Source organism: Rattus norvegicus, chromosome 10 (genome assembly GCF_021556685.1).
Source record: "Rattus norvegicus strain SHRSP/BbbUtx chromosome 10, alternate assembly SHRSP_T2T, whole genome shotgun sequence".
Classification (NCBI taxonomy): domain Eukaryota; kingdom Metazoa; phylum Chordata; class Mammalia; order Rodentia; family Muridae; genus Rattus; species Rattus norvegicus.
This window is the reverse complement of record NC_141543.1, coordinates 75,094,945-75,365,000: the sequence shown is the minus strand read 5'-3', so window position 1 is coordinate 75,365,000 and position 270,056 is coordinate 75,094,945. Positions and strand designations below refer to the sequence as shown.

Below are 270,056 nucleotides of genomic sequence, written 5' to 3'. Positions count from 1 at the left end.
ATTATTTTGCTGAGTTGCAAACAAACTAAGGCCCAAGAGGGAAATGAACTTGAAAATTTCCCTCAGGGGTTGTCCCTCCCTCAAGGCCTCTCCCATTCTCAGGAATCCTTTCTCACTTTTCCTTAGTAAATCTACTTTGTCCTTGTATTATCTCCTGATTCTTCTTGGGAGTGAGATGATGAATCCCAAGCCCCTGACTCGGGGAAGCTTCATTGGCCATTCACCTGGGACCCTGAGTTAGGCTCAGAGAGCATCCGAAAAAGCTCTTTCACACTCAAAGAGCCCACATCCTTTGGAAATCTGAGGGATACCTGCCAAAAGCCTGAGCATGCTTCTCCTGTAACTCTGGTTGTCTCTCATGTTCCCTGAAGCTCCCCCAAGCCAGCCACCATGCAGTTCCTTGTGAGTCTCCATTGCTACCTTTCTCAGACCCTAACTCAAAAGGCATGACTTTTTCTCTTTTGGTCTCCATCTCCCTCATCTAAGCAGCTTCTGGGATTTTAAGCTTGCTTCCCTGTTGTTTTTCTTTCAAACTCTCATAAAATAGTCCTCATGCTTCTAAAACCTCTCCCAAAGAGTAACTAGCAAGGGCAGGATTGCCTACCTGTTTTCAAAACCCTTACTGAGGGCAGAGGAATGGAAGGGGAAAGAACTTCAAGTGGCCCCACTGGGAGATGGACGGAATAGGAGAATCTGATTTGTGGGACACCCGAGTAAGTAGAATCAGGTACAGAGCTGCAATGGTACACGTTTTGGACAAGGCAAATCTTTTTGGTGATTTTTGCATAAAAGACCTCTCTGGAAGAATGTGGAGATGTGAGTGACACTTTGGGTTGGTAGAGGCATTTCACACTCCCTTTTCTACTTCTGGAAATTTCAATCATGGAAGTGTGCCGCTCATTCATAAAGTAACCAAGCTGTTCCAGAAAGAAAACACACAAACATCATACCATAACATTAAAATTCAGAATCAAACGGTTCCCAGCCATGACCATCTACACTTGAAGGGATCTCAGGGCTCTGGGCTGTGGTCTGTCTTAAGGCTGGGATGATCGAATGGGGAAGTAGGCCTAAAACAGTGAAAGCTTCCTGAGCCCATGGCCACATGTACCCGCCCTCTTTCCTCTGATGGGTGAGGGGCTGTTAGACAGAGGAGAGTGGTTTCAGGAGAGATGTCTGAGATGGGACGGGACATTTGGGCAGTTGGGGCCGATTTGTCACCATTTTCACGGACAGACTTGAGAATTAAGTGGCATGAAATTGAGCACAGACCAGGTCTTCCCCCCACCCCAGACCCCCCCAGAGACGGGCTGCCCTGCCCAGAAGGGGAGAATGGAAAAGGGCAGGAGTGGGAGGGGTGGCCAGCCATGCTCAGCTGCTCCTGAGTGCAGATGGAAGAGAATAAAAGGGGGCTGGGCTCAGCTCCTCCTCCCAGAACCTCTGCCCTCTGTTCTCAAACAAGCAGAGGCTCTGTCAGACCCCAGCTCTTGTCAGAGCCAGGACTGTCTCCCTCAAGCCCAAGTGCTTAGAAGTCAAGGTTGGGGGGGTAGTGGCCAAACCCAAACCCCATTCAGGAAATCCCTTAAGACCTTTATTCTTATCTCTGCATATCTGCTGCGACTTTCACTGGGTACCCAGGAATAGGGAGAAAATAGGCTGAGGGTCTGGCTCTGCTTTGGGTATAGGGTTGGGGAAGGGGTAGGGATAGAAGCTTTCATGCTGGGAAGAGAAGAGTTAAAGGATGTGTGGGGAAGAGCTGGAGCCTGGGGTTCCAGTTTGGGTTCCAGTCTGGCCTTACCCTCTTTTGAACCTCCATCTGCTCATCTGTCATAATAACGATGACAGCCACCTGCTGGGGCTGTTCTAAGCTCCCTGAGTATTTTGCAGCAATCCAAGTGATTGGATGGGTGATGCCCTTTCAGAGAGCACGGTTACCCGTTACATCCCATTTTACAGATGAGGGAGCAAATCAAGCAGGCAGTGAGTGACCAGGTGAAACTCGCTGTCTCACATGCTACTGGCCTTGGGGAGCAGAGAGGAGTCATTGAGATAAGGACATGTAAGCTTCACACATAGCATGTGTGTGACCAATGTCACCTGCCGTCAGCGGCACTCAACTTGTTCTTTAGTGAGGGGACCGGAGACTCAAATGCAAAAGGGTGTGAACTTGAAGGATCAGTCCAGAGCCCTTAGTGCATGCATGCTCTTGCAGAACTGCCAGAGAGAAAGAAAAGGGACATGTACAAGGCCAATTGCAAGTTGCTGTACAAGGACGCTTATGTGGGGCCAGGATTCAATGCTCTCCAGGCTCCTGATGATACCCCCCTCCAGCTTTGGGGAGAGCATTTAACTTTACTCTTCCAAAAAGAAATGTACCCCTCCCCCAGCAGAAATGAGACTGAGCCCCAGGCTGGGTGGAGATGACAGGAGAAGACAGCCTCAATCTGCCATCCTGGCCACCTCCTCCTGGGCAGAGCTTTGCCCCACAATTAGGAAGGATGTGTCTGCCTCAGCGCCAAGCCTAACCAGCCTATGAAAGCTACGAAGAGCCCCGCAGGTGGCCAGGGGGAGGACAGGCCCCATGGTACTTAATAGGGCCTAATCTCTGCCAGTGTTGTTGGAAATGAAAATGAAAAACAGCCACGATTTTGTGGTTTAAAAATTAGCATGTGTGCCTACATCGTAAGCCCCTGGCCTGCATTACCATACAGATTTATCCCTGGCCCAGCACGCAGCCAAAATATGTAATTACACACGGGCTCGAGGTAGAAAAGTTGCTCTTCTGTTTGCTATCTATACAATATGAGATTTTTTAAAAGGAAGAGCTAGAGTGGGGCCTTGGTGAGGGACCCACTTCACTCGGGATGCTGCTGGTGGACTCTGAGGGGTGGGTGTCTCAGCATCCTTTCCAGCAAGTGATGGGGCAATTCACACACGCCCTGACTTAAGAGCTATCTCCTGAGCCAGAGACAGAGGACAGGGGGAAGCCTTGTCACTGAGTGTTGTGTTCTCATAGTCACACATCGCTTAAGATAATTCATATTCCGAGGAACCTGCTCTTTGGCAACTTCACTGTCATGTGAACATTATACACTGTCCTTACGTGAGCCAAGTTAGATGCCATCCCACAATGTGTATTATTTATTGTATATGTTATTGTAGATGAGAGCTGTTGTTGACGGAAGCATTGTTATGCCGTAGGTGGCTACATGCTGTCCTTTATTTATTTATTTAAAAGTTTTCATTATTTTATTTTTTGTGTGTGGGTGTCTTTTCTGCATGTATGTACACCATCCTCATGCCTGGTACCTGTGGAGACCATAAGAAGCTGTCAGATCCCCTGGAACCGGAGTTAAATGTGGTTGTAAACTGCCATGTGGGTGCTGGGTATCGAACCCAAGTCCTCTGGAAGAGCAGCCGCTGAGCTCTGTCTCCAGTACTTGTTGTACTGTCTTTTAATTTGTAATGTGAAATTTGAGAAGTATCCCACTTGAAAAGCAAGGAAGCTGAAGTTTGTAAGTGGTAGAGCTATGAATTCAAACTTAGGGCTCAAAAGTCTATGCCCTTAAAAATATGTGTTTGATGTGGTCCCAAGCTCAGTAGGCCATCCTCATCCAACTCAGAGCTCTCATCTGAAGTCATTATGAGAGCAAAATGCATGATGGGTAGAGTGATTGTATATTAATATTTAAATATGAAAAATGAAAGAAAATCTATAGTCAAGTTTGGTGGCACATGGCTGTAATCCCAGTACTAAAGAGGACGAGGCAAGAGGACTGTCAAAAGTTCAAGGACAGCCTGGGCTATGTAGCAAGCTCCTGCATCAAATGAAGGAAGGAAGGACGGGAGAAAGGGGGGGATGAAGGAGCAAAGGAGAGAGGGAGGGAAGCAATAAAAATTGTCACATGGGAGTTAGAGACAGATAAAAAGATGTTGCCAGGTGTGGTGGCACAGGCTTTTTTTTTTTTTTTTGGTTTTTTTTTTTTTTTTTCCGGAGCTGGGGACCAAACCCAGGGCCTTGCACTTCCTAGGTAAGCGCTCTACCACTGAGCTAAATCCCCAGCCCCGTGGCACAGGCTTTTAACCCCAGGATTCAGAAACAGGCAGAACCCTGAGTCTGAGGCCAGCCTGGTCTATATAGCTAGTTCCAGGCTAATCAGACCTATATAATATAACCATGTGTCAAAGGAAGAAGCAGGGGAGGAAGGAAGCAGAGGAAAAGAAAGGAAGAAAGAGAAAAAGAAAGAAAGAAGAAAAGAAAGAAAGGAAGAAAAAGGAAGAAATGCCACCGATCAGCACAGAAACTGATACACAGGATACAGAGTAGCTACAACAAATAAAGGATTGATGGAATGAGTGGCCTAAAGCCCTAAAAGAAAAACCAGTGTCTTCATCTGGGGCTGAGTGGTAGATCATGTCCAGATTACTGAGAGAGATGAATAAATCAATGTCCCAATTCAGAATCAATGTCCCAATCCAGAGGCGGATGGAAAAGGAAGTGAACATTCCCCATTTAGGAATCAATACCTCAGTGAAGATCTGCTTGAGGCCATCAACATCCCACTTGGGGGATCAATGTCCCAATACAGAGTGGGTTGAGAGGAATCAATGTCTCTCCATAAGAATGTGTAAGAATGCCAGCATCCCAGTGTAGAGATCAATGCCCCAATTCAGAGTTGGTTAAGGGAAATTGATGTCCCAGTGTGATGATCAATGCCCCAATATCAGGATCAATGATGATCAATGGTATATGAGAATGAGTGCAAAGAGCCAGTGTCCCAATGTGAAGTACAGTAGCCCCAGTCCTGCCATAGCGTGGGTGAGCGTTCTTGGCCCACTGTAGACCCTAACTTACCAATATAGCAAACAATAGGACCTGCTAGCCTATCTTCAGGGAATTTTTTCTACTATTATTCTAGAGGAATTGTTCCCAGACTTCCTGGCCATTTAGGTCCTTGGCTAAGTCCTATACTACAGAGCATTTAGCCAGCATCCTCAACCTGCTCATTTATAGTAGGTCCCTCATCCAAGAATAACTTCATAAGTAAATCCAGATGATATCACCAGCCCAGAAGTGGCAAAAGATAAACAGTCCTTGGGTGCCTCCAGACTCAACCCAAAACAGTGGCAGATGACAATTCCACGTGTTCTTATTCCATCAATATGATGTGCCTCTAGAGCCCAGATACCCATGTCTTGTAACAGTGCCTCTGTTGTTGAAACAGTTTCTCCCCACATTTTCCAGTTGAGGAGAGAGTAAGCTAGAGGAGGGGCAGATGTAAAACAAGAAGCCTGGTCCCCCTGCAGCATGGCTCAGCCTACTCCAGCTGGCTCAGGTTGGCATGAAGATCTCACACGACCCCGGCCAACACCTCCCCCCGACACACACGGTTTTTGGAAGTGTGTTATGGTCTAGGCAAAGGGGTTCAAAATGTCTTTCCTCCAACCTTTCTTTTCGATTACTCCTCAAATTAAGCTTAGAATTATATGAAGACCCCTGTTGCTTTCCAGGTTTAGAGCGGGGACTTGGAGGGTGAGATGGGAAACCTCCAGCCTCAGCTGCCCCAGGGGCTTAAGAGGAGGGTGTGATTTTTCTCTTGCTCAGACAAAGGCTGAGGCTGAGGCATCTGTCAGCCCACTCTTGTGTCTCACAGCTGCTCTGACAGTCAGACTCAAGGCAGGTGCCAGTTTGGAGAGGGAGGGGAAACCGGGTATGAGTGCTCATACTCCCAGTCTTCCCCTCACCCCTCCCACGCATGCACATGCGCGAGATGCCTCCTGTTGCCCAGCCTCATCACAATAAGCCTTCCCTGTAATATCAGGACCTGGAACGTTGGGGCTAACACCTCCCACCTCAACAAACATGGCCCACTGCTCCTCCCCATATACTTGTCCCTCCAAGCCCTGCTGCCAAGCACCCTTGGACACCTTTACCCAGCCAAGAAGTAGCTAGGAGGGGAGGAGTTGTCTTCAGAGTAGGGGGCCTTTGTGCCCGCTGAGCTTCAGAACTTCTCTTCCTGGGGCCAAGGGCTCAGACTAACACAGGCACATCCCCTTTCTGCCTCCATAGCCATGTATTCATACACTTCCCGGAGACCCTCATGACAGGTTAGATGCATTTCCAGGTAGAACAATTAGAACTCTGCACTCCCCATCCTTCCAGAAATATGTATCAATGTATATATTTATTTAGTTCGTATTAACACCCCATCCCCCTACTAAAAGGAACATTTTTAAGGCTGAGACTTCTCCATTTAGGTGAGTCATTGTAAAATCTACTACTGACCATCTATTTTATAGTTAATTCTACAAGCAAGGGGAATATAGTGGAGAGTTGGGGGTGGGGCTCTGGTGGGCTTCCCTATTAGCAAGATGACTCAGGAGAAAAAAGAATAGTTCTGGGAAAGATGCTCAGTGGAGGGGGAGATGTATAAATTTCATACAAAGATGCTTCTGGGCCCCTCCCTGGTGCAGTCCTCTTGACCTCCTCCCCACTCCCAATCTCCCTGATGCCTCCTTCTTCTGCTCCCTGCCTGTCCCAGGCCTCCCCCACCCCCGGCCCTGCAACCCCCAACCCCTCCCTAGGGCCCCCTCCTCAGATGCAATCCCCCTGCTGTAATTTCTAGGGGAATTGCTTCATCTCGGGTGCAGATATATTTGTGTCAAGGTGCAGCTGCACAGATAGCCTTCCTCTATGCATAGTAAGAGGGTTGCGGAGAGAGAGGTTGTGCCCAGAGCAAGCCCTTATCAGAGCAAGCTGCCTGCCATTTATCTGATTCCCCATCAAATAGGAAAACGGGCCTCAGGCTGCTGCTTCCACTTTCCTTGGGAAAGCCATGGGGGGAATAATAATTTACTCCAATCTTTTTGTTTCCAGCGCTCACCTTCAGCCTGACACAACCCTGGGTTTCTCCACCCCACCCCCTTGCTCCCAGCAACACTAGCCTAAGGGTAGGTACTGAGTTGATCTGTAGCCCCTAGGGCTCTACCTCAGGGACACCCCCCAGAAATGCCCTTGCTGGTTGAGTGGACCTGCATAATGGATTGGCACAAGCTGGAGAAGATAGCCTTTGGCATCAGGGATAGTAGAAATGGAGGAGGGGGAGCAGGCACCCAGGAGGGAGTGGGGGGCGTTGGGCCTGGCTGCAGGGGGCCTAGTTTTCTTCCCAGCCCCCACATGTGCATCAGATCCCCCATGGACAGACACACACACACGCACACATGTTTGTCAGACTTGACCCTGTACGTCTCCTCGTATGTGGACTCGTCAGCATCTTTATCAGATGTCTGTCCATCTGTCTGTCTATCTGTGTCTGGAATGAAGATGAATGAAGCACAGAAGTGGTTTCTGTTTGATGTCACAGACTTGGACCTCCCATCTCAGTTCACAATCCCAACAGCCAAGAACAAGCTCAAGACAAGATGACAGGAACAGGAGGGAGGGAGCAATGGGTGAGGGAGCGGTCCCAGATGGGCCTGGCTGCCGGTTAGTGTCTTGCTTCAGTCTCCTTGGCAGCCCATCTGGTACAGGAGCTGCAAGAGGTAGGCTGTTAGGAGGGAGCTGATCCCTGCAGGCTCGATGTAAATCACAGTTATGTGGCCGGGGGCAAGGAGTGGGCAGGGGGCAGGGGACAGCCCCTGCTACACACACAGGGTAAGGCACAGAGGCCAGGGTCAGGTGCCGCTGTAAATCGTCACCTAAATGTTTCCAAGCAAGGGCTAATCAGGAGAAAGTGACAGAACACACTCAGGCCCAGCCTGGCTCCCATGGGCACACAGCTGTGCAAGCCCATGCATGCCCACAAATACAAAAATGTGCAGGGACATGTTCTTCATACAGAGCTGTTTATACAGAGGTGTCACACCTATACCTGGATGCTCAAAGTCATACATGTTTCAAACACAGACTCCCAGAGCTTTTTATTTCTGGTGTTCCTTCAGACCCAGGGCACCAAGATCTACGAAATGAACCTCAGTGTTTGCACATGTTCGCAGGCCGGTGTGCAAGTGTTGAACAGACTGAAGGACAAAGCCCCACCTGCTGCGTTCCTAAAGACACAGGCATGCTCAGTGGGACTCTTCCCTGGACAGTCCTGAGTCCAGTACCTGTGTTCACCTTGAAGCCATCGTTCCGTGGAACATCTGTTTTCCGAAGGGAAATGTTTGATCTCTACTACATCCATGCTGAAGTGGTGCCCGTTCGTTTGTTCATTCACCTGCACTCAGGAGGGACCCACTCTGTATTAGGCACTGCGTTAGAGTCTAATGAGAGGATGCTCTATTAGAACCTGATAGGGAGCGTGGTTGCTCACAGCCTTAATCTCAGGACTTGGGAGACAGACAGGAAGATGACTGGTTCAAGGTTGGTCTGGACCATATAACAAAGCAAAACATTAAGTAGATTAGAGATACAACTCAGAGTGCTAGCCAAGTAAGCCCTGGGTTTGAGCCTCCAACATGGCACAAAAGTGGGCATGGTGGCACGTGCCTGAAATCTCTACACTCAGAAATGGGGGACAAAGGGTCAGGAGTTCGAAGTCATCATTGGCTACTCAGAGAATTCAAGGACAACCTGAGATACAGAAAGAAACAGTTTCCAATGCTGGGTCCTAGCAGTTAAGGTCTATGGGGCAGCAGCAGGCTGGGACCAGCTTAGTATACCAACATCCTGACTGCTCTTGTTTACCTGAACCCCACAGGAGGCCCTCAGCTTGACTTTCTCAAGGTTTCCCTCAAGGTCCCCAGGGGTCCCCTTCCCAGCCCTCCCCTCTCAGGCCTTCTAGGAACTCAGTAGGATCCTCTGAGATTCACTGCCACTGGGAGGCATTTAGAACAGACTTGATGTAGCTGGGTGAGTCTCGTGGGGCGGGGCCCTCACCGGACTGGCATGGTGAAAAGGGATTTGAAGATCAGGACTTGAACCCCACCCCACCCCTCCCCAGGGCTCCATTCCACTCTATCTGCTTGCCTCTCGGATCTCAGCATTTCATTTGAACAAAGGACTCCGAGTAGGAGCCATCAATCCATACGACAAAGTGCTTGGCTTTGGAACCCTGCCACCTCCCTGCTATGAGCAGCCTGATGTCCTCTCTGCGGCCCTCACACTCCTGACCGCTCTCCTCCCCGCATCTCCATGCATCCCACCTTTATTTTGCTGCCCACCTCCACCTCACCCCGCCTCCGGCCTCACCCTAATTCATCGTTGTTGGTTTTTGTCAACACTTGTCCCATGTCCACCACAGTAATATGTGCCTTCCAGTCTCTTAACAGAAGCCCGGACAGTGCGACCTCCTTTTCAGATAAAGAAACTGAGTCTCAGAGAGCTTTGATGATCTGTTCATGGTCACCATCACCTTGGCAAAGTCAAGGGAAAGCTCGGTCTAGATCTGAGCTGATCTTCCAGGCACAGAATCTGTCCTCATCTCGAAGTGTCATGAACTTGTAGCATGGCTGCAGAACTGGGATTCTCTCTCCGTATTCTTACACCAAGGTGAGGGGATGGACATGGGGACTGGGGTAGGGATGACCATTACTAGCTAAAAGGAAAGGGGGAAAGGGAGTCTGTGCATTCTCAGAAGCAGAATGGGGACAGAGAGGAGGGGTCTGAGGACCAGATGGTACCAGGACAAGAGTATATTTGCAGAGCACATGATGAAGACCTGGCCTGGCCACCTTGGCTGTCGGTATCTTTAGGTGCAGGGGGTCATCGGTACCAGAAGGAGGCAGAGTCAGAGGGAAGTGGAACTTGGGCTCTTATACTTGCCTTGGAAAAAGCCTCTATTTTCTTATCCCCTATGGAGGACTATAAGAGCATGTGCTCAGAGCTCTGGAGACACTTAAGTGTCTGGGCCAGCAGCCTTCAGGGCAGACTTTCTTGAGTACTGGGATTCCTCCTACCCAGAGGCCCAGAGCCTCAGGGTCCCAGATATCATCTTGCAATGGCCAGATCTTCATAAGGCTCTATGCAGGACCTTGTGGCTTTAGGTGAACAGAGAAGGTAGACACCATTTCCCTCGTGGTAGACACTGTCTGTTTCCCTCATCACCCATTGCCTATCTCTCCAGCTCTGGGAAAGGACCAGGCCTTTCAGAATTTAAGCAAGTCAAGAGAATGTTGCCAGGATGCTGGTTCTCCTACTGAAGACCAGTCCTGTGCCCACCTCCAGCTCTACAGAGGCCTCAGGTCCCTAACACAGGTGCCCCAGGGCGCCAAGGCTTCCCTTCACCATCATGGCTGCACCTGACTCAGATGGACAGGGAACAAGAGAACAGTGGATGTAATTAGGAAGAAGGGCTGCCCCAGGCCTGTAGCATCAGCTCCACCGCTAGCCAAGTGGCTAGTGAGTACCCACATCGGGATTCAAGTCTCAGTCAAAACTTCAGCCCATCCTAGGAGCCTGAAGAGCCAGGGGCTCCCAATGCAGAACTGTGAAGAAAGAGAGGGCCAGGAAATCAAGGAAGGGGAGGGGAGGGGAGCTAACAAACAGACAGCTTGGCCTCAGCCCTAGCCGGCTCCACCCCCATGCCACCCCAGCACATCTCAGTTGGCACTGAGAGAATGGCCAACAGCCTGTCACAGCTCACTGACTCCAAACAGCTCTCTGGAAAGATTGTTGGATCTAAGTCCAAATGCAGAGACACACTCCTCCTTCCTGTGCCTTAAACAGTTATCACAGAGCCGCATACATACCATGGGACTCGGTTCAGTCCAAAAGCATTTGTTGAGTACCGATGTATTCTGGGCATCACCACTACAGGCAGCTTCATAGCCTGAGATGAGACACAGATGTGGGGAACAGTCATCACAGGGCAGGGAAGTGGATGTAACTACTGAAGTCCAGCAAGGCATAGGAAGAAGAAATAACTCAGGTCAGGCAGGGGACTCAGAGAAAGCAATATGCCAGCAAGGTTTCTAAGGATACATAGGAGTTTGCCTGGGGGACAAGGTAACATTTAATCTTTTTTTTTTCCTTTTCTGTGTTAGAGGTCAAACCCAAGGCCTTATGTATGCTTTGCAAGCATTCTATCACTGACCTGAATTCCCAGCCCTAAGTCATTTAATTTTAAACTTGGTCTTTTTTGCTTGTTTTTTTTTCCAGATAGGATTTCTCTGTCTCACTTTGGATTTCCTGGAATATACTCTGTAGACCAGGCTGGCCTCGAACTCAGACTGCATCTACTTTTAAACTTGAAATGAGAGCACTCAGACTGAGTCTCAACTCTGTCTTGCTAGTTCCCTTCTGCTCCCACTTTCCCATCTATAAAATGGGCTGATCCAGCTGTGGAGCTTGCTGCACACCAGGAAGCAAGGGGACTGGGAAGACAGTCTTGGGATAGGAGAGGCTCTTCAGGATGCCCCCTCCTCTAGGGATGCTCCTTCCTGCTCTCCAATGGAGACAACCAGATGTTCTTAGCATAGCAAAGGACTTGTGAGCAGAAGCAGCAGCTGGCTGTCTCACAGGAAGACCTGTGCCTAGGTCCTTGTTGCCTGGCTGCTCTCCACCCTGGTGAGGGGACAGAGAGGGGAGTTAGTTAATAGATTACAAGGCTGGGCTGGAAGAAGAGAGGATTTTTCATGTTAAAATGTTCTAGAATAACTCATATTTGCTTTGCAGGATGGCATTGTGTGCTGTCAGCTCTGTAATAACTTCTAGTCCTTTATTTATTGTTTTGCCTTAATGATTCCATGTTGCTCCAGTGTCGAGAATTCTCAGTGTCTTGTAACACACAACGACAGCAAAGACCCAGGCTGGGGCAGACCCATGGGAGGGAGCCCTGCTCTCCTAATAGACCCTGCCAGTCTCTGGAGGTGGCAGAACCCAGAGCAAAGAGCTGAAGCACCCAAGCTGGGTGCAAAGTGGGGGCAATTCTCACATCACCCTCTGCAGCCAGTGTTACTGCCCTGAGACAGAGGTGCAGGCTAACCCTTAGGGAAGACCACAGGCTTGCACCTGATTTTGTGTGACCAAGCCAGGATTCTCACAGGGGCCAATAGGTTGTAACCTTCAGTGACCTGGTGGCTCCTCCATTTTGGTAGCATAGGGGTTCATTAGAGCAAATCTTTAAGTACAGGTCCCTAGGGCACAACTCTGAAGCATGGCATTTTGTGGGTTCAGAATGAGGCAAGGCTCTGTGTCTAATGGGCTCTCGGGTGAGTCACAGTCACTCATGACAACTCATCTGTTGGCTGTTCCCTCACTAAAACACACTTGGGTGCACTGAGTTCCTCTGACTGAAGTTCTACAGTTGGAGCAGTCTTACAAATGTCTCATTGGGCACACACACACACACACACACACACACACACACACACACATACACACACACATCACACACACACAAAGACACAGACACACACACAGACACACAGACACACATACATCACACACACACACACACACACACACAAACAACACACACGCACACACGCGTACCTCTGTCATTTGCCATCTTGGATCCCTGAGGGTTCTACCCCTAACTCCTGTGAAGCCAGGAAAGGAAAGAGAGGAAGGGGAGGCTTTCCCGTTGCCATGGTGATTCTCTACTGCCCAATCTGTGGGGTGGGGGACAGCTTCACTCTGAGCCTCCCACCAAGACTGGAAGGAAGCAAGCTGTCCTGGGCAGAGAGCAGGTAGAGGGCCGGGAAGGGTAAGGGAGTCACAATGCAGAGGGTAAAGAGAAAGTTGAGCCAGAGCCACACAGGCTAGAGCAGAGAGCCAGCTCTTCCAGATTCTGAGTTGCCAGACCTTTGGTCCACGAGCAGAGAGCAAAAGCTCTGGAAAAGGAGCACACAGCAAGGCCTGCACTGTGGCCATTGTCACCACAACCAGGACAGATCTGGCGTGGCCCGGGATCCCTGCCTACTAGGCCCCACCAGGTTGGGGAGGCAGACTGGATAGTACAGGCTTCAGCAGGGGCAGATGGAGTGAGGAGGGGCCTGACTCCCAGCCCACTAGGGAATGGCGGATTGTCTGCTCTTTGGAGAGCTCCCACTGCTGTGCCCCAACCTCCTGCCTCTGGGATCACTGGAGGGAAGCAGAAGGGGGAGGGGAAAAGTGACAAGCAAGTGTTCACAGCCCACCTCCCCCTGGTCCCTCTTCCCTTTGGCGGGGGTTTCCCCTGGCAGCGGCAGCAGGTGCTCCCTGGGCCCAACTGTCTCTGGCAGAGACCAGGATGTTGTTAACTGGGGAAGTGATGCAGGAGAGATGAGACAGGGGAGATGCTGAAATGTAACACTCTAAAGGGAGTGAATGCAAGGAATGAGGAAAGCCTCCTGAGGGAGAGTCCCTTCTCTCCCACTTCTGCAAACGCTTCACAAGCGTGTTCGCTCTCTTATTCCTCCAATGGTCCTGGATGTATATGCTGTTATTCTGATCTCCACTTGGTAGGTGGGAAACCGAGGCAGAGGTGGATGAGGGAACTATCAGAGAGGATTAAGACCTAGGAGAGGGCTGGCGTTTGTGCTCCTGACTGCCACAGTCTGCACATACTGCCTCCCTTTGAATCTTTAAATGCGTGCATTTTTTGTCACACACTGTTAACTAGGCTTACCTTGAATTTCTGAGCTCACATGATCCTCCAGCCTCAGCTTCCCAGGTAGCTAGGACTCCAGGCACAGGCATCTTTATATCCAGCTTCCTCTTTCGTTTCTTATACTGTTTATCCCCTGGCGTTTCTCTAACCAACCTTTATTTCTTCAAGCAGTATGTTCTGGTCTGCCCAGCCTTGCTGTAACGTTATCTGAGTGACTGTGCAAACACCAGCACACTCGCTTGCACGGCTCCATGGAGTCCCCATGTGTGGGAGTAAACACACACACACACACACACACACACACACACACACACACACACACACGTCTGTCTGTACACATCAATGCACATGGGAGCTATCACACCTGCCGAAGCCCAGGCAGGTCTTTGCTTTCGCTAGCAGAGCGTTAACTGTGGCGTAGTAACCCCAAACAATGATCAAGCCAAAAAAAAAAAGTGTTTGGCTTTGCAAACAAGTGCTGCTTGGCATATGTGGTTTTTGGCAATATATCTGCCATCCTAGGTTAAGCTTGGGCTGATGTGTCTTCCTGCGTATCTGCAGATTGGCAGCCCTGGCTTTCACGGGAACAAGCCTCTTGGTTCCCAGATGCCAGGTCCCCTGCAGGCCTTCCCAGAGCTCCTCTCCAGTCCTGGCAGCCTCCACAGATCAACTGAAAGCGCTCACAGGGACAGTGAGGATTCGAACCCTGGGCCATCGAAGAGGATGGGATTGTAAAGCTTGAGTGAACGCAGGTGGGTCTGAGCCAGACCTGTGACCTCCCAGGTGTGCCTCACCCGTCTGGAATGCGGCTGCCTCACCGTCTAGTCTCGTCAGGCCCCTCTTCTGTGGCCAGGCTGGTGGGTGTGGGTGAGCTATAATGGGTCTGTGCTGAGCTTCCCTCCCGAGGACCCTGAACAAGGCTGTGTGCAGTGAGGGGTGACAAAGTCTCTTCCCCAGTGAGGGTAAATGCCCTCACACTCACTGCATAAGGGTCTCATAGATCCTCACCCTCCCTAGACCTCGGCATAGCTCTGTTTTCAGTGTTTTCGAGTCCCTCCTGTGCCTGGCCTTTCTGGTGGATCTAGGGACGATGCAAGCAACTCAAACCTGGATGTTGTCATTTCCCTACTGCACGCCGGCTCAGCTCTCAGACATGGCATAGCTTAGCACAAAGAAAGTGTGTCACAAGCAATACAAGAAATCTAGGTAAGCATGAAAAGCAATTTCCAACCGAGACTTGGAGGAAACCCTCCTGCTTGAAGAAGTAGGACTTGATGTGGCTGCCACAAAGGCAGAGATGTGCTTGGTTTTCCAACTGGCACCCAGAGGAGACTATTACATCAGCGGGTACAGGAAGAGCAAGATGCTGTTGTCTGTGGCAAGACTGTGAAGGGAGTGGTAGGGTTGGGATCTGATCTTGTGACTCAGAACAAGAAATGCAGACTTCATAGTAGGTTAAAGATTGGAGGGTTGTTTTGCTTTAGATTCCCCCCCCCCCATTTTTTGAGACAGTCTCTTGTAGCCTAGGGCAGTTTTAAGCTCACTGTGTAACGGGGTTGGGGAGGGAATTGGGCTTGGATCTCCCTGCCTCTTCCCCACCAAGTGCTAAGGTGTGTTACCACTGCCCCTTGTTTATTCTGTACACAGAAGGATAGGCCCAAATTTTAGGGTTAATTTTGGGCCTTTTTAGTATTTGCACTGTATCTATTTATTTAACTAGAGAAGCATATTCACATGATCTAAAGTTCAAACCATATAAAATGAATGCATTGAGAAGGGAAGCCACTCTATGCTGATCAGACCTGACAATTCACCTGTCTAAAAGAGAACGCGGGCCAGCAGGAAAGTTTCCTTCCTGTGCTGTTCTCTGCTTACACAAGCAAACAATCTGACTGCGTTTGCTTTGGTTTGTTTTTTGTTTTTGAGACCTGGCCCTACTTTGTGACCTATCTTCAAGCCCATGATCTTCTTTCCAAGCCCTCCGGCTACCAGGATGCTAGGCATCATGTCCATCACCATGTCCACTTAGGTTTTTGTTACACATAGTCTTCGAGGTCTTGCCTTTCTCCTTTAATAGCATATTTTCCAGGCAGATGAGATGGTTCTGCAGGTGTCAAACCCCAGACCCCACATGATTAAAGAAAGATCAGTTCATACATGATGCCTTCAGACGAACACTTAGGTCTGAGTACGTACACACACACACACCAGACACACACACATACCAGACACATACACATACACACACATACACACACACACATACACACACACACCACACACACACACCACACACACACACATACACACACATACACACACACACCACACACACACATATATACACACACATACACACACCACACACACACATACACACACACCACACACACACACATACACACACACACATACACACACACACCACACACACACATACACACACACATATATACACACACATACACACACACACACCACACACACACACATACACACACACACCACACACACACATACACACACACCACACACACACATACACACACACACCACACACACACATACACACACACACCACACACACACACACACATACACACACACATACACACACACACACACACAAACAGGCCTTGGAAGGGTGGAGATGAAGCTCAGGAATGGAGCACTTACCTAACATGAGGGAGATTCTGGGTTTGATCTTCAGCACTGTTGACGAGACAACGACGACGACGACGACGACGATGACGACGACGATGACAACAACAACCACCTTGGAGATCCTTCCATACCCGTAAATAGAGTTGCCCAGTTCTCAACAGCAGTGTATTGTTTCATTACAGCTCAACACTTACATTACTTCTGTTCTTTTCCTTCTCATTAAAAATGTCAGACCTGGAGAGATTTGTTGCTTGTTGATCACTTGTTGCTCTCGCACATGACCTGGGTTTGATTCTCAGCACTCACCTGGTGCCTCACAAGCATCCTAACTTCCCTCCCAGGGGATCCATTGCCCTCTTCTGACCTCCACGGGCACCAGGCACGCACATGGTACACAGACCCATAAAATTAAATAAAAAAAAAATCTTAAAGCTGCAGTCAGTGCCATGTGTAGCAGCCCCCACTATTAACCCCGCCCTCTTGGGAGGCAAAGGCAGGCAGATCTCTGCGAGTCTTAGGTCAGCCAGAACTCACAGTGAAACTGTGGCTCAGAAAAAGCAAAAAACGTTGTAGCGAATGACCTAGTCCATGTCATTTGCATATTGACCCCTTCATCTGTTTATGAATTCAATATGTCTTTTTTGTTTTTGTTTCTAAAGACAGAACCTTGCTATCCAGCCCAGACTACACTGGAATTTACAACCCTCCCACCTTAGCCCCCTGACTGTCGGAGTTACAAGCATAGGACCTTCTGCTCAACACAATGGCTCTTGTATCTGATGTGCAGCACTAAAGATGTCTGAGCTGGAATGGAGAGGATGCAATAGGTGAAAGGTCCTTCCTTTGGAGTAAAGCTTTAGGTACACTCCTGAAGTGCAGAGTCAAAATGTGTGCATTCTTAAAGTTGGGGAAATAAACCTACACACTCCATGCCTGCACCACACACTTCCCCAGAGCTGATACTAAACGTCTTTATCTTTAAGTTACATGAAAAATTGTTCCCTTCCTTCCTTTTCTTCTTCTTCCTCCTCCTCCCCCTCTTCTTTTTGTTTTTGTTGTTTGTTTGTTTGTTTGTTTTTTCAAGACAGGGTTTCCCTGAGTAACTGTGACTGTCCTGGAACTAACTCTGCAGCCCAGAGCTGGACTTGAACCCAGAGATCTGCCTGCCTCTGCCTCCCAAGTGCTGGGATTACCGTTGTGCACCGCCACATCTGGCCAGTTGTGCTTTTGTCGTTGCTGCTGCTGTAGTTCTGAAGCAGAGTCTCCTGTAGTCAAGGCTGGAATCGAACTCACTGTGTAGCTGCGGATGATCTTGAACTTCTGTTTTTCTAGACTCTACCTCCCAAACGCTGGGATTCTAGCATTTGTCTGGCTACCACGCCGCCGTGCCTGGCTCCAGCTGCACTTGTGTGCACTCTCACTTTAGTTTGGGTGAAGGCGCATTTGGTGAGGGTTTTATACGTGTAGGTCTCTTGCTTTCCACCTTTTTTTTTTTTTTTTTTTTTTTTGAGCTCAGGACCGAACCCAGGGCCTTGCGCTTGCTAGGCAAACACTCTACCACTGAGCTAAATCCCCAACCCCTCCACCTTTGTTTTTGTTGTTGTTTTGTCACTTCTACTGTTGGTTTTGAGTCAGGGTTTCTCACTGAAATTGGGACTCACTGGTTGGCTAGGCTGTCTTGCCAGTGTAACCTAATGCCTTCCTATCTCTGTCTCCCCAGTGATGAGGCTACACTGAGTGCCTGGGATCCAAACTCAAGGCCTCTTGTTTCACAGAAACACCTTACTGAACCCCCTTGTCCCTTCAGTTTACATTTCTTTTATCATGAGTAAGGGTTAAGTATCTTCTCAGTTTTCAAAGCCATTGTCAGAACCTCTTTTGCTAACTTGCTGGCAAGTCTACATAATTCTGCTCAATTGTAAGACTTTTCCATGTTGATTTGTAGATGCTCTTTATCTATTAAGGAAAATAACCCTTTGCTTGTGGTATGACGGCAAATCCTTTTTTCTTAGTTTGTGGCCAGTTTTTGATTCTTGCTTATGAGTTTTTGAAGGTGGGTTTCTAAAATGGCAAATAAAAAGTTAAAGGAATTCTGGTCTTTCTCGGTTTGGCTTCTATATGATGCTGAACTTAAAAAAAACATAAGTTGAGATCACGTGATCTTAGGTTGCATTAATAGAAGTATAAGCTCTGTGCGAAGGAAAACGATGGCCCTGCCCCTTTCTGTGTCCCCTCCAAGCTGATCTTTGGACAAAAAGCAGCAAGCACAGAGGGTAGCCACATGGCAAGTGAGCTTTAAGTCATGTTCCACAAGTAATGCCAGTGGGCGAGGACCATTGAACTTGCATCAGATCTCTGTGTGTGAACATCATCTTAGTCAGAGGGTGGCTCTCATGACACAGACCCTGTGCCTGAGATGTGGTGTGTTAGGGAATGTGACTCTTCAAAGCAGAGCTGTCTGAAGGCAGAGTGGCTTGCTTGGTAAGAAGTGAGCCTCTTATCATCAGATTGGTACAAACCACAACTAGGTGGTCACCTACCAGAGAAGCCAGTTGTGCAACCAGATACTGCTCAAGACGCCTTCTATCTGCGAGAGCCTGCTGTGTTACAAGGCTACAGAGAACCTTTAAAATGAATCATTTTGCAGATGAAGAACAGGTGATGGGAAACTATTCACTGAGACCTGCAGGGTCTCTGAGTCTTCAACACAGAGGACCTAGTTAAAAAGAGGGAGACCAGAGTGGTTGACTATTCACCTGAGGCTACACAGCAGACTCTAAATCTCAAATTCCTTTCTGCTGAACCTCCCGCCTCTGTTGATTGGTTAAATTGATTGTTGTCTGACTCTGAGCAGTTTTCCTGCAGTTGTAGGTCAATAACATAGCAGGCTATTATAAAGCAGTATGTAAGGCACTATGGGAACACAGGTGGCACAATGGATTCTGCTAGACAGGGGAATCTGGAAAAAAAAATCTCAGAGGATGTAGCATGTATGCAAGGTCTCAAAGTGGATGTAAAATAAAACAAAGAAAAACAAGCGAGAAACCCGGAAGCAGAAGAGGGTGACAGCCGTCCTTGGCCTCTGAGTATGTTTTGAGCAGTTAGGGTCACCTGAAAGAGACAAGCTCATCACAGCCCACCAAAGGAGACAGAAGAGTCCTCATAGGTTGTCACAGAGTTTGAGAGCCACCATAGCCCACAGACAGAAGCAGCACGCTCTCCTATAGGAACAAGATGGGTGTCTGAAAAAGCTCCCAGAGAAATACAGCCTGGAGTTCTAATCTTGACTGCTTTACTCCTTGATGTTTGGATTTTAGAGACTTTTTTCTTTGAGTCAGGGTTTCTCTGTATAGCCCTGGAACTCATTCTATAGACCAGGCTGGCCTTAAACTCACCAAGATTTCCCAGGTGCTGGGATTAAAGGCACGTTCACCATCACCACACAGCGAGAATAAGTTCTTATATCGGTAGATTTTTATTTTATTTTATTTATTTCGTCTGGTGTGGAATTCTCAATGTAGATCAGGCTGGCCTCCAACTCGTAGAAACCCTCCTGCCTTTCTCACCTAAGTGCTGGGATTAAAGGCGAGTGCCACATACCCAGCTGGTAGATATTTCTGACATTTATTTATCTAGTTATTTTTTTCAGTATGTGTGTGGGCAAGCATGCCACAGTGAATGTGTGGGGGTCAGCGGACCATCTTCAGGAGCCAGTTCTTTCCTTCCACCATTTGAGTTCTGAGAACAAACCTGATGTTAGCACATCTGACTGCACGTGTCTTAACAAGGTAAGCCTTCTCTACAGCCTGATTTTTTCCCCCTTGAGACAGTGTGTCATGTAGTCTGGCTGGTCTCAAACTCACTTTGTATCCAAGGATAACCTTGTACCCCCATCCCTCTACTTCCCCAGTACTGGAATAACAGGTGTGTGTCACTATGCCCCATTTATGTGGCAAAAATTATGAGGATTGAACCCAGAAATCTACCAACTGAGCTCTATCCCCAGTCCCGAGACAGGTTTCTTAGTACATCGCCCAGGCCTGCCATGAACTTGCTGTGTAGCTTAGACTGGTCTTGAATATGTCTTCCTAGCAGCCTCCTCCGTACTGAAATTACAGGTACATGCCACTATGCCTGGCTTAGCCTGGGAATTTCAGAAGAGAAACAAAAGACTTCCATGTTGACTATAAAGCAGTTGGGGAAAGGGGAAAGTGTTCCAAGCTAAGAGAATATTGTGTGCAAAGTTTCTGAGCTGGGCATGGCTGCCCTGTCTTTAGATACTCACAGCAGATGTGAAAACTCCCGTGTGAAGTGTTGGGGGAGAGGCATCAGGCTGGAGGAGGAGGGACAAACAGGCTTTGGGGCAGGCCCTAGCAGGTTTCCAGATGGAGTGGGAACCAGCCTCGGTGTGCACTGGGACTTAGCAGGCTTGGCGACCTTCCCTTCAAAGCAGGGCCCCAGATTGAGAGCCGGAGGAGAGAAGTGTGAGCCTTCGACTGCCAGCTCTTCCCGCTGTGCGCTGTGCAGGCTGCTGAGCTGGGAGTCTCCTGTGCTCTCTTGTCCATGGCTGTGACCCCAGCTAATCCAGCCTCCTGGCCCATCTGACACACACTTCCACTTAACATTTTGTTAGCGACTCTGTAAACGAGCTCTCCCTGACCTTCAATCCCTGGCTAATTGCTGGTTTCATGTACAAGACTAGCTTAATTTTACGTGATAATTACCTGAGAGGGGTGATACATATGGCATTGCATGTTGGAAATGTCAGGCCTGGAAACCTACCAAGTGGCCGCAGTCGGGGGCCATGTGGGGAGAGGAGAATGCCTCAAGCAGACCAAGTTCTGGAGGCTCAGAGTCCTCTGTGAGCACGGCACATCCAAAGATACAGGCCAGAGGAGCGGTCCATGAATTTCTCCAGCACCCATGCACATCTTAAAGGCATGGCTCCAATATATTCTTTGTCACTCCTACGTCATCAAGTCTCCACTATGCACCAGGCAATGTGCATGCACTTGTGTTACTTGCAGGCCCCACCTGTCTGAACATATTTAGAGTGTCTTAGCTACAGTTGTTAAGGGGCATGAATAAGAAAAGCCTGAATGTTAAGTGGTGTGCAACTGACAACCAAGTCCACTTCAGTCCTAACGTACCACCGAGGAGTTAGGAACACAGTTCAGATGGTAGGATGCTTGCTTAGCATGCACAAAGCCCTGGTGTGGTGGTTTGAATGTGAATGCCCCCCATTGACTCATACATATGAAGTCTTTGGTTCTCAGTTGGTGGAAATGTTTGGGAAGGATTAGGAGGGGTGGCTTTGTGGCAGGAGGTGTGTTACTGGGGACAAGCCTTGAGGTTTCAAAAGGTTCGTGCCATTCCCATTATGCTGTGCCTCTCGTTGTGGTTTGAGAAGTGAGCTCTCAATCATTCCTTCCATCATGCCATAATGGACTCTAAGCCTCTGGAATCATAAGCCCATTAAATGCTTCCTTTCCTAAGATGCCTTGTCATGGTGTTTTACAAGAGAAAAGTAACTAATCCACCTGGGTTCAATCCCCAGCACTTTGTAAACTAGGTTTAGTGGTGCACACCTGTTATCCCGGAACTCAAGAGAATCAGAAACTTAAGTTCATCCTTGAATAAATGAAAGGCTAGCCTGAGCTACATGAACCCCTGTCTCAAAAAAAAGTATCATTGAGCACAGTGACACATGCCTGTAATCCCAGCACTCAGAGAGCTGAGACAGGAGGATTAGAAGTTCAAGACCATGCTGCTGAGCTACGCAGAAAGATTCTGTCTTAGAATAAAAAATGCCACTTCGGAAATCAGACACAAAAGGATGAATATTCTGTGACGTCTGGATGAATGAGTTCATGGAGACAAAAAGTTCATCATTCATAGAACAGAACAAGACAAGCAGGACCAGACCCTCATGGCAGCAGGATGAGAGTGTTTATATTAAGGAAGCAGGGGGCCTGGCTGTGTAGAGATCCCTGCCAACCATGGGACACCCATACACATGCTATTCTCTCTCTGTGTCTCTCTTTCTGTCTGTCTCTGTCTGTCTCTGTCTCTCTGTCTGTCTCTGTCTCTCTGTCTGTCTCTGTCTCTCTCTCTTTCTTCTTCTTCCTCCTCCTCCTCCTCCACCTCCTCCTCCTCTTCTTCCTCCTCTTCCTCTTCCTCCTCCTCCTCCTCCTCTTCTTCCTCCTCTTCCTCTTCCTCTTCCTCTTCCTCTTCCTCCTCCTCCTCCTCCTCCTCCTCCTCCTCCTCCTCTTCTTCTTCTTCTTCTTCTTCTTCTTCTTCTTCTTCTTCTTCTTCTTCTTCTTCCTCCCTCCCTCCCTCCCTCCCTCCCTCCCTCCCTCCCTCTCTCTCTCTCTCTCTCTCTCTCTCTCTCTCTCTCTCTCTCTCTCCCTCTCTCTCCCTTGCAAACCATCTACAGGATCAGGTAAGAAATACAATCCCCAGACTGAAACAAGTTCTACAAGCCCACTTCGCCTCCTCACCCATAGAATTGTGGACTCTCGAGCTGTGTGGAGTAAATTACGGCTTAATGAGATTTCAATTAACAAAAACAAATTAAAATCACTTTGGTAATTAAACTGCTGTGAACCTCGCCAGCAGCTCTCCCTTAGACCTCAAGTTTCCATGGGGAAGGGGGGTGGGGTGGGGTGGAGGGCCCAATGCAGGGCAGGGAGGTATCTCTCAGGATTGTATCTTAGAAGCCAAGGAGAAGCTACCTAGAAGCCAGGGTTTCTGGGAGCCAAAGGGGTACACACAGGAGGGGGGTTGCAGTATGTAGTCTGCAGAGCGGGCTCAGAACTCAAATCCAAAGAGCAGCCCTGGCACTTGGCAGTTGTGTTAGTGAAGGCACACTTATTAGCCTGCCTGAGCCTCAGAGACCATCTGTGAAATGGGGATAATGCTGCCCATGTGCACGAATGAATAGGGCATGTTCAGAAGGATGCCAGTCCCACTGCAGGGGGTTTGTACCTAGGGAACTTCCCAGCATCCTCAGTATTGCAGTTTTCAGTGTCCTGAATGAACCCTAAGCCCTTCTTGGGCAGGGTTGTCCCTCTGAGTTAGTTGAATGAGGATTCCCCACAGACATCACATGGAAGCAAGGTTTCTCCAGGTTCTCATCTCTCTCCACCAAAACCTAAGTAGTGTTAAACCTTCCTCATCCCATGCCACTTGGAGAACAAATCCCTGGATTCACTGGGATCCACATCCTTGCTCACACCTGGAAAGGTAAGTCGTGCCCCTCTATGCTGGTTTTAGTCCACAGAGGAGGAAACCCACATCAGGATTTAGCTGGTGGCTGAAAGGACGCTGGCAGTGGGACAGAGGTCTTGTTCGCGGTCACTGCTGACAGAACCGTTTCTGAAGGGTAGGCTGGCCACGTGCCATAGCAAAGCTTTTCAATGACCTATTCCCTTTGCTCTGACAATTCTCCCTCTGGGAACGACTCCCAAGGGATTGATCCAAGATGTATGCAAGGTTGTAAACTCAAGAATGTGCATCCCAGCGTTATTGATTATAGCTGCACACTGGAAACGAGCTAGAGGTTAAACAGCCAGGTTAAGCGCATCTGTGTTTGGGAACACTCTGGAACCTGGGAAAGTAGGCACTCAGCATGTTTGCAAGTGGGACGGCCAGTGTGTTTACTGGATGCTCCCAGGGGCACAGCACACAGGCTACAAGCATTTCAGAATGTCCTCTGGTGCTGGGTATGGCGGTGGAGGCCTGCAATCCAGGCAGAGGCAGACAGATTTCTGTGAGTTCAAGACCTGTCTGGTCTATATATTAAGTCCTAAACCAGCCAAAGCTACACCTATTTTTAAAAAGGGAGAGGAGAAGGAGGGAAGGAAGAATCGGCAGCCACCATTTGGAGGTACCTATGGTGTTTCCAATCCCTGCATTCAGGAGGTGGAGAAGGACAACAACCCCCCAGGCCAGACTTCTACACAGAGTTCCCAGCTTGCCAAGGCTAAATAGGGTGACTGTGTCTCAAAACCAAACCAAAACCAAACCAACCAAGCAACAACAACAAAATCTAACCACATTTGTAGGGCTGGAGAAATGGCTCAGTGGTTAAGAGCATTTGTTGTTCTAGCAAGAGGACCCAGGTTCTATTCCCAGCACCCACATGGTAGCTCATAACGTCTTTAACTCCCGTTCTAGGGGATCTGACACCATCTTCTGATTTCCATGTGCATACACATAGTGCATGCATATACATGCAGGCAAAGCACCTATACACATAAAATTTAAAACCTTTCACACATAGTTATCTTTCTCTTACATATTTTATCATGTCAGTTTTTTTTATTTTTTATCATTTTTATGAGTATGTATGGGTGTTTTACCTGCATGTGCGTCTATATACTATGAGCGTGTCTGTTACCTGTGGGGTCCAGGAGAAGGCATAGAATCCTCTAGAACTGAAGATATAGGTAATTGTATGATGCCATGAGTTGGTGGGATCAAACCTGGGTCCTCTGGAGGATCAGCCAGTGATTTTAACCCCAATCCATCTCTCCAGCCCCATAGCTTGTGAACTTTTAATGATAAAATGTTAAGGCTTAGGAAGGAAGGGTGGTGGTAGCACACAACGTTAATCCCAGCACTCGGGAGGCAGAGGCAGGTGGATTGCTGTGATTTTGAAGCCAGCCTGGTCTACAGAGGGAGTTCCAGGACAGCTAGGGCTACACAGAGAAACCCTGTCTCAAAAAAAAATTTAGGAATTGGGGGTGTAGCTCAATGGTAGAGTGCTTGCCTAAGGTGTACAAAGCACTGGATTCAATGTCCTACACTGTCAAAACAAACAAAAAAACTAAAATTTTATTCTGTTCTCTTTTTTCCCAGTGGCAAGAACCCAGATCAGAACCTCACACCCGCTGCTGGACAACTGGTTCTGCCTCAAACCTAGAAACCCAGTGCAAGCTTCAGGTTTTTTTAAATTTTTTATTTTTGATTATGTGCGTGTGTATATGAGTGTGTGAACGCAGGTGCCCTCTGAGGCTAGAACACAGAGTTGGATCACCTAGCATTGCAATCCCAGCCAGGTGTGAGCTACCTAGTATGGATACTAGGAACCAAACTCAGGTCCTCTGTAAGGGCGGTGTGTGCACTTTTAACCTTGAAGCCATTTCTCCAGCTCTTTGAGTTTTAATTCTTGAATCTGTTTGCTGTCATTGCTAGAGAGACTGTCACAGGAACAATGATCAAAGGTTTAACATTTAAAATTCACAAAACTGTATGTAGAATAAATTTAAATAAGGTTTTAAAATAATTTCCTTGCTTTTTAAGCCCTTAGGATCTTCAAGTTGTTAAAGGAAAAACATTAAGGTTCTTGAGAGACCTTCAGAGGTCTGCTCTGTGTGTTTATGTTTCAAACGTGTGTAAGTGGGTATTACTTGCACAGACATGTACGTCTCCATAGTGGAAGAGACATACATCAGTGTTTTGTGTGTACGAGGGCGTCAGAACCTCTTGAACTGAAGTTACAGACTGTCGTGAGCTGCCATGTTGGTGCTGGGAATTGAACCTGGGTCCTCTTGGAAGAGCAACCGGTGCTCTTAAAAGCTGAGCCATCTCTCCAGCCCTGAGATTAAGATGTTTTAAACCTCTTGTATGCCTACATTTAGGAAACAAGTGCTTTTTGTGCCCCTGGAAAGCTGAAATGAATAAACAGGTGGACCCCTGTCTCAGGGAACTTGCTGCTCTGTAAAGGTACAAAGCGAGTGCCGGAAGTGAGACAATCCAACGACTGCTCTAGAGGCAGGACCCCTGGATTGGGTGCCTGGGAGGTAATCAGGGAGGAAGGCAATGAACATTCATTTCTTTATAATTAGACCAAAACAAAACAATTTATACCTCTTTAAATGAATCTCAAGAGTCCCGTGGCCACTTAGTAACAGAAGCAAAAGTAACCCTAAAAGCCTGGCTTCTAGGCAAATGATTTTCCTTTTTAAATTTTTAATACTGGGGATAAATATAGGGCCTCCCACGTGCTAGAAGTATGCTGTATTTCTACGTACCCCCTCAGCTCCAATTTTGCTTTAAAAACATAAACTCACTATTTAGGCGACCTGGAACTTGCTATGTAGACCAGATTGACCTCAAACTCAGATCTGCCCAAATGCTGGGATTAAATGTGTGCACCACTACCACACCTAGTTAGTTTTTCAGTCCAACACCAATTTCCTGGGAAATCTGGAGAGCATCTCAATCTCAAATAGCAATATATCCCTCAGTGAGCAAGGGAGCTGTCTGATGGGGGCGGTCGTATCACCTGTCTGATGGAGGAGGCTTGGCATGTTCCCTGTTGGGACTGGATGAGTGGGAAACCTACCATCCACTGTATCTGGAAGGGACGACCCTCCCCTGCCCACCCTCTTCCTGATAGTGGAGTTTCAGGCTATCCCAGGATGACATCTGCTGTCCAGGAACTGTTGAAGGGCAGAACAGCTCAATCCAGAAACCTCCCAACCTTCTCTCCCAGCTCCCTGAACAATGCTGATCTTGCGGGCAGGGGTGGGGTGGTGGCTGGAGGGGTGCTCCCTGCCTCTGCAGAGCCCTTTGCACTGGGCAGGGGAGGTCAGGCAGGGCAGGAGGCCACCTCTACACAGCCAGTTTGGATGAGGGCTGCTGGGACTCTATGCTTGTGTAGCTGGTGCCCCATGCCACACAATGTCCTTTCCTCCCCCAGACTCTATGTATCATGTTTTGTGCTGACTTCAGACAACCCAGGGAGGAGGACACAGAGTTGTACTTTCCAAGTAGCTGGCAACCCTTAATCAATGTTAATTGGCTCTAATTAGCATATGTTAATTAATGATATTTACTACAAATTAAAGGTATGAGTGCTCCCAGAGGGTTTCCTGTTCATCCAATTAGTGCCAATTAGTTGCAATTAACACGTGTAAATGAGATTCCATTGAACCCAAAACAAACAGTACAGAATCTCTGGATTCCCTCTCGCACCTTTTCTCTCTGCCAGGGGAGCTGCGGTGTGGAAGGGCAGGGATGACTGAGAGGGAGCAGAGAGGGCCGACCTTCTGAGGCAAGGCTGGGGTCCTCCAGACGCAGGAGCAAAGAGCAAAAGATGGCCATGCAGCCCCTTGTCATCCCTGGTGGCCTCTGGTTGCCTAGAGGAAGGTCTCAAAAAAAAAGCCCCCCGCCCTCCGCCCCGGCTTGGGCATGCTCTTGAGATCTGGGAACCATCCCATGGGAATCTCTGGGCCTGCTGGGCTTCAATGCAGTGTATAGTCCACAGTAGATGTTCAGTAAACCTGGGCTAAAGGCTGATTCCTGAAGCTCGGGCTATAAATCATGGACAGAGCAACCACTTTATATATCTGAAGTTCTGTTTCTAGCACCACAAGAAATGCCAGAGGGAGTCATGGTCATTCCAAGAGGTGATCCAAGGAACAAGATAACACTTATGCCTATCACTTTTTTTAAAAAAAAAAATATACTTGACTCTTACCACATTTCTTTCCTTCTTGTTTAACGGTGACTATGTTCCTCCTGTGTTGAGACTAGAGGTCAGAGAACAATGTACAGAGTCAGTTCTCTCCTTCTATTGTATGGATACTGGGGATCAAACTGAGGTCATCAGACTTGGCAGCAAGCACCTTTACCCAGTTAGCCATCTCAATGGCCCCTTAAAAAACCATTTGACTGTATTCTGTATATACTGACGATGCTTCATCGATAGTACTGCTATTTCCCGTTCTTATCCCTCTGCTCTCCTCCTGGACTTTTTAAACCTCTGCCGTGGTGCTACCTGGAAAGGGAAGCCAGCCAGAGCCAGGCATGGCAGTGCATGCCTGAAATCCCAGAGCTCCAAAGGCTGAGGCAGAGACTGCATAGTGAGTCCCAGGCAGCCTGGGCTGCATAATGAAACCCTGTGTCAATAAAAGAAGAAAAGAAAAAGAAACAGCCAGATGGGGTGGGCATGGATCACAAAGTGCTCCCTGAGATACACAAGGCACAAAACCTGTGAAACTGTGACAGAAGATCTGGGGCTGGTGAGATGGCTCAGTGGGTGAAGACTGATCCCCAGAGGACCAGGATTCAACTCCCAGTAACTAACAACAGTCTGGAACTCCTACTTCAGAGCAACTGAAGGCTTCTTCTGGCCATGAGCACCAGAATGAACCATGGTGCACAGACATACATGCAGGCAAAATACGTGTGTATGTGTGTGTGTGTGTGTGTGTATTCATATAGATATATACATATAGATATATATGCATGCATATAAGTAAAGGTGTTGGCTACCGTATTTTGCGTGTGTGTGTGTGTGTGTGTGTGTGTGTGTGTGTGTGTGCCCAATGAGATACTTGTGAGACTGCTCCAACTGTGGAACTTCAGTCAGAGGAACTGAGTGCAGGCATTGGATTCCCCCAGAGGTGGAGTTAACAGACTGGATGCTGAGAACCAAATTTAGGTCCTCTACATGAGCAAGCTATGATCTTAATTGTTGAGCCATCTCTCCAGTCCCCGCACATTATCTTTAGGGCAAAGTTTCTCACTTAACCCAGAACTCATCAGTTGGCTAGGCTGGTTAGTCAATGAGCTCCTGGGACCAGCCTGTCTCTGCCATCCAGTGTCATCCCATACCCTGCCCTTAAGTGGGCACTGGGGACCTGAACTCAGGTCCTTGTGCTTGTGTACACCTTACCAATTGAACTGCATTTGCAGCCCATAAGTCATGATAACTTTGTGGCCCATCCTTCTTCATTCAAATAGCCCCCCACCTCTTCTTTTTGTTTGTTTGTTTTTGAAAGACTGGTGTAGCATGGCTATTCTAAAACTAGCTTTGTAGACCAGGCTGGCCTTGAACTCAGAAATCTATCTGCCTCTGCCTCCTGAATGCTGGGATTAAAGATGTGCGCCATTGCCACCTGGCTAGAATAGCCTTTCTAAGCCACAAGAGACCCAATGGAATCCAGAAAGGTTCTTTTCAGTTGGCCATGGGCTTTCTCTTGCAAAGACCCAAGATGGACCTTTGTGCAGTCTTCAGGGCTCTTTTAGACTCATCCAGGCCACTCCAGGTCAGAAAGGACAGCAGGGACAACTTTTTGCCCAAAGCCATCCCCAATTTCATCCCCTTGCAATGTGCCCTCAAGTAGTTGTTTGGCCATTTCACATAGCGTCAGCATTCTTCCAAAAAGCAAGAGAATCTGTTGAGATGGTATCCTGAAATTTGGGGATGTCCTCTGTAGAATATTGGCCTGGTTTTATGGTATACATCCTGACATTCTCAGCCTTCTATAGTAAATATAAGAAACCATGGTTTCTCTCTATTCCCGGGGATCTCCTAAACCATTGTTTCTCAACTCTCCTAATGCTGGGACCCTTTAATACAGTTCTTCGTGTTATGGCAACTCCAACCATAAAATTATTTCCATTGCTACTTCATAGCTGTAATTTTGCTACTTTTATGAATTGCAATGTAAATTCTTGTGTCTTCCAATGGTCTAAGGCAAGCCCTGTTAAAAGGTTGTTCAACCCCCAAAGGGGGTCACAACCCACAGGTGGAGAACTGCTGCCCTAGGCCATGATGGCTTACTGTTCCTACCTGCCTGCGGTCTTCTCCTTCCAATGCTTGACTCAATCTGACCTTCCTTTCTACAACGATAGTCACTAACTGGGACCAGAAGACATAGTCTTCAAAGAACCAAGTCTTAAAATGTCTCCCTCACTTTGAACACACCACACTTGGAGGTTGGTGAGAGGAGTAGAGCTGATGGCCCCAAATGCACACAGCTCAGTGGGGCTGTCCTGGGGGAAGGTGGCACATGGGGCTGTGGGATAGACATCCACACTGGAGCCCTTTGGGAAGCAATATTTCTCCTCTACCCTCCCCCGAGCCAGTGACAAGGGTTGGAGAAAGCAACCTTTTACATGCCTTTTCTTCCAGCAGAAGCAAAACTGTCCTGCAGGATGCCCACCACAGCACCCACTGCAATGCCCACCGTGTGCTGGACACAGCACTCAGTCACACTCTCGTGTTATTTTATTGAGAGGGGCTGACATGGGGTTCGTGTTCTTCTGCATATGTGTGGATCTCTTGGACTGAGCCCAGCTAGCTTTGGGACTGTTAACCAGCCTACGTGGGCCATGGGAAGTGAAGCGGAATCCTTTCGGTAAAAGGAAAAATGCTGGCTTCAAAATCTTGGGCATACTCTAAAGAGGCTAGAGACAGCAGATGAAGTACAGTCATCCTGATGTATATTTTAACTTTCTATTTTATAATAAGGTCTCACAAAGTAGTTGCCCAGGTTGGCCTCGAACTTGTGATCCTCCTGTCTCAATCTCCTGAGTAGCGGAGGTGATTACAAACCTGTGTCACCAGGCCCAACTAGATCCTCGGCTTTTAAAGACGAGATTATGCAGCCTCTAAACCAGCGAGCGATTCTGGGCACCCTAGAAAGTCTATGATGGAGAAACGGGTCACTAGAGAAGTGTCTGTTTTTATCCCACTAATGCCTCTTGAGAAGTGATTTCTCTCTAAAGCCCAAGTTCCTGAGATGAGGCATTATGTGGACACTTTGGTGGGGGCAGGAAAGCCCTTGACTCCAGGAATGTAGCAACAGAAAATAATTAAGGTCTAATGAGGTCAGTGTTCCACCTTAACACCTTTTCAGTTCCAGTTAAAACCTCTGCTAATTTGCCAAGAAAAACCGGCCTCACTTGGGTTTTATTATTTGAATCACGTCCTGTCTCTTAATTTAAGCAAGAGACTCACATAAGGACTTTTTTTTTTAAATTACAATGCCGACTTTCTTCCAGTTGATTACGGTATATGACTCTCTGTTGGAAGGCCATTATTTTTTGCTATGATTTACAAAGCATTTAAAGCGAAATCAATGTAATAAATATTGAAGTATTGTAATAGATAATTCCATATATTCAGCACGAGGCAGAGCACAACCCTGACTTCACAGTCAGGAGGCCAGCAAGGAGATGATGGAGTGGGGAGTCCCGTGGTAACCACTCGAGGGGTAATGCCTCCTTCTCTTCCCCTGCGTTCATCAGCCGAGATTTCCTGAGCTCTTCTGAAGAAGATACTGAACTTGGGACTAGGGATGTGTAGGTGCCAAGGTGCGTCCTCCAAGTGCCATGGGCAATATGGAGGGATGTCTTGCAACAGCCGTGTAAGTTGCCAGGTCACCTGGGCTCTTGGGATGGAGTGGCTGAGTAGCTTAGCAGGAGAAGAGGTTTGGGGGTGGGAGGTAGACGTGAGAAGGTCTTTTCCTCCTCCTCCCTCTCCCACCCCTGTCTTTCCCCCTCCCCTGCTTGGTTCTCCTTTATCTCTCTTCCCTCCTGACCTCTGAGCTGCGGAGTTCATCTCAGGAAGAACACTGGCAGCTCCCAACACTTACAATGCTGGTGACAACAAGGACTAGAGGAGAGGGAAGCATGGGAGAGGGTTCCAGGCTTGAAGTTCTGAGCTGTCACCCACCTGCTTGCCTCTGCGGTCTCAAAAGGACTAGGGAATGGCTTTCTTTCCAGCTCCTGTCCCTTGAGAAGTTTCACCTTGTTCCCCACTCCTACCCCCAAGAAGTTTCACCTTCTTCAGAGTAATCGAATGAAAAGTCTCACCTCTGCTCTCAGACTTTGACTCGGAAGCTCCAGTCCACCAGTGAAGGAACGCATGTGGACAACCACTGTGTGACACCCTCCAGTGACACATCTTTGGTGGAGGTATGCAAGGGACGAGTTCACCTGTGACCAAGGGCTGCCACTGTCTGTGGGGATCCACAGAAGGGTTTTGAGGACTGTGAACGTGGGGCTTGTGATGAGGTATGAGCAGGCATTGTTCATGTGGGTGTTTAACAGATCCATCCCTCCTTACCTCCGTACCCCACGCCTGAACTCAAGCCCCAAGTCCCTAGTTCTGAACAGATTTCCCCATAAATTGCCGGAAGGACATGCAGAGGGAAGGGGAGCAGAGGAGGGAGATTTACTGCTAACTTGCTTCCTGACACCTCTTTGGCCCATCCCATAAAATAACAATATCGTCACATAAATCAGATGACATCTCAGGGGACCTTACCCTTGCCCTTGCAAGGTCTTTGTGGGGGGAACTGGGGGGCATAGTTAGAGGGATCCACCTAGCTAGATTCTCCCTGACAGGCTCCCTGATTCTCTCCATGACAGTGGACACGGAGGACTCTCAGATTTGGCAGGAGTGGGAGGAAGGAGCATTCACTCACCATCAGACCATAAGACAGAACCTAGTAGAGTGAGGGTGTACCTCAGTGGTAGAGCCCTTGCCTACCATGCCTGGAGGGGAGGGGGCAGGGAGAGGAACTCAACCAGTCCTTTGAGGTAATTCTAGCTCAAATCCTAGATGCGGGACTTCAAGTTACTTTGCTTCTCTAGACCTTACTTTATTTTAAAAGCAGGGCAAAGAAGTTATATCTCAGAGGGTGTGTGTGGAGATTTCCTGAGTGTAATCCTCAGGATATGGCAGCCATCACAAGGCACAAATGTTTTCCCTCATCTAGGATGCAAAACCCTATGGCATTGTTCCCAGGAGAGGGACTCCTGAGTGCTTGACTCTGGAGAAATGACATCACCCTGTCCCCTCATTCTCTTCGCCTCTGCCTGTGAGGGGAGAAAAGCAGGGCTCCTCTCTAGTTCACAAAGTGGCTGTGAGCAATATCTTTCCTTCTGCAAGCCGAACCCATTGTCACAGAACACCCCACAATTAGTCAGAGCCCCATGGAAATCAAGGTGAGTGGATGAGAGAGAGGTATAAAAGCTCTGATTGGTACCACCCCTCACAGAGGTGGGAGGACTCCATCTAGCTTGTGTTAACAGATAAGGAAGGTCAGTCCAAAGCAAAAATCCTCTGATTGCAGCCTGACAACCATTCCCAGGGTCTGTGGCATGGGACTGGTCAGAGATGCCTGGGTACCAGAGGTAGGAAGGAGCAGGGTGTTGGTCCTTGCACCCTGAGAGACACCTTGGGGTGCCTCCTGCATCCCCTTAGCAGCCTTTCGATTTCCCCCACAGCATCTTCAGCCACTGAGGATACCTCCTCACTTTCTTTACTTCCTGGTCCCTGCCTGTTCTTCCCCCTCACTTTCATCATATATCCTCCGACATTTCATCTTAAGATGGTTTTCCAGTAATTATCCACATCTCCCCTTTTCCTCTTACAGCTTCTCCCTCCCTCTGCTGGGAACTGAACCCAGGCTCTCCACATGGTAAACAATCTCCTTCACTAAACCAACCTTCTGGTCCATTTCTCCCTTGTGTTCCCCTTCACAGCCTGCATTTTCTTCTCTTCCATCTAATTCAGGGAGGCCCAGCACACATGTACGAAGACTGGGGGTAGGGGGTAGCTTGGCCAGAGCCCCTGCCCTGTCTTTAGTGCAGGAGAATCAGGAGTTCACCCACAGGGCAGCTGTCAGTGCTGGGTGAATGGATGAGTAAAAGTGAGGGGGTGGGGGAGGTGAAGGTGTGGGAGGGACCATCTTTTAAGTAAAAAGGAAAGGAAGATGGAGGGAGAATGACAGACTGTTTAATGACAAGCCCCACCCAGGTACCTCAGCCAGGCAGGGTACCCAGTTCTCCTGCCTCCATCCTGAGTTCCAGTGCTATCCCAGGAGCTGTCTTCACCAGCAAGGGCCATTTGTTTCTCTGATCTGGGCAAACCAGTTCCTGGACCACAGGTTCAGCCCTCCTTACCTCCCACGGAGGGGCAGCTGGGATGAGGACCCTGGCAACCTGCTCACAGAGTGATGTCTGGGCAGATTAGAGCCCCAGAGCCAGCAGACCTCTTAGGAGGCCTCTGTGGGGGAGGAGAAGGGGATTTTCCATTCTCTGAGCAACTGGATTACACAGTCAGAGGATCAGGGAGGCACTAGCTGCTTAAGCTGCTGCCTCATGGCCCAGCCTCTGCTGTGTCTCTCAACCTCTCATTTCTCAGCGGGAATCTTAACAAGGCTTGCCTTGCCTGCTTTTGAGGTATCTTTCTGTGATCCAAATCAGGTTTAGAGGCAAACTAAGTCTCATCTCCTGGCCTGGCCCTACAGCTCTGACACAAAATGGGTGTGGGGACCAAGGAAACCAGCTACCAACCCTCACCTTCCACAAAGCTCTGGAGGTGGGTCCAGAAACCATGGCTCGGAGACGTTAAGTAACTTGATCTGAGTCACACAGTAGGGCGAGATGACCAGGGTGTTTTCCTGACTGTGGGCTTGTGGGAGCAAGGTCTCCGGAAGAATGAGCCACATCTATTCCAGAGTCAGGAAAGAGCTGGAGGCTCTGTTGTTGTCTTGCCTTACACATTTGGCCCTAAGCTTCCTGTTAGCCACCACGTGCTTTACAGTGAAGAGAACCCTTCCTCCATTTGGTCTCTGAAGCTACAAGGAGCCATAGTGGATGGGAGAAGAGGGTGGGTGAAGGTTGGGCAGGTGAGGGCCCTAAAGAATCCTAAGTTTGGGGGCTAAGCATGTGGATAGTGTACTGGATGGGGCTCAGTCTCCAACAGTGAGAGAGAAAGAGAGACACACAGAGAGACAGAGACAGAGAGACAGAGACAGAAAAACAGAAAGAGAAAGAGACACAGAGGAAAACAGAAATCTAAGTGTAAGGTCTAATCTCACCCTTTCTTTTTTTTTTTTAATTCTTTTTTTTCGGAGCCGGGGTCCGAACCCAGGGCCTTGCGCTTGCCAGGCAAGTGCTCTACCACTGAGCTAAATCCCCAACCCCAATCTCACCCTTTCTTGTGTGACTTGTGTGACCTTGAACAACCATCTCTCCCCTCTTAACTGTGAAATGGAGATTAAAAAAATATCTTTCCCAAATTATTTTGAAGAGTGAGCAAGACAAGGTACTGGACGAGTACCAAGTAAAGCACCTGATATATATTAGTTGTTTAGTTAAAAAAAAAAAAAAAAAAAACAGTAGAGGCAAAATTCTTTACCCAGGAGCTGTGCCCATTCCCCAGAGAAGGAGGATCTGCTATGTAACCTGACAGTTGGTTCTTCACCCTAGGAGGGCAAATCCATCATGTTTAGCAACCCCTGGCCTCCCCCACCTGGTAGAAGGTTATTGGGGGGTCATGCCCCATACCCTGCATCAATTTTCTAGAAAGATTCTCCACATAAGAGGCCTCAAGCCCCACCCTAGCCCCGTGTGGCCCCTAGAGGCCTCTTGATGACATAATGACCATCTCTGACCTTTCTGGTGGCCTGTGTTCCCTCTAGCCAGAAAATTTCTATGATCCTATGACCTCTACAAGCCCTACCCTGCTAATGGCTTTATGATCTTCCCCCATTGATTTCTCTTTGCCCTCCCTGCCCCACAGCCCCCTTTCAGTAGGTCCTCGTCAAAATAAACAACATTTATGACCAGAGCAAGATTCAAGGTCCACACTGCAAACAAATGCTGAGCCCTTTGAAGGTACCTGGGGAATCCATCATGTTCTGGGGCATCCCGGGGTGTGATGCTCCCCAGGCCCAGAGAAAGCAGGCTGAGGAGAGGCTCTCCAAGGCTTCTGTACCATATCTGGGCTCCCTCTTCAGTACCAGGCCCTGCAGAGGACAGGGCAGGAAGGGAAAAGAGGGACTGTGCACTCCTGGGGAGGAGATGTTCCTGTGTCCAAAGCCTGACTCAGAATATCTTCAGGGGAGGAGATAAGATGAAAGGAAGAAAAATAAAAGGCAAGTGGAGTGGACAGATGCAAAGGAGCACACAGTAAAGCATCACAGCCCAGACCTCCCAGGGCCTTCCTCAGGCTGGACCATTAACCCGGTGCTTGTCATCGGCACAAAGGAGCCATGTTGGTGTATGTTCCTAAAGAAAAGTGGTCCGGGCTGGGTATGTAACTCAGTGGTAGAACGTTTGCCTAGAATATGCAAGGTCCTGGCTTCCATCTCCAATTATGAAAAAGGGGAAAAGAAGGGAAGGAAGAAGAAAGGAGGAAAAAGAAAAGAAATTTAATCACTGTTTTTGTATTGTGTGGAAAGAATGGCCAATGGAAGAAGACAGTGGGAAAGAGAACTTGTCTTAGAGGTTCTGAAAATCAACCCAAGTTAGTGCTAACACTGAGGGCTCAGTGAGCACTCCCCACCAGGATAATCATCCTCTAAGCATCCTCCGGTGGGGATAGATGGCTGCCTGGACATTAGCGTGTGCGTGCGTGCGTGCGTGCGTGCGTGCGTGCGTGCGTGCGTGCGTGCGTGCGTGCGTGCGTGCGTGTGTTATCACCAAGCCTCAGCCTGGCTCAGCCTCCCTCAGTAGGTTTGTTTTCAAGGGGGACAGGAACTGTTGTTAGAAACTATTAATGTGGGATTCCCAAAGGCCTGGGTCTGAGAGCAGCTTTCCAGGACACACAGCTCAATGCTTCTTCCTCCAGCAACAGAACTGGGCCACGGGCCTGGGGGCTGTTGTTCTCTGAATCCCAGCTGGAGGAGGGAAAAAGCACTCCACCCAGGATCCGAGTCTTCTCATTTTCTCTGCCAAAAATAGCATGTTATCAAAACAGGTTAGGTGGGGGATCAGACAGGATGTGCCTAGCCAAAGGTACCTATCCCATCCCCTGGATCGGTTGCAGTTCACATCATTTACATAGGTGTCATATTATTAAAGTTGGATGCATGAGTCAGAGAGCCAAATGGTCTGCAAGAGATGGAAATGAAGGTATGTGGGGTTTTGTTTTTGTTTTTCCCAGGCAATTATACTTTTTTCCAAAACGATTCTCTTTCTAAATGGAGAGAATGCTTTTAATGACTTTCTATGATGCCCAAGTGAATTTAGAAGAGCCAGCAGAGGACTCTGGAGTTGGGTATCATATTCTCTATATAAAAAGTCCTCTCAGACGTAAAGTTTTAGGGGTAGAAGGACCTCAGAGAACATCTGGACCAATGTTCTCAACCTTGGCTGAATATGGAATCTGCTGGGAGTGTTCTTTAGGGTTTTTTTTTTCCTTTTGTTTTTTTTTTTTTTAAGATTTATTTAGTATATATGAGTACACTGTAGCTGTCTTCAGACACACTAGAAGAGGGCATCAGATCCCATTACAGATGGTTGTGAGCCACCATGTGGTTGCTGGGAATTGAACTCAGGACCTCTGGAAGAGCAGTCAGTGCTCTTAACTGCTGAGCCATTTCTCCAGCCCCCATTTTTTGTTTTTTGATTGGTTTGTTTTGGAGTCTGGATACCTGGTTTGTTTTTCTTTTAAACAAACAAACAAACAAACAAACAACAAGCAACTTTCCTGATGCAACTTTCCTGTTGCAGCCTGGAGAGAGAACCACCCATGTAAGTCAATAGTTCACTTAACAGATAGACATACACGCTGTAGCAGAAGGACGGGGGACTGACCTGCTGTTCCAATCCTTATACGTCTCAAGGATGTTTGAGAAATGTATTATTAAAGTGAGCACGGTGGAACAGTACAGGCCTGTAATCTCTGCACTGGGGAAGATTTCAGCACAAATTCTAGGTCAGCCTGGTCTACTTAGTAAGACCCTCCTGAGAGAGGAAAAGGGGAGAAGGGGAGACTGAGACTTCTTGGCGGGGGGCGGGGGGTGGGGGGCAATCAGCCTACACACACCAGTCTCCCAACTCCATCTCCTGTCCTTGTGCTTTTGTGGTTTTGTTGGAGCCCAGGAAGGCTGGCATTTCTTTTTTTTTTTTTTTTTTTTTTTCTTTTTTTCCGGAGCTGGGCAGGGCCTTGCACTTGCTAGGCAAGCGCTCTACCACTGAGCTAAATCCCCAACCCCAAGGCTGGCATTTCTAACCTGTTCCTCTAAGTTTTCCATCGTAAAGCAATCTGGATTCCTAGAGGAGAAAACACGTCAAACTCCCAGTTCTAAATCTATCGGCCACCAAGGGTCCCAGGACAATGCTTGCTCCTCGGCTAGATAAACCAGGGGAGTGAATGTGAGCATAGGGGCAGCAATGGTGATGGTGTGTACATGTATACAGACACATAAGGATGCTTATGTGCCTGCACAGAGCTCATCCGGTAAGGGGCACATAGCCTGCCTATCAGAACATGACACTGAGAATATTTACTTATGTAAGCGTAAAAAAAAAATCCGCGGGTTGGGGATTTAGCTCAGTGGTAGAGCACTTGCCCAGCAAGCGCAAGGCCCTGGGTTCGGTCCCCAGCTCCGGGGGGAAAAAAAATCCACGTGTGGTTTTAGACCCATTGATGTTTATGTGACAGGCCAAGTATGTGCTCAAAAAGTGTGTGTGAATGCATTGGAGACTCCGAAATGGTACATGGACCTGAATGGTATACAAGTGCCTAATGTTAGATTCACATTCACGTTCTTCTGTGAAAGCACACAGAAGAAGGTGTGTATATGTCAGGCAGTGTGTATGATGGTGCAGGTTTATGTGCGAGAGAGGTTTCTGCTGTTTCTATCTCACTTCCAAGTAATCACTGGGAAATGCATGTGTTGGGAAACAGTATCGTTCATGCTTAAATATGTCTCGGCACATATAAATGAAACATGATATTGTGCTGGGCGAGAGGCTACATATTAGTGTTGTTTGTCACTGATAGAATTAAATAACCCATGCAAAGCCCTGGTAGCATTTCTTACAGTTTTATTTAACACTTTTTTAGCCAAGCAGCATTTGGCCGGGGCATACACACTGCAGATTTCTACAATAAATGTGAAATTTGGAGATGATAACATACAGTGCAAAAGAAGTGTACCAGACGAATGTAATCAGAAGTCCCAACTGTCCCCACCTTTTCTTGGGTTCTCCCTTCTTCACTTTTTTTCTTCAACCCTGGTTAAGGCCCATCCCTTCACACTTCACTGGGAGGCCTCTGCATCTGTAATAAGTGGAAACAAAAGGACCGTGAGGATTTAGGGCTGGGGAGAGATAACACTCCAGGCTCTGGGTCTGGAATGTGTCTGCTCCTCCTAGTCTGTCAGAAGCAGGTCCAAACCCCTGTGCGAGTAACCCAAGACCAAGCTAAGCAACCTTACAGCTTCTGCAGGCCCTTGGCTTGACTGACAAAGCTACTCACTCAGAAGAGGGAATACAAGTCACATTTATCAAATTAGTGGCAAATCTTTCCTAGGAAGATACATCAAATCAGGTCCCTGCTTCTTTTATTTAAGAAGATGCTATATCCTGGCCCAAATGAGAACAAGTTTCCACCCAGGTACAGACCTGCCAGCTCACCTTTAAGAATGAAGGCTGATGGCCCAAAATGCTGGCAAACACATTTAATCCCAGCACTCCAGAGGCAAAGGCAGGTAGATCTCTGAGTTCAAGGCCAGCCTGGTCTGCAGAGTGAGTTCCAAGACAGCCAGGGCTACATAGAGAAATTCTGTCTTGAAAAACCAAACCAAACCAAACAAAGAATGAAGGCTGGTGAGGGGACTTGGATGCATGCTCTGTTTGCCCAAGGCAAAGCAAAGCTAGGTGGCAGGGAAAGCAGGATCCCCATTTGAAAGGTTAAACTCAGGTGTGAGTAAGAAGGTTCTGGAAGAAGAGCTTACCAGCCACTGACACTGAAGGGAAATCACATTTTATCCTAGAGAAGATAACTAAATGACACTTGTAGGTTGCTCCAAATTTGCCCAGGACTCCACATGGAAGCTCAGTGTTCTCTTTCATGTCCTGTTGCTACCATTCCTGTGCTCCATTTGGGCAAGACTGATCCATGGAACCCCTCCCTCTGCCCATTTTCCTACCCTTGAAGTTTCTCTGCTACCTTCTGTCCTATGCAAACATCCCAGCACTACGAGGCCAGGGAGGCTAAACCTAATCTGAGTAGTAATTGGACTCACCCCTACTCTGCAAATACAATTAATACCAGCTAAGTAGTCACCGGCACAATCTTCTCTGACAGTCTCCAGTCTCTCTCCATCAGCAGGGATGGCAGCCAACCTGAGGAGGGACAGCATCACAGAGTACTGTTGTCATCCTCACAACCTCGGGAGGTTGGTCCCCCAATGCCATCTCCTGAGCCAATATAGAAAAGAAGAAAAAAAAAGTAAATAAGTCTCCCTAATGTTTGGATTGAAAGTGTGAACAGTACAAAGCACACACACACACACACACACACACACACACACACACACACACACAGATACACAAAGATACAGACAGACAAACACACACACTAAGACACAGACACACACACAAAGACACAGACAGACAGACACACTAAGACACAGACACACACAAAGACACAGACAGATGCACACATACAAAGACACAGACAGACAGACAGACAGACAGACAGACAGACACACACACACACACTCCACAAAGACAAAATGATGAATCATCTCTATGACTGAGCATCCCAGCATTAGGTAATATTCTCAGAGGCCCAAGGTTTTCAGCCAAATCCCAGGTCTAAGCACAAGGACACTGCATAAATCCCTCCCCTTATGAAAGGCCAGTTTGAGCAGATGGGACCACTCTTAAGTAAACTGGAGAGCCCTGCCTTTGCCTGGCTCAAAAGGAGAGGCAGGGGGCTGGCCCTCCCATCCTGGGAGCAGGAAGCTAGCCTAGCAGGCAGAGGCCTGAAGCTGTTAATTCTGCCCCTTGTGCTCACATCTCCAACTTATCTCTCTGGGGGAAGGGATCCATCTCTTTGACCACACAATCCTACCTCCCCTCCCTAAGGGGAGGTCAGACTGGAGGAAGCTGATGCTGAACAAGTGGTGGCCAGAAGTGAGAAATCAAACGGAGCTCGGAGCTCCCGGAGAACTGACCCAGCAGGAGGAGGTGAGGAGCATGGACTCCTCCACCAACCAGTTTATCTCCAGACTGAATCTGGGGATGTCACCTCACAGCCACCACACTTACTGATAACCACCTCGTTAACACTGATTAAACAAAATATTTTAGTGAAGAGGAAAGAGATGGGGAACGGACGCATTCCATGGAGGTGGAGGGCATCTCAGTTCTCTCCACCCTCAACCTATGAAGTACCAACTGCCACCCCAGGCCCTGCCCCTTTCCCCAGGTGTGTCAGGGATATACAAGGCAGGTGGATGGAGAGAGAGACAGACTCAGGCACCCCAGGTGCTCACCAAGAAATGCACAGACTGTGAAATTACACCAGGGCTGGACAACTTACCACCATGCATGAACCCTTGGGGTACTGAAATAATTAACTTGCTAATCAGCTACACCTTGCTCTTTCCATTCTCCCCGGAAAAACAGAAAATGCAAATCGCCTTCCTGTGTCAGTCAGTCAGTCAGTCAGAAACAAAATAATGCCTTTTGAAGAAACACACCTTCTTCTGCTCACTGCACAGACTGAAATGGGTCCTGGTGCCTCTTGCTGCTTCTCTTGACCCACCACTGCCCACCGGGCTTCCGAGAGCAGAGACAGAATGTTTCTAGAGATACAAGGTTTTTCTATCCCCAGCAGAGCTTTTCCATCTTGGCTAAGCTTTCTCTCGCTTGGGCCCTCTTTAGCCTGCTTGCTGATGCTAAACAGCCAAGATCCGTGTGCAGAAAGGAGGATTGATTAGAATCGTAATAATAATCCCTGGCATTCGTCCGGCTTTAGCGGTTACAAAGTATTTTCACACATTATCTCATTCGGTCAAAGGAAGTCGGAGCTGGAAGGGACCTCAGCCATCAGTCCCAAACCCCTGCATACAGGCGGAGAAACTGAGGCCCAGAAAGGTTAACTAGCTTCTTCAAAGAATGGAGGATAGTGGGGGCGGGTAGCAGTGTTCATTTTCTAGAACTCTTGGGCTGCCTGAGACCCTTTGAATCGGGGCAAAGAACATAACTGCCTTTTTGCTTCGTAACAGATATAAACCAGACTATCAAACAATTAGCAAGCCATGAAAATGAACTCAAGGCACTCCTATTACAAGCAATGGCCTCTGAAAGGGTAAAGGGGGAGGCTCACAAGGAGAGAAGCTAGCTGAGCCCTAGTCGAGAATGGACATGTCAATTCAAAGACTCTCCCCCACACCACATCACTATCTTTCTATGCAGCGCCCCCCTCTCCTGGGGTTTAAAGATGTGAACATTATACATTTTAAGGTTTGGGGATTAACATGGGGCAGGTAGGCAGAAAGGAGCTTTCCCAGGGTTCTAATCTGGCACCTACAATGGAGGGTCCACAGCATAATGAGTTTGTGTGTGCACGTGCATGTCTACAAGGCATGAGATGTGGCGTTGGAAAACACGCGCCTCGATCCTTGTACATATCAGATAATTTGCAAATTAATAGCTCCTTCCCTCCGAGGCTCTGAAAAGGTTTATAAAAAAATAATCTTTCTGAAGAAGGGGACATGTGGATAAAAGATGGGAAGCAGAAATATAAATAGAGGAAAAGAAGCCACGCAGACACAGTTCTGCCAGGAACACATTTCCCAGTGAGGGGCCCGTGTATTCAGCCTTCCTCTGCTTCTCCTGCCTCTTCGTTTATAAAGGTAAGACCGGGTGGGTCCTTGGATGCCTGGTCTATTTACAGATGTATTTATAAATGTACAAGACCCCATTTTTAGGTTCTAGGTTTCTAATTCATCACTTCTCACAGCTTCCTCTGCCTCCTAAATCAAGTCCCCCTTTGACTGTTAGTGGAACCCCTGCCTGCCCCATTGCCCGAGCCGCTTGGAAGGTAAGCGGTTCCTTTGTGTGTTCGTTTATTACTAAGCCCAACTCTTTTTCCCTCTAAAACTCCTTCTTCTCCCTGTTGAGCTGACCATGCTTGTGGATTTATGAAGAGAGATGTTTTAGCAGAAATCCCCTAGAGTGTCCCATCAGCCCTAAATCCCAGGCCCGCTCACCCCCCCCCAAGACCCCATGACACACAGCATGCCAACACGGCTTCCTCTTGCCTATGCATTAGCCATCCATTGTGGCAACCTGACATCTCTCACACATAAAACCGTAAGAGAGAAATAAAATATCTGTCTCTTGGCGAAAATAAAGCTTTGCCTCCCTCCTGATGTATAGGATATAAAATAAAGCCGCGGCTCCAATAGTGGCTTTTCCTTATGCTGGAGTTGCCTTTGCACACACAGAGACAATGAAGACGGATGGTTTGGGACGAGGCCCAGCCTCCTGGGGCCACCTTCACCCTCTTTTATTACAGTCTCTCTCCACCTCCCTGCCTTTTTTCTTTCTTCTTCACTTTCTTTCCTTTCTGGTTTCTATTTGCCTTTTATATGCCCTTCTCTTTCTCTGTCCTGAAATTTTATATTCATATTCTCTCTCTCTCTCTCTCTCTCTCTCTCTCTCTCTCTCTCTCTCTCTCTCTCTCTCTCTCTCCTCTTCACCTTCTCTACCATGCCCGCCACCTCTCTTGGTCTTCCTATCACCTTCAACTCTCTCTCTGAACCTGTATAAGTAATTCTGCTGCTATTGCTTGGGGGACTTGCTTTGGTCAAGTGTACAAATCCCCCCAAGGGTCAATTAAGAAATGTGTTTAGTGGGGCTGCTGGCTGGTTTGTGTTTGTTTGTCTCTGTTTTTCCCTAGGAAGCTGTGTCCCCTCCACCCGAGTCTCTGAATCCATTTCCTTAGCCTCTGAGGAGGCCGATGGAGCAATGCTTTGACCTCTCAGAGATGACAGCTGACTTTTGACATTCCAAAGCCTAGAAGTTTCTTCAGCAGGCACACAGTGGACCTTGGGTCCCTTCAGTCAACTTAGCCACCAAATGACAGTTAAATTCTCTGCTTCTGCTCCTAAGTCTGGAGACCTGAAGGTGCAGTGAGCAGGTGCACACTGAACCATTTCCATGCCACATAGTCTAATATTGTCACAGAAGCCCAGAAGCTACCTGTCTCCCTACTCCCTACACATTCTTTCCTATCCAGCAGCAACCATTTTAGTTTCCCTTGGTCCCCAGAGACCTTACCCTTGCTAGATGACAACTGCTCTGCGGACTTCCATGTCTGAGTGGGTTTATATAACTCTACAAGATTTTCCTCACCTCTGGTCTCACCTTCTACTATTGTCTTTTCATCCTTCCCAAGCTGTTTGGCACCCATTCTAAACCTCTCTAGCCTGTCAGGGACTGAGGATACATCCATTCCCCATCCTGGAAGAATAAACAGTGACTCATGACCTCCCCTGGAGGAAGAACAGGAGAGGCAAAGCTGCAGACAGCCATGTGGCCTATGTCTAGCAGAGGGGTAGTGGGTGGCTTCAAGCTGAGATTTTAAGTCCTAGGTGCGGAGATCTGGAAGGCCCTCAGTGTGTGGGATCTGGCTAAGCTAAGCCAAGAAAACCTTTGTTAACATTGCCCCAAACCTAGACAGGCAAGACAGTAACAGCCCTTGAACTCTATCCAAAAAGGAGGGAGGTCCTGAGGATACCAGCTCAGAGCTGCCAACTTCAGGACAAACCCATTCTCAGTCCCAGAGACTGTTAGCTTTGGGGGTCTCTCTCCCTCCCTCCCTTCCCACTTGATATCTCTCCAGATATCAGCAGTGACCACCACCATTAGGTAAGGGGAGAGAGTCAATTAGTGACAGGATTAATTACTCTGAGGCAGGAGCCCCGTTTGTCTTCCTTCCCGGTGCAAGTGTGCGCTCAAACAGAGGAACATGGGCACGAACCCAAATACACATTGTTGTCATGCTGTCTTAGACGTTTTATTTATTTGTTGGATTCCTGCCCAGCACTGCTCATGCACTTTCCACAGGCGCTAAGTCTCCCACCAAACAAACTCCAATCTCCTTTACTCTGTCCAGGAATATGTACCTGTCATACGCACAACACACCCAGGTCCCAGGGGGAAAACCCTGGCTGGGAGCTTCAGGATTCTCTGCTTTTAGCTTCTCTCTACCATCCTTTTTTTTTTTTTTTTTTTTTTTTTGCTCAGACCAGCCTGGACATCGCTGGGTAGTACCCTTGAATTGAAGCACTGGGATTATAGTAGTGTACCACTACAAAGGGCGTATTTTCCATTTCTTTGCTTCACTCTTCCATGTGTTTCTCTCGACACCCCCCACACACACACACACATCCTCTTACTTTTTCTGCCTTCTCTTCTTCCTACCCTTTCCATTCACTTCTGGCTCCTAGCACCCTCTCTCCCTTCTGCGACTACCATTGCTCAGCAGCGACTGAAATCAGCGATCAGCGCGCTCAACCTCGCAGCTCTAACCATCCCCCACCCCATGCTCAGAGTCTCCAAAACCCTCAAGGGAAGCCTGAATTGTTTACCCAGGTCAAGTGCACACCGTGACACCCGGCTGGACCGCCAGATACTGCCCTTTCTTGGCTTCGTGGTCCCTCCCCTATCACTGTCCAAGCTCAGCCTGGGAAAAGACGCCCAAGAGCAAAGCGCGCGCTCCAGAGCCCAGAGCGCAGTTGCAAGGCCGACCTTCCCCAACTTCTCCTCTTTGGTAAAGCAATGATGGGGAGCAGGCGCCCTTGCTTGGATTGGGATTTCTCTCTGGGAAAGTGTAGGGAATAACAATCCGCCCCCTTCTATAACTACCTGTGTTCAGGGGAGACACGATGATATAAACTGCTTATTAAGAGAAAGAACCTCGAGAGAGGGAGAGTGAGAAAAAGAGGCGGAGGACAGTGGATCTGAGAAGACTGCAGCTGAGCAGCTCCCTGTGTTGCATAAGCTGAGGCTTCACAGGTCTGTGCAGAGTTTGTGTAGCTTGCAGGTGGCAGGGGTCCTGGGTGCATCTGGCTAGCCACTTCCTTCCCCCCCCAGACCTGGGGTGCTGAAAACACGGAGTTTTGTGGCTGGCAACCTCTGGAGCCTCCTCGCCCTTTCCGGGGACCAGGGTCTGGACTGGAAGAAGAGAGCAGCTTCGCTTGGGAATTAAATAGCAGTCGACAGTGACTAAGAAATAACAGTTCCTGTTTGACGGAAATCATTCACGATTGTGGGTAGGGTGGAGGAGCAGGGTTCAAGGGCTCTTGACCCAGGAGGCAAGGAAGATCATCAGGTTAGAGCAGGGAGGACTCTGGCCAGTCCCATTTTTGAGACACCGGCTCTCCATCCTTACAAGCTGATTTTTGAGAATCTTCTCAGAAGACAAACCTCGGCTGTGGAAGCCACTGTCTGAGCCTCTGGGACCTTTTCCTATAGAGTTGGATGGAGGGGATTCTGCGATGGTTCTATGGTGGATGAATGATTGCCAGGCATCCAGAATGGATCTCTGGACACCCGCTGGACAAGTGGTGGAGGGTCTATGTGACTTTGAAGGATGGAGGGTAGGAAGCTGGAGATCATGGACTGCTCAGTGGTGTAGGTGAGGAGGGAAGGCTGGGAATCTCTTCACGTGTACGCACAGCAGAACTCGGTGGATTCGAAGAGGGCGGATTAGAAAGCTGGGTCAGTTTTCTCTCCTTGTCTCTACTACTGATTACATTTCAAAATAAGAGCTCAACGGAAGCGGTGGGGGGGATGCTAATTGTGTGAACTGTCACTGTGAAAGCATTAAATCTGGATTTTAAACATAGAATTAAGGAACCCAGAGACACATCTTGCATTGCATGCGACACACACACACACACACACACACACACACACACACACACACATGCCCGGCCCGTTTCTTCACCATCAGGACATCGAGACAAGCAGAACACTATGACCTATAACCAAGTGTCTCGTCTTCACCCCAACTCCCGTCCTCTAAAAGAGGCCCTGTCTCCTATATCTGGGTCTCAAAGTCGTCGTCAATCTCCCCTTGACTACCAAAGGAAGATGCAAGTCTGAAAAGGCAGGCAATGGAGTACAGTGTCGCCCTAAAGGCTCCTGCGACAGAAATTTCCTAGTCCCTCTCTCCCGGCCCCTCTGCTTTGCATGTGAAGTAGCCCAGCAGCGCCGGGTGTGAGCCGCTGGTGACCTAGGCGACTCACAGATTCCCGAGAGGGGCTGTTGAGTCCAGGGAGATAGCAGCTAGTTCTGGAACAGTTGGAAGTGGAGAACGTGGAGACCAACGGCCCCTTCTTTTTGGCAGCTGCTTGGGAGTCGTCGGGATAACAGGATCTCGCGCTCCTCACTTGGCTTTTCCTGGGGTATCAGAATGCTGGGTATTAATCGACTTGTCCTAGGAAGTGTTAGGGTCTACCGGAAGATCGCGGTGCTCTGTCCAAACCTGCAGAGCCCGCCGGTTAGGAGGGAGGGCCGGGGAAGCCGCCTTCTTACCCTGCTGAGCCCTGAGTCTAAGACGAGGAGAGGGATTTTTGCTTGGGAACTATTGGCTGCACTACTTTGGTCCACAACTGCTCCACGTGAGTGCGTATGTGGACAAGGGTACGGAGAATGCTTTAGAGGTCCCGCACTCAGAGGTCGGGGAGTGGGTATGGGAGCAGATCTCTAAGGAGGCATGTGAAGCAGGCCGTGGCGAGTTGGGTTTACAAAGCAAAGATCATGCGGGTGGGAAGGCCAGAGCTTCTGAAGAGCTTCGGGGTTGCGAGGAGGTGCAAGAGCAAGAGAGGGCAGAAAAGGGGGAGTTTGGTACAGCCTTAAAAAGAACCAACAATTCCATCAAACAAAATCTAGATTCGTGTTCTTTCTTCGCTGGAAGAGGGTATTGTGTTTGTGGATCCGGATTCACTGCCAGTCCAATTGCGTTTCTGCACGCCTTTCTCCTAATTTAGCCCTGTGGAAGATCTGCTAGGCTCATCGATGAAATAACTCGAAAGGTAGATTCTGAAATGCCATCTAGATTTGGTTTGCAGGGTCACCCTTATTTCTTTCCAAATTTGATCAAATGGACCTTCCTAGCACCTCCCTCAAATAAGCAAAAGTGACCACTTTGAGATAAATTTGGGTTAAGCTTCAGAGGAAAAGTGGCTACGGTTAACTTAAGTGCTCCTGGGGCTTAAGCCCTCGGACCAGCATCGATTCCCACACCTAGGCAGATTTCGCCGCCGTCCCCCAAAGACGGTGCCCTGGAGTTTATAACGTGGACAGGATTAGGAAAGTATAATGTCCCTAAAGAATAAACTGTGGTAGGTCCGTTGATGTCTAAAGAAACGAACTTGCTCGAAGCTTAGAAAAGGGACGACCGGTCTTGGAAGTCAGGCATTTTGGTCCGTGCGCCACCACGCCTCCCTCCCCTGCAGCCACGGTGCAGTCCCCCGCTGCTACCACCTCCCCCCAGCTGCGGGAGCCCCGCGGTTTCCCACCTAGTCATTTGTTTTTGTTTGTAAAAGGTGTCTCCGGATCACAATTTTCTCACAACTTCTCGCCAGAGTTGCATGCCGGTCCTCACCCGAAGCGCTTCCCCACCCACTCCTTCTCCCACCCTGGCGCCGGGCCTCCGGTTTCCCCTGCCCCCATCAGGAAATCGCCCGAATCAACTTTCCGAGCTAGCGCAGCGGGAGATCGACACTCGTGTCTCCCAGACTCCCTGCCGGGTGGACTTTGGATGGACTAGGGGAGGGGGCACAGAAACGGAGACAGAAGGCAAGATTAAGCTGCCAAGCGCCCCCTACCTCTCCATAGACTCGAGCTATGCCGGGGGCAATTTCCAGGCCAAAAGAGCAAGGGGCGGGCTATCAACACCTAGTGAATAGCAAAGCCGGAGTACTAGGACCTCCCAAGCTTCCAGACCGAGTTGCACTCTTATCCCAACCAGACTTTTTACAGATATAGGTTTGCCTTTACCCCCCAACCCCCACCCAGAACTCTGATTTCCTCTGCGCTTCCTTTCCGCGCTTCGACCCGGCTACTATCAATCCCTGATGCCGAAACCGACGTCTTACCAAACCTGGAAGAAGCCGGGACTTCTCGCTGCTAGTCGCCGGCACCGCGCGGGCCTGCCGCCACTGATCCTCTAAACGCGGTCTCCCCGCATTCTCCCCGGCCGGGGGGTACGCAGAATGGTTTACAGAGGGACCGCGAGGCGCTGATTGGTCGCATGCTGCCATGACGTCGGCGGGCGCTGCATTAAGGCGAGGGGGCTTCCAGGGCTCAGCCAACAGCCAGGAGCAGTGACCGAGCCGCTGAAGCTGGGGAGAGACGCGCCGAAGACTGGGCCAGGAGACCAGGGACCGAGGGACGCGCGCCGGGGAGAGCCAACAAGGAACCAGCGGGCGGGACAGCGACACCGGCAATCCGCGCCGAACTGTTCCAGCCGCTGGCCTTCTATAGCCGCAGCACCAGGACATTCTAAAGCTCTCCAAGACGCCCCCTCCCACTGGCTTCTCGCGTTAACCAAGGAAAAGAAAAAGGGAGGGAAAAAGAAAGGAAGGAGACTAGAAAGAAAACCCAGATTTGCCACCGCATAAAAAAAGAGGAGAGACAAGGAAAAAAAAAGTCAAGCGTCTGTGAGGCCAGAACACAGGCAGCGGGAGCGTGGGCCGAGCGATGCGAGGCTGCGCGCCCAAGCGGCCGCGAGTTGTGACTGAAGCCAGGATGCTCGGCCAGGCGCAGTGAAGAGCCAGACCGTGTTGCCTCCTCTGAAGGAGTCCAAGCGCGGGGAGGGCCGCTCCGAGGACGCGGCAGGCTTCCTGGCCGGCCAACCGGCCGAGGTGACAGGGCTGGGGCGGTGGGGAGCGAGAGAGCGCGCCCGGCAGCGTCCGCCCGAAGTTGTCCCTTTCCATTTTTGACTGGCACAAAAGAAAAGAAAAAAAACTCTCCGAAGGGGGTGGGGGGATCCCCAAGCAACAACTACAATCAACAAAATATCCTGCCCAACCCGCCATCTCTCCCACCCCTCGGCCTGCCCCAGGCCCCCTCCCAGGCCCAGCGCGGGTGCCCAGAGCGTCCCGACTCGCTTCAAGAAGCCGGCAATGTAGGATCCAAAGCTTTTCTACTCCCGTGTTTTCTTTCCGTGTTTTTTTTAAGGGGGAAACCGGGTGGTGGGCAGTCTGACACGCACACAACCTGCCTTCATACTCTGACAAAAGCAGATGCACTTTGACTTCTGACAGCTCTACCTCAAGCTGGAGAGAACCCAGCTTTCCCGAATCCTGAGCTCTTTGCGTCTTCCTTTTCGTCTGTTTCCATTTTATTTATTTACGTCCCGCCGCCTCTCTGGGTGACCTTCACTCCTTCGCGGGCTTTGGGCAGAAGAGCCGCTTTCTTGCCCGATTGAGACTGATTTTCCTCGCCTGGTGAGCGGAGGTGGCGCTGCTCCACCCCGCTGCCCCGGGACTCCGGGGCTGCCCTCTACCAGCCTGGTCTCTCCCTCTTTTGATTTGACAGTACGGGTTTTTGCTTTCCCGAGTACAGCGGGTTTCTTCTTTTTGGAGGAGCTGGTTGTCTTCAGAAGTCATTCCCTGGACTCTAATTGCCCTGTCGCTCCGGGCCTCACCGGACCAAACCAAAGACCATGGTGCACTGTGCGGGCTGCAAAAGGCCCATTCTGGACCGTTTCCTCTTGAACGTGCTGGACAGGGCCTGGCATGTCAAGTGCGTCCAGTGCTGTGAATGTAAATGCAACCTGACCGAGAAGTGCTTCTCCCGGGAAGGCAAGCTCTACTGTAAAAACGACTTCTTCCGGTGAGTACTTCCCTCCCGCGCCTCTGCTGCTCCCTCCCCATGGGCCCTTGCTGGCCAGCTTCGGATCAGAGGTCTGTGTGGCCACAGCAGCCGCGTTAACAGCTGCCTTTCACTGGGGCAGCCAAGTCCTTCCCGTCTCTACCTCTTAGGAAGCTGGTGGACGGAGATAGCTGTAGTACTTTGTTCTGGAAAGTGTGGTCCGGGTTTGACTGCCCGCGCCTGGGAAGAAAGGGTCTGAGCCGACTTCAGTTCAGAAACCCTTCCAAGCCCGGGGAGAGGTAATGCAGCCTCAGAGTTGCAGCTTCCGTTTGTCTTTCCCGAAGCCAAGCTCTCTAGCAACCAAACGTATTTTCCGACCCGCCTAGGTTGCTTTATTCCGATTAGCGCCTTTTACTTCTCTGAGAGAGAGAGGTCTTGTCGGAACTACAAAGTCTCTGTGGCCCAAAAAGCCACAGTAAAGAGCCCGACCTTGAGGCCAATCCTGTATGCCTAGAGGTCTCTCTAAACGTGGATTGTCTCTCAGCATAGACCTGGGCGAACCGTACGGTTCGACTTTGGCCTCGGTCCAATGCCCAGGCTCCTCTTCGTGTCTTTCCAGCCAATGTCCCACCAGGAAGACCACCTCCTGGCAGACACGCGGCTCGTTAGAACCGGGAAAATTCTCTTCTGTTTACCATTTTACATGCATTTTCCTAAACTCATTGTTTGTCCCGATCAAAACTCAACAGAGAATGCCTTCAAAATGTAAACTGTATTTCCCACTGATTTGAAACCCCACACTTTACTCCACTATTTTGGTCTTGGTTTCTGAGGCTAGCTCAAATCTGGGAGAGAGTTCGAAGGTACCCGGCTTCCTTTTGCCCAAAGGCCCTGGAAGCCCAGTCCTCAGTGGCGATTCAGGATGCGCACGGCTTGTGTTTGCGAAGGAGCCTGGAAGCAAAGATGGGTGCAATCTGCTACTGAGGGAAGGCTGAGTTTCGGAGCTTCCGCAGACTACCCGGGATTTTAATCTGCGAGGCTAAATCAGAGCCTGAGAGCCTTAGCCGCACCGGCTTGCGGGGGGCCTGTGGGGCCCTCGAGGCCTCGCTAGCGGCAACGCTCAGCAGGGCACCTAAAGCCGGCTCAACCCGGCGTCAGCTACCGCTTGCGCCAATCTGCCAGGCTTTTGCGCAAGAACGTGGCAACAGCCCAGCTACAGCCACCAAGGCTCTCGGAGTCGGTGTTTGTTTACTCACTGCCTGGTCGGACTTTGCCAACTGCCCGCCTGAGCGCAGGTCCTTTTGTGGTGAAAGAAAGGCAAAGCTAGCGGGATAGAGCCGGGGCGTTTATTTCTAAGGATCTCTTAACTTGGATTTGACTTCTTTGAAGATAACCCGGGAATGTTTGCTCTGTTTCCCTTCTGCCCTCGTAGCCACTTTGAAGCCTTTTCTTGCGACACTTTTTTTCCTGGGGGCAATGTCTAAGGCATGAGGTTAGAGGTAGGGGGTAGCTTGGGCCTTAACTCTAACCAAGTGTATTTCCTCCTTTCTCCCTGATGTCCCGCATTCTCTCTTGCTTCCTCACTTGTTTATTAAATTCTTGTGTTCATTCCCTCCCCCACTTCAACTTCTTCCCTGGCTATCTTTATTTCATCCGGGCTTCTACTTCTTCCTAACCACCACTCACCCTACGCAGATGTTTCGGTACCAAATGCGCGGGTTGTGCGCAGGGCATCTCTCCAAGCGATCTGGTTCGGAGAGCGCGAAGCAAAGTGTTTCACCTCAACTGCTTCACCTGCATGATGTGTAACAAGCAGCTCTCCACGGGCGAGGAGCTCTACATCATCGATGAGAACAAGTTCGTTTGTAAAGAGGATTACCTGAGTAACAGCAGTGTCGCCAAAGAGAACAGCCTCCACTCGGGTGAGGCCAGAATTCCCAGCTGGCTAGAGGGCGGGTATGGGGAGGAAAGCCTGCCAAGACCCCTGCTCACCAATTCTTTCCCTCTCCCCAGCCACCACAGGCAGTGACCCTAGTTTATCTCCGGATTCCCAAGATCCATCGCAGGATGATGCCAAGGACTCTGAAAGTGCCAACGTATCGGATAAGGAAGGTGGTAGCAATGAGAACGATGACCAGAACCTAGGTGCCAAGCGCAGGGGACCGCGGACCACGATCAAAGCCAAGCAACTGGAGACGTTGAAGGCAGCCTTTGCAGCTACGCCTAAGCCCACACGCCATATCCGCGAGCAATTGGCCCAGGAGACTGGCCTCAACATGCGTGTTATCCAGGTCAGAACCCTGGTTTGTCACTCTGCCTCTCAAAAGCCAAAGGCCACCAAGGGAACCTAGGCTGAGCCTGGGAGAACCCAGAGTTCTTAAGGTTGTGGGAGAAGTGACTGAGACTAGGAGAAGGCTGGAAAGGGCAAGGAAAATTGGAATGTGGGGGGGGGAAAGCCCACAGAGGTTACCACTAAAGGGAGCTAAAGGAGAGGGAGTGGCTTGGGAGGTCAGGATAAAACTGGAGGAAAGCACAAGGTCTGACACCACACTGAGAGCATCCATCCTTCTGTACATATCTTGTCCCTCTCCCACCCTTTAAGGAGCCGGCTGGGGGCTCCAGAATCATTTGGGTCTGGTTTCTGCATAACGAGGTCTCTTCTAATTCCTCAACCTCAAATTTGTTAGTTTTGTGCCCCAGTTAGAAAAGCCCCAGGGCAGAAACTTGCTCTCCTCCTGCAAATAGGGCACCATGGACTGAAGGAGAGATGGTTTTTTCAGCTCTCTGTAGACGAAGTCTGGAGTAGGATGGGAAGGCTAAGCCATCTGCAGATAGCTGGGCCCCTCTGCATTGGGAAGAGGCCAGATAAAGTGTGGCCCAGGCACCAGGAGCCTGGCCTTGCCTAGACTGTGTGTCTAATCAGAGTGCCCGGAGGCCAGGTGAGGGTGTGGGTGAATATGCCTGGGAGGCCGATTGTGCCTGTCCAAGTGCTGGCAGAAGGGCAGTCTCTGGGAGGCTGTGTGAACCTGTGCTCATGAATATGGGGTTGTGTGTCTGTAACTATTGGTGAGAGGCTGTGGCTAAACACGTTTGGCCCTTGCAGATTGTGTGTGGGTATGAAAATCGGATTGTGGGTTTTGGTGTCACTACCCTTGGGGAACAAGCAGGAGGCTTTATGTTTCTCTGTCACTATCATGATACGGGGTAGGGGCTACAAGAGACCCTGAAATGGGAGCCGTGTATGTGACACCATCTTGGAGCGTTTCAATATCTAGGATTCCTAAGATAATGTAATTGGAAAAAAATGTGACTGTTGAAAATTGTAGATCTGCAAAGTCAGACAAGACTGTAGTGTGCACAGACCCCCTTCTTAGGAATCCTGCACATCCTTAGCCTGACCCTACTCAGAGATCAACACACACCCGCGCGCTCACACACACACACACACACACACACACACACACACACACACACACACACGCTCGCGCGTGCACCCTCTCATCCAGCCAGCTGGGCCCCGTAGTACACCGGATGCCCAGTGGAGTTTGCGTGGTCTGACTTTGCGCCTGTGTGCTTCAGGTCTGGTTCCAGAATCGACGCTCCAAGGAGCGGAGGATGAAGCAGCTAAGCGCGCTGGGTGCGCGGCGCCACGCCTTTTTCCGCAGTCCTCGCCGGATGCGGCCTCTGGTGGACCGCTTGGAGCCGGGCGAACTCATCCCTAACGGCCCCTTCTCCTTTTATGGAGGTGAGTGTGGCTTAGTGCCAAGGCGGTGCCTGAGCCATGCGGGCTTCGCTGGATCCGGGTGGCAGTGCAGGAGGTACCTCTTGCTTTCTGTTGAGGTGTAAGGGTGAAGTCTAGAGAGTAAGTCAAGGAATGTGACCCATGTCCCAATCCCTTTGAGAAGAGGGTCCCGGATAGGGAGAAGCTCCCGGATAGGAGTTTTGTGCCAAGTCTCCATACTGCTCTGGTGCCCCACAAAGAGCTAGTTTCCCGAGCCACCAAGCGATGCTCGCTGGCCAACCTGCTTTTCTAACTTGTGGGTGCCACTAGAGCCGGGTATGCGCCTGATAGCTTTCCCTTCATTCCGTAGATTACCAGAGTGAGTACTACGGTCCTGGAGGCAACTACGACTTCTTCCCGCAAGGACCACCGTCCTCGCAGGCCCAGACACCAGTGGACCTACCCTTTGTGCCATCATCTGGGCCTTCGGGGACGCCCCTTGGAGGTCTGGACCACCCGCTGCCTGGCCACCATCCTTCCAGCGAGGCGCAGCGATTCACTGACATCCTGGCACATCCCCCAGGGGACTCGCCTAGTCCTGAGCCCAGCTTGCCCGGGCCTCTCCACTCCATGTCTGCGGAGGTCTTTGGGCCCAGTCCACCTTTCTCATCTCTGTCGGTCAATGGTGGAGCCAGCTACGGGAATCACTTGTCTCACCCTCCTGAAATGAATGAGGCAGCCGTGTGGTAGCGGGGTCTCGCATGGGCCACGGGAGCTCGTGGTTGTACAGAGACGAGCTTTTATTTCAGAAAATAGGAGATTTAAAAAAAAAAACATTAAAAAAAAAAAAAAGCAAGCCTCCTGCTCCACTTCCTTCAGCCTCGGGGACCATTCTTTTTGGGGAGACTGGATGGCAAAGGGGTCCAAAACAGGATCCAAATCCGCCTCGCAGTAGAGCTGGTATATCCACACAGCGGCTGACAAAGCGCAGAACTGGGGCTCCGGAAGGGGAATTCCGAGGCATCCCCACCTTCGCGACCTGGATCTGGATCCATGGACAGACTCCACCAGCGGCTCCTCTGGCTAACGGAAGACGTCTTAGACAGCCTCGCTCAGTCCTGGGCAATGCCAGGAGCCTGGGGAGGGAGACCTACCTAGAAGCGCTCTGCCAGATGAGGAAGGAAAAGATGTCAGGGGCGCTCCAGTCCAGAGGGCTCTAGTTCTAGTTCTGGGAGATCCCTTCTTAGTGTTGTCTCAGAGTTCAGCGATGACAACAAACTCTTAATAGCTTCAGAAACACCGACCTGCTGTGCATCAGGTGGGACTATATATATATATATTTTTTGTCTATCTGGGTTTTTGATTTTTGTTTTCGCCAAAATTGCAAAATTCTAAATGTAAAGCCCTCAGTATCAACTATTCTACCTTCACACCTCTCTCTCTCTCTCTCTCTTTCTCTCTCTCTCTCTCTCTCTCTCTCTCCCTCTCCCCTACACACACACACACACACACACACACACACACACACACACACACACACATGCTCACTCACACTCAACTTCTTTCCACAGTAGGGTCTCCAGCCAGACCTCTTAGTAAAATGACTTGAACATCACCTCTACAAAAAAGTATTCTACCTTTACATGAAAGTTAAAAAAAAAAAAGACTATTGAACTAAAAACAGTCAACTGTTTACGTATAATGTTAAATTCAGGAGTTCAGTGTTTTAATAATATATCCTGTTTTGAAACCTCTTGTTCAAAAACAAAATGTTTTGAGCAATCAACCAAAATTGTTCCTTTTCTTTTCCTGTAGATGTTCTGACAGGTTTGCAGGGCTTGCGGCTCACTGTGCTAGTATGTAAAAAGGTGTTGTTTACACGAGGCAAAGGGAAAACATGATATTCAGACAGTTGCCAAATAGAATAAACTATAGCACAATTACTGTAATGGTTGCCTGGCACCAGCAACCTGAGAAAGTGTTTTAAAAAAAAAGTGTTACAAGGTTTAAAAAAAAAACATCTTTGCTAACTTTTAGTCCTGTTAAACATTCATGAAATTGTTAATATGACTTATATAGACCCACACAGGTTTTATTTTTGTGTCTTTAAAATAAAAGTCCAAAATATTTAAATTTTATGGTCAAATATGCAGTCAACAGCTGCTACTTTTTCCTTTATATATTAAATTTCTCATATGTCTTTTATTGTTCTAATAAACCTAAGCTTGTGTGACCTCCAGTGCATATTAGACCATTCACTGTATGAAAGAAAACATGTTGAATAAATTTGTGAGTTTTTAATAAAAATAGAAAACCTGATGTTTAGACGATTGGTGTGGTATTCCATGTTTTCAGTGAGTGGAAGGAAGTCCCAATAGGGTGTTGAATGGACCCTCAGAAGCCAGTAGGGAGGGAGGCTAGAGAGAGTGATCCATTTTCACCTTGACTCTAGTTGAAGTTCTTTCCCAAAGCCAGCCAAGCATTCTCTGGCTTCCTGCTGCTATTAAATACAGATTTGCATTCTCTGGGTTTAGCTGATATAGTTGCAGAGATATTTGCTGATAAGTTAATACAGAATTGGAAATAGGAATCAAATCCACGGCTTAAAAAAAAAAAACACCCAACAAAACAACTGGCGCGGGTCTCTGATTAGGGGAGAGAACCTGAACACCCCCACCCCATCTCCTCCCTACACTTGCAAAGCCAGGCTTGTGAGTGTCAGATACTTGTAAACACAGTTAGACCTAGTCTTTTACAGCTTCAATTCATTTTCCACAGCTAATCCTGCTTTCTAATTTGGTGGGTTGAAAGATAACCTAAAATGAATATAAACTATAACTAGGAATGAGATCCTTTAATCCTTTCCACAGAGCTGATATGAAATGTTATTTTATACTATTTGCTACATTTGAAGTTCCCCAGAAGGAAAACTATTTTGTCTGGCATAAGGTACACATTAAGTTTCTGTGGAAGATGACTAATAGAGAAATCAAAATGCAACTGGGAGTTGCCAATAGGTAGGGCCTGAGAATAGTTCTCTCATCCAAAGTTTCATTAGAAGTGGAAGACATGTGAATATTTTCTTCGGTGAAAATAATGTATGGGTGTTTGAGTGTTTTAATACCAGGGTCCCAGGGTTTTTTGTTTTGTTTTGTTTTGCTTTTTAAAAAAAAACAATATTGGCTGGATTTCAGTCTGGATTATTCCTTATTTTTTTTAAAAAAAATCAAACATTTTACATTAAGTTGTATGCAATTTCTAGCACTGTTTACTTACTTTGTTAAGACACAGCCAAGTTTATCTTTCTTGTAGGGAAGGCTTTAGAGTAAGCTATATTTCACTGCCCTCCTACAATGGCTTATCTAACTAACGACAGCCAGGGAGAAATCTGACAGTGCTCTTTCAGAAACAAAAATTTATGAAATACAAGGGAGAATTTGGAAACTCCTAGCCATGGCATAAAGCGCCTTTTCTTAATATGCAATAATGGGCTGTGTGTTTTTTCTTTTAGCATTTATATACATAGCTAACATCCATTATGGCCACCACTCTGGAACCCCCCCCCCCCTTAAAGGCATTCATTTGGCTGAACCTGTGCTCATCGGGAAGTGGCATTTTCCTATCAAGGGTGCTGAATTATTTAGCAGCTTTATTGTACTATCGGAGTATTTGATAAGAAACGCTTTAAGGGTTGGGCAGGCGGCATGGATTCAATTCTAACTCCGTGGTGGTGGCGGCGTGGTCTTTTCCCTCTGCTGAGTCCTTGTGAAATCCAGCGAATACAGAGACAGGTGGTAACGGATCAGCAGGGGCTGGGTCGTATTCACCTCTCCTGCGACCTCTGGCCCAGGGAACCTTTCCCTCCTTTCCCTCCTGGAGCTCCGGGGAGAGAATGACTGGAATAAGGGAAGCGTCTTTTGGTCCCCTGTCGCTCCCTCCTATCAGAGAGGGCAGCCTCCCCATAGCAGGATTTGGCAAGCACTTTTCTTTGCCCAAGCTATTATAAAGCCTCCACTTCTGTGCCTCCAGGCACTTGTAGTCAGGGTTCCAGCCACAGGAAGCTGCATCCAAGCTGAGGGTCGAAAAGCTCACCAACTCAACTTACCGCCCCCAGCCTCTACACCCCCCCCCCCCAGCAGCTTGTTTTGGTGCAAGGCCTCACAAGAAGGCAGATAAATTAGTGCAGACCCAGGACAAGTCCTGTCAGGGGCTGTTTAGGAAGACAGACAGGTCAGAACCAGGTTTCTCTAAACTCTGGAAACTAGCTGTTTCTGACCGTCTGAGGGAGGTCTATGGCTACTCCTGCCACTTGGCAGTTCAGGCAGCAGGTGGAAGGAGGTGAAACTTAAACTTCCGTCTTCTCCGCAGGGCAGACTGCTCACCTGTAGTCTCCTCTCTGCTCTGTCCACTTGCTTATCCTAGGACACTTAAAGGTTGACACTTCTTCAGGAAGCTAGATTGTCCTTTACCGTCCCCTCCCCACAGCCCACCCTCCAAATCCAACCCCACTCCACCCTAGTCTGGGGTCCTCCATCTGCCTTTCAAGAAACAAGAATGCAACTGGAGAAGGGGCTCCAGAGCATTAGTGGTCTCTCCCTTGCCCTATGCGTTACCTTCCCTTTATTTATTTATTTATTTATTTATTTATTTATTTATTTATTTGTTTGTTTGTTTGTTTGTTTGTTTTGTTTTTGTCCCCCCACCCCCACCCCGAGTTGAGGACCAAACCCAGGGCCTTGTGCTTGCTAGGCAAGTGCTCTACCACTGAGCCAAATCCCCAACCCTGCCTTCCCTTTATTGCATCTTAAACTTTACCAGTCTTTCTTCTTCACTCCCCTCCAGGAAGAAGATTCCTGGGGTAGGAAAGCCTGCAAAGCAATTGGGGGGGGGCTGGGGTATATATGTCAAGACTAAAATGCTACTGACTACTTCCTAAAAAACAAAATGGGCCCTAAGTCAGGAGCAGGCAAGAGAGGAGAGGGAGTGTTGGTAAGCAGGTTCTTGGCATCTTATACCGCTCAGCTCTGCCTCAAATAGGCCAATGTCCTGTACGCATAACAGCTTCAAGGTGGTCTCTGCCCTGCTTCCCCCTTTCCCCTTACCTTTAAGGGCAGGTTTCTAAGCACTCTTAGCACCTGAAATAGCAAGGAAGGAGGACCTGGGTGAATATAATTTACTAAATGTGGGGTGGAAGAACATTTTTGTTCTCTATCTATGCCCAAGGCAAAACTGCACCTCATAGAGAACTGAGGAGCACATTTTTTTGCTATGGAGGCTCTAATACAGGCACCACAATCACCCAGAATACCTTAAAAAAAAAAACAAAACTCTCTAAACTACTCTCAGCCATACATCGAATTTCTTCACCTGAGTCTCTGCCTAGTCTGACATTCTTTGCTTTCTATGTCTGAAAGGCTTTATTCTAAAACAGTCTCTCTCTCTCTCTCTCTCTCTCTCTCTCTCTCTCTCTCTCTCTCTCTCATAGCCTTGGTCATCTTCACTCAAGGGTCAGTTAGGACAGGAACATGGGACACGCCACACTAAAGTAGAAACCTCTTATTACCCGAATCTGAGGCTCTCTGAATTGTCTTCCAGTGGGTTTCACTGGGAAGCTACCAGTTGCCTACACTGCTGGCTTTGGGATCCAACTGGCCTGGAGTATACCTAAGAAATGGTACTGGCCTGGAGATTTAGAACTGGAAGAGTTCCTGCTTAGCATACACAACACTCTCCACCTTAGCTCTGAATAAACAGGGTGTAGTGGCAGGCACCTGCCCTCTAATCCCAGTAGAGGCAGGAGGATCAAGGAATTCAGGGTCATCTTCAACTACTTTAGTGTGCTGGAGGCTAGAGACTGTCTCAATATACAAACAGACATGGACACAGTGTCCATTAGTTAAGTAGTTTTTTGACTGAATTCTTTCGAGGCAGCATTCCTGTTTACAGTAGATTCTAGGTCTCCACGGAGGGAAGACCTCCAACAGATCAGTATAGACCACTTTACACTCAAATTTGTCATTCCTCCTTGCAGTTCATGTTTCCTGCCCTTCTAGGCTGGTCACTGCAGAGAGAGAATCTAACTTACACATCCTTTATTTCATCTAGCAGTGCCTAGCACAGTGAGCAGTCAAGGGATGCTCCATGAAGGCAAACGAATGCAAAGTGATTGCATTATCTTCATGTACCTGGATGCGATCAAATTTATCTCATTAAGGTCTTTGTATTTTGAGTCTAACCATCTAATACTAGAACTGAGGGAAGGATTTCTCTTCTCCATTGTTCACTCGTTTCTGTGGAGTCTGTCTGAGTCGTTCCATCTTTGAACAGAAAAGCTGTTAATATCAAGGAGTGTGTAGTAGAGTAATTCTAACCCCCCCCCCCGCACCCTACCCCCCACCCCCACTTGTGCTTGCCCAGGCAAGCGGGTACAAGAAGCTACAGAAAACAATCTTGATTTGTGGTCCAACCATCGCGATTCCTAATTATTTCTGTCAATAAAGATCGCACTTCGCCGCACCCTTACACACGTAGGCCGCTGAGATGGAAACTGTGCTTGGCCCCAAGCTCCACAACACTAAAAAAAGCCCTGTTTTGAGTCTCGGGTCTGTGCTTGCTCGAGTGTGTACCTGAGGTTCGAGAGGCTTATCCTTTACTCCTTTCACAAATCAGCCAGCCACCACGAGCCACAGCTACTTTACGCTTAATTCCTAAACCAACCTCGCACAAAGCTTGAGGCGTTATTTCGTGCTTAGGGGACCCTGGCAGCTCATAACACAATCAACATTTCTCGCTAGAAGCGGTCACGTGCCCTTGCGCGCTCCCGCGCTGCGCGCCCCTGAACTCTGGCGCACGCGCGTTAGGCTGCTAGCGACCCAGGGTTTCGGGCGCCTGCGTCTCCAGCCTAGCAGCCCAGTGGTGACGTGAGGCCACGCCCCTCCGGCGCGCGCCTCCCGGAAGTTGCCTACTGGGATTCTGAACGCTGCCTCCGCGAGGTCCCCGCTTGTACTTGCGGAGTAGAGTCGGGCTGTAGCACCGCTGACGGGAGTGTCGTGCCCGGGCTCGGCCTCCAGGTTCACGAGCGCAGTGCCGACAGTGACCTGGTGACCATGGCGGAGCTGCAGCCCCTGGCTCTGCAGCTGGAACAGTTGTTGAATCCAAGACCGCGTGAGGCGGATCCTGAGGCGGACCCGGAGGAGGGTGAGGCCTGACTCGGGCTGGCCACGTGCAGAGCTTTGGCCCGACTTAAAGTGGGCCCTAGCGGCCTGCTGGTGCTTGGACCATCTCTCCTTCCTTTAGCGCTGAAGAAAACTGTCTCTTGGGAGGGGAAGGTTGGCCTCTAGAGGGGTGGAGGGTGACATCTGTAAACGTGCATTCTAGACTTTGGGGTGGGCGGGGCACAAGGACTCTGGCAGGGAGTTGCTGTAGGGAGCCGACTGGCACTTATTTAGGAAGCCCTTTCTGGTATTACCTTCGAAAGGAGAAAGAAGCCTGATGAGTTTCAGGTTTTTCGTGTGTTTGAAACTGACTGCTTCTAAAAACTTGCTTCGAGAATGAAAAAGATTATCTGATGCTGTTGAACCGTGTTTATTTAGGACTTAAGACATTTGTCCACATTCTGATGACAGACTGATTCTCCATAAACCTATTCTGAGACTGGCTGGGAGTAATTGTGCTTTAGACGTGGGTCAGGGAGGTGAGGAAGACAACTGGATGTGTGTCATGATTATCTCTAGCACTCGATAACTGTCATATATTGAGGAAGAATTTAGGACCTTGGGCATGTAGCCGATATACTTGATGCACTGGATTTAACCTTCAGAACCTCTGAAAAATAAAAAAAAATAAAATAAAAAAATAAAACACCATGAAAAAGGAAGGAAGAATCAGACTAGATTTATAGCATCCAAGGCGTAAAAAGATGTCTACTAAGCAGGGAGTTAGCTTTCTGTTTAGAAACGGAAAGCAGCATGACAGCAGTCTCCCTAGGAACCAGAAGTAAACTCCCAATTCCAGTAAGTTAGCGGAGATGTGTATAGGGGACATGAATCAAGGGCTGGGGATGTAGCCCAGTAGTAAGAGTACTCACCTAGCACAAGAAGATGGGATGGGGGTTGAAATGGCTTAATTGGGTTCCTAGTAAAGTTTTTTCTAACCTAAGATTCTATTCTCCTCCCTCCTCAACAGCCACTAGAGCCAGAGTGATTGACAGGTTTGATGAAGGGGAAGAGGAAGAAGATGATCTGCCAGTGAGTAGTATTAGAAAGTTGGCACCGGTCTCCCTCTTGGACACCGACAAAAGGTATTCTGGCAAGACCACTTCTCGGAAAGCTTGGAAAGAAGACCATTGGGACCAGACTCTGCCAAGTTCATCGGGTGAGTAGACATATTCACCCCAAACTCTGGGCTTAGTTGTGTGTGGTTAAACTGTTTTGTTTCTGGAAGTCTCTGTGTCTCTACTTATTTTAGGAAAGACCATTGAGTTGGCACTAGGAAGGGCCTTAGGGGTCAGCGTTTCACTTTAAAAAGAATCCTAAAGCCCAGTTAAGCTTTTTATCTCATTTCATTTGACTTTGTTTCCCGTTAGCATTTTAGAGATGGTAGATGGTTCAGCTGAATAGAGCACAATAACATGTTTGCTTTTTCATATAAGATCCCATAGACTAGGGGTTGGGGATTTAGCTCAGTGGTAGAGCACTTGCCTAGGAAGCGCAAGGCCCTGGGTTCGGTTCCCAGCTCTGAAAAAAAGAAAAAAAAAAAAAAAAAAAAAAGAAGATCCCATAGACTAATTGAAATGAAAGATGTGGCCTGGTATGTTTCTCTAGGTAATCCCTTCTCCTTTTTTTCCTTATGATTTAGACAATGAAATACCTGATGAAGGAGGCTCTGAAGCTGGGGATTCAGAGGGCCTGGAGGAGCTCTCAGAAGATGTTGAGGAAGACTTGGAAGGTGAGAATGAGGATAGTTTTTATCTCAGAATTAGGGGAGACTGAAGCAGGGGGATCAGGAGTTCAAGGCCAGCCTGAGCTACACCTGACATCCTGTCTCAAAGGAACAAACAAATAAAAAGAAACCTAGAACTCAAAGTTACCAACTTCAGGTTAATGTCTCACCCTAAAATGAGGGGGAGAATGTGCAATGCATAACGGGTATTGGCAGGGCTCTGTGGTAAAAAAAGTTGACATGTGCGTGGTGCTTTTTATATTTTGACTTTTTGTTTTTCAGGTCTTGTATTGGTTTCCTGTGTGTTAGTTACTCATGAAACTGACCTCTTGTCATTGTAAATGAAAACATAATGCTTCCATCTTTCCTGAGAAAGAATCAGCTTATGGTTTTAAGCAGTAGTGCATTTCTCAAGGTGGAAGAAGTCTCTGGATATGGATACTGAGAGGACGCCATTATTTTAGGGAGGTCAGCGGAGCTTTGTTGAGGGTCCAGTGATAATGTCTGAGGAACTTCTTTCAGGTTATGATAAGTGCGATTCAGTCCCTGATGTAGTTCTAAGGCTTTGTCTTCAGAGTGTGTTTCAGGCTACCAGGACTCATGCTCTGTCTGTCTTTGTTTCCGTTAGCATTTTAGAGATGGCAGATGACGTGGTAGATATGTAGTAAGTGTGTTCAGCTGAATAGAGCACAATAACATGTTTGCTCTTCCATATAAGATCCCACAGACTAATTGAAATGAAAGACGTGGCCTGGTATGTTTCTTTAGGTAACTCCCTTACCCTTTTAAATCCCTTATGATTTAGACAATGAAATACCTGATGAAGGAGGCTCTGAAGATGGGGATTCAGAGGGCCTGGAGGAGGAGATCTCAGAAGATGTTGAGGAAGACTTAGAAGGTGAGGATGAGGAAGACAGAGAAGAGGACAGGAACAGTGAAGATGACGGCGTGGTGATGGCCTTCTCCGGTGTTAAAGTTTCTGAGGAAGTGGAAAAAGGAAGAGCTGTGAAGAACCAGATAGGTGCGTGTGTGCTTTTGCTGCTTGCTTGCTTTTCAGAGTTTCTGCATCCGTCTGCTCTTTAGTTGTGGTTGTTCTGTCTCTCCAGTGTCCGTCCAGTTAGTCTGTGACCAGAGGCCTGCATCCCAGTTCCTGTATAGCTGCTTAGCAGGTTCTGCACTAATCCTTGTGGGAGGTTGAAGAGGAGAGTGTTGTCTCCTCTTGTCAACGTTTCCTCTCTCATAGCAAGAGAGAGAGTTTATTTTCTAGAGCGAGGAATGTTTGTATAGCACGAAACTCATCGAGTATGCTGCTTAGAAATTGGTGTTCTTGTCCTTCAGAGCCCAGCCCAGAGAGACCTTCTGACCCTGACACGGGGTTTTCTTTTTACTTTTTTCTTCAGCGTTGTGGGACCAGCTCTTGGAAGGAAGGATCAAACTACAAAAAGCTCTCTTGACTACCAATCAATTGCCTCAACCAGATGTTTTCCCTGTCTTCAAGGACAAAGGTGGCCCAGAATTTGCCAGTGCTCTGAAAAATAGTAAGAATACTCATATCATTTTGGGGTATACTGGATTGGATGTAAAAAATAAAAACTTTTTTTTTTTTAATTTTAGGTATAGTATACTATAGAATATCGGTTTTAGTTCTTCGGTTACATTTGAGCTTATCTAAAAAGCTGAATTATCAACCCTTCTTCTAAAAATAGCAATATAACTTATTATCAGATGAAGACAACTGTAAAGTGTATTGGGCATATGAGCCATGTCTGTTTTATGATATCACTTGCCAGCCTTCTCTGGCTTTTTGAGTTAATTCTTAAAGTTTTATTGTTCTTTTTGATTTTTTTGAGACAGGGTTTCTCTGTGTAGCCATGGCAGGCCTGGAATTTGATCTGTGGACCAGGCATGCCTTGAACTCATATCTTCCTGCTCCTTGACTGGAGTGCTAGGATTAAAGGAGTATGCCACCACTCTGGATGAGTTACTTCTTAAAGTATTGGGAAACCTACAGATGTAGAACAAAAGGGAGTGAGAGATTGAGTAGTTAAACTCAGTCCTTATGCTGGTTGTAACAGATTCTTAAAGGATGCATTCCTCTGTCAGGAGGGCTTTGGAACAAGTTAAATGATGTTATTCCTATCTTTCCTTTGGATAACAAAGAGAAAAGAGACTGACTGCAGGGGAAGAATTATTTTGGAAGAGAATTATTGCGCTATAAACTCAAAGAATTCTAGAGAAAAAGAATCTAGAGGTTACTTGGTTCCTAATTCCTTCACTTTACAGATGAGAAAACCAGAGATAGTGGCTCACTCAAAGAGTTTGTTCATTAACAAAAGGTGTAAAACTCCAGCTTTTTTCCCCTTAAACCAGGAGTCCCCCTCACACTATGCTGTCTCCTGTGTATCCAGTGGCACCAGAGTACTGGGGCACAGGGAAATGTGAGTCTTGGGCAGCATGGCTACCCTAACTTGTATGCTGAGAAGTTGCTGTCCTGGTTATTTTGGAGACTAAGGCAGGAGTATCCTTTTAGCCTAGGATTTAAGGGCATGCTGAGCAACCCAAACAAAAACAAAACAAAAAGCCCCCATGAAACCCAAAATGTAACCTTTTATAGTAGGGAGTTCAATTTGGAACAGCATTGAGGACATCTGGTCTGGTATCGCTTTTAAATAGAATCATTTGAGCACAATTCAGGATGCATGTGCAACTTTGAGGATAGAAATTTCATTTCTCTTCCTTCCTTCCTTCCTTCCTTCCTTCCTTCCTTCCTTCCTTCCTTCCTTCCTTCCTTCCTTCCTTCCTTCCTTCCTTTCTTTCTTTCAGACAGGGTCTTACTATGTAGACCTGCCTGGCCTCACAGAGATCTACTTTCTATCTCCCCACTGCTAAGATTAAAAGGCACAGGCTACCACACCTGGCACAGCATTTCTTTTGTAGACTAAGCAGTTAGAAATGACTTTCTGTGGACAGTTTTTAGTTTTGTGGTCTGTCATATTCATACTTGAAATTTGTTTTCTGTGAAATCTGGGCAGCCTTTTCAGGATCAGAGTGTGTATTGTGAGACTGATCTCTCCTGACTTCTTTTTTTCCTCCCTAAATACATGATATAATTTTTTTTTTTAGGTTTCTGGAGTACTTCTTGGCTATTTTTAGTGTCCTAGTATCCTCATTTCTGAGATGCCTTTGGATGAACTCTAAGCTGCTCTAGAGCAAATGTTTTAAACATTTTATAGTAAGAGCTTTAACATTTTGTTACTTATTAGTCTTCTTTCCTGAATCTTTATGAATATTCACTAAAATACAGGTATTTCTGGATTAGCATTGCATACTCGATTTCTTTATCTTTATCTTCGAGTAGCTTGCATGTTACTTTAATTCTGCTTTGTGACACTTCTGGCCTTTCTAATTCTTTGCACTTACCCAGTTGCCTTGTCCTGGTGAGCATCTATCACTCTTAAGTCTGTTAGTCTGGCACATGTAGGTTGTAGTAGAAGAGAGAAGGACGGACAGAGTGTTGTTTGCTACTACATTCCGAGAGGATGGGGTGGGGGGCTCTAATAACCAGACTTTCCATGCAACTGAAGGGTAGGGGGGATCTAATAACCAGACTTTCCATGCAACTGAAGGGTGGGGGGGATCTAATAACCACACTTTCCATGCAACTGAAGGGTGGGGGGGATCTAATAACCAGACTTTCCATGCAACTGAAGGGTGGGGGGGATCTAATAACCACACTTTCCATGCAACTGAAGGGTGGGGGGATCTAATAACCACACTTTCCATGCAACTGAAGGGTGGGGGGGATCTAATAACCACACTTTCCATGCAACTGAAGGGTGGGGGGGATCTAATAACCAGACTTTCCATGCAACTGAAGGGTGGGGGGATCTAATAACCAGACTTTCCATGCAACTGAAGGGTGGGGGGGATCTAATAACCAGACTTTCCATGCAACTGAAGGGTGGGGGGATCTAATAACCACACTTTCCATGCAACTGAAGGGTGGGGGGATCTAATAACCACACTTTCCATGCAACTGAAGGGTGGGGGGGATCTAATAACCACACTTTCCATGCAACTGAAGGGTGGGGGGATCTAATAACCAGACTTTCCATGCAACTGAAGGGTGGGGGGGATCTAATAACCAGACTTTCCATGCAACTGAAGGGTGGGGGGGATCTAATAACCAGACTTTCCATGCAACTGAAGGGTGGGGGGATCTAATAACCACACTTTCCATGCAACTGAAGGGTGGGGGGGATCTAATAACCACACTTTCCATGCAACTGAAGGGTGGGGGGGATCTAATAACCAGACTTTCCATGCAACTGAAGGGTGGGGGGATCTAATAACCAGACTTTCCATGCAACTGAAGGGTGGGGGGATCTAATAACCAGACTTTCCATGCAACTGAAGGGTGGGGGGATCTAATAACCACACTTTCCATGCAACTGAAGGCGGCTGCTTCTTGTTTGCCTCCATCTTATGACGTGAGACTTAATATGTTACATACACGCCTGTCTGGATGTTTTTCAACACTATCGGGGCATATTCTTGGTAACTAGTGTAAATAGTTAGTATGAAACAGGCCAAATCTATACCAATTCACTTTGCTTTTGATTCAGTAGGTTTTTGTTTGTTTTTCTGAGACAAAGTCTTCTGTCTGGCTCAGGTGCTGTGTAAATCAGTCTGGTTCAAACTTAGACCTACCTGCCCTTGCATCCAGACTTGGGATTAAAGGTATGCTTAGTCAGAACAGTTATAGTTAGATTTCCAGGGTTTGTTGTTCAGTTTTAGACAGTTCTCATGTACCTTAACCTGGCTTTGGACTAGCTGTGTAGTAGAAGATAACCCTGAACTCCTAATTCTCTTGCTTCCACCAGCGTTAAATAATGCTGGATTATTTACCTTTTTATTTATTTATTTATTTAGAGACAGTGTCTCATGTATTCATGTTGTCCTCTACTTTGCTGTGTAGTTAAGGATGGCCTTGGACTTCTGATCTTCCTGCCTCCTTCTCTAGTGCTAGGGGTAGAGTCATGTGTGCTGCCATGTCTAGAGTACAAGTACCCTAACACCCTGCCTGGTTAGACACTATCTCAGCAGTTGATTAACTCTATGGTCTTAGGCAGGTTACTTCACAGTAAGATAGGACTAATATGGTTGTGAGAATTAAAGGCCACAATCAATGTAAAACATTGTAGTTACACAGTGTCTGGCATACATTCTTCCGTAAGAACTAGGTACCAGAGTTATCTTTTTCTGTTGATAGACATTTGGCAATGTTCAACTATGTGAACATGTATTTTTACCATCTTCTTTTTTTTTTAAGATTTATTATTTTTCTATTTTATATGAATACACTGTAGCTGTCTTCAGACACACCAGAAGAGGGCATTGGATCCTATTACAGATGGTTGTGAGCCACCATGTGGTTGCTGGGAATTGATCTCAGGACCTCTGGAAGAGCAGTCAGTGCTCTTAACCGCTGAGCCATCTCTCCAGCCCCTACCATCTTCTTACTAGTATTTAGAATCCCTGTGTAGTTTAATCTAATTATCGTCTAGTGTTATAGTCTACTAATACTTGTAAAACCTACCTCTTATGATGCTATAGAAAGGTAGGTTGATAGTGATTTCCTTATTGCAGAAGCATTTAGCAAAGTATTTTCCTTTTTAATATTGGTTATTAGTGTGTGTGTGTGTGTGTGTGTGTGTGTGTGTGTGTGTGTGTGTAAAAACATGCAAGCTGGAGCAAACAAGCACAAGTGTGTACATTAGACATCCCAAGATGGAAGTCAGAGAATTTTGTGGGGTTCCTTGTCTCTTACCTTAATGTGGGTTCTAAGAATAGATTTTAGCTCATTAGACTTGAAATGAAAGTACTTTTACCTGCTGTTCCATCTCACTGGTCCAACCTTGAATATGTTTTTGGGGTTTTGGTGACCCCAAGTACACTGTTTGAGTTCTCCTACCTGTCTGATCTCTTCATAAGTTCTTTAAATATATATATGATTTTTAATTTTTTAAAGAGATTTATTTACTATGTATACAGTGTTCTGTCTGCATGTATGCCTACAGGCCAGAAGAGGGCAACAGACCCCCCCCCCCCCCCCCCCATATAGATGGTTGTGAGCCACCATGTGGTTGCTGGGAATTGAGCTCAGGACCTCTGGAAGAGCAGCCAGTGCTCTTAACCTCTGAGCCATCTCTCAAGCCTTGATTTTTGATTTTTTTTTCTTTTTTCTTTTTTTTCGGAGCTGGGGACTGAACCCAGGGCCTTGCGCTTGCTAGGCAAGCGCTCTACCACTGAGCTAAATCCCCAACCCCTTGATTTTTAATTTTTAAAATTATGAGTATATATGTGCACTTGTGCACATGAATGCAGGTACCTCTGGGGGCCAGAAGAGGGCATCAGATCCCCTGGCTGGACTGATAGGCAGTTGTGAGCCATCTGGCTTGGGTGCTGGGAACTGAACTCCAATCCTATAGGAGTGGTAAGCACTGTTTATTTACCTCTCCAGCCCTTCAAGCTCTTCTCTCTGGCAGTGTAAACTGCAGTGAATACAGGATTCTGTTCTTAGGTTGTGTATTTTCAGTATATTTTCCTTGCACTATCATTTACTCTCAGGGTCTTCCTGATAACTTTTAAATAGACGTAATAGCCATATTTTAGCACTGTAGATCCCTAGAACCAAGTCTGTACTTTCAGCACTTCAAAATTGACTTTTCAGAAATGTGAGGAATATTTCCTCGCTCTTAGTCTCCAGGCCCCTTGCTGTTGTATATTGGCAGTTATATCTCTTGAACTGTGAAGTGATTTCCTAGTAGCTGTGTAAGATTAAGCTGTAGAGTAACTGTAACAAAATTCAGGGACACTCTTCACACAAGCTACTTCTCCAAAGATATTAGCTTTCCCCCTTTGACTTTCATTTAACCAGTCTTAAAACATCAGGAATTAGGGCTTTCCTGTTGGTGACAGTGTTGTGTAAGAAAAAGGCAGGTTATTTAAGAACATGCCAGATAAGTTATATATACTACATTATATACATAGCCTATATTAAAGTAGGAAGGTGAACACAATGAACCCCCACTTAATATCACTAATTTAAATGCTTAACTCATGTTAATCTTACTGCATCTTTTTTAAAATATTTATTTATTTTATGTGTAAGTACACTATCACTGTCTTCAGACACAGCAGAAGAGGGCACCAGATCTCATTACAGATGGTTGTGAGCCACCATGTGGTTGCTGGGATTTGAACTCAGTACCTCGGGAAGAGCAGTCAGTGCTCTTAACCTCTGAGCCATCTCTCCAGCCCCCACTGCATCTTTCTTTATGCTGGCAACTTCTCTCTTCTGCACCATTATGAAGTAAATAATATATGCACTTTGATCTTTTTTATTAAGTTTTTCAGCATGCATTGCTAAAAAATAAGGTATTAATTCTTTTTAAAGATTTATTCATTTTATGTGTGTTTTGCCTGCATGTATTTATGTGCACCTCATACATTCTTGGTGCCTTTGGAAGCAAGAAAAGGACATTGAATTTCCTGGAATTGGATTTATGCGTGGTTGTGAACTACTTTGGGGGTGCTGGGAGTCAAACCTAGGTCCTCTGCAAGAGCAACATGTGTCTTAACTGCTGAACTGATGCTTCTCCAGCTCTAAACATTTTACTAGCTGGATGTGGCCCCTCCTTTTAAACATAGTGGATCTCTGAGTTCTAGGTTAGCCTGGTCTATATAGTAAGTTCCAGGATAGTCAGGCCTAATTACTGAGACTCTGTCTCAGAAAAGAAAAAAATCTTATAATCATTGTTCCACATAAAAATATTAGCAAGTTAGTTAATAGTGCTAGGAAATGAACCCAGGGCCTTGTGCATGCTAACAAGTTCTCTGCTTTAGCTGGGCAGTTAATTTTTCATAAGAATTGCTGGTGTGGACAGATGGGAGAATTGAGAGCTTTTCTGTAACAGGCAGTCTGTTGTCTTCCCAGAGTTTGCTGTACAGCTTTAAATGAAGTGATAATAGGAAAGCTAAACTTTAACCATAGTAAGTTGACCTTTCAGTTAAATGCATGTTATTAATGTGTTTAATGAGATGCATTACAAACTGCAGTGAGTACCATGTTTCATTACAGGTCTAAAATGCAATATCATTAAAGACCTTTAATAGAAACAATGGTTGACATTTTGATATTTCCCATAAGCAAAACACCCAGGAACACAGTATAATGTACATAAATGTAGGGGAAGTTCGAATTTTTTCACTTGCCTAAGAGTTTAAAACAAATTCTACTGTTAGTAACGTGTTTTCTTTGCTCCCTTCATTTTCCCGTTTCTGATTTATGTTCACCTCATTGTTCTGTGGCCCTTTTCTCAAGACCTGCAATGATTTCAACTTGATTCGATTTATTGTTGTTTTAGGCCTCACTCTGTAGCCCTAGCTGTTTTGCTATGTATATCAGTCTGGCCCTGAGCTAAAACCATATCCCTGCCTCTGCCTCCTGGGTGCTGGGATTAAAGGCGTGAATCACCACATCCTACTGAATAGCATGGCAGTTCGTGTTTGTTTTTAATTTAAATATCTTTTTTAAATTTTATTTTTATTTTATGTCTATGAGTATGCAGGCCCTTGTGTGTAGTGCCTACAGGGATCAGAAGAGGATGTTGAATCTTCTAGAACTAGAGTTACAGATGGTTGTGAGCCAGGATATGAGTGCTAGAAACTGAACCCTGGTCCTCTGAAAGAAAAACAAGTGTTCTTATGGAGGAACAGCCTCGGCCTCATAGACTAACACACTTACTACTAATATGACCTCGGCACTTAGAGAACGGCATTTTCTTGGGGCTGCAGGTACAGGTGCTTGCTTGCCACCTCACTTTCCAACCTGAAGTCAGTCCCTGGAGCAGATAGGGTGGAGAGAACTGATTCCCTCAAGTTGTCCTTTTTTTTTTTTTTTTTTTTTTTTGCTTCAGATAAATTTTTATTCCTTGTACCATGTTATAGCACAACATGCATCTTGGAGAGATAACAACATAAACAACGGTATCAATAAATAGCTTATTATCCCTTTTCAACTTCACACTATACATAAACACTTTCTCAAGGAGGTTCCAGAGTCTTGACATGTGTTTGCTTTCCACTGGCCATTTGCCTTAGTTGTAGAAAATCTTCACTTGTAACAGAAGTGTATAAAACAGGTAACAAACTACCAATCAGGGCAACTAGGCAGACTGACAGACTAGGCAGGTCAAATACCCTGATCCAACGTAAGGTCTAAGTTGAGTCACCACAGCACATCCGCCAGTCAACGGTTCATGTTAAGTCTTTTAGGAAAGGCCATTGGTTTTAGAATTAGGTTCTCTGAGATTAGAATCTGAGTACTTTTCAAGTTGTCCTCTTGACTTTTATCTGCATGCTGTAGCATACATGTACCACCTCAACAATAATAAATGTTAACAACTTTTAATTAAAAAATGAAGTTTTCAAATTTAAATAAATCATGGGAAGTAATGGGCTTGTATTAAGCAGTATTTTTAAGAGTTTTGTTTACTATATTTTAGCTTTAGTTTTTTAGGACAGAGTTTCTTTGGGTAGTCCTGACTGTTCTGAAAGACCAGGCTGTCTTATAGTCCACACTAGCCTGGAACTCAAAGAACTGCCTAAGTCTGCCACCTGAATATGACGTTAAAGACATGTGCCATCACCACCTAGTGAGTTCTGTTTATTTTTAAGTAGACAATGCATTCAAATAGTTTAAAAGATGGTAAGGAAAACTGGCATGGTGGTGCCTGCTTTTAATCCAATACTCAAGATGTATGTATTTCTTGCAGATTCATGAATTTTAGGCTAGCCTGATCTATAGATGAAGTTACAGGACAGCCAGGGTTGTCCTTAAAAACAACACCCAAACCAAAATGATAAGGACTATACTCTGAAACTCTGTACTATTGTCAATAACACAGACCCTTCTCTCCTTCCTCCCTCTTTTCTTATTTTTAATGGTAAAATTTTATTGAAATCTTATATTTCAGACAAAACCTTGAAGTGACTAATATAAAACTGATAGTTTAATGGAAATATTTGTCTATTATATAAACAACAATGAGTGCAAAGGCTTCCCTATGAGTATTATTGTTATTATTTTATGAAACAGACTCTCATATCTTTGTCAAACTCATTATCTCTATGTAGCCAAGGCTGGCCTTGAATTCCTGATCCTCTTTCTGCTTCCCAAATTCTGAGATTACAGGTGTGTGCCACTAAAGCCCAGTTGGCTCCATTAAGTGTATTTTTACCCCCTTTCCTTTCTGCTCTCCATTCTGTGTGTGTGTGTGTGTGTGTGTGTGTGTGTGTGTGTGTCTGATCCTGGTTTTTACATAGGTGTTAGGAATACACACTCCAATCCTCATGCTTGTACTATATGCACTTAAGTCTTCTTTGTTTTGTTTTTCTTTTTTTTTTTTTTTTTTTGGTTTTTTTTTTTTTTTTTTTTTTGGTTCTTTTTTTTTTTTTTTTTTTCGGAGCTGGGGACCGAACCCAGGGCCTTGCGCTTCCTAGGCAAGCGCTCTACCACTGAGCTAAATCCCCAGCCCCTGTTTTGTTTTTCTTTAGACAGAGTTGCTATGTAGCCCTGGCTGGTCTGGAATTACTGTATAGACTAGGCTGGTTTTGAACTATTAGTGATCCTCTAGCTTCTGCCTCCAAAGTGCTAGCATAACCAGTCTGTACCACCATGTCCAGCTTTGGCTCTACCATTGAGTAAAGTTTATAAAGAACCAGACCAAGGATGAGAGACTAGGACATTTACGATAGCAGATACTTTTCTCTTAACCATTTGGTATAGGTATTATACCCATCACATTGTGTATATATAGCAAGCCCTCTATCGCTGACTACATTTCTAGCTCTCCTCTTCCTCTACTTCTTTCTCTTTTTTTTTATGTAGTTTATGTACGTTTTGCCTCCATTTATGTCTGTCAGCACACAGAGCATCAGATCCCAAGCGACTATAGTGAGCCACCATATGGGTACTGGGAATTGAACTCACGACCTCTGGAGGAATAGCTCTTAACCTCTGGGCCATTTTTCTATCCTCTCTCTCTCTCCCACTCTCTTCTTCCCTCCCTCCCCCCTCCCTCCTCCCTCCGTCTTTCCTTTCCTCCCTCCGTTTTTTCTTTCCTCCCTCCGTCTTTCCTTTCCTCCCTCCCTCCCCCCTCTCTCTTCAGGGATTCTCTGTGTAGTCTGGCTGTCCTAGAACTCACTAGATAGAACAGGCTGGCCTGAAACTCAAAGATCTGCCTGCCTCTGCCTTAGATAAAAGGCAGGCACCATCATCTCCTTTCACCTCTCTTTCTTTCTTTTGTTCTTCTTTTTTCCCTTTTGGTTTTTTGAGATTGGGTTTCTCTATATATCCCCAGTTTTTCTAGAACTTGCCCTGTATACCAGATCCCATCTTAATGGGACAGAGTTTCTCTGTAGCCTTGACTGGACCTTGCTCTGTGGACCAGGTTGGCTTTATAACTCAGAGGTCTACCTGCCACTGCTGGGGTTAAGGGCCTGTGCCACCATGCCTTGGCCCACAATAAGAGATTTTAAATTTGTAATGAGTAGGCTGGGGGTTTTAGCATTCAAAATCTTCTTTCTTTTCCCTTCCCCTACTGTCTACAGGGTCTTGCATAGCCAGGCTATCCTCAAACTCTGTTTATAGCTGACAGTAACTTTGACAATCACTTAAAATTCATAAAAGACAAGAGAATATTTTTTACAAATAACAAATGAACATATGTCTCAGATCTTATATTAAAATCAGTTCAAGCTAGTTTATAATAACTTACGTATAAAACATAAAACTATAAAGTGTTTTCAAGACCACAATCTTCATGACCTTGGGTTAGCCAGTGATTTCTTAGACACCATAACACAAAATCAGTCTATGGGGCTAGAGAGACGGCTCAGTGGTTAAGAGCACTGAATGCTCTTTTAGAGGATTAAGGTTCAGTTCCCAGAGTCTGTATATAGTAAACCTTTGTAACTCCAGTCCCAGGGTGGATCTGGTGCCCCTTTCTGGCCTTTGCTGGAGTTGCAAGCTTGTGGTACACAGACATACATGCAGGTAAAACACCAAAGCAAAGTCTAAATAAAAACAAATAATTAAGACAAAAAGGTAAAGCCCAAAGAAGAAATTAGTGATTGTGCTGTCTGCATCAGAACCTTGTGTTCTGTGTTAACAGTGAAAAAGCAAGGTACAGATAGGAGGAAAGGCTTGCAAATCATGTTCCAGTCAAAAACATGCCTTTAGAATATGTAAGGATTCTCAAAACACAAGATGAAATTACTCATTTAAAACATGCACAGGTGCCAGCAATTTGGCTCAGAGGGTAAAGATGTCTGTCACCAACGCTGAAGGCATGCATTCAGTTCCCTGGGATCCAGTGCTGGAAGGAGATAACTTACTCCTGAAAGTTTTCCCTGACCTTCACACATGCACATGTATACACAAAGCAATAATGTAAAAAAATAAATAAAAATAAAGACACAGAAAAGGATTGGACAGAACCCTTACCAGAGAAAATGTATTATGGCAAATAAGTAGATGGAACGACATCTCACCCAGTCACGTTATGTAATGGGCACAGGAGATTCCTCTGGATTTCATTGGAGTGTGCAGAAACAAACATCTGACACCAACTTGGGATTTTCTTAGGTGGTTGTTGGTAGGAATGCAAAACAGTACAGCCATTTTGGAAAAACAGCTTGGGAAAAAGTTTTATTTCTAAAAATAAATGTAAGCATGTATTTAGGATCCAAACACAGCAGTCCTACTGCTAGATCTTACTAGAGAAATGAAAACATTCACACAAAGACTTGCACACAGACGTTTACAGCAGCATTATTCATAATCAGCATAACTGGAAACAGCCCAAATGTCCTTCAAACAAATTGGACAAATGTATAAACAAATTGTGGTACATTACTCAGCAATAAAAAAGAATCAATCTCAGTGGTATTATGCTAACTGAAAACCTCAAAAGGTTATTCACTTTAAAACTCCATTTATATGACATTCTGGGGAGTGTGGAACTATGGGGAAGAGAACAGCTCAGCGGCAGCCTGTGGGCTAAGGATGGGGGAAGGGTTTGACTACAAAGAGGCAGTCCAGCTTTTTTCTTTGTCTTGTATGAGTTTCCATTTTCCTCACCAGTAGCCTCATTTCCTTGAGAGTGTTTCCCACCTGTTTTCCACCCGCTTGCTGGTGAACCCTTCAGCTTGCCTTGATTGTGAACATTTTGCTTAGATTGAAGGAGGGGGTGTAAATAGTTGTGTGCATATTCCCAGATAACTCAGGAATATTTCTTATGGTAATGGATACACGATACAGTGTTTCTAGGGATAGAGGGATGATCTACATCAACCTACTTTTGCTTGAAATATATATATCTTTGGCACTAAAACCTTACCCAGAAGAGAATAATAGATTATATAAAGCTTCTGGATTTTGATGTGGGTTAAAACTGAAAAATGAGATGTCTTTAAACTATTTTTTCTTCTCCCTTTGATAAGTGATATAATGTGGTTTGGACACTCAGAGATTCCTGAGATTCCAGGTTCTGGTTGATGATTTACTGCAAAATTGCTTATAAATTGAAGTAGAAAATGTTTTGCAGACCTGGCAGCTTTCTGGCTTCACACCCATTTGTCACCCAGCATTTCCCTTTGTGTATAGAACAAGAATTAATTAGGCTGCACTGCAGGAAAAGTTTATGGCTATAATTTATATAGAATGAATTTCTTTTTAAAGAGACAGCATTGTTTTGTTATACCTACACACACACACACACACACACACACACACACACACACACATTTTATATAGGTATATATAAAATGTTTTGGTGGTGGTAGTGTTTTTCGGTTTTATTTCTGTTTTTCCTTAAAGCTGTATCAGTAAGCTTGAGGAGCACACATTCATCTTTCAGTTTAATGTGATATGGTAGTGGGATATAAGCTTTTGTAGTGATTGCTTTCTGATTGAACTTGGTTTTTAATTCGTGTGTACTGGAGAGCACTCAGGTGCAGGTTTGCACTTCAGATGACAGTCAGACTTGTCTGGTTTCCAGAGCTTCATATTCTCTCGGTCCTTGGAAGACTTGGGACTCTGTCTTTCATAGGGTCTTGCTCATTCAATTAATGTTTTCATAATCAATGCAAGTCAGAACTTGCAATTTGTTCCTGATTTGCACATTAAAGAGCTCCATTAATTAAGAATCCTGGTGTTTGGCATGTTCCCGCAGGATCTGTGCATTATTTACATGGTGAAAGTGTGAGGAGTGACTTCTCAGCTGTGCTGCACTTGCAGCCAGTCTTGCCTTCACACTCTCTTCTTTCTTTTCTTTTTGCTTATGAATAACAGTTGTTTCACAACTCATTGAAACTCCTTAGGGATACATTGTACCAACATAGGAACAAATGATCCAAATGAGAGGGCTGTGGAGGAAAAGTAGGAAGGGGAAATCCTTTGTTTAAAGGAAAAAACAAATCCTGAAAAAGTATGTAGAATTTATGTGGTTGGGGTTTTATGTTCTCTTACTTGACATGAAAGTAGGAAATGTGATAGAGTTGAATGGTAATTCTGTTTTCTCTCAGATTACCCCTTTCTTCTAATAGTAGTTGTATTTGCAAATGAAGTTGCTTTTTATAACCCAAATAAGCCTAGAAATGTAAAACCCAGCCAGCCATATGCTGTGTAAAGTGAACTTCTTCATCACTTTTAAGGGTGGTAGTAGCTTGCACCTTTAATCCAAGCTCTTTGAGGCAGAGGCAGGTGAATTTTTGAGTTCAAGGCCAGCCTGATCTACAGAGTGAATTCCAAGATAGCCAGGGCTACATCTTGAACCAGCCCACTCCACCCAAAAATAAAAATGAGGGGGCTGGAGAGATGGCTCAGAGGTTAAGAGCACTGACTGTTCTTCCAGAGGTCCTGAGTTCAATTCCCAGCAACCACATGGTGGCTCATAGCCATCTGTAATGGGATCTGATGCCCTCTTCTGGTGTGTCTGAAGATAGTGACAGTGTCATATACGTTAAATAAATAAATCTTTAAAAAATAAAATAAAAATGGGTGGGTTTTGTTGCCATTTCTGTGGAAGTCTTGTTCTAAGCGAGTGGTTGTCTTCATCGTGATGTTTGAAAGGTCTGTTGATTGGCAGCATGAAATAGGACCATTTCAGCCAGTTCCTCCTCTCTGTCTTATGTGGCTAATCTTACATAATTATAACACAGTTTGCTGACACTGCTGCCATCTTTTTCAATATCATAGGAAACTCTGAGGTGTCTGCTCAAAGAATGCAGGTATTTATGTATGTGAGATGAGCTTTTGTGTGGCCCAGGCCAGCCTTGCGTGCATGCCCAGCCTCTTACAGGTTCGGATCTCAAGAGTGTGCCACCATGCCTGGGGTTTCTTGGGATTTAGGGGACTTAATTCTTAGTTTATTTTGTACTTATGCCTCCTCTAGTCTTGAGGAAGGTATTTAACCTGGAATTCAGTATGAAAGAAATAGTGCAGAAGAGTGTAAAAGAAGACAAACGTTAGAGAACTTTGGGAACTTTCAGCTCTTAAGATCTAGGCACTAAACACAAGTAACTAGGCTATGAACAAGTACTTCTACTTAATCAGTGTCTTACCAGTCCTCCCCACTTAAGAAATTTGCCATTAAGTCATTGTTTTGCTGTTTTGTTTTGTTTTGTTTCTTTAGTGCTAGGGTTGGAGCCCATTGCTTTGTTCATTGTGCTACCCTGGAGTCACAGTTAACTTCCATTTAACTTTATTTTATGTGGATGGGTTTTTTGCCTGTATGTGTTCCGTGTACCACATATGTCAGCAGAGACAGAAATGGACATCAGAGTCTCTACCCTGGAGTTAGAGATAGTTGTGTGAGCTACCATGTTAGTGCTGAGAACTTGGCCTGGGTTCTCTGAAAGAGCTGCCAGTAGGTACCCTTAGCCCCTGGGTCATTTCTCCAGCTCCTTACTTTTAAGTTTTAATAGCATTAATAACCAAACCAGGCTACAGTACTATTTACAGATTACCTGGGTAACTTTTCGACATAATTTTCTCTTGATCATTATAATTATCAAATTTATACCTGTCTGAAGACAAGTGTGTACTTTTGAAAGTTTTTCTTTTCTTTTTCTATTATTTTAAAACAGCCCCAGTGCATCCCAGGCTGGCCTCAAACTTGCTTTGTAGCCATGAAAGACTGGAAATCCGATGCTGCTGCCTCCACCAAATTGAACTTAGGCAGTGCTGAGGGTCAAACCCAGGTGTTTGTGCACATTAGGCAAGCACTCTGTAAACTGTTAATGGCACATTTGAAATTTATAGTTGGAATCGCTTGTCTTTGCTTGTTTGTTTCCCTCCTTCCATTTCGAGACAAGTTCTAGCTATGTAGGCTAGGCTACTCTAGAACTTTTCTCCTCCTCCGCCATCCGAGTGCTGGGGTTGTTGGTGTTTGTCACCATGCATGGTCCCTTGTTGATTTTTAAATGTCTTTCATGTAGTTGGGTATAGTGGTGCATGCCTTTAATCTCTCTACTCTGGAGACAGAGACAGGCAAATCTCTTGAGTTTGAGGCCAGCCAAGACTAAAGAGCAAGTTCTAGGACAGCCAGGATTATACAAAAAGACCCTATTCAAAATGTCTCTTATGTCACATGGCTTGGTATTCTCAAATCTACCTCTTTCTGTCTCCCCAACCCCCAACAATTGACTAAATTTGAATCTGGAAAAATGCAAACTGATTCTAGTTTGAGAAGAGTCCTTTCTAACCCCTTATCCTGTTCTATATAAGCAAAAGCTTTATAGGTAGATAGCATTGAATTTTGTATATGAAAAATGTCACATCACAATGTATACACATCAGTCATTCAGTCTTTGCGAGGTGTTAGCCAGTGGGTTGAGACAAATGTTCCAACTCAAATCCTTTCTGTTGTTCTCATTAAGACTTATAAAATACAGCAATATGAGCAAGAAGAAATCAAGTAGGATGCTTTGAGAATGGAGATCATTCCATTTATTTTCATCTTAGTATTTTATTGTATAGTGCAATGCTATATAGCACTACATTCAAATGTCATGAGAACAGTCTCTTTGGTTCATTCTACTGTACCATTCTTCCAGATAGGGGAGTATGTACAAAAGCCTCATTTACGTTCGTATAGCAGCCTGTAAAGTAGGTGCTGAGGACTGCTGTACAGATGAGGACATCAAGTGGTGGGGAATAAAGTCACTTGACTGGTTAGAGGTAAAACCAGGAGCTGATTTTCTTCATTCACCTCAGTCCTTATTCTTGATTACACTATCCAGTCACTGTGGGGATAGTTAATCTTACGAGCTATTCAAAGAAAAGATGAGAGAATACATATAAATAAGTGCCAAAGCTTAAAGAATTGACAACAGAAAGGAGAAACATGGAGATGAAGGTGTTATCAAGATAGGTTTGGGTAGAGACCAATAATAAAAGGTCTCACTGATTTAAAAGGAGGCCTTGAGTGTGTTGTTCTTGTCTTGATTGATAGCAATGGCCGCAAGCAATCCCTTCTTCCTGCCTGGCATTGAAGACTTGAAAAGAAGAGCAGCAAGTCAGTGGACCAAGCTGATTCTGCCCCAAGTCTTCGTCATCGTCAACACTATACCACCCTGAGAGGGCTAGCAGCAAGGGAGGTAATCACCACACTGCTGAGGAGGATATCGTGAAGGACCATGACATGCAGGAGGATATTGCTACACTGAGCATTATTGCTCCTTGCCTAGAACCCTGGCCTGGAACATCATGACAGACAGACAAGTGATGGTGCTCTAGAAGAGTAGTATTGGAGATGACTGTATTGACCTTAGTGGCGTCGGGGGTGTGGTAGAGGTAGATGTTGCTGGGCTTGGTGCAGCATGGCCTGGGATATTCTCAGTACAGCTAGAAAATTACATTGATAACACTGCTGTGGCAGGGCGAGGACCTGCAAATGTGCTTGCCAGGGTGTAGCCTCAGCCAGCTGCTGGGGAGCTTTATCCCTGGGCCATAGGTGAGTAGTACATCACTCTTGACATCCAAATAGCCAACCTGAAGGTGTCTGCACTGAATGAGCAAAACCGTGCCATGATTACACTACTTTTGGTGGTGTTCTCAGGAAACCAGATTGACTCTACTCTAACCAACTTCCTGCTCTTTGCTGTTGCCATCGTAACAAGTGGAGGGAATGTCACAAATGCCACCATTTATAAGATACTATTGACCTCAACTCTGGAGACTATGGTTGACACCCTGGACATCACTCAGGAGCAAATCACTCCACAGCTGGGACTACTTAACAGCTCACTGGCAACAAAGACAGTGATTTGGAGCTTACTGTGAAAGAATGTTTGATTAGATTGGTGAAGCCTTCACTCTCTTGTCTCTCTGCTTTGGACTGTTATGCCAGCAGACAGAATATCGGATGCTAACAGGATGGATCGTCACAACCCTGCACTATCCAACGGTTCAGAGATTTCCCCTGGCCTGCACTCTTTGATCTTTCCATGCTCAAACTGGTTTTGAAGTGGGCTTGCTTTGGACAGTATATTGCTGGAGGGCCAGCTGCTGGTGGGCATTGGGTAGGGTAGGGGGTTGCCGCAGAGAGTTTTCAAGATAGCAGAATTTCTTAATCTTTTGTATGCTGCCCTTCAACTGACCATCAAAATAGGAAGGGATGCTACCGTGCAACAATACCAGGGGTTCATACTGTCCAATTGAAGACAGTCAAAGGCAAGTGGGTTCAAGAATATACTGTACAAAAACTGTGCCTGCTAGGTTCCCAGTCAGCACTGGTCCTGACCCAATTTTGGAGGTCATACACAGCCTCCCGCTGCAATGTAGAATGGTAGCAGCTACAGGTTACTACCTCCAAAGTTCTACCTCCAAAGCATCACCGTACATGTAGAAACCACTCAATCTCACTCGGTTTAATTTAAAAAAAGAAAGAAAGAAGAAAAAGATAGGTTTGGAGATCTTACCATTCTTACAACTAGAGCTAGGAATACCCTCTGTCCATAGGCAAGTAAATAGGTATGGTTTTTTTTTCTCTTGAGATTTATTTTATATGTATAAGTGTGTGCCTGTACTTGTGGGTGTTTGTGGGTATGTATGTATGTGTTTACATCACGTGTGTCTGGTAACCTGTGGAAGCCAGAAGAGGGAGTTGGATCTCCTGAAACTGGAATTACTGATAGTTGTGAGCCAACATGTAAGTTCTGAGGATTAAACTCAGAGCCTGCTGAGCCCATCCGTCCAACCCCCTGTTTTTTCCTTATAAATGCAATATATATCTATTATATGAACTTTGGAAAAAGCTTAACAAAATTAGTCAAGTCTCCCCTAATTCTAGCAGTTAGCTAGGTACTTTTAAGCTAGGCATTATGCTGTAAGCATGCAGTTCACATACTCAAGAATTAAAGGCAGGAGTACCACAAGTGTGTGTGCTGGGGTTAGAGTTAAGGACCTTCAGTATTTTGCTATGTGGTTTTATCTTTATCCTAGATGTTTCTTCTATATATATATCGTTAGAAAATAGGAACTTATTCTAAATAGTTCTGAACTCTGACTTTTTTCCATGTAACATGACTTTTTCTGTGTGTTTCATGTTCCACAGCATTATTTCTAACTACGGTGTAGACTTTCATCATACGGTAGTTTAACCACTTCTTTATAGTTGGACATTTGGATTGTTTTCAGGTTTTCATTTTCCTAAGTGGTGAACAGAAATCTCTGTTACTGAATCTCGCATTCAGGATCACCTTGTTACAGAAAATAAATCTAGACGTAGAATCCATGCATTCTTCAGGATAGATGAAGCTTAAAGCCTTTTTATCCCTATCAACCAAACTGCCCTCCAGAAAAGTTTTATTAGTTTACACTCTTGCCTTATTTATATTAGCATCAGTTTTCTATCCTGTCAGCACTGGGTATTATAATTTTGTTTCATCTTTGCTGCTTTGATAAGTGGAAAATGGTGTGCATATTTTAATTTACATTTCTTTTAATTTACATTTCACAGTATTTAATGAGGGCAAGCATTTTCTACCTCTAGTTATTGGTCCTTGTTATTTCCTTTGTGAATCAAATAAGAAGAAATTTAAACTGGTTCTAGAGATGGGTGCTTTTCTTGTCAGTCAATCTCAAAACTACCTCTTACTCCTCCTAGTTACTCTCTTCCTTCCCCTCCTCTTCTTCCTCCTTCCCCTTCCACTTTCTCCCCTCTTCCTCTCTCCTTCCTCCTTTCTTTCCTTCTTTCTCTTTCTTTTTCTCCTACGGAGACGGGCTTTCATTCTGAGGCCAGGTTGACTTTGAACTCAGGATTCTCCCACTTTAGCCCTCCCAAGTACTACGACTAATATGTATGTCATCACACAGGTTCCCGGTTTGACTTTAATCTGCATCTCCTTTTTGCTAGATTTTTTTTTTTTTTATTGCTACAGAGAATAGAAGAAGACACCTTCCTTAGGAGGGTAGGTAGGTAGGTAGATAGGTTTTGGTTTTTTTGCTTTGTTTTGTTTTTTGAGACAGGGTCTCTGTGTAACTTGACTGTCTACTCATTATATAGACCAGGCTGACTTCAAACTCACAGAGAGCACTTGCCTTTGAAGTGCTGGGATTAAAGGTATGCACCACCACATCTGGCTATTCTTCTTCTTCCACCTCCTCTTCTTCCTTCACCCCTCCTCTTCCTCCTTTTCCTCCTCCTCATCTTTCTTCTTTTCTAATTAAATTTTATTTTATGTGTCTAGATGTTTGCCTGCATGTATGTCTGCATTGCATGTGTGCCTAGTGTCCATAGAGGGTGTTGGATATCCTAGAACTGAAGTCACAGACAATTGTGAATCACTGTATAGATGTTGGGACTCAAATCTGGATCTTTTGGACGAACAGCCAGGGCTCTTGGTCATTGAACCATATCTCTGACCCCATCTCTTTATATTTTTGAAGATATTTTTATTTGTTTGTTTTAGATTCTTGCTAACTTGCTATACAGCTCAGGCTGGCCTCAAACTTGTGACCGCCTCAGCTTCCTGAGTTCTCAGATTATAGGCCCTGCCAGACTTTGCTTTATTTGATCTTCATTGCCTTTTTAATAAGTCAGAAGGGCTAGAGAAATGGCTCAGCAATTAAAAGAACTTGAGGCTCTTTACAAGACTGAAGTTTGATTCCCAACACACATGCTGGGCAGCTTATGACTGCCTGTCTCTCCAGCTCCAGGGTATCCAGTGCCCTCTTCTGGCTTCTGTACACCTGTGCATGTGGCATACTATAAAGTTTCTAAAAAAAATTTTTAAGTCATAAAACTTGTTTGTTACAAAAACATTTTTCCTAACAAAACTGAATATGCTTCTCCTTCTTCAAATAACACTGAAATATATACTGTGGAATATGACAATTCTTTCTGTTTTCATTATTTTCTCTAGAGATAACTGTTCTTTTTTTATTTTATTTTATTTTATTTTTGAGACAGGTTTTCTCTGTATAGCACTAACTGTCCTAGAACTCACTCTTTAGACAAGACTGGCTTCGAACTCAGAGATCTACCTGCCTCTGCCCCTGCCTCCTGAGCGCTGGGATTAAAGGCAGGAACCACCACTGCCTAGTGAGAGGCATTTTTAACAAATCTGTTCATTGTACATCTTTTCATCTGAAAGGAATGAAATAATGACATCTAACATTAAATTCTCTTTAATCAATAATTTCTATCAGTAAAAATGTAAGATAAGGGTTGGGGATTTGGCTCAGTGGTAGAGCGCTTGCTAGGCAAGAGCAAGGTCCTGGGTTCGGTCCCCAGCTCTGAAAAAAAGAAAAGAAAAAAAAAATGTAAGATATACGTGAGCTCATCCTTGGGTGTCCTGTATTTGGTGTATATACCCAAGCCCTCTTTCTTTGCTCTTTTTGAAATAGTTTGTTAATAACAATCATAAGACCATGTTGCTTGCAAATATTTAAGTATGACTTTTTAAACAACGAGGGCATTTTTTAATGCAATCATCATCATTTAGCCTAAGCAAGCTAATAGTCCTAGCGATGTAATGTGCTTTTTCTTCTTCGTGGTTTGGTTTGTTTAAACCAAGCTCCATTTATATGTACCTTTTTCAGCTGTTACATAAGAACATTTCTGATTAAAATAAAATTAAGCAGTTCCTTGCAAGTGGGCAACAGATTTTTGTATCTTTTTCAACTTATTACAAACAGTGCTGAAAATACTTTTTGTACCTATCTCTTTGCTTTAAAATTTCTTTCTTTATGATTAATTTCTAGCTGTGGAAGGAAACATGCATGTGTATAATCCTGATGCATTTTACCTGACTGCCTTCTGCATGTGCAGAGGTTATTAAACTCTGATCTGTTGTGAATGCAGACTTTTTCTTAAATTCTTGACAGCATCAAGAATTATCAGAAAAAAAATTTTATATTATTAATATGTATGTATATTTTTGTAGTATTAGGGATGGAACCCAGAGTTTTACATGTTCTAGGATGGTGCTATACCTATGAGCTTCATCCCTAGGCCAAGAAATTGATTAAGGAGAGTTTGATGTTAGATGTCATTTATCACATTTTTTTAAATGTCTCAGTAGTTTTACTTTTTTTTAAGTATAACTTTGTCTTTTTTTTTTTTTTCCCCCGGAGCTGAGGACCGAACCCAGGGCCTTGCGCTTGCTAGGCAAGTGCTCTACCACTGAGCTAAATCCCCAGCCCCTTAAGTATAACTTTAAGCATCTTGTCTGTGTGCGGCTATTTGAAATTTTGAGATTTATTATTCCATTCCTTAGCACAGCCTTTTCAAAATACATGTATTCCTTTATCTCTTCCTAGTGAGACTTGGTTTTTGTTTTCAATATTTGGGCTTCCTTTTATTTTCCTACATTGTGTTTTCAATTGTGGGGACCAAATTAGGATGAAACATTTTAGTAGAGTCTCACTAGTGTTTTCTTATCATGTGGTGATATTGAAATGGGAAATTTTGCTATGCTTGAGTAATTAAAGGTTTTGGGAGTTGGGGAGATGGCTTGGTGTTTAAGGGTGCTTCCTCTTCTTACAGAGGAACCAGAGGAACAGAGTTGCCATCGTTGCTGGCTTAAATTGCCTTCAATTCCAGCTTTAGGACCTCTTATGCCCTCTTTTGGCCTCTTACACGCATGTGCACCTCTTCCACATATACATAAACATATACACAATTAAATTTATCTTAGAAGAGTATTTCTGTAATAATTTTATTTTAAAATTTATGGTAAAAATGCTGCAGAAAAGAAGTCACATACTGAAATTAATCAGACCCAAAGACTTAACAGTTCAGGAAACTTCTGTGTAGTTAGGATGGTCATTTAGAACGAAAGCTGGGGAACTTTGTATCAGATTTTATATAAAATGAAGTACTAGTTAGCTTTAAATAAGCATTTGGAGGACAATGGATGTACTTAGAATGTATAATAATATTAAATGAAGTTACATAATCTTGGAAAGAAAATATTTAAGGTAATTGTTTAATTTGCTAGAGATTAAACTCAGGACCTTATGCATTCTAGGCAAGTGCTGTATGGCTAAGCCATGCTCCCAGCAATTTGGTAACTGAAATTTGATTGCACTTGGTTCCCTGTGTAGTTTTGCTTCATAATCCAGAAGAATGCATTAATATAGAAAACAAAACTTCAGGGGCTAGAGAGGTGACTTGGTGGTTAAGAGTGCTCAATGTTGGGGGCTGGGGATTTAGCTCAGTGGTAGAGCGCTTACCTAGGAAGCGCAAGGCCCTGGGTTCGGTCTCCAGCTCCGGAAAAAAAAAAAAGAAGCAAAAAAAAAAAAAAAAAAAAAAAAAAGAGTGCTCAATGTTCTTCCAGAGGACCTAGGTTCAATTCCCAGCACCCACATGGCAGTTCAAAACTGTAACTTCAAATCCAGGGAATCTAACAGCCTCATACAGAATACATGCAGGCAAAACACCAGTATACATAGGATTAAAGTAAATAAAGCGAAATGAAAACTTTAGGTGTTTTAAAGCTCAGTGATTTTTTTTTTTATATTAAAATGGAGATAGAAAAACAGTTACTGGAAGGATTTAAATGAGGTAATGGAGTCTCTTCTTAGGGTATATAGGCCTCTGGCCACAGTATTTGTTTCTTCTTGTAAAGATTATATGAATAAATATTAGATTATATGTTCAGTTATTTGAAGTCTTGAAATTAACAAAATTTATATTTCAAGATTAAGGAGTTGGCGGGGTTGGGCATTTAGCTCAGTGGTAGAATGCTTGCCTAGCAAGTGCAAGGACCTGGGTTCAGTCCTCAGCTCTGGGAAAAAAAAAAAATTAGGGAGTTGTGGTATGTAGTGCCCCCATGGTCCCAGCACTTGGAAAGTAGTCACAAGTATCAAGAGTTCAAGATCACCCTGGCCATATACAGAATTTGAGGACAGCTGTGGCCAAATACAAAAACACAAAACACGTACAACAAAAATAGATTAGACTGAGACTGGGGTATACAGACTCATCAGTATAGTACGGGTTCACCTCTATACGTGTTCACAACACAAGCTCCATTTACCAGTCCTAGCAAAGCAAGGGAGGAGAGCCTTTGTTTTCAGAGTGGTCATAGGAAGATGTGGGTTTTAGTAAACTGCTTTGAATACAGAAAGCATTATTTATATGGTTTTATATGAATACAACCTCTCAAAGTGATCATTCTGAGTCACTGAATAAATAACCCTTGGTCTCACTAGTACTCAAACACAACTGAGACATTGTTTGAAATGTTATGACTCAGTTTATTATTACTAATAATCACTAATCGTGAGGATGTGCTTATTTTATGATTTTAAGTTCCTAAATCTGGAGCTGGGGTGTAGCCCAGTCATTACAGTGTTTGCTAACATGGGTTGAATGTGCTACTGCAGGCCATCAATCCTAGCACTCTACAGATTGATCAGAAGTTCATGGTTATCCTCAAGAGTTTGTCTTTTGTTTACATTTAGATTTTAGACATAATAGTGTGGTCAAATATTTTGCATTGACTTTTTGAAATGAAAACATTCATAGAAATTCATTCTGGCACAGATGATGTGCTAGATTCTAAGGTTCAAGGCCAGACTGACCTACAGAGTGAGTTCCAAGTTAGCCAGATACACAGAGAGACCCTGTCTCAAAAAACAAAAACAAAAACAAAAAAAAACCCAAGGTGCAGAGGTGGGGGTGGGGAGTGGGGAAGGGGTTGGAGAGGTGGCTCAGCAGTTGAGAGCATTGACTGCTCTTCCAGAGGTCCTGAGTTCAATTCCCAGCAAGCAATGGTCACTCACAACCATCTGTAATGAGATCTGATGCTGCCTTCTTGTGTGTGAAGAGAGTGACAGTGTACTCATAACATAAAAAATAAATAATAAATCTTAAAACAAACAAACAGAACAAAAGGGAGTGGGGAGGAGAAAAGAAAAAATAATCAGAGTCATAGTAGAATGTGGCGATTTTGCAAGTGATACAAGTGACCCTTAGATAAAAGTGACTAATTCTACATGAAATCCTGTTTCAAAAATACACTTTCTAAACCCCTTTTTCATTGGATTTACTTGTATGTCGCTTCATTGGATTTATTTATATGCCAATAGGATTTTGAGAATTTGGTCAGGCTCGGTTTTATAATAGGAAAGAATCATGTGTTTTTTAGAAATAAAAGTCCTAATATCCATTAGGCTGGTGGGGCGTCTCAGACTATTTTACATGAATTAAGAGAGGGTTGCTTAGGTTTTGGTTCTAATTCTATTTTTAATAACTTTCCTTACTTCACAGTTTACTTTAAATTTTAATAAAATTTTAAATTATGAAAGTAATGTATGCTTATAAAATATTCAAACAGTTCAAAAGTATATCAAATACAAATGAAAGTATCCCCACTCTTCCTCGGTAACTACTGCTTGGCAGTTTAAATAATCACTTGTAAATAAACTTGGATTTTAAGTACCTTGTATTCTGAATATTTACTCTTTTTATTTAAAGGGGGGAAATGAATTTTCCTTTTTTAGGAACGTATTCGCAAGCAGTGGAGGCTGTCTAGGACCTGTGCAGGAAGGTAACTGTCGAGGATTTCTGGAAGTACATTGATCAGTTAGATTGTTGTGTCCTATAGGGCTTTTTAAGGATTTATTGACACTTCATCAAGGTGTTTGAGAGAGTATTCAGGGAAACCTAAGAAATTCTGCAGTTCCTTTCTCTTATAAATTCATGCCTGGTCAGAAATTACAGCTTGAGTGGGATGTCCCTCCACAGAACTCAAATGTACTCTATTTATCATGTTACTTAGTGTGGCAGTAATGTAAAATGTTGAGGATTTTTTCTTTTTTGTTTCTTTCTGCACAGTGGCTCACTCAGCATATAATTTACCATATGTCTCTTCATCTCTCCCTCATTTCAACTTCTACTCACTTCCCCAATTCCCCACATCATTCTCTTAAAAGAAAAAAAAATAAGCTTTGTCCATTGAGTCCTCTTTCTTACTTTATTTAATATATTTTGAGTTGACTGTTTCTTCCAAAAACACTTTGCATTCTGAATTAGCCCATCAGGCTGTTTTCTCCATAGACTCTTCCACAGGCTGCACGTCTTCTGAAGCCATGCCCTCTGAGGTTTGAGAACCAAGTCTGCGAATGGCTTAGCATTCATGATTTTAGAATATAAGTCCCCACACTCCGCTTGAAAAGTTTCATTCTTGTTATTTTTATACCATTAAGAAAATTGTACTTTTGGTCCACAGACATAGCTATCACAGGGTTGCTGGTCTCCCGCCACTGTCCAGTCAGTCACAGTCCCTGCCACAGTTGCCCATTTGTCTAAATCTGTGCATGTAGAATGCACACACCTAAATATCTGCATCCTGACATGGAAATACACAAGTCCTAGCTGGCTGTACACTGGAAATGGTAGCCATTCATCCAAATGGTGGTGGTTGAGGAATTGTAACCTGCAGTCCACTTTCTTGCTGGTAACGCCATTCTGCTTGGGGAATATAGAACAAGCCCAAACAGTAATACTGACAGAATTCGGAATTATGATACAGTGAAGCCTTCACGTAATTCTTTGTTGAAGAAGTTAGGGCCTAAATGTTAAGGCTTATTGTTATTCTGAGTTGATAATCTCTGCCTTGCTTTAATAATTTTTCCTCATGCCTGGGTAGCCCGCGAGTTGCACAATAATCACTCACACAGCTTTGTAATCAATGCCCAAAGTAATAGGATTCCTCTGGCCACCGGCAATTAATAAATTTGTGTCTTTTTTAAAACACTAGCAAGTCGGGCCTGAAATACGACTGACTGGCTCTCCTCATTTGCATATTTATTGCAGTGGAAAAATTCTTACCAGATGATTGATGCTGAGCCTGCCTCTTGAATTCCAAGCAGCACATTATTATGAAATGAAAAATGCCGGCCATACAGTTGATTAAAGTTGAAGACAGTGGAATCGGTGTTTTTTAAGATTGTGGGAGAATTAAAGGCATATTTTAATAGATGTTGACAAGAAGTGAACTAACAAAAGCAAAGCAAAGGATTTGCTTGAAAAGATTTAATCAAACGTCTTTCTTGGGGGATTAATTGCTGGGGATGACTAGTGCAAGTGGCAGGCTTGTGTGGATTTGAATGAAGAGTATTGTTCTCGGCCAGTCTTTCTTGTGTCATTTTGACCTGTACTTTAGCTCTAGTTTTGGAGTTACTTTTGATCGAGAAAAAAAGAGACACTCTTATAATCTGCAAATTCCAGCTCAGTATGTCCATCTGGGGTGATGAGGGAGAGCTTGTGTGTACTTGGATGTAAATAATTGTGTGTTTGCATATTTATTTACAACTATATAGACATTTAAAAAGTGGAAAGGCAAGCTTCATTTTACTTTACCCATTCATACACTTCTCATTTCCCTTCCTTTCACTACCAGAAATTTACTTGCTAGTTTATAATCTAGTTAGCACACATCCAAAGTGATTCTGTGCCTACCCTTTTGCTAGTATTGGGCAATCTAGTTGGATCAGGAAAAATAAACTCGTTAGATGAAGATGATTTTTAGACTGATGACATTTATAGAAATGCTTACAAACGAGTAGTATGTAAATGAACTTCGAGATCAGTGAATGCCAGTCCAGTCCAGTCTAGCCTTAGTGCTGCAGCTCAGATCATGCAGCTCTTAAAAGATTTTGACTGAGTTGGAGAGATGGCTCAGTGGTTAAGAGCACTGACTGCTCTTCCAGAGGTCCTGAGTTCAATTCCCAGCAACCACATGGTGGCTCACAGCCATCTGTAATGAGATCTGATGCCCTCTTCTGGTGTCTGAAGTACAACTACAGTGTACGCATATAAATAAAAATTAACAAAAAAAAAATTAAAATATTTTGATCATGTAGGAGATGATGGTTTTATAGCAACAGACCTTCTCTTTCTGAAGCTTTTAGGAAATTATCCAAAATATGTCAACAAACAATAATACAGCTATCATTTTTTACCTCATTTTTTTATAAGATCAACAGGGAAAGAATTGCCTACATTATATAGGTGAGAAAATTGAACCTCAAAGAGATTAAATTGATCCCTTTGGGCTCTGGACTCTGAATAAGGTGTTCTTTCCCTTATTCTGTACTCAGAATTATTCCTAACACTGGTAGCTGCTTATATTGAGTCTTGCTAGCGTGGGAAAGCATATGTCTTTCTTAATCGCCTCTTAGGAGAAAGGCTTCTGGAAATGGACTATGCAGGGCAAACTAAACACAAATATCCTTGACAGTCTCCATTTGTTTTGTGGCCATATGCCAAGAGGGCTTGGACATTGAGTCTTCATTGCATCTCTTAACTTTTTAACTCTGTAATTGTTAGCAGAAAAATTGGAGGTGAATTAGAAACTGTTGATTTCAGTTTATTTATTATTCATAGTGATGGACAAATAGAATCCAGTCCTGTATGAATAATAAGGAGGATATTTATTTATTTTGTCTGGGAAGAATTTGAAGAACTCACTGTTGGATTTGCGTGTTCAGTCTTCACTCTTCATCTGTGGCTCTGTGGAGGACTTTACCTTCAGCAAAGGATCGCTCCATTGTGTCTGTGGGTTTTACACAGCCTCTCTTTATAAGTGGGAGGTGGGGGCTTATTGGTGTGGATACCTTGCTCATGTGTGGAGGTCAGGGGACCTCTTTTTTTTTTTTTTTTTTTTGGTTCTTTTTTCGGAGCTGGGGACCGAACCCAGGGCCTTGCGCTTCCTAGGTAAGCGCTCTACCACTGAGCTAAATCCCCAGCCCCCAGGGGACCTCTTATAGGAGTCAATTCTGTCTGTCCACCATGTGGGTTCCAGGGATTAAACTTGGGTCGTTAGGCTCAATAGTAAGCACCTTTACTGGGTGAGGCATCTTACCAACTCAGCTTTTGCATGCTAGCTACAAGTGTGGGCTTCATATTTGTTAAGAAGTGAAAATTGAGTCCTGTTTTCTAACTCTGTTTATGGGAAACTACCCATATAGTGGTCACTGTGATAGTTGATTTGATTAACTCTGTGTGCTTGAGGTTAAGGAGGCTAAAGCCATAGTTAGAGAGTTCTTCTCTGGCCAGTCTCCTGGCATGTGGATGGAGCTCACACTTAAGGGCTACTTTCTGAGTGGGGAAGGGATGTAGGGAATGAGAGCACGAGTGTCAACAGTAAAGCACTTTGATTTACTGATGCTGGCTCTCTACTTTTCTTGTTGGATTGATAATGTTGAATGGATCCGCAGTACATTAAAAAACAAATAACAACTGGGGCAAAATAAAAAGTTGCAGTCTTTCTCTGGGCAGTGGTGGTGCACCCCTTTAATCCCAGCACTCAGGAAGAAGTCACAGGGAGGCAGATCACTGAGTTTGAGGCCAGCCTGGTCTACAGAGAGTTCCAGGACAGCCAGGGATACACAGAAAAACCATATCTTAAGAAAAAAAAAAGGGAAGGAAAAGTTGTGTTTCACTAGATCCCTTTACATTCTTGGCTATGCTACATGTTGGAGTTGGACTGTAACTTGCCAGTTGCCAAGCAGCCATGGCACATTGTTTTGTAGCTTCTTTCTTTTAAAAATATATTTTTTTTTTGGTTCTTTTTTTTCGGAGCTGGGGACCGAACCCAGGGCCTTGCGCTTCCTAGGTAAGCGCTCTACCACTGAGCTAAATCCCCAGCCCCTTAAAAATATTTTTAACCAACTTTTTTATGTGTATGAGTATTTTGCCTGCATATATGTATGTGCACCACATATGTGCCTGGTGCCTGTTGAGGTCAGAAGAGGGCATTAAATCTCCTGGAACTGGAATTATTAATAGTTTTGTTTGTTTCTGATTGGTTGATTCACTTAAGGTTGTCAGGGGTCATAGGCCATATTGTGCTTCCTTTTAAAGTCTAAATAATATTCCATTTTTCTGATTTTTTTGAATAAACTCAGTTTGAAATATTATAGGTATTTTCCCCCATAAAGATTTATTAGAATTATTTACTGTACTGTGGGCTTGGGCTTTAAGTCATTGATTTTTAGGTTTTTGTTTGGTTGATTTTGGATGGTGCTAGTTTGAATCCAAGGCCCTTTTATGTCAAAATAGTTCACCACAATAAAACAATATAACTGCTCAAATACTGAACTATATTAGTTTTGTCGTTGCTTTATTGTGGTGAACTATTTTGACATATACCTAACCTTTTTTTTCCTTTTTCTTTTTTTTTTTTTTTTTTTTTTCAGAGCTGGGGACCGAACCCAGGGCCTTGCACTTGCTAGGCAAGAGCTCTACCACTGAGCTAAATCCCCAACCCCGACATAAACCTAGCCTTTATTAAACCATTTTAAATGTACAACTTAGTGTCATTAAGTACAATTTATATCATACCAATCATTAATACTGTCTGTCTCCAGAACATGTACATACCCCAAATTGTACTATTAATAATTCTCCATTTCCTCTCATCTGTGGATTTCAGTATTTTAGTTCCATTGTGATAGTGGTGTCATGCTATTTTTATGCAACTGGCATATTCTTTTTTTTTTAAGTATAGAATAGAATTTATTTGGGGACATGGAAGGGGGGGTTGAGAATGGAGTAGAAGCAGAGAAAGAGATAGGATAGAGGCAGAGAAAGAAAAGAAAAGGGAAGAGGCTGGCTGTGAAGATGTTGAGGGAGGAGGAGACGGGAGGAGAGAGAGGTAGAAAGGAGTCAGAGAGAAGAGAGTCAGAGATAGCTGACATATTCTTAACCTAAGGTTTAGTCTGGTGATCAGCACATCTGTCTTTATGAGAACAGGTTTTGTTATGTAGCCCAGGCTGTTCTTAAATTGTGATCCTCCTGCTTCAACTTCACAAGTGCTTCTTTTATAGGCACCTGGCATATTTTTCATTTGTATTTTCTCAGTGCTGACTTGGTCCAAGGATTTTTTTCCCCTTTGAGAATGTAATTACATCATTTCTCCTTTCCCTTTCTCCCTCCAAACCCACTCACATATCTAGCCCCCTTCCTCTATTTCAAATTTGTGGCCTCTATTTTCATTAATTGTTATTACGTGCTCGTATGCATGTATATATGAATGTGTGTATATATGTAGTTAAATATTTGTTTCTCTGTATGTTACGAGTACGTGCGTGTGTGTGCGTGTGTGTGTGTGTGTGTGTGTGTGTGTGTGTGTGTGTGTGTATTCAAGGCTAACCATTTGGTACTGAGTAATTAATAGGTGTGCTCTTCCCTGGAGAAGACTATTTCTCCTGCTGTCTGCATTCCAAACCTGCCTGTAGTTCTTTGTCTAGGAATGAGGCCTCATGGGCTTTCCCTTGCCTACTTTGACATGTCTATTGTTGAACTTGTTCATCTCGTGGTTGGGCAGTCATGTTGGCGAGACTTTATGGGTGTAGCTTCAGATATTACTAGGACACAGTCTCACAGCAAACTCCTTGTTCCTCTCTTACTGTTTGCTCCCTGAGTCTTAGGTTCCAGAGGTGTTTTGTAGATGCATCCTTTGGGACTAGTTTCCACAGCTCTGTATTTTGATTGGCTGAGATTTTATGTAATCACCTTCTTCTGTTGTAAAAAGACGTTTACTTGATGAGGGGTGAGGACGACACTTATCTGCGGGTGTAAGGAAAATATTTAGAGTGTAGTTAGGGTTTGTGGTTTGTAAATTCTCCTCCAATGTCCATGACTTCACTGGGCCTGGGTAGTTTGCTAGTTTGCAATACCAGGCAAGGTTTTCTTTTTGTTGAATGAATCGTAAGTGCATTGAGAAGCTATGGTTCCTGCTAAGGCATGTGTGCCCTACTGTACCTTTATGGTTAGTGCACATGCTGGTTGGTGTGGTTCATAGGCATCACAGCTGGGTGGTTGGCTGCTTTTCTCCTCTGGAAGTTTGCATGGCACCTGGTACATGGTACGTGGAAGCTAGTCCCCAGGGAGAAGCACTCAGGTCAGTTCCATCTCTAGGGCTTCTGGGCCCTGGGCATGAAGTACATGATGTCTTCAGCAATAGGGACTTAACATTCCACCTTTGGGGGCAGACAAGGGCAATTGCAATAGTCTGTATGTTTTGGGTGTCTCTTAGACAGTCCTGCCCAATAACTCAAGGGAAGGCTTCTCATGCCTGGTTTTTGTCAGAGCTTCTTTGGTTCTTGATGGGGAGATTGTGAACCCAGATGAGAAAATTTCATTCAAACTGAATATATATATATATATATATATATATATATATATATATATATATATATATATATATATTTGGACTAGCATGTATTAAAATTTTTAAGTAAATAATTAATAGTATGATTCCTTATGATTTTATCAGATACCCTTACTATTATTTTGCTCGCCTCCTTCTTTCTTCTGTGTTTATCTCCCTCCCACCTTTCTAATGAGAGGTCCCACTTTGTTCTGTTTTCTCTGATCAGATCAGTTATACCCTGGTTTCCTCTTTAGTTTTTCTGCTCCCTACCCTGGCAGTGTCCCCTTTTTATTTTCCTGACTTTCGCTGTCACTCCAGGATGTGTCTCCCATCTAAAGAGTGGGAGACAAGACCCTCTGATGAAAGAGAATATGTGTGATCTTTTCTAGCTCTGTGGTTCTGATTGAATCAGTTTTTCAGAAACAATGGAGTTGTGGTTTCACTTTGGGAAATGGTATTTATCTCTCATAAAGTTACTGCACTCGACCTGCAGCATGTGATGCCCTAGACTCAATCTTTAGCACAGGAAAAGCAAAACTAAGCACACTCCCATGACTTGTGAGTGCTCACAGTGCGTCATCCTACAGAGACAGCAAAACCAAGTCTGCGGCTGCCAGAGAACAGTGTAGACGCCCATCTCCCACCTCTGTTGTCATGGGCCTTTTCTCAGTGCTTTCTTAGGAAGGCAGTTTTGCCTTTGAATTATTATATCCTCAGCCCTTTAGTCTTACCTTTTTTGGCAAAACAGAGTTTCTCTGTGTAACAGCCCAGGCTGTCCTGGGCCTCGCTTTGTAGACCAGGCTGGCCTCAAACTCAGAGATCTACCTGCCTCTGCGCCCCAAGCACTAGGATCAAAGACATCCACCACCATGCCCCACTCCTTAACCCTTTTTATTCTACTGTTCATTTGATAGTAGAATTTGTTTTTATTCTACTCATTTTATCTATATTTATCCATTTCCTGAAAGCTGATTTACAGAGAAATGGCTTTTTATGAAATGCTTTGCTGTGCATTCAGGTCAGTCTTGACTTACGATCCCCCTGCCTCAACCCTGCATGATCTGAGTATATGAGGTACCATTTCTGGCTCTGATTTATATTTGCTCTTCATCTCTATGGTGGAAAACTTACATTTTTGTTTTATTTTGTTTTTAGAGACAGTAATTAGTTGATAATCTTGGTCTGACACACAAGGTATTTGGGATTTTTAGGAAATATATTGTAAATCCTTTAAAATTGCATGAATGTATACTGGTTATGAAAGGATTATCAAATTTATAAAAGTTATGATTAGGGATCTCATTTAAATAAGGAAATTGTGTTCTATAGCTTTATATACAGATCATGTAAATGTGTATAAAGTTCCTCCAGGCTAGTCAGGAAGGCTTTCCAGGTAGCTTAGCCTCTTAGCCTTATGCTAAAATAGAATGACATGGAGGGAGCTATTGGTAACTGGTGTTGGTGGTGCCCCATTAATGGATTGGCTAGGGTAGAAAATGATTTAAAAAAAAAAAGGCTGCCTGTGCTAGGCAAGGAGAGCAGAAAGAAACAGAGTAAGAGTAAGATTCAAAAAAAAAATTGTTTAGCCAAAGTGTATATGTGCTAAAGTCAGTAAGGAATGAATGTAGAGATTGTTGACTGAAAATAGGGCTGACGATGAGATTATAGCTTGAAAAAAGGGCAAGAACTGATTGAACCATGGCCAAAAAGAAACTATTATTGTTATTGGTCTCAGACAGTCCTCACTTAGGTCCTCCTACAGGAGTTGCTTCTGCTGCTCCGTGGCTCTAGGTGTTTATGTAGAGGTAACAGCCACTGTTCCTCCTAAAGATTATCAATGATCATACAAATGGAAAATATGGGAGTTCATAGCCAGTTACATGTATAGAGTTAGCAAGTACAAATGTCAGTGGTTTGTGAAAATGGTGCAGAAGAAAAATATAGTGAAGAGGGAAATATCAGGTGGAAGAAAGTTCTGTTTTGAGATGGCAGGGTATTGAGGCAGTGATTGTTTGGCAGTAACTGAGGATGTGGGATTTGATTATTAGAGCAGAATCTGAGTGTTCTCAACAAATAGGTATTGATTATCAATATTTAGTGAACTCTTTAATAGGGGTGTTCTAATACAGAAATCAAGAGTTCAGAGGTCTGGGGTTTTTTGTTTGAGACTGGCTATCCTGAAACTCACTTTGTAGACCAGGCTGGCCTTGAACTCAGAGATTCACCTGCCTCTGCCTCCCAAATACTGAGATTAAAGATGTCTGACACAACACCCAGCAAAAGTCCAGTTTTTAATGTTTTGGTTTCTTGAGACAAGGTCTCTATCTAGCCTAGGCTCACTTTAAATCCCTTTTGTAGTACAGAGAGGATGACTTCTGATCTTCCTACTTCCACCTACTAAGTTCTAGGATTATAGATGTGCTGCCATGCCCAGTGTATGGTGGTCGTTGAGTGTCAATCTGAGGGCCTTTATGAATGCTAAGCAAGCAGTCTGCTGATTGAGTTACAGCCCCAGATTTTTCTTGTCATTTTTGAAAGTTTGTGGCCATGGATTGTCTACTTAATCTTGACCCGTATTACAGATGAACTCTGTTGACTATAAGAACTAAGTGAGAATACTGTCCTATGAGTAAACCCATTCCCCTGGTAGGATCTATGTAGCCCCAAATGACCTGGTTCCTGAGACTCTCAAGTTCTATCCATGTACAAATTAATATACAGTTCAGTACTATAACTTGGAAACTATGAAGTTTTTTGTCTGGTTTGGCTCTGGTTTTTCCCCTGTGTGTGGTATGCATTTGTGTGTGTATACATTTTTTAAGTGTAGAATAGAGTTTATTCAGGGAATGGGGAGAGGAGTTATGAGAGTAATAGAGACAGAGAAAGGCAAAGAGAGAGAGGGGTGGGGAGGGATGGAGGGAGGAAGGAGAGGAGTGGAGAAGAGAAGAGAAAAGAAGATGTGGCGAGAGAGAAGGGAAGGGAATAGGGAGAGTGGGAGCAAGAAGACAAGAGCAAGAGAGGTGTATATGTTCTTGTGTGTATGAGTGCACATACACACTTGTGCCTGTGGAGACTACAGACCAACATCATGGGGATATCTTCTTTGGTGGTTCCTCACTTTATTTACAAGAAGCATGGTCTCTTACTTAAGCCTGGAATGTGCTGTTTTGGTCTAGTTTGCCAGCTTGTTCTGGGTATCCCATCTCAGCTTTCCTAAGTCTGGGAATCTGAACTCTGGTCCTTTGCTTATATAGCAAATGCTTTCCCCACTGAGCCTTGTCCCCAGCTCCTAACTTAGGCTTTGTACATGGACAGAGACTTTCTGTTGGATATGTTTAGAGGTTGTGAGACTAATTTGCAGCTAAGATCAGAGGCAGATGAGATTTGGCAGGAAAGAGAACTGAGCTGCACTCTTCAGAAGAGGGGAGGGCCTTTCAGGAGGAATTCCTTATCAGACTCATCACCAGGAGTCTGAGAGTAGCTGTAGGATATACCCAAGGAACTTAGTATCAGGGGCAGATTTTATTAGTTATGATAACAGGCAAGGAGTTGCCAAACTTAATGACTTTTAAGAACTGGCCATGGAAGTCTTTCTTTCTGCAGACACATTTCTAAACACCTTCCATGTGTTATCTTGCTTATTCCTTAGCACCACATGAGACCAACACTGGAATGGTTTCCATGGAGTTGATCTCAGAGAATACTGACTTTCTCCCTCCAGAAGTGTTCCCAATCAGAACTGCTCAGGAGACAGGGAGTGACAGCAACTGTAGAAAGTTGTAAATGACTAATTATCCCTTTTTTGTGATTAATTTCTATTCCAGGTCACAAAGCACTTAAAGCATTGTTAAGATCATTGGTGGATCTTCAGGAAGAGTTGCTTTTCCAGTACCCAGATACAAGATATTTAGTAAAAGGGACGAAACCCAATGCAGAGAGGTAAGGAGGAAGCAAAACCATAGACTTGCCTATTTTCTTCTCATTTGGACAGATTCCTATTCTGTATGAAAAAGGAAGGCATGTCCTCAGATAGATAGATAGATAGATAGATAGATAGATAGATAGATAGATAGATAGATACGGGATTTAATAAAGGTAAAATGAAGCCACTTTAAAAAAATCCTATTTATTTATTTATTTATTTATTTATTTACATAATGTGTATAAGTACTCTGCCTTCATGCACACCAGAAGAAGGCATCAGATCTTATTACAGATGGTTGTGAGCCACCATGTGGTTGCTGGGAATTGAACTCAGAACCTCTGGAAGAGCAGTCAGTGCTCTTAACCACTGAGCCATCTCTCCAGCCCCTGGAGCTGCTTTTATATTTAACTGGTGGTCAGAACAGGACAGTGGGGATTAGAGTGCTTGTTCTAGCTTTTTTTTAAACTACTTATCTTTGTAGCCTAAGGCAAAATATTTGCCTTCTCTTTTGTTCTATAATAATTAGTAGGTTACAATCATGTTTTGCATATTAATGTTTTTGAAATACTTTGTGCCCATACCATGGACTCAGTCACAACCATCTCCTTGAGCACTTTCTACATATTTGGACCTGTAGTATAGTGAGTGCCTTTGCCTAAGTAGTTGGAGGTTGTAATATATTCATTCTCATAGTGGTTTTCATCATGTCTACAGTCCTCCCTCTGTATCCAAGGGGGAATGGCTCTGGAGCCTTTTATGGATTCCCACAGAGTCCTATACACATCCTTCTATGAACTTTATGTCATTCCTGAATTTCTTATAATACCAACACAATGCTAAGTAGATAGTTGCTAGGGAGAAATGCCCATGTTTGGAGTGGCGGTGAACTGTTTTGAATTTGCACTGCATTTCGGATTAGTGCTAATGTGAGTGTCTATCCCATGCAGTTTTCTTTCTTTCTTTTTCTTTTAAGATTTATTTGTTTATTCTATATAAGTACACTGTAGCTGCCTTCAGACACACCAGAAGAGGGCATCAGATCCCATTACAGATGGTTGTGAGCCACCATGTGGTTGCTGGGATTTGAACTCAGGACCTCTGGAAGAGCAGTCAGTGCCCTTAATTGCTGAGCCATCTCTCTAGCCCCATGCAGTTTTCTTCACATTAAGCTTCTTTTCATTTGGTTCAATTAATATTATTCACCACTTAACAGTTGGTTATGGAAATATGTTTCTCTTATTGATTTTGGGACTTAAGGTCACAGAAATGTGAGTATGTGTTTAATTTTTAAAGTTTTAAAGCTTCTCCTGTAATAGTATGTGCCTGCTTCATACACATTTCAAGTGATAATTTTACAATCTCATTTCTTTTTATGGTGTGCTTACAATTTAAAAAAGTTAAACCTAGGTGCTTTGGATATTTACTCGAAAATCCCTATGAATCTTTGATTCTCCTTATGAACTTTAAAACATTTTTTAATCTTTATTTTTATTTTATGTGTATAGGTGTTTTGCCTGCATGTATGTTTGTGCACCATGTATAAGCATTGCCATCAGCTCCCTCTGGAACTGGAATTACAGACATTTGTGAGCCATCATGTGGGTGCTGAGGATCAACTCAAGTCCTATGGAAGGGCAATCAATGCTCTTAACCACTGAACAGTCTAGCTCATGAGACTCTTTTCAGCCAAACAAAAAGCCATCCTCATATTTCTGATATAATATAGTTATAATGGATAAATATACTTGATGCGAACCTAATCTGTTATTCAAGGAATACTTATATTGGACTTAATGTTCTTACTGGTTTTCTAGTGAGGAGATTTCCAGTGAAGATGATGAGCTAGTGGGAGAGAAGAAGAAACAAAGAAAGGCCCCACCAAAGAGGAAGCTAGAGATGGAGGACTATCCCAGCTTCATGGCAAAGCGCTCTGCTGACTTTACCGTCTACAGGAACCGCACACTACAAAAATGGCATGATAAAACCAAGCTTGCTTCTGGAAAACTGGGCAAGGTGTGTGCATGTGCATGTGTGTATCTACTGGCTTCTACCATTCGATGTTAACTTTATTATAATGTTTTATTCTGGAAAGGATGCCTTGTTCTGTGCTCAAAGTATGAAATACTTTTAAATAAGCAGATTTGAAAACATTATTAAAGGAGCAGAAGAAAGTGATGACTGCTTAAGACTAACATTTTTCTGAGAGCCGTTGTAGCTATACTCAGCTTTTAACAGAACCCCCTGAAAAGACAATTCTCTCTGCTGACAGAGAGAAGCAGCGTAGCTGCCTTCAGCACTGACCTGCGTTATCTGACATTGTTTAATGTTGTTGCAGGGTTTCGGTGCCTTTGAACGCTCCATCTTGACTCAGATTGATCATATTCTGATGGACAAAGAAAGATTACTTCGAAGGACGCAGACCAAGCGCTCTGCCTACCGAGTTCTTGGCAAACCTGAGCCAGTCCCTGAGCCTGTTGCAGAGACTTTGCCAGGAGAACCGGTAAGAATCGGGGACACGTTCTTATAGGAGCAGGCTCTGGGAGGCTGGTAAATGAACAGCCTACAGGATGAGCTCCTTCTGTGAGAAGTGGGTGAGCTGAAGAGAGCAGCACTGCACTGCTGGTTATCAGCACGAGACTTTGTTAAACTCATGTCACATCTCTCCATTTTGTGTTTATATAGCAGTTTGACAGGGGAAATGTTGAAAGTCCAGTTTTAAGATTTAGGGGATTTGGATGTTTGGGGTCGCTTCTGTGATCCGGAGATCTGACCCAGGGCCTCACATGCTGTGCAAACTACTGTCCTGCATCCCAGACCTTAAGATATAGTTTCAAACCTACTGTGTAGAAATGGTAGCATAGACATTTACTTAATGTTTACCTTTGGGTACTCTAGAGAGGATCTTAAAGTAGAATATTAAAATTATTTTGTTTAAAATAAAATATTTTTAATTTGGGTTTTTCGGGAGGAGGATATTTCTGAGACAAGGTTTCTCTGTATAGCCCCGGTTGTCCTGGAACTCACTATGAAGGCCAGGCTGGCTTCAGACTCACAGAGACTCATTTGCACCTGATTTCCAAGTGCTTTAATCCAATGGGATTAAAGGCACGTGCCACAACCCCTGGCTATTTTTTGCTTATTATATGTGTATTTATGAGGGTTTTATCTCCATGTATGGTTGTGCACACATTGAGCATCCAGTGCTTGTGGATGCCAGAAGATGCTGTTGGATCCTCTGGAACTGGGGTTAACAGATTCCTGTTAGCTGTCATATGGATGCTGGGAACTGAACCTGGGTCCTCTGTAAGAGCAGCAAGTGCTCTTAACTGCTAAGCCGACTCTTAGTAGCCCCCCCTATTTTGATTTTATAGTTTATATTTTTTTATGTTTATAGATCTTTTTTTTTTAAAAAAATTAGAATTATATCACTTCCTTTTTTCCCTTTCTTCCCCCTAGCACTTCCATGCCCTCCAACTCTCAAATTGATAGCCTCTTTTTCTTTGGTTTATTATTATTAAGTACTTACATAACTGTGCATATATACACAAATCTCTAAATACAACCTGCTGAGTCTTTTTTGTTGTTTGTGTGTGTGTGGTTTCAGGGCTGTCTACCTCATATTGAATAATTTTATAAGATTTTAAAATGAAGCATTAATTTTTTCTACTCTGAAAATTCTAATCCTTATATTATTACTACAAGCTTTATGCATATGATATATATCTATCATAGATAAATGTGATTTTTCCTTTTAAAATTATTTTAAATATTTATTTTTAATAATGTATGTATATACACGCACATGTGGGTATGTGCATGTGAATGTAGGTCAGAGATACTGGGTCCTCTGGAGCTGAAGTTCTGGGTAGGTTGTGAACAACCTGATGTGTGTGCTGGGAATTGAACACCAGTCCTCTAGAAGAACAATACGTGCTCTTAACCACCAATCCCCGAGAGACTCCAGCCCCTTTTCAAATCTTTAAACAACTGTTTTCACCGTTTCATCACACACACACACACACACACACACACACACACACACACACACACACTCACCCCACACGTGGTTTGTACTCCAATAATACCCTCTCCCATTATCCTCCCTTATCCCCTTACCACTCCACCAAATTCTGTTTTCCTCCTAGTCTCCTCTGCCTTCATGTCTTTTCTGTTTGTTTGTGGCCCACTATTAATTACGATTTCCTCCATAAGCATGCTTAGAGGATTATTTGCTTGAGCAAGGCTAATTTAGCACTGAAGAACATGGCTTTTGTGCCCCCAGCAGCCAGTAACTACTTATAGTACCACGGGGGTCATTTTGTAAAATTAATCAAATAGATATATGCATCTATATAAATATGTAAAATATTTAAATTAAAATATGTTTTAAAATATTTAAATTCCTATATTCTACATACTTTAGCCATGAAAATCTACCTTATTTTTCTGTCTATAAAAAATTCCATGGTATGCTGGGCTGTTGTGGTAGGAGGCAGTCATAGACAGATCTCTTGAGTTGCAGGCCAGCCTCGCTTATCTATAGAGTGAGTTATAGGACAGCCACGGCTACACAGAGAGATCCTGTCTGGAAAACAACAAACTAAAAAAAAAAAAAATCCATTGAATGACTGAAAGCTATAATTTAGTCAAACTTGATGTTTCTGTTGTCTCCAGTTATAAAAAAATTATAGGAAACATTTCTAAATATTTCTATTTGTTTGTGTGAATATATGGATGGATTTTTTAAATTGAAAATGTTAAAAAATTACATTAAATACTGATTGATATTGCCAAATTACCTCCCAAAAATCTCACATTAATTTCCAGTTCCTCTTGCTTTTTTCTCAGTCCTGGGTATTACCAGTCTGAGAGGTGAGATATTTTTTGTGTAGATTTTGGTAAAAGTGGATTATGTCCCTTTATTCTGTCAACCACCTGTTAATATTTTCCTCTCCTTTCTCACCATTTTTTTTTGAGACTTGGTCTCACTATAACATTCAAGTTCTTGAAATTTTTACTTATTTAATTACATTAATTAATTTTAATTAATTTTAAGAGTTCTTAGCTGGGCTTTTTTGCTCACACCTTTAAATCACAGCATTCTCTGAGTTCGAGGCCAGCCTGGTCTATAGAAGGAATTCCAGGATGGCCAGGGATATACAGAGAAACTCTGTTTTGAAACAAACGAACAAAGAAACAAGTAAATGAGTAAATAAGTAAATTTTAAGAGTTCTTTATATCTTAAGGAAAAAGTGCTTTGACCTTTAGGCACAGTACTTAGAGTAGCTAAGTACTATTGATTGGACAGTCTTCCTGGAGTCACACCTTCACCCCTTTCCTTCCTGTCAACATAGGAGAGCCTTCCTCAGGTCCCTGCCAATGCTCACCTGAAGGACTTGGACGAGGAGATATTTGATGATGATGACTTCTACCACCAGGTATGAATTTCACACATCCTTCTTTTGTCACAACAAGCCAGGTTTTTTAAACCCCTGATCTCATTCTCCGAGTTAAGACTTAAATGGTGTCAATTCTTGATGGGTTTCTTTGGCTTTGTATTTTCATTTGAGGTAAAAAACAGCTCAGCTATTTTCTGAATGCTATTTTGGTCTAAATTACCTGTAAAAGAGTTTAAGCTCTTTTAGTCAGGTATGTACTCTGCTGCTGCTGGGTGTTACTTATTTTTGTTTTCAGTTTTGAGAAAGCATTTCACTGTGCACTAGTTCAAGGCAGCTCTAGACTGGCAGCATTGCTTTAGTCTCCAGTGCTGGGACAACGGGTGTGCACTCCCACACTGGCTACTCAGCCTTGCCTATCTTGTCCCAGTCCAGGCACTAGTCATCAGAGCCAGAGCCTTGTACATGCTGGGCAACAGTTGGGATCCTAGTGTTCTCGAGTTGTGTTTCTGGTTCTATAACCTTACTCAGTCTTTCTAATGTAATTTGTTTAAAAAAAAATGGTTACTTTATTTTTATTTTCTGATTTGTATGTTTGTGTACCATGAATGTGCTTTGTACCCAAAGAGGCCAGAGGAGACTATTAGGTCCCTTGGAACTGGAGTTATGGATGGTTGTGAACTTATCCCTGGTTCTTTGTAAGAGCAGTAAATGGTGCTAACCACTGAGCCATCTCTCCAGCCCATCTAGCACCTTTAATGTAATATTTTGGTGTGTATTTAAGTCAGTTTAGTTGTGTGTTAAAAATATAAGGTACTGTTAGGTTTATCATCTTTCTGTCTAATAGTTTAAAGAGATCATAAGTAAAAATTGACATATGATCCAGTCCTCAGGTTTTTATTTTCTTACTGTCATAATTGTGTATTTGTTTTGGCGTTTCTGGGATAGCATCTCACTGTGTTACCTAGATTAGTCTTGAACTTGCAATTCTTCTCTTCTGTTTCCCGTGTGCTGAGAACCTGGGGTGTGCTGCCTGTCCTCAGCCTAGTAGTTCTGTCTCTTAGGAGAGTTCTCTCAGGTCTTTTCCTGACTTTATTTGCTGGCATGTCACTCTCTTTTCAGCAATCCTAGTACTTGCTTAGATGGACTAAACATTTGAGATATTCTAAAGGGCTACAGTAACTGTCTATTCCTGAATCTCTTGATACGTTATATTAATGAAATGTGCTTTTTTACCCAATGGAGAGTTGAGGATGCTGCTCACAGATGTTGCACTGTTTTTTGTTGAGCCATTGCTTATCAAGATAAGACATTACTTTTGAATTTTTAGTTAGTTTTTGCCAGAGAATTTGCAACAGCTTGTTGAAGATTTAGTCAGGAAAGTTTTAAATGGACTGAAGAAGCCTCTTAGGAAAATTATCTGTGTTGGGAATGCCTCTGATTTGCTGTGGAAAAGAGAGACTCACTTTAATATTTTTATTTAGAATGTTATTTGTGTGCGTATGTGTGTGCACTCAGAGTGTGTATGCAGTACCCATGTTCAGAAGAGGGTGCTGAATCCTGTGGAACTGGAGTTACAGGTGATTGTGAGCTGCCTGATGTGGTTGCTGGGAATCCAACCCCAGTCAGCTGAAAAAGCAGCAAATGATTTTACCCTGCTGAGACATCTCTCCAGACCCCTCTTTTTTTAATATTTGATACAATTATTGCCATAAATAAATGTGACAAGTATATTAAGGGTAGAGGAGAGAGCATTGGCCTCGGCTGCTCCAGTCAGGGGTCTTGATTCTTTTCCTTTTAGCCTCTTCTTAAACCCATTTGTCTGAAGGATGGGGAACGTTCGGGAGAGTCTAAGGATGTACTTGACACAGGATATTAATGCTATCTAATTGTGTGAGATCATGGTAGACAATCAAAAATGTTGTAGTCCTCATTAATTGAAGTGTTCACTGCGGGAATAAAAGTGCATTGTGAGTTAAACAGACTGAAGAAGGTAAAGCTAAAACTGCTGCAGAGAAGCCGGTTTCACTGGCGAGAACCTGGAGCCTTGAACACTTTTCCTTCCTTATTTCTTTGTCTTCTCTTTTTATTTTTTATTTATTTTGATTCTAAAGGCCTGTTTAAGAAATATCATTACTTGATTGGTCCTTTATTCCAATTAATAATTTTAACTTCAATAAATTCTGATTTCAGAGTTATGACTAGTCACATCTTAGCTTTTCCCCTTGCTGGTTAATTGGGGTGCCGAGGTTAATCTAAATTAAAACTTAAACTAAATAGAGGTCAGTAAGGCAGCTGAAACACCTGAGTGAAACAAATGGGACTGCCAGGCACAACTTTATCTTGGCTGTTTCCCAAGAGGGAAGTGGCAGCAAATTGGAGTTGTTTCAGCCTTCTGTAAAGGTGAATGATGGGTGACACTTGTTAATGTACAGCGTCTCCGGAAGCATTCCAGATTGCTTTGCTTCTGTACCAACTGCTGCCATCCTTGCACACTCAGTAGGAACTGGACCAGTTGCCAACATCTGGCGGCACAGCGAGGTACGGGTGCAAGTCTTGAAACCCCACAGATTCTAAATATGGTGCTTAGAACTGTGCAAGCTTTAATCACTTACCACTCCTTGGCAGCAGGCTGCGACAGCTTATCCTAGCCTCGTACATCACGTCCTGACATCTGCTGAGCTGCAAGGCAGCTGCACATTCATTTTCTTTTCTTGCCTTTTCCCATTGCTTCTTAGCCCTCTTCTGCTCACTGCCCCTTTCCTCCCCCATCTCCTCCCTTCAGCTTTCTTCCCCCTCCCCAATATGCTGCTTGGAAGAGATGATCTGTAAAGATTACTGCTTCATTGTGTGCAAGTAATTGTGGTGATGCCAGGCCCTTGACAGACACAGCGTAGCACCTGTTCTGCTGACCTGGTTAATTTCTTCTGTTGAGTGGGATTTGCCAGAGATTGGAACTGAAGCCAATTCAATGATAAGGCTAAAGAAAATGGCTGTATGTTTTCTGTCACCTCCCAATTAAATTGGCTTCATAAAGTGCTTTCCTTATTTGTCAGGGTAGTGAGCCTGAGCTAAGTATTGCATTCAGAAGGGGTACAATGTGTTACAATAGGCCTGTGAGTTTCTTTTATTTTTTTTTCTCTTTTGTCTTTTTAAAATATGGTCATGTGGATGAGGTAGATGGTGAATATAATACATTACACACACACACACACACACACACACACACACACACACACACACACACCTTTTTAACATACTTGAGGCTAAACTCTTTGGGTCCATGTTTTGTAAGGAAGAGATTATAGCCACATTGAATTTTAATGTTCCATTGTGAGGGTTTAAAGGCTTATGTGGTTAATTCAGGTATTATGAGGCTGTGTAAATGGCCTAACTGCTAAGAATGATGTATAGGGTCAGAGGCCTCCCACCTGCTCACACACTTTCAGTTTTACTCTCATTCTTTGTCTTTTAATGGTCCTTGAACTTTAAAAGCATGCCTACTTTATTTCGTAATAGTACAGGTGCACACACACACACACATACATACACACACACACACACACACACACACACACACAAGCATGTGTATTTATACATACAAAAATGATGGAACTAAGGGGTAAAATTATAGATCTCCTCCGTCCATCTATCCATGCATTCATCCATTTATTTGAGTCAGGGTTTCTCTATGTAGTTTGTCCTGCCTGTCCTGAACTCGCTATGTAGACCAGGTTGGCCTAGAACTTACAAAGATTCTCCTTTCTCTTCCTTCAGAGTTCTGGGTTGTTTTTGTTTGTTTGTTTGTTTGTTTGTTTGTTTTTTTAAGATTTATTTATGTATGTGAGTACACTGTCAAGCTCTTCAGACACACCAGAAGAGGGCATCAGATCCCGTTACAGATGGTTGTGAGCCACCATGTGGTTGCTGGGAATTAAACTTAGAACATTTGGAAGAGCAGCCAGTGTTCTTTGTTTTTTTTTTTTTGTTTTTTTGTTTTTTTTGGTTCTTTTTTTTCCGGAGCTGGGGACTGAACCCAGGGCCTTGCGCTTCCTAGGCAAGCGCTCTACCACTGAGCTAAATCCCCAGCCCCTTAGCCAGTGTTCTTAACAGATAAGCCATCTCTCCAGCCCCAGAGTGTAGGATTAAAGGTGTGTTCCACCATTCTGGCTTAATTTTTATTTATTTTTCTAAATGACTTTTTCAAATTATCGTATTTGTATTAATTATTTTTCGGTTTTGCTGTGATAGAATACTCTGACTGAAAGCAACTGATAGAAGAAAGAGTTTATTTAAGTTTCTGTTTCTAGAAGAATTGTCCATTATACCAAAGGCATACATACCAGCAGGCAGACAGCAGGAACCTGAGAGGTCGCATCCTCAATTGCAAGCATGGACCAGAGCAAATTGGAAATACTGCAAAGCTATGTATTTTCAAAGGCCTCCCCCAGTGACATACTTCCTTAGGCAAAAGGACACCGCCTAACCCTCCCAAACAGCCCAGGCTGGCCTGGACCTCTTAGCTTCCTTCCTCAGCCTCTCCAGTGTTTCGATTATAATTTAAATTTCTATTGTGTTTATGTGTTTGTATCTGTGTGCAGCTGTGGTGTGAGTTTATATGCATGGTGCACATGTGGAGGTCAGAGGACAGGAGTCAGTTCTCTCTTCCCTCATCCCCCCTGGGATGAAATTTTGGTCATTAGGCCTGCCTTGGTACACCTTTACTTCCTGGGCCATCTTGCCAGCCTAATCCTTTCATTTAAAAAAATTCATTTATTACATTTATTCATTTATGTATTTGTGTGTGTGAGTATGCACATACTTAGGTGGGTGAGTACATGTTTGTGCATGGGAACTCAGGTTTTTAGGCTTGGTGGCAAGTGCCATCATCCACTCGACCATCCATCTTGCCATCTCCCAGGCTTAGCAGTTTTAGAGCTGAAAGACTTAAAAAGTTTGAAAACTTAAGTAACATCCTAAAAAAAAATGACACAGCAAATGGCAACATTAGCCTCCTCTCTAGGCTGCCTAGACCAAATTTTGTTCTTTCTGTGTACCCTTATTTCTTAACTATTTCATTCTTAGCCATAAAGAAATTATAGCTTTATGGTTTTCAGTTTGTAAATAAATAAGCTTCATTTTTTTTTTTTAGGATTGGAAGAAATATTATGTTGTTAGAAAGTAATTTTTTTTCTTTAGAAGGCAAATGATTTATTGAACTCCTGTTACTTAACAATTCTAATGAAAAAATTAGCTTCGTAGTTTTGATGCTGGTTTGTGGGGAAGCTGGATTACCGAAGGCGTGATGTAGCTGACAGTGGGGACTTTAGGAATGGCCTGTGGTCTGCAGAAAAGCGGTGCAATTCTCACTTTTGAATGGAATTGGTTTGCATTCCGTCTGTCTACTTTCAAAGCTCATCCCTAAAGACAGTTTCACAAAACACCAAGTGAGCATGAATCATGGTCATTCAGAAATGTCTTAAGTACCTATTTTTCATTTTCATGATTCTATATACTACTTTGTGACATTTAAAAAAAGGGGGGGGGGGGTGTTACCGGAATTACTGCTACTTAGGGTTTTCTTTTGTTTGCCTTTTAAAAAGCCCAGGTAGATTTTTCTTGGTAAACCTGAATTCTTAATGGTTTAGGAGCAAATATTTTCTGAGTATTGGTTATACCAGACACCTCTATTTAATCCTCATTAAGATCTGGTGTAATACGATTGCCCTTAACAGTGAGCAGTGTAAAGTGACTGGGCTTTTCATAGCCCAGACCTCTGACTAGTTTCTTGTCACCTCAGCAGTTATTTTGTTAAGCAAGCCTGAATTGAACTTAGATGTTGACAGGTCAATGTCTGCGTTCATATGGGTTCATTAGGACTTTGCTTCCAGTTTTGTTTAGTTTTGATCCGGTTTGTCTTGCCACTTTGAATCTTGCCAGGAGTACCTAGAGAAAGGCATAGCAGACTCTTCTGTTTTTCTGACCACGTTGATGGGTTAAATTTCTCCTTTTATTTCCGTTCAGGATATGTCTAGTACTGACCTTGCTACATGCTAGACCTCTGTATCCAAGATAGTTGATAATGCCATAAACAAGTAATTACTAATTTGGTGGACTATTAAAAGTTGATCATGTTGAGAAAGAAGTAGAGAAGCAGCAGGCTGTCTGACAAGATGGTTTTCTTTAATTAACTCGGTGAGTGATTAAAATGGACAGTTGATGTAGTGGCTTTAATTGTATGCATTTAAATGGACGTGAGAATAAGCAGTGTCTGAAGCCATCACTGAAGTTAATGGCAGTGCTGTGTTCTTTCTGTTGCCATGTAACTTCCCAGTGGCCCAGTTAATGGTTATTAGCAAGTTAGAAAGTCTGATATTTCTTCTTGCTCCCACCAATACTGGGAAATAGATACCTTTTATAAGAGCTGTCTTATGTATTTAATTTTATTTTTTTAAGTGTTTGTATTTGGGATCTGGATAGTGTTTCTTAAAAGTCTAATGAAATTTATTGTGCATAGGTAGTAGTGGTGATTTTATAGAGAAAACATACATGTAAATGAATTTGAAAATTGACATTATGACTGAAGACAGAGCAGAGAGCTAACCATTTTGGGTTTAGGGGACATGATAATATTTTAAAAACTAATTAACAATGTCCAAGTAAATTCTAATTTGTGTCCCATGTGTAAGAATTTTATTTGAGATACATGGTTGCTTGTATACTGTCTCTGTAGACATTGCCATTATTGTTAGCATTGAGAATGGTGTCAGCACCAGCATTTGGTCACTAGCTTGAGTCATTATCATGGAAGCTGCTGCAGAACAGAAGGATAAAAGGTACTTTTTCCTGACTTCAGTTTTATTTCATTGAGAAAGAGTCTTATGTAGCCCAGGCTGGCTTTGAACCCTTGATCTAGTTCTGTACAAGGATCCTTCCATATACAAGGTTTATAGGCCTGAACACTACACCCAGCAAGGGCACATTTTAAAATGTTAGGTCCAGAAGTTTCATCAAACCACAGCATCAAGGGAAGGTAACATGACTAGGCCTTTGACAGAGTTTCACTATGTTGCCTTGGCTGGCCTGGAATTCTCTATGTAGATCAAACTGGCCTTGAACTCACAGAGATCCTCCTGTTTCAGCCTCCCAAGCCTTGGAATTAAAGGAGTATGTCAACATACCTAGCACCTCCATTTTCTCTGCTTTGCTATTTTTAAAAGTATACCAGAGCCTGACTTAAATACCTTGGAGGCTCCACTCATTGAAGGTAAAACTGTAGAACAAAGCTTTAAGCAGTACAGTTTATTGGGCCTGTTAGGAAAGAAGTAGGGTTGTGTTAAAACTGTTGAAGAGGCCTTTTAAAGCATCAATGGTATCATGAAGGTTTACTTGGCAAGTATGTGGTCATAATTGCCTTTTTTTGTAATAATAAGTACAATATATACTGGCTGAGTATAAACATAGGATACAGCAGTAATGTTGTAGCTGCAAGTGAAGAACTTGGTACTTCTCGAGGAATAAAAACACTTTCTTCACTCAGATAGGCATATTGACTTGGTACTAAGTTCTGTTTAGTGTATTCTTTCTTCAAAAGTAACTTGCAGGGAAATGCTCTAACAAAAAAGAAGATAAGTTACTAAAAGCCTCCGAAATATGTATGATTGTGGATCTAAAATTGAACCTACTTGACCTCAAGGAGTGACTAGGGGAGATGAGCCCTCACACAGGCCAGAACATGGAAATGAAAGTGCCCTTGATTCTGCTTGATTTTCTTCGTAGTACATTTACCTTTTGATTGGACAAATTTGAAAATTCACTTGAGGACACTCTGACAGTTCACATGTATGACTTTTATGCAATTATGACCATTCCATTAACATTTATTGTGCCAGGTGATGGATTTATAGAGGCTAATCTGCTGAAATTCCCTTCCCAAGGAATTAATCTTCCTAACAAGAAGGAGGTTCTAATCTTGTGTAGTTGCACAGCTAGCTTTTCTTTAAAAATATGGCATGTGCCAGGCAAGGTGGTCATACCTTCAATCCCTGCACATGAAGGGTAGAGAGAGGCAGGTGGGTCTCTAGAAGTTAGAGGACTGCGTAGGACGCACAGTAAGACCCCGTCTCAAAACAGCGTGACTGGAGGAGCAGACACACCTTCAATCCCACTACTCAGGAGGCAGAGTCAGTCAAATCTCTGAGTTCAAGGCTGGCCTGGTCAATGTGACAAAGTTCTAGAGCTACATAGTGAGAATCTGTCTTTAATTCTTTATTTCCAAGAATTCGGTCATTGTTGACACAACAGAAGCCAGATTATAAGAAGAGCCTTCAGATGGAAGAGGACCCGGGTCGTTAGCTATCGTCTTACCTTTTGGAGAAGAAAGCCCTTCAAGTTTTGTAGTGACAGCCTGTAGTGGGAAGGTTGTAAGTTTGAGGCCAATGTGGGCTGCACAGCAAACACGTCTTTAACAACAACCACAACAACAACAACAAAACAAACCAAAAACAATGCCATTTATTTTCTCATTCATTCATTCATTCAGTCAGTCAGTCATCAGCAAGCATTCGCGTTTACTATTGTGTGTTTTTGAGAAATTGTTCTTTTTGCTCTTCTAGTCTGTAGTTCAGTGCAGCAGTCATATCTAACTGAACTCAAGGGTTTTGTTACTGTTTAGGGGCAGCCTCACGATGTTGCCTAGGCTACCCTAGAACTTACTATGTTACCTGGACTGTTCTTGAATTCATGATCTTTCTGCCTGAACCTCCCAGTGCTAGGATTATAGACACATGCCACCATGCTCAACAAATTTGTTTTGATTATTAAAATAGAATAAAAATTGAAAATCCACTTAGTCACATCAGCTACATTTCAAGGGTTTAGTAGAGCCTGTGTCAGGCTCTACAAATATGGACCATTTCTACACTGTGTTTCTCAGGGCTCTATTAAAGGCTGGAGGAAGACAAAGCCCCTGTTATTTTGAGTGCTCACTGTAGGTTAGACAGGACGAGGCAGGGAAACACTGACAAGCACAGCAAGGAGGGGAAGGGCGTTGTGTCTTCCCGGCAATAAGATGATACCTGAGCAGACACCGAGAAAGTCACCAACTGCCATACAAGTGTCTACATGGTGAGTGTTGCAGGAGTGGGTGGCAAGAGCAGAGGCTCTGAGGTACGAAGGAGCTACCACAACCTAGGAGCATCAAGGGACATAGTAGACAGGATACACTGGAACTAGTTCTTCAGGCACCATCACGTCAGGCCACCTTAGACTTTACACGGCAAAAGAGGAATGTGAGACAGGTCTCGTGATTGATACAGGGTTACTCTGGTGGTCGTGCTGAAAACAGATATAAGAACTTAAGTGACAAGGGAGCAGATGTAGAGACTGCGGGACACTTGAGATGGTACATGCAGGAGATGGTGGGGCCTTGACTAGGGTGACTGTGGAGGGAAAGTGTTTGGGTTGTGGAGATAAGTTAAAGAACTGAGGATTTGCTCATGGACTGATTTCATGTGGAATATGAAAAGACTGATGAAAGACGACTGAGATTTCCGCCTTTACAATTGAAAGGATGATGTGCTATTTGTTGAGATGGGAAAAAATAGTTGTACTAGTTTGGAGAAGAAACCAGAACTTATTTTGGTTATATGAAGTCCACTCCTTCCTGTCTCTTCTTCCTGTGCTCACATTTATTTAGTTGTTTTGTTTGGCTGTTTGGTTGTTTGTTTGGTTTGGTTTTGTGTGTATGTTAAGGGATTTTAGTTATTTTTAATTATTCGTGTGCATTTGCATGCAGGTCTGTACATACAAGTGCAGTTGCCCATGGAGGCCAGAAGAGGTTATAGATCCCTGGAGCTAGAGTTCCAGGCAGCTGTAAGTCACACAGCATGGAAACTGTAGTCCTCTGCAAGAATAGTAGGCTCTCCTAACCACCAAGCAGTCTTTCTAGCTCCTTGTTCTGCCTTTTGAGACAAGCTTTTGCTGTGGAGCTCTGGCTAGTCTCCAGCTCACTCTGCAGCTCCAGCTTGCACTAACTGATAAAGAATGCCCACCTCACTTGGGTGGGGCCCTCCCTGGGCAGGTGGTCCTGGGCTGTATTAAAAAGCTAGCTAAGCAGGAGCTAGAGGGAGCCAGCAAGCAGTGTTCCTCCGTGGCTCCTGCATCCGGCTCCTGCCTGAGTTCCTGCCCTGACTGAGCTGTCAGCTGGCAGTGTAAGACCCACAAACCCTTTCTTCTCTAACTTGATTTTGATCACAGTGTTAATCACAACAGCAGAACGAAACTAGAATACCACATAAAGGCGGAAGCAGGGAATTGCCTCCACTAGTGTGCCATGGCACGTGTGTGCACGAGTGGACATGTGTACACATTTAGGGCCAGTAAGATGTCTCAGCAAGCGAAGGGGCTTGTCGCCAGGTCTGAAAACCTGGATTCAGTCCCTGGAACCACATGGTAGGAGGAGAGAACCAGTTCCCATGTTGTTCTCTGACCTGCAGGCCTCTCCCCTCCCACACACACATGCAGACCCACCCACAATAGATTAAATGTAATTTCTTTTCAAGTTAAAAGAGCCAATGCTGATGCAGGTTACGTTACAGAAGAGTCATTAGTCGTTAGGAGGGAGAAGTCCAGTGTCATCTTAACACCATTAGCAGATAGAGCATTTCAAAGGAAGAAAACAGACCAGCATTTCTTATGCATAGTTATATAAAGCCAGCAAACTTTGGTATGATTGTGTGGTTCAGCAATAAAGAGCCTGCCTACCATGTGCACCTGGATTTGACTCTTTATACTGTAAAATCAAAAGTCCAAAAACTCAATCCATAAACATGTTGGAAAGATTTTATTCTATGACCATGTGGTATTTAGCCTATCTATTCAAGCCTCATTTAATAAAAAATTAAGTAAATTAATATGATATATTCTGCCAATAGAGAATATTAAAAACAATAAACATTATTTAACATCTTTTCTTGATTTAAAAAAATTCAGAATACATGTAAGTTCTCATTTAAGTATTCTGTCTTATCTCTAAGGGACTAGGAAAACTAACGTGAGTCTCAGAAGACCCTAGAGATAGGGCTCAGGGAATAGGGGTAAATAAGCCCAGGGCACAGGGGCTCGAGTTTCTCTCATGGCCATGTGAAGTTGATTGAGTTCAGACACTAGGATTTAATATGGTTAGTGTCTTCCAAAGGAAAGAGACATAGGATCTTCTTCTCTGTAATCCTGGAATGAACATGCTCACAATGGTTGCATGTTTGTTTATGTGGTAAGCTTGCTATGATGCGGGATCTTATCAGAGTGGTTCTGAATCTCTAGTCCTTTATCCCATTCCCTCATTCACCAGTGGTAGGATTGTAAATTGGTTCAGCCACCCTGGAAATCAGTGTGGAGAATCCTCAAAAAATTAAAAATAAACCTACCATGTGACCCCTAAATACCAGACTCCTTGGCATTCTGCTCCACAGATAATCAGCTGTGCAGCCATGGTCATTGCTGCTCTCCTCACAGTAGCCAGGGCACAGACACAATATAAATGTCCTTTCACTGATGAATGGAAAAGGGAGACGTGCTGCATGTACACTGTGGAATACTATTCAGCTCTAAAGAGAAATGAAATCATGAAGATTTGAGGTCAATGGATGAGGAAAGATCAGATGCAGTCAGGCCACACAGACCCAGGAATGCACACATATTTGATGTTGGGGTGCTGTCCAGACTGCCGAGGCATTTATGGCATATTCACTTTGTTTTCTTTCCTTGCTAAAATTTTTAAATCACTGAACTCCAAGATTCCTATCCCTAGTAAGAGGTTGTGGATCTGTATAACAAAGACACAGCCTGTAGGAGAGTAGAGGAGATACTCCAGGAGCAATCATCCTGAGGAGCCATGGGATCATTATCTACCTGATAAAGAGGGTAAGCACTGGAGGAGAGGGGCTGAAAAGGTGGCAGAGTCAATAGAGTATTGATCCTAGTGGGGCTGAAGAATTATTGGCATCTGAATACGGAGTGTGAGAAGAGTTTGTTTCTGCCAGGCTCTTAGTCCTTATGAAACATAATTACAGAATACAGATTAGTTCTCACCTTCCAGTTTCTTACCTATAAGTCCTCCAGCTTGGTGGGACTTCTTTATTTGTTCAACACAAATGATAGATTATATGATACTATTAAAAGAAATATTTCCAAAGTGCCCAGAAATAGTCAGCACTCGAGCTCTGGCCCATAGGGACCCCCTCCTCACATTTAGGACAGAAAGAAAAAAAAATACATACCAGACCATATGTCTAGGGACCAAAAGGCCAGTGGGGACTTGTAAAATCTAACCAGCAGCACCCTTGTCTTCTTGTTACTCTTAGTGAAGATTCGAAAGAGTGGCTTAATGCTATACTTAGTTCTTATTAAATTGTTTTTATGGGGTTGGGGTTTTAGCTCAGTGGTAGAGCGCTTGCCTAGCAAGCGCAAGGCCCTGGGTTCGGTCCCCAGCTCCGAAAAATAGAAAAGAAAAAAATTGTTTTTATTTGTCATAAGAAGAAAGGAAAAAGCAAATTGGCAACAAGTTCCCTAGCATTCAGATCTCTGCGCTCATACATCAGGGCCTGATGCTGATAGTGATTTTCTTACACTTCTAGTAAATAATTAGACATTGAGATACTGTATATTATGTCTAAAGAAATGTATGGGTTCTGATGAGAAAATTTACTCTTTTGACTAATAAGTTGTATGCTAACTGACCAAGCTTAGTGAAATATTATGGCTTTTGAAAACATTGCCACTTCCTTAGGTATTTAAGCTTATCATCCTTCCAAATCACAGTCCAGGCACAACACAGCTGAGTGAAAGCTAGAAAAGTAACTGAGTTTCTAAAGACCCAGACCAGGAGGAGCTTAGGTGGGCTTACCCACCACTTCTAGTTGTACATTCTCTGCCATAGCAACCAAAGGCGAATTGTTTGTAAGTTCAGAAGTAAGATGTTTCTTGGAATTTATCTATCTACTCATTCTAGTTTCTTTCCATACTACTCTTCATTAATTTTCTCATAATACTATACTTTTCCCCTATAAAAGCTGAATACTATTTGTACTTGTTTCTAAGATGGCTGCTTACTTTGATTCAAAGAATATATTAAGTAATAATTGTGTGGGTGGCATCATTCCTGCAGGGGTATTATGTAAGAATTTGAGTAACTTATTACCTGCCCTCAAGAAGCTGATGGCGAGGTAAAGATGAGATGAGCTACGGAAATGCTTACTGAAGAGTAGAGGTTTACTGATGGTTTGGGGAGATTGAAGAAGGCTCTAGGAACAAACTGGCATTTGTTTAGTAGGATAGTGGCAAAAGGACTGTCAAGCGGTAGAATTAGTTGAGGAACAAGTGGACCCTGTGGAAAGAAGTGAGAGAAACAAGTCCTGTGGGAAGGGGGTCATCTTATGTTGAAGTTAAACTGTGGGTGCATGCAGCAATTCCTTCCCAATAATTTGAAATTATGATATATGCAAATCTGTTTCTATAAGCCTCAAGCAAGTAAAAATCACGTGACAGGATTTGAGAGGCTCTAAGGGAAGATGTGGTGGCTGAGGAGTTTACAGAGCTCACAGTATCTCTGGAACAACTGTAAAAAAGGAGGGTCTTAAGGGAAGATGCTTTTAAAAAGTGGTCTCATGATATTGGAAGGAAAGATGACAGAACAGAGACACGTGGTGGAGGTGGGTATGGGATCATGACCACTGTGGACACTCAAACACTGTTGTAGTTGAGTACGGCTGGTCCTGCCATTGCTGCAGCTCTTGGCTGTAGTGGGGAGGAGAACTTGTGGCCATGGTGCTTCCCATGGGCTACAAGTGCCATGATCATAATGGTGAGCCAGCAGGACAGCCAGCACTGAGGGCAGAGAGGTGTGCAATAACCTGGAGTTCTTGGGAATCCTGCTCCTGGGTTCCCTGCCCACTCCAAGATCACCCTGACTCTGGGCAACATCAGGAAATCCCAGGTGAGTTTGAGTGAAAGTCTAGTATTTATGGTGCTTCAGAAACCAGAAACTTGAACCAGACCAATAACTTGTTGCCATGAGTATTTGCTTGAAAAGCTGTGTGTGTGTGTGTGTGTGTGTGTGTGTGTGTGTGTGTGTGTGTGTGTGTGTGTGTGTGTGTAGTTTGCAGTGCTACTTCAATGAATAAATACAGGGTGGAGAGGTAAAAAAGATGGTGGATTAGAGCAGTGGAGAGGCAGGAGCAGTGGCAGCAGATGTGGGAGCACGTGGAGGTTGCCATGGAAGTGGGAGTATGTCATTGCAGAATAGGGCCACAGGGCAGCCTGGAGCTCCCACAGGCACTGCCCCCTAACCTGCTGCTAGCTATGAGTACCAAAGGAGATGGATAACGGTTCATTTTCTGGATTGAGCCTCCATGTAAGACTTCCATGGTTCGCTTTGCAGCTGAAGGCCATGTTGGTGTCTGTTTTCTTGCTGCTGGCTGTTGGGCAGTGAAGCTTCTTTTGCAGTGGTTGTCAATGATTGCAGACTTGTAGTTGAGAATGAGAGACATTGGAAGATTCTGTGACAGCCTCCCCCAACCCCAAAGTAACAGTCTAGACAGGAAGCCGTTGAAGAGTCCTTAAAAATTTTGACAGGGATGCTGAAGTATAGCTCTTCACTGTTGATGGCTTCTGGTGGTGGTGGTGGTGGTGGTGGTGGTGGTGGTGGTGGTGGTGGTGGTGGTGGTGGTGGTGGGCGGCGGCGGCGGCGGCGGCGGCGGTGGCGGCGGCGGCGGTGGTGGTGGTAGAGATTGTGGTGGTGGCGGCGGCGGCGGCGGCGGCGGCGGCGGCGGCGGCGGCGGCGGCGGCGGCGGCGGCGGTGGTGGTGGTGAAGGTGGTGGTGAAGGAGGTGGTGGTGATGGTTGCTGAAGTCAGTTATCTATAAGGAGCTGACCACTGGGAGTTTGGCCATGCTCTACTGAGTATATGGGCAGCACAAATTGGACGTGGTGGGGGGCTTTTTGTTTGTATGTTTGGTTGGGTTTTTTTGTTTTTGTTTCTTTAGAAGAGGGCACAAGAGTGGTAGGGTAGATCTGGGAGGAATGGGAAGTGAGTGTTATGGGGGGGTACATTTTATGAAATTCCCAAATAATAAGGATATTCTGTTGGAAAAAAAAATGAGAAAATCGCACAAATCTTCTTTTAGGGTTAATTTGGCTTATTCTATCTGTCTGTCTGTCTGTCAATCCATCTGTCCGTCCGTCCATCCATCATCTGTCGTTGAGGCGGGGTCTCACTTTGTAGCTTTAGTTGTCCTGCAGCCCTGCTCTGTAGACCAGGCTGACCCCAAACTCATAGATCCACCTGCCTCTATCTCCTGAGTACTGGAATTAAAGGTGTACACTGTTACCACACTAGCTTTATGGTTAATTTGAAAGACTAGGGAACTAAAAACAGACCATGGGTGATAAAGTAGGAGACAGAACAGGGAAAAATTCCTTTGGGAGTGAACAGAAGGGTAAAAGAACCTTTTTTTTTTTTTTTTTGAGACAGAGTCTGTATAACCCAGGTTGTGTACAGGAGGATAGCCTAAACTCTTTATTCTCATGTTTGCACCTAAATGTTGGGGTTACAGGCTCTGCTTTTATACCGTGTGTGGGAGAGTCTGAACACACACACAGGAGCTGGGCCATCTCTGTTTACCAAGGAGGAGTTAGAAACTCTGCCTTCAGGTAGGCCAGCTGCGTTATGGACAGTGTTGTCCCAGCACTTTCCCTCTCAGGTTCTGTGTCTTTGAACTGTAAAAGCCTGAGAAGCAGGATTCAGTAACTCTAGATCACAAATTTAGAAAGCCAGGGATTATGTGACCAAAAACCAAGTTCTTTTAAACTGGCTTGGCCTTTTGACCAAGTGCTAAGACAGTTAACTGGAGAAAAGAATAGACTTTTCAACAAATGAAACAATAGGGTATCATGTGTAAGAATAAAGCTGGACGTCTACTTTCCACCTTATACCATGTACAAAGGTAACTGAAGTGCACCACATGAATTGGAAAACTCTAAGATTAACTTATAGGAGTAAATCTCCATGACCTTGGGCTACACAGTGTTTTCCTATATACAACATTAAAAGCACAAACAGAGAGAAAAATGATATTAAAATTAACTACTTACCTGCTACAAATGATACCATCACGAGAGTGGAAGGGCACTCCCTTGTAAGGGGCCAGTGCACAAAGTACACAAACAGCTACATCTTGATAGCAACACAACCCAACTTTATTATTTTATTTTATATTATTTTAAAATATGTGTGTGTGTGCGTGTGTGCGCGCGTGCGCTCTACCTGCAGTTATGTCTGTGCACTATCTGTGTACAATGCCCTTGAAGGCCAAAAAAGGGCATTGGATCCCTCTGAGACTAGAATTACACACAGTTATGAGCCACCAGTTCATGCTGGAGACAAGACCTGGGACCTCTTCAAGAGCATCCAGTGCTCTCCATCACAGAACCACCTCTACAGGACTCCCGGGTCAACTTTAAAATGGGTGAAGGATCTGAATAGACCTTTCTCCATGAAGAACATGGATGCCCAGTAAATACAGGAAGAGGCCCTGCCTGGCTTGTTATCAGGGACATGCAGATTCAGACCACCGTAAGATATGGCTTCTTAAGGTGTGTTGCATTACTTTACTAAATAATATCCGTGGATAATATGCTGACGTATTTCTTAGGAAATCTTGGATCCCAGTAAGTTAGACAGGCAGCAGGTTGGTAGCATCTTCTTTACTGTGAGTGACTAGGAGAAGGATGCAGATCTGGGTGTGTAAAATACACAGGATGCTTGAAAGCAGACACAGCATCATCACCTTGGTATTTGAGGGGTGGTGGCTGCAGTGTCATAGGTCCTCTGCAGTTGTGCGGCTCTGATTTCCAGTCTCTGTCAGGGCTTGTGGCAGGCGCACTCTTCCAGATGAAGCCATGCCTGTTGTGCTGCAGGAACCTTCCATGAGCACTTGCTCCCCAGTGGCTATAATGGTTCAGGCTCAAGGGATCAGGGGTGATTAAGAAAACCAGGAATGGTGACTATAATCTCTCGTATGGCTGGAACAAGGTAGAGCAGTAAAACCCAGTCATTTCATTCTTTTCTCTCCCTCACCCTTTCTCTCACGCTGGTTCTCACAGAACACTGACTGGGAAGCAGAGCCCATTTGAGCTCAGCCCTCGAGCAGCTGTTTGCTCAGCAGCTGTGTGACACAGGTTTACCGTGTCGTGTGTCTGTGGAGCACTGGATTTGGATCTTGTATTTAGCTGCCAGAAGTGACTGTGATGAAGTAGGAGAGATAAACTGATAGATTGGCTGCCAGAAAGACGTTAGGAATCAATCAGATAAACGGGGTAGAGAAATTGCTTGCTGTTTTCTAGTGATAATAAACCAGTGGCCTCTGGTCCCTGCATTTTTAACCGTAATTGCTGTGGTAATAATGCCCAAAATAAGCAAATGAGAAAACTTCACAGTAGGGTTTTTAATTGCGATTGAGATATCCTTTCCTGTGTGCAGTAAAGCTGCGTCTTATGGAAGTGGATGTTTTTGTAAATTTTACTTCTTCAGTGCCTACTTACACACACAAATGAAAATTAGAAAGTAAACTACTTTCATACTTTTATTTTTCTCCATCCCCCCACAGGCTTCAGCTATTTAATTTAGTGAAATAACTATGTATCCGCTATGCTTTACCTACAAAATAATTGCTTGTTTTTGTGAAGAAACAATTTTTAAAGCCAAACGTGTATTATTGATGGATGGTTAGCAGGGACTAGTTTATTCTAGATTTCTCTCAGCTGTCTGGAAACTTAATTTCTGTTGTCATTTCTCTGCATGAAGAACTTATATAGGAGAGGTTACACCTAATTTTATTATTGCAAGTTAAAGTTCTCTTCTCCTTTCCTGTTTAAATTTCATGAAACCTTTATACTGAGGACTCTAAAGTCCTATGCAAATTCCTAAGTGTATAAAAGGTATAGATTGAGGTTTTTACTGGATGCAGTGGAGTGCCAGGATTAAGAGGAGAATGGGAGAATAATGTTAGAGTGAGCCCCATGGAATTAACCCTAGAAGATGGAGACCCACTCCATTAGACAAGAAGAGCACAAATGACCTCCTTTTGGTTCCTCAGAATGTTGTTGGCTGTGCTCACGTGTTTGTGTCGTGTCTAGTGAAGTCAGTTGTTAGCACCAGCACAGCAGAGCACAGCTGTAGAAGAAGGTAAGAGATGAAGTCTGCACTCTTCATTGTTGGCAGTCAGGGCTTTCACTCAGGGAAGACCTTCTGATCGCTGGGGTTATAGTTCTGAAGTTAACTTTGCACCATTATCTCATTGGTTGGAAGCTGATACATTTCCCCTTTTGCTCACAGCCCTTCCTACCTGACCTTTTAAAGATTATCCATTGTTGATCAGACAAGGAAAAGTGGTCATAAAACAGTGAAGAGAGTGTTACACACTCTGATGCATTTGAAAGAAACTCTAGCACCATAAGTCATCCAAATTGAAAACTATATAAATCTAAAAGAACTAATGGATATTCTTACTGATTGTAATTTTCAAGTGATCACTATGCCATTCAGAATTCTTTCTATACCCTTTTAAGCCAGTTGCCACTGGAAATGATAATAACTCAGTTGCTTTCCTTTTTCCTTAGCTCCTTCGAGAACTCATAGAGCGGAAGACCAGCTCTTTGGATCCAAATGATCAGGTGGCCATGGGAAGGTAACTTAGATATGGTTTTCTGTTCATTCAAACTGCTTGTGTAGTTTCTCCCATTGAATCCTTTAATTTTGCATCCAAGGCAATGGCTGGTCCCATAATTATCAGTCTTCTGATCTTTACCCTTTGTTTGGGTTGTGTTTATATCCATAGCAACCTGCTAGCCAGTGTATAAAGGCTTCTGCCTAAACCTGTGCTCTCAGCTATCAGAGCAGGTTCCTTGTTGTGCTGTGTACAACAGGTTCCTGGCTCAGATGAATCTGCTTTCTTAATCTGCCCTAGTGTAGACCTCCACCCCCCCAGAGAAGCTCCAGCTCAACTGGAAATAGAGGATTACCCAGAGGTCAGTGTAGAATGCAAAATAGTGAAGGAAGGCTCTTGTTTGTGTGCTTCTCCTGTGCTTTCAAAATAAGAAGGGCATTTAGAGTGCTACCTAATGAGAGGTGTGCATTTAAATAACCACAAGCCATAATTTGAAAAAGCATAAGAAACAAACAAAAGCTGTAGACATCAGAATGAGATTCTGGGCAGAGCAGCATTTTGAGTAGGCAATGAAAAATTAGCTTTGATGAAGTAATTTTGAGTTGAATTTTAGGGTAGAGCACTGTTGATATTTCCCATGCCTTTGGAATGTTGTAGGGATGTTCACTGTATAGTTAATGTGATAGAGCAAATTGTATTTAAGTGATGATTATATTATACATTTATCTGTCTTTACAATAAAATAGATTATAGTAATTAAGATTATATTAAGATTACAGTAATTGGATTTCCCTAGACTCCCCCCGCCCCATGCTGGGTTTTCCTTGTGCAAGTCAGGTAAGATGACGAGCTGCTACTGCAGTTCCCTTTCCATTTGTTCACAGGAACAGTTTGAGGGGATTCTTCTAGTTTGTTTTCAACTCTTACAAGAAAAATTAAGTTTCTGAAGGACTCTTAAGATGACCACAAACATATGAATCCTATATGGACCCTGACCCACTAAGCCATTATGAAAAAAAGATAATCTAAGGTGTTTGGAGACTGATAAATAATTGAGAATAAATATTATTTATTGTGTCAGTTTTCTTGCCTTTTTTTAAAGGTGTGATAATGGTATTAAAATCACATTGAGGCCAGGTGGTGGCACACACCTTTAATCCCATTACCTGGGAGGAAGAGGCAGATGGATCTTTGTGAGTTCAAGGCCAGCCTAGCTACACAGGGAATTCTAGGATAGCCAAGGTTACATAGTGAGAACTGTCTAAAAAAATAAAGAGATAATATTGACGGAGGGGAAGGAGAGTCTTTATCTTTTATTAACACATATGGAAATATTACAGATAGGATGTATATATTACTATGTAGAGAATACAAATTAAACAACTGTAAGCCTAGTGGATAATTATTAAGTTAGAGGGGAGGGGCAGGTGAGATGGCTTAGTGGTTACTGGCACTTGAAGCTTTGGCTCCCAGCATTCACACAGTGGCTCACATCTATCTGTAACTGCAGTTCCAGGGGATCTGATGCCCTCTCTAACCTCCATAGGCAAGGGTCACACAGTTAGTTTACATAAATGCATGCAAGCGAAAAACTAATACACATTAAATAAAATAAATCTTTAGAAGCAGTTAGAAAGGAGAACCGGTAAGGGACTGTAGGTAAAGGCACTTGCCACCAAGGCTGATGATCTGAGTTGCTGCACTTGCAGACGCCCTGTGTTTGGTTCCCAGAATTCACATAGTGGAAGGAGGCCCTCATGAGTTGACCTTAATACATGTGCTGTAATATGGTCAGGCATGCACAAGTGAGGGCACACACAGATAAGGAAATAAGTGTAAACTTTTTAATTAAGAGAAGCAAAAGCACCGAGGGTAGAAAACTGAGCCAGGCATAGTGGTGCATGTCTTCAACCTTAGCACTTGAGAGGTAGAGGCGGGTTCAAGGACAGCCAGGGCTACATAGAGAGACTCTGTGTCAAAAGCCAAGAGGGGGTGGTGAGGACATAAATGAGAATCAGTTGATGCTTTCAGACCAACTAGCACTTGCAGTAGCAAGAGACCATGTGTATAAGCTGGAACAGGGAGCCAGCAGCTTACTCTCAGTGGCAGACTGAGTGCTTGTCACTGCAGCTCTGTACGAGGAACAATGTTAAACCAGATTTGCTGTAGAATTTCCCAGCTGCCGTTTGTCTTTTACCATCGCACAAATCCTCTCCGATTGATCAGTCACTTTGGCCCAAGACTATTTGAGGAATTTGATGTAGGTTGATGATTTCTTTCTGCAGGGTTGTTAGAGAGAAAAATTCCAATTTGTCAATATTCATAATTGTTTCTGTGGGTAGTGATGCATAACATGGCTTGTGATTTTCCCAGGCAGTGGCTTGCAATCCAGAAACTACGAAGCAAAATCCGCAAGAAGGTAGATAGAAAAGCCAGCAAAGGAAGAAAACTTCGGTAAGTTTGTGGGAAGCAAATGAACAAGAGGCCATGTTGTTTCTGCTTAGTTTTCTTTGTTCCATTTTTCTCCTGATGAATCTAGTTTTGATTTTGGTCTTTGAGACAGGCTGACCTTGAACTAAAAAAAACCCTTCTGAGGGGGTGACAATATTCTGGTATCTGCTGCCACACCCACTGCTCATAATTCTGTTTTTATAGATGATAAAAGTAACAAAATGATGTGCAAATATTTTTATGACCTTGTTTTCTTACTCTAAAAGGGAAAGTGCAGTTTATTGAATGTTTATTCTATTGTTGTCAGTGGATGTATAAAATACTGTTAGTATTTCCCTCAAAGAAATAATTAGAAAACAAAATCAGAATGATTATTTTAGCTTTAAAAAGACAAAAGTGGAGGACTTTAAAAATATTAATAGTGTATTTAAATGATGAGGAATATAACTTTTGTGGGCAAATAGAAGCATTTTTGATGCTATGAAAACGCTCCGCTAAACTAATAATGAGTCTGGAGAAGCAGCAGATACTGACTGCTCTTGCACAGGACATGAGTTTGATTCCCAGCATCCATATCAGGCAGCTCACAACTCATATCCCCTGGAGCTAGGCACACACAGAGATCTACATGTGTATACATAATTAATAATAAAAGTATTCTACAAAGAAACACACAGACAAAAGACAGAGCAAGAGAATAGCAACTGACATTGCTAGACTTTTAGATTTACATCCTGGGGCCAGAGTAAGGCAGTGTTATCTGATAAAACCTCAGTGTCAAAGGGTCTGCCATAGTTGATAGTTCAGCCAAAAACATCTTTACCTTGTTGTATTAGATATATGACTGTATATAAATTGTGTGTGTGTGTGTGTGTGTGTGTGTGTCCTGCATCATTAAAAAGTTAAATTGCCTCTCTTCTATTGTTTTCCTTTAGACAAATATGGAACACTTTTAAATGTCTTTAGTTGATGCATGCCTGTAACTTTAGCAGTAGCAGGTACAGTCAGGAGTATTGTAATTTGGAAGCTAGCCTGGGGAACTAGCAAAACCCCGTTGAGACAAGGGAGAGAACCAACTTCACACAAGCAGACTTCATAGTTGCTTGGCCTTCTTTGGGGTTTGTTAAAACTTAGCAGGAGGGGTTGGGGATTTAGCTCAGCGGTAGAGCGCTTGCCTAGCAAGCTCAAGGCCCTGGGTTCGATCCCCAGCTCCGAAAAAAAGAAAAAGAAAAAACTTAGCAGGAAATGCTGGCTCAGCTTTGCAGAAGCAAGTGCACAGGAGCTGTTACTTCTCTTACAATTCAGCCTGAACTGTTAGGCTTTTTCCACTTCAAGGTTGAGATGTACAGCTCTGGTGCTTCTCTGGACATTGTTACTGTTGAAATTAAGAGGGTGACTCTAGCCACACTGCCTGAGTTTGGATTCCAGCTCTGATGGGGACTAATGCTTACTTTAGGGGAGACCTTGAACTTTTTTTTAAAAAGATTCATTTATTTATTTTATGTATGTGAGTACACTGTAGCTGTCCTCAGACACCAGAAAAGGGCATCAGATCCCATGACAGATGGTTGTGAGCCACCATGTGGTTGCTGGGGATTGAACTCACAACCTCTGGATGAACAGTCAGTGTTCTTAACCCCCATGTCTCCAGCCCCAGACTTGAACTCTTTTTGCTGGTTTCCTCATTTGTAAATGGGGATGATAATGACTCAGAACCAGTCTGTGGTAAGAGTCAGTGAAGATGGTATGTGGAGCTCTCAGAAGTGCTGGTCCCCACCACGCACTGCCGCAGTGTTGGCTGCCACTGCTGTTACTGTCCTGTCATGTTTCCAAGGCTGGGTCAGTTGGCCACCCTAGTGTTCCTTCCCTTGTCCAGTTCCATTCCCTTTTCTGAACCTGTCGTCCCTTCTTCTCACAGGGATTAAAGGATGTTACTCACAGTATGTGTAAATGGCAGCTTCATTCATTACTGTTAGGCTCAGGTTGCTCTCTGAGGCCGTGTATAAGACTAGATAACTTACTAGGGTCTCTTCAGAAGGAACTGTTGGGAGACACAGGTTCAAATGCTGTGTAGATGTCTGGTACAAAAGTAAGCATTCTCTTATTCTTACCTAATGGAATTTCTCTTGGAAATAAGTATATTCTTCCAAAGAATTGAGAGAGGCCAGCAATACTATAACCCATAAGCTCAGTACTTCGGAAGCTAAAGCCAGAGGATCAAAGCTTGAGGCCAGCTTGGACTACACACCCTTTGTGGTCAAGCGTGGTGTTATTTTAGCCTTCCAGATAGTTGCAACCTAAGTGCCAGCTGTAGGGCCTTGTAGGTCCTTGTTAGTCAGAAAATGCCAGGAAAAGAGAATAGAGTTGCAAGTGCCTGTGACCTTTCTCCACTCCGCTCTGGAACCAGAGTTCATGGTGGTCAGCCATGGGATTTAGCTGGTCAGACGTCTCTCTTGCTGAGTTAATGGTTACTCATACTGCTGTTTGTTTTCTTGTTTGTCTAGGTTCCATGTGCTTAGCAAGCTCCTGAGTTTCATGGCGCCTATTGACCACACTGCAATGAATGATGAGGCCAGGTGAGCACATTACTTGTATGTCTCAAGTGGCCTTGGGAGAGCCTGATAGCGAAGTTACAGCCACTCGTTGGCATCCCAGCAAGGTTCTGTCACACGTGTTTACTGCCATGGTTACCATGAAGTCCAATCCACATTTCCACAAATCTCAACACTGTCTCTGGTGGTTTGTTTTTCTCAGCATTAATCCACCTGCCTAGGTCATGAGCTCTTCTCCATGGCAGAGGCAGTGTGCTGTGTGTGCTGTGTGTGCTGTGTGTGCTGTGTGTGCTGTGGGCATTCGCTCTCTCTGCAGCCCTCAGTGCGGGCAGCTGTCGCTTTGGTTGTGTTTGTCGAAGCTGCTGTTGGGCGTTCATAAAGCTGAAATGATAGAATGTGTAGAGGGGATGTGTGGATGTTCACTGTTTATTTATTTATTTTAGGGCAGGGTCTCACTGTGTAGCCCAGGCTAGCATAGAATTCATAGAGTTCTGCCTTTCTCTGTCTCCCAAGAGCTAGGAATTAAAGAGATGTGCCGGAATGCCAGGCTTTATTTTATCATTGTTTTAGTTTTTAATTTGTTTTGGTTTCTTGAGACTCTTAGCTCAGGGTGAACTGAAACTCCTTGGGTAGTCTGGACTGACTTGAAACTGAGGACAGTCGTCCTGCCTTATTCTCCTAAGTGAAGGGGTTAGAGGTATTTGCCATTACACACAGCTTGTTCTTTAAAGAATAATTTGCTAGGCATGCACATAGCTTTAATCCCAGCATTCTGGAGGTGGAGGCAGGTGGATCTCTGCGTTCCAGGCCATCCAAGATATACAGAGAAGTCATGTCTCACGAAACCACCACCACCACCACCACCACCACCACCACCACCACCACCACCACCACCACCACCATCAATAATTTCTTTTACTGTGTATGGAGATACACATTTTCACTCCCAGCATTTGGAAGGCAGAGGCAAGAGGATCTCTGTGAGTTCAAGGCTACCCTGGACTCCATAGCAAGTTCTAGACCATCTAGGGTTGTGTAGTGAGCTGAAGAAGGTGGAGGAAGAATATTTCTTCTCTATTATTCATTTTTACTCTATTCTAATGAAGAGATCCCCTTCCTTGTATTCATTTGCCATGGAGTGATTTGTTTATAGCAACATGAATTCCTGTTTTCCTATCTTACTCAATGAATCATCTATTTTGATACTAAAATTGTACAGATTGGTGGAAGTCCCTTTAAGCCTGGTTGTATCATTTTGGTATGACCCCAGCATTCCTTATATCCATATTCTTTGCACATGATACTTTGCTGGTTCATTTTTAAATAGGGTCTCACTACGTATCCCTGCTTGGTCTGGAACAGGCTGGTCTCTACCATGTCAGTTGGACCAAAGTTTATCCTCTACTGTCCTTGTGCTTGCTCTGAAGTTGTTTCTTCTTGAAGAGTCCATCCTATTAGTGATGTTTAGATTTGGGTGTAAAATAGTGTTTGTTATTTCTGACTGTTCTTATATCAAGGGACATGTAGCACAGGGAACATGTGGGTACACGTATATACACTCAAAATGTTCCCATTCAGGGTTTGTTGGTCTTGGGTTTGTTTGTGTGTTTGTTTCAGCTTGTTCTTGCTTTTCTTCTAGAATTAAAGTTACATTCTACTATAAATATTTTTTATCCTATGAACATTTTTCTGTCATTAAAGCAAATTTTAAAATTGAAATGACTATAATATTTTATATCATTTAGCTATTCACTGACTAGTAGACACATTATTTTATCACAAATAATGCTGTGGTAATCTTCTTAGTGTATCATTTGCCAAATGAAGTCACTTGTTGACTGTAGGCTGGTGTTGGCTTTGCCAGGTGTCTCTTAAGTCACATGTAGCCTTTTGACTTGCTTCCAGACCTCATCCAATCACTTTGTCTCTTGCTTGAAAATAGTAGATCTATGGGTAAAGGCAACACACTGTTGGGTGTCTTTCCTTTGGTTTGTGTGGACACAAACTGCTTGTTGATATTCCTACATACATATGGATCTGTTTTGTAACCACATTTTTCTCAAGAGCTTTGTTAATGACTGCTAGGTATGGCTGCCTTTTCATTGGCTTTTGGATCTGGTCATTTGAAAGTTCCAAAGTAACTGAGCATTGTGCACACCTATAATCCCAGCATTTGAGAGTAGTGCTGGGAGGATCAAGAATTCAGGAATGCATGGGGACCAGTACAGAGATGGCTTAGTCATTGGGAGATGTGCTTCTCCTGAAGGTCTGAGCTCAGTTCCCAGCAACCATGTCAGATGCCTGCAGTTCCAGCTCAAGGGGGAATCCCACTTTTCCAGCCTCTGCAGGAATTTGCACTCATGCACACAAGGCACACACGTATGCATATCACTTTTAAAGTATTTTAAAATAGAACTTGGGGAGTAGAGGGATGATGGCTCAGTGGCTTAAAGGACTGCAGTTAGATTCTCAGTAGGTACATACTGGCTTATAACTGTCCATTAATTACTCCATTTCCAGAGGATCTGACACCCTCTTGTGTCCTCTATAAGCACAGACAAAACACTTGTCCACATAAAATAAAAATTCTTTAAGAACATTCATGCTGAGGGACTAGAGAGATGGCTCAGTGGTTAAGAGTAGTTGTTCTTGCAAGGAGCCTCAGTTTGGTTCCTACACCAAGGTTGCTCACCAACTGACTAAATCCCACTTTTGGGGAGTCAGTGTCTTTTGGCTTTCATGGACACCTGTGTGTGTTAGTGAGTGCACATGCACACATAAAAATGAAGTAAATTTAAAAAGGAGAGAGAGGGAGAGAGAAGTTGAAGAGGTGGCTCAGCAGTTAGGAGCACACACTGACTACCCTTGCAGAGAACCCAAGTGCAGTGACCAGCACCCACACCAGGTGGCTCACATCCACCTGTAACTCTAACTCCAGCTCCAGCTTCTGGACGCCTCCAGGTGCATGTGTTCATATGTCCACTCACACACATACGCACACAGAGGAGGGGGTGCTTAAAAGGTAAAACAACAAATCCTCAATTGCAAAGTGAGGTGAAGGCCGCCTGAGTTACATGAGACAAAGTTACATGCCTCAAAGTTAAAAAGCAAATTAAGTGCACCTTTGTTGTCCTTCCTGAATAATGTGGGGAAATGTATTAATAAGAAAGTTAGGTGTTATTTATTTATTTTTGAAATAAAGTTTCCTGAGTAGCTTAGGCTAGCCTTGAACTACAGTTATCCTGCCTCTGCCTCTTGACTGCTGGGATTACCTGGATGTGCCACTGTACCAGCTTGAGGGTATACTTTCAGCTCAGGCAGTAAATGAATAGTAATGGAATCTTTTGAATACATTACTGTAGAGCCACTTAGAATCCAGGTTTGCACTTCTTAGTTGAAGAAGCTCTCTTTTCTCCCTTTCTGCATCCCTCCTCCCCTTCCTTCTTCCCTTCTCATCCTCCATTTCTTTCTTCCTTTTCTGCAACACACACTGGCCTCAAACTTGCTATATGATGGAGGATGAATCTGAATTTCTTTTATTTTTTTATTGGGTCGTTTTTATTTATTTACATTTCAAATGTTATCCCCTTTCTGCTTTCCTATCCATAACCCCCCTACCTTATCCCCCTCCCCCTTCTTCTATGAGGGTGTTCCCCCACCCATTCACACACCCTTCCCGCCTCCCAGCCCTGATATTCCCCTGCACTGGGGAGGTCCAGCCTTGGCAGAACCAAGGGCTTCTCCTCCCATTGGTGCCCAACAAGGCCATCCTCTGCTACATATGCACTTGGAGCCATGGGTCTGTCCATGTGTACTCTTTGGATGGTGGTTTAGTCCCTGGGAGCTCTGGTTGGTTGGTATTATTGTTCTTATAGGGTTGCAAACCCCTTCAGCTCCTTCAGTCCATCCATTTGCCTATGAATTTCATGAAGACATTGTTTTTAATAGCTGAGCAGTACTCCATTGTGTAAACGTACTACATTTTCTGTAGCTATTCCTCTGTTGAAGGTCATCTGGGTTCTTTCCAGCCTCTGGCTATTATAAATAAGGCTGCTATGAACATAGTGGAGCATGTGTCCTTATTGTATGTTGGAGCATCTTTTGGGTATATGCTCAGGAGTGGTATAGCTGGGTCCACAGGTAGTGTACTAAGTCCAATTTTCTGAGGAACCTCCAGACTGATTTCCAGAGTGGTTGTACCAGCTTGCAATCCCACCAGCAGTGGAGAAGTGTTCATCTTTCTCCACATCCTCGCATTCATCTGTTGTCACCTGAGCCTTTTATCTTAGCCATTCTGACTGGTGTATATATTGGATATTAGCCCTCTATCGGATGTAGGATTGGTAAGGATCTTTTCCCAATCTGTTGGTTGCTGTTTTATCCTAATAACAGTGTCCTTTGCCTTACAGAAGCTTTGCAATTTTATGAAGTCCCATTTGTCAGTTCTTGATCTTAGAGCATAATCCACTGATATTCTGTTCAGGAAATTTTCTGCAGTGCCCATGTGTTCAAGGCTCTTCCCCACTTTTTCTTCTATTAGTTTGAGTGTATCTGGTTTGATGTGGAGGTCCTTGGTCCATTTGGACTTGAGCTTTGTACAGGGTGATAAGCATGGATCGATCTGCCTTCTTCTACATGCTGACCTCCAGTTGAACCAGCACCATTTGCTGAAAATGCTATCTTTTTTCTACTGGATGGTTTTAGCTCCTTTGTCAAAGATCAAGTGACCATAGGTGTTTGGGTTCATTTCTGGGTCTTCAATTCTATTCCAATGATCTACCTGTGTGTCTCTGTACCAATACCATACAGTTTTTATTATTATTGCTCTGTAATACTGCTTGAGGTCAGGGATAGTGATTCCCCCGGAAGTTCTTTTATTGTTGAGGATAGTTTTAGCTATCCTGGATTTTTTATTATTCCAAATGAATTTGCAAATTGCTCTTTCTAACTCTATGAAGAATTGAGTTGGAATTTTGATGGGAATTGCATTGATTCTGTAGATTGCTTTTGGCAAAATGGCCATTTTTACTATATTAATCCTGCCAATCCATGAGCATGGGAGATCTTTCCATCTTCTGAGATCTTCTTCAATTTCTTTCTACAGAGACTTGAAGTTCTTATCATACAGATCTTTTACTTCCTTGGTTAGAGTCACATCGAGGTATTTTATATTATTTGTGTGTATTGTGAAGGCCGTCATCTCCCTAATTTCTTTCTCAGCCTGTTTATCCTTTGAGTAGAGGAAGGCTACTGATTTGCTTGAGGTAATTTTTTTTTTTTTTTTGAGCTGGGGACCGAACCCAGGGCTTTGCGCTTCCTAGGTAAGCGCTCTACCACTGAGCTAAATCCCCAGCCCAGCTTGAGGTAATTTTATACCCAGCCACTTTGCTGAAGTTGTTTATCAGGTTTAGGAATTCTCTGGTGGAATTTTTGGGGTCACTCAAATATACTATCATATCATCTGCAAATAGTGATAATTTGATTTCTTCCTTTCCAATTTGTATTCCTTTGACCTTCTTTTGTTGTCTGATTGCTTTGGCTAGGTCTTTGAGTACTATATTGAATAGGTAGGGAAAGAGTGGGCAGCCTGGTCCAGTCCCTGATTTTAGTGTGATTGCTTCAAGTTTTTCTCCATTTAGTTTGATGTTGGCTACTGGTTTGCTGTATATTACTTTTACTATGTTTAGGTATGGGCCTTGAATTCCTGATCCTTCCAAGACTTTTAACATGAAGGGGTGTTGAATTTTGTCAAATGCTTTCTCAACATCTAATGAGATGATCGTGTGTTTTTTTTTTTATTTGAGTTTGTTTATATAGTGGATTATATTGATGAATTTCTGTATATTGAACCATCCCTGCATCCCTGGGATGAAGCCTACTTGATCATGATGTTTCATCATTTTGATGTGCTTACAAGCACTTTATTAAGTATTTTTGCATTGATATTAATAAGGGAAATTGGTCTGAAGTTTTCTTTCTTTGTTAGGTCTTTGTGTGGTTTAGGTATAAGCACATTCGTGGCTTCATAGAATGAATTGGGCAGTGTTCCTTCTGTTTCAATTTTGTGGAATAGTTAGGACAGTATTGGTATGAGATCTTCTATGAAAGTCCGATAGAATTCTGCACTAAACCCATCTGATCTTGGGCAATTTTTTGGTTGGAAGATTGTTAGTGACTGCATCTATTTCTTTAAGAGTTATGGGACTGTTTAAATGGTTTATCTGGTCTTGATTTAACTTGGTACCTGGTATCTGTCTAGAAAATTGTCCATTTCATCCAGATTTTTCAGTTTTATTGAGTATAGGCTTTTGTAGTACGATATGATGATGTTTTTGAATTTCCTCAGTTTCTGTGTTATGTCTCCCTTTTCATTTCTGATATTGTTAATTTGGATACTCTCTGTGTGCCCTCTGGTTAGTCTGGCTAAGGGTTTATCTATCTTGTTGATTTTCTCAAAGAACCAGCTCCTGGTTCTGTTGTTCTTTGTGTGGTCCTTTTCGTTCTACTTGGTGGATTTCAGCCCTGAGTTTGATTCTGCCATCTACTCCTCTTGGGTGTATTTGCTTCTTTTTGTTCTAGAAGTTTTTTTAACCGTGCCTTCAGGGTTTCCAGGGTTCAAGCCTCCTTAACCAAGAACCAGGGTTGCCATTCACTGTCCCACAGTAACCAACATCCTTCTCCAGTGGATTAGCTTCAGATAAGGAACTTGACAGTAGTCTTACAGCTCAAGAACTGAGAGTTTGTGTTTTGTTGTTGTTTTGTCATTTTTGAGACAGACTCTGAATGTAGCCCAACCTGACCTGGAAAGGCTGTCCTGGAACTTGCTATGTAGACCAGGCTGGTCTTGAACTCAGATCTGCCTGCTTCTGCTTTTATCAAAGATGTACACCACTATGCCTGAAACTGAGAATGTGTTTTCTCATAGGACATTCTTTTACATTTGTGTCTTCTAAGGTGAGGGTTCATCTGTCTTTCTGCTCAGGCTTGGTCCTCTGAATGGGCCAGATGAACTTTGAATACTATAACTGGGTATCAGCTCTTTCTGCTTGTAGCATCAAAACTTCCAGGGCTGGAAGTAAAGTATTGGTACTTCATCTTAAGTGAGGAGAGAGAGTAGCATGACCTTTTTTGTGAGTTTTGTTTTGTTCTTTCAAGACAGTGTCTTGCTGTTTCCCAGGCTGGCCTTGAACTCACAATCTTCCTACATCAGCCTCCTGAGTGCTGGGTTGCAGGTGTATGTACCTTCTTACTTTGTTTCTCTTCAGTGGGAAAAGTCAAGTGGAAGTAATGCAAGATAGCCAGTCTTCTGTAAACCATAGGCTTTGTATATAGATTCAGCCAACCTTCCATTAGAAAGTTTAGGAAGAGGGTCCTGGGGAGATCGTACAGAGGCATGAGGACCTCAGTTGGAATCCCCAAGAAAAGTCTGGTGCAGTAATGTGCATGTGTAATCCAGTTCACTTACCATGGGATGTAAGGTGGAGGCAGAGAGTCCCTACAAGCTCAATGGGCCCGCTAGCCTGAAGTACACAGCAGTGAGCAAGACAACCCGTCTAATCCAAGGTGGACAGGGCTAGCAACATGGTTCAGTGGGTAAAGCTTCTTGCTCCCAAGACTGGTGATCTGAGTTTGATCCCTGGAGCCCACATAGTAGGAGAGAATTAAGTTCCAAAAGTCATCCTCTGACCCCCATCCCCACCCAAACATACCCACATATACATACAATAAATAAGTATGAAAAATTAAAATAAAGCAAGGTGGAAGGCACTGGCTGACACCGAGGGTTGCCTCTCACCTCCACATGGGTTCTGTGGCATACGTGTGCCTGCACTCACAGACATGAGTTTGTGCTCACACATACACACATGTGTACCCATATAAGTAAATATTTAAGGAAAGAAAAATTGTGCAGGGGTTTGGAGATGTAGTTTAGAGATGTACAGCACTTACCCAGCATGCCTGAGACTGTAGGTATGGTCCCAGAACCCTAAAAAGGGATGGAAGGGAGGACAGTTATGTATGTATTTAACATGCTTTTCTGAGGTATTGGCTCTAAACATTATAATATGTGGTAATTACATAGCTCACACTGAATCAATGGTGAGTAGAGATGCTAACCTAGTGGCTGCCAGAAGTTTATGCAAATGCTGTACTGTTTTATAAACAGGACTGAAGCCTCTGCAGATGTTGGCACTGCTGCACTCCCCATGGATGAGTAGGGAGACAGTGTCATTGAGGTGGTAGATTCTGGTATCTTAGAGGAAGGGCCGGGGGTCCTGGAGCCATTCTGCCATATGTACTGAGGGGCCACTGTGTGTGTGACCTTCATTTGGTAGCATTCGGCTTTGTGTCATTTTTATGCCATGATGGGAGATGTCCATGGTTGTTTGAATGTCACTGACTCCTGCGCTGCCTCCCTCAAGTGAACAGCTCAGGTTTTGCTAACTTACAGATAAGTCATTTTTGCCACATATGTGAGGATACCGGGATTTAAACAATTTTTTTGTTTCATTTCTGATTTTGAGTTAGAGAAGAACTTTATAAGCATGATAAAGGGACAAGAAACCCTAAGGAGAATTATTAATATAATAATATATTCAGAGGAACACATATGTTCCTCTGAGAAAGACATCAGAAACCAGGTCCATTTGTAACCGACAAACTAGACCAAGTCTGATGGTGCTCTGCTGTGAATAGTGTATCTACAACTTCCTCAGATCCCAGGAATCATGGGGAACATGTTTCAACATTAGGACTTGAATCCTATAGAGTAAAAATTTCAAGAAATGCAAATTAAGATGAGTTTTTTTCCCTTTTGCTAGTAACCTGTAGTGATGGCGGTGTGAGGGGTGAACTCTCATGTGTTGTCTTGAATGTGTGACTAGTGAATCCTTTTGGAGAGTCATTGGTGTGTGTGTGTGTGTGTGTGTGTGTGTGTGTGTGTGTGTGTGTGTGTGTGTGTGTGTTTGTAAGGAGCTTTTGTTCTAGGATCTTTATTGCAATATTGTTTATAATTTTGAAAAACGAATAGTCCAAATAGCTCTAGTCCCCAACCATAGGGAACTGGTTAGATAACACTGTGTTGATGAGATTAGTAGCAACCGTTGGGAAGGAAGCAGAGTTGTGTAATATGACATCAGTGGAAAAGAGCCTACTAAACACAGTACTGTAATGCCGTTTCTGACTTGATAAAATAAACAAGTTGAGTCTCCATTATTCAAAATGTTCAGAACCAGAAGATTCAGGAGTTTTCCAGGTTTGGCAATATTTGCATAGACTTTGTTAGTTTCCTCCAGAATGAGAAAATCTAAAATCAAAAAGGTGCCACATGGCCAACTATTTGAGCAGTGTGTTAGGACTCAAAAATTTTCAGCTTTCAGGGGCTGAGTTGCATCGGAATGGTACAGCCTTTCCCTGTATCCTTGAAGGTCAGTTCCCAGCACTGTGACAACAGAACGAAGTGCAGATTTCAGATTTCCATATTGATGCTGCCTGATATGTAGAAGGTAGGGAAAACCCGAAATAGTTGTACTATCATGCAGAGATCTCCAGGACAGTCTGTTAACTGAGGAGAGAAAGTTTGCCGGTATCCCTCATTGTAATTTAAAATATGAAACCGGGGCCTGGAGAGATAGCCTCAGCAGTTAAGAACACTCGTTGCTCTTGTACAGGACAGACCCAGGTTCAGCTCCCAGCGCCATTCTGGTTGCAGCCATTTGTAACTCTATTTCCAGGAAATCCAGTGCCCTCTTCTGAACTCCACAGGTACCAGGCATGTAGTGTGAGCATTCATATAGTTTACATACATACATACATGTAGGCAAAACACCCATAAAATGGAATGAATAAATAAAAATTTAAAATTTACAAACATTAAACAGGCGTACGGTGGCCTTGTGCATCTACACTGCAGTGTGTGCACGTGGGAGAGTGTCTGCTCAGTGATTACCAGTGGAGAAGGGGTGGGGCGACATGGAGTGAAGAGGCCGGTAGTGTTGTAGTTTTCTTGCCTGCCTCTGAGCTAATGTATTCTATGAGAGAACTCATCTGTCCCTTACTAGGAGATAAGAAGCCTTTGATTTATTACGGGGAGTGGAGGGAAGTAAAAGACACTTTTACTGATTTGTGTCTGTAGTACTTGGGTTTTCTCCAGTACGCTTGTATTGCTTTATATCAACAACAAAAAAGCTACTTTCATTTTTGAAATTGTTTGTGAACTATGGTGGCATAGGGAAAGTTCTGATATTCCTCTGTTGACGTATGTAAAGTAAAAGATGGTCTCTCCCCAGTGGTTTCTTCCCTAAACTGACTTCGTGGCACTAGCCCAGCTCTCCTCCCTAACTGTGTTACCACATAGTAGGCCACACAGAACTAACTCCCGGTGCTCTTGAAGTTCTGTCCCCAGAGGCAGCTCGCCCACAGTTGAGTTGACCCAGGTCTGTGGTTGCCCCATCTCTCTGCAGGTGCTCAACGGCTCCAGCTTATTGTTTGCAAAGAGGCCTAAATTAGATTCTACCTAGGTGTTTGGGCCTCTGAGTGCTCACCCTCCACTCCCTTGTCCCTGTCCAGTTTGAAGTCAGTAGATTTGGATTGGTTGAAGCGGACAGAAATGGGAATGTTCTCATTAAAAGAAAGAGCAGAGCTCTTTCACACCGGGTGTTAACACACAAAATGTGGTGTGTGGAAGGGCAGCGGGGCATCCCTGTCTTGTCCCCTGTGGAGTGTTCTTTAGTTAGTTAAATTTTGCTGATACAAATTCTTTTCTCACACTAGGAATTTTTATCTTGAAGTGATCTATTTAAAAAACCTTTTTAAATGCAAAGTAGCCCAGCTGAGTTCTCAGGTAGCCATACTTCCTTCCCCTTGGGAGAGGTTCACTTTGGATTCTAGTTTAAGTGCTTTCAGGGCACTTTTGTTAGTGAAAGTCTTGTGTGACCTTGACATATCCTATGTAAGTGTGACTCCAACTCTGAGGGAGACGCGTGTCTGGTGTATATTTTCCTGAATTAAAAGAATCTTTGTGGGGGTTGGGGATTTAGCTCAGTGGTAGAGCGCTTGCCTAGCATGTGCAAGGCCCTGAGTTCGGTCCCCAGCTCCGAAAAAAAAGAAAAAACAAACAAAAAAAAAAAAAAGAAAAGAAAAAGAATCTTTGTGCCTTTGCACAAGACTTACCATGAGCCTGAAAGCTAGTCCTATTTCACCACACTGCACAGAGCAGCCAGGAGTGAGTGGGCTGAGGAGAGCAGGCATGGGCTGCTCTCTGACTTACAGGCAGAGGTCTTTCTAAGCTGGTATGGACTTTGAGTACCAGAGTTTCCCTCACGTGATGTGAGTACTGACCACAGAGAGTTTACATGGTCAGTAAACCTCCATAACCTTCCTCTGCGGCAGACGACAAGGCACTGAGAGGTGGGGAGATCTGCTGCCTTTTGCTGTCTATGCTAGGCCTTTGGAGGCAGACTTTAAAGGTATGAAGTCGTGTGTGTGTGTGTGTGTGTGTGTGTGTGTGTGTGTGTGTGTGTGTGTATGTGTGTTGCAGGTAGAAGTCTGTCATGTGCCCTCAGGGAGAGCATTGCAAATCTCTGAGACATGCTGAGAAGGGGCCCATGGCTGAACTTCACTAACTCTGGTTTCTGCTCTTGGCAAGGACAAAGGATCTCAACAGGTCTGAGAAAAGTGGCATGGCCATGTTTGCTTCTAGGAGGATCCTCCTTCCAGGTTAACTCCGGCACTGGCCCTTTTAAGTGCAGGTTATTGCATTTTTCTGTGTAACTTCCTTTATTTATTTACAAACATGATGGCAACATTAGCATTTAGAATTATGTGGTTCCATTGCAAAAACAAACAAAAAAACTCCCAACAAATTCTTAGTAGGAACAGCGGCCTCATCCTCTCCCCAGGAATAAAACCTTTCTACATGTGTAAAGCAGCTGGCATTAAACAGAACAAGGAGGGGCCCTCGGTGATGAGTTCTGTGTACTGAACGTATTATTGTCTTACATCTGGAGTTTAAGAAATGTACGAATGTAAGCCTTGTAAATGTAAGTCTTGTAAAGTGCTTTGTCAACATCGCAGCCATGTTGCTCCTGAGGTGCCTTGGTATAATAGGATTTCTACAGCCAATTTGTCTTCGGCTTGCCGTTTTTGTGTATGGGCATGCAGTCTACATTCTATGTGCAGGCATGTTCCCCACTCTCCTGATAGCAGTCCTGTCCCCAGCCCATAGCTAACCCCCACCCCACCCTCACCCCACGCCAATTCTTAGAGCTCTCCTGTCTATTGTGCTGCTTTATTCAATAGACTCGGGCACTGGTCTTGATGGATGCTGTGCTGTAGGTTGCACAGCATTGAGAGCTCATCTGCTCTCGACCCCAGGAAACACTGTCCTTACAGCATTTTCTGCTGTTGGGTAAGAACTTTAGGCAAGAATGGTTAAACTACAGATGTTTTCTCTGAGGCTTCTTATCTCCTAAGAAGACACAGGTTCTTCTGACAGGTGAGACAAGTCTGGGCAGATATGCAACACTGATCTAATCAACAGAACAAGAGCCCTGCTCTAACTGGTGCTACCTTTTACCAGCGTCATTAAGGGCTCCCATTACTCTTTTATTAGCCGCTCCTTCTCTTCCTTATCAGATTGCAGTGCAAACATAACTCACGGCAGTGATTTGATCTCTGTTAAAGAGGATTACAGCTTTGCATTAACTCGGATTGACATAGTTTATAATTCACTTGTTGATACTCTGGAGAGTGTTGCCACACGCCTGACCTCCCTTAGCAGTGCTGAGGGGAAAGGGCCCCCATAGATCATCATTAAAGATGGCGCCCAGCACAGACAGGAGATCCACAGCAGAGAGGACAAAGGAACACTCTCAAGTTCAAGCCTAAGACTTAGTCCAGACTCAAACCTGGGTTGAAAATAAAGCATTACTGTTGTGCCTTTGTTTTTCCTGTTTGGTGCTGTTGGCCTCTCACACTGGAGAATTTGAACTGTCAAATTGAAGTTTGATTCCAAGCAGGAGAGAGTGATAGAGGTGCATCTTCTTAACAGGACTGAGAACATGGAGCAGAGAAATCCTTTAGAGTCTGGTTTTTCATTTCTGCAGCCAGGTTCTCAGTATCTCCTCATAATTTAAGATTCTCTCTCCTCCAAAGGATAGTAGTATTACATGTTTGCTAAAGGGGTTCTAGTTTTTTTTTTTCCTTAAGGATTTGTTTTAAAATTATTAGGAGGTTCTAAATATAGCATCTTACCGACACTGCTTTAATCACAGCTAAAGTGGCTTGCAAGTGTGTAGCTAAGCTTTCACCTTTCTCTTGACTGGTCATCCACACATATCATTAATGTTTCCCATGCTGATCCCCACTGACATCAGATTGCTAGGATGTATAGATCGCTTGTGTTTCTCCTCGACGTCCCTTATTTCTCTGTTTTTCCCACCTAGTTCTGATTAGCAGGGAGATGGCAGTGAGGGACATCATCTCCACCCCGGTGTGATCAACAGTGAATGGCAGAGAGGCAGTGTCCTTGCGCTCACTGAACTCACATCAGACCTGCACCAGCCCTCCCTTATCAGAAGGCAGTGGAATGGTTGACATTATCTACAGTTTGTGACTAAAATACTACGTCGTAGAGTAATTAAATAGCTTGCTCAAGTTAAAAGTTGTGAACTAGAGTGTCCCAGAGTGCAGCTGCTAACCCCTGCTGCTGCTACTGCAGTGTTTGCGGGAATAATGCAGTATCTCGACCAAAGAGAAAATTTTAGCTTGCCTAGAGTAAATCTTTTCTCTTCTCTAAGGGGACATTTTCTGTAGAGGAAAGCTTTGCTTGCTGCCTGTTTACATTTTGGTACAAATCTCTGGATTTCCCAAACCTGCCCTGTGGTTCTTCTGCCTAGTGCTGGTGCAGAGGGTCCAGACCACAGAATAAGCTTCAACTTCCAGTCCCTCACACTCTGCCCATTTGGTCCCACAGTCCTGCTTACACATTCCAGACCTGTCACTTTGTCCCCTTCCTTAGAGTGCTGTTTCCTCTGTAGTAAAAATAATACCTGTGTTTGGAAGAAGATTGGGAAACTGCAAGGAGGACAGAAACGTTCATCAAGTACCCTGCACGTGTGCTCGCTCTTTCTGTCTCTCTCTGTCTCTGTCTCACTCTCTGTGTGTCTCTGTCTCTGTGTGTCTCTGTCTCTGTCTCTCTCTCTCCATTCATTTTGTTTTGTGTGTATTCATGCACACACACCCTGGTATATATGGAGGTCAGAGGACAATTTATGGTTGGTTCTCTCCTTGCAGCATGTGGGACCAAACTCAGTTCATCAGGTCTGAAGCCAGGTGCCTTTACCAGCTGAGCCATCTTAACAGCTCTGCTTTTGTCTTTTACAAAGCATTGTTTTCTGTGTATTTTATGCAGACAAGTACACACATATCTGGATCTTTTTCTAACTTTGTATTGTAAACATTTTGGTGCCCTTGGTATTTTGTTGTTGTTGTTGTTGGTGGTGGTGGTGGTGGTGGTGGTGGTGAACATGCAGTAACAAAATTCATTACAAAGCCTTTTTATTGTGGGACATTTCCACTGCTTTTGCATAGCTGTTCGCATCCATACTGTGTTTGTGTTTGGCAGCCTTCCCTCCCTCCATCACAGGAGCTGTCCCCACATCCTGCAGTTCCCTCAGACTTCTGTTCATGTACTCAGAGCTTTGTTTAATACAGCATGTTGTTCAGTGCTGTCCCTTCTCCCTCGTGTGACCTTCCCACATGACTGTCCCAGAGGCTGCACAGCTCCATACTTCCCTTCCTTGATTCCCTGAAAGCAACCTGTCTTCTTTCCCTATAGAATAAACTGCCTGCTTGCATTCCTATCCTTGGCATCTATTGGAGCAGCATGGTGTCATCCAGTGTGGGACTGCCTCCCAGAGCATACTCCCACGCTCTGCACTGTTCTTCCCTGTGGGCATGTCCTGAGATACAGCTTTTTGAATTTCCTCACCCCTTCTAAGTGGTGGCTCTTTCTCTCTGAACCCTCTTGTCATGTCGGCTCTTCTCTTATGGTATCTATTGCCATAATCAGAGGCTCTTTCTTGCTAAGAACGTTAACTTCTCAGTGTCAGAGTGGCTGTACTCATGCTGTAGTCAAGGTGTTGGCCCCAGAACAGTGGGTTTTAGTTTTGGTTGTAGTCTGCCTGTTTTAAAAGCACTTTTGTAACACAGATATCATTTGCAAGATAGTTTATTTAAGGCCTTCCAAGTCGCTGTCAGCACTTTCAAAGCCAGTGGACTTGGCTCGGGACTCCTGCTCACCTGTGGTGTGGATCTGAGGTGCTCTCTATGTACCTTAGAGTTTCTTTATAAAGTGAGAATAGTCAGTTCTTCTTGTTCACCTTTGCCTTGTTTAGATTGTTTTTAAGATTGATTGATTGATTGATTGATTTAATGTATGTGAGTACACTGTAGCTGTCTTCAGACACACCAGAAGAGGGCATCGGATCCCATTACAGATGGTTGTGAGCCATGTGGTTAATGGGAATTGAACTCAGGAGAGCCATCTCTCCAGCCTGCTTTATTTCTGTTTTTAGAATGAAATGGAGTGCTCCTTTCCATGTTTGTTTCTAGGGAGGACTGTATTAGATATTATTTAAATAAATGGAGTTTGTGTTGTCACACATTTGTGTATGCCCTTGTTGCTTTGCCTAGGTTTGCCCAGTCCGCTCTTCATGCCTACTTAAAGGTAGTATAGCCTCCTTTCCATAGTGCCTATGATGTCTGCTCTTGAGAACAGCCCTATAAGATGGACTCCATGGAAACTCCTTTAGCACACTGTTGTCTTCTCCCACAGCGTCCTACACTTTGTATCTCAGATTGGTTCACTGCCATGTCACTTTCTAAACATGTCCCCATTCTAGACCATTGCACTGCTGGCCACCTCCTGGCCACATTATTCATAGCTTACAGCCACGGTGGAAAAAAATGTTTGGAGATGAGGAGGTTAGATACTGGGGGTCTCTGATACCCAGCCTTTGTTTAGGGGGTGTTTGAGTCACTTTTAGTTGAATGAACCTAGGGGAAAGATCCAAAACCACTAATTTTTCTCCTACTTCTTAAATTTTATATTCTTTTGGTTTTTCTCTTGGCCATCTTGACTGTGGTTTTTATACCAGGTTGGGTTCTGGTGACCTTCCACAGACTGCTGGTTATTGTAGAAGCAGGCGCTGATGACCAGTAAACACTGTGGTTGCTTTTAGAATTGTCTCATGTAAGAAGAACACAGGTAGAATGCATTTGTTTATATCACTGAAGGCAAAATAAACCTGGTCAGCTCCTGTTGTTTTTATGTTGGCATGAAAGGAAGCACAAGAAAAGGGTCGTCCATGTCCAGGAAGGTGTCAGTATGCATTCCTGGGATGCGGCCCTGAGTGAGCCAAGCCACACCTTGTGTTCTATCCATGGCACCCTCTGGGAAGAGAGCACTTAATAAACATTAACTCACTTTAGCCTCTGGGCTCTGCCACTTAAAAGGTAAATAAAGCTGAAGGTTCTTTCTTCTCCAATACAGATGAGGAGCACCAGCCAGGGAGGGAAATGGCTTGAGCAGACGCTGGCTAGATGGGGCCATGGTGTTGTCCTGGACAGTTCTCCTTTCTGCTTCTTAGGGCGGTGGGGGCTGGGCCTTTGTGTGGAGTGAAGTGCTGCAAAGACGAGCAATTGTTCTTCGATGCTTTGTGCTCTTTTATAAGAAAGGAGAAATCAATACACATTTTCTCATACACACACGGCAGCCGTTTGCTTCTCCCGCAGCTCGATCCGGCAGCAGGAGATACAGCTATGCAAGCCAGCAGGACACAGCAGCTTCCAAGGGAAGACATGAAAATTCCTCATTCTACACTTAGCACTCAAGCTCCCTAAAGCTAGTCATATAACCGACTGAGGCCAGCACTTGGCTGACTGCAGGTTGGTCCGGCTGGAGTGGGAAGACAGCATGCTGTAGGGTAGAGGGTTCTTTGGATGTGCTCTGATAGGATGTGTTCCTGGCATAGACTCTCTTCAGAGTCTGGTTTATGAAGAAGAAGTTCTTTGAGGGATACGTTAGGAAATAAGATGAAGGCAGTGATTTGTATCGTCTCCAGCTGTATCTGTATCGTGCAGACAGCTGTAGCTCGGGGCATGGTCGTTGATGCCATAGTGTCAGTGTCAGTAGTGCTCTGGAGGCTGCAGCTAGAATCACTGTAAGTTCAGTGACTTGATAGTAAGGCCAGCCTGAGCTACATAAGAAGTTCCAAGACAGTTTGGACCACACAGTGGTGATCCTTTCTCAAGTTAGTCCTTTTACTATGATTTTGAAAGATGTGATTGGTATCTGCAGTTCGGTGTCAGTTGCAGCCACTAAACAGTTTAGCACAGCATGCGCGTGGTGGAAGTTTCCATAGGTTCAGTTAACAGAAGGGCTTGGCATGGAGGAGGAATGCAGTTGATCTGTCCAGGTCAGTGGCTCTGGAGACTGAGGATCCTTCACACAGAAGAGACATGGTTAGCCAGTTTCTGCATGTCCCACCCCTTGGAAGTTGAGGTTCAGTGGAGTGAGACCTGTACCCTGTGCCTTGGGCCCCAGTGCTGGTGTGATCACCCTGGTGTGAATGCCAGTGTGCCCGGGCACCAGCCTCTCCTTCCCTGACACCCAGGAAGTGAGTTGCATCTAAGCGGTGAAGCATCCCTGGCTTACCGTAGGAGCCATCGAAGGGCTAGCTGTTTGAACAGGAGCTTCATCTTCCTGAAGCCAGCAGTCATGAGACTATAAACAGAACAGTGGCCAGCTCTATTGCCAGGGCCATGGTGGCCTGACGTTAATATTAAACATCCCCAGCAAGGCAGAGTGCCCTGTGCCCGGCTCCAGAATAAAAATAAATAAAAATAAGAGGAAACCTTGATAAAAACAGTGAGGGGATTTGTTGTCTGTCCTCTGTGAGGCCATTTGTCTCTCTCACATCAAATCTGTTATAAAACAGTCAAATTGTGAAAGTAGAAGTCATCCCAGGAATGTGGAATATGAGCACACAGGAGCAGCAAGGAGCAGGTCTCCTTTTGTCTGAAGATACCCCACCCCAGCAAATCTAATAAGGTAAATTATTTTCTTTAAAAGGATATGAAAGACCAGTCTAGTAGGAGGAATAGTAGAAGTTCTGGGTATTTTTTTTTTTTTTTTGTCTTTGTTAATGTTGAGTGAATTTATAACTGGCATGTAAGGAGAAAGCCTTTACAAATTTCCACCTCATCCCTCTTCCCTCCTCTCCTTTCCCCAGATTTTCAGGTCCTTTGTTTGGGGCCTGAACCTGCTTCTTTAAACATTTATAAATCCTGAGTCTGTCTGATCTTTAGGTGACAGGCCAGAGGCCGCGTCACCAGCTGTAATTTAGAGTTGTGGGGACAAAGGCATTTGCAGGGGTTTGAAGGACCCAGTTCTGACCTGACTGAAGGAGCACATTGGAACAGCCCTCCTCAAGTCTCCTTCAAGCTCTGGGAGGATGGTGATGAGAGCAGACAGCCTGGGTAATTTATGGGCTCCTGGTCTCCTTTGAAATGAGTCGTATACTGCCACCTTGTGGTGAATTGGCATATTTGCAGTTTGCTGTCTGGGATCATTTTGTATCCAAACCCTGATGATTAGTGATACTAGAGAGATTCTCTGGATCATTTAGGACTTTGTCAGCCTGGTCCCATCAGATAGTTCTTAGGAATTTTTTAAGGGAAAAAAAGACATGCAGAAGTTGGTCTTCTGTGGGAGGCTGCCTCATTCTTTTTGCTATTCCCTTTGTTTTATGGTATGTGGTACTCTGCGTCTGTGTCTGTATGCCTTCATTTCTGGTTTGGGTTTGGCTTGCTACAAAACCTGGAGAGATCAGAAAGGAAGTGTTTGGGCCACTTTCATTAGTAGGAGAAAGGGGAAGTCTGTATTGACTTCCTTAGCTGTGCACAGGAGTCATACATGAGCTTTCTGCCCCGTGAGTTAGTTGTGTTGTTGAGAGCCAACTGTGAGGTGTCAAGACAGCCAGTTGCTCGTCATACCTGTGTGAAGGAGACACTGCTCTGTGCTCTAGAGATAGCATTTATGGAGGATGCAGTAGTCTGACTGCTGAGGAAGCTGCCATTTTCTCAGGCCAAGATGGGAACGAGCTCTGACACCAGGTTGCACCCTTTATTCACCATTACAGCTGCTCCTGCTGTGCTTACTTTTCCTGTGTGGGTATTTAAGACAGCACGTTGTTGTCTTTTGATCTTATGTATCTCTAGAAAGAAGACGTCGTGCATATCTGTTGCCCCTGGCTTACTCTGCTTTCTGATAGAATGCAGATTTACTGGAAGGGAATCCTTTATTTCGTTCTATTGGCACATGCCAGGTGCTAATTGGAAAGCACCTTCCAGTAGGTATTTCCAACATCAGAGCCTGTGGATAGATAGAACAGAAGAGATTGGAACTCTGAAGGTAGGGGATGTCTGTGTTCAGAATGTAGGAGGCTAGTCCAAATGTGGCTCAGTGTTACAGCGCTTGCCTGAGATACAAAAGGACCTGGATGTGCTCCTGGGATACACACCCAAGTGTGCAATGCAGTCCTCCGTACCCACTGACCTGTCTGGACTACACCAGCAATGCTATATTGGCACAGAAGGTCTGAGGGCCTTCCTTAGAAGTCTTGGGCTTCGCAGATTTCCAGGAAGATTTGCAGAGGCAGTGGAGAGAGCTGAGGGTCTGAAGCTGGTCAGCCTGCCATGAGGCACAGGCGTCCACCTTGCTTCTGTCCTGGCTCTGGGGACGAGGCCAGTGGGTTAGTCATAGAATGGCAGAGTTCAATCCCTATGGGTCTCAGTCTCTTAGGCCGAATAGTTGTCTGGACAGGTGACTGAACTTGGTTGCCTTTCTAATCTGACTTCTGGTATTCCCTGGTGTTGTTGTTGTTGTTGTTGTTTAATTGCTTTTATTTTTTAGGATTTAAAAATGTGTATGAAATAAAAACATGAACCTGCACGTGTGAGTGCAGGTGCCCACCAAGGCCAGAAAAGAGTGGAAGGTCGCTGAAGCAGGATTTATAGGCAGTTGTGAGCCACCCAGAGTGCGTGCTAGAAACTAAGGTTGGATTGTCTGCGAGAGCCTATGCACTCTGAAGAGCCAGCCCGTGCCTCCAGCCTCCTGTTGTGTCTTTGTGATGCTCAACAGTAGCTAGTGAAGCTCAGGCTGGCATTCAAAACTTAACTAATCTATCATACTGTGTGCTGTATTCGAGGCCAGGATTACCCATGTCTGTGTGTGTTTATAAGCTTACATAAGTACTAAGTAAACTGTCTTCAGAACACAAAAATGAAGGTGTGGTCAGTGACGCTGAGTTTGGTCAGGGTAGCAGGCACAGTACGCTTGCTTGTCTACATAAGCAACCAGTGCGCCTGTCTGCACAAGCAGTCCCCACTTTGTCTACTTGGAGCCTTCTTGCAAGGTGTTGAACTTGATCTGGACTTTGCTCAGCATGACACTGGTGGGGTTAAAATTGCTAGTCTTCTGCCTGTGTGCCCTCAGTGTCCCTGCTTCTTGAATGTGTGTGGAGGGTCACAGGCCACCACACAGTAGTGTGCAGTGTAGGTCTGCTCTGTGCAGAGGAGGCAGAGAGCAGACAGGAACGGTGGTCAGGGTGCGCTCTAAATGTGTCATGGTATTTAGGGTTGTCAGGCCCTGGAGAAGCAACAAATGAACCACTTTCAGATTAATCTAAGGCAATTGTGCTCATAGATTTGGAACTGTCTTTCCCTCCCTCCCTTCCTTCCTCCCCACCTCCCTCCCTCCCTCCCTCTCTATTTTAGACAGGCTCTTGCTCTATAGCCCAGGCTGGCCTACAGCCCACTTGCCCCAGCCTCCCAAGTGCTGAGATCACAGGATGTGCACTGTGCCTGGCTCACATTATGCCCTCGCTCAGACTATTCTGTGGGAGGTACATTCGGAAGACATGAGGCTCTCACTTATAGAGACTTTGATGTAGTTTCACATGGTGGACAGGTTTTTCTGGGGAACTGTGGGTCAGCTGCTTTCTTTGTGCTGCCCACAAGAGCAGCCAGGTATGGCAGGGGGGTTGGGGGGTTGGGGCGCTTTGGCTTGGGGTTTCCAGGACAGAGTAGGAGGAGCATGGTCTTCCAGAAAGCAGATAGGAGAATTCAGAGCCAGATGCCGCAAGCTACTGACCTAGCAAATTGAAAGCCCCGCACAGGCCATTTGCAGGTTTAATAAGCTGCGTTCTACTATTTGCCCAAATAGCATGAAAGACAATGATGTGTGCTGCAGTCCTGTGAGGAGCGCACACCATGCACTAAAGCCATGTAAATCCTCAGCCACCAGTGCCTTTTGCAATGTCTCAGCACGCTGAGCGTCGTCTTCCTTTAGAACACACACAGTGAGACACACCCTTGCTCACACTTGCACATGTGCATGTGCACTCTGTCTTTATGGAAAATGGCCGCTACCGCATGACCATTTTTTTCCAGAAACAGGGTTTATGATAATATAGTAAAAATATTAAATTAGAAAATGCCTCACTAAGGGTTATAAAACCTTACTACACTAGAGATAGGTAATTATCCCCTCTGCAGCCTAAATGACAGTTTAAAAGAAATAAAAATGTTCATGCTCATTACTTGCTTTTGTACGTTGTAATAAAGGGTGAGTTAAATTTTAATTCAAGGAAGAGCTCCTGCCATCGACCCTCCACCCCGGGTCCAAGTCCCAGTAATTACTCTGCAGCCCATTCTTTGTCATTTCAACATTCATCCGTGTTATACAGTGGGCATTGCCACTGGCCATTGAGAGCAAGGGTGTGGAGATAAGGCAGAGAGGTGATTCAGACCACAGACCCTCATCTTCACTCAGATGGGTCAGGAGCACGAGTCTGTGTTTGAAACAATATCTCCCTGGGTTCACTGTGCAGAGCCTTACCGGGACACCACTGGAGGACTAGAGGGGACAAGGTGGCCGACTCCACTGTCTCACTTCTGGTGTCCTTTCTTTACAACTCCCACAAGTTGTCCTTTGTCCTCCACATGTGACCAGGCATGAACACATAATAATAAAACAAATAAAAAAATGCCACCCCGGCATACATTGCATGGCACTTAAATATGTGGTGAGCGCCGGGCTTGTGTTGCTCTTCTTGCAGGGTTGGGCTCTGGCTTTGCCTCGGTCATTGACTGTGTTCAGGGTCCAGATGACTGGGACTCTGGGTATTGGGGAGGGGGAGGTAACTGCTGTAGGCAAGGAGTGGTGCTCTGGGGGGGATCTCCAGGAAGGGTTCTCTGGGTGTCTCTAGAGCTGGAGTGGAAGGCATGGGAAGGAAGGGAGGGAGGAGTCACCCATGTTCCTGGAAGAGGTCATTCCAGCTGCCACAGCAGCTCTCTATTGTATTTTAAGGACAGAGGTGACTCAATCTCCCAGGTTACTTTGCTACAAGCAGCTGCATATGTTTGTCAGTTTTGCGCACTGAGTGTGAAGTGATGTTCTTTTAAAATACAGGTTCAGCATTTCACTCTACTTCTGACATGGAAACCCTCAGTGGACAGTAACTGCTGCCTTTGGCCCATGCACTGTGCTGCCATTGTGGGGCACAGGGGCAATGATGGCTCTTGGTACAGGACAGCAGGGCGAGGCTAGGAAGATTAAATTGTGCCGTACCCTGCATCTCTCCCCGGCCAGCATCTCCTTGAGCTCACACTGTCCTTTTTTGTCATGGCGGCTCTCTCCTTGTTTAATTTTGTTAGTTGAAATGGCCCGAGAGGCTGTGTCGGGAAATAGGTTACAGTTCAGGAGTGAGGGTGGGCGGGGCTGCTGGGGGATCCTGAGGGAGGGCAGTGTGTGGGGTCCATTTGCATCTGGGGTGAGGCCTTCCACCTTTGTAGGGCTGGGCAGATGCTTGGAGCTAGGGACAATGGGAATGTGTGGGGTTAGGGCTGGTTGGCAGTTTAGGGTCACTTCCAGCAAATTGTTGTGACTATAAAATGCCTGTAATAAATACTCTGTTTTCTGTCCACAGTTTCTCTGCCTGTGCATTGGTCCCCATGTGACAGTGCTAGCTTCTGCCATTTAGCTTCCCCTCCCTGCCTGTTGTTGCTGTGACACATACCAAGAGCTGGGGTTCCCATGAGGATGAGTGCTGAAAAGCTGAGCCACCATCATGGCACAGGCCTGTAAGCCCAGCACTGATGGCAAAGGCAGGGAGGCTGTAAGTCAAAGCCAAAGAGAACCTATTAGAGCAAGACAAGTCAAGAACAGTTGCAAAGATGGCTTCTGTCACATCAGGGTGGCTGCTAGGAGTTCTCAGACAGCAAGAACACCTTCAGAAACCCACTTCCTTAACACGATAGCAGGCTAAGGGCTAGATCTGAAGGTGTCAGTCTATGGCGTTCCTCTGAGATGTGGACAGAGCACATGTGGACCCTTGCCTCAGGTGTGGCCTCAGGCCTGTCTCCTGGATCTCAGGGACTCTTACCTTGTGGGTCTGGCCTGTTGGTACTGTGAGCCTCCTCCTACTGCAGGGCCGCTCTGCTTCCCGTCCAGGGAAGAGTGTTCTAGAGCCTGGTCCTCCTGACTGATGGGCAGCTTCCGTTGGCTCACGCCCTTTGCCATTTCCTAGGCTGAGCAATGGGTCACAGATGTGACAGCAGTGTAAGTTGTGGTAATGATTTTCTATATTTCTAAGACATTTAATTCTTATGTGTGTGTGAGTTTATGCCTGAGGAGGGCCTCAGATCCCTGCCTCTAGAATCACAGTGGTTGTGAGCTGCCTGTCGTAGCTGCAGGAGAACAAACGCTGCTTTTTTTGTTTTTGCTTTGTTTTGTTTTGTTTTTTTGTTTGTTTTTTTGAAGAGTAGCAAGTGCTCTTAACCCCCAAGCCATCTCTCCAGTTCATCATTGTATTTTTAAAGTCCAATGCTGTAGAGTTGGGCATAGTGGTGCATACCTGTAATACCAGCACTCGAAGGGCAGAGGCAGTAGGACCCAGCATATGAAGCCAATGTCAAAAATAGGGAGACCTTAAAAACACAGTAAGATGGGGAAGGGGAACCCAGCTGATACAGCACTGGCTGTACAAAGAAGGGCCTGTGTTTGACCTTCGCACCCACATAAAAAGCTGGGTAAGGGTACATACTTATAACCCAGTACTGGAGAGGGGGAGCCAGGAGGATCCCTAGAGTGTTGGTCAGCTAGCCATAGCCAGAGAGAAGCCCTGACACAAAATGGACAGCTCCTAAAGAAAGCTCCCACCCCATCCCCACTCAACTCATTTTATTCCATTGCTGTGTGGTGTATGAATCATGACTTATGCACACTTAGGTATCCAGGTTCATACATACAGAGGTCTCAGGAGGACATACAGAGGTCTCAGGAGGACATACAGAGGTCTCAGGAGGACATACAGGGTCTCAGGAGGATGCCAGGCTTCTTCCTCTTGCTGAACCAAGAGTGCACGGTTTTCCAGCAAGCCCCAGTGGCCCTCCCGTCTCCATGCTAGCCCCCCACACTGAGGTCATTGAATGCATGGGTATACTTGGCTTTTCACCTGGGCACTGCTGTCTGAATGCAGGCTTGTATAGACAGCATTTTACTCAGAAAACCATCTCCTCAGCCCAGTAATGTTAATTTTTAAAATCCAACTTTAAAAATAAATTAGTCAATTAAACTATTTCTTAGACTGAGATGAGAGCAAGGGTGTGGGGGAGGGGAGGAGCCCCGTTCTCCTCTGAAGCCCCTCACACATGATCGTAATTGGGATCTTGTTGCTGGGTCATTTCCATTGTTTTTCAAGTACTGCCAAGTCCCAGAAAATGTATGAAAACTAAATTATATCCCCTACATCCCATGTCTGATTGAATCCTCTCGTTGCTTGCCAGTCTCATATATCCTATTAAAATATTCAATCTTGTTTTCTTACTTGAAGAGCCTGTCTGTAAAGGGCAAACTTATAGAAAACTCATTCCCTGGAGACAGGGTATCCAGCCACCCTGGACTATTTACATATTTCACTATGTGATTGGCTGCTTCTGGGTTTCTTCCTTCCCTTGTATTTGTGAAGAAGTGCTCCGAGATGTGGTTCTTAATTACATGGCTGTGTTTTCAATTGAAGAAACAGATGAAGGTATTTCCCAGCTTCTTGGTTCATTTTTAACCTTGAAAAGTTAAGCAGTGTTAACCAGTTTGCTTTATTTCCTAGGACCGAGTTGTATCGATCTCTTTTCGGCCAGCTCAACCGTCTGGACGCAGACCATGGGCAGTGACATTAGCATCCTCTCACGCTAACCTCTCACAGGACCCACCTGCTGCTTCCATTAAAATGGTCGAAACTACAATAAATCTTTTTTTAAAAAAAAAAATCTGTTGTCACTGTCGTCATTGTGAGTTCTTGAGCTAGAGGAGGTGTTTAGAGTTAACCTGCTGAAAGGATTTGTGTTTTCTAGTTATCGTCTCCTCGTACACTGTAAGACTTCGTTTCTTGTCCATTCATCCCTGAAAGCACATTCGGGTTGTTTCCACCTCTGGAGTTGGGAGGGAGTTAACTGTGGGGTCAGCTGACCTTCGCCTGCTGATCTCCAGTCCCTTCCTCCCGTGTGTGTGTGTGTGTGTGTGTGTGTGTGTGTGTGTGTGTGTGTGTGTGTGTGTGTGTGTGGTGTGTGGTTTTAATTTGCACTTCTCTATATCAGTAGTGTCCCCGTTCTCTAGTAAACTTCTTGGCTGTTTGTATGTCTTATTTTGAGAAATCTTTTCAATATGGATGTTTGTTCTAAAAATGGATGGATGGAGAAGTTTGGTAATGTGTGCACAGAGGAATTCCATTCGGCCTTAAGCCAGGAAAGGATTCTGTCCTTTGTGACAGCATGGATAAGCCCAGAGGACACTGCTAAGTGAAATAAGCCAGGAGCACAAAGACAAGACTCTCATTTGTAAACAAAGTGGGAAGCAGTCAGCTCCCCAGTGAGGAGGAGGATGTGGCTGCCAGCGGCTGGGCGGGAATGGATGAGGATGGGGAGTTGCTGGCCATGGGGTGTAGAGAGTTGTCCTGGCTGGAGGAGGGAGCTTTGAGGACCAGAATGATATAGGGAATAAATTCCAGATGTCTCACCATAAAAAAAAATGGTCTGCGTGGTACTGCACCTGTTCAAAGGCTCAGTTCAGCCACTTCATGCCATGCACATCTAGAATGTCGCTCTTTAGACCATGAATATATACAGTTAGGATTTTCAATAAAAACTAATGGTTTGGAGCAGAAGGTGTAGGTCATTGGTAGACACTTGCCCAGCATGCAGAGGCCTCCAGTTCCATCTCTAGCACTGAAAGCCAAAGGCTAACTGTTAAATCCATGAAAGAAATGCCTGAACTGCTTTGGGTAGATGAGGACTAACTTAGCAAGACCAGAGCCCACAGATGGGCTAGGATGAGCTAACCCTGATTTCTCCCAACAGAGACGGGTGGATCTTTGACTTTCATCTATAGTCTCATCTACAAAGTGAGTTCCAGGACAGCCAGGGCTTTTTAGAAAGGCCCTGTCTCAAAAGAAAGATTGTCCAGGCCCTCCTCAGCTGGTGTAATCCAGCAGGAGGAGGTGGTACACTTGTTTTTCATCCAAAGGTCAAACGCTAGAAATTAAATCCCCATAAGGGGGATGCATTAGCTTGCTGTGGTCAGTATGCATCAGATGGTCCTACATACGAAGTGTCGGCATCTCGGGGCAGCGCACGGTGGTTTTTTGCTCCAGTTTTTCATGCAGAGCAATGGAGTGAGAGCAGAGATAAAGGCCGCAGACAGCTAGGTGCAGCTTTAACTCAAAACCAGACATTTTTAAAGTCAGATCTTGATAGTGTTCTGTTAAAACTCAGAAATGATGTTTCTTGCCTGGGAATCCTGTGTGTGTTGGGGGCAGTGGGTACCACAGTGGAATTTCCTGGAGAGCAAGCAGCGCTCTCCAAGTCTTCTTACTCATTGTGCCCACACACACCGATCCCAAGCTAGGCCTGCCTGTTACAGAAATGACTCAATTTACACTGTCCCTAGTCATTCAAAGGACAAGTCAACAGAAGCCAGTGGGTCTTCCCAAATGATCACTTGAAAATATGAAACATCCCAGACAGTCCCATCCCAGGGTCAGAGCTGACGCTCATAGAACAGTGTGGCGATGAGCGTGGGGAGCATTGAGGAGGCCAATGGAACCCAGAAAGACGGGTGACCCGAGGAGGAAGACATGGACAGGTAACTCAGTATCTGGAGCCCAGCAAGTTCAACTAAAATGAGTTACAGACAGGAGAGATGAAAAGGAGGGGACGAGGATTCTCACTAAAGGGGGATGTGCATTTTAAAATGCAGAAGACCACCCTCCCTCCAGCCAGGAATAAATTGGAAACTATTTTAATTGACATGGATCCTGCAGTTCCGCTGCTTCTAGAAAGATGGATTAGTTGATAGATTTGCATTTTAATAAAACTAATACTTTACATTTGGAAGCTGATGTTGACTTTGAAATGAGAAGTTATCGAGAGTTCCTATCCGGAGCCCTCTGCAGTAGTGACTGGAATGGCCTTTTTGTGTGGGGTTTGTTGGTCTAATTTTTGCCCAACCTACACACATTACACTCAAGTCTTATTCTTCGCTCTCTCCAGCAGGATGGTGAGGCAATGACAGCTCACCAGAGGCAGATGCAGCATCTGCCAGCACAAGGTGGCAGGCATCACATCACGGACAGCTCAGAAGAACGCGATGGCGGTGGTGGCGGCAGCAGACAAAGAGGTAGGGCCAGCTTCTTGCTTTATTTTTAGATTAAAAAAAGAGAGAGAGACATTTGTCATTCCATTACCCAAGAGTAACAGTTCCAGCCCCATAAGGTAGCACAGGCCAGAAGCAGAGGAATTACAAGTTTAAGGCTAATCTGGTCTAAACCGGTTTAGTGATGATGACTATATGTTTATTAATAATTAATAATTATTGTTAGATTCAGTGAAGAGCTTCTCTGTCCTTTCCATGGGTCGGCATACACTTCTCCAGTAACCATGATCCTCAGTGGGAGTGGTGTTAGTTGGAAGTTGGTGTTCTGGGATGTAACCCAGGACTCTGAGTGTGCTAGACACTCGTCCACCACTGAGCTGCTCCCTGTGTCCCATACTTAATTTTGTTTTGTTTTACTGGATTGTTTAATTATGTTTTCATTTGCAGCTGGGTAGTGGTGGCGCATACCTTTAATCCCAGCACTTGGCAGGCGGAGCCAGGCTGATCTCTGAGTTCAAGACCAGCCTGGTCTACAGATCAAATTCCTAGACAGCCAAGGCTACACAGAAAGACCATGTCTTTAAAAGAAAAATTTTTTATTTGCACTTTTAAAAACAATAAAAACCTTGGGGCTGGGGTGCAGCTCATGGGTGGGGGGTGGTGCTCCGCATGCAAGAGACTCAATCTCAAGCAATAAACCATAAAACCAAGCACCTACATGGCCACATGTGCCACCTCCTATCATGCAGTGCCACAAAACACACAGGCACCCCAGTGACAGCCACTGGCTACACGTTCCGCACGTCCTGGAAAAGCTGGTGTCTGTTGTATGCACATCAGGTGGAGCCTGCTCAGTAGCGGTTCCCTTTGCAGCCGTGGAGATTCACCAGGTCCTCCTCGGACGTGTTCTAGACTACATGTCTACATGTGTCTACACTGCACCCACGAGGCTCACAACTGTAGCTCCAGTTCCAGAGACGCTGACGCCCTCTCCTGACTTCTCAGTACCCAACATGTATGTAGTACACAGATATATTTAGAGGCAAAACAAAAAAAAAATTAATTTTAAACAACAACAACAACAAAAAAAGAGTAGTACCTAAGGGGTTGGGGATTTAACTCAGTGGTAGAGCGCTTGCCTAGCAAGCGCAAGGCCCTGGGTTCGGTCCCCAGCTCCGGGGGGAAAAAAAGAAAAGAAAAGAAAAAAAAAAAAAAAAAGAGTAGTACCTAAGGGGTGGGCCAGAGTCTGGCATCTGCCACGAGTCTGTAACTCCAGGGATGTAATGTCCCCTTCTTGCCTTTGCAGGCATCTACATATGCGCGCGCGCACACACACACACACACACACACACACACACACACACACAAATAAATAAAGTAAAATTAAACCATTAAAAACAATAATCAATATGTCTGGTCATAGCTCAGTGGTAGCGTTAGTGCTTATAAGTCCCGGAGTTCGATTCCAGTTCCAAGAGGAAAAAGGCAGTATATCCTTTTGTTCTATGTGGACTGTCTGTATCCAAGTGTATTTGTCAAAAGAAGTCATATATGAAAAAGTTCAACATTAATCAAGGAAGTGCAAGCCACATCAGAAACTGCAGAGATGCATTCCTGTAATCCCAGCACCCAGGAGCTGAGGCAGGAGGACTCCTGGGTGTTTGTGACCACCCTAGAAAGACATAGAAAGACTCTTGTCTCACAAAAACAAACAAGAACAAAACAAAAACAGCTCAACCAACCACATAGCACAGAGGCAGGGGATCACTCCAAATGGGAAAACAACCTGCTATATAGAGAACGTTCCAGTAAACTAGGAAGACCTTATCTTAAAAAATAAAAATGTGGGGCTGGGGATTTGGCTCAGTGGTAGAGCGCTTGCCTAGGAAGCGCAAGGCCCTGGGTTCGGTCCCCCCGGAAAAAAAATAAATAAATAAAAATGTGGGCTGGAGAGATGGCTCAGTGGTTAAGAGCACTGACTGCTCTTCCAGAGGTCCTGAGTTCAATTCCCAGCAACCACATGGTGGCTCACAACCATCTGTAATGGGATCTGGTGTGTCTGAAGAAAGTGACAGTGTACTCATATAAAAAAATTGTTTAAAAAATAAATAAAGTCCCCAGCTCTGAAAAAAAAAGAAAAAATAAATAAAATGTGTTGGGGGATGCTCAGCAGCTGGGGCTGTGAGCCCAGAACTCCTACACGGACCCAGGGTGAGACAGGAGAGTGCTCAGACACTTGTAGGCCAGCTAGCCTGGCACACACAGAAAGTAACTGAGGTTCTGTCTCAACCAAAGGGGACAGTCGCTCTCTGACCAGGACACTCACCGCCATGTGCATGCCGTATCATGCTTGCACACCTACATTCACACTTGAGACTGTTCACAGTTACGAAGATTAAAATAATAAAACTCACAAGATAAAAGGACACAAGGAGATGCCGCCTGCTCTGTTTAGGAGAATAGAAAGGAAAAGGTATGATGTGCTGGTGAGGATGTGGAGGCATCCTCTGTGTGGGGAGCGGGAGCTGGTTTGGCCATCATGAAAAGAATGCAGCTGCTTCCCTAAGGTTTCTCCAACGGTGACGGTGACGGTGACTCAGGTGACAAGGCATCTGCCCTTCCATGACACTGTAATACTACTCATAATTGCCAAGACAAAGCTGGGTGTGACAGTGCCTGCCTGTAATTCCAGACCTTGGGAGGCAAAGGCAGGAGAATTGCCACAAAGTTTAAGGCCAGGAGTACATACATAGCAAGATACTGGAGGAAGGGAGAGAGAGAGAGAGAGAGAGAGAGAGAGAGAGAGAGAGAGAGAGAGAGAGAGAGAGAGAGAGAGAGAGAGAGAGAGAAACTCAACCAAAATGCTCATCAGCCAATAAATGAATTGGCACATATACACAGTGGAATAGTATTCGGCCATGAAAAGGCAAGCCCTATTGCTGGAGAGCACTAAGTTCAATGAGTCAGCACTGCATGGTCTGACGGGGACAGAGTCTGCAGCTGTTGATCTCACAGAAGTGGAGAGCAGAGCAGTGGTTACAGAGAGTTAGAGCTGAGGGAGGAGGGGTGGGGACAGGATCCTGGTATGTGGGCAAGGAGATAATGCATTCTAGTGGTGCTGGATATACATTAAAGAGCTAGAAGAGTCTCTCCACAGAGCCTGACTGGATGCTCGCGACCACTACGCCCAGCTGACTTGGGCTTATCAAACTCCGTGAGACCCTAAGTGTGAAGTTTTCATGTGTTGGTTTTAAAAAGATGAATTAATCACAATTGTTGTAAGAAAGGAGAAGGGGAGAGGACAGAGACAAGGCAGGGAAGGGCAAAAGGGGGAGATGAGGGAGAAGGGGGTGAGGAGGGAGAGGACAAGAGTCAGGAAAGAGAAGAGAGAAGGGGGAGAGGGAGGGAGGGAAGGAGAGAGAGAGAGAGAGAGAGAGAGAGAGAGAGAGAGAGAGAGGCACCAGACAACCATTTCATTCGAAGCAGTCGTTCTGTATGGAAAGACCCAAATCTCCCTCTGGGCCAGACTCGATCTGAGAGGAGACAAGGAGGGGGAAGGAACCTGGGCTGGGGGCTCCGCGGTGCGTGCACTGCTGCATTCCCAGCGGACTCTCTTGCTGCTCAGTTTGGCCTGTGCCTGTGTGGGCAGCAGGTTCCGAGCGGGCCCGCCTCCATGAGCTGGACCTTTTGTTTTTAAGTGCACCAACCACATTTTCTCTTTCCTTCCATTCTCCTTCATAACATTAAAAGAAAAGCCCCTGCCTGTCATGTGGTAAGTTCATTAACTAATTCTCTTCAGTCCAAGAGATCCATATGAGCCCGAGATTTGTGTATATTCAATTTGTCCGACAGCCCTATTGACGAAGCCTTCATTACCTCTGCCTTTTGCAGGGAGGCTGGGGTAAGCGGCCACTGCCTTATCTAATGTCTGTTTCTGTTTCCACGTGTGGCTATGGATTTCCCGATGCCCTGTGGGTCTCTGGAAGGGTCATTTTAGCAACATTTACATTCCTGAGGAGTTCATGGCTTTATTTCCCCTGGTTCAGGGTTCTCAGAGTTCATTTGTTGAGGTCAAGGATGCTGAATTCTTAAGATGGAAAATTTAACAGAATACAGAGAGAAGAAAAGCCAATTCAAAATCAGTGACAGAGACTAGAAGCCTGACTGGGACACAAAGCTGCCTGCTGCCCAGCTTCCCCTTAGGGTGGCAGGGAGAAGAGCTTAGTCCCTCTGTCCCCTGGCGACACTCTGCTGCTGCTTCTGACCATTTGCTGAGTCGGAGACAGTGAGGTTGTCAGACTTTAGTGACGGGACACAGCACACTACTGTGGATGGAGGACACACAGGGTTCCTGTCAGTAAGGTCAGGGTGAACTACAGTCTGTGATGCTTTCTGTTGTGGACCCAGGGCTGCAGAGATGACTCAGTGGTTAGGGACAGACATGTCCTGTTCTTATAGATGACCTGAGTTCAGTCCCTAGCAACTAGGTCACAGCTGACTGTCACTCCAGCTCCAGGGGATCTAAACCCTTCTTCTGGATGCCAAAACTCCCTTTCACACATACACAGACAGTCAGACAAACATGCAGACAGACAGACAATCAAACAGACACACACACACACACACACAGTCTTTAAAAAAAATCTCGAGGCTGGAGATGGCTCAGTGCTTAAGAGCAAGCACGGAGTGCCCTTCCAGAGGACCTGGGTTCAATCCCCAGCACCCACATGGTGACTCACAGCCATCTGTAATCCCAGTCCTAGGGGATCAGGTGCTCTCTTCTGGCCTCTGTTGTCACCAGGTACACATGTGGCACACAGACATGCATGAAGCCCAAACACCCATACACATAAACAAACAAACAAATAAATATAAACTAAAATCTTTCTTTTTTAGTTGGAGAAGTGAATTAGATGAGTCAGCCAGCCCTATTTTTAGGGTCTTTAGCGGCAGTGGCTGCTGTAGGAAGCTCACAGGATGTTGTTCCTGGCTCTGCTCTAAGCTGTTTACTGTAAGGTGGGCTCTGGCTGAGGCCTAGCGAGCTGTGTTCCTGCAGGTATCCCTGCCATCCCAGCATTCACTGCCACCCACACACTGGCTGCTAATCCGGGAAGCCTGACCCAGAACCCGCTTTCAGGTGTGGCTCACTTGGCTGAGGAGTTGGCTGTGATGTTCTAGATGCTTCCTCCTTGGCCAGAGAGCCCGCTGGAGGGCGGGTGCGTTAGCACGAAGTAGTGCTGATAGGAGATCAGGGTTATTAACTCAGTTCTGCATTTGCTTTCCACAGAGAGGTCCAGGGTCGCTCCATGCCTGCCGGTACTGAGGTGACGTCCAGGCATGGGCCTTCCTGTGTCCTGTGATGATGACTGTGACTCTGAGAGTGGCTTAGGGCATGTAGGCCCTAGCTATCCGATGGAACTTTCTAGGGCAACTTTCTAGCCCTTTCATTCTGGAGAGTCCCTTGCTGGGAGTAGCTTTTCAGCACTTAGTGGAGCTCCCTAAGGCTGCAGGACAGTTCCTCATTGTATAACTACTCGCCATTTTTTTGTGAGTTGACAGGCAAGCCAGAGCTGTCCCTGGGCAGACAGGCCTGCGAGTCACACACCTGTGCCAGCTCCACCAGCAGAGCTCCCAGGCCCTGCGAGATGTGGAAGTGTCATGTCTCCGGAGTTCTCAGCCCTAGGATCTGGGGTAAGCAAAAGTGGTGCCGTGGGTGGTTTGGCATCTAGTGCCCAGGGTGCTTGTGGGGAGGGCGAGCCTCTCCTGAGGGATTAGGCTGGGACAGAATCCCTAAAGCCGCACAATTACCTTCGGGTTTGACTCCTGTGTCCTTTCAAGTTGTAGCGTGCTGCACTTGGCTTTGAGAGCACCACGGACGCCTAATAGGGAACACTTCTGAGTGTGATAACTCTGGGCTGGTATTGTTTGAGAAGATAAGCAGAAAGGTGCAGGGGATTCTGAATCCACTTATCGGTGCCTTAGCAGGAACACGGGCTCTCTGCACCCCACCTACAAGCTGCAATGTTTTCCCAGGATTCTGTGCGGCACCTGCCTTGGAAAGCTTTGCTCCCAGGAGACCCAGGCCCAGGCCCAGGTTGTGTGTGTGTGTGTGTGTGTGTGTGTGTGTGTGCGCGCGCGCGCACGCGCGCGCGTGTGCTCGCGCCCTCCTGCATCTCCTATGTGGCAGTGTCCTGCGGTTGGCCCCCAGCCTCTGGAGCCCCGTAGAAACCGTTTTAAGGTCACATCTCAATCCTGGAGGAGGAGGTGGGAGAGGACAGATGTAAGCCCTAGTTCCCGTTATATAATTAGACAGAACTCGTCCTTTCAGGAGGAGCAAAAACGAGGCCAAGGACAGCCTGAGCCTGACATTGCTTCTTGTAGTGGCCTGGGCAAGTGGGCCACAGAGATTTCTGCTCTGGCGACGAGGTCCTGCCTTGGCTTCCGATGGCCAGGAGGGTCTGTTTGGAGAGGAGCATACCCTAAGTTTCTTTTGGGGTAAACACTTGTTTTCTGTCCCAAGTGGAGATCAGGGGGAGCTAACAGCAGCTGTGGGCTCTGTCACTGATGACTACAGTGTCATTCTGGTTCTGACAGTCCTTGTGGCCCCTGGCTGTTGTGAGTACAATAAACACGTGTGCCTCTTTATTTACACAGTTGAGCACCAGGCCGGCCCTTCTGAAGTTCGTTCCATTTACGAGGTGGTGAAATGCTGACACTTTATTAATTGCAGATAGGGCTGCTCATAGGAAGCTGGGCTTCTGTTCCGTGAGCCTCTGCGTTCATACACTCCTTCCACAGTGAGGACTGGTTTCTCCCCTTGCCTCTCCCCCACCCCCAGAAGAGAATTTCAACTTCAAGACAAACAACTTCATTTACAAGTGTGCCTCTAATTAGCTGCAGAATTAAGAAAGCTGAGTTTTCCCCCATAGATCGGCTAAAGCCCCCAGGGAGACTGGCGGAATAGGGAGAATCGCATTTCCAATTATTTTGTTGAATTGCTAATTTAGTTATTGTGCCTGGTGTAATTGTGATGGGTATTGGGTGTGCAATTCAATTTGTTTTAAATATTTGTGGGAAGGCTGATCAGTAATGGAGCTGACCTATTTTATGGCCCAAATTGAGAAAAAAAGGCTAAAACATAACAGCCACAGAGATATGGTTTGTTTCCATTTTTATCTGGATCGTTCGCATCCCTCTTAGGCCGTCCGACGCAACAACAGGATTAAATGAAAAAATGACGGCATTTTGATCCTCTCCCTTTGAAGGCAGCACTGGCCCTGGTAGTTTAATATGCAGATTCTGTAGGGAAGTGTGATCCAGCCTGAGAAGTCCCCACCCCATTGCCTCTGTGCCTACAAGTGACCTGAGAACGGGCTGGAACCTTGGAAGGGGTGAGGACCTGCAGCTCGGTCAGTCAGGAGTGCCGTTCCTACTGACTGAAACCCAGAGCCCAGGAGTCCAGGAGCCTGCACAGAAGGGAAGGGATGTTTGATGCTTTGAGCACAGGGCTTGGTGACCAGAGTCCCCACCCAAGGGAATGTTCACACGCTTGCTCGTGTGGCTTGAGCCAGTGCAGCTATGTTGAGGGTTAGGAATGAGATGTCTTCACTCCCAACAGCAGTGACTTGCTGGGACTCCTTGAGGCCCTGTCTGCAAAGTAGAGGTCACACCCTTGGGAACTGAGTAATTCCAGTCTGGGTCTGTAGGGAGGTCAAGGATATGTCCTGGAGGGTCACAGAGAATGTCTGGGTGCTGTGGGCTCTGTGTCAGGCTGCTCACCTGAAGCCATATCACCACCATCACACACACACACACACACACACACACACACACACACACACGCATACACACACATGCACACACATGCATACACACACGCACATACATCTATATGCACACACACATACACACATGCATACATACACATGCACACACATACACATACACACACATGCACACACATGCATACACACACGCACATCTATATGCACACACACATACACACATGCATACATACACATGCACACACATACACATACACACACATGCACACACACACTAAGCTGAGCCAAATCCACAGTGGCCAGTCCTAGAAGACTTTGAGAGAGGAAACAGTAAGATGAGGACGGTTGTCATATGATCTAAAAGGTTTCATTTTGAACTCCCAATTTGCTGATGAAGGAGCTGGTGCCTGGCGTTCTCCTTTAGAAGAAGAGTGACAGGCAGCTGAGCCCCACCCTTATCAAGCTTTCCTAGAGGACCCGGGAGACAGCAGCTGAGGGGTGCAGCCCTGCAGCTGAGGAGTGGGAACCAACAGAAAAAAAGACCAGCGGCACCTGAGAGGGTATCTGGGGCAGGTGCACCTGAAGAGCCTGGAGGCCAGTGCATGATGTCCTTGTCACCCCTGCCCCTTGCTGTCTCCTCACACACTGTGTAGCTTTATTATTGAGGTATTATTGACACAGCTCAAAATCCACCTTTTGGGGGCGGGATAGGATTTTATCTTTTCTTTTGCATGTGGAGCTGTTCTTGCCCGTGTGTCTGTGCACCATATACATGCCGTGTGTCTGCAGAGGCAGAAGAGGGTATCACATCTTTGGGACTGGAGTCATGGATGACCACCATGTAAGTGCTAGGAATTGAACCCAGGTCCTCTGGAAGAAGAGCCAGGGCTTTACTGCTGAGTCATTTCCTGGTCCCCATGGAAACCCAGCCATTGCTCAGTGGTTCTCAGTAAGGCTGTGATGTGACACCATCAAAGCTCAGGGTTCGTTCATCCTCCATTTTGATTGACAGTGCATCTCTGGCCCTGATCCTGGGCCCAGGAATAACTTCCTAGAGCTGCAGGCACAGTTTAATAAGAAAGGTTGGGGCTGGAGAGATGGCTCAGCGGTTAAGAACACTGACTGATCTTCCAGAGGTCCTGAGTTCAAATTCCAGCAACCACATGGTGGCTCACAACCATCTGTAATGGGATCTGATGCCCTCTTCTGGTGTGTCTGAAGACAGCTACAAGGTACTTATATATAATAAATAAATATTTTTTTAAAAAAAAAGGTCAGACAAGAAGCATCTTTAGGCAGTCTTCTTTTACTCAGCACAAAGGCCATCTTGCATGCAGTGTTTTGTAGTCCATACCTTTTTATTAGGTCAGTGTCACACTGTGTACATTTAATACCACATTTTGTATGTCCGCTCAGCTGTGTGGAGAGGGTGTATAAGGCTGGTGTGCACGGTCACAAGGCTTTGTGGGTCATGCTTTCCTCTCTCTTGGGTAGGCAGGGCACTCCTGGCTACGTAAGTTACAGGTAACGTCACGGTTCACGGCTTATGAAGTGACCAAGCTTTTCCACAGTAGCACGTTTCCCCACAGCCAATCAGTGCTTCCTGGCTGTCCTCCTTTGAAGCTATCCCAGTGAAGACTCTCAGCATGGCTTCTGGGCACTTCCCTAATGCCTGACTCGGGGCCTCTGCTCCGACCTGTATTAGCAATCCATCTATCAATCTATTGTTTGTACTTTACACCTTTTGCCCATTTTTTTTTTCTTTTTTTCGGAGCTGGAGACGGACCCAGGGCCTCGAGCTTGCTAGGCAAGCGCTCTGCTACTGAGCTAAATCCCCAACCCCGCTTTTGCCCATTTTTAATGGCCTCATCATGTCGATTCCTTGTATGTTTTGGATGTGAGTCCTTCATTAAAAATATGGTTGGCTTATTTTGCTTTTCTTAATAAGGTATGTTTTTATTTTATGTATATGAGCATGCTGTTGCTGTCTTCAGACACATCAGAAGAGGGCACCGGATCCCATTACAGATGGTTGTGAGCCACCATATGGTTGCTGGGAATTGAACTCAGGACCTCTGGAAGAGCAGTCAGTGCTCTTAACCACTGAGCCATCTCTCCAGTCTAAGATATGTCTTTTGAAGCACAAAAATTTTGATAAAATCTGAGCCAGGTGTGGTGGTGAATTCCTTTGACCCCAGACCTCAGGAGGCAGAGGCATGTGGATCTCTGTGAGTTGAAGACACCCGGGTCTACATAGTTCCAGGATAACCAGGGCTACATCGTGAGACCTGAGTTTTTTTGTTTGTTTTTTAAAAAACAAAAACAAAACAACAAAAAACCCAACTGATTTCTTTTTTTGGTATCACATTTAAGAAGGCTTTGTCTAACCCAAAATCACAAACACATGGATGCTTCCTCTCAGAAATTAGAGCTCTCAGTTATTATTTGGTTGATTTTAGAGACAAGGTCTTACTGTGTAGCCCAGACTGGCTATGAGCCCAGGATCCTCCTGCCCGAGCCTCCTGATTGCTGGGCTAACAGTCTTGTCTGTGACCACTGTCCACAGACTAGTCCTCACCGTATGTGAACTGTCTATTTGGTCCTGGTATGGGACTCTAAGAATACAGTTTTAATCCAGAACCAATTGACCATATACTGATATATATTATATATTATACTTTACCTGTTTTGAAATCAGCCAGCATTAAGTCCTATAAATATTTATCAGAATTGTCTAGCTGTTTGGCGCCGTGTATTTCCATAAGATTTTAGGATAGATTTGTTAATTCTGTCTTGAGACAAGGTCTCAGGTAGCCTAGGCTGGTCTAAAGCTCACAGGACTCCTGGTTTATGCCAGGGATCAACTCTAGAGCTTCATGCATGCTAGGCAATTTCTTTACCGACTGAGTTACAGCCCCTGGCACCAAATTTGTTGATTTCTACAAAGACTTCTATGCCTGCTGAGATGGTCACAGGTACACAAACCGTTTGGGGAGGCTGGGCCCAGGGGTTTGAGGCCCATGTGGGTACACAGTAGGGCCTGTGTTTGAAAATATAATAAAAACCAGATAAAATCCACTGCTATTTTGATGTGAACTGCACCAACTTTACAGATCAGTGTGGGAGAACTGGCATCTTAGCCCCAAGACTCTGATTCGCAAGTGCAGACCTCTCCCTTCGTTGCTATCTAGCTTCTCTAGGCAGTGTTTACAATTTCTTGTGTACAAATCTTGGTCCTTTGTGAAATTAAGTATCTGGTTTTGGTGCTGTAAGGAAACTGTTAATTTCAACTTCTCCTGGCTAGCACTGATACACACGTGAGGACCTTACTTATTTTGTGATCATTCTGTTTGAAACAAGGTCTCACCGTGTAGCCTGGGAGTAGGTGTTGAAGCTGCAACCGTCCCTAGCTTCAGCTTGCAAGTGCTGAGATTATTGGGTGAGCCACCATGCCTGGCACAACCCCCGCCTCTAAGTATTTTCCTCAGCTCATTCTGTTCTTTAGCCTCCAATACCCTAGTGAGTAGCAAGAGTGAGAGCCTGGCCTTCCGTCATCTCCGTCATTAGCTCCTCTCATACGAGGTTTCTGCATAGACTCACTTTCTCAGGATGAGGCCAGTCTCGATTTGTTGAGAATTTGTGACGTGGGTTGGTGCTGGATTTCTAAATGCCTTTGCTGACACTGTATGACCAGTGGGTTCTTTCTGCCTTTGATTGAGAGGTGTTACATCGATTTTGGCTGTTAAACTAATCTTGTATTCCTGAACAAATGACAACTAACTATGGGGTATGTCTTTGAAAAATTAACATTGCTGGACTGTTTATTCATATTTACTAAGATTTTGTAGTGTTTAAGACTGGGCCTCGGGGTTGGGGATTTAGCTCAGTGGTAGAGCGCTTGCCTAGCAAGCGCAAGGCCCTGGGTTCGGTCCCCAGCTCCGAAAAAAAAAAAAAAAAGAAAAAAAAAAAAAAAAAAAAAAAAAAAAAAAAAAGACCGGGCCTCACTATCTGGCCTGGGCCAGCCTCAAACTCACAGAGATTTGCCTGCTTCTGCATCCTTAGTCCTGGGATCAAAGAGTTAGTTGCACCCATGTCTGGGTAAGGTTTTCACATCTGTGTTCACGATGGATGGGAGCCTCCTATGGCTTTGGTACCAGCACATTGGCCTAATGGGATGAGCCGGGTGCTGTCCCCTTCTCCCTTCTGTGATGAGAGGACCCATGCTTTTCTTTAGAACTGAGCTGTCAGCATCTGTCTTCCTAGAGAGCTGCCTGACTTACAATCCTTGCTGTGTGGACGATGGTCCCTTCCTCTCTCATTTTATTTGCTTCTGTATTTTATGCACATGGGTAATTTGTCAACATGTCTAGACAGCAGAGGAGGGGACTGGACTCTACCGGACTTCAGTTACAGATGGCTGTGAGCTGCATGTGGGTACTGGGACTTCTGGAAGAGGACCCACTGTTCTTAACAGAGGAGCCCATCTCTCCAGTCTCTCATTCCTAATTTTGGAAGTTTGTCTGGTGTGCCCTTTAAAAAAAAGAGAGGGCTGACTCTTGGCCTTGTAGATTTTTCTCTATTTGGACCATTTTCTTCCATCCATGTCTACTTTCCTCCTGCATTCCATTGCTTTGAGTTTTCTGTTCTTTTTCCAGGGTTGGATGTTGGTTTTCAACAGGAGTTTAAACTATTGTACCAGGTCCAGACCTGCCATTGTTAAATGACTTTTCCTTCCCTCTTTCTTTTTTAATAATTTACTTTTACTTTTCCCATGTATGGGTGTTTTGTCTGCATGTGTGTCTGTGCACCATGTGCATGCAGTGCCCACGAAGGCCAGAAGAGGGCACCAGGCCCTCTGGGACCATAGTTACAGACGGTCGTGCCCCAGGATGTGGGTGGTGGGAACTAAGCCCAGCTCCTCTGCGAGAGCAGTGAGAGTTTGATCACGGAGTCATCTCTCCAGCCCCTCTGGATCAGTTTTAAACTTTTCTCCGAGACAGCAGCTCACTTTGAAACATCGGGTGGCCTCTGTTCTCTCTCCCTCCTTGTCCCTCCACCTCCCATGTGATGGGATCGCAGACATCACCACCATGTCTATTTCTGCATCACGTGTCTGTTCCTTTTCTCTAGTGCTAGTTTTGCCTTTTGTATTTTGGGACTGTGCTGATAGGTGTGATTATTATAGGATGGATGGGTGTTTATTGTAAATGTCCATTTGTCTCTACAGTACCTGTACCTCTCCCTCTCCCCCTCTCCCCGTCCCCCTCTCTTCCTATCCCTCTCCTCCTATCCATCTCCCTCCCCACCCCCCCACCCCCCCATCTCTCTCAACAGGGTTTCTCTACATAGCACTGTCCTGTAATTCATTATGTAGTCCAGGCTAACCCTCAAACTCTCAAAGAGACTTTGGACTTTCACAGGGTTGAGACTGTTGTAGATTGGAACTTTGAAGTTGGACTAAACACATTATGATATAGCTGTAAGTCTGTGGGGGCCAGGGAGTGGAATGTGATACTTTGAATAAACATGACCCTCACAGGCTCACAGGGAATGTCACTCTTAGGAGGTGTGGCCTTGTTGCTGCCTTTGAATCAAGATGTAGAACTTTCTACTTCATCTCCACCCTCAAATCTGAGTGCTGCTGTGTTAATGCACCAGATCTCTGAAGCTGTAGCCCAGCCCCAATTAAATGCCGACCTAATGAGCTGTTCTGGTCATGGTGTCTCTTCACAGCACTAGATGCCCTGAGACAGAAGTTGGCACTAGGGTCTGGGGTCTTGCTGTCATAGGCTCGATTATGCTTTTTTAAAATTGTTTTATTTATTATATATAAGAACACTGTAGCTGTCTTCAGACACACCAGAAGAGGGGATCAAATCCCCTTACAGATGTTTGTGAGCCACCATGTGGTTACTGGGAATTGAACTCAGGAACTCTGGAAGAACAGTCGGTGCTCTTAACCACTGAGCCATCTCTCCAGCCCTTGATTATGCTTTTATTTGGAGGAATGTGAACTGTGGAACTTTTAGATTAGAAAAGTAGTTGAACTCCTTAAGCAGGCTTAATGGGCCATACTAGTAGAACCATGGAGGACAGTGGAACTGAGGGTGATTTGAACTGTGGGGGCCTAGCTCAAGAGGAGAATGTCAGTGGCCTCGAGTATGTATTCTGTTGCTAGAACCTGTAAGTAAGGTCTCAAATTTGGTATGATTTTTCAAGGTTTTGTTGATTTGTTTTCTTTAATACCTTATATGCTAAGTAGCGTGCCCTTTGTATAGCATGCTGTAGTGTGTATGTCCTAGATAGAGTGTTTACAATATGAAATGTGATATACTGAATTATGCACTTTAAAATGGTAAGTATATTTAATAGATCTCCAAACCTTTTCATCCCAACTAGCCCTGAGTTTCTTAATTTCGTGTGTGTGTGTGTGTGTATACACACGTGTGTGTGTATGTGTCTGTGTGTGCTTGTGGTGTGTGTGTGTGTGTGTGTGTGTGTGTGTGTGTGTGTAGGACACCATCTCTATGTACAGTTCCTGGGGAGATGTATGAGGAGCAGACTGGATCATATGTAGCGCTAAGGTTTTGATGGGAGCAGAAGCAGTGACTCAGTAGTCGAGAGAGCTTTGCTCTTCCAGAGGACCAGTTCCTAGCACTCAGGTTGGATAGCTCACTGCTTGAGGCAGCAGCTCTGGGGATCCAATGCTCTTTTCTGGCCTCCACAGACATGCACATACATGTGGTCGACATGTGACAAACACACACATAAATAAAACAGGGGAAAGGTTTTGTGGAACTGTTTTCACAGCAGCCCCTTTCACGCCTGTCACTGTGCAGGAAGTTCTACCTCCGTGTTTTTAGCGACAGTCGCGGTCACTTTCACATGTGCTATCCTAATGTACCTGTGGTGACATCATGCTATGGCTTTGTTTTTCTCCACCAAGTGATGCTGGCCACCTGGAGAGATGTCTAAGAATTTCACCACCAGGCTTTGTGGCTGCAGCCGAGCTCTTTATATATTTTAGATATCGACCCCTTACTGGACATAAGATGTGCACTTGTGACTTACATTAGATTCATGGTTGTCTTGAGGACATTCTGCTGACTAGAAATCAGTACAGTTCTGGCAAAGTCCGCAGCTTGGTTCTTCCCCTTCCGTGTGACCGTCATGTGTAGTACAAGGTATAATTCTATTTTCTTTCTTTTTCTTTTTTAAAGATTATTTATTTAATGTATGTGACTACACTGTGGCTCTCTTCAGACACAGCAGAAGAGGGCATCAGATCCCATTACAGATGGCTGTGAGCCACCATGTGGGTGCTGGGAATTGAACTCAGGAAGAGCAGTCAGTGCTCTTAACCTCTGAGCCATCTCTCCAGGCCCAGGTATAATTTTAAAACCCTTGCTTTTACATTTATGGGGTTAGGGAGCATGTGCCATTGTACATGGTGACAGGGGGCAGCTTCCTAGCATTGGTTCTTCCAATCCACTGTGTGGATTCTGGGGGTCAAACTTGGATTGCCTTGCTGGCCCAATCTTTTTCTGATTATCTATCTATCTATCTATCTATCTATCTATCTATCTATCTATCTATCTATCTATCTATCATGTATTTTTGAGACAAGGTCTCAATATGCAGCCTGGGTTGCTTTGAACTTGAGATCTCCCTGGCCAGGCATGTACACCCGGCATAACTGTGGATCTACTGGTGGTTCCAGAAAAGAGAACACATGTGGTTTTTTATTGTTCATGTTATTTCTTTCTTGGGGCACATCTCTCTGCATACATTTGCACTGCTGCTTGGATTCATCTTTTTCCTAATGATTGACTGTCTGTAATAACTTCTGCATGCTGGGCTGCTGGTGTGTGTGTGTGTGTGTGTGTGTGTTTCTTTTTTTGTAAGAAATTTTTTTTTAACCTTCACTTATTTTAGAGATAGTTTTGCTCCTTATGGCTCCTTTTCTTTTAAAAAACTATTGATTTTTAAATTTATTTTGCTTGTTTTGCCTTTTTTTTGTTAAAGATTTATTTTATGTCTACAAGTACACTGTCTCTCTCTCTTCACCAGAAGAGGGCATCTGATCCCATTACAGATGGTTGTGAGCCACCATGTGGCTGCTGGGAATTGAACTCAGGACCTCTGGAAGAGCAGTCAGTGCTCTTAACCACTGAGCCATCTCTCCAGCCCCTGCCTGCTTTTTAAATTTTGATGTTTATGTATCACACGTGTGCACCAGATGCCTGTGGAGGCCAGAAGAGGGTGTCAGGTCCCCAGGAACTTGAATTCAGTAGTCAGTTGTGAATTGCTCTATGTGGATACTGGGAATTAAACTCAGGTCCTCTGAAAGAACAGCAACGTCTCAGTGCTGTGCCATCTCTCCAGCCCTGTCTCATCCTTAGGATTCTCAGTTGCTTTCCCTCGTAGTGTCAGCTTATTGCATCCTGGTGAGGGAGACGGGTGCTTGGCTGTCCCGTGTGGTTCTTGGGGCCTCTTCTTTGGGTCGTTTTGGTTGTTTACTCTTCTTATCTATGGAAGTTAATTTCATCTGACCGGGAAGCTTGCTTCAATCTCCCTCTGCCCCTCCCTCATCTCGGGCCCTATGCATGCTTGGGTTACTGCACTAGGATTCGAGGCTGTTTGTTCTTTGATTTATCATTTTCCCTGTTCTTCACATTGTATGAAGTTCTTCAGTTTACTTCCTCTGGCTCTTTAGGGTCTGCCCTCATCGTAGCACACTGGCACTGTGGCGAGTATTTTTGTTTGAGACAGGACCTCTGTGAAGTTACAGTGCAGTGACTCTGCCCTCTGCCTCCTGAGTGCTAGGATCACGGGCACATACCCAGCTATTAGGATGTACTTTAAAAATGTGTTCCTTTTTGAGATTCTCCAATGGCTAATTCATTGTTGCCCATTTTGTTTTTATTGTTTTTTGTGTATGAGTGTTTTAGCTGCATGTATACCACATGTGTCCTCGGTGCCCATGGAGATTAGAAGAGGGTGTCAGACTCCCTGGACATGGTTACAGATGGTTGTGAGCCACCATGTGGGTGCTGGGTATTGAACCTGGATTCACTAAGAACAACCAGTGCTATCAGCTTCTAAGCCACCTCTCCAGCCCTGCACTTTCCTTCTAAAATGAGGTTTCCTTTCACTGATTCTGTGTGTGCTTGTGCGTGTATGTTTAACAATGGGTTGAACACGGCAGGGCTTGTGTGGGTTAATTGTCTGCTGTCACTGAGCCATTTCTAAGACCCTGGTCATATTTGTAATAGATCCGAGGTCTCTGGTAGGTCCACCATCTGTGCCCACACAGATTTCTTTTGACTTTTTCCCTTTGAAGATGAGTGTATCAGTTTTAGTTGAAAAAAAAAAAAGGGCATTAATATTAGTAATTAGAGGTTCTCAATTTTCCCTCTGTTAAGTGGTTCATTATTATTATTTATTATCATTATTATTTTTGGTTAAGACCAGCCCTCATATAGCTCAGGCTGGCCTTGAGTTTGCCATGTAACCAAAGTAGCCTTGAACTCCCGATCTTCCTGTTCTCACTTCCCAGGGCACTGTATTTCTTTCTTGGCAACCTGACTTACTCTATAGATTCTGTTTCCTGCTTGGCACACGATGTTCCCACCCTCTTCCATTTTACAATAATTTTGAGGCTGAGCTTCCTCAGACCATCCTGTGCCTGGTGGCCAATGACTTGGGCTACTCCCCGAGCCAGGTCATCCTTTGTTGTGTGTTTATATGAGGGTACGTGTTCAGTGTGAAAGTCTGCCCTGGCTTGTGGGTTTGGAGGTCTTTTGCACTTCCCGTGCTCAGCTCTTCTGGGACGGTATGGAGAGCCGAGCAAGGCCTCCTGCGGCTGGCTCTCACTTCCCGCTCTGACAGCTGTCCGGTCAGGCTGCTCTCTGCCAGGCTAGCTGGGGACTGGTCTTCGCTGCACGTTAACCAGTTCCGACTGTTAATGCCAATGCCCCTGGGCATGGATTGTTATTTGGACTTCAGCTTCAGCCAGGATCCCAGGTTGGGATGTTTTTAGGGCTGGGTGAAATCACTGGATCTCTCTCCTTTCCTTTCTCTTGCATCCCAGGGAAAGCAAGTCTCACTCCACAAAGTCCTTCTGCAGAGCTCGGTGTCACTTCTCGTTAGCATTCATGTCTACTGCAGGCCTAGAGGATCCTGTACCCTAAGGGATAATTCCCCAACAGTGTCCTATGAGAAAGGTACTTCTGAGTGATGACAGATCCCTAGTTTTCTAAGAAATGAACAGGTAGGGATAGTAGGATGGCTCCGTGGGTAGAAGTGCTTGCCACAGAGCTTAATGCCCTGTGTTTGATCCCTGAACCCATGGGGTCTCTTACCTCGACCCATACCGATGGCTCCCTTGAGCCTTCACTCACAAACAGCACAGGTAAAACAACTACCCTGAGAACTTGCTAGTAACACCCAGCGATGGCATCATGATGTCTAGACTTCTCGGAAAGCCATTAGAATCCACACAGTGCGGGCGAGGTGTCAGGAAATTTCCCAAGGATGGGGGTGAAGAGCCCAGCTCAGACTCGCCTGGTCCAGACTTGAGGCAGGGTCTGGCTATGGCCCAAGGCTGGCCTAGAATTTGCTATCATCTTGCTCTGCCTCCTGATTCCTGGCATTAGAGGTGTGTGCCACCCTGCCCCGTTCTACCTGCGCTCTGTGTAGTGGCCAGGTAGTCCAGGCAGAATGCTGTTAGCCTTTTCCTATCTCTAGAACCCTTCCTACTTCCTCTAGAATAATCGAGTCATTCAGCCCCACTGACTGAGGCCTACCCTACCCACTTTCAGTTCCCACCCAATGTAGCCCGTTCAGCCTTCCTGTGCTCCTGGGATGGAGACATTCTGTTTTCTCAACACCTGCAGGGCGCTTTCCTTTGGGAGACACAGCTTACTAGAGCACTGAGTTCATGAAGCTGTCCTAATACCAGTACTTGTTAACTGACTAATAGGGTCTCCAGCCACAAGGCAGCCAGTTATGTCCAGGATCAGAGAAACCCAGTAGACACAAAGACAGCTTAGATGTCTGAGGCACAGGCAGTTTTGGAGTACAGGAAATAGCTGTCAGCCTAGTATTAGTTTCAGTAATTGACCAGGGTGTCCCCGCTAACTCATGGACCACACGTACACTAGGAACTTGAGCTTGGACGCGGATTTTGTGACACCCAGGACAATTCTCCATTGTCTTTGTGCAGGCCCTGGTCTAAATGTCCCAACACACTGACCCACATTCAGATGTCAGAGGCAGAGGCGTCTGTGAGCAGGGGCAGCTCTGACACCTGCTTGCTTTGTCTGTCACTCTCCCAGGGACCCGAGTCACAGCAGACACCAACACTTCTGGCAGGAGTTGTCTCTGAGCCCCCTGCCTCCCCGATCACAGGCAGTGTGAGCCTGTCTCAGAAGCACAGACCAGAGCTAGCTAAGCACAGGGTCTGTTGAAGAAAGGCATACCCTGGCCCTCAGGTGCAGACCAGGCTTCTGTGCTGACTCGGATTCTTCATTCACAGGGTGCCGCTGCAGGCGGAGAGGCAGTTCTCACAGGGACTCTATCCCTCTGCTTCTTGGTTTGAGCAAGGCTCATGTATAGACCAGGGTGGCCTAGATCTCACAGTCCTCAATGGCTTGAATGTTAGATTATAAGCATAGGCTACGAAGCCCAGCTCAAGCCTTCCTTGCTCCTCTTTCTAGAACACTGACTTACGTAGTTAATGTGTGTTAATATGTTACTACAGAACAACTCCCCCAAGACAAAACTGAGCTTAGTAACCAGCACCCCTGCCACCCTGCTTCGCTGCCTCCATTTCTTGGGGCACAGAGCTTGTTCTGGGGAACTGGGTAGGGGAATCAAGGACACACAGCCATGACTTCTCTGACCCTACTGCTCTAAGTGCTCAGACTTTATAATACAGAAGGCCTAAAAGACCCTCAAGGATGGGTTGTCCCAGAACTCATAATGCTAAGGACAGTGGAAGTCCTGCACACTGGCAGGGAGTAGGCTTCAGAGTTTCAAAGATTTTGGGGTAGATTTTCTCTGGGCTGGGACTCTAGAGCTGGTACTCACAAACAGACTGAGTTCCTTCTCCTACCCTAAACCGATTCTCTTTTGGGGGAGTCACTTATTAGGACTCCCACTCAGATCTTGGCAGTAAAAATTCTATGGGAACGCTCTATGGGAAACGCCATTAATGAATTTGTGCTTAGCTGGAGGGATCTGGAAGACTGGTAGTGTTAGAACATAGGGCAGGCCAAGGCCAGCACTGGACACCTCTCTTGTTCTTATCCCGTTCACTTTAGCATTGTGGGAGACAAAGGCTGGCTGGTACTGTAGCGCTAAGGAGGGACTTGGCCCTTCTCTGGCCCCTGCTGAAAGTGGGACCAGAAAATGGGCGGCTGGGCATGGACTGAAATGACAAACGGTGGCTCTTCTACAAATGTGGAGGTTTATTTCAACAAAACGTGAAAAGAGTGCATTGGACTGAAGCCCCTGCTCGTTGGCGTGTGTGTCCATCGAATTCTCACTGACACGAGTGAAGGCTGCTTTGTGAACAAGTGGACAGATAATATGGCAATCTCAGTTCAAGCAAGTCTGGGTCAACACATCATTCATCCTCCTCCCTCAGTAACCTTGCATGTGTAATGGGCTGTGGGGCCATCAGACTGCTCATGTGCTGTGGCTCTGACTTCTCCATGGAGGAGCCCCGGTCCTGGGGATGGGGCAGCAGGGAAAAGGGAGTTATACAAGCACAACCCACTTCACCTCAGAAGGAACGGCAGGAAAGCAGCCTTCATACCACTGGGTGTGGGACTGGATGTGCCGTAGCAAAGTGTAGAGGCTGGAGACAAATCCCACCCTTACCTACAAGGTGAGCTGAGAACCAGGGGCCAGGGAGCTTCCTTCTAACTGAGGATGCTCCCCACCTGATCTGGCCCTGGCCCTCCTGTTCGCTTGTAGGAGTTGGGCAACTTGCATCTATAGTCCCTTGGATGTCCGCTTGCAATGTGGCACCATTGAGAAGGTCCTCTGGAATATCTGCTCGAGGTGCTCCTGAATGGGAGGTCAGCTCTTTTTGTGGAGTCCAGGTTAAGGCTCAGACTGAAGCGCTCACTGGAATGGTTTCTGTGGCGGGCATTTTTTTCCTCCTTGATCTTCAGCGACAGTCAAAGTAGAAACTGGATGTTACACCAGCTCTGATCATCCCCATCCTTGCTTTAGGAACACCAATGCTGACCCGTAAGCTGCTCTCCTGGGTAAATGGGTTGTTAAACTCTTCAGGCCACCCTTGAGGAGGCCCTGCTGCTGGCCATGCAGGGCCCAGAGAGTCTGGAAACACCAGCACTGAGGCTGACCTGTAAGGTATCTTAAGGGCACGTGAACCCGTGTTCCCGGGAAGCCTCCTAACATCAGGAAGGCCAGTTCTGGTGCTGAAAGCACAGGTGTCACAGGTGGGTAGCCTGCCACACCTTCTGCCAGGAATAGGCATGGCCCCACAGTGACAACTGTCCCCAGAAGAGACTTCTCCTGTCTTGAGCTACTCTCTCCCTATCACCAACAGGAAAGCGCCTCTTCTCAGCTCCCCACCTCAGGCTCCTGCACTGCCTGCCTGTCCCCATCTACCCACAGAGGCCAGGGCCTTTAGCTCCTAGGTATAGTCACTATGTGACTACACAGCGATAGGGAAGGTGGTGGCAGGTTGATCATTGCCCCAGGGGTACTGCGACACCATTCGAGGTGGTTGAAAGTGTTGACCAGGAACAATGACATGGTCTGGTCTGGTTTTGAGCTTACCTGTTAGATCATGGCTTTGCCCTCATCTCTGTGTTCTTGTGGGCCTGTGACAGGTTTTCTGCTCTGACATTTCTCGTAAATAGTTATCTTGCTGTGGTTAGACGGGGACCGTTCCTCTCCAGTGCCTGGTATGTGCTTGGCTGTGTGTGGGGTAGTGAGTGATGGACTTGAGTTTCCTCCTTCCTCAGCCCCAGCCCTCCCCTGCTGCCTATGGCTGTGGCTCATGGGGCAGGGAGCTGCAGACACTTGGACACTGTTCACACGACCCTATGCTGGGGCAGGCAGGACAGGAGGGCAGGCCTGCAGTAGTAAGACCTCATGGTACAGGCGTGTACCTTTCATTGCCTTCTCAGTCCTGGGCATGGAAAGAGGACTGTCATCACAGCTGGGCTAATAAATACTGAACTGGGTATGCGTGGGTGGGCTTTGTGATCCTATAGCCCAGGATGTCATGCAGACCCTGAAACACTCAAGGGGAAGCAAATGCCACGGACTCCAGTCCCAGGCCTCCGGTGCCTTCTCCTTACAGTGGTTTCAGATGGGAGAGGCAGCCCCAGCTCTCTTCTCCGGAGACAGGGCGGGGATGGGTGGGAAGTTCCTCCTACGTAGAAGGGGAGTCCATAGTGGAAAGGATCCTTACAACCTCTGCTCGCTGAGTGGGGGAGATGTGCTGGGTCATGTGGACGATGGAGTCCATGGCAACTTCTGGATTGGCCTGCACCAAGCTGGAGAGAAGATTGGGAACCGTGAAGAAAGGACAGTAGAAGGGTCTTGACTGGCGTGCTTAAGAACCGCCAGGCAGCTACACTAACGGGCAGCTGTACACACCACACTGACCATGTCAGGGATTTCTCTATGTTCCAATGTCCCCAGTAGGTAGGGAGTGGTATAAAATGAACCAGGAAACATCTTTCCATGTTAGAAAATAAGGAATAATTAAGAAATAACCCCCCCAAAGAAAAAATGGCGGGACACACTGACAGTGGTGCCAACAGAATTATTTTGGTGCCAAATGTCCCAGAAGTAAACTATAAGGTTAGTAGGAATAGTCTACATCAATAATAAATATAAAAATGCATCAAGACAGGAGCTCTTGCTTGCAGAGTTTGAGTGAGACATAATTATGGAAGCCAGAGTTCAGATCAAGGAACAGCTTAGCTTGGCAATAAAATGTTAACGTCGGGGTCAGATGATGGTGCCTTTCAGTGGGGTACTCTGTGATGGCCAGAATATTGTATGTATGATATGGCCATAATGCAGAACTTGAATTATAAACATCAGATAACCTAAATATAAGAATGTTCTACAAACAGTACACTGTGTAGAACACAGTGACTGGGGGCTGGAGAGATGGCTCAGCAGTTAAGAGCACTGACTGCTCATCTAGAAGCCCTGAGTTCAATTCCTAGCAACCATGTGGTGGCTCACAACTGTCTGTGATGGGATCCGATCCACACACATTAAATAAAGAAAACAAAGGAAGACTGGAGTGCGGCAGTGCAGAGGACTCCCGCATGCTCCAGCTCGGAGCCCTGCCACACTCACGGGAAAACTCCATGAAAGTGTTCGGTGGTTTACTAAAGGTGATCACTTTATTGGAGCCACCTAGGAGAATGCTGTCCTTAGAGACTTAGCATACAATGTCAATAAGGAAAACATAAACAACACGAGAATTACTAGTACCAGATTTTACTTCTGTGACGTTTTTCTAAGTAATATATTTCCCAACAGTTTTATGGACATCTCCCAGGAGATGTCAGTTTTCCCTCCCTCCTTCTAGAATCATTTACTTGGTTTGAATATCTGTACCTAGAGTGAACCCATGAGTAAAGGTGTCCTGAGACAGCTGTGTCTGGGGGCTGAATCCGGATCTGTGAGTCAACTACAACAGTTCCAGATGGGACCCACAGAGGTCAGGACAGCATTATCTCAGAGTTTATTCTAAACTTTAAAAAATATTTCTTTAATGTATATGAATACACTGTAGCTGTCTTCAGACATACTGGAAGAGGGCATCAGATCCCACTACATGATTAATAAGAGTATTAAATATTGTTGTGAGCTACCATGTGGTTGCTGGGAATTGAACTCAGTACCTCTGGAAGAGCAGTCAGTGCTCTCAACCACTGAGTCATCTCTCCAGTCCTATTCTAAACTTTTTATTTTAAAGAAATTAGCCCTCTAGCCTCGAGGACCCTCCTGGCAATTGGTCTCACCTGCGGATCTGCTTGAGGACATAGTCCCTGCTGATGTATTTGATGTTCTCCTCTATCACAGAGCGGACACCATCTTCCTCTGTCAGCTGCTTCTCCAGCCATTCCACCAGATCCTTATTATTGTCCCAGACGTAAGCCTGCAAACACACAAGTCTTGGTCAAACACCAGGGGTCAGGCCTAAACACCCAATTGCCTAGCATCCCAAAAGCTTTCTCCTTTTCTGTTTGGTTGGATGTAGAGGGCAGGTTCCCAGTGGCAAGCCGCCTTCATCTGTCTCCCTTTGACCTTCAGATGCTCACGCAGGAGTCTGTCCTGTGAGGCTCTGGCATCTACTGTTCTACAACAGTAGGTCTGTGTGGAGCAGGGTACTTAAGAGTGTGACCAGGAGGGAAAGGTGTGTGTGGCTGGTTCTTTTTGGAGGAGCAGAGACAACTGATTCTCAAGAGCCATTCCAGTCTTAGCAAGATGTGGCTGACAAGGCTTCACCTGCTGTGCTGATACAGATACACAGGAGCAGGGCTCAGAGGACAACAAACCCAGTAGAACTCAGCTGCTGATATGAGAGACATCTTGGTGCTACAGTATTACCACCACGCCAGAAAGCCACCCCACTCTACGAGCTGAGAGCCCCGCAGAGGGTCAAGAAGTCTGCAGCCCTCAGATTCTCACAGCCCACCTCTTGCCTCCTTTCTTTCGAGATCATTTGGCTTGAGTATTTCCGAGGCAGCTGACTACATAATAACTCAGGAGTGTTAGAAGCCTAATAGCCTTCTCCTTGCTCTCTTCTCTCATTTCTTTACAAATCATTTAGGAATCGTTTTGTTAATGGTTTCCGGAAAACCAAGTCCCACCATTAGGGCTCATTCATATTTATGTCATTTTGTTTGGGTAATTAACCACAAAGCTCGTCATTTAAAGGTGCGCTACCCTTTTCTGTTATCACTAACCGAAGTCAAAGTCAGAATGACAATGAGTTTGGTGCTGTAATTTAATAGGTGGGCACTGTAGGGACTCTGAGGCTTGTGTTGTGGCTTCAGGAAACCCAGATACAAGCAATGGCACAAAAGCTACAGCTGCACCCTCAGGGCCTACACAGTACAGACTGAACATTCCAAGAAGCATCTGGCGTTAGCAAGGAGACTGGGTTGTCTTTTAACAGATACCATACTTAAAAAACACCATTTATTGCTAGGTGTGGTAGCTCACACTATCCCAGCTGAGGCAGGAGAGAGGGTTAAGGTCAGCCTGGGCTACACTGAGGCAAGGGTACAGAGTGAGACCCTGTGGTTCCTTTCAGACTCACGTCCTCCCCTGACTTAGCGGGTGAGCTGGCTGTGCCTGGCTGTACCACAGCTGGGTCACATGTTCCCAGGCCTCAGGAGCAGTGTGCCTTTTCCAGAAGTCTGTCTACCTCTTTGCCTGGCTCCAGACTTGCTCATTTTGGGCATATCTGATGGAGGTCCGCTCTCCTCACACAACAAGCTGGGACCTCCCCATCTCTGTGTTACCCCTCTGAGGGTCTGCAATAGGGAAACTGAGGCAGACTCTGCTGACCAGGAGGAGCCAGATGGATGAACACGCCTGGACTGTAGACACCGCCACCTTTATAAACCTGGACATCTCCGTCATTGGCGATTAAAAGTTGTGTGGCCTGTGGACTGCACACCTTCCCCGATTCAGGAGGATTTGGAGAGAGGTGCAAAAACTAAGACAATGGCAGCCTAGCTTCGGAAGGAAACCAAACAAAACCAACTAGACTCACTCAGGAGTCCCAACGCCTTTCGTTTAGGAGAATATTTAATACTCTTATTAATCATTTTTAATCCGTTTGCTTTTAATTAAGAAACAGCATGATGCTTTGCTATCAACATATGCCAGGGAGCAGATTAATTGTAGCTTAAGATCGCTCTCCTTGATTGGTGTAATGCATTAGCTAACGAGACGGCAGCTTCTAACGATGCTCACACACCACACTGGAGAAGGCGGCTACCCTCTAGAGTACACACTCCTGCTCCCCTCCTGCAGCCACAGACGACGCTAGGAGTTTAAACATTTCACAGCCATTCCCAGGCTGAACCACAGCACCGCATTCCAAGCTTTTAGAAAATATGGACCCTGCACATGACACATGCTGCTTATCCAGACACGACTGGATGACGCCGCTAAGCCCAAAGTACATGAAGACAGAGCTGCTGAAAACCAACTATGCTTTTAACAAAACAAAAAACAAAACAAAACAAAAACAAATTTGTGTATTCTCAGTGCTGTTTTGTTTGAATCAGTCTGGGAGAGGTCTATCATGCTCTCTGCTCTGAGCTATTCTGTTTCATTTAGGAAAAGCAAGCTGCCTTAAAAAAGTTATGAAACTCACCATTCCAGCCATGAGGAAGGACAGGCCACCTCTGTTCCAAGGGAGAAAAGTCATTATGTTCTTCCTTAGAATTATAAAATGTAGCTCTCTACTACAGATTTTAAACAAGTCTGAAATGCTGGCTATTAGCCTCATGACAATCCTGGACCCACTTGTCTGATATCCCAGCCAGAGCATCTTAATATCAGTAAAATAGTAATTAAACATCACAACACTTGCTTGTCTTACAATACACATTCAGCAGACACTCTCTCTTTCTGCACCACTGGATAAGTATCTCAGGCCCCACTCAACCCTGCTAATTATATGTAATAATTAGTCTAGCTTACAAAATCTAAACGACCTGTTTGAAAAGGGTCGTTTCTAATGCACTGGACAGCTGTTAAGCTCTCCCTAAGCAATGGGAGAACAAGGCCAAGGGAGTGCCTAGGGCACAACCTGGTGGCTACGAATGGCTCCACTGTGTGGGCTGCTTAAGAGATGGAGCCACCTGACCTGGTGTTTGTGGAGGGGCCTGGGGGATGATGAGGGATATACACACACACCCCAGAAAGATTATTTACAATATATCAATGTTTCCAAGGTTATGATCTTCCAGCACCCAGGATGCAAGGTGATTTATTTCAGAAGCTTTGGAGAACATCACAGAAAGATCAAGTAAGCAGTGGCTTGCTAGATTCCACGGCTGCGTCAGGCAATCCCCACCATTCTGCCCTCACCTCACCTCTCCCAGGTACACTGAACTATCTGTGGGTGCTTGAGGCAATAGAGAGCTAGCAACACAAGATCCCATAACATTTAGAAATCCTGAATCAGAGGAAGCAGGTCACTCTGGACATTTAGAATTAATTAGGATACTAAGCCCTAAGGACACTGTTGTGAGCCAAGCAACCCTTCCAGGATATGTCAGTATGACCAAGTCTCACGCTTTAACACACTCTCTCTCTCTCTCTCTCTCTCTCTCTCTCTCTCTCTCTCTCTCTCTCTCTCTCTCTCTCTCTCCCTCTCCCTCTCCCTCTCCCTCTCCCTTTCCCTTTCCCTTCTTGAGACAGGGTCTCACCATGTATTCCTGACTAGCTTGAACTTACAGAAATCCCATCCCTGAGTTTTGGGATTAAAGGTATGCCCCACCATGCCTGGCTGCTATGTAACTTCTAATATGCTTTGCCTCTGACAGTTAACCCACTAAATCCTGTGACGCCATAAACATTATCCCCATTTTACATAAAAGGGATTCAAATAATGTGTCCAAGCAAATAAATGTAAAACTGGAAACCTCAGTTTGTGAGATTTCAAAACCTGCTGGTTTTGTTTTTTTTTTTCACTGTTCCATGAAAAGTCTTAACTGTGATTTCTCCTGTCTGAGTCTGCAGGCACAGAACCAATCAGCCTGTTGGAGAACTGCATACCTCAAATTGTGGAGCTAGAAATAAAAACAGAAAGCACGTGCTGTTTGCATAACCTAACTCAAACCACAGCTCTTGAAGCTTTTCCTTAGGGAGCTGTAGTTACAAAGCTGCTTCTGACCACAATGACACGTGAGCCATAAACCCAAGAACTTCTCCAACAGGACTGCCCAGTGGATCCAAGCAGAATCCTAGAAATCAGGGGACAAAGGTCTCTAAGGAAACGGAAGTTTCACATTGCCCGGGGAAAACAGTACAAACCACGGTGAATAAACGTATCACTCATGACCTGTGCACAACAAAGACCTGGCACTCAAAGACTCTACTGGTCTTTGCCCTTGAGGGAAACAGCACATGAAATCTGCCACTATTTGAAGGCTGTGTGTGCCTCCACACACGGAGGGCTTCAGCCATTTCCTAACATCAGGCAGCTTCTAGGTGGTCCTGCAGAGGCCGCTTACACCTTGAACACTACAACACTTTCTTCTCTCAAGGGCGCTGCCGATTTTATCACCTATCCCACACTAGCCAGGTCCTGCTGAGCCTGCAGAATGTGGCAGGAGATTTCAAAGTGGCATGCCCTGACTTCACAGGTTCAGTTGTCCTTCCTTTCTCTTTCCTGTCCCCTGGCAGGAGAGCTCATGGGGAATGCAATCTTCTGTAAACATGGGCAAAGGAAATAGTAACTATCAGGGATCGGTGGTATTTAATGGGCAGACAGCCTCTTCCCGAGCTGTGTGCCTGCAGTGTCTTCTGCATTCAATCCGTCCGGGAGCCTATGCACATAAAGCTCGCACTGATGAGAGATAGCAATGGCGGTTTCTTTAGACACGCTGCCCCCTGGGAGGATGCCACTAAGGAACAAGCGAGGGACCTATCTATTCACTTCATGCTTGGAGGGAAGCTATTCCTTTTCCTCATCCTTGTGCCCACCGAGGCTGTGCACGTCCATTAGTGACTAATGTGGTAGGGAGGCGTATGGGCCACACACACACACTCCATTTACCTAGCTGGCCACTCTTAACTGGAGAACAACCTCTTATTTTACACTTGCATGACTTTCAATGCCAACTTCCACTAGAAGCTGCCAGTAGCCACTGACAAAATTGTCTCACTCAATTATGATGCCAGAGACTGACCTTAACCTGAACCAAATGTCAGAGAATGTCCCACTCCCCTGCTGCACATCTGAAATATTTATCCAAGAAGCTTCCCAGTCATAAAGAAACAGGCAGACTTAACACAAAGGTGAATTTCAGAATACTCCACATCACTGGCTTTAAAACTGATGGTGAGTCTTACAGCTTCTTGATGAGAAAGGCTGTTAGCAAAGACTCCAGGTAGCATTTTTGAGGAGACTGGAGTGACCCTCTGTAGGACAAGGCCACCAGCCACTTTCCATCAATATCTGACAGTCACCAAAGATTTTGACCACACAAGTAATAAATGACAAAGTATATCTGCCTAATAGCCTGATAAAATAGGACCAGCAAAATGGCTTAGCAGTTAAGGACACCTGCTGCCAAGGCTGAAGACCTGAGTTTGATCCCAGAAACCCACATGGTAAAAGGAAAGAATCAATTCCTTCAAGTTGTCATCTGACTTTTACATGTAAGCTATGGCATGCCTGTGTAGGCAGGAATACTGTCTCATTGCTAAGCCCCCAGGGTAAAGTGTGTTGTGTTACAAACGGTTTGCTAAATGACTCTGTAGCTGCAGACAGGCCTTTCGAGCTTTTCTAACAGGATCTGATAGCACAGCACTTGGCTATGTATAAACAGGAGAGGGTTGGGGTATTAGGTTCCTCTATTACGCCCTGCCCGGGAAGGCCTGAGGATTCTGTGTCAGCTCTTGTAACTCTCAGGGGCACTGCACAGGTTTGTCAGTAGGTGCCTCATACCTTCACTGTGCCTTCCACTTCCACAAACCAGCGTCTCAACATGGCCTGGATCTGGCCATCGGTCAGCTCAGGGTTGGCACTGTGGATTTTCTTCTTGACCAGGTCTTCCAGCAGGAGACGCCTCAGTCGCCAGTAGAAGAAGGTGCGGGATGTTTTCCAATCTAAGATATCCTAGCCACACAGAAGCGTAGAGGAATTAGTGTTGTCACTGTAGCACTAGCACTCAATCTGAAGGAACCCCACAGGCATAAAAAGCTGCTCTCCAGAAAGTTCCTGGACACTGCAAAACTGGCCCGAACTCCCCACCTCTCCTCTTTCTCCCAGCAAACCACAGAATACTGCATAGCCAGTAGCCTGCCAAATGCTATCCAAGGCCTCACAGTGGTTTTGAGCAAGAGACTGAATCCCCAGAGAACTAGAAAGGTAACAATCTGTTTTTTCATGCAGATCAAAGGTGAATTAGCTGTCACCATAACCTCGACCGTGTAGTAATCCACAGTCTGAGGGTCACCTGGACTGATGCCATTGACGAAGGCACACACCACTCAGTTTCCTACTGGAATCCTCAGAGCTGGGTAAGGACTCCAAGGAAACCTAAATCGTTTTGTCTTAGATGACAGGGGACAGAGAAAAGGGGAAATGGTTTGATCTGCATAAGCTGTGCTGATCTGGCCCTCACAGCCCCCTGCTTGTGCGCCTATGTCACTTACAGGCTCTGACACGTCAGAAATGGCAATTGTGTTACTTACATTAATGACACCCTTCTCCTGCATCCGGCCTGGGGTGTCGTGCAAGTCAGCAAACTGCACAGCTACCTGATGGTAAATGGGAATTAGGAACTCCTCCCGCTCCTTCAACTTGCTCTCCAGCTCCTTCCGCTCAGTGGGGCTTAGCTCTGGGGTGCCTGCAATTACATAAACCTGTCTGTCACACTCAGCAGTGACCAGAAAGCTTGCCATAGATGCAGCCACCCTCCTTTCCTCTAGGGCCTGGCTTTCCACTGTCATCACTAAGTCTTTGATGCAGAACAGACTATGAGATGGTAGTCCTGTCCTTACTTTGTCACAGGGAGCCCATGTGTCTTCTTTGTCCTATAGAGGTCACAAGTATGAATGCAGAGGTGACAACTCTGCTGTCCAGGCCTCTTCTGAGCAGGTGAAGTACTAACCACCCAGAGGTCTGGACTCTCTCATCAGCTCAGTGCCCTAGAGCAAGGCTCCTCTATCCCCAGGCAGGACTGGTGCATGGACCAGTGCAAGCGCAGTATTTTGTAGGAGAGCTTCCCCTGAGACCAGAGCACAGGCCTGCAGCTCTGGTTTTACCATGTCCTCAACAGGTGCCTGGGAAACCGCTGTGCACCACGCTGCTGTGCACCACGCTGCTGTGCACCACACTGCTGTGCACCAAGCTGCTGTGCACCACGCTGCAGGCTGCTGCACTTCACAGCCTCCAATGCCAGCTGTGGACACGCCTCAGCTCGCAGTAGTGCAACTCACCAAGCAGCGCCAGCTCCATGTGTTATCCCCGGTTTCCCAATCCCTGACCAGGCGACAACACTGCAGGCGGGGAGGGCAGAGCAGATGTGTGGACTGCTAAGTGCAGAACACACAGGGCTTCATTTGCTCAGACTTTAGCTCCTTAGAACCAGGCCGGCCGCCCCCTCAGCAGCCAGGCTTTAGTCTGGGTATGGTGGCTGTGATCCTCCCTAATCACTTTCAGAATGGGTCTGCACCTGCCTGCCAGGAAAGGAAGAGTGCATGCAGCTGAAGAAGCAGCAGGTGACAGCCTGGTGCTGGGGACAACCTGATGTGTCCTGCTGTCACCAGCCCAGGTGACGGGATGCAGAAGAGAGAGCTGTTTCAGCATATGCCTGTGTGGAAGCAGGCCTTGTTCTTACGCCATTATGAATCTCATGCTTGTGAACGGCCCAGGGCTGCCAAGTGAGCCGGAAGTGCCACACAGAAGGACAGGGATGGGACTCTAGCACCAAGCCTCATTCTAAGGGACTTTTTGGATGCCCAGAGCCTCCTGTTTGACACCTGTGAGAAGCAGGTCCAGCCCCATGGGCCTTGGGTGCTCACACCGAGTACAGTCACTGACCTCTGCCTCAGGCCCCATTTAATCTTCACAACTCTAAGGCTGGATTGGTCTTAGCATCACACACGGAAGGCCCTGAGACACAGAACTTTTGTGACTAATCAAGGCCACAGGGCAATGGAGTGACAGCCAGGACTTCTCAGAGGCTCTGGACAGCACCACACCGCTGTTTTTACCTGGAGAAGACCAGACCTCAATAGTGGTGGACCCTTCCACTTCAGAAGGCTACGGCACAGTGGAGACTTACTGAGGAGGCCTAAGCCATCTTAGCCTTACTCTGTACAATGTCTGTAGCTTCTCCTACTGTTTTAGTCAAGGATGTAAAAATACAGTTTGCTGGGGCCCAAGGGATGGTAGGACTGAGAAGACAGTTCAACAGGGAACTCCAAACTCTTCAAGATTTCTCTGGGTACACAGCCAACACTGTACTTGAATGTACAATGCATCTACATGGGCCATACATAATTTATTGAGCATTTATTTTGTGTCAAGCACTGCACTTGAGTTCAAGATCATCTATGTCATAAGTCAATACTCCCTCCCCCGACCTTCTTCAGATATAGAGCCGTACAGCTGTTAACCTGCTGCTTCAAGTATTTTCCGGGTCGCTTCTTATATATTATCTCTGATCCTTATACCCACCTTTCCACTTTGAAACCAGAAAAAAAAGGCTCTGAAGTGTGAAGTGGCGCCTGCAGTTAAGCAACTCAGTCTGGATTTGCACTGGGCTCTGGCCACACCCAAGCCTGCGCTTCTTCTCAGTAGTGGTCCTGCAAGTGTCTAAGCAGATCTCCTGGCAGTAGCTGGAGAATAGGTTCCTTGTGTTTGCAAAGAGTTAAGAGCAGCCTCAACATTTGGATGCAGAAGGAGAAGGAACTACAGGCTGAGGAGAACCTTCTGGAAGCAGGCTGATGGTTTTACCACACTGAAGGAAAGGGGGAGGTTGGGCCAATTGCAATAGTCTAGAATTTTGAAGGAATAATGAAATAATACTATTGTCCCCTTGTCTACCCAGGAGTCAGAAAATGAAGCATTACTCCCCAAAGGCTACTTCAGAAAAGAAACAGGGCAAGGAGAGGCGCTGACAAGTCTTAAGCATGTAAGAAGGCCCAGGGTCTGTGCTTTGTTTTGAGGGAAAATGTCTCTAAATCTTTTATGTCCTAGGAGCGAAGGCTGCTCTCAAGTGGGTGCTGTGCACTGAGGGCCCCGCTCCCCTGTACAGCAGAGCAGCCAGCTCTGGTAATGATTTAGGGGAGATTAACAAATATGTCAATGTCTATTTTCTGCTTAATTTAAAAGCCGCGTCTATAAAGATTTTTGACTTCTGAACCCTGTTCTCCTGAAAGAAAGAAGGTAAGAATGAGGAGGGATAAAGAGTGATTATCCTATCATTGATCGTTTGTCAGGAGCATTTCTTATTCACTGGACTATTGTAAAAAGCTAAGCTCACGATCAATCCTGTAAGCTCCCTGTACAATTAAATATCTTGGAATGGTTTTCTTTCTTTTCTAGCCAGACTGCAGGGCCTCAGGGTTTTTAGGAAAGTGTGTGTGTGTGTGTGTGTGTGTGTGTGTGTGTGTGTGTGTGTGTGTGTGTGTGAGAGAGAGAGAGAGAGAGAGAGGGGGGGGGGAGAGAGAGAGAGAGAGAGAGGGAGAGAGAGAGAGAGAGAGAGAGAGAGAGAGAGAGAGAATATGCTCTACAGAGAAAAGCCATTCTTCAGAATCCTGCCTCAGGCAAAGGCTAAAGTGGGAGAAAGGTAGGCTACTCCTATCCCTTCACAGAATCAAAAGTTCCCATGAAACCCTAAAAGCCAAACCTTGTAATTCAAGAATTAACATAGAGAAAGAGTAAAACGCATATAAGTCATCACTAGCCTAATCAAGGGTCAAGAGCTGACATCACTGAGATGCCATTTCCTTTACTACGTCAGCCCCGAAAGGTCATGACCTCAAAGAGGAGGAGACTAAGAGACAATAAGTAACTTGCCAAATGTTGCAGAGCCAGGAGGCCAGAGCCGGCACTGGTAGCCGACCGAGTCCAGCCATAGTCCTGGGTCTTCAATTCTTTTGTCTTTAACATTTATTGTTTTATGTAATTAGTGTTTCATCTGTATGTATGTGCCCGACACATGGGCCTGGTGCCTACAGTGGTCAGAAATGCCATTAGAGCCTCTGGAACTGGAGTTACAGATGGTGTGAGCTGTCATGTGGGTGGTGGGAACCAAACTCTGGTCTTCTGGAATAGCAACAAGTACGTATCTCTCTGGCCACAAGTTCTAGGTCTTTAAAACAGCTTAAACTGATCTACAGGTATCCAGGTCCAGCAGCCTGTCAGGCTGAAGCAGGACAAAGAGTGCACATGGAGTAGCTGGCTTCTGCAGCAGCTGTTTAACACAGAAGATGGTAGAAGAGGGCCGGCCCTACCAGATACGACCCCAGGAGTAGGGTTTGGGGGACCAGTAGGGAGTAGGTTTTAAAGCCTAGAACAATGACCCTCAGAAAGCTCACCTCTCATCCAAGTTTGACTTCTCATTTATAATTCTAATCTGGGAAATGGGGATAAAGTTATATATATATATATACATATATATATATATTCTATAATATTAAAGTTTTAAAAATCAAAAACATTCTTAACTTGTCTTTTAAAAGGCCTATGTAAACTGAAACCTAGTTTTAACTTTTGTAGACTATTCTTTCTCTTTAAAAAAGCAGTTTGCAAATTAGCAGATTAAAAAAAAAGCAGTTTGCTTTGATTGTCTAAACGTAAGATATACAAGAGCTAAGGGCTGAATTACCCTACCCACAAGGCTCCTCCTGAATGCCACAGCGATTAAACCTGTTACTGAAAAATCACAAAGACTGGACTCTTCCTCTGGTTCAAAGGTAGCACAAGAAGAAGAGTATGCAATCACGTTTTCTATGTTGGAAAAAAAATTCCTCTATGAGGATAGTAAGAAAAATCACAAAAAAGTATTTCTGTATGTCTATATATGTAATGTGGTTTTTTTAAAATGACTTTTTATGTGCACTGGTGTTTTGCCTGCATGTATGTCTGTGTGAGGGTGCAGGAGCCTCTGGAATAGGAGTTACAGATGGTTGTGAGCTGTCATGTAGGTGCTGGGAATTGAACCCAGGACCTCTGGAAGAGCAGCCATCTCCCCAGTCCTAGTAGGTATGCTTTAAAAGGGGGAAAAAAAAGAAAAAAAGCCACAAAAGCATTCTTGAGAAACTGTAAATTAGATCCTGTTTTAAATGCCCCACGGGAGCCATTTACAAGGACCCCTGCAGAAAGTCCCTGGGTAAAGCACATCATCCTTTTGTAATGGGAATGATTTCTCCCAATGTATCTGTTTCTCTTCCCCCAACTCCACAGTCCTACTTTCTTATGTTTGCTTTTTTTTTAAAAAGGGGCCACACCTACTAAAACACAACTGCATTGCATATTGGCTCTAATTGTAATCTTCCCAAGGGATGTCAAATCCAGAAATTCCTTGCAATCGTGTGAATAATATCTTAACTCATATTTTAGACAATCCTTACAGTAAACTGAATAAAAATGATTAGTTCTCCTTTCAGTCCTGCCCCTGCCGTCAAGCAGTCATATCAACATGAGAAAGTGAGGGAACGACAGTTTCCTGAATCCTGGTAGAGGGATTCCTCTTTGGCCTTTGCTATTTTCTCTCCCTAAATCTGACAGGTCAGGATACATGGATCTGGGCCAGTTAAGAACAAGAAGGGAAGAGGGCCTTGGATATATTCTACATCAGATTTCAAATGGAGAGAAGCCTGGGTTTACAAAATCCCTGCCCAGTCCTAATTGTAAATCACGGCTTTCTGGGAGGGGCAAGGTGGTGGAAATGCCATGGTCTCACTAACTACATCAAGCTAAATGGGCTGAGACTTAAAGTGAGAAGGGTGTGGCTTTAGCGGCCACCAACTATGTCTTCTCAGCTTCCTTACACAAAGGACACTCCATGCACTCCAGGTGAGACACCACTTTTAAGGTACAAAGGTTGGAACATCTTTCCCCATCTCACCTTCCTACGCAAAGACGCCTCATTCTGCTTCAGACAAGCAGCATGACTTCTCAGTTCCTAACGGCTTGAAGAGATGGGAAAACACACTTTTGACAGTAACCCCTGAATCTCCATCACTCAAGATAATCCCTTTCAGGTCATTCTTGCTGATAAAGATGTAGCTTTGGAGAAAGGCATCTGGAAGTTTTTACACGCAAATCCCCAACTGCCACAATACTCCAAATGTACCAAGTACCTCAGCCTATTAGGCATATTGGATCCTAGCTAGGCCTGAAGAGCAGGTAAGGGCCAGCAAGGTACTGAACCTGTTAGCCGTCAGGGCGGTTTCATACAGGGAGAGCTAAGGAGCTACATGGCAAGCTGCCCATCTGTCTGGGAACAGGGCCATGATGGAGAACGAGGGTCCCCTATGTGACTCCTTTGCCCAAGTGCTCAGTGTACAGAGGAAGAGGGACACCTGGGTACTAATAATTTCTTTGTATTTGGGCTGGATAGTTCCTTCTCCATCTAAACTAATTTGACGTTTCTCTCTGGTAAAGATCTTACAACACAGGAGAGGCAGAGTTAGCCCAGCACTCCTCTCCCCAGCCATTCTGCTGTCTTCCGAGAGGCAACACTAGGATGATATTGAGACACAGAAGGCCTTGGAGGACCCAGACTCCAGAGAAGGAATTTGATTCCCTTAAGCTGCAAATGGTAGAACATAATCCACCCTTCAATAACTACCAAGGCCTGCCGCATCTGAGAACACAGGGTCAGAACTGGTTCAGTGATGGAACATCCTGCCATCTGAACTTACTACTAAGGGCAATTATTTCATTTCAAACAGAAATCAACATATGCTGTTATTACTGTAGAGCTGCAAACCAGTCACAGAAAATGGCAAACGCTCATTTAAGAATGTAAGCGCCTGGTTTCAACCCTTAGCTCTTTCCCTTGATCTACCTATCAAATTCAGTTTGGAAGAGATGAAGTAAACTATTCAGAAATTATTATTTATATCCTTGGTGAGTAAATTGTAATTTTGTGCAGCTAATCAGTTTGCACAGGTCTGTTTAGGTACTCTGTGGGTGCTCCCCAGTACTGAGGCTGATTTGGAAGGAGATCAGAAATACACGATAACACCCACTCCTATAGGCATTTACCTAAATCAGATTTTCCCTGTGCAGCTGGTTTTAGCTCACAATGGGAAAGCATCCCTGTTTGACTTTGCCAGGCTCAGTATTCAGCTTAGGGACTGAGAATTCTGCTCTGTGCTCTCACGTACACGTACTGTTTGTCTTGGAAGCCTTGTTTAATCTTCACTCTTGCTTCAGTTTTGCAATCTAGAAAATAAGGTCATTTTTCACTGACTTTGTAAAAGGCATTTGGTAGTGTCTGGCTGTGGGCACTGTGAGAAGCCAGAGGACACTGCACCTCTCCCAGACTGGGTTTATATTGTGCTGTAGCTCATCCAAGCCAATCTGCTGTGTCGTAACTATACTTGAGCAGTCTCTGAGAGATTGCAAATACCTGTGAGAAACACACCTTACAGTTGTTTCTAATCCACATCCACTCGTGTTTCCAAGATGCCAGGAATCAGAGATTGCTTCAGATTTAGCAGACTATGGACTCGTCCATCCATCTAATCATTCATTCATTCACTCATTCATTCATTCTTTGAGACAGGGTTTCTCTGGGTGGCCCCGGCTACCCTGGAACTTACTCTGTAGACCAGGCTGCCCTTGAATTTGGGGATCTGCCTGCCTCTGCCTCTGCCTCCTGAGTGCTGGGTACAGATTCTTTTTTGAGTGCCATTATTTGGTCAAGGTTAAATAAATATGATTTTCCTCAGCATGAATAGGAAATTGATAATGAGGTGATTCATAACAAATGATTAAGTGGCCATCACTCGGGGATCTCCTCTCTTGCCACTGCACACGTTCCTACAGCCAAAGGTGCTGGATGGAGACGGGAGCAACACCAGTCCTGTGAGGGGAAGTAAGCACTGGCCCCACACCCTCAGCACCCGGGACTTCTGCAAACATGGAGAGGATCCCTCCTTCTACCACCCTGTTACTCAAAAGGATGATAACAGCCATTGGGGGGTTAAAAAGAGGCAGTGAACCCCCAGTTAATGAGTAGGAATTCAGCAGGCAGTGCAAGATAAATGGGGCTCTCTCTGCTTCTGCTGGAGTCAGCATGAACTGCGGCCCTGCGGCTTGTTTGTGGCAAATGGAGTGCGCGAAATATCAAAGGGCAGTGATCCAGAAGAAGACCGACTTTGACAAATTTTAAATTGGCCAGAAAGAAAACCAGGAGAGAGAGAGAAAAAAAAAAAAAAAGAAAGAAAAAAAGAGGAAAAAAAAATAAATGAAAGAAAATTAGGCAGTTGTTTGTGTCCTACAGTGGTGGCATTGCTGCCTTCGTACAGAATTATTGGTAAAAACAGCAGCAACCTCACTGGATGCCGGGGCTGTTATCAGCCACCTAAGTGAGATGCTTATCAGCATCTGAAGCTTTTAGAGCGTCCTGTGTACAGTTGTAAGTAACCTGCTCTCAGGCTGCAGTCACTTTAATTAAAGTGTATGGGGTTGGTCAGAGGTAATTATCCTGTTTGGAAAAGAAAGGGAAAATCACCTCAACAAATCTGGCAGTAGTAGATTTCAGAACAACTCCTGCCAGTTCCCCTTTGCATGTGTTTTCCCCAGGAAGGGTCAGGCTGCGGCTGGGCTGGTTTTGGTTGCTGTTAGCTGACAGCTGACAATAGGGCACAAACAGGGATTATTGTGGCTCAAGTCGCCACTTCTGGCAAGCAACCTGGGCCAGGCTTCCTTCACCTGCTCCACTCCACACAACAGGTGCTCAGGGCAGCTTTTCTGACCCCACATGATGAAGATAATAGACTCCAAAGAGAATTTTATTAAGTTGTTCCTTAGAGCATAAATGAGCTAGCATATTTCTGCTCTTCTACTCACTAGGTTGTACTGCTTTTTAAACTTAACCCCTCTCTCTTTTCCTTCAGAGAAAAAAAAACTACATTAAAACAAAACAAAACAAAACCTAAACAATTTTTACTGACATAGCAAGTGGCTTGATGGGAGAAAACTGCTCAGTGCTTAAAATCTCAGAGTTGTCACAGGGCTCTCACAGTTTAGCCTCATGCTCTAATCACAAGTGCCTTCCCAGAGCTCTGAAACAAATGAGCCCCAGGCCCTGGCTGGGTGCATGGCGTGCAAATGCTCAGGGCACGCTGCTGCAGACAGCGGAGGCACGGACAGCAGTCTTTACTTCCATTTTCTGTGCACACTGACCTCAGAACACTGTCTGGGTAGACACCAGCTTTTCTATAATGTGACACTGATTCTCAACCCCCTGGAAATGAGAGAGGCTGTCCAAGAAACAGCAGAAATAAGAAATATTTAAGTCACAGACATTCTCTACCTGACTAGCCTGCCTTCCAAAACAACTTCTAGTTAATGATACTCTACGAGAACATCATCCCAGTAAGTGGGCTATCTGCCCTTTAAGGAAGATCATGTGACTTCTTTTCAGTGCCCACTTTCTATCTTATCACACTATTTCATTCTACCGGGTTCTTACCGTACAGAGGACGGTAAATAAAGATCATCGTGAATTTGATCACATGCTTCAGTGCCTCCTCCCCTGACCTACGAATGCACTCATTACAAATCAGCTGAATGGCTCATTGATTTGCCAGGACAAGCAGACATACCCAGTCGCTCAGCCAAGCGGATGTAGACTGGGTCTACGCGACGCATGGTTTTCACCAGATCCTTTTTGCGGAATTTGATTTCTACTGTCCCTTCTGGTTCCAGAACGGATCCCCTGAATGCAAGAAAGCAAACAAAACAGTGGAGTTTAGAGGAAGGAAGACACAGAATTAGGCCGGTTACAATTTGTGAAACAGGAAATAGGTTCATTACAATTTTGGTCACCCATGGTTCCCAGAAGTTACCCCTGGGAAAAAAGCAGGCACCTAAGATGTATCGAAGTGAGGCATAAGAGAGGCCTGGCATAAAGCAAGGAAGATAGTTCTCATTACCACACAAGTAGGTCTCCGTCAGAGAGAGAATACAGGCTCCACCACTGACAGCTGGTGAAGGTGACAGGCAGCACATTTTTGTTTTCCAGAAAAAAACAACAAAACTAAAAAATTCCAAAAGGTAGGCACCCTGGCAGAGAAACCACCCCCAGTACTTGGGCCATACATGAGGGCGTATATAGGGTATGGAGTAGTGTTGGTAATGACTGTCCTGTACCATAGCTGCTAATGTGCTTCTGGAAGCACACACACTAGGCCAGGCTGGGAGGCATTAGATAGATATTTCTTAATGGACTTAACGAAAAAAGTGTTCATGGCAGGGTTTCTGGTGTCAGAATATTGTTAGCATTTACTATAAGAAACTCCCAGGCTAACTTCCATAGCACTGGGCAGGATGCTTTTAGCTATCCCTCTGACCTGTTATCAGAGGACAGCTTAGGGCTTAAAAATAAGAGACTAGTTTATGTAGAATGTCAGCTTAGGGAGCTTCCCTAAGTCACCCCTGAAGCAGAAGGCTACAGTTTGGGGAGACAGAAGCGGGTGCTTCAATCCAATGATGGGAGGTAGAAATGTACATGGACAATGACACTGATGTTTTCAGGAAAGCACTGTGAACACAAGAGAGGATGCTTGGCTTGATTTGTTTTAATTTCAAGAGCTATTTTCTTATAGATCTGGGCTTCTCTGCAGTTTTTTCTCTTTTTGGCGGTAGGATGGAAGGAATGGGGTGACTTATAAATGTAGTTCTTTGCCTCTTAGAATGTCAGAGTGAAGCCCGGGACTCAAACAGAAGGGGGCAGCTTTGGTCTGGAGTCACAGAGTGTGGGCGAGCTCATTAACAGGAGAGACAATCCCAGAAGAGCAAAGACCACTCCAAATTTATCTACGATTAGTGGATTAAACTCCAGAACTGGGCTAGAGAGATGGCTCAGTGGTTAAGAATGCTTGCTGCTCTTCCAGAGAACCTGTATTTGATTCCCAGCATTCATAGTGGCTTACAACTGCCTAACTCCAGTTTCAGGGATCTGACATTCTCTTCTGACTTCTACAGATAGCCCCCACACATGGCATACACTCTCCCAGACACATGCATACACATATAAATAAAAACAAATCTTAATAAAGACAGACAGACAGACAGACAGACAGACAGACAGACAGACACACACACACACACACACACACACACACACACACACACACATCCTTAAAAGTCTTGGTTACATTTGAGTCTTCCTTAAAGCTCCTTTTTGCCCCAAAAAGAGATTGTTAAGAGGCATATCCAAATAGAGAATGGGAAGGAAGACTCTGTCTGAGTTTGGAAGAGCCTGGAAGAGAGAGAGGACTTTGTGGTAAAATAATCTGTGATGGGGGACTAGACTGAGAAAACCTGATTCAAGCTTGGTTTCCTTCTTGTGCCAGCAGACACTGTTTAGAAAGCCTATTCTTCTCACCTTGGATTCTTTTAGTAATGGACAGATTAAAATGAAGTTGTCGTGACTATAATGTTCCCAAGGGGTAGGGGGTGGCAACAGCTAGAAGGCATGGGATGCAATAAAGAAGGCATGATACCTGCTTTCCCGGTCAGCATACATCTCCATGTGCCGAGGATTGATGGTTGGGTCGATCACAACCCAAGAACCACCCCGAAGCTCAGCCTGTGGGGGAATGTAGACCATCACAGGCTGGGAACATTCCCGCAAGCCATCCACAATATAAGCACCAAACTTGAGCACCTGGTCATACATATCTGCGGAGAATGAAACAAATTAGAAACAATCAAACTTCTCAAAGCAGAGCTTTCATGTTCTGGGGCATGCAGAAAACAGAATTTTTGTCTCCATGAGGAGGTTGCTCATGGGAGAAGTGACAGGTCTTAGGGTTCCAGCCACCACAGGGCCTGTGGCCATCCCGAAGGCTACAGTGACTGATGCCTCCACCTGTACCCCACTCAAGATTTCGGAGGAGCTTCAAAAGCACAAGACAGAAATGCAATCTTTCACAGGACACAGTATGCAAAGCCCACGATTAAATATCCATTTTATATCCTCCCTGCATCTCGCGATTCAGGTTTCACCACATTAATTCATACTTGCTCTACAAACGTTAAGTATTTTTCATGTCAATATGTGATCTCTCTCACTACATTAAGTTTTCTGAAGGAAGGAACTATTCCAGCTTCTTTCTATTCCTTTCACAATTCTTAGCATACAATGAGTTCTTAAAATATGCAGCTGATGGCAATGGGTCTTGCAAAAGGAATTCTTCCTTAAAAACCGAAGCCAGGAGTGGTAGGGCTCACCTATAGTTCCATAATCCCTTGTACTTAGGAGGCAGAGGCAGGAGAACAGTGGTGAGTTATGAAGCCAGCCTGGACTACGAGGTGAGTTCCAGCTCAACCTGAGAAACTTAGTCAGACCTTATTTCAAAATAAGATGAAAACTGTGGACTTTTCATCCCTACATACAAAGGCTTGCCCAGTATTAAAACACACTCAGTGCCTAAGGTCAGCAGGTAATGAGTGAACAAGCATACATACTTTTGAAAGAATATAAGAAAAAATATTTAATAATTTTATTTTCTAGGATATCAGTGAGAAAAATTATATATGCACACTCACATGAAATCTCGCATAGCCACATTCTTTTCATTCTGTTAGAGAATACTCTGTAGTCCCCCAAAAGCTAGGAGCGACTTGCAGACAAAGCCCCGTGGTACACAGAGGAGAGAGCCCTGGGAGCAGTCACTCATTTCCCAAGGCTTTATGGGCTGCTTCCTGTTTCCCAGATCCGTAAGGTTTGAACATTGCTAGTTTTAGGGTTCTGAGTCCAAACATTTAATGAGCACTTCACTGAAGCCACAAAGGATCCTTCCCAAAACAACAAATAACAGGTTCAACTGGGTTCAAAGTCTCCTACCCAGAGAGGATCTCAATTTGGAATAAATCAATTCTGGAAATCCAAGGCAAAAAAGCATTTTTCAGGAAGTTAAGAGCAAGCCAGATAGAAACTGCTTTCATTGTAGTTACGGGCAAATTAAACTGCCATGGTCTCCAGAGTAAATGGGTCTCTCTATTCAGACCATCAGTGAGCACAGTTTCCTGTGAGACACCTGCCTTTGACCACTGCTCTAACCTGGTTTATCTGTGAGGACTTCAGAAATGCCAAGTTGCCCCAGATACATTTCCTACTCTATGTGGAGTGTGTATGGTCATATACTCTGTATATATGATCAGAGTGAAGACATTTATTTCTTTGGGTGGAAAGCAAAGACCAAAAAAAAATTTTACTGCTAATTGCACAACTGCTGTCTGAAGAGCGGGAATAAAGGACTTTAAGCGCTTTACGCTAATTCTGTGCTTATGAAAATAATTGCTCAGTTCAAATTATTTTAACTAAATTAATTCTTTAGTGGATATTTCAACTAGTGCTACATAATAAAATAATTGTGTAATTAGCAGTACATTTTTCAGTACTGCCAAGAGTACAGTTTCAGAACAAGTAGCAGGAAGGAGTGGCCCTCTTGGTACGTGCACCGAGGAGAAATGGAAGAATAGATAAAAGATGAAAATGAAGCAGAAGATGGAACAAAAGTCATCTGACTTGAAAGCAAATGAAGTTACAGGTAAACAAAGACAAGGTTTACAGCCATTTTCCTCATCTATATTCCTTACAGCATACTTCCATCAAAATCTACCCCTGTCCTGTCTGTCCATCCGGTCAATGGCTAACTCTCCAAAGGGCAAGATTTTCTTGTATTTTCATTTGTTTACTAAAACACCAGCTGGGCATGGTGGTGCGTGTCTTTAATTCAAGCACTCTCGAGGTAAAGGCAGGCAGATTTCTGTGAGTTCCAGGACAGCCAGGGCTACACAAAGAAACACTATCTCGGAAACAGAACAGAACAGAACAAAACAAAATGCAACTTAACATCACACTATATGGAAGTTAGAATGAAACTAAGTGAAAAGTTTTCATTTTAGTGAAAAGGACTTTGGTTTCTCCTTTTTGTTGATGAGTAGATTACTGTATCCCAGGAATGATGACTGCACACATACACGCTTGTGTGCCCAGGTAAAAGACACATTAATAATCAGAATATTTATCTTTTCCCTATATCCATGTTACTGCGAAGCAGTAGGAATCATAGTTAAGTAAGAGTAAATTACAGAGACATATTCGAATGAAATTTTTCTTCTGAGATAGGGTATCACTACGTAGCCCAGGTTGGTCTTGAACTTCCTGTCTGCCTCCTGAATGCCGAGAGTACAAGCATGTATTAGCATGCCCAGTTTTAAACTTATGACCTCCAAGTCACCACTTTCCTGCCTCACTTGACTCAATCTTAACTGTTTGGGAAGATGGGAGGCTTGAGAGGAACCTCTAACATCTAATGGCTGACTCCATGAAAACCAGAAGAGACTTGAGGGGATGAACCTATCTAAATGTGGCCTGGATTTCCCTTACGTTCAGAGATGGCAGGAGCTGTACTGATGGCACTCAGTTATGTGAGGGAGGGGCTTGGGTCTGGCTGCCAAACAAATGTCCTCAAGCTCTAAATCTGACAAGGAGAGGGACTTCAGGCTTCTTTAAAGCTGCCAAGCTTGGAGCTGAAATAACACTTCTATCTCCCCTGGAACACCAACAGACCTGTAACGTAACTGTCAAAACACCCCCAAATAGGCTATTCAAATACAACCACATAGCAAAGCTACAATTAATATGCTAATACTGAACCTCAAGTTTCCCCAAATCAAGTATTTTGAAACAATGTTCTGACATACAAATGTCTGAAACCCTTCCACAGTTGAAGAAATGAAGACTTAGCTAAGAACATCAGGGGAGGGGGTCTCCAAGGGTTTAAGGTAGAGTCAGTTCAGGGAAATTTAAAGCCACACACTTGCTTGTCGTTCTGGTGCCTGAGAAATGCAACTGGACTGGAAACGGAAATATTGATCCATTCTTCACTGGAGAGGAAGGAGCTTTCTAGCATCCTGGGAAGGTACATCTGCATGAATGGTGATTACACCCAGCACCCCGGGATCAACTCTGCCTGGGGCCTTTATTCTTACACACCATGGCCAAGCTGTGGCAGCCACGTGTACCAACAAGGGAGTTGGGTGTGGAAGTGTTTCCGAAGTGCCCCACACTAGCAAACCGGAACAGATCTTATTGGCTTAGGCAAGCTTACGTTAGGCACTGAGGTAAACACTAGGAGCACACCAGCTGCATACATGTAATCTCTCTCCTGAGTTCATTACAGCCAGTGGACATTGTATCTCAACATCCAAGTAGTCAGAGACTTTAAAATAGACTTTCATTCCAGTTAAAGTTTTCAATAAATGTGGTTTTTATTGTTATTTATAACCTGTCCTAGGAAAAAATAATAAGTATAACATGAAAAGCCAACTGAGAGTGACCCTGTAGCACCGGCAGCGAGCGGCCTAATATCACTGGGATTTGCATCCTATCAAGCTGTTCACGCTGAGGCTGGGACCCTGGTGCTAATTTCTAGTAAATTTCACGCTTGATGTCTCCCTGTTGTGGGTCATTGCCGGTTCGTCTAAATAAACTGCTTCCAAATGGCTCCTCCATCTAAATATTCAGCCAGTTTTTATAATTTAATTTTGCATTATGCTGAATAGCCTTCCGGCCAGATAGAGCTCATTGGAAAAAAAGCACCAATACCATCTTGACAAGCTTTTATTTATTTATTTATATTTTTTACTGCTTGAATTAGACCTCCTAGGCCGACTAGTAAAGAGTTTTTTTTTTTTCCCTCCACTAATGTCAATTTTCAGCATAGCAAGAGCTGTCTCTAATCTTTTCCTACTCATTACACACAATTTTGGAGTCATTTTACCCACAGTGCAGTCGGCTCCTGGCTGTGTGTTTGTGTGCACTGAGGGATGGCATAATTGTTTATTTTCCCTCCCTGCATAATCCCCAGCTAGTATTGAAACCAAAACTGCAAACATCTCCCCAAGGGATGTGGAGAATGACAAGAGGCTCTCCGTTGAGGTCCTCTCCCATGAGCTAATATGTGAGAAGCATCCTGACCTGTGGGTACACTTGAGAGTGTTCTCCCCTCCTGTGCTTACAGAACTCTATCTCCCCTAAAGCCTCTGTGACCCGTGTGACACGTAAAGGGGGAGCATCGCACCTGAGCTGAGAAGAGAGAACTTTGCTCTGGACTATATTAGGTCAATAACCCGTTCCCAACCAGGGACAGGGATCATTGAGTGAGCAGAGATTATGTTGAACGATAAAGTTGTGAGATAGAGTAATTCTAATAATTGTTAAGCAGCTCTATCAAGGTGGTTAACCAATATACTGTACACACAGAAATGGTTAAAACGAGGACTATGTATCTTTTACCACAATTAAAAAATAACTTTTTTTGAGACAAGGAGTTACATAGATCAGGCTAATTTTGAATTTACTCTCATATTCAGGGAAAAAGAAAACAAAACTCATTTTGAGCTCTAGCCATTTGTCCCTACAGTGACCACAGACATTTCGGAGGGAGGGGAAATAGACAAGCGCTGGGTCTGACAGGATATCCGAGGATGTTATAAGCTGACTGGTTCTGGTCCTGGACTCTGGCCAGCCAGAGCGGTATGATGGTTCAGGGTGTGAAGGCCCTCAGTGAGCAAATCCGAGGAAGTAAGATCCCAAACTCACTTAAAGGAAAGAACTGGCCTCTCAAATGCATTGTGGTATGCATGCACCCCGCCCACACACACTTAAAAAAGAGATGGATCTACATTCTTCTATCAACTCAGTCATTTTTTTAAAGCTAGTCACTTAAGGAGATTTACCTAAGTCAGACCTTAATTCATGTAAACTGTGCACAGAAATTTGACACATCTCTTAGAGAGCTTGTGATTACAGACGACAGTATGATCACAATTAACAGTTTCTAGTGCAAAGATTCAATAACCTGTCCACACCACACTGAGAACAGGTATGACTATGTAGTCCAGGTTGGCCTCAAACTCACATCAATCCTCCTGCCTCAGCCTCCCAAGTACTAGAATTACGGAATGTGGTACCAGTCAGCCTGCCTTCAGTGAATCTTAATTTTGCACTAAATATTTCAGGGCTTAACAATCAATATAAGGGACTGATGCCAAAACAAGCAGCAGAACTGAGGTTGGTGGGTAAAGGTACTTGTCATTACAGCTGACAACTTGGGCTGGAATTCCAGGACCTAGAGGATGGGAGAAAAGAACCAACAAGTTGTCCTTTGACCCTTCCTCCTACCCTCCCTACAACCAAATATAATAATAATAAAAAAAATTAAAGTCCTCACGTGGGACTAGAAAGATGGCTAAGTGGTTAGAGCATTTCTTTCTCTTGTTTAGCTCCCAGCACCCACGTGGTGGCTCACAAACACTTGTAACTCCAGTTCTAGGCAATCTGGCATTCTCTTCTGGCTTCAATAGGCATCAAGCATACATGTGATGCACATAAATACATGGAGACAAAACCCCCAGATACATTTAAAAAGTACATAAGCATTAAGCTGTAATGTACACTAAAAGCTTTCTCCAGGAAAGTGCTATTTCTCTAATAAAAACGGTCTTTTTGATGACTGCAAAAACAGCAACAGCTTTTCATTTTCTCAATGAGGTCTGGCTAGGCCAGGATACATCATTTGCAAAAAACTGTGAATACATCTCACACATGGCCAGAACCTACGAAGGGGAGCTGTCCTGGGCAGCCCCGTCCGTTCAGAAAGCAGAGCAGCTCCTGTTCTAAGCTGTGCACAGATTCTCTATGGAGGGCTCATTACTTCGCATTTCCTCAATCTCAGCAATCTCAATCACTTCGGCACGTCAGCTCCTTCTCTTTCCCCATCCCATCTATTCCTTCAGAATCCTGAGGTGACGAAGGATGGAGCCATCGGCATACTCCCACAGCCTGTAGGTGCAGATGCTGGCCTTTGCATGGCTGTGGGTGTCTATCCTTAGATGAGGTAATCATTTTTGGCTCTCCTTGGACTGTCCACAGTGGCTCTGTTCATGGAGAATTTTTAGTTAATGGTGACACTGGCTGCCTAATCATTAGGAAATTCCCATGGCATGGACTACAGCCTTTATACTAATGGTCTAATCTGCTGGAGTCACAGGCCTAGGGCTGTTGGTGGATAATAAAAAGATATCCCAAATTGCCAAAGAACAGCCAGTCTCTAGTATAGTTTTTTCATTTTCTTGCAGTTACTGCTACTTTCAGAATACGTCTTGGTCATCCAAGAACGTTAGACAGTAATGTGAGTGAAGACCATGTCCAGAAAAGAGCAGTAGAAACCAGTTCAACAATACTTCCCAGGGCCACCTGAATGCTCTAACATGTATCTATGAAAGCTGAATCTTCAACAGTAGCCCACCTACACAACACTAGATTATGCAGTAATTTTTTGGAGGTGGGGTGGGGAGGAAACAGGGTTTCTCTGTGTAGCCCTGGCTGTCATAGAACTCAGAGCTCCACCTGGGACTAAAGGCATGCACCATCAGGCCCTGAGGACCAGTATTACTGACATTCTGCCACCAACCTCTTTCTCCTGCCCCCGAGCCTCTGCCTAGCAATCATTGGTTCCCTCCTAGCCCACAGCACTGTCTCCCTGGCGCATCAGTTACCTTTCATCCCACCAGAGAAGCCTCTCCAGTTGGCAAAGACCATTAGAGGTAGCCCTTCACGGTTAAAGTCCTTGATAGCTTGATAGGTCTTAAATGCAGAGTCTGGAAACCAAACTTGGCCGGCCTGCTGGATTATCTGTTGGGAAAAGTAAAGCAGGAGCCAGTTATCAACACAGTTTGAAGGAGGGCCTCCTTTAATTGATCAAGGTATCACTTATTAATATAAACTCTTAAGATCAAACCAGATAAATTAAAACTGTTGTTCATCACGAGGATGTCCCCTGAGTGAGAAAGAAAAGGTCTTGGATCTTTGACCTTGTTGAACACCCTTTTCTGGGAAGCCTGCCCATACATCACCCCTTAGACAAAGAACTCAACTGCTTCCCTCAAGTAGTTATAGGACCCCTTTTTAAAGGCAACTCAATTACATTACTATTTTTCTCTCTCTTTTCTTTGTACATAAATGTGCACGTGGGTAAACATGCATGTACCTGTGTGTACATGACGAGAAGGCCAGGGATTGACACTGGATATCATTCTTAGGTCCCATTTACTTTGCTTTTTTGAGACAGGGTCTCTCTCTGGCCTAGAGTGGCTGGCCAGCAGGCCCCAGGAATCCACCTGCCTTTGCCTCCCTAGTGCTAGGATTACAATCGTGGACCATCATATCTCATCTGTGTGTTTTAAATGTGGGTTCTGGGAATCCAACTTAGGACTTCATGTTTGTACAGTAGTCGCTTTCCTGACTAACTTATCTTCTCAGCCCTATTTTACTCTTCAAAGCGAGCAAATTATCTAGCCTCCAAGTCCTTTCACCTCTCTGGCACTGTGACTGATCAGTCACCTGATTCTTGGTGTGAGACTGCTGAGGAACCTCCTTACTGCTCTCCCTCACCCCCGCCCTCATTCTAGTTGGTGACAAAGAATGAAAGGAGAATCCATCTTTAAGAAGGGCCATGGTTTCCACAACTGGCCCTCTGTGAGACTCTATTTTTCCCTCAGGGAATCTGGAACAGATGAGCATCAGCACCAGTTGCTTCTCTGTACGACAACCTGCCAACCAAAGCAGACTGCTCTCCAGCACCACTAAGACTACTATTGGGGCCTACTTAACTTTTCACAGAGGACTTTGCTTGCACTTATCTAGAGGCCTCTTGAAAGTGATCAGTGTGGTGCAATCATTTCAGGTGGCTGCCACTCTTCCCTCTAGCATCTGGTGGCTTGAGTATGCCCAACATATCTGTAGGCACTGTAGAAGGGAAACAAACTCCAGGCGCAGAGATACTCCAAAGGCATGAGCACAAGGAATACTGGAGATGACCAACCTTGGCTTCAGAATCCAGGTTTGCAGGATCAGCTGGTACACTGAGCTCCACGGTTCGGGTTTCTACAGCAACTACTCCCACAGGTATTCCCCCCAACCTAGGGAAGGGAGCCACACAGGAAAATAATGCATGTTAATATTACAATTAGGCTTTTATTTTTCAGCTGCACGCAAATGTTGAGAGAAAACTAGAGGCAAACAGAGCAGAGGAGACTAATGCTTCTGGGGGTTAAATGTGGGACCTTTGGGTTTCATTCATTTTGTAAATACAGTGGAAAGTACCCGTACACGCACTCATATTTTAAGATGCTCAACAGGATAGATTCAAACTGCATGCTGAATTAGGGGAATTCAACAGCCTAGTGCACACATCTACTTCTATGGTTGCCAAACGGAACGTCTCAGTTTGCTGTCAATCAGCTCTTGGTAGTGGGGCCCAGCCTGAAACTGCTGTCCTGACGGGATAGAGCCCGGGTATTAGACAAGCCCTTAACTTTGCTTCCATGGAAAAAACAATGAGACAGGAACAGTTTTTAGTAATAATCTTGGTGAAATCTGTTTCATAAGAAGATACTTAATTTCAAAGCTATGTTAAGCTAGGGTTTAGAAGCTTTTATAAGATGTTTCTGCATGTATATTCTGTAATAATCTCCTATTTTGGCCCTTCGTTTCCCAGAATGAATCAGAGATGAAGGGAAGAAGGAAGAGAAACCAAGAGGGAGACGTCAGATGCAGGGTGAGTCCTTACTCCAGAAAATGTGATTCCATCCGTGTTCTGCCAGTTGCTTTCCCCTGGGCTGGGACTGGGCTGGGTTATACTCATTCCCTACAACATGTCCATAACAAACTTTTCCATGAAGGATGGTCTTTAGTTGTTATATCAACTACTGGAAATGGATTCTTTTCCTCACAAGAGACTTAACTGGAGCTGAGTGGAGACCGCCCACTACCCCCTTGTCACTGCACTGAATCAGAGTCAAAAGCCCTCTAGACAACCAGACAGCGAGCAGGAGGTACACAGGAGAGTTCAGAAATATTTCTGTTCACAATGATTAACACTCCAACTGGAAACTTGTAATTGCAAAAGCCACCCTAAATCGGTAACTTATAACTTATATATTAGGGCCCATGTGACCTAATAAAGAACATCTTTATCCGAGTATTACAGTTATTTATTGAAGTTGAAAACAGCTCAGAACAACTTCTGTTTTCTATTATACTTCATATAAATTTTATCAGGCTAGCACATGAAGATGCTACATCTTGTTTTATAGTGTGTCCCTGGACAAGGTGCCATGGAATAATAAAAGACAATTTACAGCCAATAGCACACATATTCCAAACATACATACCAAAGATGAGTTTTGGCAGCACTTACAGTAACAATCCCAGAAGAATACATTTATATTTATTTCTTGAAATGCCACTGCCTTTGAAAGAAGCTAGCTCCATTTGTTTTATATACTTCTGAGCATGTGGATGTGTTTGGAGTAAGAAGCCCAGAACTCATCAGATGGAAAGAAAGGAAGAAGTCAGAGTGAGTGTTGCAATAAACAAGAGGCGAGCTACCCAAAGCCCGCCTGGCTGATGGTGGCTGCAGAGAAACTGCTATTCTTCTGATCTTCAGGGTAAGGCACTGCTGTCTCACATCCCACAGGAGGTGTAGAGACTTTAGCAGAATTTTGGCCTTGGAAGGCTTAAATCCTTTTACATATTTTATACATAGGAAAGGTAAAATAGAGTAAACAAAACCAAATCCAATATAACATGAGGCCCCATAACTAATTGTATGCCCTACTTTCACTTCCTCAGCAGGAATCTTACCAACGTAAAATAATTCTCATGTGGGTGCTGTAGCTTTGGGTGAGGGAAAGACCTGACACTTGAAAGAAAATGAGCGGCTAGTTCCTGTCTCAGGTGACTTCTATTCAGTGTCGCAGGGGAAGGCCCTGTCTGTGGGATTCGCCATCTGATGGCTCCTTGTCACTGGCTGCACGAGGCATGCTGACCTGATGGACTGAGAGAACCACAAAGCCTAGAATTATTTTCAAGGCTAGCGTCTAAATCTCAAGCCAGTGTGGCGTGCTGGAGAATCTTGAGCAGGTGCCTCTTTTCACCAAGATAAGAAAAACTGATTGCCCCCCGGAGGAAGGTGAGCCCCCGATGCAGATCTCGCAGGCAGCATGTCTGCAGCACAGGCCCAGATTAAGATCAGCCCTGGCAGGTGCTCGTTACCGCAAGCACGACAGATTATTCTGCTTGCTGTTGGGTGAAGCACTTCTTAGAGTGGGTATTAAAATTTAATAGAAACTTCAATTTCCCACTTGAAAATATGTGTATCCCAGCAACCTATGCCAGCTTATTTTACTCACTCCTGCTTCAGATTAAAAACATTTTTTTTTCAATTCAAATCTGATTCTCTTCCAATACAGTACAGTATTATAAGTCATTTCTGTAGTCATGATGTCAGAAAAAACTCCTCTCGGGGTATAGGGAGAACCATGTGGAGCCTGCTCTTGAGAGGAAGTGGTCTTCTGGGGAGGAAACTGATGTAGTGTGGCTTTGAGGTTCCCAAGAGTTTCTCTTGCAGAAGCATAAGGAAATCTTGTCAAAACCAGCCTTCAGATTAAACATCTCATTAGAAGCACACACTAAATGACAAGAGGAATCAGTAGATTACCTTGGCTCTCATCTAATCCTCTTAGAAAATGCAGACAAAGAGCATTATTGGTAAAAGCTATGACCCTTTCCTTTACTATTTTTACTTGGGAAGAAAAGGAGTTCCCAAAACGAAGAGGTCTTACCTGGCTCTGCCAACTACCACGGTCTGCGCCCAGGGCTGCATGATTTCTGAGAAAGAGCCATAATCAAAAAATCCACTCAACCATTGGCCTTTCTGGGCTGCGAAGGAAAGGGTGGGGTGAGAAAGACATGAGAAGCATAAAGACAGCCGACCACTGGCACTGCTCTGGGCTGATGGATTTAAGGTGGGGTCTGGGGTTTGTTTTGAGGAGGTGCTGTTCCTAACCATATTATAATAGATGGAAGCATCAAGCAACTGAGTGTTCATCTGCCTTTAGAACTCATCCCCCATTTCATTTGCTAGTCTGCATAGGAAGAACCATTTATCAGCAAAAGCATCATTTATTGTTAAACGATGGGGTTCAGCTAGCAGAGAGTTTGCGTGCCTTTAAATAAATGACTTGCCTTTTTTCAAGACACCACAAACATTTGTCAAGAGGCAGCCAAGTCATTAAAGATGTTTTTAAAATGTTTATTTCTATTTTAAAACTTGCCTTATGATTTTGTTTGATTCCACTGATTTTCTTGTAATGGAAGATGAAAACAGTAAGTATTAATGATCAGATGAAGACTCAAACTTGGAGGTAAATAAGAGATTCAGTCTCTCTGCCAGAACACAACGATATAGATTCACTTTACTTACGGCTGACAAACTATAATCTTTCTACATGAAGGGCCAGGCATACTCCCTTGACAGAACACAACACAATGGGTAAGCTATATATGCTTTAAAAACTATACATACACTTAATAACATCACCTCTTTCCCTTCCCCAGTCCCCAATGCTGGCAAGGCATGTAACTTTCACCAGCTTAGTTTAAGACAAAACTTTTGCTCCCGGGCATGAATGTTTGACCGAGGCCCCATAAAGGCTCTGCAAATACCTGTTTCCTCGTTTGCCCTCAGCTCGCAGTTCCTCAGTGATTCTAATTTGAACGAGGCCCTCCACCTCAAGTCCAAAACCAATTAAAAGTAGAGATCTGAGCAAGCTAACCTCTGCTGACTTAAACAGGACGGACAGTGTTTTATCAAGACTAAACTTGTAATTACTGTGTTCTACATTCCTTGCCTCTATGGCCCCAGTGTAAAATGTGATCATCCATTTCAAAATTATCTCTCTATCGTGAGCCCAGAGCTGATCGTTTAGATTCTGGTCTCGTGTTGGGCGTCAGTTTGAAGAATATCGCGGCACTATCTCCTCTAATAAATGACTTTAACTTTTCACCTAGAAGATATCTGCTTTAACTTATCACAGGGAATCATCTGCTTTCTTTAACGCTTCCACTAAATTAAAATCTGAAGTCACTCGATGTGGGAGCGAGTGTTAGCTGCACATAGACAGCAGGATGAATTACCAGAGAGTCGATGAAAAAATATTACCCAAAACACCAGAAAACTTAGTTTATCACACATTTCCTTTTATTCTGTGGTTCTTATTAATAATGACCTGGATAATGTCCACCTAAGTATGTGCTTCTATTCACCCTGTGAAACAAAGGTTCTTTGCTTTTTAAGACAATCTTACCCAGGGTAGACTTGAATTTGCAATCCCCCTGCCTCATACTCTTAAAGCACTGGATTAAATGCATATACCATTATGCTTTGCCAAGGGCTCAAATTCTGATGAAGGTTCTAAACCAAACTCGTAGTTTCACCAGGATACTGAAATTTTAACTTTATATGCCTGGGCCATTTTATGACTTTTACTTCGATAATAAGTGATTTGAACTATAGGATTAATTTCCAAACCAGAAGGTTTACTTGTTTCAAAACCCTTGGGGGCTGGCTAGAGGTATGCTGGGTGGTAGGACTCTTGCCTGGTGTGCATAATGCTCTGGGTTCAAGCTCCAGTACCAGCAAACAAAACCATCCTGCCTCACCTGCTGACTAGGGAGGAAGGAGCCATTGGCTATGCTAGCTGGACTTGATGGTCCCACAAGGACGTCGCTCTAACGAGGATGTAGAACTGGAGCCACTGTGAGGCTTCCCTATGTTTCCCAGGAGAACACTACTGAGTTTTGTTCTGAATTTAGAGGAGAAACACTTAATCCCCAGAAAAGTCCTAGATTTTTAAGGCCAATCACTGCGTCAGACTTATGGTTTTCATCATAATGATGTATAAAAATAAGGAGGAGAAAGATTACTATGGTGATTTTCTTTTGCCTATGTAAGAAAAAGTAATCTTATTAAGAGTAATAAGAAAAGGCCTAGAAAAAGAGTTATGATTATAAATTAAAACTAATAGAGTTCTCTTGAATTTTGTAGAATATCTACAGTTAGAGATCATGTCTAACTGCATCAAAACAAGAGCTGTTGGATCTTGCAAAAATAAGTCATGTATATGAAAGTGCTCTTACACCAGACTCTGCTTTGAGTGGGTTTTATTAAGTCTTGCTTATGAACAAATCTTTTTATTTCAGCAGAATCACAATGGCCCATAAGTTTAACAAAATATCTTCTGCAATTCATTTTCTATTTTAATGTGTATAGTGTTTTGCCTACAAGTGTGTCTGTATGCCAAGTGTGTACCTGGGGAGGCCAGAGGAGGATGCTGATTTCCTAGGAACTGTAGTTACAGATGGTTGTAGGCGGCCGTGTAGTGTCTGGAAACAGCCTGTGTCTGGAGCCTGTGTCTGGAGCCTGTGTCTGGAAGAGTCACCCTAACCACTGAGCCATCTCTTCAGCCTCTGCAACCCATTTTTATATAGAGTATTTTAAAATGAGCAGTGATAAGAGACAAGCAGGGAGGAGCCAACACTTCCTCAGACCATTCAGAGAAGGCAGGGTCAGCTATGGTGCCGAGCTCATGCTGGGATGCTCAGCAAGCAGCATACTGGAGCAAAAGGATTTGAGAGTTGAAGGCCAACCTGAGCTATATCCTCAGTTCCAGGCTAGCTTGGGCTACAAAGATAAACCTTATCTCAGCAAAAAACAAAACAAAATAACAGGCTACTTGGGGCTTTACAAAAGCAACCACCAAGTGGATTGACAAACACACATGTAGCTTCTACACTCGTCTTTTCTGCATGAGTGTGTCTACGTGTACAGTGTATGAGGCACGTGAGGAAAAGAGGACCTCAGGTGTCGTGACCTCTCAAGTGCCATCTACTGGCCTAGGACTACAGTACACTGGGCTAGAAGTCCAGCAAGTCCCCAGAGATTCATCTGTCTTCACCTCCCCAGTGCCGAGAGTACAAGCATATTCTGTCATGCCCAACTTTCTAGAATGAGGGCTCTAGGGAGAGAACTCAGGACTTCTAAAAGCATTTTACTATCAATACTATTCCCAGCATCACAGGAAGAATGTGTGTGTGTGTGGGGGGGGGGGGGGTAGTGTGACATTCAGTAATAGTTCGCTAGTAAAGCATATAATTAAATTCTACATTTAAAGCTTAGAGATATTTTCTCAAGGTAACTTCATTAATCTGCCCTTCCTCACCTTTTGCTTTAGAGACATGGTTTAGCTCTGCATTTCAGGGTGGACTTGTATCACCACATAACCCAAGCTGGCCTCACACAGTGATCCTTATGCCTCAGCCTCCCAAGTGAAGGCATGAACCCCTATAGTTGGCTCAATGCTTTTTAGACACTGGCTGGCCAGAGAGTCTCGTCCTTGGCCGGGGAGATAGTAGCTCAGTGATGAAGAGCTTACCTAGCATAAAGGAAGCTCTAAGTTTGATCCCTAAGATCTCCACCCCCACCCCAACGAAAAGGATTCTGCTCCTGTAAGACCATGATTTTATGGCTTACACCAGTTAGTTCCTTAGTAACAGAAGGAGTGAATCAGCGGCTACACAGCTGTGACTAAGCAAGTGACTGATAAAACTCACTTTCTCCTGTTTGATCACCCAGATTTTTTTTTTTTTTTACCTTTTTTGTCATGGGGCATTTTTATTCTATCTTCCTTATTTCTAGGTATTTAACTCCAATTTTTTTACAAATATACTCTCATGCTAGAATTATAGTTACTAGACAGCCAGGATACTATTAGGTTTTTAAACATATACGTACTTGGGTGAGGACGGCCTGCCAGCATCCACCGAGGATCATACGGGGCCTTTGTGGGAACAAACTCGATGATTCTATCTATAGGATCCTTGGAATTCAGGAGAGGAACTGAACTGTGCACGTTCTAGAGAAAGAGTGGGAGAGAATGGTCATCAGTCAGCAGATGTCAGTCTCGGACCTCAACTCAGCAACCACAGCTCCACGCAAAGACAGCAGGGCCCACTTCAGAATTATACCCACTGGTCCCAGGCATCAAGCAGAAGTATTCCAGCTATGTGTCAAGCCCCAAGGAACAGCAGTTCCCAACTCTCATTTAGGAGCCTAACACACACTGTTGCATTCTGACCTGATCCATCCTGCCTTTGCTCTCTGAGAAGCAAGTTCCTGGAGGACAAACAGCTACTACAGAGAGGAAAGTCATGAAGATGAGGAAGTCTTAATATTTTGGGATCTGAGCATATATAGGCCATGAAATATCTGTGGCCGGAAAAGACGGGAAGTTAATGAGACCCAAAGGTATTCTGAAGGCAGAAGGTAAAAGATGACTTCAAGAGAAAGAAATCTACAGGTTTCAGAGAAACAATGAGAAAGTCTTCAACACAATAAGGTAAGGAGGCAGAGCTGGTGGGCAGGGAAGACTCACCTTAGGCATGTATGACAGCCAGTGTAAGACTGTGAACACTCCCTCAAAGTCATCACAAACAGTGCAATGGGTAACTCCGTTGTTGTGCATTATCTGGATGCCCCCAAGCTGATTGTTGGAGGTGTATACTTCCCGACCAAGGACCTGGACAAATGAGCAAGTGAAAAGGCCTTGGTCTCTGCAGACAGAACAATGCACACTATTTCCCAATTATTACTAAAATACTTTTTTATCCCCTCTACCAAACAAAGACAAACCCATTTTCTGTGGGTTGTTCAGAGGGACTGCCAGGACTTTCTTTCCTAAAAGTTAAATAACAAAAGACCTTCAACAATTATATACATTGTTGCAATTTTAAAACCTATCAAGTTCCCTCTCTCTAGGCATAGGCAAGTGCAGATGACTTTAGCTCTGAGAAAAAAAAAATTGTGGTGGGTAGGCTGGGACCCTGGGGGGTGGGGGTGGGGGAATGGCTACATCACTTTTTACAGTCTAGCAGTTAAGTGTACACACACACACACACACACACACAATGAGTCTATGTTAAAGAGGCTGGGTGCCTTATTTTTCTATAGGATTAACTTTCTCCTGACATCTGATTTTTAAAGCTGGCCCACTTTCTCCCTTCCCCACTCCTAAACCAGGTAGCATCCTGAAGGAGCTCATGACACTCCTCAACCCCCCACCCCCCGCCCCGACTCCAGTCTTCTTTGTGGGCTTCGAAAGCTTGTTATCCTCTGAGGACTGGAAAGGATTCAATAGGCCTCACCCTGTTGTCTCTGGAGGACTTTAACCCTTGTCAGGTGGAGGCACTGGCAAATGGAAACTACAAAGATCCCCCTAAAGATGAAAAAAAGAAAAAAAAATTCTCGGACTTGGAAATTGTAGGGTTTTGTTTCTTCCCTAAGATTGGTTAATAATTTCTTTCAGGGAGGGAGGTTTTCTGACCCAGCAGATGGAAGTCAGGCGGCCTGATCACCGACTATTGCAAACTGCTGAGTGTGTAGTAATTGCCAGTCATCTAGGGTAGCCCTAGAGAGCACTAAACAGTTGTGAAGGGCTCACTGTACACACTCTTTTCTGTTCCCTCTCCTCTTTTCTAAGAAGCAACATCAGAAAAAAATTTTTTTCTAACTTTTATTCATTTTCAGCCTCTTGGGAGAACCTAAACAAATTAAGGCCAGCAAACTATGCCTGTATATTTTCAACTGGCCCTTTCTTATTGGGGGCTTGGAGAGGTTCCCCTGCCTGCTGGGTCAGCCCCCTGCATCAAGACCTTCCAAAGGCTGAGCTAGTTGGTGACTAAAGTAATAACCTTGCTGTGATCCCGCTGCCTTGGTTCCATTTAAGTTCAGCTAGGAAAGGCATAAGCGAGGGTCGGAAAGGAACATGGAGAGCAAACTGCTCTACAGCTTCCGCTCTCCTTGAGAGGGAAGAACAGAGAACAAGCCTTCTGCAGCCTAAGCCAAGCAACACGCTGGCAGCCGCTTTGAAGGAGCAGGGGAGTGGGGAGCCCATATCTGACCAGTGGGCTGCCATCCTCCTCCCAGTCTGTCTTTAATCTCAGCCCAGGCTCTGCAGCTCTTTTCTCATTCTCCTGCTGTCTCTTTCCATTTGCCCTCTCTCTGACTGATACACTGATCTCTCGGTCACTCGGCTTTCTGCTCCACTGAGTCCATATTACTAATAACACCTCCGCCACGGCCAGTTTACCTCATGAAGGCAGGAGCACATCATTACAAAATAAACTCATAACTTTGACATTCTAGCAGATACATGCCGTTTGTTATTTTTATGGCTTTAGGCTTCCTAACAGGCAGAGGGCACACATACCTGTTTCATTTATACCTCTAAGCGTGCGTGCACACACACTCTTGCACATGCACCAGGAAAACAAAATACAACAACAAAAACCCAAACAAATAGAAATTTCCAAAGCAGTCACTGGTTGATGGGGAGTCTGGTGGAGGCAGAAGGCCCGTCATTCAGGGAGGCCACGCTCTGATCTGACTCTGGTTTTATGGCTGTCATAAACCTGATGGCCCACAACTGGTCCTTCTGGGACAGACTGCTTCTCTGCTAGAAGTCATTCAGTGTGATCAGCAGTATTTTTAATTATTAAAATAAAATTGGAAAGGAGAAATGAAATAAAAAAGGAGACACTGTGCTGACCCTGAATATCTGATATTCATAATTTATGTCAGGAGCCAGATCCTCCCTGTTGCATAGGAAAGGGGTATTTTCTGTTCAGAAACATTATTTTTGTCCCACTTTTGATACTTGATGTCTAACCACGAGAACACTGAACAGTTAAAAAACTAGCAATGAAAAAGGAAGGACCAAGCTCAGACAAAGGGACCAAAGAAATGCACCATCTTAAATGTCTTCACCCTCTTTTCAATGAGTTAAGAAGGGTATCCAGAACGAGGCCACTCTCAGAGAGACTCTAACACTTACCCATTTTATTATACAGATTATTTTGAACCCCAGTGGACACTTCTTTGAACCCCAAATTCTGCATTTTCACGTAGGAGCAAGATCCAGTAACTACGTGTCTTCTCCCTCAAGTTCTAATGCTGTGGAAATGTCTCTGAACAGCAGCATTTGTGCATTTCTTTTCCTCAGGCTTCCAAGGAAACCGTAGGGCTCCCCACAACTGAAAACATTATTTCTGTGCTAACAAACGATTATCACCTGAGAAGACTCATTTAATTTAATAAAAGAGAAAACACAGGATGGAGTTACAGGACACCCAAAGAGCCCCGGCTGCGGGTGTTAGCTTGGGAGATGGAAATGCAGACGAAGTCCATTTCCTTAACTACAAAGAGACAGCAGCAGGCAGCAGACACCAGCAGCCTGGGCTATCCTCAGCTGCCTACTGTAGGTCTGGAGTATTTCCAGTGAGGTGAAGGCTCACACCCCAGCTCCTGATGTATAGGGGTCATGCTGACTCAGGTGGCCTTATTGATTTTAGGATACTTCTTAACGAAAGTTCTAACCAAGGCAGCAGAATCTGGGCTAGGAAAGATTCTGTTCTGCCCAACTCTGAAATGATTATGCAGGGGTAGCCATACAAGTCCTACCTGGCAACCAGAAAGATAAAAAGCACCCACAAACCATCCCTGTGTTTCTCAATATGTTGGCCTTCCAACCCTTGAGGGAAAGCTGTTGGTTGACAGCCCTCATGGGCATCGTATTTTCATTATGTAGGTCTGCTTCTGTGTCACTCACTGAAACTCTGGCAAGCATTTCTGTACTGTCGAGTTCCTTGCACTGCTCTGGTTCCTGAATCATTCTCCTTACATGATACAAACTCCTAATTTATTTGCCTAACAAGAACTTACCACCATCTACACCCAAAAGGGCACTCCTGAGGCCGCCTTTGCCGTCTAGCCATAAGTGGTCAAACAGATCTATGAGATAACAAGAAAAGCACCATCCCAGGGCTCTCTGCTTAGAAGTGTCCGGACCACAGAACTACAGGGCTAAATTGGAGAGGAAGGAAGACCTTCACCCAGTCTGGCTATGTACTTAAGCTGCATTGAATGCTCAACTTATTGAAGCTGGTAGACCTAAGAGTTAAAGTATCTCATGAAAATCAGTTAGCACAGATGCAGTCATTAAAGGCTTCACCAAAGGTGCTGTAGAGTCTGCAGGAACGCTGAGACGCCCAAGGGTATAAACGAATGCAGTCAAACATACTGAGGCCGCTGCTGCTGCTGCTGCTGCTTATCCAGAGATACTGCAGACAGCTCAGGTTTACCACAGCTGACAGGCAATGAAAACAGTCTAATATACCGCCTGCTCTCACCCTTAAATCCCTTTTTGGAGATCAAGATAAACACATTCTTCCTTTCCCCAGCGCTCCAAACGTTTGAGTGAAGTGGCGGAGCCCTGTGAGCGTTTGTGCAAATGAAATCCCTGTGTAATACTGAATGAGGGCAGTCTGTTCTGGTAAAGATATCCGTCAGTACAGCATTGAGACTTCCAAATATCACAGATACAACCTGGATCACTTCCTAAAATATTGCTTTTATCCTAATATACATATTTTTGGAATATTATTTTGGAATGTGTATCAGTTTTAGAACCTTTGGTTATATGTACATATTTGTCAATCGCGTGATAGGATGGAAAATAATAATGGTGAATATCGATCATGGTAAAAAAAAATCTGCACGTTCTTCCCTCCTTCACAGTCCTTGGAGAGTCAGAGCATCTACTATTTTAGGAATCAGGGGGCACGAAATTCCTCCGACTCTGAGAATCAGGCTACACAGTGGAGTCCTTGCTGCAATCCTCTCGTGGTATCTCCATTCTCCAGAGGGTAAATTTACTGAGCAGTCATCATCACTGGATCTCATGCATGATTCTAGGTATTAATGTCACTCTGGGAGGTTACTGATAGAGGATCAGGGAGGGCAGACAGACAGACAGACAGAGTGAGAGTGGATGGCAGTGGGGAAAGAGTGGTATAAAGGGACAAGAGGGAGGATGGAAGAGAGGAAGGGCTGAGGGAGAGAGGAAGGGAAAACGGCAGCAGCCCTTCTCCTTCTGGCATCCTCCTTGACCTGAGAGAACTACATTTTTAAAAAGCTGACAAGTAATTCAATCTCCAGTTAATACTTCTAAGTGGTGTGCACATATCAATGTGTACATGTTTCTCCAGGAATATATCTAAGGGCGAGTGGAATTAAATTTTTTGGGAGTCAGGGACAATGCCTCTGTGACCAAGAATATTTGGATGTCACCAAATGCACAGCTACAGAGTTACACTCTTTGTTGTTGTTGTGGCTGCCACTGGCAAACTAGAGAGCTAGCTGGCAGCTGGTGGATTAGGCTTGGGGGCAGAGAGGAGGTTCTGTGATACACACTGGCAGGCAGAGGAGGTTTGAGCCATAGTTTGAGTCAAGATAATCCCCTAGGCAAGACTCAAAACTCTCAATAAGAAACGAATTCTGATGTGATCAAGTTTGCTGAAGAGTAATCTTGGGCAAAGAGACTGTTGCTACCAGTGGCAGGAAAAGACTGGTTTTGTCTTAAACGCATTTTAAAACAAGTGAATTTGTATGTATGTTGCTCAGGTTGGCCTTAAGCTGACCATCTTCTCCTGGCCTCCTAGGGCAGGCGTGAGTCATCATTCCCTGATAGCTACAAAGACACTGAGGTACAGATGAGAAAAAAATACTGCAAGAGCTCTGCTTCCTGAGAACACGAACAGAAACTCACCAGCAGAGGAACAATAAAGACCTACAGGCGCAGTGGGCAAGGGGCAGAGACTCTTGATATAAAGGGAGAAAGAAGAACCATAGATAGTTTGCCTGTCAAATGTGAGAGAAAAGGCATAGGCTTCCGAAAGGAAAGCTGTCTGCCAAAAGAGATCACTCATCCCAGAGATCCATCAGCTAACTACTCATTTAGCTAGAGATGTGAAAGAGCTGACAATAAATCAATTCCAAATGGAAATACTTAGCATTTTAAATAAAGTCTGCTTCAGAGCCAGGTGTGGTGACTCATGCCTGTGATCCCAGCACTTGGGAACTGGAGGCCGAAGAGTCGGGAGTTAATGGTCAGCTTCCCCATGTGAAGCCCTACTCAAAAGAAAAACCAGGGCGGACAAGAGTCTGGCTTATTGAGAGATTATTCACATGTAACAAAAAATATCCAATTAATGGTGTAAAATTCTATGACACTGACAAACACATTCAGTCACATGCAGTACCCGATAACGACATGGGAACACCGTGAGCCCTCTGTCCCTCTGCCTACTCCTTACAGCCAGTGATCTCATTTCTGCTCTGACTGCTTTGTCCTTTGTAAGATGTGGCACATAAAGAGATTCACAGAGCATAGAGGATTCGGGGCCTAGCTTCTTTTGGTTATCATATGGAATGCATCCTATTCATCCATACAATCCAAGTGTAGGGAGTTCCTTTTCATAGCTGGGTGCCAAGACTCAATCAGTGTCTGTCAGTTGGTAGACATCTGGGCTGTCAGTTTGGGGAGAGATTAGGAAGAAAGCTGCCACAAATGTTTGGATACAGGTAGCTTCTGGATTGTATGGTATGTGTATAGCTAACTTAATAAAAGAAACAGAAACCAAAATCGCCAATTTCAAAGTAGCTACACCATTTTACATTTCTTTTCAATAGTGGACAGAGTTCTAGCTAATCCAATTCATATCAGCACTTGGAATTTTGTAAATTAAACATAAAAAAATATTTGTTTTTGTTTTTCCTAGAGCTGGGGCTGCGGCTCAGTTTTAGAGCACTTACCTGGCACGTACCAGACTATGGGTTTGATTGCCATCACCATAAACAAACAACAAAAAGCTGTAATCATTTAGGGAAAGAAAGTAATGCTGTGAAACTGTGGTTCTAAGTTCCCTAATGAGTAGTGACGGACATAACTGCATACACCTACCTTCCATCCTTAAACATCTTCTTTCATGGAGAGTCTAGTCAAACTTCTTGCCCATGTATTTAACTATTGGACTGTTTTCTTATTGAGTTCTGAGAATTCTTTATATATTCTACATTGTCTTTTATCAAATACATGTTTCCCATAGATATTTTCAAGAATGTTTTTTAGTTATCTTCTGGCTTTTCTAAATAGAGTGGTACTTGAGGCAAATGGTAAAATGACCAAATGCCAGAGCTCACAGCAGCCAGGTATCTGATATATCTAGAAAGACAGACTTGCTAGAGTCTGACTTCCTAGACAGTAACATTTATTCTTTCTCTGCAGCTTTTTTTTTTTTTTTGCATTTTCTTGTTTATGTCTGGTGAGTAGCATTTTTTTTAATCCCTTAGTCAGGCATGTCCAAACATTAGTCCACGGGCTGCATGTAATATAACGGACATGGATGAATAGGTCCCACATATTTACAGATATTATGCTACAAAGTCAAAAGATTGAATATTCCTGAAAATGAAGTTTTCATTTAAATACCATGAAATCAGGAATCATAATGCATCTCTACAACATAAAAGCAACTTTACAAGTAACACATGCAATGGGTGAATGCCACAGCTCCATATGCACCACAGAAACTCAACACTGACAGATATAAGCAAGTCGAGCTACTAAAAACAAGTCCCATATCAGTGAAGTACAAAAGGGAAGCAAATGACTCATCCCCTTTAGCTGTCTTTGGTGCAGATGCTGGGTGATGTTTTTAAGCTGTTATTGGTTCTGACCACAACCATTAACATTTATTTTGTGTGGTATGTGTATGAGTGTATGAGCATGTGTGCAGCATGGGTGTCAGAGAACAATCTGGGAGAGTTGGTGCTCTCCTTTTCTCATGTGGGATTGGGGTAGAAATCAGTTCCTTACACTTGGCAGCAAGAGCCCTTACCTGCTGAGCCATCCCTCCGGCTCTCTTTAAAAATTCTCTACATGGGTTAGTATGAAACCAGTCACTCCACTCATATATTACCAGGGTTGCTCTATTGTATAAACCTGCTTTACTGTTGGAGAAAGGATATTTTATCAATGAGTCAAGTAGAACATGAAGATACTCAAAAGTTAAGTCATCATATTTATATCTTATGCTACTGGTTAAACTGGAATGAATAATTTCCCTTAATAACTGGTTTCTCAAACTTTCAGATATGTGTGCTATTTTACAGGACTTAAATCCTAGGCACCGAGACATTACTAAAGTTAGAATTGGTCAAGACTCAAGCACAAGAACATGAAGCTCAGGCATGGTAATCTAGAGTTCACCCAAAAATGATCTCGAGCTTCTCTCATGATGCAACACTCTGTCCATGCGCACTAGCTGATTAGTCTGTGGTGATGCCAGCCTGAAGGAGGGGGACACAGCTAGATCTGGACCCATGCACAGAGGACATCTCCTAGGACGACAAACAGCCAGGAGTCAGGTTATTAAAGAGTCTGGAGTCCCAGGTCTTAATCACATTCACACAGCAGTCTACAACAAGGGCTTAGGTCTATCTTCCTCAGGAAAGACTGGAGCCCTCGAATTTCTAATCTACCAACATGTGCAGGTCTTGCACTTTTAATTTATGGGTGTTAGGGGGCTCCTCTGACTTGGGAACATATTGGCTTGGTCTAATGCTTGGAGATTATTAAACTTGGAGCTGTGCTCCACTATCAGGTGTACAGATCTTTTATTTAGAAGATATGGTGCTCTAAATGCACAAAGAGCTCCCTGTCACCTTCACATTAAAGCCCCTAGTGCCTGGTAAATGGAATTATATAGCTGTCATCTCCTTTCCCCAAAGTTTTAAGAGTAGAATGGGCTCATTTTTTCACACTCCTTCCCAGCTTCAGGACTAAGAGACCTACTTTGTATTGATTTAAGGTCTCAGAAATAAATAAACCTGCTTCACCGCTGTGATTCACAACAAATTCATGATACACTATTGCATGATATATTTCAAGCTCTGGCTCCAGCTCTCTTTTTCCTCCTGTGAGTGATGGGGGAGGTGGGAGGTAGCAGGGAGCTGCAAAGCTGACAGTCTGATGGTTATTGGAGATGGCTGTGGACTGCAAATCCAAGAGGAGACACTATTGGAGGAATACAGGATTTTTAACTGGGAGGCAAGGGTGAGAAGCTAATTTACTTGATTTCCAGGCTGGGGTTGTGGGAGAAGAAAGGTTGAAGAGAGTGGAGAGGACTGACAGGGTAGTAAGCTTCAAGTGAAGAACAATCTGGAAAGGAGCTATAAGCATGTATAGAAAGGAAAGTGAAGAAAACACAGTAAACAATGGTGTAAGGAATGCATGACTAGAAAATGGAGGAGCTGAGGACAATGCTCTGTATAAGGGGCCATGCCACAGACCTAAGAGAGAATTTGGCTTGAGTTTAGGAGAAATGCTTTACTAGTAACGGGAAGTGAAGAGGCCCTTGTGAATCACAGAATATGTGAAGTAAAGACACTTCTTCATTTAACACTCAAAAGACATACTAGAATCTTGGCAGTTTGAAATGGTTATCCTGGAGATGGAGCAGAGACACATCAGAGGTCCACATATATAAGCTGATGTACAGCCTGCATATTGAAGTGAGAGTTAACAAATTCTAGCAGGCTAGCTTTCATATGTAAGCCCTCAAGGCTTTGAGTGTCCCAAACTAAGACACCTTTACTGATTCTACCAGACCTTGGACTCAAGAGAGTTTGAGCTAGTAACCCTACTGCCTACCCTCTAGCCACAGGGCCCAAACCGACTTATGACAAGCCAATTGATGGCAAAGCAAAACTTCTGCATGACACTCAGGAGATCCCTAAGTCTCTGTAGCACGATTAACTTTTAACTGTTCTTTCTCTCTCTGTGTCTCTCAGTCTTCTGTCTCTGTCTCTCTCTAGGGTTTCACTGTGTGTCTCTGGCTGTCCTGGAACTCACTCTACAGACCAAGCTGGTCTCAAACTGGCCTCTGCTAAGCTTAAAAGCATGAACCACTGTCTATCAAATTAAATTTAAATCACGATATTACTTACACTAATATATAAGAATTTTACATTTCATTACATGCAGTTTCACAATTACAAACCAAAATATGTAGTACCTTTTTAAAATTCCACTGTCCTAACCTGTTCTCTATTTTAGTTTAACATAGTTCCCTACTTCCAGATCAACACACATCTTAGTAGTACAGAACAGTAGTAATTAAAAGGAAATTTAAGAGCTCTTCTCATCATCCTCTTTAAAGTCAGGAATTCATTACCTACTTCCAATTCTTCACAAAGAACTAAAGTCCAAAGTTACTTGCAAAATGGGGGCTGAGCAAAAGTTTTTTCATCTAAAGGTTTTGTGTGTTGGTGGTCTGTGCCAATAATTTCAATTGAAGAACTGCCTTATCTGCCTTGATCTAATTGGTGTGTGTGTGTGTGTGTGTGTGTGTGTGTGTGTGTGTGTGTGTGTGTGTGTACACCCAGGCACAAATTTTCTCGATTAATGACTGAGGTGAGAGGATCCAGCCAACGTTGGATAGTGCTACCCCTGGACAGGTGTACTGCATTGCCCAAGAGAGCAGACTGAGCAAGCCATGGGGACCAGCCAGTTAACAGCTTTCCTTCCATGGTTCTACCTCTTCTGCTGCTTAAGATCCTCCCCAACCTCCCTCAATGATGGACTTAAACCAAATAAACGCCTTTCTCCCTTTGGTCATGATATTACTACAGAAACAGAAAACAAAGTAGAACATTCTAGAACTCCAAAGTCTTTGAGCCCACTTCTACTATGCTGGCCATTGTGATCATTCCTGTGTCTGTATTCAATGTCCCAAAGCAAAGTCTCAGGCTTTTCCCTTTCTCTAGAAGCTCTGCACTAGAAGTTTTTGGTTATCCCAAGTCCATAGCATCGACGCCGTTATAGACGCGTGCGGCTCTCTTAGACAGTCAGAGGCTACTTTTGTAATGGGAATCTGGATGTGCAGCACCTCCATGCCGGTGTTCAGGACCAGGCTGCTTGCAGACCACTAGGGCTTGCTAACAGTCAGAAATACTTGGTAAGGTTTTCTATAAACCCTAGGAGCAACAAAGGAAAACCAAACTCTCTAAGACCGGACCTGAGTTACCAACATTTTATCTATGTGTAGAAGATGAGCTTGAAAATTAAGGAGATTAGATATCTACTACAATATTCTCTGAGAATTCACTCATAGTGTCAATGCGAAACTTACTTAGGTAAGATATTAAAACAATCTCTTTACAAAGGAGAGAGCATTGGGATATAGGAACTATCTATTGTAAAAATAGAGAGTGAGGGGCTTTTAACGAAGCTAATTGATGGATTGTTGCTTAGAGTAATGATGGTTACTGTATCGATAAGTCCCTGGGGACTCTTAAGGACAAATGACTAACACATATACTTCCCTATCATAGTCCAACATGGTGCCTCTTCCATTAACAGCGTTCCAAAGTGTGTTAATGGTCTTTACATAACATCTATTGGGAATGTCAATATGTGCACGTAATATTAAAGTGAGGAAAGCCATCTAACTTTTTTTTTCAAACAATCTTTGCCTCTAGAGAGCCAGAAAGTATAAAGAATACTGTGTTTATATTCCTACTCCAGGGTCTGGATATTGAACATATTATAAGAACTAACCTAGAATGTACTTTAGAAAGACAACATCACCAGGAATTCCCTAAGTTAACTCATCTAGTTCCCACAAAAGTCTTGGTATGTAAGTATTATCACGGCCTCCTATTGTACAATTAATAAAACTGAAACACAGGTGAGGGGATGCGGCTGTTAGGGAATTGCTCAGGGGAATAATTTGTATGTGGTAGAGCCAAAAATTAAACCTGAGCAGACTGGCTCTACAGTCTATGTTGTTAACCTATCAAAGTGACAATGCTGCCCATTGCACACGGAGAGCTAAGGACTGTTTCCCTCCTTGAATCTCTCTAACTCTCTCACATTGTATATGACAGCACCATGGAGGAGCACGGAAACCGTACAGTGGAGGTCTCAGGTTCCACAAACAACTCTCCTTCCTATGATCTCCAGTACTAGTTCAAGAGTCAGACATGAGTGACATCACACACTTCATGTTGCATAGCTACATAGAACTTTGCACGTGGTAATGAAGGTAAATCAGAGAGGGTGTGATTTTTTTGGGGGGGACTAAGTCTCAAAAGCAAGATTAACACTAAAGAGATGGGGTTGGAGATTTAGCTCAGCGGTAGAGCGCTTGCCTAGCGAGCACAGGCCCTGGGTTCGGTCCCCAGCTCCGAAAAAAAGAAAAAAGAAAAAAAAAAACAAAAAACAAAAAAAACAAAAAAACACTAAAGAGATGGCTTAGTGATACTGCTCTTCCAGAGGACATGAGTTCAATTCCCAGTGTCCACATCAGGCAACTCATACCAGGCAATCACCTAAAGTAACCCCAGCTAGAGGGGCGCCTGATGCCGCTGGCCTCCACAAGCACCTGTACTTAATTATGGATTTTTTTTTCTCTAAAAGAGAAGTAGAAGATCTAAAAAAAAAAAAAAAAAGTTTACCACAAGGAAGTCATATAGAATCTTCAGAGTAATCTATCCCCTCCACATCAGAGCAATTAGCAGAGAGAGGATTAACCTCCACAGGCAACTACTGTCCAGAGCACACCCACAAACCACAAATTCTGATCTCTGTCCAAAGATTGGGCTTTCATCAAGTCTGGGGCTGAGAGATAACAGTCTCTGACCTATATCACTGCTGCCACATAACAGAGGTCCCTCTAGCCTGGCTGCCACTAGACATTATGTTAAACATGAGAAACAGAAACTGAGAGGTGCTGGGCCAGAGGAAATAAGTTACTGCAAATATCCAAAAGGCACCCAACTTAGGTGTTTACAACTGCAAATCATCTCAGCTCACCAAGAGTCTATCCTACCAACAGTTCAAGTAGCCAACTGCTCCCTCTGCCACCGCAGCATGAGTCCCTGCACACCAGGTAGTCCACCCTGGGGTCATGGCTGCTGTAACCTTGAGAGACATGACAAAGCAAATCCTTATGAACGTCTCTGTGGACAGTGGGCAGAGAGGCCTGAGCTCCTCTGTAATGAGACTCAAGTTCACATTCTAATTGATCCAGTCTGTCAATTGTTTCTGCCTTGTCTGGGCCCTGACACCACTCTAAGCCCCATCAACAAGGAACTGGGAAGAAGCTCTTGACTTGGAGTTTCAGATGCCATTTGGGCTACTTCCAATCACCAGCTCACTGGCTTAAAGTATCAAGTCTGGATCACAAAGGTCAAACCAAGAAATCATCTTGCTCCTTAACTTGGCAATATTCTAAACACTTTACAAACAACTGCAGGGAATAAAACACGGCAGGTGTGGAAGGAACATAAATACTCTGATCACAGGAGGAAAAGGATAAAAATACTAATGTGGAAAATATCTTCTTGTTTTGAAACTGACTATATAGTAGCAGAGAACAGTGCTGGAGACTAAACATACAGAAAACTCGGCAGCGATGAAGGGAGGGAGAAAGGTGGCAGTGCATTTATTTACCATGCAGGTCCCTATAGAAGGAGGGGAGGGGAGAGGAGAAATCTTTAAAGCAAGACACCTTGGAAGTGTAAGGTAGAAAGGTGCACATGGAAACCAGGCCACCAACACCATGAGTGAAGACATGGAATGAAGCCATAAGAGCCCGATGCACACATGCAACGTAGTAAGTTAGAACCCGTGTGTGCTGAAGCTTCTTATCTATTAAAGGAACGGACAGTTTACATGCTGCTGTGTTATCTGAGTAGGGCATGTGGCATGCCAACCCTTCCTCTCCCAATATCCCATGTTAAGTTCAATCAGTGATGGGGCTGGAGGGGGTAGGAAGGGTTGGGGGAAAATCCAAGAGAAAGAAAGTTTTTAAAAAATCTCTGCCTCAGCAAAAGTTTTCATTAAAATTTTAGACAAATGATCCCTGTGTCCTTCTCTCTTGCTGCCTGGGGCTCCATGCTATTTCTATGCAAATAACAACCTCGTGGTTTATATCTTATTATTTCCACTGGAGTTGCAACGACATGACCTGAGACGTGTAAGAGGTGGGATGGGGGTGGTAGTGAAAAGGAGGGAGAGAGAAAGGCAGAAAGGGAGAGAGAGAGAGTGGGTGTTCACTCAAGTGTGAAAAAATATTGTCAGGAGTGAGCGTCAAGAACAAAAAAAAAATTGCAGGGATAACGTGTTTATTTCAGTCCCGCCACCCCCACCCCGCCCCCCACCCCTTGCAAACAGGCACCTTTTAAAATTCATTGGGCATCAGGCGATCATGCACAATCCATCTGCTTTCACTTCGTCATTTGCATTTCATGCCTCCTGGCTTTGATGTGCTGATACTTTGATGCAGTCAGGAGACTCGCATTATCATCATTTCAATTTCCAAAGGGGTCAACGGGATCAGCACTTGCACACACAAAATCTTTTTTCCCCTATAACCTCTGTGCACCCCTTTCTTATTCTTCACCCCAATGTTTAACATAAAGGATAAAGACTCCGAAAGGTGAGTGTTAGATGTTTACAGTCTAAAACTGTATGTAAGCCTGCATCTCCACTCTACACATAGGTACACAAATACAGTGACCAAAACGCTCAGGGCTTAAAACAGGGCTTAAAAATCAAGCTGCACAGTGCTTCAAACACACAAAGACTTTCTCTCATGGGGATACTCAGGGAGGAGTACATTCAGAAAAAGAAAGGAATCTACAAGCAAGACCTAGAAACAAAGAGAGATCAACTCACATAGAAAGATGTAGACGAAGAGTGACTAGCACGACCCAGGAGTGAGATAGAAAGAAACATGCAGAGGGAATGGCCAGCAGAGACCAGAGAGATAGACAGAGCAAGTTTGCACGTAAAACGAGCATGTAAGCTAGCATTCAGGAGTGAGCCGGAGGCAGCAACTGAGCTGGCGCTCTCTGATAGCTTCCCTTTTCATTCCTGATAAGCGACAAGCTGAGAGAACATTCTTAATGAATTTGCATGAAATTGGGTGTCTTCCAGCAACAAGACTTTGTAGTTAAGAGGTGCAGACAGGAAGACAGTACAGCAGGTGGAGCAGGATTAGGTAACCTCTACAAAGAACACTTCCTTCAACTAACATGATCACACCCTTCTGGGAACGAGCATTGTTAAACTACTACAGAGCCTCCCCTCGGTAACCAGGCTTTTCTCTAACAAACAGCACTGTAGGCTAGGGAAGAGGTGAATACTGAATTTGATCAGAACGGATTTTTAAAAAGAAACCACTACTGTTTTCTTCTTGACACAAATGAAATTCAACTAATAAGATGCTAGCAAATCTGCCACAACAGAAAACCTTTGCTGTTTAACTATCTGTGTGTAACATACTGAAGTCAGGGAGGCACTAATATAAACCATATACACTTCAGAAACATACTCTATTTACATATGACAATATCACAGAAATACAGGGTGTTTATCATCTTAAACATCTGTCCTCATAGAACACGTTATCTAAAGCTCTCTTCGGTGTTAACCAAAACCCCATACTTAAGATAATAACCAAAGGAGCAACTTTAAAAACTTAAGACGCTCAGCAGTTTCCCCCACTGCAGTGATCCTCAATGGTGGCAGCCCTTCATGCTTATTTCCAGGCTGACACTACTCAGCCTCTCCTTAGAGAGAAAAAAGCAAACCCTATGATTTCTGATATTCCCTCGAGCTAATTAGACAATGAAATTATCAACATTTGCTACATGGGAATAATAGTATTGACCAGCTAGTCTCTATTCTGTTTTTTAAAAACCATACTTTAAAAAGCACTTCTACAATACAAGTGTTCTTTTTTAGAGGTATATTTTGGAGATTTCTCAAATCAGCAGAATTGTCAACCCTCACTAATATTTACTCCACACTGCAAAGCCAGTGTCACTAACACAATATCCGCTATGACTTGGCATGTGTATAATTCTACAGCCTCGGTCAGCAGGCCATGTCCAGTCACCAAGGCATATGAGAGAGAGGTCCAGGAAGCCCACACTGTGCTAAGTACCTATGTAGTTTTCTTTAGCGTCACAAAATTTAGATGCAAATTAACATCTCCTTTTAACAGAAGAGAAAGCTGAAGAGCTAAAACCAACTAATTTCAAACTATTCCATTTCATATATATTCCCTGCTCCGGAGAGAAAATAAAGTTCTGATGCTTAAAGGGCCTTTGTGTGAGGGGGTGGGAGAGGGAGGAGGAGTGAGTGCTGTGTGGTCTCGGTTAGTTTCACTCTTCCGTGCAGTATCCTTGCCACCTCTCCCCCTCCCCCGCATCTCTCAGCCAGTAAGCTCAGAAGTGTCCCTTTTCTGTCTGCGCTCTTCCTTCTGCACTCATCTGGAACCCAATCATCTCACTGTTCACTGTTTACTGAGCACCTCCACTATACAAGTGTTCTTCTTCAGAGGCGTGTTCAGAATTTTTTCAAAACATTAAAATTGCACATTCTCAATGCCCCAACCAGTGCTAAATCCACATTGTGGAGTCAAAAAAACAGAAGCCAGTACACTTAGCCCCTGACAGCTTCCTGCATTGAGAACAGGTCTCCTCACATGTCAAAGGCTGGGGCAAAACAGAAGCATTCAGTTTTCAGTCTTTCTAGAAAGGAACTAGAATATGACCTCTTTGGAAGAGGTTTATATGGTTTGCTTACTAATAAATATTTTATATATAGTATATAACAATCTAAATATATTTTATATATAATTATATATACACACAAGGCTTGGAATCATGCCTGGTACACAAATAGTTACTCAAAATATTTGTTGAATGAAAGAAAGAAAGAAAGAAAGAAAGAAAGGAAGGAAGAAAGAAAGAAAGAGTGAATGAATGGGTAAGTAAGTCAATGGGCAAATATTAGAGGAGGAGACACACTAAAGAAGACATGGGCTGAAGGCTGCCCTTTAGTCAGGACCTTGAATTGAAAAGTCATAATTTTAATTATTAAACAATCTCATACAAATGTACCAAATCCCGCAGCTTACTTTGTTGAGGGCACCGGCTCCTGTTAGAATTAAGTGAGAGTTCTCAACCTGGATGGTTCTTTGTCCCAGCCGGACAAGGTAAGCCCCAATACCAATGGCCCGGCATGTAACCTTAAAAAAGAATAAATTCTACATGTCACATATTTATGTTCTCTCTCAAACTGTAAAAACAAAGGCACAAATGAAATATATAAAATTCATATGAACAGAAATAAACATTGCTTTTTATGAAGTCTAATGATAATACAACCTCCACCCAACCCAACTTCCAGGTCAAATAAAGGACAAAATTCACTGAATAATGAGTATTAGACACTCCAGGAGTCATGGTTCTTTTATTTGCCCATTTCACAGATGCTTGCTATTCCCACAACATGCAGATGCACAAATAAAGTACTAAGAAGAAATTCAAGCTGTTAAAAATCTTGTAGAATATTGGGAGAAATAAGAAGTAAAATTTAAAGTTGACGCAGCCTATATTTGGGAAATTTAGTAGTTTATATCATCCCGTCTTGTCATTCACTGTGTATAATTATGATATATTTGTAGACATATCATCTCAGGAAGTATTTCAGGGTGGTACCCAACAGCAGCGAGGAAGGGCAGAAGTAAACCCAGCCACACTGCGGCTTTCCAGTAGGTTTCGTGCCTTGTGGGGAATGGAGGATGTAGCTCTGTGGTAGAGAACACCTGTCTAGACAATGTGAGACCCGGGTCCAATGCCAGCATTGAGAGGAAGCGTCATTCTAGGAACATTTACCAGGCTGATGGTGATGATCTCATCATAAGCCAATGAGGATTCCCCAGCAATCATTCCAGAACCCCGAAGGTTCTCTGCTCCAAGTCCTTCTTCTTTCCCGATAATGTCTGTTATCTTGTACCTATTGGGTAGTCAAATCAACTCATAAAAGTTAACAACAGTAACAGAAACTCATAAGCAGGACCGCCACCATTGCAAGACTGTTTAGCACTCTTTAATTCTGTTCATGTTCTTCATTCCTAAGGGTCTCCATCCTGGCTTGATCCTATTTTATTTAGGAATGATATTCTATAACAGAAACAACAAAACTTGGAATTTAGTAGCTAGGTTAAAGCTTTGCTGATTCAAATACTGGTGTGGCTCTGAAGAAGATAATAACTTCTGTAAAACGGGGACAGTAGTCTCTGCCTCTAAGATGTGGAAGACATGATAGTGAAAGCAACTAGACAGCATGACACGGCTCAGACGTTAGAAGCCCTTTCTTACATCCTTGGGCACATTTTAAAGAAAAAACTGGGGCCAACAAACATCTCTAAAATAAGCCACAAGTATTATATAATCGTTATATTATATAACGATTTTTATATAAGAATAAAAAGCCCAGAGAAATAGAGAAGAAGTGGAGATTATCACCCCTCTCCTTTTCAAAGATCAGAGCAAAGAGGAAGGTCAAAACAATGCATTCCCACTTACACACAGCAAGTGTACTGGCTATGGCTCGCTTAAGGGAATGCTGTGATGTCTGCAGAAGGGAAATGCTGACCGAGTTACCCAGCAAGCATCCTGTGGGTCTAGTGGGAGTCACTCACTAGGAGGGACAGTGACAATGGGAGATGGCAGCAGAGCTAATAAGAGTCCAGCACCACACATACACGTGCATGAATACACACACACACATGTACATGGAAAGTACAGAGCTAATCAAAGCAAGAATGTCCAGCACCACACATACACGTGCATGAATACACACGCACAACATACGCATGGAGAGTACAGAGCTGGAAGCAGGGACGGGCATATATTACTTATTGTTCCTGGCACAGGGCAGGAATTGTGTTTTATTTGACTTTCATGAGCTGAAATCATAAAAACAAGTACTGTATAACAACTCTTACCTACCTGAGCCCTGTATCTTTCTGCTCCTTTCCGTCTCTCACTCCACCAACTCCATTTCTTTGTCTTAGCTGTGGGCTGTGACTGTATCTTTGCTTCCCAGACTGCTCTAGCTTTCTATTTTTAGCCTCTCCCAATATCAAGTTATCCAGTTCTTTCCCTCTATATATCTAGACTTCAGACTCTACAGTTAGGTCACAAATAAGCTCGTCTTCCTTTAGAAGGAGACGTGAAAAAGCCGGCAAAACCCCCAGACCACACCATGTTCCAAGGCATCCCGAGGCACGACAGCAAACCCCTAGGGACACTGCAGTTATTTTTAGAAAAACACTGTGACACGTGATATCTATTAGACCCCAGGTGAATTAGCTTTGGGAAGTTCACAGCTTCACAGAAGAAAGAAATGCAGCACTATCTTTATAAAGCCAGGTTTTCGCAGTTTCTGCGGAACAAATGCAAGCTTTGCACAGAAACCAAGGAAGAACAAGAAATGAGGGTGACTATATGCAAGGTAACTCCCAGGTCTGCAAGCACAGTACCGCATCATTCCTAAGTTACTCTAACTATTTAAGAATCACTAGGTACGACTCTAGGTACAGCAGAGGTAAAGGTAGAAGGGACAGAGTTCAAGACCATCCTTAACTCCATGGCGAATTCAAGCTTAGCCGCGCTTCATGAAACCCTCTTTCATTGCTCCCTTAGAACCTACCAAGAAAACAAGAATGAAATATTTTTCTCCAATTCACATGGACTACTCTTATACAAGAGATCATTAACCTCATTAGAAAGAAACATTTATGATGCCATTTGCACTCAACTATTTAATTTAAAAAACAGCATTAGGTCTATGTTTACTTTAGGAGTGCTGGGAAAAAGTATTACAGACATATTAAAGGTGCCATGAGCTGGGTGGTGGTGGCCCATGCCTTTATTTATTTTTATGTTTTTTTTAAGATTTATTTATTTTATTTATACGTGTACACTGTAGCTGTCTTCATACACACCAGAAGAGGGCATCGGATCCCATTACAGACGGTTGTGAGCCACCATGTGGTTGCTGGGAATTGAACTCAAGGACCTCTGGAAGAGCAGTTAGTGCTCTTAACCACTGAGCCATCTCTCCAGCCTGGCCCATGCCTTTAATACTACTACTTGGGAGGCAGAGGCAGGGGGAATCTCCTGAGTTCCAGGACTGCCAGGGTTACACAAGGAAGCTCCATTTTGGGGGGTTGGGGGAAGTGCCGTAAACTAAGCAAGTCTGAGAACCAATGGCATAACTTATATGAAGAAAACTATACACATTAGTAAATAAAAAAAATACACCATGTTTCTTTTTAGAGAAATTAAACAGATGTCAGGTCCTTATAAATTAATATGTAAGACAATCCAAATTAAAGTCGTTATGGGAAGTTTTGGGTGATTAAAACATGTGCTAGGCCACAAAACCAAAAAACAAAGAAGCACACCAGCTAATTACAATATGGAAAAAAATTAATGTGAGAAATATGTCCTATGGCAACAGTTAAAATAGTATGGCGACGGCCCAAGAATGCAAGAATTAGTCAATACATTGTACCATAGCAATTAACATTCTAGAAAATACTTGCAAAGAAATTATGAAAATGTCCAGCCTCACTGGTAATCAAAACTGCAAGATAAAAATAACATTGCTATCTTATTTTTGGAGACAGGGTTTCTCTGTGTAGCCCTGGCTGTCCTGGAACTCTTGCTGTAGACCAGGCTGGTCTCGAGCTTACAGAGATCCCCTGCCTCTGCCTCCCAAGCGCTTGGATTAAAGGCGTGTTCTACCACTGTTGGACTAAGAGCTGGTATTTTTGAGAAGATACTCATTACTACTAAATATAGTAATTCCTGTTTTAAACCAGAATCAGTGATATATTCAGAACAGAGGAACTCAGTGCTATCCTGTACTCAATGACAGGGGATGCAAATCTTGGAAGGGAGAATTGAAAACATTTAAAAACTTTTAAATATGGACTTTCTGACATGTAAACATCTAGAAATTTATGCAAAGGGTCACCAGATACCCTGTGCTTCAACATACCACCTCCCCAGAAATCCTTATGAATGAAATTCTTGCAATTCCATGTGCAATTAATATACTGCATTATTTTATTCAAACAACCAAGCTGTTAGGACAGAAACACTTGAAGCTGTTGTTTTAAACTTAAACAGAAACACGAGTGTGTGTTTTAGATTATGGATAGGGTGCCATAACAAAAGTGTCTGTAAAGGAATGTGCAACGCGAAGATATAGCAATGAAAGGCTAGAAAGGGCCTGCACGGTCAAAGACAGTATATTCACTATGATGTAATATTAGCAATTATTAAACTTCATGTTTATTTCTGAAAGAAGATTAGCTTTATATTAACGTAACTCTAATCTGAATAGAAGAAATTACCGTAAAATAAATTTTAGTTCAAAGGATAAAAAAACAAAACCACACAAAAACTCTTATTTCCTACAATCCCAATTACAAGGAGAGAAGCATCGTGAATATAGAAAAGGCGGTAAGAATAACGTAAGTTCACAATTGTGCTTGAGGGTAGGCCTGTGGCTGGCATTTTACTTTTTCTTCAAAATTATTTACACATTTCATTGTTTCTCACATGGGTAAATAATATAAATATTACGCAAAAGCCTCTATCAATAACAGGGCATTTCAGCTAATAAGCTAAGGCACAAATCTAAGATGTCTAGATTATACCGCAGAGATTTTCAGGGTTGTATGAGCACAAGGTAAAACAGTATGCTCTTTGAGAGTCATGGCTAAGTTCATCTGACATACAAATACCCACCTGGATTCTCCTTCATCTTCCACATGTTCACAGTGGACAGAATTGAGAGCACTCACTCTTTTATAATCCTGGGGTGTCAGATATAAATACTTGTATCCCTGTGAAGCACAAAGTTTTTAACTCATTATCCGCCATTATCACACAGCCAAGACAAAGTCAAACATGTATAAGGAATCTTGCGCCAAAGCTAGCTTTAAACTGGTAAATTATTTGAGTGACTGTCTAGCAGAACACTAGCATAGGTGGTGTGAAAGACAGAAATTCCTACACTTTAGTCACTGACTGTCTGACCTTGAAACACTGTACTCTATAGTTCCGATTTCAGGTATGTTCCATTCATTTCATTTTCAATGGGGTTAAAGGGTCATTTCTGGGTCTTTGGTGACACTTTCATTAAATATATCAGCATGGGACTCAGGAGTTGTAGGAATTACTGTTTTTCATTCAAATCCATATCATCAAAATAGAGAGGGGTAAAGTATAACTGAAAGAATCACAAATCTCGGAAATTAATATTGAAATCAGAGGTCTAGGCAGTAAAAAGTCTGAGCACAGAAATTATACTTTTGCTTTTTTTTTTCTTTCTTTTTTCTTTTTTTCGGAGCTGGGGATCAAACCCAGGGCCTTGCGTTTGCTAGGCAAGCGCTCTACCACTGAGCTAAATCCCCAACCCCATATTTTTGCTTTTTTAAACAAATAAGTTCTATTTATATTAAAAAGCCGTATTAATACTTAATGACTTATTTGCATGCATATACATACAAACTTAGAGTTAAAGGAGAGTACTATGTTATATGTGTTTAACATGCTGTATGTATTTACAAATGAGCAGTTTTTATACACTGGGATGTGGTACAACCCTCATGACTAATACTAAGTTCTTCCAATACCAAAACAGAAACACAAACTTGTGAATTAGTGACTTCTTTATATACTTTATAGATTCATTTTAATGAACTGTAATTTACATTCACTAAAACCCATCGACTTTGTTATAAAATTTTACTTTTGAGGCATTGTCTGGCTGTTTCCCAGGCTGGTCTTAGCATCCAGAGGAGTTGGGATCGCAAGCTTTAGACACCATACCTGGTTTTTATCATTATAATTCGATGAGCTCCGGTAAGTGTGTATACTTGTATTAATTAGCACCACGGTAATCAGAATAAGGAATTTTTTTATTATACCTTGAAACAGTTTTATATATAAGGACATGAAAGGTAGGAAAAGAAACTGAGAAAGAGGAGACACAAAGGTAGATAGAAAATCAAGACAAGTGTTTAAAAGATTAAGCAGAGACCACTGGTATCAAATGCTGCTGAATCATCAAATAACCACTAAGATAAGGACTGAGAACTCAAGGTTGAATTTGCAACGCACAGTCTCTGGTAAGCTTGACAAAGTAACTTGATTAGAATGGTTCAGGTTCGAGCTTCACAGAGGGAGGTTCAAGAGAGTGGGAACAGAGCCTGCAGATAGCAAAAGCAGACAACTTTGAAGTTTTGCTTTCAAGTAAAGAACAGGAGTGAGTTACTTGAGGGATGTTTGTCTGTATGTCAAGGTATAGTTCCAGGAGAGAGGGAAAAGGTGAGACAAGCAAGGGAGGAGTGGTATTCTTCACTACAAAGGGCTACAAGAGGAGGGGTGGTTTTAGGAAGCACAGGGGTTATTCATTTCAAGCACAGGAGTGAGGTGGAGAGGAGTGGGGACAGACACAGGAAGTGCTCATTGGCACAAGGAGCTAAGGCTTTTCCCTTGTTTCTCTTGTGGTACTGGAGGTGGATGCAGAGAAGAAGCAAGTCTTGTTTTTGTTTTAGAGCATCTTGGGAAGCAAGGAGTGATCCTGAGTCGGAATGAAGGTAAGGGAAGAGGGTGGAGAGGACTCAAGGAGAGAGGGAATGTGAGACCATCATCCAAGAGTTTGGTAAACTCAGATTTAGAAAGTGGAACCAGTCAGAACTGCATTTTTCTCCATCTGTGTTCAGTTGCACAGTGCACATGTGGAAAAGGTGGACAGAGTTAGGTTTAAAAAGGTTTTACTTCTAGAGGTACAGAGGAAGCAGAATGAGCAGAAACACAAAAAGGTGACAATTAAGACAATTAAATGCCATTAAGATGAACTTTGGAATTAAAAGAGTTGAATGAGCAGGGCACAGGCCTTGAATGCCAGCAGTGCCAAGCAGACCTTAATGAATGAAAGGACAACTGGGTCTACACAGTACATCCCAGGGCAGCTAAAGCTACATGGAAACTTAAGACAAAAACCAAGCCGGGTGGTGGTGGTGCACACTTTTAATCCCAGCACTCAGGAGGCAGGGGCAGGAGCGGGAGTGGGGGCAGGGGCAGGGGCAGGGGCAGAATGCATTTTACTCTTGACCATTTCACTGGCCCTAAAGAATTTTTGTAAATAATTTAGTAAATGTTCCCTTTTAAACACAGCCTCCTGTGTTCCTCTCATGTACACAGACATATCAATGCATAGACATACAGAGTATTGGTGTGTTATCACCGTGCGGCTCATACCTTGTAAGGATCCTCAGAGTCTACCCAGGCCACGTGGAACATATGACGGATTTCTTCTGCCAGTCCAATTCTAGCTCCACTGTTGGCTGCTACGTAGATGCGTGGGATGCCTTCTGCTCTGGCAAGTTCAGAAGCTCTGAGAAACAGCAAATCTTCCTGAGGCCCAAAGGAGCCAATCCGATATGTAATGTCATTGCCGATGACAATGACATCTCGGCCATCTGGATATTCAGGGCTTTTAAGGCTCATTTTCCAGGCTACCATGCCAATCTACAAAGACAGAAACAAGCTTCTTACTTGCCTTTACTTTTGAGGTTTCTTGAAGGTAAGGCACCAGATTTAGATAGATCATTCAGAAGATGTGCACTGTGAAAGAACCAAGCTGCCTCTTGGAAAGCAGGCAAACATTCTAGGACGCTACTCCACATGATTACTGTGTTGTCTTAATTCTTCATGGATTTACTTAAACAAAATGGAAAAACTCCAAGTCTAAATGCACTCAAGATTACTGAACGCTGAAGAAAGAGGAAGCAGTAGGGATGAGTCCAGGGTGTCCATTTTACTAAACTATACACCAAGACACTGTTTTCAGCTTTGGTGAGGTTTTAAGAAAGGTTTAGCATATAAGGGATAGAAAGAGCATCACCTCTCACAGACTGCCCAACTTTTATGACCTGAGGCCCCTTTACTGTCCTCTAATGAAAGATTCCTCAGTGGCTCGGTCCAGGCATTTTCCATTTCTGCAAGGGTTTACTATTGCAACTCTTGTTGCTTTTTTCCAGCTCCAGAAAACCAAAGGATGCAGAGAGCTAATCTCTCGATGCACTGTGATGTATGTAAATCTTTGCTCTCTGTTCAGTGGCATCTGACCAGCCACACAAATGATACAGACTTGAAAGACAGAGGTGATATGCCTCTTCTCAGACCCTCACAGCTCTCTCCTTTTTAATCCCCTTCTATATGAGAGCTCCTCAATCCTCCTTGTTTATTTGCTAGTCCCATTTCTTTCGTATTCACTTACACCTCAGTTACAGCTGCAGTTTTTCACGCCTGCCTGTCTGTTTCCCCTATACCTGGATAAGTAATGCGCCCCATTCTTTACCCTCTCTCTTTCTGTCTCCTGCTTCCCTCCCTACCCCCACCACTCATGCCGAAACACAAAGCCTACCAGATGAGCGTTTCTGGCCCTGCCTAATGGAGCCCAGCCACATCTGCAGCCTTGGTCCCTCATCCCCAGGCTGCTGCATATCACCTCATTGGGGAGCTGGCCATCAAGAAGGGCCATTAACAGATGTAAATAGCAGCATCCCTGGAAAGCCACATGCATCACCCAGACTCAACCCGGCCAGTGATCATAAGCTCTGAGTACACATTCCTCAATCCAATTGCACATTCACTGTAATCAGGCTGGTTGGAGCTTTCTACACGGCGATTTGAGATTCTCTGCATTAAGAAATATATATGAAACACTCACTGATAAATATAAGCTATTTAATATATCATACCATTGGCCGAATACAAAATGGATGTAATATAGGAAGAAAATTCCACTCACTTTCTGAGATACGATATTACTCTATCGGCTCATTAAAGACAAATAAGGGAAAAGAAGCCTACCATCTGAATGCTACACAGAGAAACCCCAAAGATCAGGATGATCTTGATCTAAAACAGCAGCAGCAGCAGCAAGGCTAGTTTATAAAATGCATGTATGCTGAGAAATACTTTTTTTTTTTTTTGCATTTTCAGGTACTGTTTTAGCCAAAACACTGATCAGTTTTTCAGAAAAAGAAAAGCTACCCCTGTCTACTTTCTTGTAAGTGTATTTGTAGTTATGAAGATTGAGTTTAAAACCAAATTTTATGCTATTTTAACCTTAGCCACCTAGGCCAGCGTAGATGCAAGCCCTGAAAACCCTACTTTGGCATTTGTACCCTAATGTAAACACTGTGACTGTGGCATCGGGAAAGCAGATAATACTCTTATCTTTCTTCATTATCTAGGGACTCTTATGTCACTTGGGCAGCCCGTTCAACAACTAGCCAGGTCATTATGCTTGCAAAATTGACTTCTAATTAGGTGTCAACACAGTAGCACCAAGAACATCTTTTCTCTCTTCAGTTTTTTAAGGCAGGTCATGCTATGTAGCTTCAGATGACCTGGGATTTGTTATGTAGTCCAAGATGGCCTTAAACTTACAATATTCCTGCCTCAGCCTCCTGTGTGTTGGGATTATAGACACACAATACCATATCTGGCTTTATACATTACTTTCTTTTCTCAATGTTTTTCATTGACTCATCCCCACTCCACTGACTACAAGTGGCAGAAAAGAAACAGCGAGTGTTGAGCCGGTCTCAGTGCAGGAAGGATTCTTACAAGAAAACGCTCAGGCTTGAGTTAGCACAATGAGCACACGAGGAGGCATCTGTGGTTCAATTAACATCAAAATTTGGATTTCATTGCTAATCAAACAGTAGGGTGAAGAAGGGCAAACATGGGCTTTGGAGTCAACCAAACTTAGATCTAAATTGAAGATCTCTCATTTATTAGGTTAGTGACCTTGGTATATATTTAACCCTATTGAACTTCAGGGTCCCTATATGAGAGATAAAGACCGCTGATGACTTTGATGAACTACTGGAAGCAGGACTCTATATTAAATCCAACATACAAAGCTTGCTCTTTTCTTTCCTTAACCAACTAAGTCCTATGTCAAAGTTTCATTCAAACTCCACTTCCTAATCAAAGGTCTCCCATTCTAAAGTGACTGCTGCACTCCCGTGCTCTCTGATGTTCAAGACTCAAGTAGAGACTCCATTTGATAGTAGGTCAGATACAGCATACAGCAAACTGACTGACTTTCTTCTGTTTTATAGACAGATTTTATTTTGTAGCCCAGACTCTCTCTTTCTCCTTCTTTCCTTTTCTTTCCCTTTCCCTTTTTCCCTTTCCCCTTTTCTCTTTCCCTTCCCTTTCCTCCCTCCCTCCCTCCCTCCCTCCCTCCCTCCCTCTGTTCGTTCGTCCGTCCGTCCTTCCTTCCTTTCTTTCTTTCTTTCTTTCTTTCTTTCTTTCTTTCTTTCTTTCCTGAGACAGCATTTAATTATGTAGAGAACTCACTCACGGCAATCCTCTCATCTCAGTCTCTTGAAGGCTGAGACTGCATGTGTACCATCAGTCACAGAATAGTCATTTCATTAAAACAAACAAACAATACTACTTGGAAATAATTGGAAAACTGTCAACACTGTGGGTTAAAACTCTGGTCACGACCAATATCTAAAGATTATTGATTGAAAGTCTCATTAAGCAAACCTGTAAGGTAATTCTAGGTATTATCAAATGAATGTCTACCATACACTGCATTGCACTGTAGGTTGACAAACACCGACAGTAATTAAGAGCTTAAGTCGGTGAGCAAGTCAGATGTCTTGGTACAAATATCAGTTTCATACTAGCTGTAAAACCTTGTAACCAGCAATCTTGACAGGCTCACTTTCCCCACCAATAAAACAGGACTTGTCTTGAGGGATTGTTATCAAGAACTCATTGAAGTAGTACAAAGTCTGTACACACATACTCTCAAAGTAGCTGTTAGAACACAGAAGGTTGCTAGCTGTTACTGCCATAAAGAAATGGGGGCACAAAGTAACTTTTAGGAGGGGTTTGCTGGGGATTCAGACCGTGGCCCCGTACATATATGCACACACTACCACTTGAGCTATACTCTTCACCCACTAACTTGTTTTTATAGCTAGTGAGAATTATTTATTTTTTTAAGGCTCACAGAAAAAGAAATGCTGTTCTTTACTAGAGAAATTATAGAAATGTATTTCAGAATATTATTATTGTCTTCAATGGAATACAATATGAATGATATTAATTACAGCATAAACATAAATGTCACTGATCCCTAACTGCAATGTGGTTTCATGGATTGAATCCTGGAATAGAAAAAGGATATTATTAGAAAAAAAAAAAAAAAACTAGTGAAATCCACAATAAACGTATTTGTTTTTGTAAAATACAACAATAATTTCTTCATTTTGATAATTCTAGTATGATTATATGATGTTAATACAAGGGGTAAAGAGTATAGTTTAGCGGTAGATTGCAGACTGTTGTTCCTGTAACTTTTCTGGGTCTACACTTGTTTTAAAATAGGGCAAGCATAAACTTCCAGCATTGTGAAGACAGAGGCAGGAGAATTACAAACTCGAAGTTCCAGACTAGCCTGGGCTTCTGCCATGCCTATTGCACTCTCTGTACTGTACTGAATATTGTTTCCTTACACACACACACACACACACACACACACACACACACACACACACCCTTTTTTGAAGAAAAGAAAATTGGATAGTCACTGTTAGCATTCTGAATAGCATTACAATCATGAAACTGTTAAATGCATGGTCCTGACAATCAAAACATCTCAAATGTTGATAGATGGAGCAAGAAGAGAGTGGAGATAAAGCACAAAGAAGAACATGCTATTTGGATTTAGTGGGTATAGGAATCCTGGGTGAAGACTTGTCAAAGACAGGGGAGACTACAAAGGCTGGATTTGTGGCAGGAAGACATGTTCACCCAACTAACAATTCTTGATTGTTTCTATATTAAAACATTCTTTCAATCTCAAAAACAAAGTGATGGCTTTGAAGGTTATGAATAGCATTTAAAACTACCTATGATGTAGTATACGAGTAGAAAAGGACACAAAATACATGCATACCATAACTGTAATAGGCAAAACAGTGTGGTAGTTAAGGGTATAGACTCAGAAGCCAGATTCCTAGAATCTGAGTGTGTTGGTGCACAACTGTAATGCCAGCACTTGGGAAGCAAGATGACCGAGTTACACTGTAAGATTTTATCTTAAAAAATAAAAAATTCAGTCAGATGTGGTGGGGCACATCTATAAGCCCAGCCCTTAGCAGGCAGAGGGAGGAGGATGGCTTTAAGTTCTAGGTAAGTCAGGGTTATAAAGCAAGAGCCCACCCCATCTCAAAACAAACAGAAAGAACTATCGTGGGCTGTTGGGGATATCATTTTATTTTTAAAAGAGAAGTGTTCTGTGGAAGAATGTAAACATATGTATACACAGGTTTATACAATATTAATATCTCTACCTGAGAAGTGACTGCTTCTCAGTGTTTTTCTGGTCTGATGGTTAAATACATATTTATCCTTTTAAAGTCAATATTTGTATAATAGACAAGAACAGCACCTATCAGCTAAATACATATTTAGGACTGTACCACAGTATTACAAACATGTGCTAAAGAGAGAGCTTGTATTCATATAGAGCCTTTCCTCTCGAAGGGGACTCAAGAGCTTACAGACATATGCACAGAAAAGGGCGTTAACACTGGCAGACAGGCAGGCAGGCAGGCAAGCATCAGCCCCACTTCCCCATGTCTCTTAGCTGTTCTGGGCAGGAGCCCTGAGCATCACCAGGCACAGGCACACACAGGCACCTAAAGGACAGCAGCTGGAAAACAGCAACTGCTTTCCTCTGGTGCAGAAGCACCATAGCCATTTCCAGCTTTGTGTTTTAAATTATTCTCTACCAAACTCAACTAATCACTTGACAAAATTGAATTTGATACTGAAAATGGTTTCTGAATGCAAAACACTCCGTCTGATGATTGAACACTAGGTTGAAGAATGCTTCCTCTTGCCCTGGATTTAAAGAGCGAGGTGGATGGGAGTTGGGGGGTTATGACAGTCAGGAGAAGAGACTCAAAATATTTTAAGAATAGCTTTGTCTCAGAGGATTCAGCCACTACATCAAAAGACAGTTATATTCTCCCTTCCCCATTTAATTAGGACACTGCAAGTTTTCAGTCCAGTTACTTTCTACCTGTAGGTGTGTGGAGATTTCCTATCAGTGGCTGCAGTTCTGTAAGAGTATACACAGTGTGACAATGTGCAGCACTAACTGACTTCACCTAAGCCCAACCAACAGCCTTGTACATTAACAGAATAACCACCAACGAAGTTCCGTCACTGAACCCTCTCTTTCCTTCTTTTATGCACGTAAAATTGGGCTTTAAAAAAATAAAGAAACTCCAGAGCAGAAGGCTGAAGAGGACTGAAAGGCCGCAGAAGAGCAACCTGTGGCCTGCCTGTCTTGAGTGGGCAGGCCTGTGTCTAATGAGCTTCCAAGTGGGCTTCTTGGTGCTGGTAGCATGAGGCATTCTCTTTCCTGGCCAGCTCCTGTCTGCAGCGCTGTCTAGCCAAGTAGTCCTACGCACTTATCACTGAAAAATATGTTTCCATTAATGTACATAGCCACAAGTAAGTTTTTTTTAAAGATTTATTTATTTATTATATATGAGTACACTGTAGCTGTCTTCAGACACACCAGAAGAGGGCATCAGATCCCATTACAGATGGTTGTGAGCCCTTACTGGGATTTGAACTCAGGACCTCTGGAAGAGCAGTCAGTGCTCTTAACCACTGAGCCATCTCTCCAGCCTCACAAGTAAGCTTTAAAATACTAAATTTCATATATATATTTCATAAGAGAACTTCCAGTAAGCAGGTTTCTTAGGCTCAGGGTTATCAATTCAAGCTAACTAATCATTTAAACTGAAAAGGGCAGGTGGGCCACAAGAGCTACAGTGAATAAGCTGGAGAGGAGCAGCACTAAGTGTTTATTTTTCTTATGCAAGTCCTGAGGAAGAAAATAATTCTCTGGCCACACTGATCCTAGAATAAACATGCTCAAATGAGGGAGGAGGGAACAGGGAGGGGAAAGCAAGCAGAAGAGAACAGTCTTATTTAACTGTTTTTATGTGGGTAAAATGATTTGTGCCATGGTATTTCCATAAGAAGAGGGACCATTATTTTCCTGTAGAAACACATTTGGTTTGAAAAGTATCACTGGACAGGACGTGAAAATCAAACCAAATGAATTATTCACAACCTCCGATCAGAGGTGATCATTATTTCTGATGCTCCGAACAGTGATTAGGATTCTGCCCTGAGATGTCATTTTCTCGCTGAGTAACACCAGCAATAGAGAAAGGCATTATCTATCTATCCATATATGTATTTTTTTCTCCTGGGAGGACCCTGGTTTAATGTTACTATAACAGATAGTAAAAAATATGATAATATTAACATTTATTCTGGCAGTACCCATAAATGCCATTAGTCTGACATACAGTGTCAACACTAATCATGACCCAAAATTAACACCAACATTGACATCAGCACTAATTGCACTATCAGTGTGACTAGAATGCAAGTGCACACGGGCACGTCCCAAAGCCGCTGCTGCTGTCATAAAGCTGTAACTTTAAGCTCAACAGAGAAAAGTGAAGGAAAAGCTAGGAGCAGAACACAGCAGGGTTTGCTTCTGAGGGTGAGATGGGGCACCCATCAGCTCCTGCTAGGGATTCCTAACTCCTGAAAGGGAATTCTTGCCACAGCCGCCTTCCCTCTCTCCACACTTTAAGCTTGGCTGGAACAACAGACGCACATCTAGATTTAGGCACAGGCTGGCCAGTGGCTCCTCAGTGGACATGTTTGGTCATTTTCCGTGTCAAAGCCTACAATCACCATTGTTCTAATTCTGCTAATGCCTGAAAGATGACTACTTGCAAGGCTCTAGAGAGAACACAAAGAACCCTAGACTGTCACAGCTGAAATGGCACTGAATCACAAAAATGAAAAGAACAAGATCCAGAGAGGACGAACTTGAACATGAGCTTCCTTTTAGGAACTTACATCAAATGTTACCTTTGCCCTTTTAAATATAAATATGGAAAATTAAAGCTGTACTTTTAATTAGAAACTATCAAAAGCAATTGCCATAATAAAAATATAACAAAATACAAGAAAATATTTAAGAGGTATATTTTTAAGCCACAAGGCAATGCGATATTTGATTTTATTTGTCCTGTTTGTGGAAACTATGCTGAAAAGAGTCAGTGCCTTTCCATGCTACGTGATCTGAGAGAACATCATGTACCAGTGCTAATGTCAAACAATCACGTGCGCTCAAGACAACGTTTTTGACAATTGAAAGCTTATTTTTATGCTTATATAATTTAAAAATACATGAACAAAAAGTTGACATGGGGTAAGTATCATTTTCATATGAAAAATTTCAGTCATATAAAAACAGAACCAAAGATTACAACAATCATCTTGTACTAGGGAAGAATTTCTCCTTGTGATATTTACATAGATGAAACCATAGTAATTTTACATATCTATACTCAGAAATTTAATTTTGTAAACACACAATCTTATACACACACACACACACACACACACACACACACACACACACACACACACAGTGGTATTGGAGAAATGCAGCGCATTTCACTAAGTAGGCCTACTGTAGTTCTGGAAGCATTGCCTGTTAACCACACAAACAGATGTTCATTCCTGGTACACCAGGCCTCATTCTGGGGAGTCATCTGTTGCCTCCAGATGGAGCTGTAGCTCCTTGACACAGGGTACTATGCCACACCCGCCAGCCCCCAGGAAAATCTGAAAACTTTGGATATATAAAAACAGCTAAGCAAGAGTACTCTTCTGCGGGCCATCTCCAGTACTGAAATCTGGACAGAACAAGGAAAAGTCTTGCTCTAGCAACAACGAGAGCTTTAGGACTTGGATTTAATTAAGCTCACTGAACTTTGGTTTGTTAACAGTCAGTCAATACCAACTAAACAACCTGATGTGAAATCTCCAATACTGACAAAAGCAATTGGAAGGAATTCTAAGAAAAGCATATGCCCCCCAAAGAACAATATTAGAAATTCATTGGAAGTAATTCCATTTGGACAGACTTATTTTTCAAAATTAGCCTCAAACATTTTCTAATTGAAGGGTTAGAAGTTCATTTTAGACAAAGGCATAGAGCCAAATATGCTCATTTAGACTAGAGATAAAAGAGTATAATGTTTTTAAATACCACATAATATATGTTTCTCTATATTTAGGTTTTCTATCTTGCAAGGCCCTGAGGCTGGGATTGAACCCAGAGCCTTGTCCATGTCAGACAAGCACTTTATCACTGAGCTTCATCTGCTATTTTTGGAAGGAGTCAGTGTTTTCTTCTTTCTCTTCTTAAAGCCCTTCAGAGAAAATAAAAGTACTCAAATGCCAATTATGAATATTTGTGGACACCTAGTGGTATATGACACCCTTCTGCTGAAGCTCAAGACTTCAGGTTTACCTAAAGACGTTCTCCCTCCTTCAGGCATAGATTGGTGGTTTTGATTCCTCAATAAGTTCAGAGTTCAGGGTCCTCTGCTTTTCTTGTATTTTTGGATATGAGTCTGCATCTTAACAGCTGAGCCATCTCTCCAGCCCTGGTCTTCTGCTTCTCTAAGGGCTTTTTCAGAGCTCAGCTTTAGAGGCTAGTACAAGTCAAATGAGCTGCCTTTGTAATACATATCTAACAAGACAACACTGACTTAATATTCACCATTTTAAAAGGCAAACTAATTTCAAAAGATTTAAAGAAAATACAATAAAATTTATCCAGACTACCTTCACAGTCTTGAATCTAATTTCAGGTAGAGTTAAAAAATAATACAGAAAAACATAGTGTTAAACTAGAAAAATATTTGGGTCTCGTGTTTGAGAGAAACAAGCAATCATTTCTGTATTCAAGCCAACAAACACACACATCCTCTCCAGGCACTTTTAGACAATCATGGGTTCCACGAGAATCTGGGTTCATAGGAAGCTAAGTTGTAGCAGTTCCTTTTCTCATCACTGTGTCCAAATACCCAGCTAAAGCAAACTTCAGGGGAGTACATCTTAGCATGGGTTGCGAGGATACACTTCATGATGGGAAGACCTGGGCGCAGGGATGTAATTGATAACAACCATGTCGGTGGTCAGGAAGCAGAGAGCTTCAATTGAAGTCCCTACTCCATGGAATATGGGTCACCACATTCAGGGAAGGGACTTCCTTCAGGAGATAAATCTCTCTGGAAACACCTCAGATGTTAATTTGAGACAGAAGTGTGTTTCCATGACTACAGCGCCAGTTCAGGTGACAATGAAATGAACAGCAACCAGTATGGAAAGGGCCTGTCTCCCTCAGAGCAGTCAGAATATATCTACTGATAAATGTCAGCTAAGAGTCTAGGCTTATGTTGGCTCTCAACCTCTCTTTCCTATTACTACACTCTTTTCTTCTATCTTTCCGCTCCCCCAACTCCTCTCTTTCTTGAGATAGTCTTTCTACATAGCCCTGGACCTCACTATGTGGACCAGATCGGCCACAAACTTACAACATCTTCCTGCCTCTGCCTCCAAAATGCTAGGAAACATTCTTCTTTTTTTTTTAATGCTCAAATTAAAACTTTCAAAGAAACATATAGCCTCAAAGTGAGAAGTACAATCACAACAGTAGGATCTTAGTGGTTCATAGTTGATGGAGTGTTTAATCATTTAAAAAATACTTTTCTACATTGTCTACAGTACTTTATAATTGAGAGAGAGAGAGAGAGAGAGAGAGAGAGAGAGGATCAAGAGGCTCAGTAAGTAAAGGCACTTGCCACAAAGATGGCTAACCTGAGTCTGAGCCCTGGAACCCATGGAGTTGAAGGAGAGAGTGGTTTCCCATGAGTTGGTATCTGATCTTGACATGCAAGCCACAGGACGCTAAACACACATATGATCTCTGTCTGTCTCTGTCTAACACGGACACTAAGTAAGTAAGTAAACAGGATGATAGCACACAATAACAATGATACCTAGATGCTGGTATAAGTATGCTAAGTAGTTTCAAAGCTGAATTCCTAATCCCCTACCATCTTACCCAAGAAGATAAAGCAAAAATGAAATAAACATATCAATCATGATAGCTGGTAGTCTTTAAATTTTGGTTTATATTAATTTATTTCATATTTGAGTATTCTTTTCTTTAAAAAGCAATGTGTCAGATTAGGAGGTAGATTCAACACATATTTAAGCAGAGATAAAATGTCAATAGAAACATTAGATAAAAAAACCTACCATGCAAACAACAACAACAAAATAAAAATAAAACGGAATGAAAGAAACAAGTGGGTTTGCCTCACCAGGCAGGGGAATTTAAAAAGCCTGTCTTTCTGTTAAAGGAAAGAGGAGGGAAACTCTGACACCTAGTGCCCATCTGAAACACAAGCCTCGGAGCCACTCGGGTCCCTAGCATGGAGGCTTATGCAGAGGGGCTACTGAGATGCAGCTGATGTGCAATACACTTTTCTCCCCGAGCAGCAACAACAAACCTGAAGGAAAGATTCCTAGGCCGTGCTGGGACTGCAGTCTCTCACTATCACTCCTGTTTCGGGCTCCATATACTGTACCTCATTGTCATAACTACTTCTAAGCACAGTGGTTTCTCATTGCCAGCTTTTCCTTGTAAGAGCAATGTGAAAGAATGTTAAACCCCATGGTCTAGGGATAGTTTCCACCAGCACTAAAGTCACTGTAGGGGTCGCCTCCTGACCGCATTCTCATCAGTGCAGATTGCTGATTGAGTGTAAGTAACTAAGAAACAAACAAACAAACAAAATGCCAGTGGACTTACTTCAAAACAGTTAAGAATGTAACAGCTGGGTGGCAGTGGCCCATGCCTTTAAACCTAGCACTTGGGAGGCAGAGGCAGGTGAATCTCAATGAGTTCCAGGTCAATGTGGCATACACAGTGAGTCACAAGACAGCCAAAGCTATACAGAGAAACCCTGTCTCGAAAAGACAAAACACACAAACACACAAACACACAAACACACAAACACACAAACACACACACACACACACACACACACACGAATGTAACCACATGAAAGCCAGGATTTTTCTTTTTCCTAGTAGGCAGAATTGAGTTGTTCTCTGCCAAGTCTGCTGCAGCCGTTGACTTGCTCTTAGCCTGAGCCTTTTCACAACGGGGTTTAGTGCAGAAAGCTGTGCTGTGCTGGGGAGTGGTACTCAAAATGTTCCCACCTGCAATTACAGCTTCCACCAAATGATCAAAATAGCTTAGCAAACTGGCAGAAGCAGGACACCGACTCCTTAAAACGGAAGTAGTAAAGCAGGCTGGATGGATAGCTGCGTCTCTCTGTGGCTCCCCAGCGTACATTCATCTACTGTGTATTTACATACAGTGCTCATCACTGCAGCACTGGGGCAGCTAGAAAGGAAATCAGTTTAGTCTCTGTTGCAATCACATTTTCCTCAATTTTCATCTTTACTTGAAACTATTAAGAAAATCCAGGCAACTCATCTTTAGAGCTATTTGCTAGTAATGTAGTTCATAGATTTGGTCCATGTCACTCATGTTCCCACTCTAAATTCATATTTAACGTAACGCCATTCAAATCTCACAATGAAGAAAGTATCTTGTACTCTCATCAGGAAATAGATGGTACTTTTTTAGTTAACATCTTTCTTGATGGGGGAAGGGACAACAGGAGAACAAGAAGGAGTAAGCTAGCACAGAGCCAGCAAAGCTATTTCTTGTGCTCTTAGCACAGGCACAAGTGTTCAGAACGCAGTCACATCTCTGCTGAAATAGCCAATATCTTCCTCAAGCAGCAAACAGGTTACCTAAAACTAAATGGAACTGAATTGGTCCAAGTTCTGGACCTATCACCTTTCACCTAGTTACCATATTTACTATGAAGAAAGAGGGGAAGACAGGATGGCCAACGTTAACAATGGTCTAGTAAGTCCATGCTTTCTGCCTCTGGCTGTAGGGAGAAGCATCTCAATTCATGGAAAAACTATGCAGGAAATCTGCTTTAGCTTCAATCCTTATATCCATGTGCTGGCTTTTAGACCCAGAAACTCTAACACTTCAAGGTAATTCACTATCACCCACAATGATGACCTGGTAAAGCCGTCATTCTGAGGACATTACATTATAATGATTTAATGTCTACGTAGCATCAATGCATTTACATTGAGCCTTGGCTTTCAGAACATTAACAGATCAATTTTTTATTCCTTTTTAAATAAAACTATTCCTCCCAGCTCTGTTCTGATGCCCATTCTCTTTGGCAAAGGACAGAGTTGCTCCAAACCCCATCAGAAGGGACTCTCTTTGTTCTCGCCTATCATTCATTTTTCAGGTAATACGTAGAGTGCTAGGCTCATGACAAACTTGTCTCTTTGGCCAAAGAAAATTAAACTGCAGTAGTAGAAAGTCACTGGTCCTTGATAAAAGTGGCCTCAGCAGGAGGAAATAGATCCTAGTGACACCCCGTCATCTCTTACGTGCAGCTGTCCCTCAGAGTCAAATGGTGAAACTCCATCCTTAGGCCAGTCTCTCGAAGGACACACTCCATTGTATGTCCAAGCTACCGGTAGCAGAGTTTGATCCTAATACCTTAACCTCATTCCTGTCATGCCATGTCCTATCATCTGGCTAAGTCACTGGCCTCACTAGCCACCCTGGGCATAGTTATTGACTGTTTACAAAAGCACATCAGCCTCACTCTTCCTGAACTCTCAGGCTTAGGAATAGCAAGCTCGCATGCAGGCTCAATCCTAGTCAGTCATCTGAGGAAAAGGGAAAGAGAAAAAAGAAAGCATGTAACTAAGAAAGGGAAGATAGAATAATGGGGAAGGTGATAGAGAGCAATGGCTATCTTCACAAATGCTGTTAGCATTCTGATGTCAAAGCTGCTGGGCAAAGGAAAACCCATGGTCACCACTGTACACTGCCACTCACTGCAGTAGCCATTCCTTTTATCCTAAGGTTTGCTAGGTCTTAAAGGGGTTAAAAAAAACCTTTAATTTTTTTTCTTCCTCTGTGTGTGTGTGTGTGTGTGTGTGTGTGTGGTCTTTGGGTACAGAGTTCCGTATAATAAGACTATTTGTATTCATACTGGCAGAGTAAACACTACATGTTCATGCCCAGGCAGCTCTGTGCTTGTAATTTCAGCAAGAACAGAGCTCTGTCCCTCTGGGACGTCACTATTCCCCCAGCCTCCATTCGCTCAAACACAGAATGAGAACAGAGAGAAAGCAGGAGAAGAAAGATCATGGCAAGAGGTTTCACACAGCACTGTAGCTAGCATTTCACATGGCTTTAAAAAAAAAAATCTCATTTTGTGTTTTAATTACATTAGTTAAAACTGTTTTACTCTCAGCCTCATGTTCACAAGGGCACTTTCTATTCCTCAAAAGCTATTCAATGAATCAAAATTGCAGACTAACACAACGAGCTTTTCTTTCCTGCTGAGGGGCTTGTGAGCAGAAGCCACACAGTAGATACCGAGCTCTGCTTCAACTTTGTGTGCCGATGCAGATGCATTTGCTCCTGGAGCAGCTGCCACTTCACCTCATCTTCTTGCTGAGGCACCAGATTGGAAGATCTCCTACCAATCTAAGCCTCTGCATCTGCTCTAGTGCTTGTCTCCATCCTAGAACTAAATCAGCTGCTCTTGCTGCCTAGACTGTGGTACGGAAAAGCCATAAACCCTATTCACAGAACAAATATTTTAGAAAAGGATACAGAAGCTGGGCTTGGTGGCACATGCCTTTAATCATAGCAGAGACAGAGTTCAAGGTCTGGCTATCCTGCAAAGTGAGCTCCAGGATAGCCAGGGCTACACAGAGAGACCCTATTTCCAAAGACCCGAACAATAAGACACTGAACGCAATGGAACAAATTCACATGGCACCTCCAGGGATCAGCCAGCCTGCTTACAGTAAACACCCAGGTAAGGATTATTCTAAGGAATAAGTTTAGCTAGGAATTATGTGGATCTTCAATAAAAACATCTGTATTTTTAGGTGTGTTAATATTTTTATCATCACTATAATTGTACATTAGAAGCATAATCAAAATCTTATGACTTACTACATGGAGATGAGGGGACACACAAGAATGCACCTTTATGTCATTATTATACAGTACTATATGAGAAAAGTTATCAATCTCAGAAAATGCTTTCTGTTTGTTTTAAGACAGGAAGTAACATAGCCCAGATTATCTACTAATTTTCCTGCCTCAGTTTCTAAATACTGGTGTGTGACACAACACATGGCTAGAAATGTGTTTTTTATTTTTAAAAGATTTATTATTTTTAATGGATAATAATTTATCATATTTATTATTTATTTTTTAAATTTATATTTTAAATTTTAAAAATTTAAATATATATTATTTTGGGAAAAATAATATAAAAATAATATTTTTTATTATATTCTCACCAAGTCATTCCAGAATCACTCCTTGTCCCTCTCTACCCAACTTTAAGATTTTCAGGCAGGTGTGGTGGCACACGTCTCTAATCCCAGCACTCAGAAAGCAGGCAGAGTTTAAAACCAACCTAGTCTATGTGTGAGTTCCAGGCCATGCAGGCAAATGTAGTCAATCAGACCTTGCTCCAAAAACAAACAAGCAAACAGGCTTTGTGCTTCTTTTCTTTTAAGCCGTCAACTCTGGGTGAGCCCTTTAGGAAGAACTTCTTTACTATGCTCACAATATCACCAAATGTAATAAATCAAGTACAAAAAGAGATCTCTAAAGATCTCAAAATTCCAAACTTCTATAAAAAAAGGAAAATAATCTATTCTCATGTATCTTCAATTATGAACTCACAATCTTGGTCCACTTACATTCTATTTTGAAGCAAATCCAAAATATTAGACCTTTGATCTTTAAAGTATATATGTGCATCAGAAAATACCCCTTTTCAAAAAGCACAATTTTCATATCTAAAAATTTCACATAATTTCTAGATTTGGTCCATTCTCTCACTGAGGAAATCTACCCAAAATTCTATCCTGAGTCTCCCACTTGAGTCTCAGCTCCTACTGTGCAATGGCAGCTCCATGGAAGCCTGGTGCTAGTGGATGCAGACATGGAAAGGGACAGGGGCTTAGCTACTTGCCTCGTTTCCTCCTGGAAGTCTGTTCATATGGACAAGCTGGCCTTGATCATCCAACACCAGTTCAGTATACGTCAGTATGTCGGAAGGCAAAGGGGGTGAAGGAAGAAATGCTTGAGTGGACATGGACTCCCAGAGCTTGATGAGCGACTAATGGAAGAAAGAAGTTTGACTATCAGTAACAATTAACATTTCAGCATGGATAGAAATCACTGCCAAACTCAGTTACTCTGACTCTGCTTTCTTTTCCAAGAGCTCTAGGGAGAACGCGATCCTTGGACTAAATGTTCCAACCTTCACTCTCAGCAAGCATATACTTGGAACCATTTTTAGAACATTTTTTAGTAGGTCAAAAGTCGGGTACTTATCCAACAAAGTCAGACTACTGAATGAGTCTGAAAAAGCAGTGGAGCATTAACACACACAAAGCCCTAACACCATGGCAGTGCTGCCTCAAGTCTTTAATCTCTGCCTCAGCACTCGGGAGGTTGAAGCAGGCTCTCTGTGAGTTCTAGACCAGCCTGGTCTACATACTACATAGTCAGTTCTAGGTCAGCCAAGGCCATAGTGAGTCTCAAAAGGCAAAACAAAACAAAACTAATAAAACCAAATAAATACTATTATCTCATTTTAGAAGTATGTGTACCCGAGTGTTCGAAGGTGGGGATCCTAGGGAAACCTGTCAACGGAAGATTATTTTTAAAAAAGCAGGCAGGATATTCTGCTAGTACAAGCAAACCCAGGAAATCCAGGACCAGTTTTCTACTATAGGTTAAGGGAAGATCCCTTCACTACTTTTCACAGTGAAAGGCCCACGCATTGAACTTAGATGGGTATGACTATAAATAGAGATCAAATCCTCTCAAATTGGAGAATACAGGCATACCTGTGCATTTATAAAAGCATTTGAGTCACCATGTCCTACCTCCTATGAAAATAAAACAACTTGTTCATGAAGCAGGAACTACTTCAGGTCTGTGCTTTCTTGTCTTAAACGTCTAAAGCCCAAATGACCCATAGTTAGCTGTCCTGGCTGTGTCCCTTTTCAGTTAAAGGAATATAGACTGACACGCAATGTATGAATAAATAGTTACATAAAGGTCACGTGTTTTTCTGGGTACTAGGGGAACCTCAGACTACTAAACGGCCACAGAGAAGTATTACATGAATCTCAGATGTGGTAATGCCGACAGCATTGACTAAGGACTGCAGACTTCTGCAGACCCAGGACTCTTCCGTGCTTTCCCTTTCATCTGTTACGTCTTGCCTGTGATAGAGCCACACACACTTCTGATGGGACAGATCTGCACATAGCAGAGGGTGCCCCATCATAAAGACCAAGGAGTATATTTTCATATGGGGAAGCTTCGTAGTATCATGCCTTTCTCATGCTAGCTTTAATTCAACTGTAATAAATCTCCTACAAAAGAAGTTATACCTTAAACCAAATATTTTGCTATATCTATTTGTCTATGCTACCTATATTGACTCTCGTATTAGCTTAGGCTAAGGAACCATTCTGGAAAACATGTATATGAAAACCCAAGTTCCATTCTTCTTTTTTACTATCTCTAATTAGATCACAGACATAATACAAGGGACTCCTCACATGGGCTCTTGTAAGCCAGAACATGTGGCATGGGCTTACTTTCTCCTACTTGAGATTTCTCTTCTCACCATTCCACCTGTTAATTTATAAACAGCCATCCTACGTTTGAGTAAGAAAGTCACTAAAACCATCAAGGAAATAGAGGTTAGAATAGGGTCAAGATATCTCCTGCCCTTCTCAAGGCAAAGCTGTACCCAATGAAGACTCAGAGAAAGTTTGTTTCCTCAGAGCTCCCACCCATCAGACACCTTTACCTGCCGAAACATCTCTGGGATATCATATATATACGTTGTTCCCAAGGACTGTGCCTGAAACCTCTTTGATTGAAGAAGGTCTTTGGTCACATACGGAGTATTGATTAACATTCCATGCAGTGGTCCCTGCTTGTCTCCATACGCCTGAAACATGATCTGTGGGGGGAAACAGAATGCACAGGCAATGAAGAGCGAGACAGAAAATGAAACAGCCACCAATGGCAATGCTTTCCAGGACTGTTACTTCTTGCAAAATAGTTGAGGGTGGGAGAAATGCTAAATAGTGGAGACTTGCCTCATGACTCTGGGTATTTGGTGCTGTCCTTTCTCCACCGGTTAGAAAAGACTCTAAAATAGTGCTATGCAACCAGTCATAGTGCTATGCAACCAGCCATAGTGCTATGCAACCAGCCATATGTACTAGGATGTGCTTAGTTTGGGATTAGTTGAAATCAACAACAAAGTCCAGTGTAAATTTCACATCTCAGAGACAGAGTGGTAGCACTTGTCTTCTGACATGACTTAAATCTCAGATAGTAAAAAATGATGTCAGCTGAGTAGACAGAACAGCTCTAGTATTAAAGTTAAGAAGCAGCACTAGAGATGATTCTTGTTCTTGGGCCAAATCAAGGCTCTATCACTTGATCATGCATTAGTCCCCTGCATAAGAAGGTGCTTTGTAAGTACTGTTAGTTACACCAAAGCTTCAACTATCTCTACCAGAGGCAAATTTCATCCACTCACCTAGTTAATTCTTGTTAGCCCATAAGACAGAGCCTATGGTAAAATCACTACATTTTACTAAATTATATATTAAACTATATATGCTTCTCTTTAGTACACTGTTTATAACTAGTGAATTCCTACAACTGCTGGACTGTCACAAAATGAAACCACCATGCCAGTTTTTAATCATTTTTAACTCAAATATTTCTAGAAGAGTACTTCATACTCCATATATTTAGCTAGTTTTATTTGCTCATGAATATTTATAAGGGATGCCATTATTTCAATTCAATTAATATTTATTGAGTGCTCAGAGGTTGTATAACACTAAACTAGGCACTTTATGTATGAGCACATAAAATATAGATTCCCAACACTCTGAATACAAATGGAGATTGGGATGAAAAGGTGTGTGTGTGTGTGTGTGTGTGTGTGTGTGTGTGTGTGTGTGTGTATTTTTCTTTTCACATATCTGTTTGGACCTAAAATATAAGCACAAGATTCATGAATTTGATATATACGCATAGAACAGAATTAAGTACTGTCCTAAGCCTGAAGGTTGTCCAGCTAAGTGAATCCTTAGTATCACATCTCAGAGAAATACTAGTTCTCTGCTGACTTGCCAGTCAGTTCTTATGCTGCACTATAAATCATAGGCTGTTTAGATGCCCCCCAGTTAAACTCCAAACCCTCTTCTGTAAGACCAAAGGGCAAAGTTACTATATGGAAGACAGCAGCACCAACATCCTGGAAATGAAAGAATTAAGTCATACTTTTAATAGATTCCAAGTGTTTTGGACAAGAGTACAATATGAAAAAACTGGATTAGGGAAAAGACTGCATCAGAATAAGAAAGAGGAATGAAATGGCAGCCTGAAGCCTGTGAGACAGCTGAGTTCAATGCCTGGGTCTGAAAGACCTGATTCCTGCAAGCTGTTCTTATCTGACCTATATACACCTACAGATACCTACACCTACACCTACACCTACACACACACACACACACACACACACACACACACACACACACACAATTAAAAATTGAAAGCAGCAAGGTTGGGGACAGGATTTGAAACTCACTCACTTGCCCAGCTCTAGGATGAAGCTGGGTTAGACAGAATAAAGCAACATAAGGATGCAGCAAGGAACGGGACTGCAGAAAGCCGTCTGGGTGTATACATTGTTGCAGGGATTTAAAACAGGAACCACTCAGTAGCTTATCAGTTTCTTATAATGTTAAAAATATAGTTACTATGGACCAGCAACTAGACTCCTATGTATTTCCTCAGGAGAAATAAAAATGTATTCACATAAAGATTTGCAAATAATAATTGGGCATGATGGTACACATTTTTAATCCCAGCACTGCAGAGGCAGGAAGATCTCTGTGAGCTCAAAAGCAAGCCTGGTTTACAGAGTGAGTTCTAGGATAGCCAGAGTCACACAGTGAGATTGTGTCCCAAACAAAACAGGTTGCAAATGAATGCAGCGTAAAGATTTATTCTCAACAATCCAAAATTGGAACTAAAACTGCAATAGTTGAACGGATATAAACGCTTGGTAAATGTACAGAATGAAATACTGCTCATCAATGAAGAGGTGCATGGTCATAGTCCACGCAACACAGATGAACCCGCAAAACATTAAGTTAAACAAACCACGCGGGATACAAAGTGGTATGACCTGTCTGGCTTCATTCACATGCAACTATAGGACAGGCAAAACTAATCTACACCAACAGAGAGCAGATCAATGGCTGCCTGAGTCTATGACTGGAGCTCTGCCTTTTGCTTATGGGGTAACAAGAAATTCTCAATCATGACTGTGATGACACTCTCACAAACATATACAATTGTCAGACTTAATCAAGTACATCCATTATGTTATATGTAAACCATATAAACTCCTTACCACTGTAAACTCATTAAAGGTGACATTAGACTATTCTCTCCATGTTCCTCACTGGAAATCAGCTCACCTAAGGAACAGATAACCCAAACCTCTCCTGCCTACTTAGGACCGCCTGACATTGTTCATTATAGCCTACAGGACAAAGACTGTATGATAAACATGAAACTCAAGCCAGTTGACTTCTCTTCTTATCAGCAGGACAAATAAGGTAGTAGGCCAGGAGACTGGTAGTAATGGATCCTAACTCAAGCCCTGAATGACGAGCTACCTATGTTAGTTCCATTTTCTCCTATGATGAACATTGTAATTAGTTGGTGCAGGGCACGTTTTATAAGTTTGAAAACATGAATAGCTTCATTTATATCTCCCACTGATAGCTGCAGTTGGGCTTCTCTTAGAGAACCATCTCTGATCTACACAGTCGGGGGGCATCCTTAGAACCCTGTATGTATTTTCTTTATAATGGCTCTTGTCATATCATGCAAACATCAGTTCCTCGTCTGTCTTTTTCCCATTGTGATAATACATTTCTTAAGGAGGAAGTGCTTTACCCATAGTTCCTGACACAGTGTAAGTATCTGTAAAAATTAAACAAATGAACAGATGATAATCATGGTCCTACACTATCTCAGCTTCCTAGGAGTCACCAAGAAAAGAGAAAACGAAGTTCAGAGATAAGGACCAGTAGTCACTGGCACATGCAAGTGTCTGGGGTTGCTCTGTGGTCACTTCCCACTTCCACCACTGCTTACCACCTGGCTTCTATGACAAAGCAAAGCCTGGCTTCCTCTAGGGCTTTTTAAATATGCTGCTCCCCTTCAGGTCGAGGGCAGTTTATTCACTCTTGCAGATGCCTATTAAGTGTTTATTTTGTGTCAGGCACAATACGAAATCTCTGCTGAAGGCACCTGTGTCTTTCATGCGCAAGTGTCACCAGCAACCAGCATCGGGGAAATCTAAGAGCTTTCTAACAAAAGAAATGGAAAGAAGAAAGTTATGAAGAAAAAACATATTTATCAAAAACATTAAAATCTCAAGTGGCCCTCTTATTTTACAGGAGAATAGGCCTGCCTTGAAGCCATTGTAGAAGTTAATTAAAGTATCCCTAGCCTGGAAAGCCTTGACGGAGAATGTCCTTAAGATTGTCCTGAAAAACATCACATGCAGCAAAAGCTATGGAGCCCTTTTTCTCGCTCACCCTGCACTCCATGAACACTGTTTGAACTGCTGGCTTCATAAAGAATAGAGTTCTTTGGTCATCTAACTGAGAATGACAGAACAAAATGAAAGGTCACTAAGAAAACTGCCTAAACTAGAATTAAAAAAACTCATCTCCAAAGCACAGGCAAAGATGTCTTTTTCTACCTCTATTCTTAGATTTAAATGGACATAAATAAAAGCAAAAGCCACATAATCTCTTCCCAGAACCAAATGTATAAAACAGTCTAAAACTCTGGTTCAAGCCCACCCTTCTGCAGAAGTACACTTTCCAAGTACCCACTGAAGCCTTAAAATAACATACGGGTTAGGGATTTAGCTCAGTGGTAGAGTGCTTGCCTAGCAAGCCCAAGGCCCTGGGTTCGGTCTCCAGCTCCGAAAAAAAGAAAAGAAAAAAAAAAATAACATACAACCTCTGAAGATGTACCAATATCATAGAAAATGGTTCAAATGCTTAGAAACACATAGAGTGAGCAAATTAAAAAAGAATACTGCTATCATAGAACCAGGTGATTCATTTTTCATTCTGCATTCCCCGATTTCCCCCCCTGGAAAATATGTCACAGTCTGCCACTCTCCTCACATACAGCCACAGAGCACTCAGGTCAATGAAGGAAAGTGAGAATGCCCAGATGGAATACACAGTGTACAAGCACAAAGAAGCCACTGCTGGGCCTGTTCCTAATGTTCCTCTACACTGAAACTTTCTCTTTGTAATGACAAAAGTTAGAGATAAATCCCAGCAAGTCTCCTTTCCTCATCTGCCAGTGAAGGGTCAACTGTCCTAGAACAGGAAGAAGAAATGGTACCAGGCAGTCTAGATCACTAAGTAGCACAAGAACCCCTAGAAACAAGAAACCCTGTGAACGGCACAATCACCTGTGGCGTTGACCCAGCTGCCCTGTCAGGCCTCACCAATATCCAACGAAAGGTTAGGTTTCATAATGCGTTTATCAAGAGGGACAAAAATGGTTTCAAATGTGAAGGATAACCAATGGGGTTTCATGTGCTGGACCCAATCAAACCTTGGAGGAGCCTGCTTGACTACTGTACCTGTGCTGTCCTGGAGTCAGTCACTTCCTTATACAGGCTGATGTCCAAGTAGTAGCCAGACTCGTTTGTCAGGAAGAGGCGGATGGGAATCGCTTTTCCAGTTGTTGTCAGGCGAATGTTGATTTTCAGTTCTGCCTGGAGGACCCGCAATTTCCACAGCCGGCTTCCATAGCGCATTACCATGCTCCGCACAGATTCTTCAATCTGACACAGATACAATACTACGTGTAAATCTGAAATGCTTTGTAACTAAAAGTTGTTTTAAGTTTGCACATCTTTGCAAAGGCTCATTGGAATAAGATGCTGGTTTATGGAGATAGGAACCACAGTTAGACTTTATAAAGAGAACTCCTATCGTCTACTCTCCCTATCCTATTTAGTTTTTATGGTCAATTTGACACAACCTAGAGTCACCTGGAAGAAGGAAACCTTAAGTGAAGAATTGCCTTGGCTAGACTGTCTTGATAGATGAAGAGGGCAGGCTACCGCAGGCAACACTGGCCCTAGGTGGGCAGATCTGAGCTGTATGGTAAGAAAGCTGTTTGAGCTGGTAGGCAACGTTAAGCAGCCTTCCTCATGTTGCCTGTAGGTTCCTACCTTGAGTTCTTGTTCTGAATTTCTTCAATGACGGACTGTGATCTGGAAGTGGAAGCTGAAATAACACCTTTCCTTCCCTACATTGCTTTTGGGTGTAGTTTTCCTTGCTTGTTTTCCATCACAGCAACAGAAAGAAACTAGGGCGCCGCAATCCTACTATTGCTTGGAACAAGTTAGAAACAATTTCATGCTGGTTTGGAATTTGAGTGGTTTTCTGTGAATCACGGCCTCCAAATCTGTACAACTCCTTCCCTTTTCCTAATTATATTCATACTCTATATCAATGATCTGCAATAGCTAAAATTAAAAGCCAGGGGATTTAAGAGAAAGCCCCAAATAAGAATAAAACCTCTGGTTAAATAGCTATTAAGTAGCATTTCTATGCATGGTAACTATGTTTCACTGCACTTTCCCCGACCTTAAATCAACACAGCAATTACCACCATGAGCTTTTTTCCACAAAATTTTATTAAACTTGATAATGTATGTCTCTTAGTAAATTGCACAAATTAAAGAAAGGCAATTTGTAGGTTGTACCAGAACATTCCCTCTAAACATTAGATCTTTAAAATTTGGTCACTGCCAAATCCAACTGGTATTTACAGAGATGAGATGTTTCCTCATTTCCCTGAAACTTGTATTGAGACAGTTTAGTACTCTACAGAGTTAGAAGACTTCTTTTAAATAGATATTCTTGAAAGTGACTTTGTAAGTTAATACAATGGCACAGTGGATAGAGGCATTTGCCACCAAGTCTGAGAACTTTCATTTGATCCTTGGAACCCACATGGTATAAGGAGAGAACCAAGTCTTACTAAGTAGATAAATGCATAAATGGTTTTGTTCCTAACATGCTAAAACTTTAATAGTCCCCTGTGGGGCTGCAAGTACCCAGGTCATTCTGAAGTGTCTTTCTCAGTGCTATCTCAGCGTCTTACAAAGCATTGAAATTACCTTATATGGTAATTATGGGTCTCAGTAGTAGGTATCACTCTGCATGGATTGTGTTTCTGTACCATAGAATTTTAACTTAGGATACGTTTCAAGGAGATAGCTTCCCTTTTCCCACCCTGTGCTTGCTAACCATTCTTTTCTCCAGAGGATAAAAGCTAACAATCTGTGTGTATAGGAAACAGATGTGTGATTAGCAAGGTAGAGTATGAGTACTCAGAGAAGGGGCAGAGGGGCTGATGTTTCAAAAAAAAAAAAATTCATAGAGAAAAGGACACTCTAAAAATATATAGTATCCTAGCCATACTATAAGACTTCTAGCTTTATTGGTGCTGAAGTGAAATTTTGCTGTATCTGATGATGAGAATTGAAACTCAAAGGACAGCTTCCAGTCAGACACAATTTTCCCATCATTAGCCTGGGGTTTTAAAGGAAAAAAGGAGAAAACTCTCTTAGGCCTTGGACACTAACTCCAACAGACAAAATCAGAACTGGAGATAGAGTTCAGATAGTGGAGGGATTAGGAAGCACTCGTACAGCCCTGGGTTTGATCACCAGTACTGTATAACCCAGCACTTGGAAGGTGGAGGGAGGAGGACCAGAAGCTGAAGATCATTCTCTGCTAGCTTGAAATAAGCGTGACAATGTTTTGAGAAGAAGCAAAAGTTCATGTCTACAACGGATGTGGAAGAAAGGTAGATACTGACAGTCCTATACATATGCACAGCAACACAGGAAAAGGCAGAGAGACCAGGAATAGATCCACTTGCCCTTCTCTGTTCCACCTAGGTAGGATGAAAGCTAAGTTTGGAACCATATTTGTACATCTTAAATACACAGTTTAGAATAGAGCCTCGGGGATAGAAACAGACACATCATGTGAAATTCCTTACAGCCAAATTCTCTCACCGTGGGGAAATAGGGTAGGCAGTTTGGGACAGTGTGGCATGTAAGCAAGGTTACTCATAAGTACCATTTAATGCATAAAGGCAATAATTTAGTCAAAACATCTAACAATAGCAAAATTAATTACTTCAGATGAGAAATTCTAGGAGACCATATAAAATAGGACTAATACCTTGGCGAATATAAAACTATTATCAATGGAGGAGCTTTTACTACAGCAAGCAAATAGCCAGCGAGTAACTAGCATGCCACCTTCAGTTCTGACTTCTCCTAATGACTAGGTAAAAAAAATTGTTCTCATCAAACAGTCTTAACAAGCAGCCTGTGGGTCACATACAAATGAGTCGTTTGGGGGGACTGATAGAGAAAACTGTGAGAAATGTACCTTTGATGGGTCCATGATGACTGTGGGCACAAAGTTGAGGAATATATGGTTACAGTCTGTGCGAACATTTGTGTTATTGAAAGCAACTTCCAATTCATCCATGGCTTCCAGGAGCAGTCGCTCTCCTTCATTTTGTAGATATTCAAAAGAAGCTTCCTATATAGGAAGAAAATCTCCACTGTTAATGTGCTTTAGAAACAATACAGAGGGGTTGGGAAATGGTTTAGTTGCTGGGAAAGCTGAAGACTTGAGTTTGGATCTCCAGGGCTCATGAAAAAGCTCAGTGGTAACCAGCATCTCTAACCTCAACATCAGGGGGAGGTGGGAAATGTACACAGGTGAATCAAAGGGTTAAGAGACCAGCCAGCCACTCTAGCTGAAACTCTAAGTTCCAGGTTCAGAGAGAGATACTGTCTCAAATAAAAAACAAGGTAGAGAGCTAAAAGAACGTGTGTGTGTGTGTGTGTGTGTGTGTGTGTGTGTGTGTGTGTGTGTGTTTGTGCGCGTGCGCGAGCGCATGTGCACCTTCAATGGTCAATAGACTGACAATCAAAAGAAAGGTAAATCATGTATAACCAGATTCCTTACTGTTTTGTCATATTGCTTAAGTTGTACACCTACCCATCCAAGTGCATATGCACACATGCACACAAATAGAAATAAAGATGGGTAGCAACAGAGGAAGATATTCTCACACAAACTTCTAGCCTTCACATGTACTTGAATGCAAGGACAGGAAAGGGCTAAACAGAGAGCTCCTGTTAGCGCTTTTTCCAGCCTCTTAGGATATAATTGCCTTTAAGAGGTAGGCATCCCCGAGCTGAAACCTCAGTGTGATTATGTTTCACATAGGCCAGAGCTCTTTAGAAAGAACACCTATTAGAATGGCAAGCTAAGGAAAGCAGTGGGATATAGTGGTTAGCATAGGAGGAAGCCCACGCATTCAGAGAGTTTACAGTGGTTACTACAGCTTTCTTCTTATTTGTTACTATTACCAGGTCTTTGCGAGTTTTTCTGCTGTGCATACTTTTCTTTTCTTAAGTGAGTGCTTTCATGCTTCTAATACCAAGAAAAAGCAAATTAAAGAAAAATGAGCCTTTTATTTGGAATATTGGAAAGTGACAAAGGCAAAAGCTTGGATTCAAATAGTAAAACCCTGATTTTAAGCTGTGACTGATTTTCTGTCCTTTCCCTCAAGGATAACTTCCCATTAGCATTAATATACCCACCTTCGTGACCAGATCAGAGTGCCTGATGATCGCACGAACAAAGAACCTGTAGTCAGTCACTTCTGTGCCTACTTCCACCTTAGCAGCCCCAAGGTACAGGTGCATCTTGTGATTAGCGCATGGAATGGCAGTAAGGTCAAAATTTCTCATCCGGTTCAGCTCTAACTGGAAAGCCAGAGCAGGCTCCAGATGTCGATAAATGCGGTCCTCCTCAAACTGAGCACAAGGATCAGAGGAGAAAACAGCTTACAAGAGGCAATAATTTCAAAATTACTTTAAGATTGTATCAGTAAAACAGATTCTTAAGGACTGGACATGGTGACTCGCATCTGTAATGCCAGACCTGAGGCAGAAGGATTATACCACGTTTCGAAAAAAAACAAACAAAAAACAAAAAATAAAAAGGAAGGAAGGAAGGGAAGGAGGGAAGGAAGGAAGAAAGAAAGAAAGAAAGAAAGAAAGAAAGAAAGAAAGAAAGAAAGGAAGGAAGGAAGAAGGGAGGAAAGGAAGGAAGAGAAAGAGAAAGCACAAAGAGAAGAAGAGAAATAGAGAAAGAAAGGAGAGGGGGGAAGAAAGAAAGAAAGAAAGAAAGAATGAAAGAAAGAAAGAAAGAAAGAAAGAAAGAAAGAATGAAAGAAAGAAAGAAAGAAAGAAAGGAAGGAAGGAAGGAAGGAAGGAAGGAAGGAAGAAAAGAAACAAACAAAGGAAAGTATGTGCTCAAACACCCTGTTTCTCAAGTGGATCAAGGTGGATCTCTGAGTTTTAGGTTGGCCTGGTCTACATAGTAAGATTCTGTCCCCAAAAAGAGAACTAAATGAAAACACAGAAAAATCCAATCCCTCAGAACTCCTAAAGCATTAATAATGTTATAATTTTTTAAAAACAACCATCTACATAGGTTGCTTCACACTAATTAATATCTACTTCACATGGCAGTGTTGTGGATTCAACCACGTAGTACGAAATACTTAAGAGCAAGATCATCACTTATGACAAAGCACAAAGGACATAATAATAAATAACCACCATATCATTTTTAGATGTATTCAGTTTGGGGGCATTTTATTCTAATAGCTACATCATTGTTTACACAAAAGAAAAAGGTGTATTAGTCTATTTCTACATGTTTGCTGAATATAAATTGTTTTGCTAGAAAGTCTATCAATAAGTCCGTCAATGGAAGAGACACTAAAATATAAGCTGGTAGGAGGGAGAAATCAACATGGTATAAACATTTACTTTAAAACTAAAAACCAAATGAACATAAAGAGCTGAATATAAATCAATTGTCTGTAGGTAACAAAAATAATCCCACTAAATAAAGCAGTCTTTAATAACACATCAAAACTGTTCCGAAGGAAAGGGACGTTTTAGAAGTTATGGCCTTCTTTGGGTCAACACATTGATCACTTTCTAAAGCAAACCCTTTCTGAAGGAAGCTTGCTTTTGAGAAAGGAGAATGGCAGCAGTGAACTACACTGCACAAAAAGAGAGGAGGGAAGGATGTTGGGTTGGGGAAGAAAGGGGAAAAGGGAGGAAGGAGAAAAGGAGAGAAAAGGAAGCAATGGAGTGAATCAGCCTTACCTTATCCCTTGCTCGGAATGTGAAAAATTTGGGGAATTCTCTCTGTGTTAAAGAAAAAAGCAAAGTGTATTAGTCCTTCATGGAATGGCTCTTTGGGGACACAATATGGCCTCAGTCATGTGTCTAGATGGCAGTTTCCTAGATAGCATGTTTCTTGTGTGAGCTTACTCCAGGGAAGAAGGGCCCTCTGGGTAATGCTCGCTTTGACCCCACTTGAGAATCACTACATTAGCAGCCTACCTTTAGTACCGATCATCTCCCAAGAAAAAGTTTTCACTTCATTTCTCAAGTGGGGAAAAAAAAATGTTCCTACATGTTACTTTTGGCACAATCTGGTAAATAAAATCAATATACCCTTACACTACAACCACTGCAGTGGGACTTACTAGTCTGATTTCCCAAGTTTCTCCTTAAGAAAACTCGTCAAATGTAAACTAGCCAAGTAAAATTTGAGCCTGTGGTACCCCCCCACCCCAATTCATCCTGAAGTCAACCATTCCAAGGATTTAAATAACAACATTCCAAGACAAAAGAAGTAGTCAGTGCTACTTTGGTCACTGCTGCTGTCTAGGAAAAGAGAGGTTGGGACCAGTGAACTTGAAATCATTAGGTCTTCCTGCACAGCATTACACAAGAAAGCAACCAATTTACTAGAACCCTATTAATTAGCAAAGATGAATTCAATTAGCGGAGTTCATTAGTTTCTGAAATTTAACTTATTAACACGGAATACTCCTGTTTCTCGGATGGGAAGCTCTCCTGGCAGTGCTGCAATGAGTCATTACTATTTCCTCTCTAGGAGGTTCCTTCCATTAGGCGGCCCCTTCCTCATTATGAGTGCAATGTAATCAAGGAAGAGTCGGCGTCAGGCAGCGACCTAGACGATTGGATGCATCTTCAGGAGCCATGCAGGAAGTGCAGACTCAAATCTACTAGTTGGAGGCACTCTTTTGTGAGCTTTAAGGGCCTGAGCACAGCAGCCCGTTTTAAAGAAGAGCAAGGCTTAGCTCAAGGAGAAAATCAACCCAAGTCTCTCCTGACAGCCCATATGCCTTTGGAGTTTCAGGCACAGGCTGTTGTTATCTTGTTATGACCAAAATTCCTTATTTAGATGTGGGTTTTTTTTTTTTTTTTTTTTTGTGAGACAAAAAAATAAAGAGGGAAAATTAAGACAGAATAGGAAACAAGGCACACTTATACTGTAACACCGTGAGATTTTAATTCACAGAAAACTTCTGCAGTTGTTTCTACATATATTCTGCTTCACACTCACACTTATACACTTAATAAATCATTTCATTTTATAATTTCCTAGTTATTGGGTTTTTTTTTTGTTTTGGTTTTTTTTGTTTGTTTGTTTGTTTTTGAGACCAGGTCTCACTGCAACATCCTGGTCTGAAACTCTCTATGAGGTTGTCTTCCCCTCCACCCACCTCTGCCTCCCCGTGCTGGAATAGGGATGCCTCACCACGACTGCCTACATTTTCCTAGAATTTTAACTGTAAAATTGAACTTAGCAGACTTCTAGGGGTTCATTTACCAACACTAGAAAAATCAAAAGGTCTTTAAAAGCCCTTCAAAAGTGAAAGTGGGTTTTACATATGGCTGACATTTTATAAACAGGCTTTCGTTCTCAACAGCTCTCCGGCACACCTCCCTCTGGCTGTCCCAGTGACATACAACATAGGAAGCATCATGTCAGAATCTAAGTAGGAAGTGCTCTAGCTGATATCTACTTCCAGATTCTTACCTAAAATGTAAAACATAACAAAAACACAAACAAATCCTTCCATGGGCTTTCCTTGAAAGCTAAGTAAGTAATGTCTAAAAGCACACACTTTGCTATGTGCCTGAACTCAGGCTTGTATGATGTCATTTCTGTGTACACCAGTCCCATTTTTACTGAAAAACAAAACAGTAGCAATCCAAAATTTCTAACAGAGGCTTTCTTTTCCACCAAATCAATTAATCAAATCTGTGGGCAGGAAAATCAGACAGTTTGAAAAGAAATGTCTTCACTGCATAGGAAAAGGGCTAGTCTTTCGGCAGAGGGTGATCTGTGTACAGTAACAAGACAGAGTTAAAGTGCCAGTTTAAAGACGTGCTTTTACTGGGTGTAGTGGTGCATGCCTTTCATCCCAGGACCAAGGAAGCAGAGGCAGGTAGATCTCTGTGAGCTGTAGGACAGTCAAGGCTGTATAGTGAGATCCTCCCAAAAGAACAAAACAAACTGTGAAACAACAAGAAGCAACCGCTCCCCAACAAACAGCAAATGCCTCTCCATCCCAGACAGCTGAGAAGGCATCTGAGGTGATGTACTGCCCTCCCCAACTTCTGGGTAGACTCTGATACACTGACATTCAGAACATTTCCACCAGGGGCTGGCAAGAAATGTCTGCCTTAGACAAGCAGGAGAATCAGCTCATTCTGCTCATTCTGCAGGCTTCCACTAAGAGGCAACTTTTGGGGACTTATAAGGCAAACAAAATGTTACAAAACACCAGGATAAAAATAAAGTAGAAACTCGATTCTGATCCTATGGCTTTAGTGACTTCCTGCGTCTCACTCATCTCCACGCTTCCAAGTTCCCACTCACAGCACTCCGGCTTATTCCATCAGTAATGTAATTGCTTTCGAGGCATGCTCTCGTGTTATGGGCAAATATCATAATTGAATGTACACAAAGAAAACCCTCTTAGTGTTCTAATACCAAAAAAACAAAAGAATGCAACATTTCTCAGGAAGAAATTATACCCCTGCTGTGTTCTAATCAGCCAACCATCATCAAGACAATCAAAATAATTTGCCTAAATTAGCCAATCAAGACACCCTGCAAATCAGAGAATGTGAAACCCTGAAAGAGAAAGCATCATAGCTGATTATGATACTAATAATCGTGTTAAAAACCTAATGAGATGAAGAAATTGGGAGCTTGCTGGTGCAATTCTCTTCTACCTCAACATGCTGGGAACTAATTATATAGACTGTAATTAAAACAAACCCCTAACCAAACCTGGCTAGTTAGTCCACCAGTAAACAGAACTACCTTAAAAACAGAAAAGAGGCAAACATAAACTATGAGCCATGAGAACTATGTATGATGGGAAATGCTTCCCTCAAGGCCATAATAATCCAAACTACTTTGCCTTACATGGGCGTCACTCACATGTAAACAATCGTGAAAGTCCAACTAGCTCTTGGGAGATTTGTGGTAATTTTTAAAAATTCCCACAAACCCTTAGAAGACCAAAGGGAAAAAAAGGAAACTTTTTTTAAACACAAACTATGTGATTTTTGAATACTGTCACAGCATTTGAACCTTATGGGTTTTTTTTTCTTTAAGAGAAAAGAAGATATTCTAAAAATTCATATTTTAATATCCTTGAAAATATTATTGCTTTAAAAATAGGAAGAGCTCAAAATTTAAAAAGCATAATATATACCAATTAGCTTCTTGTTATATAGCTTTTGGGGCTTAAGATCTAAAAGATTATGTAAGTAACTGGGATTTAATAGAGAAGCCAAAGCTGTAAGGCAGTGCAGGAGGTATATATGCCTATAGGTCAGCACGTGTGAGGCTGAGGTGACAGACTGAGACCCTGCCACGTCCCCCCCAAAAAATAAGAAAAAGAAAGAAAGCAATAATAAAAAACCTCAAGCAAATAACAAACAAATCAAGAAACATCTTTTTTTTAAACAGCAACAGATATATTTAAATAGACAGACTTGTTTTTCCTACAACTTCCTATTTAAACATTAATTCTAAGCAGTTCTTTGCTTCTCATTAAGGAGAGTTGTCTTAATTAGGTTGGCTATGAAAACAGATTCCATACCTAGTGCTTTTACTGCTGGTGTAATAGCTGTGTAAGAGAGAGAGTCTGTGTGTAGAATCAAATAGTCAGGGAAGCAGCAGACACACCAGTGGCCAGTTTTCTGTTGGATAATCATGATCTAACAATGAGGTACTAAACTCACTGGTACTGGAATAAACACCTTACAGTACACCTGCACTCTATGAATCCCTCTTTTATCTTTGTTATTGTTTGGTTAGTTGGTTAGTTGGTTTTTACAAGACAGGGTTTCTCTGTGTAGCCCTCACTGAACTGGAGCTCAGCTCTGTAGACCAGACTGGCCTTGAACTCAGAGTTCACCTGCCTCTGCCTCTCTAGTGCTGGGATTACAGGTGTTCACACT

The 270,056-nt window shown here is 44.0% G+C and overlaps 3 protein-coding genes and 1 long non-coding RNA gene across 16 annotated transcripts in view; 2 read left to right on the top strand and 2 right to left on the bottom strand.

The window, feature by feature from the left end:
- Window positions 1-38,769: 38,769 nt before the first annotated feature.
- Lhx1os (LIM homeobox 1, opposite strand) lies at window positions 38,770-48,947 on the bottom strand. Its single transcript, NR_132638.1, has 3 exons — window positions 48,869-48,947; window positions 40,030-40,163; window positions 38,770-39,021 (listed from the first exon to the last, which is right to left on the bottom strand). It is a non-coding gene; the product is annotated as an LIM homeobox 1, opposite strand (long non-coding RNA).
- Window positions 48,948-49,839: 892 nt separating this feature from the next.
- Lhx1 (LIM homeobox 1) lies at window positions 49,840-56,628 on the top strand. The gene is made up of 5 exons (NM_145880.4): window positions 49,840-50,609; window positions 52,284-52,510; window positions 52,602-52,879; window positions 54,168-54,333; window positions 54,680-56,628. The coding sequence occupies exons 1-5, from the start codon at window positions 50,440-50,442 to the stop codon at window positions 55,057-55,059; spliced, it is 1,221 nt and encodes a 406-aa protein (NP_665887.3). The 5' UTR covers window positions 49,840-50,439; the 3' UTR covers window positions 55,060-56,628.
- Window positions 56,629-61,280: 4,652 nt separating this feature from the next.
- Window positions 61,281-154,428, top strand: Aatf (apoptosis antagonizing transcription factor). Of its 3 annotated transcripts, NM_053720.1 has the most exons (13): window positions 61,284-61,506; window positions 62,494-62,682; window positions 63,166-63,255; window positions 64,055-64,270; window positions 64,650-64,787; window positions 99,816-99,930; window positions 101,731-101,929; window positions 102,252-102,416; window positions 105,271-105,354; window positions 123,987-124,054; window positions 126,407-126,487; window positions 128,989-129,060; window positions 154,269-154,428. In NM_053720.1, the coding sequence occupies exons 1-13, from the start codon at window positions 61,416-61,418 to the stop codon at window positions 154,330-154,332; spliced, it is 1,572 nt and encodes a 523-aa protein (NP_446172.1). In that variant the 5' UTR covers window positions 61,284-61,415; the 3' UTR covers window positions 154,333-154,428. The 3 variants fall into 3 exon arrangements, 2 of the variants coding, with proteins under 2 accessions (XP_087425452.1, NP_446172.1); XR_015630141.1 differs by lacking the exons at window positions 99,816-99,930; window positions 101,731-101,929; window positions 102,252-102,416; ... (3 more) ...; window positions 128,989-129,060; window positions 154,269-154,428 and adding exons at window positions 80,832-84,109; window positions 84,548-85,475 and having other exon boundaries at window positions 61,281-61,506; XM_087569326.1 differs by lacking the exons at window positions 99,816-99,930; window positions 101,731-101,929; window positions 102,252-102,416; ... (3 more) ...; window positions 128,989-129,060; window positions 154,269-154,428 and adding an exon at window positions 80,832-85,475 and having other exon boundaries at window positions 61,281-61,506.
- A 22,617-nt stretch (window positions 154,429-177,045) lies between these two features.
- Acaca (acetyl-CoA carboxylase alpha) overlaps window positions 177,046-270,056 on the bottom strand; it is a 262,246-nt gene continuing 169,235 nt past the window's right edge. For all 11 annotated transcript variants that reach the window (XM_087574065.1, XM_087574066.1, XM_087574067.1 and 8 more), the window contains 21 exons: window positions 265,863-265,904; window positions 264,279-264,494; window positions 263,050-263,205; window positions 260,211-260,414; window positions 255,303-255,458; window positions 253,443-253,589; window positions 237,574-237,843; window positions 235,054-235,151; window positions 231,121-231,241; window positions 230,361-230,471; window positions 213,905-214,048; window positions 213,265-213,385; window positions 209,255-209,351; window positions 206,452-206,548; window positions 205,127-205,262; window positions 198,058-198,235; window positions 196,156-196,268; window positions 187,054-187,208; window positions 186,305-186,475; window positions 180,627-180,763; window positions 177,046-179,135 (listed from right to left, as the gene is read on the bottom strand). In XM_087574065.1, coding sequence (XP_087430191.1) covers window positions 179,012-179,135; window positions 180,627-180,763; window positions 186,305-186,475; window positions 187,054-187,208; window positions 196,156-196,268; window positions 198,058-198,235; window positions 205,127-205,262; window positions 206,452-206,548; window positions 209,255-209,351; window positions 213,265-213,385; window positions 213,905-214,048; window positions 230,361-230,471; window positions 231,121-231,241; window positions 235,054-235,151; window positions 237,574-237,843; window positions 253,443-253,589; window positions 255,303-255,458; window positions 260,211-260,414; window positions 263,050-263,205; window positions 264,279-264,494; window positions 265,863-265,904 — 2,994 coding nt within the window. In that variant the 3' untranslated portion in view covers window positions 177,046-179,011. The remainder of the gene's footprint in view (window positions 179,136-180,626; window positions 180,764-186,304; window positions 186,476-187,053; window positions 187,209-196,155; window positions 196,269-198,057; window positions 198,236-205,126; window positions 205,263-206,451; window positions 206,549-209,254; window positions 209,352-213,264; window positions 213,386-213,904; window positions 214,049-230,360; window positions 230,472-231,120; window positions 231,242-235,053; window positions 235,152-237,573; window positions 237,844-253,442; window positions 253,590-255,302; window positions 255,459-260,210; window positions 260,415-263,049; window positions 263,206-264,278; window positions 264,495-265,862; window positions 265,905-270,056) is intronic.

Coding starts and splice junctions, on each gene's coding strand:
- Aatf (NM_053720.1), top strand. CDS start 61,416: ATGGCGGAGCTGCAGCCCCTGGCTCTGCAGCTGGAACAGTTGTTGAAT. Junction 64,788..99,815: donor TGCCAGTGCTCTGAAAAATA/GTAAGAATACTC, acceptor TTTCTATTCCAG/GTCACAAAGCACTTAAAGCA. Junction 124,055..126,406: donor GATCAGGTGGCCATGGGAAG/GTAACTTAGATA, acceptor TGATTTTCCCAG/GCAGTGGCTTGCAATCCAGA.
- Lhx1 (NM_145880.4), top strand. CDS start 50,440: ATGGTGCACTGTGCGGGCTGCAAAAGGCCCATTCTGGACCGTTTCCTC. Junction 50,610..52,283: donor TGTAAAAACGACTTCTTCCG/GTGAGTACTTCC, acceptor CACCCTACGCAG/ATGTTTCGGTACCAAATGCG. Junction 54,334..54,679: donor CCCCTTCTCCTTTTATGGAG/GTGAGTGTGGCT, acceptor TTCATTCCGTAG/ATTACCAGAGTGAGTACTAC.